Source organism: Balaenoptera musculus, chromosome 20 (genome assembly GCF_009873245.2).
Source record: "Balaenoptera musculus isolate JJ_BM4_2016_0621 chromosome 20, mBalMus1.pri.v3, whole genome shotgun sequence".
In the NCBI taxonomy this organism is placed as follows: domain Eukaryota; kingdom Metazoa; phylum Chordata; class Mammalia; order Artiodactyla; family Balaenopteridae; genus Balaenoptera; species Balaenoptera musculus.
Genome location: NC_045804.1, coordinates 49,511,578 through 49,765,075, shown reverse-complemented (window position 1 = coordinate 49,765,075; position 253,498 = coordinate 49,511,578). Strand labels below are relative to the sequence as shown.

The 253,498-nt window shown below is 41.6% G+C and overlaps 8 protein-coding genes and 1 non-coding gene across 20 annotated transcripts; 3 read left to right on the top strand and 6 right to left on the bottom strand.

Annotated features, from left to right (window-relative positions):
- The first annotated feature begins 15,279 nt into the window (after window positions 1-15,279).
- RABEP1 (rabaptin, RAB GTPase binding effector protein 1) lies at window positions 15,280-119,582 on the top strand. Of its 2 annotated transcripts, XM_036836948.1 has the most exons (18): window positions 15,280-15,516; window positions 51,409-51,537; window positions 72,209-72,412; window positions 74,229-74,389; window positions 77,388-77,507; window positions 83,477-83,612; window positions 86,656-86,834; window positions 88,848-88,979; window positions 93,965-94,432; window positions 95,699-95,803; window positions 97,589-97,705; window positions 103,365-103,463; window positions 106,837-106,977; window positions 111,824-112,013; window positions 112,644-112,699; window positions 114,895-114,993; window positions 115,962-116,078; window positions 116,854-119,582. In XM_036836948.1, exons 1-18 carry the CDS (start codon window positions 15,483-15,485, stop codon window positions 116,953-116,955), a joined length of 2,589 nt encoding a protein of 862 aa, XP_036692843.1. In that variant the 5' UTR covers window positions 15,280-15,482; the 3' UTR covers window positions 116,956-119,582. The 2 variants fall into 2 exon arrangements, with proteins under 2 accessions (XP_036692843.1, XP_036692844.1); XM_036836949.1 differs by lacking the exon at window positions 51,409-51,537 and having other exon boundaries at window positions 15,286-15,516; window positions 116,854-118,084.
- On the bottom strand, window positions 39,006-39,141 carry LOC118887648. Its single transcript, XR_005018122.1, has one exon. It is a non-coding gene; the product is annotated as a small nucleolar RNA SNORA70 (small nucleolar RNA).
- A 238-nt stretch (window positions 119,583-119,820) lies between the features above and the next one.
- NUP88 (nucleoporin 88) lies at window positions 119,821-149,620 on the bottom strand. Of its 4 annotated transcripts, none has more exons than XM_036836950.1 (18): window positions 149,521-149,620; window positions 148,842-149,339; window positions 145,981-146,150; window positions 145,091-145,216; window positions 142,144-142,230; window positions 139,204-139,380; window positions 134,959-135,145; window positions 134,320-134,467; window positions 131,627-131,725; window positions 125,964-126,054; window positions 123,594-123,695; window positions 121,973-122,131; window positions 121,564-121,689; window positions 121,394-121,459; window positions 121,177-121,257; window positions 120,790-120,916; window positions 120,512-120,630; window positions 119,821-120,078 (listed from the first exon to the last, which is right to left on the bottom strand). In XM_036836950.1, the coding sequence occupies exons 2-18, from the start codon at window positions 149,130-149,132 to the stop codon at window positions 120,015-120,017; spliced, it is 2,220 nt and encodes a 739-aa protein (XP_036692845.1). In that variant the 5' UTR covers window positions 149,133-149,339; window positions 149,521-149,620; the 3' UTR covers window positions 119,821-120,014. The 4 variants fall into 4 exon arrangements, with proteins under 4 accessions (XP_036692845.1, XP_036692849.1, XP_036692847.1 ...); XM_036836954.1 differs by having other exon boundaries at window positions 148,871-149,048; window positions 149,521-149,613; XM_036836952.1 differs by having other exon boundaries at window positions 148,842-149,254; window positions 149,521-149,612.
- Window positions 149,621-149,627: 7 nt separating this feature from the next.
- RPAIN (RPA interacting protein) lies at window positions 149,628-156,285 on the top strand. Of its 4 annotated transcripts, XM_036836958.1 has the most exons (7): window positions 149,632-149,821; window positions 151,057-151,227; window positions 152,247-152,307; window positions 154,303-154,414; window positions 154,564-154,627; window positions 155,668-155,808; window positions 156,137-156,283. In XM_036836958.1, exons 1-7 carry the CDS (start codon window positions 149,741-149,743, stop codon window positions 156,164-156,166), a joined length of 660 nt encoding a protein of 219 aa, XP_036692853.1. In that variant the 5' UTR covers window positions 149,632-149,740; the 3' UTR covers window positions 156,167-156,283. The 4 variants fall into 4 exon arrangements, with proteins under 4 accessions (XP_036692852.1, XP_036692854.1, XP_036692855.1 ...); XM_036836957.1 differs by having other exon boundaries at window positions 149,628-149,821; window positions 155,668-156,285; XM_036836959.1 differs by lacking the exons at window positions 154,564-154,627; window positions 156,137-156,283 and having other exon boundaries at window positions 149,628-149,821; window positions 155,668-155,792.
- Window positions 156,286-156,341: 56 nt separating this feature from the next.
- Window positions 156,342-161,414, bottom strand: LOC118886768 (complement C1q binding protein). Its single transcript, XM_036836955.1, has 6 exons — window positions 161,090-161,414; window positions 160,326-160,476; window positions 158,546-158,639; window positions 157,278-157,373; window positions 156,864-156,986; window positions 156,342-156,728 (listed from the first exon to the last, which is right to left on the bottom strand). The coding sequence occupies exons 1-6, from the start codon at window positions 161,304-161,306 to the stop codon at window positions 156,579-156,581; spliced, it is 831 nt and encodes a 276-aa protein (XP_036692850.1). The 5' UTR covers window positions 161,307-161,414; the 3' UTR covers window positions 156,342-156,578.
- Window positions 161,415-162,163: 749 nt separating this feature from the next.
- On the bottom strand, window positions 162,164-185,608 carry DHX33 (DEAH-box helicase 33). 3 transcript variants are annotated; one of them, XM_036837869.1, is made up of 12 exons: window positions 185,188-185,608; window positions 182,503-182,663; window positions 181,609-181,836; window positions 181,295-181,465; window positions 177,929-178,114; window positions 177,079-177,190; window positions 175,784-175,994; window positions 175,537-175,625; window positions 172,006-172,133; window positions 171,415-171,618; window positions 169,656-169,742; window positions 162,164-164,674 (listed from the first exon to the last, which is right to left on the bottom strand). In XM_036837869.1, the coding sequence occupies exons 1-12, from the start codon at window positions 185,468-185,470 to the stop codon at window positions 164,366-164,368; spliced, it is 2,169 nt and encodes a 722-aa protein (XP_036693764.1). In that variant the 5' UTR covers window positions 185,471-185,608; the 3' UTR covers window positions 162,164-164,365. The 3 variants fall into 3 exon arrangements, with proteins under 3 accessions (XP_036693764.1, XP_036693765.1, XP_036693766.1); XM_036837870.1 differs by having other exon boundaries at window positions 175,784-175,943; window positions 185,188-185,607; XM_036837871.1 differs by having other exon boundaries at window positions 164,541-164,674; window positions 171,415-171,551.
- Window positions 185,609-190,677: 5,069 nt separating this feature from the next.
- Window positions 190,678-202,165, bottom strand: DERL2 (derlin 2). Of its 2 annotated transcripts, none has more exons than XM_036837011.1 (7): window positions 201,789-202,165; window positions 200,864-200,929; window positions 198,646-198,719; window positions 197,424-197,517; window positions 196,296-196,491; window positions 195,938-196,028; window positions 190,678-191,193 (listed from the first exon to the last, which is right to left on the bottom strand). In XM_036837011.1, exons 1-7 carry the CDS (start codon window positions 201,879-201,881, stop codon window positions 191,088-191,090), a joined length of 720 nt encoding a protein of 239 aa, XP_036692906.1. In that variant the 5' UTR covers window positions 201,882-202,165; the 3' UTR covers window positions 190,678-191,087. The 2 variants fall into 2 exon arrangements, with proteins under 2 accessions (XP_036692906.1, XP_036692907.1); XM_036837012.1 differs by lacking the exon at window positions 196,296-196,491 and adding an exon at window positions 197,175-197,261 and having other exon boundaries at window positions 191,166-191,193; window positions 201,789-201,901.
- Window positions 202,166-202,171: 6 nt separating this feature from the next.
- MIS12 (MIS12 kinetochore complex component) lies at window positions 202,172-208,239 on the top strand. Of its 2 annotated transcripts, XM_036837014.1 has the most exons (3): window positions 202,172-202,390; window positions 205,758-205,915; window positions 206,408-208,239. In XM_036837014.1, exon 3 carries the CDS (start codon window positions 206,448-206,450, stop codon window positions 207,066-207,068), a length of 621 nt encoding a protein of 206 aa, XP_036692909.1. In that variant the 5' UTR covers window positions 202,172-202,390; window positions 205,758-205,915; window positions 206,408-206,447; the 3' UTR covers window positions 207,069-208,239. The 2 variants fall into 2 exon arrangements, with proteins under 2 accessions (XP_036692909.1, XP_036692908.1); XM_036837013.1 differs by lacking the exon at window positions 205,758-205,915 and having other exon boundaries at window positions 202,174-202,390.
- Window positions 208,240-213,819: 5,580 nt separating this feature from the next.
- Window positions 213,820-215,422, bottom strand: LOC118886789. The gene is made up of 2 exons (XM_036837015.1): window positions 214,402-215,422; window positions 213,820-214,327 (listed from the first exon to the last, which is right to left on the bottom strand). The coding sequence occupies exon 1, from the start codon at window positions 215,325-215,327 to the stop codon at window positions 214,962-214,964; it is 366 nt and encodes a 121-aa protein (XP_036692910.1). The 5' UTR covers window positions 215,328-215,422; the 3' UTR covers window positions 213,820-214,327; window positions 214,402-214,961.
- Between the last annotated feature and the right edge of the window lie 38,076 nt (window positions 215,423-253,498).

Below are 253,498 nucleotides of genomic sequence, written 5' to 3'. Positions count from 1 at the left end.
TAATCCTTTTGGGCTGCTATAACAAAATAACATAGACTGGGTGGTTTATAAACAACAGACATTTATTTATCACAGTTCTAGAGGCTGAGAAGTCCAAGGTCAAGGTGCCAGCAGGTTCAGTGTCTGGTGAAGGCCCACTTCCTGGTTCATAGACTTTTTTTTTGCTATAATCTCAAATGGTGAAAGGAGGAAGGGAGATTTCTTGGGCTTCTTTTTTCTAAATCTGTGTGACTTGTGGGATTTTAGTTCCCTGACCAGGGATTGCACCCGGGTTGGGCCTCTTTTATAAGGATACTAATTCCATTCATGAGGGCTCTACCTTCACAACCTAATCACCTCCCAAAGGTCCCACCTCCTAATGCTATCACCTTGGGGATTAGGATATCAACGTATGAACTTTGTGGTGGGGGGCACGAACATTCAATCTATAGCAAGGTGCTACTGGAATGTAGTGGGTAGGGGACAGGGATGCGTCTAAACATCCTACAATGCACAGAGCAGTTCCCACAAGAAAGAATTACCATCCTAAAATGTCAGTAGTGCCAAGGTTGAGAAACCCTGGTCCAGATTTATCTGATTGTTTACTTATGATTGGGTTCAGGTTTGACACTTTTTTTGGTGAGAAACCTACACAGATGATTTTGTGGCTTTTTAGTAAATCTCATCAGGAGGCTCTTCCTGTCAAATTGTCCCTCTTGGTGGTCCCTAAGTCTGATCATTTGGTTAGAGTGGAGACTGCTGAATCTCTCAACTGAAAAGCTACCTTTCCTGCTTTGTACTTAGTAAAAACTACAAAGGGATAGTTTGTAGTTTGGGGTGATACTTGGAGATCTTGTGAATATTCTATTGCCTCCAAATATTTTACCCAATAATTTAGCATCCATTGATAATCCTTGCCGGAACCAACTATTACACGGGGGATTTCAGAATGGTTGTTTTCTTTTATTCTATCATTCCTTCTATGATTTTTAGCTGGGATCCTTCTGTAAAGAAGAGCTTTTCATTTCTATTTTTCTTTTTCATTTTACTATTACTATGGACTAATGGAAATTTTAATTTAACATATTATAAACCATTATCATTGTTAACGCATTTCGATGCTCAAATTGCCACTAATTTGGTCAATGGGAGTCACTTTAAGCTGTCTCCTATGTCCTTTTGACATTTCCCTTAGTCTCTGAGCTTTCTTTAGTCTTCCTTTCTTTTTAAAATGATGCTTTATTATTTTTATTTTTTATTTATTTATTTTTATTTTTTTATTTTTTTATTTTTTTATTTTTTATTTTTATTTTTATTTTTACTTTTCCTAGTTATTGACCACATTCTCCACACTGTACATCTCATACCCATGACTCATTTACTTTGCAATTGGAAGTTTGTACCTCTTAGTCTCTCTCACTTATTTCTTTCCTCCCCCACCCTTTTTTTTTAGCCTTCTTAGTCTTCTTTGCTTTCTGGCACAAAATACGTCCCAGGCTCACCTTCTACTTTCCCAGCCCCTGCCCTGGAATCATCTATTTCTCCAAATATTCCTTTTTTTAAAAAATTTTTTTTATGGGGCATAGTGTTTAGAACCAAGAACTGGGTGTCAGATATGTTCATTGCTACTAGAGTATCATTGCTTCTAAGCCCTTTCAGTTGACAGAGCAAAAATCATGATCTCTTGAAAAACATATGCATTTGAAAAAATTCTAATACCACCAACTCAAATTCAACAAATACCACTAGATCTCTGTCCTTCTATATTTGTATCTTCCTTCTCGCACGGTGAGAATCCTGGTTCTCAATGAAAGCAATATATATTTGTGCATTTGTTCTACCCTATAATATATCCAAAATGGTTTGCGGATTACGCCCCAATAATGATTTTTATTAGCCTGTGGTTTATCCCTTCCTTTTGTGAAAAAAATGAATACAGATAGAAGCACTTCCAGAAAGGTGTAATAAAGGTCTCTGCAAATCTGGTCCTCCATGAAAGCAACAAAAACACAGGCAAAAAGGTCAAAATCAACTTTTTCAGAACTCTGGAAATTAACCAAAGGCTTGCTGAAATTCGAGAAGGATTTATTCAAGAAAAACAGCTAAAACTAGGTAAGAACAGAAAGCTTTCTGGCATTTTAACTTACTCTATTCTCCTCCCCTTCTCCTTAGCTTTGCAGTAGACATGAAACTAGTAGCTATGAAAACAAGCAGCCTAGAAGCCCCTGGAGGGGACAGAGTAGGTTTGAATCTCCCTGCAAAATCCCCAAGTCAGAGAACTATCACTATCTGATCTGTCTGGTAGCTCTCTAAGAATCTCCACTCTTAGGACTTGTTTTTATTTGAACTGACTCAGAGCTCACTCCATGCAAACAGCCCTATCACCAGGGGATTTGTTGAAAAAAAAAATCAGCAGTAATTGTTTAACATCACAGCTGCCAGAGGTGGTAATGCCAGTTGGGGCTAACAAGGGGCTGACCAAAGAACTTGAAAGGAAAAGCTGGGGAATGAGATGTCCATAGAGGGCTTTGATAATATCTGACTTATTCTTGGAACTCTAGAAGGACACCTGCATGTGCAGGGCTGTGTGCATGTCCAGGAAAGACCTGAGAGGCCGCAACCTCTCGCTTCTGGCCAATCTTGAGGCTCTGCACAAGCAGGAAGTGAAGGATAAGGCAGAGTTGTAAACTACCTGCTGAAGCACTGATGTCATGACCAAACACACATACAGAGCCTCTTGGCAAAGGCTGGGAATCTCTCTCCAATTATTAGCTGATTGTTAAACTAATTGAGTAGAGACTTCAGTGGCTGCATAGACCAGAAATACAGACTTTACAGAATTATTCCAGGGGAGTCATTAAGCAACAAATAGCAACAGCATTAACAACAAACTGGAACAACAATAAATTCTGGGGAGTTGGGAATCTGATTTCCAGAGTTGCCACATTATATTATTTAATATGTTCAGTTTTCAAGAAAAAAATTATGATTCATAATGAGGCATTATTCATGTCTGGACATAAAAGAATGACCCATACATAGGAAAAAAAAGCAGTCAATAAGACCTGTCCCTGTGAAAGTCCAGACATTGGACTTAGTAGATAAAGGTTTTAAATCAGCTATTATAAATGTGTTCAAAGAACTAAAGGAAACCATATCTAAAAAACTAAATTAAAGTATGAGAACAATGCTGTACCAAATAGAGAATATCAGTAAAGAAATGGAAATTATAAAAGGGAACCAAGTAGAAACTCAGGAGTTGAAAAGTATAATAACTGAAATGAAAAATTCACTAGAGGGGCTAAACAGAAGATCTGAGCTGGAAGAAAGAATCAGCAAACTTGAAAATAGGTCATTTGAGATCATCCAGTCTGAGAAACAGAAAGACAAAAGAATGAAGAAAAATGAACAGAGCCTAAGAGACCTGTGGGACACACATGGTCAAGCATACTAACTTATGAATAATGGGAGTCACAGAAGGAGAGGAGAGAGAAAAAGAATAAAGAAATAATAGCAGAAAAATTCCCAAATTTGATGAAAAACATTCATTTGCACATTCAGGAAACTCAACTAATTCCAAGTATGATATGCTCAAGTGACGCATACCTAGCTGCATCAGAGTCAAAGTGTTGAAAACAAAAACCAACGAGCATATCTTGAAAGCAGCAAGAGGAAAGTGACTCATCACATAAAAGAAAATAATAACATTAACAGCTGACTTCTCATCAGAAACCATGGAGACCAGAAGGCAGTGGGATGACATATTCAAAGTGCTGAAGGAAAAAGATTGTCAACAAGCATTTCCATATCCAGCAAAATTATCCTTCAAAATGAAGGAGAAATTAAGACCTTCCCATATAAATAAAAACCAAGAGAATTCATTGCTAGCAGACTTGCCCTAAAAACAATACTAAAGGGAGTCTTTCAGGCTGAAATGAAAGACTCAAATCCACACAAAGAAATAAAGAATAGCAATAAGCACATGAAAAGATATTCAACGTTATTAGCTGTCAGGGAAATACAATTCCAAACCTCTATGAGGTACCACTTCACACTCACTAGGATAGCTAAAATAAAAAATGTAGACAATCAACAAGTGTTGGCAAAGATGTAGGGAATTTGGAACCCTCATACAGTGCTGGTAGAACTATAAAATGGTGCGGCCACTTTGGAAGACAGCTTGACAGTTCCTAAAAATTCTAGAGATAGAGTGGCCATATGAGCCAGCAATTCAGTTACACAAGTGAAATGAAAACATGTGTCCACACAATTTGTACATGTATATTACAGCAGTGTTGTATGGAAATAACCCACATGTCCCTCAACTGATAAATGGATAAACAAAATGTGGTGTATGCATACAGTGGAATATTATTTGGCCACAAAAGGAAACCAAATATTGATACATGTTACAAGATGGATGAATCTTGGAAATGTTATGCTTAGTGAACAAAGCCAGAACCAAAAGATAACATGCTGTATGTACAATTCCATTTATATGAAATGTCCATAAATCCATATTCATGGAAAATAGATAAATGTTTGCCAGGAGCTGCAGGAAAAGGGGGATAGGGAGTGACTGTAATGAGCAAAGAGTTTCTTTCGGTGTTAATGAAAATGTTCTAAAATTGATTGTGGTGATGATTGCATATCTTCATGAATATACTAAAAACCAGGAAATGTGTACTTTAAAAGGGTGAATTTTACATTATATGAATTATTTCTCAATAATTCTGTAATAAAAATTAGGAAATATAGACAATATAGGCTTATTTACCCACTTTTTTCTTAACAAAATGTACCATACTATACTTTTGAACTCTGCTTTTTTTTCCACTTAACACGATATCTTGGCATTCTCTTCATACTAGTACTTAGAACTCTTCATTCTCTTTTATGGCTATGTAGTACTCAACTGTGTAGCTGTACTATCTTTAATTCAACAAGTTTCTTATGTAGCTGGCATTTGGGTTGTTTTTAATGTTTTGATATTAAAAATAATGCCACAATTAATAACCTTGTGCATTTGTTGTTTTATTTTTTGCAGATGTATCCCCTGGGTAAATTCCTTTAAAAGGGATTACTGAGTCAAGAGGTAAATGCCTATGAATATACAGTTTTGTTAAATATTGCCAAATTTTCCTTCCATAGCATTTGTTCTATTTTGTTCCTCCAACAGCAGTGTAAGACAGTGCCTATTTTCCTCACAGCCTCACTAAAAGGGTAGGTTGTCAACCTCTTGAATTTTTGTCAATCAGTGAGTGATAAACAGTATCTCTATAGTTTCATTTTGAATTCTACTTTGAGTGAAGTTGAACATCTTTTGATATGTTTAAAGAACTTTCTATGTCTTTTTTAATGAACTGCCATGTCCTTTGCCCATTTTTTTCTACCAGGTTTTTGGGCTTGTTTTTCTAGATTTTTACAGAGCTCTTTATATATTCTAGCTATTGACTATGAATATCATGTAAACTGGTGACTCCTAAACCATATGCCCATGCCTGAGCTCCAAATTTGCATATCCAACTATCTACTTTTTTTTTTCCAACTGTCTACTTCACACTTCCACTCAGATACCCAATAGGCATCTTACATGTACCATGGCAAAAACAGAACTCTATATTTCCCCCCTCAGTAAATTCTCACTTCAATAAATAAATATATCTCAATACCCAACATCTGACCATTTTTCTGTATCTTCTCTGATATAACCCCGACCAAGCCACCATCATTTATCTCTCTGACTATGGCAGCATTTCCTAACAGTCCTCCCCACTTCCATCTTTACCTCTCCCCTCCCCCATAATCCATTTTCCCAAATAGTGAGCAGGGTGATCTCTTTTTTTTAAAAAAACTTTTCCATTTTAAAAAAAAAAAAAATTAATTAATTAATTAATTTTGGCTGTGCCGGGTCTTAGTTGTGGCATGCGGGATCTTTGTTGTGGCACGCGGGATCTTTCAGTTGCAGCATGTGGACTTCTTAGTTGTGGCATGTGGACTTCTTAGTTGTGGCATGCAGACTCTTAGTTGTGGCATGTGGGATCTAGTTCCCTGATCAGGTATTAAACCCGGGCCCCCTGCACTGGGAGCGCAGAGTCTTACCCACTGGACCACCAGGGAAGTCCCCAGGATGATCTCTTTTAAGAGTGTAAATCAAATCCTGTAGCTCTTCTCTTTAAAACTCTCCAGTGGATTCCCACAGTAGAAGGAATAAAATAGAATAGAATTCAATCCTTGTTGTGGCTTCAGTGTCTTACAGGATTTGACCCTTGCCTACCTCTCCAGGTGTTTCCCACCACTCTGGCCTTCATTCACCTTGCTCCACTCATCATGGCTTTCTTTTGTCTCTTGAATGTTACAAGTTTATTATACTCTTAAGACTTTTATACTTTTCTACTCTTTTTGCAAGAATATTCTTCCTCTCCACATCTTCCTATGGCTGCCTCCATCTTTGCACTCAGGTCTCCTCCAAAGTAGCCTCATCCTCTATTGTTCTAGTTAGTTTTATTTGAAACTTCTTCCAAAACCAGTTGCTGCTCTGGACATTTCAGTTATATAAGCAATCAAATTCCCTGTCTTTTTTTTTTTTTTTTAGTTTAATTTTATTTATTTATTTTTTTATTTATGGCTGTGTTGGGTCTTCGTTTCTGTGCGAGGGCTTTCTCCAGTTGTGGCAAGTGGGGGCCACTCTTCATCGCGGTGCGCGGGCCTCTCACTATCGCGGCCTCTCCTGTTGCGGAGCACAGGCTCCAGACTCTCAGGCTCAGTAGTTGTGGCTCACGGGCCTAGTTGCTCCGCGGCATGTGGGATCTTCCCAGACCAGGGCTCGAACCCGTGTCCCCTGCATTGGCAGGCAGATTCTCAACCACTGCGCCACCAGGGAAGCCCAAATTCCCTGTCTTTTATAAAACCTATTTGAAGTTTTTTTTCCCTCTTGCAACAAAAATAAGTCTAGCTAATATATTTATAGAAATTTATCAACAATAAAAGTAGGGAAATAATGATTTGGGTACAGTTGCCTATTTATCTGAAAAAATTAAGCCAGATCCCCTATCTCTTATGATATAAAAAGCTATTCCTAGTAGATTAAAAAACTAAACATGAAAAACCGAAACTAGGGACTTCCCTGGCAGTCCAGTGCTTAAGACTTCGCCTTCCAATGCAGGAGGTGTGGGTTCGATCCCTGGTTGGGGAGCTAAGATCCCACACGCCTTGCAGCCAAAAAACCAAAACATAAAACAGAAGCAATATTGTAACAAATTCAATAAAGACTTTAAAAAAAGAAAAAAAAAAGAAAAACCAAAACCATAAAAATATTAGGGAAATATTGGAAAACTATTGAGAATACATTTATGAATTTGGAGGTGAGAAAGGCCTTCTTGGACAAGACAAAAAATCCAGAAGCTCTGAAAAGATATATAGGTTGACAATTAAAATGTAAAACTTCTGTAAGTAAATAACACTATTAGTGTTATTAAAATTAAGAGACAAATAAATAACAAACTGGAAAATACACCATATAAAACATACGAAAAATTACTATCCAGAACACTTAAGAGCACCTGCAAATCAATAAAAAACGACAAACAGCCAGTACAAATGGGCAAAAGATATATAAAATTCATTGTAGATGAAATACAAACAGCTAATAAAAATATGAAAAGATTCCTAACCTCACTGATATTCAGGGAAATGCTTATTAAAATGACATTAGGGACTTCCCTCATGGTGCAGTGGTTAAGAATCTGACTGCCAGTGCAGGAGACACGGGTTCAAGCCCTGGTCTGGGAAGATCCCACATGCCGTGGAGCAACTAAGCCCGTGAGCCACAGCTACTGAGCCCGTGTGCCACAACTACTGAAGCCTGCGTGCCTAGAGCCCGTGCTCTGCAGCAAGAGAAGCCACCACAATGAGAAGCCTGCGAGCTGCAACCAGAGAAAGCCCGCACGCAACAACAAAGACCCAATGCTGCCAAACTAAATAAATACATTTATTCAAAAAAAAAAATAAAATGACATTAATATACTATAATCTTTTGTCCATCAGATTAGCAGACATAAAGAAGATTGATAAAAACCAGTGTTGGCACAGATGTACAGAAACAAATGTGTTCATACACTGTTGGTATATCATTGGTGTGATACTTTTTTTCTTTTTTTAAATTTTTTATTTATTATTTATTTATTATTTTTATTTTTGGCTGTGTTGGGTCTTCGTTTCTGTGCGAGGGCTTTCTCCAGTTGCGGCAAGTGGGGGCCACTCTTCATCGCGGCGCGCGGGCCTCTCACTATCGCGGCCTCTCTTGTTGCGGAGCACAGGCTCCAGACTCTCAGGCTCAGTAGTTGTGGCTCACGGGCCCAGTTGCTCCGTGGCATGTGGGATCTTCCCAGACCAGGGCTCGAACCCGTGTCCCCTGCACTGGCAGGCAGATTCTCAACCACTGCGCCACCAGGGAAGCCCTGGTGTGATACTTTTTGAGAGTAATTTGTCAATATCTATTAAATGAAAAAGTGTTCATGACTTTTGATCTAGTAGTTCTAAGGGGGTAGGTAAGTCTCCTGAAAAATCACTCATATAAGTGCCTAGATAGGTATGCATGCTCCTTGCAGCATTGCTTGTAAGTAATGAAAAACTTTAATTGACCTAACCATTGACCAAAATGGAAAACTATGCGGGAGTTAAAAAGAATGAAGTAAAGCCATAGATATTGACTATACTATTAAGGAAAAAGGCAAGTTCAGAATAAATGTACAAGATGATCATATCTATGTGAGGAAGATAAAACAGAGGTACGTGCTTCTGCATGTTCATAGATGCATAAAAAAATGTCTGAAAGGATTCATACAAAACTGGTAACAGTAGTTTGCCCTGGAGAGGGGTGTGGGATTGCGTGAGTGTTGGGAGGAGGAGAGGTTGAGGGAGTACCTTTGCTTTATCTGCATCTTTGAAAAATTATAACTAGAATTTTAATCCAGTAATCTTAAAAATATAAACAAGAAATAAAAAGCATAACTTTTGGAGATATCATTGAAAATTCTAAAAATGCATTCAGTTGATAATGACATAGAAGTGAAGGGGTATTTGCAGATATTTGATAGACATGGTTAGCCAGCAGTGACAGCAAAAAAGCATACACTTTGGACTGAGACAGACTTGGATGTGAATTCTAGTTCTTCCACTTACTATGTGACATGGACACGTCATTTAACCTCTCTGAGTTCTAGGATAATAAATGAAACCTACTGCAAAGGGCTGTTATGAGGATCGAGGAGAGAACACAGGTAGAATCTCTAGCACATAGTAGGTGCTCAGTTAAGTGGTGGGTATTATTATTGATGGTTAAAATTATGGTCTGTAAGCCAACGAGAAGTGAGAAGAAGATGAATGGTGATCAAATAGAATTGAATCACACAGATTTAATCTGCAGACTAGATCATCTCACCATCAAGGATTCTTCATTATTTGCTCCATATATTCCTATTGTTATTCATTTGTTCATCCATCCATTCACTCATTCATCCAATAGGTATTTATTGAGCATTTCTTTTGTTAGGCTCTAGACATACATTAGAAATAAATGACTGTCCCTATTTTCTGGGAGTTGACATCTTCCCCCAATGGGAGGAAGAGACACATAGCTAGTTGGCAACAGAGCTTGGGAGTTACCCACCTGGGCATTGGACCAGACAATCTGGGTCTGATTTCCAGCTCTATCGCTTACCGCTCTATGACTTTAGATGAATTATTTAACCTGTTTGGTCTCACCATCTATAAAATGACTTGACAACTGTTCCTGCGAGTTTAGAGGATTAAACGAGTTGATCCAAAGTAAAGCACTTTGTCCAGTGCCTGGCACATGGTATACACTAGTAAATGTCAACTATTTTTATTTCCAGGCAATTATGCCACTGTGCAGTCAATGTTATCACAGGTGAATTCTGAGAGAAGGGAGTTAACTACCAGATCTAAACATACTTGTCTATCTAGCAAAATACATACATTAAATAATAATGGATCCCTCTGTATTATTAAAATTTTTTTTTTGGTATTTATTTGGCTGCGTCAGGTCTTAGTTGCGGCACACGGGATCTTCGTTGTGGCATGCAGAATCTTTTGTTGCGGCGTGTGGGCTTCTCTCTAGTTGTGGCGCTCAGGCTCCAGAGCGCGTGGGCTCAAGTTGCCCTGCAGCCCGTGGGATCTTAGTTCCCTGACCAGGGATCGAACCCGTGTCCCCTGCATTGGAAGGCGGATTCTTAACCACTGGACCACTAGGGAAGTCCCAATCCCCCTACATTATTAATCACCAGTTAATATACAACTGGAATAAGAACTTCTAGTCAGCATGAGATAAGCAATGTGATATAATTTCTGTGCAAAGCAAAGAAACTTCATATTTTAGTCTTGGGACGTTATCTAGTGTGAATGGGACAGTTCTGTTAGGCTTTGAAAATATTGGAAATTTCTGCCCTGGATCTCTAGGAATACCTTCATGGACTGAATTCTAAGTTCCAGGGACCCGTCTTCCCCAGGATGGAAACTACTGATCTAGGAAAAAAAGGAAGGACAGGAGAGAAGGAGAAGAGGAAGCAGACATTTACAGAGCAACTACCATATATATATGTTAGGGGTTAGGTGCTCTATCTCTTTAGCCCTGCTGATGTGCCATAAGGCTGGTCTACTATCCCCATTTTAGAGATAAGTGAACAAGGGCTCGAAGAGGTTAAATAATGTGTTCCCTGGTGGTCCAGTGGTTAAGACTTCACCTTCCAGTGCAGAGGGTGTGGGTTCGATCCCTAGTTGGGGAGCTAAGATCCCACATGCCTCATGGCCAAAGCATAAAACAGAAGCAATATTGTAACAAATTCAATAAAGACTTTAAAAATGGTCCACATCGGGGCTTCCCTGGTGGCGCAGTGGTTGAGAATCTGCCTGCCAATGCAGGGGACACGGGTTCGAGCCCTGGTCTGGGAAGATCCCACATGCCACGGAGCAACTAGGCCTGTGAGCCACAATTACTGAGCCTGTGCGTCTGGAGCCTGTGCTCCGCAACAAGAGAGGCCGCGATAATGAGAGGCCCGCGCACCGCGATGAAGAGTGGCCCCCGCTTGCCGCAACTAGAGAAAACCCTCGCACAGAAACGAAGACCCAACACAGCCATAAATAAATAAATAAATAAAATTAAAAAAAAAAAAAGCTACTACTCTAAGCCCTCATAGTCCCATGTGCTCACCAGCGCGGTACATATTAAAAAAAAAAAAAAGGTCCACATCAAAAAAAAAAAAAAAGTGTTCTGGGTCAACAGCTAATCTGTGCCAGAATTCCAGGTCTTCTGATTCTACACCTGGACCTCTTCCCTGGACATCAACCTGCATCTCACGAGAGTATGAGAGAGAAGTCATCCTTCTGTTTGTGGCACTCTCCCATATGTTTCTCAGTTGGGAGAGGGATTGGGGCAAGGACCAATTGCAGCGATGATCACTGATCACCGTCTTCCCACTCCAGATCCCAGAAGGGGAGCTCGGCTTTTTTTTTTTTTTTTTGCCACGCTGCGTGGCTGTGGGATCTTAGTTCCCCAACTAGGGATTGAACCTGGGCCCTCGGCAGTGAGAGTGTGGAGTCCTAACCTTTGGACTGCCAGGGAATTCCCTCATTGTCTGCTTTCTACGTCAGCTAAAATTTCATTTTACATCTAATCACCACTTTGGGTTCAAAGCTACTGCCTGACACTGACATGCTGTAGACGTAGTATGACTATTCCTGTATGCCTCTATCTATTGATGAGGATCCTATTCTTGCAGTATTACAAGCTAGTACCAAAAGGGGATAATCAGTGAGAGAGGGACCAGGCTGGGGGATTGTGGCTGAGGACATAATGGTGTCTGTCCCTGGTGGACTCTTCCTGGGGAACTCTTAGTGAGGAAGCCAGCACCCAGGTTGGGACTTTCCAAGTCTCCATGTGCCTGTGGGGAGACAGGGCCCCTGGGGTAGAGGCCCCTTGAGTCTTGTCCTTCCCCCACCACCTGCACTGAAGTTATCTCTTATTGAAAGTCAGAGAAGTATGGTGCCATAACCCTACTCTTTGGTCCCTTTCTTCCCTTGAGGATCTGGGTCCTAGAGAAAGAGAACCCCAACACTCCTGTGTACTGTCAACTGATTGCCAAGTTGGGACACCTGGTCTGATAGCTATGCCTGCACTAGCTAGAAACCACAGGATAGAATTTTGACATGGAATTTATCCAGGAAAATTTGGTTTATCTGCTCTGTGCCTACTGTCCACCTTCTGGGTTCTTGTGAGGAGTAAAATGAAATAATAAATGAGAAAGTGCCTAGTAAACTTTAAAATGCAGCAAACTTATTATTGTCATTAGTATTATTATCATTATAGTATTATTGTCATTAGTATTATTATTGTCATTAGTATTCTATAATGCTGTAGCATTATAGAATCGTGAAGCTGAAAATGACTGTAAAGATGGTCTAGTCTAGTCCCCCAAATGTAGCAGGAATCCTTCTATAGCACCTCTGACCAATTGTTAGCCAGCTTTAATTGTACACTTGCAGTGACAGGGAACTCATTCCCTGAAAGGTAGCCCCTTCTCTCTGGTCAACTCTGAGGAAAAGTTCTTCTTTAGTACCCACTGACCTCCAGGATTTGAGGACAGTCTTCACAGCCCAAGTCATCGTTTTTTTTTTTTAACCCCCAGAGTACTTTTGCCTGATATTTCCATCAGAGAATAATTTTCAGATTCTTCGTTCCCTGGGACTCTGCCCATGCCAGCCGGCAGCGTATAATGGTGCCCAGAACAAACACAGCTGGCACTGCTGATGTGACCTAATCAGGGCAAAGTGCAGGACAGGCATCACCTCCTGTAGTTTACACACTGTGACTCTTTTTTTTTTTTTTCCAATGGTGAACTCTACCAAGAGTCTCTGTGGAGCTATTAACGAAGCACAGAATGAGTGCTTTTCAGCAGTTGCATCGAATTTGCTCGTTTTAAGCTTGTAAGTGGCAAATACTCCCAAATCTTTCTCACCTAAATGACATCAGCTTCCCAGATTTACAATTAGTTTAAATGGACCCAGGTTAAGAAATATGACATTGTCAGCACCATAGAAGATAGGCTTTTAGGTACTATACTTAATCCCATGCACTTCCCTCCCTGGTTCAGGAATCACTGTCATGACTTCTGTGATAGTGGTTCTCTTTCCATCTTTACAGTTTACCAACTATGTGTGCATGAGGTTTAGTTTTGCCTGTTTTGGAACTTTATATAAATGGAGTCATGTTGTATGTATTATTTTATAATGTACTTCTTTTTCTCAAAATTATGTTTGTGAGGTTCATCTCCATTGAATATGTAGCTGTAGTTTGTTCATTATTATTGCTGTAGCATATTCCTTTGTATGAATATTTTAAAATTTATTTATCTATTCTGTTGATGAACACTTGGTGTATTTATTTATTGTATTATAAACTATGCCACCTTAGATATTCTTGTGTCTCCTGTGGCACATGTACAATGTAATTGATAAGCAATTATTACATGTGTTTAAATCTTATCTCCCAATTTCTTTCAAAATATAAGAATCATGTCTTTTACGCTTAATAAAGGCTTTGAGCACACACTAGTTTTCTTTAAAACATACGCCTAGGGGGTGGAATTCCTGGGTCTTAGGGTTTACCTAAAAATATGAAAATGTACATACCCCTGCGTGCTCCTATGTGATTTCCAAATTGCTTTTTCAACCACCTCCTTTGCATGGGGAGCTCTATGTGTTTAGATCAGCAGTCTGATCCTTTCTGAGTGACCTTGATCTTGAGGGCCTGGCTTCAAGTCCCAGATTATCAATGACAATAAACATGCCTCTTACTCACTAGAAGGAGCCCCTTTTGTAGAAGGCATCAGCATCTGCTATCTTTATGGTCCCTGCCTTGTGCTGGTCATCACCAGAGAGAGGGTGCACTGGGCTGTCCTATCCTGGACAAAGGTCTTCTCCATGTTCAGCATGGATCTGCTTATCCAGGAAAGTCATTTAATGGGGAATTGGGGAAGCCACCCTGCTTGCTCTATCAAAGGCATACCAGCCATTCGAATTTATTAACTGCTTAAAAAACTCAAGTCTGTATATAGGTCCTTCCCTAATGTTAGCAGGGTTTGGGGCAAAAGTACAAACAGATGCAAGATGTCTACCTAAATTATTTAAAATTATAAATCACTCCAACTGTTAATCTTAATATATTCTATTCTATCTTGACAAACATGCATCTTTAATGACATGGAAGACCAGGTTCAAATTTAGAATTCCTGGACTCCTCAGATTTATGCACTTGAATGAGGTGCTGGTGGGAGCCCTGGCCCTGGCCCACCTGCCATCTTTTTCCATCTCTCTCTCCTGCACTAGGGATCTGTGTACACAGAAGCTCAAATGTCCATGTGATGTGCCCCCTGCCCCAAACACAGCTGCCCCTTAGCCACTTCTAGGGATCCCCAGACTCTGCCTTAGAGAAGATGGACCTGGGAAGAGCCCAGCCATTTGGGGAGGGAATTCTGGGGTCATAAGTTCCCAGAACTTGGTCCTGAAGGAGGGACACAGACACCATGTGGGCATGTCCCCTAGAACCTGTGGAAGAAATGTGGACAGAGCTGGGGTAGAGGTGCGCCTCTAATGTATGGTGCCTATGCACAGGTGTAAGGGCGGTATTGTCTGCCTATCTCCCCTCTCCCCTCATGGGTGCAAGAACTGTCTGGCAGTATCCCCAGCACCTATCACGGTACCTGGCACTTAAAAGTCACATCCTATATAGGTGCTTAATGGAAAGTACGTCAGACACAGTTCCACACACTTCACTTCATTTAAACTTTTAATAGCCATTATACAGACGAAGGCTGTGAGGTTCAAAGAGGTTAAGTGACTCGCCCAAGGTCACACAGCTAAAACAGGCAGAGGCTGGATTTGCGCTCACTTCACCATCTAGCCTCCTCTCTCGCCCTTCTTTTTATTATTATTCTTTCTTTGCCTCTGTGCTGGGGCGGAGGGCCCGGAGCGGCCCCTGCAAAAGGCCGGGCCTTCGCCGCCGCCACTCTCCTCCTCTTCACTCTCCCCTCCTCCCCTATTCAGCCTCCCCCTCCCCCTCCCCCACCCCACCCTACCGGCCGCGCTCCTGCAGCCGGCTCCGCTCCTGCTTCAGCCTCCCCCTCGCGCTGCGCTCCCCAACCCCTCGCGAAGCCCCGCCCCCCCTCAGGGGGACGTCACGTGCCGCCCCATCCCCCCGCGCCTGCGCGCTGCTTATTTCCCGCTGTCAGGATGAGGAGGCGGAGGTCGGCGCTCGGGTCCGTCTCTGCCCGCGGCTGTGGCGGCGCCGGCGGCTCCAGCCTTAGCGGTTCCTCCCTGGGCGGCGGCGGCGGCGGCTCGGTCGACGCCTCCTCCGCCAGCTGAGCCTGTGGGAGCCCGGGACGCCGCTTCGCCGCCCATCCCCGCTCCCCGAGGCCGGCCGCCCGGCCATGGCGCAGCCGGGCCCGGCTCCTCAGCCTGACGGTGAGTCGCCCACCATGGCAGGCGCGGCGGGCGCGGCCTGCCCAGCGCCGGCGTCGCGGGTAGACCTCCGGGCGGCGGGAAGGGCGCGCGCAGGCCCCGGGGGTGACCGTGCCGGGCGGAGGCGGGAGCGCGCGGGTTCCGGCGCCGGCTGCGCGCGAGGGCGGTGCGGGGGCCTGGGCGGCCGTCGCTGGGTAGGGGGCGGGAGGTGCCGGCTTTAGCCCTGGCTTGGGTGGGGGTGGAGGGAGGGGCGTGAGGGGGCTGCGGGGGACCAGGCAGAAGCTGGGGAGCGTGGAGAGGGAGCTGCTGTGGGTAGCGGTGGGGCCGGCACGTGGGTTCTGCCCGTGGGGAGGATGGAAATCAGGAACATGTGCTATATTCGTTAAAGAAAAAAAAAATTGCTTAGGTAGTGGTGATGTGCCCTCCCCACGCCCCTCCCCCCATCCATGCCACTGAGCGCTTTGAGCTCAGTTTTGCGGCGTGAAACTGGTTGGGATCAGTAGCTGGATTTAGTAGCGTTCCTTGAGAGGCATTGTGGCTTAATGGTAAGTGCTGGGGCCTGCGCGTCTGCAGAACCTGGAGCCTTCACTAACAAGCACTATGCAGATTTCTTAGCCTCTTTGAACTTGAGTATTCTCATGAAAAGAGGTAAATTCGTGCCTAATTCGTGCGTTTATATTTTACTTATAAAGGAGGCAACATGTATTATGTAAAGCGGTTAGTATTATTAAGGCGGTTTTTGGGAATAATGAGAATGGTGAAGTCGAGGAAGCGTGTCTTTTATAGCAGTTATATCCAAGGAAGGAAAAAGAGCCCCATCCTAATTAGTCCCAGGTGGTTGTCAGTCCTTCATGACCTTCTGGGAAATTGGCTTAAGCTCTGCTTCGGAGATTGACCACGTGGTTCCAGGTTTTACTACCTGGAGTTATGTTTGGAAAGACTGTGCCTGGTCCTTGGCAAGGTACTGCTGTAACTGGGCGAGAGAGTTCTTTCAGGTGAATTTCTGTAATCAGCGTGTGTGCTTAGAATCTTTTAAGTGTGATGGAATGTCGGGATTTGGTGCTGGGCCCACGGTAGGTGCTTAAGAACCTGCCTTTGCCTAGGGTTGTCTCTTAAAATAATCTTTCATGAAGACCTTACTCTCTTTTGTTGCCTTTGAGGAACCTGAAACAATGTTATCAGATTTTAATGCTAGCTGCTTTCTTGGAAGTGTGTTCCAAAGCCTGTTTGCCTCTAGTTTTAGGTTTTGTTAGTTGCCTAAGGAGACATGTCTGGTACCCACATCTGGAGTTGTGTAAGAATCTGGTTGCTGTTTCTGTTTCAGTAGGAAACTCTACTCAGGAGAGGGAGGCATTCAGTAGGAGAAGGGAGGCATTTCTGGTGGACTGTTAGAGGAAACGGGGATGTTTTCAGGCTGCATTTTAATCCTCACCTTTTGCATTTGGTGTCAGGGAAGAAAACTTCCCTTTTCCACAAACACCTCTTTGTTTTTGCAGACAGAGGCAGAATAGAGAGAGCCCCAGTGACTTCTGGTTCTGATCTGGAGTGGTAGGTATGCTTAGCTGGCAGCTGCCTTCTCTTGAGTTGCATGGAAACAAACGTCTAGGACGGCTCAGGTGACATGACAGTCTCGAAGCAAAATTCCCTGCCTCTTTCTAGATGTGAAATGGTCTTCCTTGTAAATAGGCAGAAGTGACTAAGCACTTGAAAGAGGCTAGGAAAAATTAGCTTTAGGAAATCTTGTATTCTTAGTACAGGTTTATTCCCTATTTTTCAAATCCTGTGACCATGGGATGAGATTTAGTTTGCATAGATTGCAGTATTTATTTTCAGTTAGTGTAGTAAATGAGCAGCCACAGCTACTGTTTACAAAAGGAGAGAGAATTCGGTGTATTTGAACGCTTTGTATCAGTGTCTTCTTAGAAGTTCATCTTGGAGATTTAATTTTTCTCTTTGGCTGAACTGAACATAGATCACTTCTTGACACTTTAGCTTTAAGCACGCTTGAATTTCCTAGCCCTGCTGATATTAAAAAAAACAAAAACAACCAAACAATTGCAGAATTCTTTTGAGTTAAACTGGCAGTAAAAGATAACTTTTACTTTTTGACTTTAATCTAGCTTTTATCCCATTTTATTTATTTATTTGGCCACGCTGCGTGGCTTGTGTGATCTTAGTTCCCTGAGAACCCAGGCCGTCAGCAGTTAGAGCGCAGAGTCCTAACCATTGGACCTCCAGGGAATTCCCAGGTATCCCATTTTAGAGGCAGTTTTATTTTACGTTGACATTGTTTTCTTTTCCTTCTTTGACATAGGTTTATTTTTCATGGAGATATCGTAGATTAAGAAAAAAATTCATATGTGTGTAAATTGACAGGGTAAAATGTAATAATTTTCTTTTAATTCTTCTTAATTTCTTCTTTTGTAAGTTTTTCAAAAACTATTTTTTTGGTCATGCATCTTAGTTTACTCGTTTAGAACAAAGGTAACTTTAATAGTCCAACAAATTTCGGCTTATTATTTCATTTTACCTTGATAATTCAAAGACTATATAGAATATAAAATTTTTAAAATTTTAATATTTTAAAATCTAAGTTAAACTCTATCTTAGAGGCATTTGCTCTGATTTACTTCATTTCTTTTTTATTTAAAAACGCTATTCTAGAATCCTTCCATTAAAAAAGTGTGGCTATTAAGAAGTATATCTCCTCCCATCTCCCAAAGGAAACCAGTATTAAGTTTTCTATCCTTGACTTTTTTCTATAGTTACACAGACATGCTACCTTTTCCCTCTGAAATGGACATGCTTAACATACATAGGTCTGCAACTTGTCTATTTTGCTTATAAATGTTAGCTATAATTATCATATACTTGTAAATGGTTATGTGGCCATATAATGTACTATAGACACTGCATGCATTATCTCAGGAAATCTTCTTATCAGTGAGGTGGGTACTATTATAATATTGTTCCTGTTTTATTGATGAGGAAACTGAAACACAGAGAAGTTAAAAGTGCCTGGAGTTACATAGCTAGAAGTGAGGGGAGCCAGGATTCAATCCAGGTCACCTGATGCCAGAGCCCTCGATCTGTTTACTAGATCGTGGACTACTTTCCAGTTCAATGTTATAGATCTACCTCATTCTTGTTAAAGAATGTTCTGTCACATGCATGTACCACACGATTTATTTGCCTGTATCTTTATTGATGCTTTAATTTTTTCATTATAAGCAGTTCTGTAATAAATATTCTTGTACATATTTTTCAGGTACTTTGGCTTTTACTTCTGTAGGACTATGAATTAAGAGGCATGAGCTCTGAGTGAATTAAATTTTAATAGCTATTGCTAGCTTACTCTCAAAAAGTATCAATTTACATACCTGCCAATAGTATATGAGAGGGTGGATTTCCTCTACACTCTTAAAAACCCTGGATAATGTCAGTTGTTTTAAATTTGTATCTTCTGATAGACAAAAAAAAAAAAAAAAGGTATTCTTCAGTTAACAAATGTTTGTGTGCCTAGTCTAGGCCAAGCCTTATGCTAGGCCCTAGGAAATAAAATGATGAAGAAACCCAAACCCAGTCCCTGTTCCTAGGTAGTGAATCAGAAGGCCGTTAATTAGATAATCCCACAGACAAGTACAAAACTGCTCAACAAATATAAGTGTGTACTACTTGCCAGGCACAATTCTTGGTATTTGGCATACATCAGTGGGCAACACAGATAATAAATAACCCTGCCCTAGTGTGGGAGAAACAGATATTAAACAAAAAACATAAGCAAATCATATAGATTGTTAGGTGATAAGTGCTATGGAAAAAAGAAAAAATAGAGCAGGGTAAAAGGAAGGGGGATAGGCTGGTTTTAAATAGGGTGGTCAGAGTAGTCTTATTGCATAGATGACATTTGACCAGAGACTTGAAGGTGATAGAAGAGGTAATATGAGGATATCTGGAGGAAGAGTGTTCCAGACATAGGGATCAATTCTTGCAAATGCTTTAGGGAAGGAATGTGTCTGGCATGTTTGAGGGATGGCATGGAGGTCAGTGTGGCTAGAATGAAATTATTGGGGCAGTGGGTGGAAGGAGGTGGGAGAGGAAGGGAGAAGAGAGTAGTAGAATATGAGGTGAAAGGTAATGGGGTGGTGGTACGTCTGCTGGGCTCTAGAAGCATTGCAAAGATTGGCTTTCACTATGGGGAATCATTAAAAATGTTTTGAGCAGAGGAGTGATGTGATCTGACTTACATTAAAAAAAAAAACAAAAACCAAACCACTCTGGTTGGTAGATTGGCAGTAGAGTAAAGGAAGGCAAGGGAGGCATTAATCCAGGAAAAAGATGATGAGGCTGAGACCAAGGTGCATTGGTGGAGGTTATATTTCGAAGGCATGGCCAACAGGATTTGGATTAGATATGGGATGCAAAAGAGAGAGGAGTCAAGGATCATTCAGAGGTTATTGGGCTGAGCAGCTGTGAGAGGTACACAATGCTATAATTGAGGGATTTGACCCAGTTAGTTAGTCCAGGAAAGGTTTCTGAGGAAGTGGTCCTAGAGCTGAGATCCAGTGGATGAGCAGGAGTCCCTTTTTTGGAAGAAGCAGGATGAGTAAGATGACTGAAGAAAGGTCAGTGTGCCTGGGTAGAGATAATGAGAGGGTCAAATAGGTATAGGCTGGCCTGAGTGGGCTTTAGCGTTAGAGCTCTAAGGGAAGCCACTGAAGGGTTTTAAGCAAGTAGGTAAAATGATGGCTTTTTAATTAGTACTTTCCTGATAGTAATTATACATATTTTTTCTTTTGTTGTACAGAAAGCTTTAATTTTTATGTAGACCTGACCACTTTTTTTTTTTTGAAATTCACGTTCTTTTTTAATTTATTTATTTATTTATTTATTTATGACTGTGTTGGGTCTTAGTTTCTGTGTGAGGGCTTTCTCTAGTTGTGGCAAGTGGGGACCACTCTTCATCGCGGTGCGCGGGCCTCTCACCATCGCGGCCTCTCTTGTTGCGGAGCACAGGCTCCAGACGCGCAGGCTCAGTAATTGTGGCTCACAGGCCCAGTTGCTCCGTGGCATGTGGGATCTTCCCAGACCAGGGCTCGAACCCGTGTCCCCTGCATTGGCAGGCAGATTCTCAACCACTGCGCCACCAGGGAAGCCCAACCTGACCACTTTTTAAAAAAATATTTATTTTTATTTGGTTGTGCCAGGTCTTAGTTGTGACACGTGGGCTCCTTAGTTGTGGCATGCATGTGGGATCTAGTTCCTCAGCCAGGGATCGAACCCGGGCCCCCTGCATTGGGAGCGTGGAGTCTTAACCACCGCGCCACCAGGGAAGTCCCTTGACCATTTTAAAAAATTTATGGTTTCTGGGTTTCTTAGGAAGACCTCTTTTTATTAAAAAAACAAAAAACGAAAAAACCCCCAACAACAACGAAAACATCTCATTTTCAACACTTTTATAGTTTCGTCTCTTATATTTAGTACTTTAGACCATCTGGAATTTATTTATTTTTAAATTTAACAGGTAAAGTTTAATATAAAGAATTATTAACTAAACAGGAGATTACCCAAGAGAAAAAGAAAACCCTAAAGAATACAGGAATAGTAGATATAGGGAGCAACTACTGCCTCTAGGGCTAAGGCAGAGCACCTAGGGAAGGAACAAATCTTCAAGAGGCTGCTCCCATACTGAAATCCAGACTTTGTTGGAGACGGTACGGCTGTGGCCCTCTGAAGGGCAGTGATCATTGAGGGACCACGTCTGTAGAACTTCCTGGAAAGCTGCTTTCTGGCTTGCTGGGGGAAGCTGCCTGCATCTGGAATTTATTTTTGATGTGATATAGTGTTCTAACTTTATTTTTCTTCCAAGTGGATAAAGCCCATTAAAAAAAATATATATTTATCTTATTTATTTATTTTTGGCTGCGTTGGGTCTTTGTTGCTGCTTACGGGCTTTCTCTAGTTGTGGCGAGAGGGGGCTACTCTTCTTTGCAGTGCACGGGCTCCTCATTGCGGTGGCTTCTCTTGTTGCTGAGCATGGGCTCTAGGCACACCGACTTCAGTAGTTGTGGCTCGTGGGCTCTAGAGCGCAGGCTCAGTAGTTGTGGCGCACGGGCTTAGTTGCTTCGCGGCATGTGGGATCTTCCCGGATCAGAGCTCGAACCCGTGTCCCCTGCATTGGCAGGTGGATTCTTAACCACTGTGCCACCAGGGAAGCCCAAGCCAATTGTTTTAACACCATTTATTCAATAATCCATATATTTGGTTTGTTTATTATTACTTGATAAATCTCCCAACTACTAAACTTGATCAGAAACACAAAAGCCCTGAGCTTACCCCACAGTCTGACTAATGCAGTCTCACTAACACAGACTAACACAGTCTGTCCCAACACATGGTAGCCTGGGATTGTGTAATAATCCTTTAATTTGTATGTTTTACCTGACTACCTGTGGATGGAACTGACTTTGACTCTTAAGGGCTCTGATTTCTAAAACATCTTGAGTACATCATATACTAGGTTTTTATTCAGTGAAATTTCATGTGCTCTTTTTGTATAATCAGTCATTACATTGAGTTTAGTCTTCATAGGAATATTTAGTAAACAATTGTTCTGTTTATTTTTGTGTAGGACAGCTGTGCCAGGTAATGCGGAAGGGCTGTAGAAATGAACGAGATATAGTTCTGATTTCAGGAATTTTATGATCTAGTGGAGGGAATGGGCCTTAGGCACACTAATGTGAAATGAGGAGGTGCCTAGTGATAGTAGATAGTTCTCTGTTGGATCACAGGGGAAACTTACTACAAGTAGAACAGGGAGAGCTATGAAGGAAGGTGCCTTTGTTCAGTTTTCTCATTAGATACTTGAATCTCTTCCAAGTGGTAGACTGATTTCTGTTTGAATGCCTCTGGAGAGAGAAGGAACTCACTACATCCTAGTTTTGACTAGTTTTAATGTTTTGGTTATCCTTTAATTAAGTGGAAATTTGCCTCACCATTACTTTTACCCACTGCAGATGTATTTAACCTATAGAGAGTAGTAGATATAGAGACATATCCCTGAAAAGAATCCTAAAGACTATCTTCCCTCATTTTAGAGATCAGGAAATTAAGGACTAAAGAAGCAGAAGTGACTTGCATTGTAGCAGAGCCAACACTAGAATTTAGGAGTAGAGTGGGGTTGTTGCCTGTCTTCTGGTCACTGCTTCTGTTTATGTAGAATGAACTTTCTCTAGGTGCATCATTATGACATTGCTAGAAAGGAATCATAGAAAGGATGTAACTTGATTACAGTCAGAACGCATGAGACTTTTTTAAAAATATATTTATTTATTTATTTGGCTGCGCTGGGTGTTAGTTGCGGCACGTGGGATCTTGGTTGCCGCATGCGGGATCTTTTAGTTGTGGCATGTGGGCTCTTAGTTGCGGCATGCAGGATCCAGTTCCGTGACCAGTGATCGAAGCCTGGCCCCCTGCATTGGGAGCCTGGAGTCTTAACCACTGGACCACCAGGGGAGTCCTGAGACTTTCTTGATAATTATTTATTTTTCAATAATTGTAGATGCTGGAGGAACTTCCCCTGAGAAGGGAGAACCTGAAGTTATCAAGGAGAAAATAAATATGTACTAGACCTCTGAGGAATTAAGAGCAGATAAGATGCATCAAGAGCTTGAGTGTCAGGAGGAGAGACAGGGATCTCATCCTGCAAAACAGAAGGGAAAAAGGAAAGGATGTGTGAGAAAGAAAGGTAGAGAAAGCTCTTGAGGTAGAAGAGAAACTGACTAAATGTAAGTGTAGTCTCCATTCTTTTATTCATTTATTCAACATATGTGATTTGAGTATGAACTACGAACAGGGTAGACAAGGTGCCTGTCCTCATGGAAGTTGTTGTTTTACAACCTTTATTACAGATAAGATTGTTTATACTTGGCTGGGTTCCTCATCTTAAGCACAGAACACAGAAAATAATTTGGCTGTGTTCCCAGTTATCCTAAAGGTGATATAACCAGTACCATTTTAGATGCACAGGAGAGAAGTCAATTCATTATGTACATTGAATACCTTAGGCATTAGGATTTAACTGTCATGGAACCTGGGTTGAGAAAGGCTGTTAGAATAATAAGTACAGGGTATGATTGGGTCCTTATTGTGGGAAATCCAATGGGGTGGGGGTGGGGGAACCATGATGTGGGTTACTATTCCATCGGTTAAGTGTATGAAAAATCAATACAAACTTGATAGTTACCATTTAGTCCCAAACTGATGTCTACTTGATTGCTTTCTCTAAGCTCCTGCTGTATTTATTATTTATAAATAAACTGGTGCTGCCCACCTGGCCTCCCCCCGCCTCCATCTAGATCTTATATACCCAGCTTTCTTAGCTACTATGGAATAGAGTCTGCCTGACACTACTTCTGTCTTTCATTTTATTGTGAACCTAGTAAGCCTCAGTAGACAGTTACAGAAGGGCCATTAACAGGTTAGATCCATCTCTATTGCAAATATTTGTTCTGCGTTCACTCCTAACAGATGAAATCCAGTCTTCCTAGAACATGGCCACTTTTTGTGGTAACTGTATTAGTAAATTCTTAATTTTGTTGGGCTGAAATCACTTCCCTACAACTTCTACACCACGGTTCTGGCCTCGTGAATGAGTCAAAATTAGTCTATTTTCTCTTCCACACAAGGGGTCTTCAGATATTTAAAGAGCTTGCTTCCATCTTGGCAGTTCCTCATGTGAGGATTCTATACCCTCTCCATTCTTTGCAGCTTCCTTTGCTTGGCTAGCCAGATGTTCTAATACCATGTGGTTTGCTAGTGCTCTTCCTAAAATGGTGTCCGTAATGTTAGTGGAATATTACAGATACGGAATCTATGTGACTCGTGCAACAAACAGCAAAGATGTTCTTTTTTGATCAAAACTCTCAACTCTTTTTAATGTATGCTAACGTTCCCTCAAATTTTATTTCTCTGTATCATATGAGTTCATAATAAAATGGAAGCTGTGATTTATTGAGGTGTTATATGCCTTGCACTGTGTTGTGTATTTTTTTAAATTAGAGTAGTTTTATTTTCATAGCAAAATTGAACAGAAAGTACAGAGAGTTTCCTTATACCCCCTCCCTGTCAACATTCCACACCAGTGTGGTACATTTTTAAACAATCAATGAACCTGCACATCATTATCAACCAAAGTCCATCATTTACATTAGTGTTCACTCTTGGTGTTGTACATTCTGTGGGTTTGGACAAACATGCAATGCATCTATCCATTGACCATTGTAATATCATACAGAACAGTTTCACTGCCTTAGAAATGCCGTGTTCTACCTCCTCATCCCTCTTTTCCCCTGAATGCTTGGTAAACACTGATCTTTTTACTGTCTCCATGGTTTCTGCCTTTTCCAGAATGTTATATAGTTGGAATCATACAGTTACGTAGCCTTTTCAGATTGGCTTCTTTCACTTAGTAATATACACTTAAGGTTTCTTCATGTCTTTTTGTGGCTTGGTAGCTCATTTCTTTTTTTAGCACTGATTAATATTTCATTGTCTAGATGTACCAGTTATTCAGTTATTGAAGAACATCATGATTGCTTCCAAGTTTTAGCAGTTATGAATAAATTACTATAATGCAGATTTCTGTGTGGATCTAAGTTTTCCACTCATTTGGCTAAATATTAAGGAGTGTGATTGCTGGATCATATGGTAAGAGTATGTTGAAGTGGCTGTACCATTTTGCATTCCCACCAGCCACAAATGAGCATTCCTGTTGTTCCACTTTTTCCAGCATTTGGCAAGTGTCTGTGTTTTGGATTTTAGCCATTCTAGTAGATTTGTAGTGGTATCTCATTGTTTTAATTAGCAATTCCCTAAAGACAGATGATGTTGAGGTTATTCATTATCTGCATATTTTCTTTTGTGAGGTGTCTGTTCAGAATTTTTGCTTAACTTTTAATGAGGTTGTTAATTTTCTTATTGTTTAGTTTTAAAAGTGCATTGTATATTTTGGATAACTGGACTTTATCAGATATGTCTTTTGCAAATATTTTCTCCAAATCTGTGGCTTGTCTTTGCCCTTGACAGTGTTTTTCACAAACAGAAGTTTTAAATTTAAAGAAATCCAACTTATAATTATTTCTTTCATAGATCGTACCTTTGGTGCGATATCTAAAAAGTCATTGCCATAACCCAAGATCATCTAGATTTTCTACTATGTTTCGCTCTAGGAGTTTCATAGTTTTGCATTTTACATTTAGGTCTGTAACTCATTTTGAGTTTTTTTTTGTAAAGGGTGTAAGGTCTGTAGCTAGATTTTTTTCTTTATTTTTGCATGTGGATATCCAGTTGTTCCAGCACCATCATGTGTTGAAAAGACTGTCCTTTCTCCATTGAATTGCCTGTCCTTCTTTGTCATAGATCAGTCGACTATATTCGTGTGAATCTATTCCTAGGCTCACCGTTCTGTTCCATTTATGTATTTGTTTATTCTTTCATGGATGTGATTTTAAATTTCTTAATTAAAATTTTTTGCATCAAAAATAACAAATGTTTGTTAAAAATTTATAAATGTATAATATGAAGGGAAAAGTCCATATAAGCTCATAAGCTCACCCCTCAGAGATAAACACTGGCAAAGGTCTGGTAGATATTTTTCTGGTTTTTTAAAAAGAAATGTGTATTCTGATGGTTTAAAAGTGGAATCATGCTATATACGCTCTTCTCAACCTTCCTTTTTCTTTACTTTGTTTTTGATATAGATAATGTCATCATTTTTGAAATAGATCATTTTTGTGGCTGCATAATATAGGTACACTATAATTTTTTAAAGTCCCCATTGATGAATATTTGTGCCGTTATTATAAAACTTCAGCTAATATCCTTGTACCTGTCTTCACATGCTCATGTGAGTGTTTTTGTGTTATAAATTCCTTGAACCAAAATTACTGAGTCAAAGAATATGAACGTTTAAAAATTTAATGGCGGGACTTCTCTGGTGGTCCAGTGGGTAAGGCTCCACTCTCCCAATGTAGGGGGTCTGGCTTCGATCCCTGCTCAGGGAACTAGATCCTGCGTGCATGCCTCAACCAAGAGTCTGAATGCCATAACTAAAGATCTCGCGTGCTGCAACTAAGACCCGGCTCAGCCAAAATAAATAAGTAAACATTTAAAAATTTAATGGCAAATGTCAAATTCTTTTTCAGAAAGGTTGGACAATTTACAGGCTCACCATCAGGGTATAAGAGAGCTTATAGCTCCTTAATTTAAGAAATTGTTTGCATATGGGGAAGTTGACCTCTTTATCATGTGTGTAGCACATGTAGCAAAAATTTCCCCCATTTTGTTTTTAAATTTTGAGATGTGTTGGCGTATGGGTTTATCAGTTTTTTCCTTAATGGCTTCTAGGTTTCCTTCTACCTCTTTGTCTATGTTACCTTCTAGTATTTACTTTTAAATGTTTGATCACTTTGGAATTTATTTTGATGTAAGGACTGAGATAGGAATCTAGCTTTTACTACTATTTATTTTCAAATGGCTAGCCAGATATTATTGCACCATGTAGTGATTAATCCATTTTTCTCCATTGATTTTGAAATGCCACCATTTATTATATGCTAAATATCCAGGAATACCTGAGTCCGTTTCTGAATAGTATTGTGTTAGATTGATTTATCTGTTCTGGTGTTATACCCATAGTTAAAATGACTTTTTTCCCTACTTTCTAATGTTTTAATATTTTAAAGAGCCAGGAAACCTTCATTATTTATTTTCTAGAATTTTCCTGAACTATTCTTAGGTATTTACTCATTCAGATAAAATTTGGAATGATCACATTAAGTCTGCCCACCATGCTCCCCTCTCCTGCCCCCTTCCCACCCCTCACCCCCCCAGAAAAAAAGACCTTAAAAAAAACCCTCATTGATTTAGTTATAAACTAAGGAGAAAGGTGTATCTTTAACAAGCATCTTTAAAGTGCCGTAAAGCACTTTAAGTGCATTAATTATTTAATCCTCTGAATTCTTTAAGGTTGGTATTATCCCTATTTCACAATGAGGAAATGAAAGTTTAGTAAATTGCTCAGGATCCAGGTTCCCATGACTATTTTCATTCCACCCACTATCTCTCAGGTCAGTTTTATTTAAGTAAACTCTCAGATCATTAAAAAAGGGGCAAAGTTAAAACAAAACCCCAAGTTGTGTGTGTGTGTGTGTGTGTGTTTTAAACCATTAAGTACAAAGAAAGTATAAAGAAAACTGGACTTACTCATAATTCTATCCTTTGGAATATTTTGTCATTTTAGTGTATTTTTGTTGTTTTATATCAACAAATAAAATTTTTAACCAGTTGATCATATTGCACATGTGATTTTATATTCTGCTATTTTTATTTTAATTATGATGTAAAATTTTTCTGTGTTGTAAGTTTTTCAGAAAACGTTGGTTTTAAAAGTCTAATTTATCATATATTTGTTATACATTAAGTTATAAAAATAACTTAATTATTTTTCTATTACTGCCTATTTGATTATTTGTAAGATCTTGCTATTAGTAAATAATTCTACAGGAGACATCTTTGGACATTAGTCTTTGATGTCATCTTTGATTATTTCCCAGAGAGTTCTGGATCAAAAAGTATGAGGTTTTGATATATTTATATATATTGCTGAATTGCTTTCCAGATATCTTGTTCTACTTTACATTTCTGCCATTAGTGCTGATGTCTTTTAGTGTTACCTCCCCCTTGTTAACATTAAGTATAGACTTAATTATTACCAATAGCATAGGCAAAGTGGTATCTTATTGCTGTTTTAAGTTTCTAAATGCAACCTATAACAGCACTAAGATACCATTTTGGTGGGTGTGATTAGGCTTTAAAAAATGTATTGACCATCTGTTTTCTTTGTGCATTGCCTCTTCATGTCCTTTGCCATTTTCTTATTAATTTATAAATATCTTTATTTCATGGACATTGGCCTTTGTCTTTTATTTGTTACAGATATTGTCCAAGTTTATTCTTTCTCTTATTGCTAATGTATGGTATAGAGAAGCCTAAGAATTCTTTTGAACAAACTTGATAATGCTTTGATACCTTTAAAGACCTGCTTTATCTCAATATCAATTAGATATCCACTTATGCTTTCTTCGTTTTTTGTTTTTTTCTGAGATTGTTGGCCTTTTTTTTTTTTTCAGTATCATTTGAATTTTTAAGTTGTTTCTGTATGAGCTGTTTGTTAAGTTAGGACTTCCATATCTTTTATTAAGTCATTCATTTTCTTTCTGTAAGCAATTATTTTATAATTTTAGATAAAATTAATACTACCTATTGCAAACAATTTAGAAAATGTAGAAAAGCATAAAAAATTACCCAAAGATAATATCCATTCACTTATTGATATGTTATCTTTCCAGGGTTTTTATATGTATATTAATTATTTATTTTTTATTTTTTGGGCTGCATTGGGTCTTAGCTGCAGCATGCGGGATCTTCGTTGAGGTATGCGGGATCTTTCATTGCAGCATGCAGGCTTCTCTAGTTGTGGCGTGCGGGTTTTCTCTTCTCTAGTTGTGGTGCGCGGCCTCCAGAGCACGTGGGCTCTGTAGTTTGTGGCACGTGGTAGTTTGTGGCACATGGGCTCTCTAGTGGAGGTGTCTGAGCTAAGTAGTTGTGGCACGTGAGCTTAGTTGCCCCATGGTGTGTGGGATCCTAGTTCCGCGACCAGGGATTGAACCCGCGTCCCCTGCATTGGAAGGTGGATTCTTTACCACTGGGCCACCAGGGAAGTCCCTATATGTATATTAAAATATATGAAAAAAGCTCTTAAAAGTTCAATGAAAATTCTAATATTTTTATAGGATGTTGTTCCTGCTTAAATTAAGTAATAAATGTTATTTTTAATGACTGCATAGTAATCCATTGTATGGATTCCATAACATGATTAACTAGGTCTCTCTTGGTATATATTTAAATTTTTTTTCCTATTGCAGTTAACACTGTAGTAAACATCCTGCTACATATATCTCTAAATATTTGTGCAAATACTTAACCTTAATAACCTTTGAAACAACTAATAAGGATTTATGTACATTTAAATTTTGATACTTCTGATATATATACATTTTGATGTATTCTTTCGTATCAGGAATACCTCTCATAGCAATTGGAAATGCAATCCCTAGTGGCTTAAACAAGTAAAGGGTTTTTTTGTGTGTAACAAGTTTAGAAGTAAAGCGTTCCAAGGTTGGTTCAGTTGTTCAAGGATGTCCAAGATCCAAGTTCCTTCTATTTTTTTTCTTTCTTTTTAAAAAATATTTATTTATTTGGCTGCGCTGGGTCTTAGTTGCAGCATGTGGGATCTTTAGTTGTGGCATGCGGGATCTAGTTCCCTGACCAGGGATCAAACCTGGGTGCTCTGCATTGGGAGCACAGAATCTTAACTGCTGGACCACCAGGGAAGTCCTCCTATTTTCTATTTTCCTCCAATGTGAGCCTGTTTGCACACATCTTTATTATTTTTTACTTGCAGATTCACTTCTGATTTCCTCTTGGGAGTATTTATTCCCTTAAATCTTTTAGTATTTTCTTTCTTTTTTCTTTTAGTATTTTCTTAGTTCTCTTTGTTGGGTTTTCTGTTTTAGGCACATAGATCATCCATATATTGGGCATTCTTTGTTTCTCATAGCTGTTTCCTCTTTCATTGCTTTACTTTTTTTCCTTTTCTTTGTAATGCATTGAGATTATTTCAGGTCTTTTTGATCTCTAACAGAACTGATCAGTGGATTTCCTAATGTTGGGACAGATTTTGTATACTTGAGGTAAACTCAGCTTGTTTGTGATGGATTGTTCTAGTATGTATCTAGATTAGGTTTGCTAATGTTTTAACTTTTTTTTTTTTTTTGCAAAATTACATTCATAACTGAGATTGGCCTATAGTTTTACATTTTGGTACTACCTTGGGTTTTGGTACCTTGATTATACTAGCCTAGTAAAATAAATTCAGAAATCTTTTATAAAAAGATTTTATAAATCTTTTTAAATAAATAAATAAATTAAGTAAATTTAAGTAAATAAATTCAGCATCTTTTATTATGCTGAAGGCATTTAAAATAGCATAGGGCATATTTATTCCTTGTAGATTTGATAGAATTCGTTATGGTTTCTTTTGGAAAAGTTTCATCTTGAAACTTGTATAGATACCTCATAATTTGGGGGGTCATTTTTCTATTGTTAGACATTTGCTTGTTTCTAACGTTTTGGAATTCTGATACTTTAAAGAAGTCAACATTCTTGCAATTAAATCTTTTTTTTTTTTTTTTGGTTGCATTGGGTCTTTGTTGCTGCACGTGGGCTTTCTCTAATTGTGGTGAGCAGGGGCTACTCTTTCACTGAGGTGCACAGGCTTCTCATTTGCGGTGCTTTCTCTTGTTGCGGAGCATGGGCTCTGGGGGCGTGAGGTTCAGTAGTTGCAGCACGTGGGCTCAGTAGTTGTGGCATGTAGGCTTAGTTGCTCTGCGGCATGTGGGATCTTCCTGGACCAGGGATCAATCCCGTGTCCCCTGCATTGGCAGGTGGATTCTTAACCACAGCGCCACCAGGGAGGTCCTGCAATTAAATCTTCATGCATACTCATCATTATTACTTCTTTAGGATATATTCTTGGCAGTGGAATTGCTGGGTTGAAAAGTATACAGAATTTTAAGACTTTTGCTGTTGATTACTACATAGTTATCTGTCTTGAAATATACCCTGGATTTGTTTTAATCAGGTATGGTAAGGTGACAGAATTTTAGGATTAGAAGGGACTTTTTTTTTTAATTGAAGTATAGTTGATTTACAGTGTTGTGTCAATTTCTGCTGTACAGCAAAGTGTTTCATGTATATATATTCTTTTTCATATTCTTTCCCATTATGGTTTTTAAAAAAATATTTATTTGGTTGCACTGGGTCTTAGTTGTGGTAGGCGGGCTCTTTAGTTGTGGCTCGCCAGCTCCTTAGTTGCCACATGTGGGCTCCTTAGTTGTGGCTCACGGGCCCCTTAGCTGTGGCATGCGAACTCTTAGTTGTGGCATGCGTGTGGGATCTAGTTCCCTGACCAGGGATCAAACCCGGACCCCTGCATTGGGAGCACAGAGTCCTAACCATTGTGCCACCAGGGAAGTCCCCCCATTATGGTTTATCACAGGATATTGAATATAGTTCCTTGTACTCTACAGTGGGAACTTGTTGTTTATCAATTCTATATATAATAGTTTGCATCTGCTAACCCCAAACTCCCAATCCGTGCATCTCCCACCCTGCTCCCTCTTGGCAACCGCAAGTCTGTTCTCTATGTCTGTGAGTCTGTTTCTGTTTCATAGGTAAGTTCATTTGTGTCATTTTTTAAAAAAATTTTTATTTATTTATTTATTTCTGGCTGCATTGGGTTTTCGTTGCTGCACACAGGCTTTCTCTAGTTGCAGCGAGCGGGGGCTACTCTTCAATGTGGTGCATGGGCTTCTCATTGTGTTGGTTTCTCTTTGTTGCAGAGCATGGGCTCTAGGCATGTGGGCTTCAGTAGTTGTGGCATGCGGGCTCAGTAGTTGTAGCTCACAGGCTCTAGAGCACAGGCTCAGTAGTTGTGGCGCACGGGCTTAGTTGCTCCGTGGCATGTGGGATCTTCCCGGACCAGAGCTTGAACCCGTGTCCCCTGCATTGGCAGGCGGATTCTTAACCACTGCGCCACCAGGGAAGTCCCTGTGTCATGTTTTAGATTCCATGTATAAGTGATATCATATGGTATTTGTTTTTCTCTTTCTGACTTAATTCACTTAGCATGATAATCTATAGTTGCATCCATGTTGCTGCAAATAGCATTATTTCATTTTTTTTATGGTTGAGTAGTATTCCATTGTATATGTACCACATCTTGATCCATTCATCTGTTGATGGACATTTAGGTTGTTTCCGTGCCTTGGCTATTGTGAAAAGTGCTGCCATGAACATAGGGGTGTATGTATTTCTTTGAATTTTAGTTTTGTCCGTATATATGCCCAGGAGTGGGATTGCTGGATCATATGGAAGCTTTGTTTTTATTTTTTTTTAAATTAATTTATCTATTTTATTTTTGGGTCTTTGTTGCTGCACGTGGGCTTTCTTTAGTGGCAGTGAGTGGGCTTCTCATTGCAGTGGCTTGTTGCGGAGCACAGGCTCTAGGCTCACGGGCTTCAGTAGTCGTGGCATGCAGGCTCAGTAGTTGTGGCTCGTGGGCTCTAGAGTGCAGTCTCAGTAGTTGTGGCACATGGGCTTAGTTGCTCCACGGCATGTGGGATCTTCCCGGACCAGGGCTCGAACCCATGACCCCTGCATTGGCAGGTGGATTCTTAACCACTGCGCCACCAGGGAAGCCCCTAATGTTTTTAGTCTTTTGAGAAACCTCCATACTATTTTCCATAGTGGCCGCACCAACTTACATTCCCACCAACAGTGTAGGAGGGTTCCCTTTTTTCCACACCCTCTCCAGCATTTGTTATTTGTAGACTTTTTAATGATGGCTGTGCTGACCAGTATGAGGTGGTACCTCATTGTAGATTTGATTTGTGTTTCTCTAATAATTAGTGATGTTGAGCATCTTTTCATGTGCCTTTTGGCCATCTGTATGTCTTCTTTGGAGAAGTATCTATTTAGTTCTTCTGCCCATTTTTCAATTGGGTTGTTCGTTTTTTGTTGTTGAGTTGTATGAGCTGTTTGTATATTTTGGAAATTAAGCCCTTGTCAGTTGTATCGTTTGCAAATATTTACTCCCATTCCATAGGTTGCCTTTTCGTTTTGTTTATAGTTTCCTTTTGGAAGGGACTTTTTACCTGTCTTCTAGTGTGTCACTTTGTATCTGAAGTTCTCAACCCTCCCTGTCAGTTTATAACAGATTTCTTACCTTTGTCACTCTTGACATTTTGCGCTGGATTATTCTTTGTTGTGTATGACTGTCCTGTACATTGTAGGATGTTAAATAAGCAGCATCTTTGGCCCCTACCCACTAGATGCCAGTGCTCTTACCTACCCCCCCCACCCCCAGTTGTGACAACCAAAAATGTCTCCAGACATTGCCAAATATCCTCTGGGGAGCAAAATCACCTCCAGTTGAGAACCACTGGTTTATAACAAAATGCTTTAGAATGCACCTTTACCATTCTGATAAAGTTATACAAATGACTTAGAAAAAACAAACCCTAACAGTATTATGCCTTCAGTGTGAAGGAAAATAACTTATAATTAAGTATATATATTTCAACATGTAAATTAACGTGTGACTAAATAAAAGAGCCACCCCTAGAAGGTGGTATTACACTTGTTTATAAGTCCTATATTAATCACTATTAAATACTTATAGTCACAGGGAAATCTTTCTAGGCCATGGCAGGTCAGTGTTTGAACCCAGCTGTGCCACTTCCTAGCGGTGCAACGATAGACATTTTACTTAATTTCTCAGAATGTTTTTTTCTCACCTATAACTGGGGATGGTATGCCTACTTTATGGTTTGTTTTGAAAATTTAATGAGCCAGTGTATAAAATAACTTGCCTAAGAGCTATATGTAAATTATTTAATTCTTGCTACAACCCTAGAAGGTAGTACTATTCTAGTCCCCATTTTTACAGGTAGAGAGAAGGAACCAGTTTATAAGTGGCAGAACTGGGATTCAGACATTAATTCCAGAGTCTGTGCTTTCAACTATTATGCTGTACGGCTTCCCATATAATACCTGATGAATAGGGGATACTTAACTGTTAGCTCCTGTTATTTAATTCTTTTTTCTAGCTTTGAGAGACATCCCCCCCACCGCCCCCCTCCCCGTGTCATTAACATCAGTGCTCTCTCCTGGAAATTTTTTTACCTACTGGTTTCTCATTTCCCCTTCAGGGACATATAATTAATCTTATTTATTCACACTTAGGATAACTATTTATCAAAATTCTGATGCCTTTCTATGTATGACTTTGATATTTCTGAAAAGCTCATAAATAATGCATTCAACTTTCCTTATAAATAAAATATAATGCTTGTCTTTTTATTATTTATGAAGAACTTTTTTTCTGATAAATAACTTCTAATATCAGCTGTGTAGTTATATTGTAGTCTTTTTATAACACAAGTCTAGGGAGATAAGAAATTACATCTACATTTTAGGTTTTCCATGTTACAATGAAGGACAGTGTGTACATAGGGAATTTGATTTGTTTTACAGTATAATCAAACATGGTTCTAAGAGGTATCATATGTTGTGTTAGGCTTGACTTTTTCCTATGTAAATGATAAAAAAAATCTTCAGAATATTCTGAGCAAATTTTCATTTTATATTAAAGGAATTGGTAACCAGAAATAATTAAATTTTTAATTAATAGTTCTCCACTGTGAATTGTATGTGTGAATATGTATAATGCCCCTTTATATGGAATGGTGGAGGGTTGGTTTTACAGGTACATTATTTTTTAAGATTTATTTATTTTTATTGATTGGGTGCTATGTTGGGTCTTCGTTTCTGTGCTAGGGCTTTCTCTAGTTGCGGCAAGCGGGGGCCACTCTTCATCGCAGTGCGCGGGCCTCACTGTCGTGGCCTCTCTTGTTGCAGAGCACAGGCTCCAGACACACAGGCTCAGTAGTTGTGGCTCACGGGCCTAGTTGCTCCGTGGCATGTGGGATCCTCCCAGACCAGGGCTCGAACCCGTGTCCCCTGCATTAGCAGGCAGATTCTCAACCACTGCGCCACCAGGGAAGCCCAGGTACACTATTTTTCAGCTGATTTAGACTTAAGCCCTCAAACACAGAAATGGTAAGACTTAAAGAAAAAAAAAAAAAAAAAAGAACAAACTTAGTCTTTTATATGGAATTTTTTAAACACTTGAAAAGTAAAGAGATTAGTATGTAGATCCACCACCCTCTCTCTATGTATCATGATTATCAATGCATGGCCAGTCTTGTTTCACCTATAGCCCTCTCCTCATCTCCCCTCCTGGATTTTTTTTGTTGTTGTTTTTTTGTTTTTTGTTTTGTTTTTTTTGTTTTTTAATTAATTAATTTATTTACTTATGGCTGCATTGGGTCTTCGTTGTTGCACGTTGCTTTCTCTAGTTGGTCGAGCAGGGGCTACTCTTTGTTGCGGTGCGCGGGCTTCTCATTGCGGTGGCTTCTCTTGTTGCGGAGCACAGACTCTAGGCGTGCGGGCTTCAGTAGTTGTGGCTTGCGGGCTCCAGTAATTGTGGCCCACAGGCTTAGTTGCTCTGTGGCATGTGGGACCTTCCCAGACCAGGGATTGAACACGGGTCCCCTCCATTGGCAGGCAGATTCTTAACCACTGCACCACCAGGGAGGTTCCTCCTCCTGGATTTTTAATAGCAAAACTCAGACACTAGATGATTTCATTTGGAAACATTTTAGTATATATGTAAACATAAGATGCAGTACTACTATATCACCTAAAAACAGTAACAGTAATTCTTTAGTGTTTCTGAATATCTAGTCAGTGTTGAAATTTCCTCAGTTGTCTCAACTTAAAAAAAAATTGTTTGTTCAAATCAGGATCCAAAATAAAAGCCATCCTTAAGATTGGTTGGTGTGTCCTGTCTGTTTTTTTCCCTTACAATTTGTCTGTTGAAGAAATCCACCCTGTAGATTGGTCACACCTGGAATTTCCTAATTGCATCCATGTGGTGTTGGTCTCCATATTCTTCTGCCTCCTTCTGTGTTTCCTCTAAATTGGTAGTTTGATCTAAAGTAGTGATTAGGTCCAGGTTTTTGTTTGTTTGAAATATGGTTTTATGTGTTATATTTTTTTGTGGTGGTTTTGTTTTGCTTTTTAAAAGAGTATTTCAAAGTGGTAGAGTGTACCTCTATCAGGAGGCTCATAATGTCTGGTTGTCTCTTTTTGAGATGTTAGGACTGTTGATCATTGCCTAGATTTCTCCATTCATTAGGGTTTGTGAAATAGCAAGTTATTAGCTGGAATAGTTCTGTAAAGAAAAATTCTCCTTGTATATTTTGCTACCTTAAGGTGTAGGAAATGGAGAATAAATGCTTACTAGTTTTCTCTTTGGTTACCAGTTTTCAAAATAATGACTTGGTTGCCTAGAACCCTTCAAAGGTAACCAATCAGGTTTTTTTTCCTTCGTATAGCATCAAGAACACATGGATTTAAATAATGTATATGTTTTACTTCATTGTAGTTACTGATTATATTAGTTTACTATGGCTGCTCCAACAAATTACCATAACTGGATGGCTTAAAACAACAGGAGTTTATTCTCTCACAGTTGAGGAGGCCAGACGTCCAGAATCAGTATCACTGGGCTGAAATCAGGTGTCAGCAGGTCTGTGCTCCTTCCAGAAGTTCTAGGGGAGCATCTGTTCCTTGCCTCTTCCCGCTTCTGGTGGCTGCTGGCATTCCTTGGCTTCCTCACTCCAATTTCTGCTTCTGTTATCACATTGCATAGTCCTCTTTGTGTCTGCTGAGGAGCTCCTGTTTCTTGTAAGGGTAGATGCGATTGCATTCATGGCCCACTGGATAGTCCAGGATAAACTACTGTTTTCAAGATCCTTAACTTAATTATATCTTTTACCATATAAGGTAATGTTTATACGTTTGGTGATTAGGAAATTAATACATCTGAGGGGAGGGTTGGTTCAACCTACCACACTGATGCTCAGATTATCTCATCTTTGCCCATTAAATCCTTGTAAGTTGACTCCTTTGTTACAAAGGGAAGTCCTTTGATAAAACCCCAATAGGTGCGAAGATGTTCCAGGTTTATCTTGTATACTTCCTGCCCCCGGCTGGGAATCAGAGTTTTTTCCAAGGAACCCTGGTTACTTTTTGTGGGAAACAGTATTTAGAGACCACGTTCTAGGTGCTAGGAGCATAGCATGTATTTTTCTTAGCAATTTTTCTGAAATAAATTACACTTTTACCCTGTTTTCTTAAACAGAGTACACTGGATATCACTGAATCTTTTATCAATGGCTTATTATGAACATTAGTTTTGGGACCAAGCTATATACTGGTGACTTCCCCAGTGCTGCTGAATTTTTAAAAATTAGGTTTGTTTGCTTTTACTTTATTTTTTTTTATTTTTTATTTTTTTAAATTTATTTATTTATTTATGGCTGTGTTGGGTCTTCGTTTCTGTGCGAGGGCTTTCTCTAGTTGTGGCAAGTGGGGGCCACTCTTCATCGCGGTGCATGGGCCTCTCGCTATGGCGGCCTCTCTTGTTGCGGAGCACAGGCTCCAGACGCGCAGGCTCAGTAATTGTGGCTCACAGGCCCAGTTGCTCCGTGGCATGTGGGATCTTCCCAAACCAGGATTTGAACCCGTGTCCCCTGCATTAGCAGGCAGATTCTCAACCACTGCGCCACCAGGGAAGCCCCTGCTTTTACTTTAAATGTAACCAAATTCCAGTTCAGTTCTAGTCATTGTTTTATTTCATTTTTTCTCTGTGACCCAGTCATCCAGTCAGTGGGATCTGTTCCTCACTTGTGGGGCTTTTCAACAAACTGCACTAATCTCTAAACTCTGCTTTTTCTATATCCTTTGTTCTCTGACTCTAAGCAAAACTAAGTTTGTTAGGAGATAAAATTGGATCTTATAGAGTATAATAGTAAGTCAGATGGGAAGGGAAGTCTACCCAGCTAAGCATTCAAATGCATGAGGTTTTCATTTCTATTAAGCTTGAAGGCTCTTTTGGAGGCAGAGCAGTGTGGTGGGGATGGTGTGTGGAGGGCTAGTTGCTCTTTGCTGCGTGGTGAACAGTGCCAGACCTCTGGTAACAGCTTTAGTAAAGGTATTCATTTATTTGAATTTGAAAACCATTCAGTTTAGCCAATAGCTTAAAAAAAAACAAACTTTATTTTAAAATGGTTTTAGACTTATGGAAAAGTTGGAAAGATAGGACAGAGTTTTCATATACTGCACATCCAGGTTCCCTTGTTAAAAACATGATATATTAGTATAGTACATTTGTCAAAATTAATGAACTAATATTGACACATTTCTCCTAACTAAAGTCCCTGCTTTATTCAGATTTCCTTAGCTTTTTCTTTCTTTTTTTTTTTGGCAGGAAAGTAGAATTTATTGGTGGGTGTGAGTAAGGAGGGGACAGTGTCAAGGCTGTCATGAGTGCAGGGCCCGCTATTTGTCCAGGGGCCACGATTAGGGATGTATTTGACCCCACAGCCATCTGGGATGAGCCGCTTTTCTGCCACCATATTTTCAAATTCATCTGTATTACACTTAGTAAATCCCCACTTCTTGGAGACATGGATCTTCTGGCAGCCAGAGAACTTCAGCTTGGCCCTGCAGAGGGCCTCAATCACATGCTCCTTGTTCTGCAGCTTGGTGCGGATGGACATTATGACTTGGCCTATGTGGACCCTGGCCACTGTGCCCTGGGGCTGTCCAAAGGCACCATGCATACCTGTCTGGAGCCTAGATTGGGGACAGCGCGCCAGTCACGAATGTCCACTGGAAAGGGCTGTTCCCAGGGTCTCTTAGGGCAACCCATACAGGCAACAGGCTGCATACAATACGGAGGAGGCTGCTGTTTGCAGCCATTGCACACCGGGCCCCCCGCGGGGAAAAGAGCATGGTTGGCTTAATTGGCTGCAAAGCCTTAGCTTTTTCTTAATAAACTTTTTCTGTTTCTAGATACTATCTAGACACCACATTACATTTAGTCACCATGTGTACTTTGGCTCCTCTGGACTGTGACAGTTTCTCTGACTTTTTGATGACCTAGTCAGTTTTAAGAAGCACTGATCCGGTATTTTGTAGACTGTCCGTCGGTTGGGATCTGGCTGATGTTTTTCTCATGAATAGACTGGGATTGTGGGTTTTGGGGAGAAGACCACACAGGTAAAGTGCCATTTTCATTGCATCATATCAAGGATGCATACTGTCATCGTGGCTTATCAGTGTTATCTATGTTGATGCTAGCCTTGATCACCCCTGCTGGGTAGTGTTTGTTACAGTTTCAAGAAACTGAAGTTTCTCTCCCTCTCTCCCTCGCCTTTCCGTACTGTACTCCTGTACTCTTCGGAAGGAAGTCAGTATGTGCCTCCACATACTGTCATGAAATAAATCAACCGGGTTGATTATAAGCAGAGTTTCCAGAGTTTTTTCTATTTTCTAACCAATGTTAACCTTTGTGGATTTTTTCTTTTTTGCTTTTAATCAGTGTCTAGCATTCTATGAGCAGTTTTTAAGAGAATGGTGATGGGAATGACAATATGGTATGTTTCACTCAGTGTTTTTTGTTGCAAACAAAACGTTTTGTCTGGTTTAAGCATAAAAGGAATTTTCGAGAAGATGTGAAGTAGTTTACAGAGTCATTGGGAAAGCAGGGAGAAATAGATTCTAGGCCATTGGTTCTCAAACTGTAGCATGCATCTCAAGAGCTTATTACAGCACATTTCTGGGCCCCACACCCAGAATTTCTGAATCAAGATGGTCTGGGATGGGGTCTGAGAATTTCCACTTTTAACATGTTCCCAGGTGATAGTGATTCTGTGGTCTCAGAAGCACACTTTGAGAATCACTGCTGTCTATGGCTAAAAGCTGCCACAGAACTGGCCTGACAGGAAAGACTGTTTCCTCTGGTGCCGAGGAGCATATGAAGCTCCATTTTAATACAGTTGCTATTGCTGCTTTTACTGATGCCGTTTCTGCTTCAGGAACTGGACTAACCACTGGGAAGCTACTGAAAGCCTTCCAGCAGCAAGAATGGAACCTTGTTTCTTTACACTGCTCAGTTCTGAATTGAAGTTGCATTTGTGTGTGTCTGATTGGAGAGCCTTAGGTGACATGCCTGCATTCTGGTTTCAAGGGAGACTGGGAATTTGTGTTTGAATTCTGTTTTGGAGAGCTGAAACTTATAAAATGGAATGTCTTTAAATGTAGAAAGACTAAAAAATGATGGGCAGCCATGGATATGACAGTTGTCTACTACAGCATTGCTCTGCAAGGGGAGAAAGAACTTGCACCAGAATGTAAATTAGTGTACTGCTTCCTTCATCAGAAAATGTCCGATGAACTGAGCAATGTGCTTAGGGTCTTAGTTGATTTTATGTTCTTACACAAACTCCTTATCTTATTAGACCAGTAACAGTCTGCATACTATAGTAGAGTAACACTGTGTTAACTGTAAAAGCACAGGGGAGAAGGGAATCTAGCGTTTTAAGATGACTGATCTTAGTGTCTAAGTTGGCCCTGAAGTATGGTGATACTTGAAGCAGGCTGGCAAATTGGGAAAAATGGAGAGTGTAAGAAAAATAGAGGTAAAACTGAGAGCTCAAAATATCCAGGGTATCACCCCCCACCATAAGCTCTCTAGAACAGTGTTGTCCAGTAGAGATGTAATGTGAGCCAAAGGGTGTAACTTTAAGTTTTTTCTAGCAGCCGCATGAAAAAAGTAAAAAAAATCAAAACAAACACTTCCAAATAGAGAAACAAGTGAAATAAATTAAAAAAAAAAACAGCTTTATTGAGATTTAATTCATATAGCAAAATAATTTTAATTAAAACCATTAAAACCATTTAATTTAATTAAAACAATTAATTAGTGGTTTTAACTCAAAACCACTAATTTTTTAGTTGCTATGGATTTTTCCTTTCTGGACATTACATATAAATGGAATCCTACAATATGTAGCCTTTGGTGTCTGGCTTCTTTCACTTAACGTAATGTTTTCAAGGCTCTTGTAACTTTTCAGTACTTCATTCCTTTTTTGGACATATAATAGTCCGTTGTCTGAATATACCAAATTTTGTTTATCCATTCATCAGTTGATTGACATTTGGGTTTCCTTTTTTTAGCTATTATGAATAATGCTTCTCTGAACATTTGTGTATAACTTTCTGTGGTAATTAATAATGTATTTTATTTACCCAGTATATTCCAGATGTTACAATTTCTACATGTGATCACTATAGAAAGTATTAATGAGATAGTAAAATTTTTTTTGTACTAAAGTCTTCAAAATTCCATATATATTTCATACTTGACACATACCTTAATTCAGATAGCCATATTTCAGGTGTTCAGTAGCCTCATGTGGCTAGTGGCTACCATATTGGAAAGCCAAGAAGTAACTCACTGGGACTTAACGTGCAAAGTGGGGAAAGTCGCAGTTTTCCCCATGTCAGAGATGTTTGCTTGCTGGCTCCTAGACAGATATGCATTACTGTCTTGCTCCCTTTGCCTTTGATTGTTCCCAGTTGAATACTCTTCTCTCCTTTGCTTCTTTAGATCCTTGCTATCTTTTAAAATCCTGACTTATGTTCCTCTTCATCAGTGGGTTTTAGTTATTCCAGCTCACTTTTTCGTTTACTTATTTATTTAGTAAATGTTTATTGAACACCTTCCATGTGCTAGCCACAGTTCTAGATGTTGGAAATGTAGCAACGAGCAGAATACGTAAAGTCTCAGTTTTCACTGAGGGTCTGCTTGAGTATGGAGCAATATTTAAACAGTCAGATATTTAGAGAAATAATTTCAGATAGTGATAAGTGCTATGAGGATAATAAAATTGGCTATGAGGATAGCACTTAGGCTGTTACCAAGCACTAATTTATTCTTGTAATTGTAAACACATACCACAATAAAGCTGATTTAAAAATAATTTATGCTAAAATTTACTAGTTTTAAGTATATAGATTCATGAGTTTTCAAAAACCTATATAGTTTGTAACCATCACCATAATTGTTTTATAGAACGTTTTACCCCAAAAAGTTCTTTCATGACACTTTGTGGTTAAATTCCTCCCCCCACTTCTGGGCGAATGCTGATCTGCTTTCTGTGATTATCCTTTTGCCTTTTCTAGAATTTCATGTAAGTGGGATCATACTTTTTGTATCTGATTTCTTTCACTGAGCATGATGTTATTGAGATTTAGCCATGTTGTGTGATTAGTAATGCATTCCTTTTTGTTGCTGTCTAATATTCCATTGTATGGATACACTGTTATTTGTCCATTTATAGTGGGCATTTGGGTTATTTCCAATTTTTGGCTATTATAAGTAAAGCTGCTGCGAACATTTGTATACAAATCTTTGTGTGGAAATATGTTTTCATTTGTAGGATTTCTGTATCATATGGTAGGTGTGTGTTTGTAAGGAACAGCCAAACTGTTTTCCAAAGTGGTTGTACTATTTTGCATTCCCACCAGCAACCTTACTGACACTTGGTTAATTCAAGCACAAAGTAAGGATTAAATGCAACTTCACTGATAGTGAATTCTCAGAGTTCGAAGCCAGGTCCTGAAGTGGCATGATGTAGTTCTACTTGTGAATGCCAGTAGAGTTAATAGGCATTCAGTTATTCAGAAAACTGAATTCTTTTGGCTGTTTCCTTAAGTAAGCCTTCTTTAAGTTTTAAACTTAAGGTATTTAAGTTTTGAATAGCTTTCTTTGTCTTGTAAAATATTAAAATATTTTAAAATATCTAAATATCCAATATTATCTGTTAATAATATAAGCAGACTGATATCTGCTTATCAGTCCAGTGAGAGTCATGCTTTTTCTTTTTTTTTTCCAGTTTTTTTTTTTTTTTAATTTTTATTGGAGTATAGTTGCTTTACAATGTTTTGTTAGTTTCTGCTGTGCAGCAAAGTGAATCAGCTATATGTATACATATATCCCCTTTTTTGGATTTTCTTCCCATTTAGGTCACCACAGAGCATTGAGTAGAATTCCCTGTGCTATACAGTAGGTTCTCATTAGTTATCTATTTTATACATAGTATCAATAGTGTATATATGGCAATCCCAGTCTCCCAATTCATCCCACACCCCCCTGCCCTTCCCCTTTGTATGCATATGTATGCATATGTTTATTCTCTACCTCTGTGTCTCTATTTCTGCTTTGCAAATAAGATCATCTATACCATTTTTCTACCACATTTCTACCACCATTTTTCATACCACATATATGTGTTAGCATACGATATTTGTTTTTCTCTTTGTGACTGACTTCACTCTGTATGACAGTCTCTAGGTCCATCCATGCCTCTGCAAATGACACAATCATGCTTTTTCATCTGGCTTGGCATTTGGTATTTGATATACTTGAGAAGTAGAATAATACCAGTTTGTACAAATTGAATAGGTAACTATCCATTTTTATCCATGCATATTTATATCAGCTGTTGAACACAGGCTTTTGACAGTTATGGTAATTGGGCTAAATGTAATCAGAAATTAAGGTGATTGAAAAATTATCTGGTGAAATGAATGTAATGGTGGTTGAACTGTATTGTATATCTTGACCAGTATTCAAAAATGTCCATAGTTTATTTCAACCATATAGTTAGCTTTTTTTAAAAATTGAAGTACTGTTGATTTACAATGTCGTGTTAGTTTCAGGTAAACAGCACAGTGATTCAGTTATATGTGTGTGTGTGTGCATATATTCTTTTTCAGATTCTTTTCCTTTATAGGTTATTACAAAATATTGAGTATAGGTCACTGTGCTATACAGTAGGTCTTTGTTGGTTATCTATTTAATATATAGTAGTGTGTATAGTTTATTTTTCAAGTTATCTTTATTTGTTTCAGACTTTGCATGGTTCACATTGTCAATATATATTCCATATGGGAGTATATGGTGGAATATAGCTTTATAGCCTTTAAAAATATAGGAATAGAGCCTGGAATATAGTTTATACTGCATTGTTTATCTACTGAACATTCCTTGAAATCCCCATTCTTTTGTTCACAGTTGCTTCTTTTCTCTGTTTTTGACTTTTTTCAAAACTTCGTTTACCTGCTTGTCTTAATTGATAACTTTGCTTAAATACAATTTCTGGAACACTTAAAAAGGAATTGATTATTAAGTAAGTGATTTATGAACATTTTAGAAAATAAAATGATTTTGTAGTTATCACTAGGAAGAATCTCTAGAACAAGTTGAGCCTAATGTACATCTCCTTTTTTTTTAAGGATAGTTATCAACCTGAAATTATTTAAATTCTGAAGTTGTTAATAGTAACATTTAAGTGCCTATTATATGTGAGTTGCTTTTATATGATGGTATATTTAATCCTCATTGCATGTGATACTCTGCAAAATGGGTATCATCTTTATTTTAATGAAATCTTGGAAAGGTTAAACTGTTTTCCCCAGTTCGTGTAATGGAAGTGCTTGGGTTTGGGTTGAAGCACAAGCCTCTCTGACTCTGAAATTGTAGATGGCTTATTTTTGAATTTTAATAAGGCATTTGACTATACTGGTATGAAATCATGGATAAGATGAAATGTGATCTGATACTGAGGATAGTTGGAATGAATTTGTAACTAATAGAGCAATCTAATATATCAATATCAACCTCTCCTGAGATCTCGGGTGATGCGCCAAAGGGCTCTATCTCTAGCTTTAACTTAAAACTTTGTTTTCAAACAAAACTCTGCAGTATGGCTGAACCACACTAGTATAGGTTGGAGGAAGCCTTGGCTTAAGTTTAAGTGAAAAGGATTTAAGGAGAGTGTTAGATTAACATTAATCTTACGGGCTAACAATGACAATGTGAGGTCATGGCCAAAAAAAGCTAGGGTAAATTTACAGTACATTAGCCCCCAGATATAATGTTTCTACTAAGCTGTTATTGTGTTAGGATCAGTGTGTCCTATTTTATGTAGAATTTTGACTAACTGTAGTGTGCAGAGAGAGCAACTGAGATAATGAATTTAGAAGTTATTAAAGGGTTAGGAGATGTTTCATCTGGAGAAGAAAGGAGAGGGCAAGTATAGATGTTAGATATTAGAAATTTTCCTTGCTAATTCTGTAGGCCAGAACTAAGATCTCTCAGGAAGATGATTTAGGGTCCTGTTACTAAAAACAGATATTTCTAACAGATGACCAATTGTCCAAGTAAAGGGGGAAAGATAATCTAAAATCTCTTAATGGTGGAATTGGCTACCCCATGAGGCAGTGAACTGAGTTATTAGATTTATGTTCATGTGTAAGCCATATGATCACACGTCTGTGTTGTTATAGAAATGGATTCCTGCATGAGTTAGGAATTGGTGGTTTTCAAACTATTTTAACCTCTCTCCACAGTAAGAAACACTTTTTTCATTGCAACCCAGTTATGAAATAACACATACCCATATTAAATGTGTTGCTGATATTTCCTATTATATTTTATTAACTTTAAAAAGCAGACTCCTGGGGCTTCCCTGGTGGCACAGTGGTTAAGAATCCGCCTGCCAATGCAGGGGACACAGGTTCGAGCCCTGGCCCAGGAAGATCCCACATGCCGCAGAGCAGCTAAGCCTGTGTGCCACAACTACTGAGCCTGCGCTCTAGAGCCCGCGAGCCACAACTACTGAGCCCGCGTGCCGCAACTACTGAAGCCCGGGCGCCTAGAGCCCGTGCTCCGCGACAAGAGAAGCCCCCACAATGAGAAGCCCGCACACCGCAACGAAGAGTAGCCACCGCTCGCCGCAACCAGAGAAAGCCCGCGCGCAGCAACAAAGACCCAATGCAGCCAAAAATAAATAAAATAAATAAAATAAATAAATTAAAAATAAATAAATAAATAAAAGGCAGATTGCTAATCACTAAATTGATGTAACAACTCACTAATGGATTGACATTTAGTTTGAAATACACTGGACTAGAATAATCTCTAAAATCCTTGCAACACTATGATCCTAATTATTCCCACTCAATTATGTAAACCAAAAATTAGACCCAGAAAATTCCACACTGCAAATGGCTAGAGGTTATTAGTTAATTTTGATCATTAACATCTCTAGGGAGGCTGAAAATTAGAAAATATTCTTGTGTCTTTTGATTCTTCCCACCTTTATCCTTGCCACCCCTGCTACCTCTCCCCCAAATCAGTCTTTTCCATCCTTAATTCTGCTTTTGCCTTTTTGAAAACTCTTCTTAATTAGTTTTTCATTATCTCATTTTCCACCTGAATTAAAATTTGGTGCCAGTTTGTTCTTTCATTTAATATTTTTCCTGGATTTATAACAACATTTTCAAGTCGTTTACATAAACACCTAATCTTTACATGAGAAATAATTGACTTTCTTATTTGAAACCCATCATTTTAAAAGTATTATTATCTTTTATCTGAAATATTATGACGGGTAATTATTTAAGAGAGTTGCAAAAAAGAATAAAGAAAATAAGGATTTTCACTTTGGTTCACATAAGGAAGGCTAAGAAGACGTTCTGTGTAAACTTCATCACCAGATGTTTTTTTGTTTTAGAATGGTTCATCTGAGTAAATGGACAAGGTATAAAAGGATGCAGTTTCTTAAAGTTGCTAAAGTCAGAGTTTGGAGGATTATATGAAGTGAAATGACAACTTTCTATTATACTAAAGAATTTATGATATCTTTAGTATTATGGAAAAAGTGATTCCCAAATGCCATATCTGTTTCCTCTAATATTGTAAAGTGATTGGTAATGTTAACCTGCTTGTGGACTGCTTTACTTTACTTTCTCTTTTCCCCTTCCTTTTTGAGGCATGCTAAGTAATTGTGGATTTACTTAATATTCTCTAAACAAAGCACAATTCAGTGGGTAGATTTACTGCAAATTATAATCATTTTTAGTAATTCCTCAAAGAGGCTGGACATGATTAGTTTTCAGAGTACAGGGAGAAGGTAGTTTGCTAGCTGGAAGGCCACTTCTGAAACAGAAGAGATTATTTATTTATTTATTTTTTGGCCACACCATGTGGCATGTGGGATCTTAGCTCCCTGACCAGGGATCGAACCCATGCTCCCTGTAGTGGAAGCTTGGAGTCTTAACCACCGGACCACCAGGGAAGTCCCGAGATTATTTTTTTAGAAAATTTATCTGTTTTAGCAAATTGTTTGTCCTGGGAAAATATAAGTGTAGTTTTAAAAAATGACTAGTGTGTTAAAATATTTTAAGACCACTGAAGTAAGTTATGTGCACTTTTTATGAGCAGAGAGATTGAGATGGAGCAATAAGATAAAATTATAATCAGTAAAACTAAAAAAAAAGATGAAGCACCTTATTATCTTTTAATTTAAACGCAATCAATGTAATTTATCCCTTTTAAAAAAAAATTACTTATTTTTGACTGCGTTGGGTCTTCGTTGCTGCTTGCGGGCTTTTTCTCTAGTTGCGACGAACGGGGGCTACTCTTCGTTGCAGTGCACGGGCTTCTCACTGCGGTGGCTTTTCTCATAGCGGGCCACGGGCTCTAGGTGCACGGGCTTCAGTAGTTGTGGCTCATGGGCTCTAGAGGGCAGGCTCAGTAGTTGTGGAGCATGGGCTTAAGTTGCTCTGTGGCATGTGGGATCTTCCTGGAGCAGGGGTGGAACCTGTGTCCCCTGCATTGGCAGGCAGATTCTTAACCACTGCATCACCAGGGAAGTCCCTAATTTATCCTTTTAATTATGCTTTGATTCAGAGTGGTTGCCTCTCTGAATATAATTTGGCATATTCTTGCCAGTCTTTTTTTAATACATATATTTTCCAAAGATCATATTATGTTATATCTAATTTTGTCTTAATCTTTTAATGTAATTTTTCTGACTTGATATTATTCCATTGGATGGGTGTACGTACCTACCATACTTAACAGTTTCATTTTAAAAGCCAGTGATGCACAGGTTAAGACTTCTGAGTTTCAGGAACTGTTCAGATTCTTTTGTTCCACTGGAGTTATGCTTTTTTCTTTTTTCCTTGAAATAGGTGTTTTCTTGGATCTTGAACATTTTTAAACAGAAAGATTCTGATTGTAGTAATATTTGACCTAGACTGTATTTTTTTTCTTTTCCCATTGATAATGTCTCATCAAATTTAGTACACTTAGAGGAATGTAATAGTAGGACGCAGCTTGAGGCTTAAAGATATTTTTAAGTTATTACATATTTTCCCATTCATATCAAAATTAGGGAAGGAGATATACCTAAGAATTATTGAATATTTCCTTCATTTATTTGCCATATTATTCTTTTCTTTCTGTATTGTTGCTTAATTCAGACATTTTGGAAGGCAGCTATGCTCACCCCTGTACCACCAATGCAGACATTTTGAATAAATGATGTAATAATTTTTCCCTTTGTATGTCAAGCATTAAAAGAAGCCATTGCATAACATAGTGTTCCCCCTTTTTTTATTACTCAAACGAAGGTAGCAATATACAGAATGTGTGGAATGTTTAACAAAGGCTGATATACTAATAGCTCTCAGCTGTGAGTTACAGCAGGCTTAATATTGTTGAAGTTGGTGTTAACAGTTTGTCCGTGTTGATACATGGTAGTAGGGAAGGATATGAGCTGGAAGTCTAAGCATGGAACTAAGTCAGAATCATGAGGCTGGAAGTGACTTCTGGTCTTTTGTCAAAGCCAGTTGATCACTCTGCTGTTTTCCCTTATTCATTAAAAAAAATTTTTATTTATTTATTTGGCTGCGCCAGGTCTTAGTTGTGGCACACGGGATCTTTAGCTGTGGCACGTGGGATCTAGTTCCCTGACCAGGGATTGAATCCTGGCCCCCTGCACTGGGAGTGTGGAGTCTTAACCTCTGGACCACCAGGGAAGTCTCTCCTTATTCATTTAGTATCAGTAAATCTCACTAGTTTACAGCTAACATCCTTTTTTTTCTATATGCCAGGCTAAGTGGTTTTTACATGAACTATTAGCTAGTTATTGTGAACTGCTCATCACCATGTTAGAAAAATAATAAAGTATTTTGTGTGATGAGATCTGTTTTCAGTTTGATTTGTGGTTGGTTGCTCATGCATTATGATATAGGATATGCCTGTTTGTAAACTTTCTTACTGTCTTATGCAAGGTGAATTGGTTTTTCTACATATAGCAGTAGAGGCATTCTTGTAAAAAGCAGTTGTTTTGGCCTTTGTGTTGTAGAATTGCAGTATGTTAGAAGTACTTGAGGTGGAGTTAAAAAAAATTTGGGGGGGGGATTTTAAATTTTTTTATTAAGAAAACAAATAAGGGAGTTACTTGGTGTATCCTCAATGGGATCATGACTCCTGGAATTGAAATTTGTTCTGAATCGTGGAGAGAGGCAGCCAGGCCTGTGGGTGTGGATGGCGTCTGAACTGTGGGTCAGAGCCAGGACAGCGCTGGGAGTATTGGAAACACACTTAATCCTTCTTGGCTGTAATTTTAAAGGCTGCATTTTAGTTTTTATTGATTCATTAGCCTTCGCTCCTAAATATAAATATAATGTTGAAAGGTATGGACATTTTGTGTGTGTGTGTGTGTGTGTGTATGTATGTGAGTGTGTTTTAGTAGAAGGTAGTAGTGGGTGGGAGTGTAGTTGTTAGGGAAAAGTAAGAACAGAGGGATCCTGCTTTTTCTTCTTTCTTTATTTTCCAGTGCCCTTCCTTAACCCATGTATTAATCAGTAGGTACCAGTAACTTTAAAATATTAAGTGGAAAATTTGCTTAATTTATTTAACAATTGGAATTGGACAGTAAAAATACCAAGACAAGGAAATAGCACAGAGAACCCATTTCCTTCATGATTTCAAATGGTAAATATGAAATAACTGCACGTTTCCTTCTTCCAGTGGATGCTCCATCCTTGTCTTTCTCCGAAGGTTAGCACATGTTCAGATGACCAGATGTCATTCTTTGCTTTGACCTAAAGATCCTAGATGTTTGCTCCTCAAAATGACTCCTTACCTTTAATGACATGGAACTCAAAGCAACTGTCATTTCCTTTTTTTGCCATGGATTGCATCGATGCTGTTAGATCTGTAGCGGAGCTAGTCTGAAGATGTCATGGGAATGAACAAATAGTGGTTTTAGTTAATTGTTTATTATCAGAGGAGTTGTAGAGAACTTTGAAAAGCACATGGAAGAAATTAATGAGCCATAATTCTATTTCTCATAGACAAATCATTGGTGCATTTTTTCCAGTCTTTTTTCTGTGTGTTATAAAATTATAATCTCGATTAAATTGAGTAATAGGTTGTGGGGGGAAGACCTTCAGAGATAATCTCAGATCATGGTTAAAATTTTAGTAAATCATCATTATCTGGGGGTGGCTCGTTGTAGGGAACTGAGACCTCTGCTGACCTAGGTAATCAGGCAGAGGTGTTAGTACTGATAAGTATCCCCTGGAGCGATTAGGGTCATAGCTTTGTGGCTAGGTTGCTGTTGGGGAAAAGGAGGAGGTCAGGGGTTTGGACTCCTGAATTTCCCTCTCCTTTCTTGAACCAAAAGACCCTCTGGGTTTGGTCAGGATAGGTGTTTATATATTTAGCTGTGGCCAAATTATAGAGCCCCTAAAGTAAAAATGTGTCCCAATCCCTGCCATACCACAATCAAATTAATCTAAAAACCAGATAATCTCCCAGTCATTGAGAGTTCATACAGAATGTACGATTCTGTATCCTTTCTATATGAAAGGTTTCTTGATTATGATTTCAGTATAATGGTAATGAATCATCTTGAAATTGGGAGGGTAGTTCAGGCTGATATGGCTGTCCTAATCAGGGTGCCCTTTAGATTTTGCTCATAACACTTGAGAGAGACAGAAGCTAGCAAGATTGGTAGTGGGTTCATTTGTGGGGTAAATAGCCCAAATAATCCAATATTTAACGATTCTGTAAGTGGATTGACATTCTGTCAGTTATACAAAGGAACTTAGAAGCCTTCTTTTGGGAAATTTGCCTTATGCGATTCTCCATATACGTGCTGTTTCACTTTACATGATTCATTCACAATGTGTGTATTAAGTCTAGGAGAAGTGTCTTTTTTGAAAAAGTAGAATTTCCTAGAATATATTAGATCTTTGGAAGAAGGTTGACCACTTGTTTCAGTATAGAAATGTGTAGCCGCAATACTAATTTATTCTTGTAACTTAATTTATGAATAAAAGTTACTACTTGTTAACTAGTATTTTTCTTTCCAGTTTCTCTTCAGCAACGGGTAGCAGAATTGGAAAAAATTAATGCAGAATTTTTACGTGCAAAGCAGCAGCTTGAGCAAGAATTTAATCAAAAGAGAGCAAAATTTAAAGAGTTGTATTTGGCTAAAGAGGGTAAGTTTATAAGTCTTCCCCTAACCCCCATACTAAAACTGCCTTAAAATGTCAAGTTTCTTGGTAGTACAATGTTAATTTTATCATTGAATAAATCTTGATTTTATTTCTAATTGCATAGTATAATAGAAGCCTATTTAGAGGCTAGGGTTAATAATGAAATTGAAAAACAAGTTGAATAATGCATTATTCAGATATTCCTTTGTCTTTTGCCCTTGATGATGTTTAAGATGGTAGGCTAGATAGTCCTGGGACACAGGACTTTCAGTCCCCTTAGCACTTGGGAGATAGCCCCGGGCAAATCAGGACTGTTGGCATTCTAATAATAGCCTTAGCCGTGTTATAGTAAAACTGACATTTCATGTAATTTATTCAACAAATGTTAATTATCAGTTAATATGTTTAATACCTACTTTGAGGTGGGCATTGTGCCTAGGTGCTGGGTATACAGAAGGGGCAAGATTCATGTGGCTCTTTTACTCATAGGAGTTGAACTCTACTGAGGAAAACAGATTAAGTAATAGTGAGTTGTTTAAAAAAAAAAAGCAAAGTGTATAAGGCAAATGTATGGGAGCATATCACGAGGGAGATCTACCCTGAAGGATGAGGGAAAGGGTTTACATTTTGGGTATTGACATAGGAAAGTATAGATAGGATTTCCACAGCCCTCTAGACCAGTGAGTGATTCTCAAAGTGTGATTGTGGAATAGCAGCATTATTATCTCCTGGGAAACTTGTTAGAAATGCAAAATTTTGGATCCTACCCCAGACTTATTGAGCCAGACACTCTGGGATTAGGGTCTAGCAGTCAGTGTTTTAAGAAGCTCACCAGGTAATTCCGATGCACACCAAATTTTGGGAACCACTGTTCTAGTGTAGACCACCAGCTCTCAAACTTTAAAGTGGATGAAAATCACCTGGAGAACTTGTTGGAACACGGTATGTTGGGCTGGAGCCTGAGAATTTGCATTTCTAATAAACTTGTAGGCGATTGCAGTATGGCCAGTCCAAGGGCCACAGTTTGAGAACCACTACTATCGACCAGTGATCCTTCAACTTTTCAGTTTATATACTCTGTAAAATGATTATAAACATCTCTCACACCTTAAAAGTTTTTTAATTTTAAACGTAAAAAATTCGAAGGATGTAAATTCTATCGTATTGTTAATACTGACAATTTAAATTAAAACTTCATGCTTTTAAACATATCCAGTGGAATCAATCATAGTGATTTAATATCCATCACCATCCATTTAATAAAAAATACATGAATAAATTCTTAAGGAATTTTACATTTTTCTCCTCCTTGTGTTAGGTGTTTGTTTTTTTTTTAACGTCTCCCTCAGAATTTTATTCTAAAAAGTGTTTTTTAGCACACAGACCTGAGTGTGCATCAGAATTTTACCTATAGGGTTTGTTAAAACAAAGATTGCTGGGCCGCACCCCCAGAGTTTCTGATTCACTAGGTCTGTGGGATCCTAGAATTTGCATTTCTAGAAAGTTACCAGGTGATGCTGATATTGTTGGTTCAGGGGCCACACTTTGAGAACCACCGGCCTAAAGTAATATTTTGTGCTTGAAAGCCATTAAAAAAAATTGGTCAGACGTCTCTGCAATAAAAATATGCATGTAAATTCTTCTGTATTGAGATATCATTACAGTTAAAGTACACAATTGATTACATAAATATTGTACACACTTAAAAAATAATTATTAAGTTGTAAAAATTATTGGAAATGCAGGTCTTATGAGATATATTGGTTCTCCCTCCCAATTAAGTCATTAACATCTGGTGAATATTATTAATGTCTAGAAAAAGGTATGTTTCATTTTTTTTTTTTTAATAGATATAAGTTGGGAGTTCCCTGGTGGCCTAGTGGTTAGGATTCTGGGCTTTCACTGCTATGGTCCAGGTTCAGTCACTGGTCAGGGAACTGAGATCCCACAAGCCGCACAGCGTGGCAAAAAAAAAAAAAAAAGATATAAGTTAAGCCCTTGATCTCATAAATAAGTAGACAGAAATAGAAGTGGTATTTTTTTTTTAAATAGTGACTTTTATTCTCTTAACTCTTTCTGAATTACTTGTTAAATCACATAGTGCTCTAGCTTCAAAAATATTTTTATTCTATAGGCTGACAACTCAAATAGATCTTCTTTCAGTTTTGTTGAAATAGACTTTGCAATCCACATGACCTGCCAAAAGATTTGTTACCCAGTTATTAGTCATTCACTTTTTAAAAATAAGTTTATTTATTCATTTATTTCTGGCTGTGTTGGGTCTTCATTGCTGCACGCGGGCTTTCTCTAGTTGTGGCGAGCGGGGGCTACTCTTCATTGCGGTGTGCAGGCTTCTCATTGCGGTGGCTTCTCTTGTTGCGGAGCACGGGTTCTAGGCGCGTGGGCCTCAGTAGTTGTGGCATGTGGGCTCAGTAGTTGTGGCACACGGGCTTAGTTGCTCCGCGGCATGTGGGATCTTCCCAGAGCACGGCTTGAACCCGTGTCCCCTGCATTGGCAGGCGGATTCTTAACCATTGAGGCACCGGGGAAGCCCAGTCATTCACTTTTTTGTTACTGACATTGATATTTTAAATTGTTCCTCTGGTTTGATATCACAGAGAAGTTTTTACACAGTAAGGTAGTGAACCATAGTAAAACTCAGGATGGGTGAAAGCCTTTCATTTGTTAAGTAGGGAGAAGGGTGTTAAGAAAAGGAAGGTGGGCAAAGAGACTCTACACATAAATACCCCTCTGTTTTAGGAAAGATTATTTATGGAAGTTGAGGATCTAGAGTTTGATTCCTTTAAAACAACATGTGCCTATGAATCCCTTGGAAAGTCTTTATGTACCCCTTCGGGTACATGTACCCCACTTTGAAGACCACTGTCCCGGAGTGGTGTTATTCAGACTGTATGTTGTAACTCACTGATGGATAGCAAAATTGAGTGCGTTGTGACCAGCAAGTTTTAAAAATAAATGCAGTGGAAAATAACAGAGCACATTATTTACTTGGTAAGGTTAAGTAAATATAATTGAACAAAATTTTTTGTTTCAGTTACATATACACACGTATGTATAGAGTTGTGTGATAAAATATATTTTTTGCTGTGAATTGTGGTAAAAGCAGTTTGAAAGCCACTGTTCAATAGGATGGAAGATTCCTAGGCCTCACAGAATTCAGCCCGTGGCTTAGAAAGGTTTACTGACTGTAGTGTGGGATGGGATTCTGTTTTCTCGTGGGTTGCAGGAGGGCTGGCTGTTCCCTGTTAATTTTGTTCCTTCATAGGATGACAAGGAGCTGGGAAAGCTGGTGTTCCTGTCTAGGCATGGTGGCAGTCTGCAAGGCACTGTGGAGGTTGGGATGAATGAAATATGGTTTTCATCTTCAAGAAAGTATAGTCTACTGGGGTAGATAACACATTTTGCATGCTATCATTGTTACTTGAATATATGTTGTTGTCCTGAGAAATGAGTTCTGTCCAGTTCTTCAGTATGTTCATGTGAATTTGTTAACATCTCCCTTTTAAATTTCGTTTTAACCTTGAATTGATGAAATACTACTTTAAACTCTGTGCAATGGTATGTTCTTGTCAGGGTGAGTGTAATACATTTTAGTGTGTATGTATGAGGTCGTGGCAGTATTTCCTGTGATGACCAATTCAAACTCACTGTGATACTAGCTAGTGGCATTCTCTTTTCTCTTCACTTCTCACAACCAATAATTCTGACGCTTGGTCATCCTCTCTATACTTTTTTCTTTCAGTCTTTGCTTATCCAATAAATTCAAGTTTATCTTGTCCAAAGTTTGTTCATTTTGCTTTCTGTTTTTCTCTGTCCCCAAATAAAGATGCTAGGGTTTCCTTTGTTTCCTTATCTTCTTCTTTGAAATTATAAAATTGACTTTTCTGTGAAATTCTGAAGAAATAAAAATGACTAAGAACCTCTCATTTCTGAAGTACATTATCAATTGCAGTTTTATATCTCTAAGCAGCTTGTAATATGGGTTTGTTCAAAAACATGCCTGGTATGTTAAATTGCTTTGACTACATCTAGACCCAATGAATAATCTGTATGTGTACTATTGTATCTTTACTATCTGATGTTTTCAATGAACTTAAACTGGCCATAAAGAACAGGTGAGGTAACTTATTACAAAATTTCAAAGGGAATACTGTGATCCTTTTTAAGAGTTTTTGGTGTCATTTCTAAAGAAATTGCACAGTGTGTAAAAGGTAAATGTTGATTTAGTTTATGGCTTGGCTGTTTGCCTGTATCATAATAAAAAACAAATTGAAAGATGTCCTCTAAAGCAGCAGCTCATATTATTGCATGAAGTATAAATCTAGTCTTCTATGATTGTCACAGGTGATAACAGTATAAGCCATGGTTTTGATGTGTTCAGTAGTCTTTGTTTTATCTTTCAGCAAACCAGGTCACAGTAACCCCAGAAGTCCAAACATTGGTGTTTTTCCCAATAAGAATAGCTTTTGCTTTGGCGTTGTAATAGCTGTGCTTTCATTTATTTGGAGAGTGGCTGAAATATAAGTGCAAATAGTAATGAGGAGTGCTAATAAAAGGGATTATTACCTCTTGACTCCTCTTACTGTCTGTTCCTGCCTTAGTACCCATTCTTTTCCCAGCTGTCTTCAACTGGGAATGTTATAAATATTTCTGAAAGTTTTGTTGCTTTTCTGTTGAACTTGAAAAAGGGATTTAGCTTTCAAAAAAAAGTTTTTGATTTAGCTCTCTGCTTTAACCAATTTCAGTACAAAGATTGGCACTGCAACAGTGTTTGTGTCTTGGAAATCGTCAATCTTGGGCAATGAGTAAGAGCCTGTTACACGAGGGAGCAAACAAAAGGCCATAGAGTTCTCAATTTGAAGGAGAATAGTAGAAATAGAGCTCATGTTAGTCACCAGAAGACAGTGGAATTTTCTAGTGGTGTTCAAAAGGATTTTGTGCATGGTTATAACATATATATACATATATATATAATACATATACATATATAATACATATACATATATACATATATAACATATATAAAGCTCTAACTAACCAGAGCGATAGTTAAAAGCTAGGTTTAGGAAGATACTTATGGTTCAGATGCCTTAAGTTGGTACTTAAATATGGAAATAAAACTAGAGTGTATTTAAAAAATTAAAAACCATTAGAAATCTTGGAAACAATAAATAAATTGAAATAAGGTAAGTAGATGGTTTAAATGGTAGACACAGATTTTAAAAATTAGAAAATGGTATTGAGGAATTCTCCCTCCCAGTGAGACAAAGAGAGAAATATCAAAGAGCAATTGACACAGAAGATGAGTTGAGTCTCCAACACACATCAAAAAGAATTCCAGGAGAAGAGAATGGAGGGAGTAGTAGAGAATATTTGAGGAGATAATAACTGAGATTTTTTTAAGCATTAAGAAACAGAAGTGAGTCCTCAACATAAATACTGAGCACCAAGTAGGGTAAATAATAGTAAATTCATACTTTGACACATCTTAAACTGTGGAACCTCAAGAATGAAAAGAAAATATTGAAAACTACCAGAGGGAAGTAATAATTATGCTGACAGGAGATACCACATAAGCAGAATAGATGCCTGGAGACAATGAAATAAGATCTTCAGAGTGCAGAGAAAAAGCAGTTGTCAACCTAAAATTTTATGTACAGCTAAATTATTTAAGAGGGAGAGCGAATAAGATATTTCAGGCATACAAAACCTGAGAGCATTTATCGCCCACATAAATCACCAGAAGAACTAGTAAAGATAACATTTACAAGAAAAGTAAACATAGAGGGAACATATAGGATATAAGAAACAGTACCAACCATAGAAACTAATAAATCTGACTATAAAAAACAAAACCAAGAAACTTCTGAGTTCATTTCAATTTTTTAAAAGAAGAAAATAAAACAAACGAGGCAATAATAACAAAATTGGAACTTATGGCAAACAGCATTGCAGGGATATAGAAGGGTATTTCACAATGAATGAAACAGTTTACAAAGAGAATGTAATAATCATGAACTTGTCTGTACCTAACAAAATAGCCGTGGCATGTCATAAAAATACAAAAGGTAATAGAATTACAAGAAGTTGATAACTGCACACATATGAGATGTTTAACATTATATCAATTGCTAGATCAAGCAGTAGGTAGATATAACAACTTTGAGCAACGGAATTTTAAAAAGTTTGATCCCCTAGGAATGATGCACCCAAGAAACTGAAAATATACATCCTTTTATATTCATAAGGAGCACTTAAAATATTGTGTATATCTCAAAGGAATACTCAACATATTTTAAAAGTCAAGCTACTACCATGTTTTGTTACCTATCGCAGAAAGATTCTAAGCAACAGTGTAAATGTTTTTTAAAGTTTGGAAACTAAGAATGCATTCTTGTTGCTCATGAGTTCAAGAGGAAATCATAATGAAGATTGCAAAATACTTAGAATACAATGAAGATACTTGTGGGATGCAGCTAAAACAGTACTTTGAAAATAAGCTTATAACTTTAAAAACATTTATTAAAATTAATTTCTTAAAAGACATGAGGAATTGAAACTAAATGATCTAAATAAATGTTCAACTCCAGAAGCTAGAAAAAAGAGTGAACCCAAAGGAAATAGAAGAAATAAAATAATAATAGAGGGCTTCCCTGGTGGCGCAGTGGTTGAGAATCTGCCTGCTAATGCAGGGGACACGGGTTCGAGCCCTGGTCCGGGAGGATCCCACATGCCGCGGAGCAACTAGGCCCGTGAGCCACAACTACTGAGCCTGCGCGTCTGGAGCCTGCGCTCCGCAACAAGAGAGGCCGCGATAATGAGAGGCCCGCGCACCGCGACGAAGAGTGGCCCCCACTTGCCACAACACACGAGAGAAAGCCCTCACACAGAAACAAAGACCCAACACAACCATAAATAAATAAATAAATACATTAAAAAAAAAAAAAGAAATCAATGAAATAGAAAGCAAAGTTAAGAGTTAAGCTCAATAAAATCAAAAGCACATGTTTTGGATGAAAACTCTAATTTGAAAAGATACAAGTGTTCATAGCACTATATTTTTAAAAATTAAAAAAATATTTTTAATTGAAATATAGTTGATTTACAGTGTTACAGATACCACATGGTGTTTGTCTTTCTGTATCTGACTTACTTCACTTAATATGATAACCCTATTTAAAATAGCTAAGACATGGAAACAACCCAAGTGCCCATTAACAGATGATTGGTTTAAGAAGATGTGATATATAGAGATACGCGCACACACACACACACACAATGGAATACTATTCAGTCATAAAAAAGAGTGAACTATTGCCATTTGCAGCCACATAGATGGACCTAGAGAATATCATACTAAGTGAAGTAGGTTAGAGAAAGACAAATATATGATATCACTTATATGTAGAATCTAAAAAATAATACAAACGAATCTATATACAAAATAGAAACAGATTCACAGACATAGAAAACACACTTAAGGTTACCAAAGGGGAAAGGGAGATGGGGAGGGATACATTAGGCATATGGGATTAACAGGTAACAAACTACTATACATAAAATAGATAAACAATAAGAATTTACTATATAAAACAGGGAACTGTATTCAATATCTTATAATAACCTATAATGGAAAATAATATTAAAAAATATGTAACTGAATCACTTTGCTGTATACCTGAGACTAACACACTATTGTAAATCAACTATACTTCAACTTAAAAAAAAAACACATCTTTTGGTTAAAAAAACTAATAAAACTAATAAAAAGGAGACACAATTACTGGTACAGTAGAGATGTGAAAACATAAGAGTACTGTGCATGTATGTCTATGCCAAAAAAAATTGTAAATTTAGATGAATAATTTTCTAGGAAATATGAGTTACCAGAATTACCTTAAATAGAAACTGAATAAACCATAACCATAAGAGAAATGGAATCAATAAACAGAATTCTTACTCACAAAAGGATGTCACAGGCATAAGTTTTATAGGCAGATTTTAAAAAATCTTCAAGGAAAATTTGTTCCTATCTTTTATATACTATGTTAGTAACAAGAAAAAACTAGAGAGCTATCCACTTCATTTTGTGGGATTAGTACAACGGAAGCAGTAATACTAGTGTACCAATAAACCAGTCTTGTTTATGACCATAGACTTTAAAATCCTAAATAAAATTGACTTCAGGGACTTCCCTGGTGGTCCAGTGGTTAAGACACTGTGCTTTCAATGCAGGGGGCGCGGGTTTGATCCCTGGTCAGGGAACTAAGATCCCACATGCCACACGGTACAGTAAAAAAATTTTTTTAAAAAAATTGATTTCAGCAGAGTATTAAAACATAGTATATACCATGACCATGTGTACTAGGAGCACAAGGATAGTTTAACATTGCAACATCTATTGATGTAACTCACTGCATTAACAAATGAAATGAGAAAAACCAGAAAGCACATTCAGTAAGTTAATACACTAGTAATATGAGTTCATACTAGTTCCTAGCAAATGAGGAATTGAGGGGCCTCTCTGTTTCTATTAGAAACTAATAGAATATATTATACTTCATGATAAAACAAGACAAGAAGGCCTATTGTCAGTACTTTAATTCATTTTAGTACTGTAGGTCCTCCTAGCCAATGCAATAAAATAAAAAGAAATAAGTTATAAAATTTGGGAAGTTAATGATAATTTTGTCTCTGTGGAGTCCATATGATTAACAACATAGAGGAACCAAGAGAATCCACACTATTAGAACTAAAGAGAGTCATCAGCATTGTTGGAATGAAGATCAATATAGAAGAATCAATAATGTTTCTCCATATCAGTAACAACTAGAGAAGTAAAAGAAGAAAAAGCAACCCTGAAGTAAATAAAAGACAAAAAGAAAAAAAAAATCATAATCCTTAGTCACTTGGGAATAAGTCTAAACAAAGGTGTGTAAAACTTTTATAGAGGAAAGTTATAAAACAGTGTTAAAGGACATAAAAGAAAGCCTGAATAAATGGAATGAGATACCATGTTCATAGGTGGAAAGACTCCGTGTTGTAAAGATGCTAACTCTCACTTCAATCTATAAGTTCAGAGCAATTCCAGTGAAAATCTAGTTTTTTCCCTTATGGATCTTCCAGACTGTCTTCAGATTTACAAGGAAGAACAGGCCCAAGAAGATGGTGACCCACTATAGGTAACTGCCAATTTATAGGAAATGCAAAGAAAAAAGGAACAAGTTCATCTATATTATAGGTATGTAGTTAGCAAATCCACACTGTGCGAAGTTCTACAAGACAACCTAGTTTCCTCAACAAATAAAGTACAAGGAGAAAAGAGATGGAGGGGGAAACCTATAGATTAATAGAGACTTAAGATATATATCAACTGGCTGTAGTATATGGACATTTTTGGATTCTGATTCAAAGAGCTGAACTGTTTTTAAAAAATTAGACAAGTGGAAATTTCAACACTGGTTTGATGATATTCAGGTATTGTTAAATTTGTTCAGGTGTGAAAATGGTCCTTATAAAGTGAAATAAGGCAGTCAGAAAAAGACAGTATGATTCCACTTATATGAGGTGTCTAGAAAAATTAAACTTAGAGAAAGAAAGTAGAATGTGGTTGCCAAGGGCTTAGAGGAGGGGGGAAATAAGGAGTTGCTGTTTAGTGGGTATAGTTTTAGTTTTGTAAGATGACAAGTTATGGAGATTGGTTGCACAACAAGGTGAATAACTTAACACCACTGAACTGTACACTTAAAAATGATTAAAATGGTAAATTTTATGTTATGTGTACTTTTTAAAAATGGTCTTTATCTTTTAGGATTACATACTGAAATATTTATGGGTAAATGATAGTTTGAGAGGTCCATTTCTAGAATGGTAATATGAGAAGCTCCACAGACCCACTGCCCAGCAAAACTTGGGAAAATTATTTTAAAGAACAACCATTTAAAGTCTCTAGAAGTAGTCCTAAGGCATACAGCAAATGAAATATTTTTCCAAGAAAATCTGTTAAATCTTGGTAAAAACAGAGTCTGGGACATTTGATCCATGAACCACTTCCTCCTCCTTCCCTCACAGCCTGGTGTGATGGAAACTGCACTCCAGGCAGGTGATGCTGGGAACACAGGTCTCCCTCTCTCCTGAGTTCACAGTTGAGGACCATAGAACTCCCCCCACCCCAGCCACTTGTTGTAGAGGATAAGTATCAGTTGAGTGTGGCCAAGAGATCTGGAGCTCTTTTCTTCCCTCTGGCCCCTACTCCTTAGGATGCAGGCTCTAACTTGGGTGCTGCATACTGAGAATATTGGGGCCCTGATAGCCTTTGCTCTAACTTGTTTGTTGGGTCGAGGTTCTATGCTGGGAGAAGCAAGCCAAGGAGATCAGAGGCTACCACTTCATTTCCCGCCACTCGGTGCCCTGTTCCTAAAGCAGATATATCACTCAGAGAGCACCAGCAAGTAAGTATAGAGTTTGACAGATGGATGTGGGTCAGGGAAAGAGATACTCAGAAGGGAGCCCTGCAAAAACTGTTGTCATCCCAGAGTGACTCTGCACATGTCCAAAGCTGTACCTTCTGAGGAGCAACATCAGAGGTTTCACACTACAGGAGTTGGAGGAAGTGGGAGAGAAGAAATAGACTTTACTAAAATCCAGTCAACCACCAAACAAACAGCAGACAACAGTAACAAGCTGGTAAGGGAGTGGGGCTGAACCAGTACTAGAGTTATTGCAGTGTATTACCAAAAATGTTTTCAAACAAAAAAAAATTAGGAGAAACTGTGGCCCATACAAAGGAAAAAAAGCATGCAGTCCGTGTGAGGGTGACCAGATGTCAGATTTAACAGACAGAGACTTCAAGGAAGTCATAAGTACATTTTATTTTTTAAATTTTATTTATTTATTTATTTTTGGCTGTGTTGGGTCTTCGTTTCTGTGCATGGGCTTTCTCTAGTTGCGGGGAGCGGGGGCCACTGTTCATCGCGGTGCGCGGGCCTCTCACTGTCGCGGCCTCTCTTGTTGTGGAGCACAAGCTCCAGACGCCCAGTCTCAGTAGTTGTGGCTCACGGGCCCAGTTGCTCCGCGGCATGTGGGATCTTCCCAGACCAGGGCTCGAACCCGTGTCCCCTGCATTGGCAGGCAGATTCGCAACCACTGTGCCACCAGGGAAGCCCCCATAAGTACATTTAAAGAGCTGAAGAAAACTATGCTTAAAGAAGTAAAGTGTGACAGTGTTTTCATCAAATAGAGAATATCAATAAGGAGAAATTGTAACAAAGAACCCAGTGGAAATTCTGGGGTTGAAAATTATAATAACTAAAATGAAAAATTCACTATAGGAGCTCAACAGTAGATTTGAACTGGCAGAAGAAAGAATTTATTAACTTAAAGATAGGTCAGTTAAGATTATCCAGTCTGAAGTACAGAAAGAAAAGAGAAAAATGAAGAGCCTCGTAGAAATGTGGGACATCATTAAATATGTCAGTAAACACGTAATGGGAGTGCTAGAAAGAGAAAAGAGACGAAAAGAAAAAATAATTGAAGAGGAAATGGATGAAAAATTTCCAAATTTGATGAAAAGCAGTAAACTGCACATCTAAGAAGCTCATTGAACTCCAAGTAGGATAGAGATGTGCAAAGAGAGCCACACAGAGACACATCATAAGATTAACAGCTGACTTCTCATTAGAAACAATGGAAGCAAGAAGGCAGTAGGATTACATTTAAAATGCTCAAAGGGGGGGAAAAAAAACTGTTAACCAAGAAGCCTATATATAGCAAAAGCATCTTTCTAACATGAAGATGAAATAAAGATATTCTCAGATTAAAAAAAAAAAACAGAATTTTTTTCTTAGCAGACTGCCTTATAAAAAATACTAAAGGAAGTTCTTCAGTTGAAAGCAAGTAATTATAGACAGTAATTTGAATTCACATGAGAAAAACAGAGTCCCCAGTAAAGGTAATTGTGTATTTTTTATATGTATGTGTGTGTGTGTATATGTGTGTGTGTGTGTGTGTGTGTGTATATATATATATACATATATGCATAAAATACATATGTACATATATTTATATTTGCTTTATTGAGCCCATAGCATATGGAAATATAATATATTTGCCAATATCAGCACAAAGGAGTTGGATGGGAGGAAAGCTATATTGGACTAAGGAAATGACACCAGATAGTAATTCCAACCCACAAGATCAAGTGAAGAAAGCCAGAAATGGTATATAAGAAGGGCGATACAACAGATGGTATAAATATATACTTGGTCTCCTTTCTTTTCTCAGATTTTTAAAGACAATTATATGAAGCAATAAGCATAGCAGTGTATCACTGGGTGTATAACATATGTAGGTGGCAGTGTATATAACAGTAATAGCATAGACATGGAAAAAGGGAAGAGAGCTATAGAGGAGTAACATTTCTATGTTTCATGGGTATTAGGGTTATACAAATCTGAAGTAGATTCTGTTAATATGTATATGGTAATAGGACTTCCCTGGTGGTCCAGTGGGTAAGACTGTGCTTCCAATGCAGGGGGTCCGGGTTCGATCCCTGGTCGGGGAACTAGATCCCGCATGCATGCTGCAGCTGAGAGTTTGCATGCCGCCACTAAGAGGTCCGCATGCTGCAACTAAAGAAAAGATCTTGCATGCCACAACGAAGATCCAGCGTGCTGCAACTAAGACCTGGCGCAGCCTAAATAAATAAATAAATATTAAAAAATAAAATAGATGTACATGGTAAGCCCTAGAGCAACCACTAAAGAAATAACACAAGAAAATATAATGAAACGATTTTGAAAGGAATTAATATGTTACATTAGAAATTATTCACTTAAGTCAAAAGAAAGCAGTGAAAGAAGAACAGGAGCAAAAGGACATAAGATACAGTAAACAGAAGTTGCAAACTTAAATCCAACAATATTGTGATATTAATAGTATTAAATGTGAATGGATTAAAGAATCCAAACAAAAGGCAGAGAGTTTCAGAGTGGTTAATAAAACAAGATCCAACTATATGCTGTCTAGTTGATACATTTTAGATTCAAAGATACAAATAGAGTGAAAGTGAAAGGCTGAAAAAAATGTATTTTGCCTACAGCAACAATAAGAAAGCTGGAAAGGCCATACTAATATCAGGCAAAATAGATTTTAAACCAAAAAATGGTAGTAAAGAATGACATTTCATAGTGACAAAAGGACCGATCCATCAGGAAGACAAAATAGTTGCATACACATCTAACTACAGAGTCCCACAATACAGGAAGCAAACTGACAGAAATGAAGGGAGAAATACACAGTTTGACAATAAGAGTTGTATTTTTCAGTATTCCACTTTCATTAATGAGTAGAACAATAAGGAGAAGCTCAACAAGGAAGTAGAAGATTTGAGTATAAAAGGATTGATAATACAGTGTTTGTTCTCTGACCACAATGGAATGAAATTTGGGAAACTCAGAAATATGTGGAAATTAGGTAATACACTCCTGAGTAGTCAATAGCTGGAAGAGAAGTCACAAAGAAAATTAGAAAATGCTTTGAGATAAATGGAATTTTAGACATACCATTCCAATCCTTATGAGATGCAGCTACATCAGCCCTTAGACATATGTAACTATAAATGCCTGTATTAAAAATGAAATATTTCAAATCACTAATCTTTTACCTTAAGACACTGGAAAAGGTGTTAATGAAACCTGCAGCAAGTAGAAGGAAGGAATTAATAAGATTAAAGTAAAAAATCAGTGAAATACAGAATAGAAAAAGTGATGAAAATCAATGAAACTGATAGTGCTTTCTTTGGAAAGACCAACAAATTGACAAATCTTTAGCTAGATTGACCAAGAAATGAGTACAGGGCCATTACTACTGACCTTACAGAAATTAAAAAGAAGTGTAAGGGAATACTGTGAATGAGGAAGTGGACAAATTCCTAGAAAGATACAAACACCAAAACTGACTAAAGAAGTAGAAAATCTGAATTAGACCCATAGCAAATAAAGAGATTGAATTTGTAATTAAAAAACTACCCACAAAATATGAAAAGAAAAGCCTAGGTTCAGATGGCTTAAGTAGTGAATTTTACCATATGTTCAAAGAATTAACACTAATTCTTCTCAAACTCTCCTAAAAAGTAGACAGGAGGATGCACTTCCATACTCATTTTATGAAGCTAGTATTATTACCCTATATCAAAACAACATGGACATCACAAGCAAAAAACAAAACCAAAAAATCACCAATATACCTTATGAATATAGATGCAAAAATCCTCAGCAAAATACTAGCAAGAAATTCAGCAACACATAAGAAGAATGACATACCATGACTAAATTGGATTTATCCTAACAATGCAAGGTTGGTTCAACACCTGAAAAATCAGTTAATGTAACGCACCACATTAATAGGATGAAAAGCAAAAACTTATGATCTTCTCTAAAGACACAGAAAAGGCATTTGACAAAATTCAACACCCTTTTATGATAAAAACACTAACCAAACTAGGAACAGAAGGAAACTTCAACCTGATAAAGGGCATCTACAAAAAGCCCGAAGCTAATGTTATCACACTTAATGGTTAGACTGAATGCTTTCTCCGTAAGATTGGAACAAGACAGTGATGTCCACTTTCACCACTTCTATTCATCCAGAGCAATTAGGCCAAAAGGAAACGGAGTGGGGGGGGGATTAAAAGGAATCCAGATTGGAAGGGAGAAGTAAAACTATTTCTATTCTTAGATAACCTCTTATATAGAAAATCATAGGGAATCCACTAAAAAAACGTTTGTAGTAATATATGAATTCAGCAGGGTTGCAGGATGCAAGATGAATATACAAAAACCAGTTGTATTTCCATACACTTGGAATGAGTAATCTGATAATGAAATTAAGGAAACAATTTCAGTTACAGTAGCATCAAAAATGAATAATAGGACTTCCCTGGCAGTCTAGTGGTTAAGAGTCCACGCTTCCACTGCACCACTGCAGGGGGCACAGGTTCAATCCCTGGTCTGGGAGGATCCCACATGCTGCGTGGTGTGGCCAAAAAATAATAATAATAATAATAATAATAAAGAAATTTAACAAAATAAGTGCACTTATTGTACACTTATACTCTGGGAAGTTCAAAAACACTGGTGAAAAAAAACTTAGAGGTCTAAATAACTGGGAAGACATCCCATGTTCATACATCAAAAGATATAGCATTAACAATACTCCCCTGATATACAGATTTAATGCAGTGTCTTTCAGTATCTCAGTTGCTTTCTTTGTAGAAATTGACAATTTGACCCTAAAATTTGTGTGAAAATGCTAGGGATTCAGAACAACCAAATATTCTTGGAAAACAAAGTTGGAGGAATCACAAAACTTACTACAAAGCAACAGTAATCAAGATAGTGTGTGGTTCTGGTATAAGGATAGGAGTAATTCAGTGGAATAGAATTGTGAATCCAGAAATATATATGAAAAATTGATTTCCTGCAAGGTGCCAAAACAATTTAGCAGGGCAGGGATCATCTTTTCAATGAAGTGTATTGAGACATCTGGATGTCTACATGCTATAGAATGACATTGGATCCCTGGCATCTACAAAAGTGTCAAGGACCTAGGTTTAAAAAGTAAGCTATAAAACTCTTAGGAGAAAATGTAGGGGTAAATCTTTGTGACTTTGGATTCAGCAGTGATTTCTTAGGTACGACACTACAAGCAGAAACAATGAAAAATTAGATAAGTTGGACTTTGTGAAAAATTTAAAAATTTTGTGCTCCCAAGTACACTATCCAAAAAGTGAAAAGACAATCCGCCAAATGGGAAAAAAGTTTGCAAATATTTTATCAGATAAGGGACTTTTATCTAGCTTATATAAAGAACTATTACAATTCAGTAATAAAAAGACAGCCCAATTAAAAATGGTGAACAGTTCTGAATAGACATTTATCCAGAGAAGATACATAAATGGTCAGTAAGCACATGTTAAGATGCTCAATGTCATTATCTACCAGGGAAGCATAAAATTACAATGAGATGCCACTTCACACCCATTAGGATGGCTATATCCAAAAGTCAATTAATAACAAGAGTTGGCAAAGATGTGGAAAATCAAAACCCTCATACATTGCTGACAGGAATGTTAAATGGTCTAGTAACTTTGTAAAACAGCCTTTCAGTTCCTCAAATGGTTAATCATAGAGTTACCATTTGACCCAGCAGTTCCACTTCTAAGTATATACAAGAGAAAAGAAAACACGTCCATACATAAACTTCTATGTGAATTTTCATAGCAGCATTATTCATAGTAGTCAAAAAGGGACGAACAACCAAATATCCGTCAACTGATACATGAATAAACGAATTGTTTTTGTTATTCCTCCATAAAAAGGAATGAAATACTGATAGTACAACATAGATGAACCTTGAAAGAACTATGGTAAGTGACAAAAGCCAGTCACAAAGTATGTATGATTCCATTTATATGAAATGTCCAGAATAGGTGATAGGGATAGAAAGTAGATTAGTGGTTGCCTAAGACTGCCGGGTTAGAGGGTTGGGGGGTGATAAAAGGTATTGGATTTCTTTCTGGGGTGATTAAAATGTTCCAAAGTTGATTGTGGTGATGGTTGCACCAGTCTGTGAATACGTTAAAACAATGAGCAATCACTACACACCTATTAAAATGGCTCAAATCTAAAACACCAAAAGCTGCTGATGATGTGGAGCAAGAGGAACTTTCATTCATTGCTGGTGGGAATGCAAAATGGTACAGCCACTTTGGAAGGCAGTTTGGCAGTTTCTTACAAAAGTAAATATACCTTAGCATATGATTCAGCAATTTTGATCCTTGGTATTTACCTGAATGAATTGAAAATGTATGTCCATGCAAAAACCTGCACATGGATGTTTATAGCAACTTTATTCATAATTGCCAAAACTTGGAAACAACCAAGATGTCCTTCAGTAGATGAGCAGGTGAACTGTGGTACAGTGGAATATTATTCAGTGTGAAAAGGAAATGAGCTCTCAAGTCATGAAAAGTCATAGAGGAAACAGATGTGTATTATGAAGTGAAAGAAGCCAATCTGAAAAGACAGTGTACTGTGTGATTCTAACTGTATGACTTTCTGGAAAAGGCGAAACTATCGAGACAGTGAAAAAGCTAAGTGGTTGCCAGGGGTTAGGAGGATAGGAGGAATGACTAAGCAAAGCAGAGAGGATTTTTAGGGCAGTGAAACTTCTCTGCGTAAGAGTGGTGGACACATACTATACGTTATCCTGATGTAAACTGGACTGCGACTAGTAAGGATGTGTCACTGTCCAGAGAATGTGACAGAGGTACTGCTGTGGTGGGGGATGTCAACAGTAGAGGAGGTTGTGCGTGGGGAGGCAGGGAGTTTATGGGAACTCTGTACTTTCTGCTCAGTTTTGCTGTGAACCCAACATTGCTCAAAAAATAAGGTTTATTAATTTAAAAAAATGTCTGGGACTTATCTCAAAACAATAAGTTGTAGAATGCAAACTGGTGGATGGGACAAGATTGCCTGTGGGTGTATGGTTGCTTTATCTGAGTGATTGGTGCATGAGGCTTATAATAATTTTTGATATCTGGGAAGCCAAGTCCCCCCATTTTATTCAAAACTATCATGGGCTTTTAAAATTATTTACTATGGAAAATTTTAAACATACACAAGATTATGCTAAATATTATAAATAATGCTATACTAGTCTAGACAATATAGTATTGGCATGAGAATAGACAAATAGACCATATTTATAGCGTAGAGGTTTCATAATCAGATCCTCATATATGTGGAAATTTAATATATGACATAGATGGAATTATAAAAATGGGAAGACTGGGGCAAGAGTTTAGAACAAGGGGAACATCTGTATAGAAACAGTGGATTCCTAGCTCACACCTGAATGCCCATGAACCATAATAGCTGATCTGTTGGTACTCTGGTACTGCAATTAACGAATGAGGTAGTGGCATGTGTTAGCAATCTCAAAAACTGATGGATGTGAGGCAATTGCAGAAGAATACTATGCTACGAGAGCCTTAAGGTTTAAAAACCTGTAACATAAAGGTGTAAAATATGCATGGTAATGATAACTCCAAATTCCTGATAGTTGTTACTCTGAAGAAAGTAGTGTATTTGTAATGTTTTATTTCTTAAGGTTAAAAAGAAATTGAAGCTGATGTAGCAATAATATTAAAAATTATTAAGCCAGGTGATAGGTAATAGGTGTCCATTACAGAATTCTTTATATTTGTTTCTGTGAAATATTTTATAAAGTATTGGTATCACCAAATGAAGTGTCTTGTTTGGATCCTAATTCAAACAAATCTTCAAGAAGACATTTTTGTGGCAATTGGGGAAATTTCACTAAGATTGAGTACTAGAGTATATCAAACAATTATTAGTTAGGTGTGACAGTGGCACTGTGTATATGTAAGAAAATATCCATGTTTATGTAGTGCATTAGATGCTGTAATACAGTTTCTGGGACTTTTATTTTTTATTTTTATTTTTTTTTTAATACATGGGACTTACTTTTAAAAAAGAATAGTTGAAATAAATGGCAAAATCATTATAATTGGTGATAAGTATGTGGAAGATTGTTGTAATATAATACTCTCAACTTTTGAGTTTGAAAATCTTGATAATTACATATGCAAAAACAAAAAATAATTGTTCTTTAATAGTAATTTGTACTATTGGCTACCATGTTTGAAATGCTTTGTTACAAAAATTTTTTTAAGTTCTGTTTGTTTCCTGGTTTAAATATACACATATACATATATTTAACATATATACTATATATCATGTATAATAAATAATGTATATTATGTCTTATCTAAATATTTATAAAGTGAGTCAGGAATAAAATTTGATCCACTCTTCCTCCAGGATCTCTATACTGCTTTTAACTATGAGGAAACATGCCAAAATTAGTATTTAGCTTTATTGTTTATTTGCAGTTTTTCTTTTCATAGTGACAATGTGGTAGTGAACAGCTCTGGGTGATTTCCAAGAAGTCAAAAGTAGCAGGGATAATTAGCATGGGGAGGTGTTAAGTATGTAAACTTGAGCCTTGACAGAATTGTATTAATTTCTCAGAAATTAATAAAGTATTCCAGAAATAATGCTTTTTCTTTTATTTCACATTTTATGAAATAGCACTTAGAATATAGAGCTGATACACACACCCACTTCTTTTGTGGTTTCACGTGTTTATGTCTTTACTCAGTTTCTGGGTCATTCCCAGTCACACAACTATCACGATTTCTTAGATAGCCATCTTGCCTTCAGGATACTTTTGATAGTTACTTTCTGCAACTAATGCTTATAACTGTCTGGCTAGTGTTTCAAAATATTTTAATAGTGTTGACAAAATGATGGGAAACTGACATTGAGAGAGTAAAGATTTCTTAAATGGCTTCACTTAAAATTAGTATGACTAGGTTTTTTCCTGTTATTTGAACTACCAAATTGTTAATTCCTGTGATTGTTTGATAATGATGAATATCTTTACAACTTTTAAAAGTTCTTTGATTGATACTATCTATTTGACTTTTTTCAAGTACTTAGAAGTTTATACAGAAAAGTGTTGCCATTATTCTGGCTTGATGGCCTTGTGACTCTGTTAAAGTTACACAGCTGGTTAGTAGTAGCGTTAGAACTTAAATCAAATTGTTTTCATGGCTGGTCGAGGTAGTATTGTGCTCCGTAAAGGAAATTGATGACTTTGCAAAGATGAACAGTTCTTCTGCATAAATGTTTTTTAAAAAGGAAGTTGAGACAAACAACAGCAGACTGGGAACAGTTTTGCAAGATAAAATAGTATTAATATCCAGTATGTATAAAATATTCTCCCAAATTAGGGGAAAAACAATTCATCGGAAATCCCAGGTAAAAGATATCACCAAAGAGGAAATACTGGTCGCTAATAAATGTATGAAAAGATACTCAACCTCTCTATTAATAGGGAAATATAGGTTTAAAAACTCACCATTTTCTACCCATGATGTTGGCAAGGACTTAAAAAAATGGAAAATAGTGACTGTTGGTAAGGGTGTGAGAAAACAGACACACCCCTATATACTGTTGGTAGGTTCATCTTTTTTGGAAGTCAATTTGGCCAGATATCCTACTTAGGCTTAAATCATGTAGTAGGCACATCAGATCAATTTAATATTTAAGAGATGGTAAAGGGGTGCCGAGAAATTAATCCCAACTTTAAAAAAGCTTAGACCTGGTTATCTGCCATGTACTCTGGCTTTCTTTCCTCTTTTATTAACCATTTCTTGAATTGTGTTTCAATAACTTGTTTTATCATTAAAACAACTTTCTGAGGTGGGTATTTTTATTCTAATTTTGTAGATGTGGAAACTGAGGCCAGAGAGGTTAAATAAGTTAGCCAGTGGGTGAAAGAGCCTAAATATAGTTCTAAAACTATATGGCCTTAATCACTCTTTGGTTAGATAGTTAATAATTGATTCGTGATACCCAGCATACCTTAAATCTTACCTTTATTTAAAATGATTTCATTTTCTAAGTTAACATTTAAAAATGTAATGCTTAATTTCTTCATTAGAATGTCAGCCTGATAAAGGTGAACTTTTCATTAATGGAAAGTCTTTTACTTTTTTTCCTAGAGGATCTGAAGAGGCAAAATGCAGTTTTACAAGCTGCACAAGATGATTTGGGACATCTTCGGACACAGCTGTGGGAAGCCCAAGCAGAGATGGAAAATATCAAGGCCATTGCCACGGTGTCTGAGAATACCAAGCAAGAAGCTATAGATGAAGTGAAAAGACAGTGGAGAGAAGAAGTTGCTTCACTTCAGGCTGTTATGAAAGGTAAAGATAAAGACATCTATTTTATGATTTTGTAAGATAACTGATTCTGATGATTGAGAACATTTTCAGGTCTTAAAATATATCCTGAGTTTCATTTATGTTTCATTTGTGGCTTTATGTATTACCATCTTCAAGATGTACTGTCATATTCAAAATAAAAGGGAAGCCAGTGGGTATATCATCTGTATCTTTAACAAATTTAATAATGGAGAATTATTGATGAGAGTGTTCCAGAGATACTGCATGAAATGAAAACTATAGTTCATTATAAGGTTTAAAGCAGGGCTTCAAAATGGATTTTCTTATAGGAGAGGCAGGCCACTAATGTTAATGAATGAAGCTGTGTGTGGGCACAGGAAGTGTGCTGAACTGGAAAGACCTCCCATGCAAAGAGTAAAGTTACTATTTACACTTATTAGTTCCAGCTAATTATTGCCCATCCAGGCCAGTGTTGCCATAATTTTACATTTTAAAGAAAAATTTGGATTTTTATGTGAAATCTTCACTCAGTCTATGAGGTAGAGTGGCCTGTGGGTTAGAATAGGCTTTATGAGCTACCAGCTGGTGACCCTTGGTCCAAAGGAAGAGTAGTAGTTTAGTCTCTATCAACTTTTAGCACTAGTGCTTATTAATTCCTGCATTTCTGAGAAAATGATAATGAAATAAGCTGCCCCCTGAATCTTTGGGTTCCCAGAATTAGTTTTGTTAATAATATAAATGTGAAATAGTGATGACTCTTTTTCCCGTCTTCGCAGTTATGTGTCACTTTTGCCTTAGTACTCTGTGAGAAGGCAGGTAAGACTAGCACTGTTTTCTGAGTTTGTGGCTGTCACCTAGGGATTACTCTAAGCCTCATGTTACATTCCTGACCATAACAGCTTACCCAAGTAAGAGTTCGTTTTTTTCACATGAGAAATCCAGAGGTAGGTAACCTAGGGCTGGGTACAGTGGTTCCTGATGTCATTAGTGTCCTAGGCTCCTTCAGCTTTTCTTTTCCTTCACCCTTAGCATGTGGTTTTCAACTTCATTTTGCCTTGTGGCTGAAAAAAATGACTGCTCCTCCTCCAGTCCGCCTCAGTAAAGCAAAAACTTTCTAGAAATCTCCAGCATATTTCCCCCTGCACCCCCCCCATACAATTTATAGAGGTTTCTGATTACACATAACTACCAAGGCATCTAGAAACTCTAGTTTTAAAATTGGGCCGTTGACTTCCTAAACAAAATTGGGGTTTTGTTAGTAAGAAAGAAGAGTGGAAATTAATGGACAACCAGCAGTGTTTATCACATGTTTTAAGATTGTATTAAAGATAAAGTCATTTTATAAAGACTTTATAGAATTTGTCTCAAGTTAGAATCTTGGGTTATAGTAAAAACATTCTGAAAATACATCCCTTTTCTCACCCTTTCAGGTATATAGTTGTACTGGGGTGACACGTTATATTTGTCTTAGGAGTCATAGTGTTGTATCTAAGAACATAGGGTTTAGAGTTGGCCTTAGGTTTGAATTCTAGCTCTGTTTCTTTCTGGTTATGAAATATTGGCCAGAGTATTTAACCTCTCCTAAGCTTTCCTCATCTGTAAAATAATATATGGCACAGGTTTATTGTGAAGATTAGAGATGATTTAAAGTCCTTAGCAAAATTTCTACATGTAGTAAGAACTAGAAATGTTAGTTTAGTGCTTTTGTTTTTATTTTTAGTGAATTAAAAGATTTCCAGAAACTAGGCTTAAATTATTTATATAACTACTTTTAAAATTTTAGTGTGCCAGGACATTTTTTCCAGAATGCTTAGAAATATTTGGTGATGTTTTGTAGAAACAGTTCGTGACTATGAGCATCAGTTCCACCTTAGGCTGGAGCAGGAGCGAACACAGTGGGCACAGTATCGAGAATCCGCAGAGAGGGAAATAGCTGATTTAAGGAGAAGGCTGTCTGAAGGTCAAGAGGAGGAAAATTTAGAAAATGAAATGAAAAAGGTATGAAGGAATGTATTCATCTGTAGAAATATTTGAATCCAAATATTTTTGTTGTAATGCTTTAACTAATATTATTATGGTAATAGAAGTTGTACTTTTTTGTTTTCTGTTAGAGAAATTATTTGGACACAGACTTAAATATAGTACTAAATAATTTGATGACCTTCTCCTAGATATATGTGTGGCTAAGTCCCTCATCTTCAAATCTTTGACCCATTGCCTCTACCTCATGAGGCCTATCCTGACCACCCCATTTAACATTGCAACCTGCCCACCTCCCTCCCCCACCTACCACAACTTGCTCTTATCCTGTTCTAATTTTTCTTTTTCCATAACATTTATTTCCTTACAATGTACATAGAGTTCACCTATTTGTTATGTTTATTACTGTTTGCTGCCTTTTCCTCCTCACTAGAATGCAAGCTTCACGAGGGCAGAAGTCTTGTTTGTTGTGTATCCTAAATGCTTAGAGTAGCGTCTCACGCATAGGTGCTTAGTAAATATTTGTTGAATGAGTGTTGTTGCTTGGTGTTTGTGTCTAAACCGAAGCCTGAGAACAGATTTTAGTTTTCCTTCTTTCTCAGTATACCTTGGTTCCTGTGTGACGAATGTACTGCACATTATGCTTGAACATTTTACCGTAAGATGCCTGAACATAGAACAGCTAAATATAAGGTGAAATATTTTATCATTGAGAAAATTTAAAAAGCTTTTTGGCCAGTTTGATTATGTAAGCTTTTAGTTTATTTTTTTATTTTAGTTTTAAAAATTGTTATTGGAGTATAGTTGATTTACAATGTTGTGTTAGTTTTAGGTGTACAGCAAAGTGAATCAGTTATACGTATACACATATCCACTCTTTTTTTTTTCTTTTTTAAGATTCTTTCCCCACGTAGGCCATTACAGAAACTTTTAATTTATTAATTTATATGCATACATATATTTGAAATCACATATAAAATAATAATTAGAATTTTATTTTTCTTTTCAGTTGAATTAATCATAATCTTGGTTCATACAAGGACTACTTTTATATATTTAGAAGTTTATTTAATTTTTTTTTTATAGTGTAAAAATCATATGAGAACTCAACACCCAAAACAAAAGCTTGAACCTTGAGGAATAGTTATTTACATTGTCTTATTTCAGGAAAAGATTGTAATTCAGCTTCTTCATGAGGATCTGACAATGTCTTCATGAGGATCTGACAATGTCTTCATGATCACTAGTCACTTAGTCATCTACCATAGTTAGCCAAAGTAGGTAGCCTTCAATTCTGTCAGGTCTTTTCAGAGTAAATCATAGTTGATGCTATCATTAGACATTTTATTCAGAGCCACAGTACCATTCACATGAGGATAGTTTTTTTTTTTTCATTCTTATATATTCATAGTCGTAATTTCTGCAGTCTGCCACTTTTTATCCTTTTTAAAATTTATTTTATTTTTTAAAGTTAACTTTATATTTTAGAACAGTTTTTGATTTACAGAAAAATTGTGAAGATACTACAGATTTCCCATATACTCCACTCCCAGTTTCCCCTATTAACGTCTTAATGTTAGTATGGTACATTTATCACAATTAATAAGTCAGTATTGATTATTGTTAACTAAAGTACTTTCTTTGTATTCAGATTTCATTAGTTTTTACCCAAGTCCTTTTTTCTGTTCCATAGTCCCATCCAGAATACCACATTACATTTAGTCATGTCTCTTAGGCTTCTCTTGGCTGTGATAGTGTCTCAGCTTTTCCTTGTTTTTAATGACCTTTCTGTTATTTAAAAAAGTCATCTTTAAAAGTTTTGTTATTATGATATGCATCACTTGGAATTGTGAGGTCATTGTTGCATTAGTAAATAACTCAATCTGTATTAAATTCTTTGCCTCTTCTCTCCTTTTTTTCCCTGATGATTTTAATCAGCAGACCTCTATAAGCGTCCCAAATTAGCCTTGGCTGAAGATATTTTAAGCTCACATGTCTTTTCCAAACAGGACTTAGTTGAAAATAAAATAAATGATGAAATGACTTTGCAAGCACTGGAAAACAAAGTGCGTCCCTCTTTTCTGAGAGATAGCATTTTTTTTTTTTTAAATCTCCACTCACATTTTGGCGTAGAAAATATTTTCCCTATCATGAACACTTTAGGATAAGCTTGGACTGTTTTAAATTCAGTGAATAAGATTAATTTTCATTTTCACTAGAAGGAAAAAAGCTAACTTTTTGAGTCTGCCTTTGTTTCTGTGTGAATATACGTGTGTGTATATAAAATAAAATTAAGTTTCTTACCAACTTGCTAGTTTATGGATGTTGTTTCTTTTTAATCCATGTTTTTGAGAATGAAGGATGGAAAGCAGCATGGTTTTAAGGGTTATTTTTTGGGTTTGTTTCATGTAGATATCAAAAGTAAAATGATAAATACCCTGTTTAAATAATTAGATGGAAGCTCTTTTATAGAAACATAATTTTCTAATATTTTAGGAAATGTTCTATTTTTTATGTTAAAAAGTTAATTAGTCCTTTCAGTATTTGTAAGAGATTATGGTTTCATTAATTTAGTAACCAGAATTATAAAAATTATTTATTATATGCATTTCCTTTTATATATAGATATTTTCCAACTCAGTTACTCAACTAATTAAAAAGTCAAATTTGTGGCTGCTTTCACTTTCTGAGACAGACCGCATTCTGTCTGTGGAATGTGTATCTCTCTAAATAAACCTGCTTTCACTTAAAAAAAAAAAAGTCAAATTTGTCTTAGTGGATCCATTTTGCTACTTATTCCCAAGTTCTAAATGGAATATTTGGGAAAGTTGTGATTATGACTTGACATTCAAAGTAATGCAGCATTTAAAAGTTAGACGTGGTTCAATTTTGTGAGTGCTAATACAGTGCCTGCTGGACTTATTTATTATACTAATTTTAATAAGTGGAGAGGTTAGAGTTTTTTAGAAAAGCAATAAATCAGTAAGTTGTAGCATTTAATTCTTTTTAACCATAGGCCCAAGAGGATGCTGAAAAACTTCGGTCTGTTGTGATGCCTATGGAGAAGGAAATTGCAGCTTTGAAAGATAAACTGACAGAGGCTGAAGACAAGATTAAAGAGCTGGAGGCCTCAAAGGTTGTGGAACATTGTAATCCATTTGCTTGAAACCAAGGTTTTGCCCTAATGCCATGAGCAAAATTAGAATACTAAGGGGGTAAAAACTGTAATTTAAACTATGCATCTTAAGACTCTTGCTTTCTTGAAAATGCAAGAAAATGTTTGGAGATGATTTTGCCCTTATGGATATTTAAAATAATGACAGTAGTGATGCTTGTGCTGCTTTGTTACAAAGTCAGTGTTTATTTTCTTAGCAAAATGAGACCTGATCTCTCTTGTTTTGTTATGAAGGAAAATAAAGTTTTCAAAGGTGACTTTGTTTTCTGACATCAGCCCCAGAATTGATCTTTTAGAAATGACGTAGCTATAGTGTGGCTGGATTTGTTGGCTATAAAGACACAACAGAAGAAATACAAAGGGATGTCAAACATTTTAATAATTAAAGTAAGAAAGAAAGAAAAAAAATTTTAGAGGTAGTAAACAAGCACAACATAGGAATGTAGAAATACATATAGGAGTGTAGAAATGGGCATGTATCAATAATCCTAGTAAGCTGATAATTACCTACTAAAAGAGACTAGATTTTAAAAATCAAAATTTATATTGCTTATAAGACATATACCTAAAATAAAACTACAAAGTAAGATTGGAAAAAAAAAGAGAGACTTAAAGCAATGCCTTGTAAATTCTAATCAAAAGAAACTTGGTTTAGCAATTGTAATATGAAACAGGTAGGATGAAAGGAAAAAAGAATTAATAGAGATAAAGAGGGACCCCTTCTAATTTATAATTCATCAATAAGATATGACAGTCATGCACTTGACTGCATCTTACATAGCCTTGAAATATGTGAACTAAAAAGTGACAACTGTGAGGGGAAATTGACATTCACAATTATAGGAGGGGATTTAAACTGTCCTTTAGCAAATGATAGTGCAAGCAGAAAAAACATATTAGTAGGGATATAGGGGTTTTGAGCAACTTGATTAATAATTTAGATGTAATGGACATAGAATCCTGTCACTAAGAGAGTGAGAAAGAGACTATATTTTATACAGTAGTAGAGCATAGTAGTTAAGAGCTCAGCACTTATTAGGTGGATGACCTTGGGCAAATTAATTAATCTTACTGTGCTTTGGTTTGCTCAACTATAAAATGGGGATAATACTACCTCCTTCATAAGGCTGTCATGAGTATTATATAAGTTAACACATAAGGCACTTAGGATAGTGCATGGAATAAATATTGTTATTTTTATGTACATTATACTTTTCATAATGTCACAAAGGAAATATCATCAGATTTGAAGATTTGATGTTATACACATCCAAATCTCTGACCACAGGTTATTAAATTATTTACAATAAAACATAGCTAAGATGAAATGTCTGGAAAATGAAAACAATTTAACTCATATGGAAAAAAGAATTGTAAAATATTTAGAGTGATTTGAATTTTTTACTCAATCTAAAAAAAGAACAATAGTACAAACAGTATGAATGGAAGGAAATAATGCAGATAAGAGCAGAAATTAATGAAATAGAAAAGCAAGAGGAAAATTGTGAATATAATGAAAAAAATGGAAAAAGTAGTAAGATAGACAAACCTGATAAGCCTAATTAGGAAAAAAGAAAAAAGACTTAAACCATTAGAAATGAAAGAGGGAAATAACTACAAATCAGTAGAGACTTAAAAATAATAAATACTATGGACAATGTCACAGCAGTAAGTTTGAAATGAAGTAAGTTTGGTGAAATGAAAAAATTCCTGATAGGAAATAATTAGCCAATATTGTCTCAAGATAAATTAGGAGAGCCGATGTAGTTAGTAACTATTAAAGAAAGTGAATTTATAGTCAGAATCTCCTTTTCTCCTGTCTCCTATCCTCCAAAAGACATTAGACTCAGTTAGTTTTGCAGACAAGTTTTTCCAAACCTCTTGGAAAGAGGTAATCCTTATATTTTACAAGCTGTGTTAGAGAACGGAAAAAGAGGGAAAGCTCTCCAACTCATTTTATGAGACAAAACTTCATTAAAAACAAACTCACAAAAAGGTATTAAAAGAAAATTGTAGATCTATCTCATTTAGGAATACAGAAACAAAAATTTTCAGCTGGGTAGTTAAAAAAAAAAAAAAAAAAAAAGGAAAAGAAAAAGCAAAAAAGACATCATGATCAAAAAGGGATATTCCCAGGAATTTAGGATGGTATATCACCAGAAAACCTATTATTTTTATGTACCACATAAAAAGATTATAGGAGAAGAGTAATAAATTCATCTTAGATTCAGAAAGGCATTTGATAAATTTAAACACCCAATAACTTATTAAAGGGCTATTTATCAAACCTTCAGCAAACATCATACTTAATGATGAATGTTTAGCAGCCTTACCTTTAATGATGGGAACATATGAGGAGACCCGTGCTCAGTGATTTTGTTCAGATTGTTTATGTGGTCCTAGGTGATAAGATAAGCCGAGATAAAGAAATGAGGCATAATAACTGGAAAGAAAGCAGTGAAACTGATTTTCTGTATAGGAAAGCAAGAGAATATTCAGACATACAATTAGACCTAATAAGAGTTCAGGAAAGTTGTTTCCAGCAAGATCAACATGCAAAAATAGTAGTGTTTGTGTACTCCAGTAATATCCAACTTACAGATGCAATGGGGAAAAATTCCTGTTCACAATAGCAAACAAACAAACAAAACCTATATTAGTTACCTGAGAATATATCTAAATAAAAATGAGTAAGATCTTTATGGAACACATTATAAATGAAAATTTGAATACATGTGTGCTCCTGAGTGAGAAAATACTGTATTGTAAAGCAGGCAGTATATCCCCAAATTAATCTGTAAATTCAAAATTCCTCTCAAAATCCAGCAGGGTTTAATAAGGAACTCGATAAGTAGATCCTAGAATTCATATGGACAAGCGAAGGATCAGAAATACACCCAGCAAAAATTTTTTTAAATTAATTAATTAAATTTATTTATTCTTGGCTGTGTTGGGTCTTCATTGCTGCGCGTGGGCTTTCTCTAGTTGAGGCGAGCGGGGGCTACTCTTCGTTGTGGTGTGCGGGCTTCTCATTGAGGTGGCTTCTCTTGTTGTGAAGCACGGGCTCTAGGAGCGTGGGCTTCAGTAGTTGTGGCGCGCGGGCTCAGTAGTTGTGGCTTGTGGGCTCTAGAGCGCAGGCTCAGTAGTTGTGGCGCACGGGCTTAGTTGCTCTGTGGCATGTGGGATCTTCCCGGACCAGGGCTCAAACCCATGTCCCCTGCATTGGCAGGCAGATTCTTAACCATTGCGCCACCAGGGAAGCCCCGACACCCAGCAAAATTTTGAAGAAGGCAAGGTATGGAGACTTGCCCTACCTACCATTATTAAGACTTACAGTAGCTTTACTATTACTGTAGCTACTGTATTTAAGATAGTTTGTTGCTGGTTTAAAGATAAACAAATGGACCAGTGGAACAGAATAGAGAGCCCAGAAATATATCCATATATATATGGAAATTTGATATTTGACAGGTGGCATTACAAGTCAGTGGAAAAAGTATGGATTATTTAAAAATAGGCTTTTCAAATAGTTATAAATATGGATTAAAGTGAGGTTAGCTTTCTACCTCACACTTTTCAAAAATTAATTTCAGTGAATTAAAATCTTAAGAGTAAACGTAAATCTTTAAAACTTTTAGATGTTTAAAAAGGAGAATATGTTATGTGAGATACAAAAACATTTCTTAAATAAGGTAAAAATACTATGAAAGAAGAGATTGACAAATTTGCCTACATTAGAATATAAAACTTCCTTATTAAAAGATATCACAAAAAGTTGAAAAGAGAATTATAGACTGTTAAAAGTTATCTATACCTGACAAAAAATTAGTGTCCAAAATTAATAAAAATTGCCATGTCCATAAGTGACAAATGGCCCAACAGAGAAACAAGTAAAGAATATGAACAAGCAGTTCACAAAAGAGGAAGTTAAGGAATGTGAAAAGATATTCAGTCTCACTAGAAATCAACGAAATGTAAGTGAAAATCAAATGCCGTTTTATTCTTACCAGATTGTAAGTCTTACAACATAAATTTGTTGTGTTTATCCACTATTGGAGTGTGTGAAACTCTTCCCACTTTTCAGCTGCTGTTGGAATCCCTGTTGAATATTTTGGGAGTTCTCCGGCCCTTGTTGCTTCCCTTTACTTTCTCCTGCACAGACGCTGATACCATGTAATTCCATATAGGTAGCTTTCAGTGGTTTGTCCCCACCCTCTAATTACCGCTTTTTTTTTCTTTTTGGTAGATGTTCATGTATTCTGAGTTCTGTTATCTTATTAGTTCTGTTGTTAGGGTGTGTGGAATTCAAGAAAATCCATGTACCACACATTCACTGTCACCATCTTCCCAGAGTTCTGCTCAGTAGCTTTCGAATGTTAGAAATTAATTCATTATTAATAGAGTCAAATATTTATTCTAAGAAGTAATAGCTGATAGAGTTAGTGGTTATATACCACCATTTTATATCTGACATATTGACTTTCCTTTATCATTAACTGAATTACCACCTCTCCAGGTGATAGGGAAAGTGCCTGACAACAGTCAGCACTTTGTCATGCTTGGTTAGTGTACAGTATGTTTCTGGTTGGCTGACAGCCTCCAGTGAAGCATCAAATGGCAGCTTAAATAATCATTTTAGTCCATGACCAGTGCTAATGTATTAATGGTCTAGGAGTAAAGATAACTGAAAACAGATCAGCCAGCTATTTCAAGTTGAAGAAATGGGAAGATAAAAGGCATAAATATAACCTTGAAAGTGAAATTAGACATAACCATTTGAAAAAGTTGAAAGTTAGTTTAAATGGCCACAATTTAGGATGGGCAATTTGTAAGGAAGGGTAGAGCAAGTGATTCTTTAATCACTTTCTGGGGCAAGATTGCATTTTATTTTGGTTAGAACTATTTCAGATATTAGAATATATTGTTAATATTTGAAAATTATAGTTAATTGTTCAACAGAAATAAGACATTAAAAAAGAAGATGTAGGGCTTCCCTGGTGGCGCAGTGGTTGAGAATCTGCCTGCCAATGCAGGGGACACAGGTTCGAGCCCTGGTCTGGGAAGATCCTACATGCCACGGAGCAACTGGGCCCGTGAGCCACAATTACTGAGCCTGCGTGTCTGGAGCCTGTGCTCCACAGCAAGAGAGGCCGCGATAGTGAGAGGCCCGCGCACTGTGATGAAGAGTGGCCCCCGCTTGCCACAACTAGAGAAAGCCCTCGCACCGAAATGAAGACACAACACAGCCATAAATAAATTTAAAAAAAAAACAAAAAAACTTGACCTTTAAAAAAAAAAAAAGATGTGATTTTAAAAAGTATTCTGCACTTGGCTTCAAGTTTATGTTCATTACAGTATGAGACAGGTTGTTTTTTCCATCATGGCTTCCTCTTTTTTCCTTCCATGAATTTATGTCTATGAAAATGTCTCCTTTTTATAAATTTAAGGCATTTGGAATTACCTCACCAGAAATCAAAGAAAAGCAAACTTACAAGAGTATGATACCATTTTTATCTTTAGAAAATACTGTTTAAAAAACAACAAAAATAAAAAACAACAGCAACCTGGGTTCACTGAGTATGTGATAAAATGAGCACATGTGTATGTTGCTCTGGGAATACAAATTGGAACCACCTGTTTAAAAGCAAGGTACAAAACTGTTATGTGTAATCTCAATTGTATATTTACTCTGGTGATGATTATGGATAATGCTTACTATTAATTATTGTCAATTGTGTTATTTTCCCAGTTTTCTTTAGTAAGTATATGTTTGTTTTGTAATTAAAAATTATAAATGTTAATTTGGGGGTAAATTTAAATTTACATAAATATAAATGTAAGCTTTTTTCAAGGCACCTCCAGAACTTACCATTATACCTAAGGTAGACACTGTTGGAAATTTTAGTTTAATGGAATTGCATCTTTTTCAGGTTAAAGAACTGAATCATTATCTGGAAGCTGAGAAATCTTGTAGGACTGATCTGGAGATGTACGTAGCTGTTTTGAATACTCAGAAATCTGTTTTACAGGAAGATGCTGAGAAACTTCGGAAAGAATTGCATGAAGGTAAATATATATTCTTTACATTTTTAATCTCAGTCTGTAAGAGAACTATGTGAGTAAAAGTGATATTTATTAATAACAGTAACAAATTCCAAAATGCTAATCCAACATGTTAGTGATTCAGTTTAAGCTTTGCAGTTGGTTTGAAAAGATATTTGGATTGTTAATGGTTTCTGTTTCCTCCAGGACCCCAGTAAGAATTCACAAACTCTGGGCAGAAAGATAATAGGAAGTTGCTGCTTAAACTGCTTTTGCTCCAAACCTATTTTGGTGGAGGTGAATTAGCAAAAGTGAAAATGGGACAGAGAGGGCAGATGGTATATTCTAGTGTTCTTAAGTAGCACCCCTGTTTATAAGAGATAATTTTGATTTCGCTAGTCTGGTAGCAGAGTGATGCAGAAATTGACTCTGTTTTCTCAAGATAGGGGAAATAGGCTCATCCTTTCCCATTAAAATATATATTTGTCTTTAATTCTTTTGAATCTTGTATACCTGAGATTCGTAATAACCTTTTTGTGTCACAGACTGCTTTGGCAGTCTTGTGAAGCCCTCTCAGAATAATGCTTTTAATACATAAAATACATAGAATTATAAAAGAAATCAATTATATTATAAAACAGTTATCAAAATATAAATAACTGCAAACTTATAGTAATAAATGTGCTATTTTATCAATGCATTAAATAACAAGGTCTAGTACCAGGTCTGATAACTACTGTAATTTTGAAATATGATGAGCATAAATAATATATTAAGATATCTGCAACAGCTGTACTGAGATACAAAAGTATCTATGACTCCTGTTAGTGACCAAGTCATGGGTATTGTTATACTTACTGTGGTTTGTTGTCTATATTTTATAATTGAAGGAAATGATAAATTTCAGTTAGAGGTTAGTGAAAATAAAGGTTAAATTTTTACCTCATCTAAATGCATGGACCTCTTGAAATCTTATATTCGTTGCAGGTTATACTAGTAACATGTTTTAATATGAAAATTTAAGACTGTGGTCATGGAAAATATAGCTCTTCCATAAATAATTCAGGTTTGCATAGGAGTTAGGTTTTTATCCCAAATAGTGGGAAGTTGAAATTATATAAGCCTACAGAATTATTTTATAAAATGTTATTAAAGTAATCCAGTGTTTGAGTCTTTGGCTCTCAGGAAATGCTTTTCAAAAGTGCTGCTGCAGTCAAAAAGACACTCAAACTCTGAAAGGGTGTCCAGAAGAAATAGGACTTTCTGTTTAACCTATGTGTCCCAACCCTTCCAGAAATAGTACAAGACTACCAGACCTTCCTAATATACCTGGAGAAGTATCTGAGAAGTTTCATTAAAATGAGTAAGGGGGTAGAGTAATTTCTACTGAAACATTCACACCAAAAAAGTAGTATTTACGTGAAAAGAAGATAGTTAAAAATTGAGCAGCAGTGTAAATTAGAGCCTAAATTGAGGAAATTAGATATGCAACCAAGTGCAGTGCAGTTGCATATCATATGTGCTAGGAAGTGTGTTAGGAGGCAACGGTGCCATGAATAGGCTTCTTAAAAGAGGTTGTTAAGTGGAGTTTTGAAAGATAGGTAGGTAGGTGTTTGTCAGGTCGTCAGAGAGGAGCATGGCATTCAAGGCCATTTGCATGTGGTGCAACAAGGTAATGAAACTGTAAGAAATACAGTTCAGCAAAATTAAAATGCAAGAGGCAGTGGGGCAAAATGTGAGACATGAGAGGTAGACATGGGCCAGATCCTGGAGACCTTATGCTAAGGATTCTGGATTTTATCGTGTTGGTAATAAGTAGGCTCTGAAGGATTTAGAAGTTTTTTTTTTTCCTAAATAACAGCTTTACCAAGATAAGGTACCTGTTCAATGATGTTTAATATATTCACAAAGTCGTACACCATCACCACTATCTACCTCTAGAACATTTTCGTTACTCCAAAAAGAAATTTTGTAACCATTACCAGTCATTCCCTATTCTCTTCTTCCCCCCAGCCCCTGGCTACCACTAATCTACTTTCTGTCTCTATAGATTTGCCTATTCTGGACTTCTGTATAAATGGGATTATACAGTATGTGGCCTTTTGTGTCTGGCTTCTCTGAACGGTTTTAAGCTTGAGAGTGGTAATGTTTTACCTTCTAGAGAGTTCAGTTTTACAGCAGTGTGGAGGATAGAATAGAGAGGGCCAGACGAATGGCAGGAAGGGTTATGAAGAGACTCCTGTTGTAGTTGTCTAAGTCCTAAATCTAAGGCAGAAGGCAGAAGATGGAGTGTCATATCACACAGGAAGTAGCATTAGTAGGCCTCTGTCACAGTTGAATGTGTTGGGTGAGGAAAAGTCAGAAGTATGACTTTTCTCTCAGGTTTCTGGCTTGGGTAACTGGGTAGATGGGCTGATAGATGATACCATCTATTCTTTTTTTCCCGAAGAAGATGGCTGAGCTGATGAATATCAATAACACAAGCATTTACAAAGATTCTTTGACTTATCCTGAGAGGTCAAAACTAAATGGACTCAAGAAGGATTCCTGGATAACAAGATTTATTCAGAATGTATTAAAGACAATTAGGAGTGGTTACTATGTGTTTTCCCTTTAGAGCAGTGTTTCCCAAATTGTATTCCCTAGAACATTTGTTACGTGAGTGGCACTGTGGAAAGAATTTTTTGGTCAGATAAATTTGGGAGGTATTGTATTATATATCACCTTACAAGAGAACATAGACATACTTGAGACCCTGAGTTCAAAGTCCTGCAGTAAAGAAATCTTTAAAAAAAAGTTTTTCACCCAAGGTTTCTGAAACTCACTGAGCACAGAAATCTTTTTTTCACACGTTGCTCTTCCTAGGAACACACTTTGGGAGACTCTGCTTAGACAGGTGGTGTGGGGACAGCTGCCTTGTCCTATGGCAGGTTGCCCCTGGGTTCTTGTCAGAGGCAGAATCCCAGACCGGATGGACCTTTGGCCGGGTCTAGTCTAGTTAGTCCTATGTTAAAGAAATTGCCTACCATTAAAATTCAGTGTTTTTGGTTGGGGGATTCCTAAACAGTATGCCATCTCTTGGAGCAAGAGCGACAACAGCACAACCAGTTGAAACACACGTGGCAGAAGGCCAATGACCAGTTCCTGGAATCTCAGCGTTTGCTGATGAGGGACATGCAGCGAATGGAAATTGTGCTAACTTCAGAACAGCTCCGACAAGTTGAAGAACTGAAGAAGAAAGATCAGGTGAATACCAGTTTTGTAGGACTTGTTTGCCTTGTTAATAAACCACTCCACCCCGACACATCATATTTCTTTATGTATATTATAGATTGACTTAAGCCTGAAACAAAGTTGATGTATGCCATTTCAAAAAACATAATAGCTGCATTTGAGGGATTTTGTTTTTCAACTTTAGAAATGGCCTTGTCTGGGGGGAAGGGGAAGAACTGATTTAGAAATGATCCTCTTCAGTCTGCAGGATGCAGTAGTGCATATTTCTGAGAAAATCTTTCTCTACAGTTCTGTCCAGTTCTCCTAGGGCTCCTGAATTGTGTTAATCCAGGCCATGTCTTTTGTGACATTGCTCTGAAAGCCTTATTAGACAGTGATGGGTGGGGATGGAGGGGCTGAGTGACATGAAAAGGCAGGTGTCTAGAGGGCTGCATACCCAGGATCCTGTTTTCTCCTTATCTTAAAAAACAACTAAATTATATGAGTAATACATAAATACATTCTCATGTTAAAATATTTTGTTTTAAATACAAAGTGAAAAAATAAAGTGATAAAGTGAAAATCTCCCTTGACATCTCACATACTTCCCTTCACAGAAATAACCACTTTTATAATCAGGAATAATCAGTTTGGAAGGTAGTATTCCATACCACTTCTATGTGTTTATAAGTGTATATTCACGTTTCTTTTTTTTTTTTTTCCCCATACAACTGAAATCATAGTATAAGTATTCTGTAGCTTATTTTTCTCATAAGCATCATCTTGGATATATTTTCACTTTAGAGATCTATCTCATTCTTGTTAGCTGGTGACATGGATGCACTATATTTGATTTAATCCTTCTCTTTGTAGTGGGCATCTAGATGGTTTTTCTTTCTTCTTCTTTTTTTTTGTCATTTCAAATAGTTTTGCAGCTAATATCCTATACTGTGTTGTGTATGTGTGCAAATATTTCCCTAGGATAGCTGTGTAGAAGCTTTTGTAGGTACTGTAAGAAATATTTTAAATTATCTTGTGTAACTTAGGTTAGATTTTGTTTTTCAGAAGTTTCTTCCTTTTTAAATTTCTTTTCTCTTAATTGATTCATTCATTTTGTGTGTAGACACAGTCAACTTGAGGATTTAGATTCTAAAGTACAGATACAATCATGCTTTTCCTGCTTCCCATTAGAGTAGTCTAAATTCCAGAACTGGTCATTTAAGGCCTGTGTGCCAGCATTGTGCTAAGGCTTTATATGTAAAGCTTTATCTCATGTGGTTCTCAAAACAGAAAAACACACAACAAAAATTCCCATATGAGATAGGGACTAATGGCATATCTGAGGGTTGACCAGTCTCTGATTCCAGAGTCTAAGCACTTAATCACCACCCCCTTCTCCATGTACCTCACTACTCATGTGCCTGCCCTCTTTTTAGTCACATGAGATTATTCAGTCTTCCCCACATGCCTGCTCTTCTGTGCCCCTCTCCGTTTTACATACTTCTTTTCTCCCTGGAACCCTTGCTTGTCTCCTCTCATACAATTGGCAAACTCATCTTACTGATTCTTCAAGATCCGCTCAAGTGTTACCTTCTTTGGGCCCGCCTTTCTAGCTCCCTCAGATGAAATCTTTGTCTTCTCTCCTATAGGACCTTGTACATACTTATATAGTGATGTAATCGTGTATTTGTCCCTCCCCACTAGAGTGTTTTGAGGGGGGGCATTGAAGGTATCTTTGATCTTTGTTGAGTGAATTATTACATCAGCTTCAATCATTCATTTGTATTTCATATAAATTTGTACATGTTTCAAATGGATGTGTAATGCCATAACTTTTTCCTATTTGTTTTCCATAATAAGCTGAAGGAACATTCTATGTAAATTTTCTTTCTCAAATCACTTGAAGAAGAGGTGGGTGATTTGCTCTCTTTTGTTTTGCCTTTCATGTAGTATACTTTTATATTTGTTTTGAGTGGTTAAAGAACTGTGGGAATCATTAAGTATAGATTACCTGGGTAATATGTATTTTTTCTTCCTAACTTTTAGGAGGAAGATGAACAACAAAGACTTAGTAAGAGAAAGGATCACAAAAAAACAAATGTTGAGGAAGAAGTAAAAATACCAGTAGTGTGTGCTTTAACTCATGAAGAATCTTCAGCCCAGTTATCAAATGAGGAGGTATAATGAATCTATAATTAAAATCGTCATATACACAGTGTTAACCATTTTTAGCTTCTCTTACATCAGTCAGTTACATTGTTCATATGGGAAGTGGGTAGTAGCTACTAGCTGAAAATTAGATAAAGTGATAATACTTTATTTTCAGCTGTTTTCACAGTATTATAGGTAGTACAGTTTGAAACACGCAGTTTCTCTCATGGTCTGTGAAACAATTAGATGTTCTTTTTTCTAGCGGTTCCAAAATTAAAACATCAGAAGAAAATTTAAATAATATCTGCAAAATCTTTTTTTTTTTTTTTTAAATAAATTTATTTATTTATTTTTGGCTGAGTTGGGTCTTCGTTGCTGGGCGCGGGCTTTCTCTAGTTGTGGCGAGCAGGGGCTTCTCTTCATTGTGGTGCGCGGGCTTCTCATTGCAGTGGCTTCTCTTGTTGCAGAGCACGGGCTCTAGGCTCACGGGCTTCAGTAGTTGTGGCACGTGGGCTCAGTAGTTGTCTCTCGTGGGCTCTAGAGCTCAGGCTCAGTAGTTGTGGTACACGGGCTTAGTTGCTCCGCGGCATGTGGGATCTTCCCTGACCAGGGCTCTAACCTGTGTGCCCTGCATTGGCAGGCAGATTCTTAACCACTGTGCCACCAGGGAAGCCCCTGCAAAATCATTTTTGATATGAATAAATGTTTCTAATACTTTGAGCTTTTGTTTAAAAGAGATTTTATCTAAAGTATTGAAACACTTAATTCTCTATGGCCTGTATTTGAGTATTATCAAGTATTAGATCTTAAGCCCTGAGAAGAGTGTATGGGGTTTGGCAGATTGTGATGGAGTAGGGTAGAACATTTCAGGTATTGGGAATGGGCAGAGTAGAGAGACTTGGAGGTGGAAAGTGTAAAGTGGTGTTCCTGTGGCCTCATCGCCTCTCACCCACATGTGGCAAGGGCCTCCTCATTGCATTTCCTGTCTTCAGCCTGTCCCATTCCACTGTACCCTCAGCATTACTGTCAGATTTATTTTTCTTAAGTGCAGCTATAGTCAGGCTACTCCCCTAGTCAGAACCACCGCTCACTCCCATTACCTACACAATTAAGTGCAACTTCCTCACTCAGACAGTCAAGACCCTTCATAATATGCACTCTGGTTTAGCCACATTGCTCATCTTGTTGTGCTATACTCTCTGCCTTGCACATTGGTTCCTTTACCTGGAGTGCTTACCTCCCTCTGCCTTTCTGAGTTCTGGAATTCTTCTGTTCATCCTTCAAGACTCAAGCTGATATCTCTTCTTCAGGGAAGGAAATGCTTCTGTTAATTGACTTTAGGGTAAAAACTAAGGTCCCCAGCTTGCCATACAAGGGCCTTTGGAGTTGAATTGACCCTTCCAGCCTTAGCATACTCTCCACTTCATCACAGCCAGACGTTTCTACTAGCTGTCCATGCTCATATGCATTGTTTATACTGTCCCTGCTGTTTAGAGATTCATACTTACTCCCCCACCCCTACCTCCTTTCCCTGCCTGGTGAACCAGTTTCAGGTAAATTGGATAAGGGTCTTTTCTCACTTTCAAAGGTATTATGTTTCTGTTTAGTTTGCAGATTTACGCTGAGCCATGTAAAATCTACTTGCTGGTGGCTCATACTTCCATGTTTATGGATTATTTGACATTGAAAAAATGCTTTAAAAAATCCTAGTGGACACTGAAAAGTATGATGTAATTGTTTTTGTACATTCTCTCTCTTGGCTCATACACTGAGAACCTTGCCCTGATTCTGCTTTGTCTTTTTTTTAAAATAGACTTCCAAGAGAATGTCTCAATTTTTGCGTACTGCCAAATATTATGTGGTTTCTGCATCATGCAATCCTGTGTCCAGGAATGTTTGGCAAAGTTTCAAACTTTAAAAAAAATATTTTAGCAGGAAAACAGGAAAAGGAAATTTGTTGTGATTTACAGTGAAGCACTTAAAATTTTTTAATAGTGTCTTAACAGATTCATACTGTATATTGTGCATAACATTTTCTGACATTGAAATATCTTATAGCCTTTCAGATCTGATGTTTTGCAGTTTGAATGTTGAATGTACTTGTTTTGTATTGAGAGGCAGTGACAGTTTACTTTAGCCTGTTGATTTAAAGTTAATATGGAATGCTTTGGAGACTTAGATATATTGCTAAAGCCACTTAAAATTTGTAGGACCCTATATCTTCTTTAACCTAAATGCTTAGAATATGCTTTTCTCACCACAAAAGTAATATGTGTTCATTATGGAAAATTTGGAAAGTACAGAAAGTCATACAAAATAAAAATAACTGATAATTCTACTAGCCAGAGATACCACCACTAACATTTTGGTATGTACCTCTCCTTTCCCTCTTTTTCCATTTCCAAAGGTAACATGTGTGTTTCTATTTGTACTTTTTAAACATAATACAGATTGTAACTGTACATGATGTTTTATGTACATTTTTTTCCCCCACTTAAATCTGTCTTTAAAGGTTTTGGCACATGAGTAAGTGTTTTCCCCCAAAATGATATTTAATGACTAACAGTATTTCAGCATGTAAATGTACCATAATTCCTTAATCTCCTGCAAATTGATTTGTGCCCAGGTTTTAATTTATAAAGGTGACCGAGTGATGACATAGAGAGGTTAATGCCATTGAACAAGAAGTTTAATGTTACAGTCCCTCTAGAAATGAGAGTCATGGTACACTGTGCAGAGTCACATGGAGAAGCACCAGAGTTGGTCATGAAGCAAAAGCAGGAGCAAGGGGAAAGCACGGACCACAGCCATTATTGGGATTTTCGAGGGAAAGGTAGGGCAGGGTAAATAGCATAGGACTGGCTAGTTTGAATAAATCCAGTGGGCTTTGGGGCATAGAGTCTATCTTCAGTTTTCTGGTACCTGGCCCTGGGTTGATTTAGAGCAGGGGAAATACTGGCTTGGTGTGTAAGAGTTAGATAAAGGAGTTGGTTGGGAGTATCGACTTGAGATTGGTTGATTTAGATGTGAAAGACATATTCATAGGCAAGTTGTTTATTATTTCTAGGAATTAGCTAGTTTGGAAGAGGCAGTCTCTCCTCAGCCAGCAAGGCCTTCAAAAGGTCAAAAACATCATAAAATATAGAAAATAAGCATGATTAACACACTAACAGATAGTCAATTATTTCATTTTTCACTAGTAAAAAAATTTTCATTATTATGAGTAATGCCATAATGCTATTATATATAATTCTTCTTTGTATAAAAGTCATGGACTTATCTGATTACTCCTTTAATATAAGTTCTTGGCAAGAGAACTGCTGAGTTTAAGAGCGTAAACAAACATATTGTTGAATCATCTTTCAGAAACAGTGTAACAGTTTACATACCCCTACAAGCATATGTTCCTTGTAAGTGTTGTTTTCAGCATGGTAGTCTGGTGTTTTTTAAATGGCCCTCACAACTTTCTTGTCCCTATCCCCTTCCTTCTTTGGTGTCACAGTAGCATTGTGTTAATATATGATAGCGTTAGATATCGTGTTCCTTTATAAGCCAACAGAATGTGCTCTCTCCAGTTTTTATTAGGGTGCTTATTTGGGACCTTTGCCATAGCTAGCTCAGTATATACTAGATTTGTGTTCCTCAGCCATCGGAATTTCACAGATTAAAAAACCTTAAAAAAAAACCACAACCTTTAAAAAGAAATAAATGGAGGAATTAACATAAAAGTTGTCAACTTTTTATTATACCAAGTAAGGATATTTTTAAAACATTGAAAGAAAATCTGTATTTTAGTCTTTTCCAGTTCATAAAAGGAAGGACATTTAACAACAAAAAGTAGAAAGGATAGTATCTTAAAATAAAAGCCAGTTCTTTAAATTGAATAAATTTAGTTTCAAGAAAAACTTGCTACATTTTCCTTGCTTTCTGATTTTCCTACAAACTGTGCTAGAATGGTACTGGTGTGCTTTTTTGACTTTGGGAGTGTGCTGCACCACATTAAAAAATTGAAATGGAATTCACATAACAAAAAATTAACCATTTAAAATGTGCAATTCAATGACCTTTAGTACATTTACAATGTTGTGCAACCATTACCTGTCTAGTTTCAGAAGATTGTCATCGCCCCCAAAAGAGACCCCTTATATCACTAAGGAGTCACTCCCTACTCTCCTTTCCCTTTAACCTCTGGCAACCACTAATTTGTTTTTGGTCTCTGGGGATTTACCTATTCTGGATATTTCATAGAGATGGTATCATACAGTGTGTGACCTTTTGCGTCTGGCTTCTTTCACTTGATGCAGACTTATTTAACATGTTGATTACACCTTGCTTGAAACTTAGTTTCTAGTGTACAACATTATCCTCATTTCCCTTCTGTTCTGGGTACTCCTTCCTCTGTCCGTCCCCAAAATGGACAAAATTGATGTTTCTCAGGGCCTTGCCCTTGGCTTTCTTCATATCCTACAGACTCATCCTAAGTGTTCTGATTTGCTGCCGTGGCTTTAATTATTACTGTATAGTGGTTACTCCCAAGTCTCTATCTAAAGACTTCTTTGTCCCTCTATTGGGTGGACATCTCTACTTGGATATACAGCAGGCACCTCGTGTTCCATATACCCAATACTGAATTTCAGGAGACCTTCCCTGATTCTTATGTCTGGGCTGAATTCCTCTCCTTGAGCTCCCAGAGCATTCAGTACATAGCTGTAGCCGGTCATTTTATTGAATATGATATTCTAATAGCCTGTTTACTTGGTTCACTTGTTTATTTTTTTCATGAAACTAAGCATTTTGGAGTCAGAGATTGTTCACAGTTGTATCCTGAGTGCTTGGTTTAGTGCCCAGGATATAGAAGACACTCAATAAATGTTTGTTCAATTAATATATGAAGGCAGCACACTGAAGATTGTCATGTGTAACGTGTGGCAAAATACTTTATAAAATATGGTAGTTTTTCTCTTTGAAAATATCAGGAATTGTCTAACTGGCAATGTATTTTCACATTTCAGGAGCACTTAGATAGCAACCATGGTTCAGTCCATTCTTTAGATGCAGACTTACTGTTGCCATCCGGGGATCCATTCAGTAAATCAGACAATGACATGTTTAAAGATGGGCTCAGGAGAGCACAGTCTACAGACAGCTTGGGAACCTCAGGCTCACTGCAATCCAAAGCTTTAGGCTATAACTACAAAGCAAAATCTGCTGGGAACCTGGACGAATCAGATTTTGGACCACTGGTAGGAGCAGATTCGGTGACTGAGAACTTTGATACCGCGTCCCTTGGGTCACTGCAAATGCCAAGTGGGTTTATGTTAACCAAAGATCAGGAAAGAGCAATCAAGGCGATGACACCAGAACAAGAAGAAACGGCATCCCTCCTGTCTAGTGTCACACAGGGTATGGAAAGTGCTTATGTGTCTCCCAGTGGTTACCGCTTAGTCAGTGAGACAGAATGGAATCTCCTGCAGAAAGAGGTGAGTTATCTTCCTGACTTCTCCTCTCGCTCACTTTGGGGGATACTGAGTAGCTCTGGATTTATTGTTCATTCAAGAGATGGTCCCTGGAGTCAATGCTCGCACTTGTTGCCAGCAAATGGGTGTTAACGCATATTGTCTGACCCTTGTCGTTGTCTGCTTTGGCTGTTCCTGGTGATTATGACAGAGAAGGGAACTGACTAGCTGATTGTGTTAAGTGTGAACTTCTCCACCTGAAGTCACATCTCTTAAGTTGGAGCGATCTGCTTGAATAGCATAGCTAACTTTGTGTAGCCCGAATTTGGTTTCCTTGCAGTTTTCTGTAATCTCAGTGTATTCGAAGATGCATATTCTTTCATCTTTCCTTGAGGTCTAAAGTACAAATGCTTTTCAGCAGTTGATGCTTAGAATGAGTTTAAGGAGGGGGTGGAAAATATGGGAGAGAAGAGAAGGCAACCTTTAATGAGGTTAATTTTCCTCCTAATAGTATTTGCAAACTCAGAAGTAAGATTAGGAGATAAAAACTTAAATATGTATTTGCATAGTGCTTTACAGATTACAAAGCCTTTTCACATACCTCTTCTCTTTGAGCTTCTTGATAATAATGAGACAATCAGGGCATGAGTTTCTCCAACTTATAGATGAGGAAACTGGCTCAGAAAGGTCAAATGAGTTGCTCAAGTTTCCCCTTCGACTAAGTAGCAAACCTGGGTTAGGATACAGGTTTTATGACCTCCAGTGCTTTCTTTTACTCAGGGCTACTTCTCTTTAAAGAAGCTGTTGATTAGCAAGTGGAACAGCTTATTAAGCCTAAAAGAAACTGTTCTCCTTGGTCTCATGCAAAACGTTTGAGAAGGTGCTATTTAATTGTTTCATACCTCCTTTGTGCTTGGAGCTGGTGAAATGGTTAATTTGCACTCCACCCTTCCCCATCCCCTCCCTTGTTGGGTAGTATTGATTTAAATTGTGAGTGCCACGGTGTGGTACCTTTTGCTTTCCTTGTGTTTCTCTCAAATGTGGTGTTTTGTGGCCCTTAGCCTCTTGATGATAAAGTTGTGTCCCTTGTTTTCCTGTCATACTTATATTGGACTTATGATTTTTTAGAATCCTGCTCTCTATTGTAACTTCTTGCCATAAGTCCCTGAATAAATTGTTTACTCCATTTTCTACTTCGAGTAACATAGGTAAGACTGCATGTGTTCCTCAAGTATGTGATGTAGACTTGTTTTGTTCTGCCTGATAAGAGGTAATTTTGGTGCCCTTCAGGTACATAATGCTGGAAATAAACTTGGTAGACGTTGTGATATGTGTTCCAATTATGAAAAACAGTTACAAGGAATTCAGATTCAAGAGGCTGAAACAAGAGACCAGGTGAGTTTCTTTTGGGGTGTGCGAAGTTGGTGAGCTGTTGTAGTTCTCACTGGCAGTGCTGAATTAATTGCCCTTCACCCCTCCCAGTTTGCTTTATGAAGTATACTCCTCTCCTTAAGTCTGAAATAATCTGGTACATGCAACGTCAGTTACATTTCCAGTGGGAGCACACTATAGAATTTTTGCTTTTGTGTGTCTTTGCTTCATTAGCTTGCCCAATACCACACAGGTCAGCTCAGCTAGCATATCTCCTCTCCCAACCTGTTCCTTCTGCCCAAGGCCTAGAAGTGTTATTGTCAGGAATGCATGCACACGGAAAGTGCTTTATGATACAGAGATTTAGGGAGATAAGGGGTTGGGTTGACTGTTGCTTCTAATTGGATAAAACTTAATTGAATATTACATTAATCAGTATTTGTACTCTTCATTGCTTATTGCCTAATTCTTGTCATAAATTTGTTGAAGTAAGTTTAGTTTGCAGGGTCACAGAAATTAAGATTTGGTAGATTAGGTATGCTGAAACTGACAAGTACCTTTCCAAATACAGTGCCTAATAATGGGTTCCCTGATAACATTTAGGAAATGATGTAGAACTTCATGAGAGTAAACTTGTGAAAGCATATGTAAGGAAAAAATAACTTTTTTCTTATATTTCCAAATTGTTCTTTGGTTGTTATGGAGAGTGTTACCCTAGTCTTCAAAATAAACTTAAGCAGGTTAGAATGATGGTTTAATATTTTCAAATGCCTTTGGCATTAATTTTCTCCATATATGCTTTTTTTTTTTTTAAGATGGCTTAGAGGTAAATTTCTAACGCTATTTGTGAAGCTACTATATCAATAGTTGGCCTCTGATAGTGTGGTATAGGAATGGGGTATCTTGGATTCCATAGTCGTGTCAATAGACATTTTACTCTTGCTTCATCTGTGCAGGCACTTCGCTGGGTTCTGAGTATTCAGATACAGATAGAACACCGTACTGCCCATAGGGAGCTTTCAGTGTTCAATCCAAGCCATCAGTTCAATATGGTTTGTTCCTGTACGTGTACAAGTAGAACTAGAGGATGAGCAGAGGCATCTAAGTTAACTATGGGCGGTAACAGTTCAGCTAAGTTTGTTTTAGAGCTAGAGTAAAAATTAATTAGGAAAAGAAGTGGAGAAAGGGTGTTCAAGGAGAGGAAATGTGTACAAAGGAACAGTTATGAAGGAAAATTGTGTGTTCTAGGAAGTATGAATAGTTTATGTGGCTGGGCATAAGGGGGGGTGGTGTGTGTGTGTGAGAGAGAGAGAGAGAGTGGAGAGAGAGTGGGGGGAAAATAGTGGGAGAGGAAGCTACAAAGGGAAGGCCATGATGAGATCATTGAGGGAGGGGTGTGATGACTAAAGGGATTTAAATTTTACCCTGAAGACTTTGGGAGGCATTTAAGGATTTTAAGTAGGGAAATAATATGATTTGACTTTCATTTTAGAAATATTTATTGTGTTAGAGTGGATTGTAGATTGGCAGCAGAAGCTAGAGTCAGGGATGCCAGTGCCTAGCCTAGAAGACCCAGGAGGAAAAGCAGATATTTTCAAATGAGGTAATGGATATGAAAAATGTTTTGTTAACTGTAAAGCACAGTATAGTTGTCGAATGAGGTAATTCATCTCAGTTTTTTCCCAAATTGACAAATTTGTTTCTCAGGAAAAAAGATTAGGTTTAAAAAAATTTTCTGGAGGTAGGGATTTTTTTTTAATTTATGAAAGTTCTGGTACTTCCTTCTAATTGACGTTTAAAATTGCATAGGTGAAAAAGCTACAGGTGATGCTAAGGCAAGCAAATGACCAGTTAGAGAAGACAATGAGAGATAAACAGGAGCTGGAAGACTTCATAAAGCAGAGCACGGAAGATTCAAGTCACCAGGTAAGTGAGGGTTTTAGAATGTGGCCCCTGGGAGATGACTGAGTTGTTTAAATAAAAGCGTTCTGAAAACCTAGTAAGGTTTCTTTCTTGCCCTGAAGATCTGGCAGTTCTATTTTCCCTCAGATAAGAATATCTCAAACTGATCTTTCTCTGGTGTCTGTTTTACAGATTTAAGGAAAGTAACTTTTGAAATAACTGGTTAGTAAATATCAGGAGGCTCTGGTTCTCTTTTCCCCTTTGATTTTTATTAGGTTTTTCTGCTGCACAAGAAACCTGCTGACAAGAAAGATGCTAGTTATCTTCTTTTTGACTTTTTGAAAAATACCATGCATGGGAAAAAACGTGACCATATACAGATATACCAAACATATCTGAACTAATATCTGTGTACCCACCAAGATCGAGTAATAGAAAATTAGCTAGTACCCCAGAAGCCCTCACTTTCCCCCTCCACTTACTACTTCCTCCCTAGAGGTAACTACAGTGCTAACGTCTAACACCATTAGATTAGCTTTGTCTGCTTTCTTATTTTAACAAATGAATCATATAGTCCATATTCAATGAATGACACAATCATTCATTGTGTTTGTCTTTCTCCATTCAACATTGTGAGGTTCCTACTCACAAATGTGTGTGGTAGTTGTTATTTTCATTGTTGTATACTCGTACCATTGTATGGATATATTATAATTTATCTGTCTTAATGTTATGAGCATTTGGGTTGTTTCCAGTTGTGGGATATTATGAATAATTCTACTTTGAAATTTCTGTATAGGGCTTGTTGCACATGTTGCTGCTGGGTATGTGCTTAGGAGTGGAATGCCTGGGTCAAAATGTTCAAAATGTATGTCAACTTTTGGAGATAATAGTGCCAGAAAGTGGTTGTATGAATTTATACTTTCCCCAGCAACGTATGAGAAGAATTCCTGTGGGTCTGCAGTCTTGACAGACTTCATTTTGTGTTATTTTAATTAGCCATTTTGGTGGGTGTGTAATGGTATTTCATGGTGGCTTAGTTTGCGTTTCTCTTATGGCCATTGAGGTTATTTAGCATTTTCCATGTCTGTTAGCCATTGGGATATCATTGTGTCGGGTGTGTGTGTGTGTGTGTTTGAAATTACTTCTCAAGTCTTATGCTTGATTTTTTATTGGGTTGTCTTTTTTTTTTTTTTCCACTTATTTTTCTGATAGGAGTTCTTTATATAATCTTAGAGCCTTTTGGTGATGTGTCCCAAATGTCTTCTACTCAGTACCTTAGATTTTCATTATTTTAATGGTGTCTTTTGATGAACAGAAGTTCTTAATTTTAATGTAGTCAAATTTATTGATCTTTTCTTTATGATGAGTGATTTTTAAATTTATTTATTTATTTATTTTAGCTGTGTTGGGTCTTCATTTCTGTGCGAGGGCTTTCTCCAGTTGTGGCAAGTGGGGGCCACTCTTCATCACGGTGCGCGGGCCTCTCACTATCGCGGCCTCTCTTGTTGCGGAGCACAGGCTCCAGACGCGCAGGCTCAGTAGCTGTGGCTCACGGGCCCAGTTGCTCCGCGGCATGTGGGATCCTCCCAGACCAGGGCCCGAACCCGTGTCCCCCGCACTGGCAGGCAGACTCCCAACCACCGCGCCACCAGGGAAGCCCTATGATGAGTGATTTTTATCCTGGTTTTTAAAAGAATATTTTCTTACCCTGGGGTTATATGAAGATATTTTCATCTATTTTGTAGAAGCTTCATTGTTTATAGCCACTCACATTTATATCTAAAATCCATCTAGAACTGACTTTTATGTATAAGCTGTAGATATGGGTAAATTTTTATTTTATTTTTTCATATGGAGAGTCAGTTCCTTTACCATTTAGTGAAAAGATCACCTTTTTCTCACTGCTCTGCAAGATCATCTTTGTTAACTATCAAGTGAATGTACATGTGTGGGTCAGTTTGAGGACTCTGTTTTATTTGATTAGTCTATTTGCCTATTTTTGTGCCAGATTCTGTGCTGTAATTTATAGTAAATTTTTCATTTGTTTCTTTAAATGAAACATAAAGTTAGAAACTTTAAAGTTATAAACTTTAAAGTTTAGAAACATATAGTTTCTAAAAACTATAAAAGTTTTTCTCTGCTGAGAACTATGTTTTCATTCGTTTCAACAGTATTTACCTTTACACCAGGCAGCGTAGTTACAATAGCTACTTTAAAGTCTTTGATAAGTCCAACCTGGGTCATCATGGGGTTGGCATGTGTTGATTTTCTTTCCTCTTGAGAATTGGCCACATTTTCCTGATTCTTTTTATGTCAAATACTTTTAGATTGATCTTGGAGATTATGAATATTTTACTGTGAGACTCTCAGTTCTGTTAACCTGATTAGGTTCAGTTCATAAGTTCTGTCTTGCCTTCTGTAGTAGGTAGTTCTAATGTCAGTTCGTTTTTAAAAGCCTTTGCAGTGCTCCTTTGGATGTGTCCATGTATGTATATAGCTCAGGGGTGAGTGTGAGACTTGTTCTGGTTCATGCACAGAATTAGGGGATCCTTTTCCTAGCTCTCTTCTCTCAGTACCACTCTACTCGTCAGCTCATGGGGACCCTGTCCTGGCCCTGTGATCAGAAAAACAGTTGTTTGTCCTGTGCTGCTGCATCTGTTGTGGCTTCACAACTGGGGCAGCTCTCAGATTCATGCTGGCAGAAAATAGGAAAAAAACCCCAAATAAGCAGTAAACTGCAGTATGAATTGTTTCTTCCCGTTTTGATTTCCCTCCCTAAACTGTCTGCTTTTGCTTATTTTTTAGAGTCCTCAGGTAGTTGCTTTTTGTATTTTTTCCAGGGTTTTTAGTTGTAATAAGGGGAGAGAATGGCCTTGGTGGGCTTAATCCATCTTGGACAGTGCCAAAAGTCTCCGTTCTCTCATATTTTTGTTTATTAGACATATCTTTTTCTTTCCACCTTCATTCAAGAAGGATACTCTGTGGTCAGGTATAGAATTCTGAGTATTTATGATATTTTTTTTCAGCACTTTGAAGTTCTTATTCCATTGCTTCTGCCTTCCATGTTTCTGATGAGAAGTCAGCTGTAAGTCTTATTGTTGGTCCTTTGAAGGTGAAATGTTATTTTTTCCGTGGCTGTTGTAAAGATGTTCGTTTTGGCTTTTGTTATTAACAGTTTTACTGTGCTATATACCTAGGTGTGTTTTTCTTCATATTTCTGCTGTTTGGAGTTCACAGGGTTTCTTGGATCTCTGAGTTAATGTCTTACATCGTGATTGGAATATTCTCAGCCATATGTCTCTTTAAAAATTTGTTTTTATTGAGATAAACATAAAGTGCATAAATCTCAAGTGTACAATTTGGTGAATTTTAACGTGTGAAAAATTTTACTAGGGTAATAAATCATCATCTGCATCAAGATCCTGAACATTTCTAATACGCTCATGTTCTTTACTAATAAGTAAATACCCCACCTGCCTATTAGAGGTAGCCAGTATTCTAACTTTTAACACTATGTTTTAGAATTGCTTGTTGTTGGACTTCATATAAATGGAATCATATAGTATGTAACCTTTTGCATCTGGTCTGTTGGGTCATTATGTCTGTGAGACTTATCCATATTGTTCTGTGTCTCAGTAGTTAGATTTTAATGCTATGTATATTCTATAACATGAGTATACCATAATTTATTTATCCATTCTACAGTTGAGAGATATTTGGATTGTTTCTGGTTTTTGGCTATTGTGAATGAATACATTTTTTAACTTTCTTGTACATGTCTTTTAGTGGACATGTGGACTTATTTCTCTTGAGTATACATAGTAGTGAAATCACGGAATTTTTGAGTTTTTGCACAGGTATATTTTTAGCTCTACCAGCTATTTCCATTGGCTGTTACTTCTTCAAATATTTGTATATGTTAGATGTTCGCATTGCATCTACATGGCTTCTTTAATCTCTCTTCCGTATTTCCCATCATTTTTGTCTTTATTATCTTCATATCACTGATTTTCTCTTCAAATAGGTCTAATCTATTAAACTCATCCATTGTATTTTTAATTTGGATAATTGATTTTTTTAGTTTATTTCCATTTGGTTATTTTTCATCGTTTCCATTTCTCTGGTGGTTCTAAATTTCTGAACAGATCAAATACAGTTATTTTAAAGTCTGTTTCTAATAACATATCTGGATTCATTGTAGATCTGTTTTTGTTATCTGTTTTGTTTTTTATCATAGTCTTTTATTTATTTTTATTAATTAATTTTTGGCTGTGTTGGGTCTTCGTTGCTGGGCGCAGGCTTTCTCTAGTTGCGGCAGGTGGGGGCTACTCTTCATTGTGGTGCGCAGGCTTCTCATTGCAGTGGCTTCTTGTTGCGGAGCACGGGCTTCAGTAGTTGTGGCTTGCAGGCTCTAGAGCGCACGCTCAGTAATTGTGGCACACGGGCTTAGTTGCTTCGCAGCATGTGGGATCTTCCCGGACCAGGGCTCAAATCTGTGTCCCCTGCATTGGCAGGCGGATTCTTAAACACTGCGCCACCAGGGAAGTCCCTATCATAGTCTTTCCTTGTGCATTCTTAACTTGAGTACTAGACATTATATGTGAAAATTGTTGAAATAAAGCCATTTTTCTTATGAGAGGCAGGCAGCTAGTTGTACTAACAATCCTGGATCACCTTTATTCATTTATGGGAATTGAGATTATATGAAGTTTTGAAGGTTGGATTATTTTAAATTATTCCCTTACTATAGGGTGTGTCCCTTTGGAGACCCAATCCAAAGTGCAGGGTGTTTACCATGGATCCCTTTGTGTATTGGGTCTTGGACTCTTAACTTTTGCCACCCTGTGCTGGGGCTTTCAGATGCTCTGCTCAGCTTCTCAGTGCTGCATCTGTTTCTTTTGGAGTTGGCACGTGCTTCTGGAGAAGAGCTGTTCCAGATGCTGCACCCAGTTCTCCATGTGTCTTCATTCTGGTCCTTGGCTCTGTGATTCTTTTTTGCCTTGTTCTCCCATGCCTTCATGTAGGTGTCTTTCATATTTTTGTCTGGTTTTCTTAATTAGCAGGAAGGTTGGTTCACATTACCTATTCTGCCACTACTGGAAACAAAATTCTGACAATAATCATTTTTTAAATGTCTAAACAAATTTATTTTGATTTATTTTATAACTCTTATGTATGAGTCATCAACTTTCACATAAACCCCTCATCAGGAACACTAAAACTAATTCAAGGGAGTTTATCATGTGTCTTTTGCTCTTAAGTAAACCACCTTAGAATACTGCAGCTAGTTCAGAGAAGATTCATTTATCCTTTAAACTGTTTTTGTGGACAGAGTTTCAAAATTTTTATTGATTTTTAATAAGCTCCTTTAAGAATAATATTTATAACTGGGTCACATGGATTAATATCTATGTCTAGAGGCCCATATAATGCTGTTGTTCATGTATGGCAGCGTATGACCCCTGGGGACTTTTGGTACTGCCTTATGTCATCTGAAAGGCTGAGGCTTTGTACACAGTAGATGCACACATATCTGTTGAATGATGGATGAGTGGGGTTTGATGAACTAATAAAAAAATCAGTTCTGGACATCAAATAAGCAGGAGATGGAAGAGTTAGTTTCAGAATAACCAGATTCCTAACTAAATTTTCTGTGTATGAATTTTTTTTTTCTTTCAAGATCTCTGCACTTGTCCTAAGAGCCCAAGCATCTGAGATCTTACTTGAAGAGTTACAACAGGGGTTTTCCCAGGCAAAGAGGGATGTTCAGGAACAGATGGTAAGTTAACATTTAAGTAAACATTAACTATGTTAAATATATTCTATCTTGAAATAATCTTTGATGTGACTTTATCTTCCTGGCCAAAGTGGTTACCATTATGTTCTCCAGAGCCTATAGAACGTTAGTAATGGACAAGATTATGTAAAGACATTATTCTTTTTCTAAACCTACCTCTTGACCAAAAAAATGATCACCTTTAACTTAATTTATTTTTCTTCGATTTGAGAAACCTAAACAAAATAAACTGTGGACCAGCATTTAATTTTTAGTTCTAAATACAAGCTAAAAGTTGAAATCTCTCAAAGCCCTAGGAGGTACAGCTTTTGAGCAGTCACTGTACTTTTCCTGGACAGCTAATTTATTTAAAACAACCTCAGTAATTTCATAGGATTTATGATAAAACATGCACCATAACTGCTGTGGCGCTGGAAAACTTCCAGAAGGCTGTCAATTTTGAGAGGAATAGGAACAGAGAGCTTCTTAAAGAAGAGCTGCCTTGAACGTCTGCAGAATTGTTCTCCAGCTTTGGGCCTCTTCCTCACCAGTCAGGCTCCACTTGCCTTGCTCTTCCTTTTTCTCACAGTTGGAACCCTGCATCTGATGGCCCTTCGTAAACTATAGCAGAGTTGGTCCTGCTGGGGTGATCCTACAGAGTTGCCTCTTGTCCAGCTCTTCCAGGGTTGACAGAAAAACAAACAAACTCCAAGTTGTATGGTAATGGTTTGTTTTTGATTGGCATTGGGTCAGTATCTGAATGGCCTTTGAGCTGATCCCTAAATACTAGCCCTGGTCTGTTGAGAAACATCTCACTCTAATCAATGACCAGAGAGTTTCATATCTTTTCATTAATTAGAGAATATGAAATAATCATTGTTGATCTCAAGGACACTGTTAAATGCTGACAAAGTTTCATAGTGTTTAGCCTCCTTACACTCCCCTGTCCCCTCTCATCTTTTCCTTCTCATCTTTTAAAACTCATCTGCTTTTGCAAACATTTTTCAAGTTGATTCCACTTAAAATGAATATATTGCAGGTGACAGTGAAGAATTGTTGAAATTAAGGTTGAGGTCTTGTGAACTTTAACATCTTACCATTTTCTTGAAATTACCTTTAAATGTTATTACACTGAGAAAGATAAACTCAATTTCTTATGCCCCTTCAAAGAAGAGTAGCTATGGTAGTGGTTGGGATCTTAATATTTCCCCTGAACTATTTATTTTGAACAATTTCAAACTTAGAGTTGTTTATGGAGTGAACATTCATAAAATCTTCACTTAGGTTTACCAGTTAATATTTTGCCACATTTTTACTGCTTGCAATTGTTTCTCAGTCTCTCTCTTTCATATATATGTATATTATATTACATATGTATTTGTTTCTTTTTCTGAACCATTTGCAAATAAGTTGTAGACATCATGACACTCCTAAATATTTCAGTATGTATCTCCTAAGAACAAAGAAGTTTTTCTGCATAATCACAATACTGTTATTATATGCTTAAAATGTAACCATTGTCCCTAAAAGTCCTTGATTGTTTTTTAGTGGTGGTTTTACTTTTTGATCAAGGAACTAGTCAAGGATCACATATTGTATTTTGTTGTCATGTCACTTTAGTCTCCTTTAATCTAGAACAGCCACCCACTTTTTGTTTTTGGCTTTTATGACATTAACATTTTTGAAGAGTCCAGACCATTTGCCTTGTAGAATGCATTTGTCTGATTATTTCCACATGGTTCAAGTTAGACATTTTGGGAAGAATACTACATGGATGAAATGATGCAATGGAAAGTTCATAACAAGAGGCATGTTATGATGGGTAGTTCCATTGTTGGTGATGTTAAGTTTGATCACTTGGTTAAGGTGATCACAGTCGTTTTAGAATGACTACCAACAGCAGACTTACTAAGTGAAGTTAAGCATTTCTTTGTTGGCCCTCCATATCCACGGTTTCCACATCTGTGGATACAGAGGGCTGACTGGAAGTGACTTGAGCATCTCAGTTTTTGGTATGGGAGCGTGTCTTGGAACCCAGTCCTCTGCGGATACCAAGAGACACCTGTAGTTCTTTTTACCCTTAGAATGTTATGCCAGGTAAAGGTTTACAGTCTGGGTGCTGTGTTCAAAAATTACTTGAAATGATTTTTCTCTCTGTGGTTGTGTTATCAATTTGATACAAACAACAAAAATAAACAAATATAAACATATTCTTCTTTCCCTTCTTTTATATCCAAAACGTAGTGGGATGCTATTATTTTGTTGTAAATGGGTTGAAAGTGAGCATAAAGCAACAATTGATTCTGGTCTGAAATAAATAAGAGCCAGCAGAATTAACCAAAACTTATGCATGACCTTGCCTGCCTACCAGCAGTCTATTTGTCCTTCAGGATGCAGCAGTCACCTTTTGTGGGAAATGTTCTTGAACCCTCTCCACTAATTAGGTACCTTTTGTCCTTTTATCACTGCTGTACCCATTGTCTGTTACAGCACTCATAGTATGGTTGGGTAATTTTTGGTTTACTTATCTTTCCCTCCACTGTACCATGTGCTTCTCTAGGGCAAAGTCTATCTTTTATCCCTGTATTCTCCATGGGCAGCAAATCACCTAGTGTAGAGTAGTAGCTGCTGAACAAATGTTGGATGTGGAGTAATCTACACTTATGTATATGTTCAATGGTTAGTAGTAAAAATTAGCAGAAATACTTTTGCAGAATTTTATCTTATACTCAAATTAGCTGGACTAACTTTTATATTGATATAAATTCATATGAAATACCTAAAATTGTTGTATACATCAGCAAGTGGAAGAAGTAGGAACGTGTTCCATTTTAAGAATGAGCTGCTCAAATGTCCTGCATTTCCTAAGCATAAAGCCTCTTGATGGCGTCTAATATTTGGGGTCCTTGGGCCATTCCCAGTGATCCTGAGCTTGAACGTATGTATATTTAATGAAAGGTGAAGATACTGCTTTTTGTTTATCCCTGCCTCCTGTGGAACGCACGCTGTGAGGAAATAGGAGTTGTCTTGGAGTACACACTTTTTTTGATATAAGTCTTGATTACGTCCACCTCTTCCATTGAGCTAGAGATGCTGGTCCTAGGGATATGGGGGAAGAAATTCATTACTTTTAAGCTGTTGGTAGAAACAGTGGAGAATAAGCTCAGATACTTGCTTCATTTCCTGTCCCCTTGAATATATGTAAGGGCTGTAAATCAATAAATCTCTGAGCTGCTTTTTTTAAGTCTTACAGAGCTTTATCATGTACCATCCATCCTCAGCCCTTATTTCATTTGGCCTTTGTTTTTCTCTGGTGCAGTTATCAGCAGATAGGATTTACCTTTCTGGCCGTGATTAGTGTCTGTTTCTATTTTAGGCAGTGCTGATGCAGTCACGGGAACAGGTTTCAGAAGAGCTGGTGAGGTTACAGAAAGATAATGACAGTCTTCAGGGAAAGCATAGCTTGCATGTGTCATTACAACAAGCAGAAGACTTCATTCTCCCAGACACTATAGAGGTAACTTATTTTCTATAAGATCAAAAATGTAAACAAGTACATTTTCTGAAATGGCTACAAATTCTTTTTTAAAAAGTCTACAAATAACAAATGCAGGAGAGGGTGTGGAGAAAAGGGAACCCTCCTACACTGTTGTTGGGAATGTAAGTTGGTGCAGCCACTATGGAAAACAATATGGAGGTTCCTCAGAAAACTAAAAATAGAGTTGCCTTATGATCCAGCAGTCCCGCTCCTGGGCATATATCCAGACAAAACTATAATTCAAAAAGATACATGCACCCCTATGTTCATAGCAGCACTATTCACAATAGCCAAGACATGGAAACAACCCACATGTCCTTCAGCAGATGATTGGGGGCTTCTCTGGTGGTGCAGTGGTTAAGAATCCACCTGCCAATGCAGGGAATGTGGGTTCAATCCCTGGTCTGGGAAAACCTGCATGCCGTGGACCACCTAAGCACATGTGCCACAACTACTGAGCCTGTGCTCTAGAGCCTGCGTGCCACAACTACTGAAGCCCGCACGCTCTAGGACCCACGTGCCACAACTACTGAGCCTGTGTGCTGCAACTACTGAAGCCCGCGTGCCTAAAGCCTGTGCTCCACAAGAGAAGCCACCCCAGTGAGAAGACCATGCACTGTAACGAGGAGTAGCCCCTGCTCACCACAACTAGAGAAAGCCCATGTGCAGCAACGAAGACCCAACGCAGCCAAAAAAAAAAAGATGAATGGATAAAGAAGATGTGGTACATAATATACAATGGAATACTACTCAGCCATAAAAAAGAACAAAATAATGCCATTTGCAGCAACATGGATGCAACTAGAGATTATCATACTCAGTGAAGTTAAGTCAGAAAGAGAAATTCCATATGATATCACTTATATATGGAATCTAAATATGACACAAATTTATGAAACAGACTCACAGACATAGGGAACAGAATTGTGGTTGCCAAGGGGGAGGGAGGGTGGCAGAGGGATGGACTGGGAGTTTGGGGTTAGTAGATGCAAACTATTACATATAGAATGGATAAACAATAAGGATCTACTGTATAGCACAGGGAACTATATTCAGTATCTTGAGATTAACCATAATGGAAAAGAATGTATGTTTATGTATGTATAACTGAGTCACTTTGCTGTACAGCATATATTAACACAGTATTGTAAATCAGCTATACTTCAATTTGAGTGAAGTAAGTCAGAAAGAGAAAAACAAATACTGTATGCTAACGCATATATATGGAATCCAAAAAAATGGTACTGATGAACCTAGTGGCAGGGCAGGAATAACGACACAGACGTAGAGAACAGACTTGAGGACACGGTGGGAAGGGGAAGCTGGGACGAAGTGAGAGATTAGCACTGATATACATACACTACCAAATGTGAAATGGATGGCTAGTGGCAAGCATAAGGAGATCAGCTCCATGCTTTGTGACGACCTAGAGGGGTGGGATAGGGAGGGTGGGAGGGAGGCTCAGGAAGGTGGGGATACGGGAATATATGTATATACATAGAGCTGATTCACTTTGTTGTACAGCAGAAACTAACACAACATTGTAAAGCAATTATACTCCAATAAAGATGAAGAAAAAAAAAAAGGATTCCCTGGCAGTCCAGTGGTTAGGACTCTGTACTTTCACTGCTGAGGGCTCAGGTTCAATCCCTGGTCAGGGAACTAAGACCCCTGCAAGCCGCATGACGTGGCAAGCAAACAAATACATACATACATACAGGCTTTATTGGGATATAATTCACATACCAAATAATTCAGCCATTTAAAGTGTACAATTCAATGGTTTTTAATATATTCTCAGATGTGTAGCCCTCACCACAGTATTTTCATCACCTCAAGGAGAAACCCCTTACCTTTTATTCAGCCCTTCCTCCCCAAGGCTTAAGCAACTACTAATCTTTCTGTGTATAGGTTGTCCTGTCTTTCTTTCCTATGAATGGAATCATACAATTTGTGGTCTTTTGTGTCTGGCTTCTTTCACATATCTTAGTGTTTTCAATGTTCATCCATGTCATACCATGTATAAGTACTTCATTGCTTTTTATGACCAAATAATACTCCACTATATGGATATTTTGTTTATCCATTTGTCTGTTGATAGATATTTGGGTTGTTTCCACTTTGGACTATGAATAATGTTGCTATAAACATTCGTGTATAGGTTTTGGTGTGGACATACGTTTTCATTTCTCTTGGGTAGAAACCTAGGAGTGGACTTGCTGGGTCGTATGAGAGCCCTGTTTTATCCTTTGAGGATCTCTCCACATCCTCACTAACACTCATCGTTATCTCACATTGTGATTATAGCCATCCTGGTGGGTGTGAAATGGTATCTTAAGGTAGTTTTGATTTGCATTTCCCTAATGGTTAATGATATTGAGCATCTTTTCATGTGTTTATTGGCCATTTTTATATCTTCCTTGGAGAAATGTCTATTCAGATCCTTTGCTTACTCTTAAATTGGGTTATTTGCTTTTTATTTCTTTGAGTTATAAGAGTTCTTTATATATTCTAGATACAAGTCCCTTATCAAGTAGATGATTTACAGATATTTTCTCCCATTCTGTGGATCGTCTTTTTCATTTTCTTGATGGTGTCCTTCGAAGCACAAAAGTTTTTAATTTTGATAAAGTCCAGTTTATTTTTTTCTTCTGTTGCTCATGCTTTCAGTGTCATATCTAAGAATCCTTTGCCAAATCGAAGGTCTGTATTATTCTTGCAGGACCAGATTGAGAGTGCACCAGAAATTAAATATTTGAAGGGGGTCACCATGCTGGCTCCTTGTGATATTTGTTTTTCTATATAGCACTTAGGGCACAGCACACTCAGCCTCCTTCTGTCTACCGATAATTTTTATGGCATTTGCTCACTTCCATTCTTTTGTAGTTGGGAGAATCAGGGCTGCAAATCCAGAAGTTTCCTGAGACATTCATAAGTATCTCCTTAACTTTTTCCAGACTTTATATTCATATGTTTTATTTTTTTAGTTTTATAAATTTATTTATCTTTGGCCACGTTGGGCCTTTGTTGCTGTGCGCGGGCTTTCTCTAGTTGCGGCGAGTGGGGGCTACTCCTCGTTGCGGTGCGTGGTCTTCTTATTGTGGTGGCTTCTCTTGTTGCGGAGCACGGGCTCTAGGCACATGGGCTTCAGTAGTTGTGGCACATGGGCTTCAGTAGTTGTGGCACGTGGGCTCAGTAGTTGTGGCTTGCGGGCTCTAGAGCTCTCAGGCTCAGTAGTTGTGGCTCACGGGCTTAGTTGCTCCGCGGCATGTGGGATCTTCCCGGACCAGGGCTCGAACCTGTGTCCCCTGCATTGGCAGGCGGATTCTTAACCAGTGCGCCACCAGGGAAGTCCCTCATACATTTTAAAACCTTTCAACGTCATGAAAAATGTCATCTTAGGCTAAACCCAAGTAAACACTACAAACAGTATAGGCAAAGATGAGATTTCATAGAGCAACTCTCAAAATGAAATAGAAAAAATATTTCCTGTAAGATCCTTCTGTTTTTTTTTTTTTTTGAAGAAATTTATAATTGTTAAATTTTTAAAAGTCAGACATTACAGAGATTTATAGTTTTGTAAGTAACTGTTTTTCCTAATCCTACCCTGCAGATTCAACCCCTACTGTTTGGACCTCGTTCTTTTTTCTCATATAGATTTTAACATGACTCTTAGTTTTTGTTTTTATTTGCTCATTTACACAGGCTCCGTTGCCTACCCTGCCATTAGCTCCTTGCTCTCCCTCTCCTTTCCCTGCCCTCCCCCAGCTTGTGGTCTCAGCTCAGGTTACTGACACCCTGGAGAGCTCTCTCTCCTTTCTGAACTGGTGACTGATCTCATCAAGGAGAAAGTGTTGGGGACCTGTCTATTTTTGCTGTCAGCATACCACTTCCCACCTCTGTTAAACTTTTCACTTGGTAGGAAAGGTTCTTCTCTTCCATGTTCTATAAGGACTTTTTGTACCTAGATTTAAAAAAAATTCCAAGAATCCTTGAAGGTTATAACCAGTCTAGCTTATAAACCTTGATTCTGTAATAAATCTTACGAAATTTTTCTTGATACAGTTTTTCAAGAAAAACTGCCTTTTTTTTTTTCCTGCTGTTCTTTAATTGATACATACATTTGGTAGTTATCTAAGAATCCCAGTTTTTACTTTAGAGTTGCTTTAGGATATAATTGGGAGGATTTTTTGGGGGGGGGGTGGAGGAGGATTTTTAAAAGAAGACAACTACAATTTAGGGAAAAAATAAATTAAGATTTAAACTGAATTTATTACAGAAAAACAGCTGATCACCTTAGAAAGCCTCTCTTTGCCATACCTGCCTCTGGCCTAACAGTACTTTGCTTTTGTGGTAGGTGTTCAACAAGTGTTTGTTTGAATGAATAAATGAATAAGTAAGTACATTCTGTCCTCTTGGAGTTCATACTTGCTTCTGAGTTTCAGTCTTTTTGGTCCTCATTCACTAACTCCCTTCAAATTTAAGCAGGTAATAGTGGAAGTGTCTAAGCTATTCATAGTGAATCCCACATTGTAAGTCACTTCAAATTTTAATTTTTCCATTTATGAAACAGTTTTGAGGGAAAAATATGTAGTTCACAATACACATTTTTTGGTTAGTAATGTTGTTATTTCTTTAACATACTGAATAATAACATGGCATAACACCTGCCCCTCGAAGCCAAGAATGGGTTGGAGTTCAAAGTCCTAAATTTTGAACCGTCTAAAACAACATCTGAAATTCTGGTTGCAAAAAATCTTTAGCTTTTTTTGTTTATTTTCTTTCACCCTTATAAACCCAATATCCATTTGTTTCTTGAATCTAGGCGCTCCGGGAGTTGGTATTAAAATACCGTGAGAACATCATTAATGTGCGGACAGCAGCAGATCACATGGAAGAAAAGCTGAAGGCTGAAATACTTTTCCTGAAAGAGCAGATTCAAGCAGAACAATGTTTAAAAGAAAACCTCGAAGAAACTCTGCAGCTAGAAATAGAAAACTGCAAGGAAGAAATAGGTGAAGATAAAAGTGATGTAGTTTAGAATTGAAGGCACTAAATAAAACTTTTTCTCTGGTTATAACAGTCTTAGAATGTAGAAAACAAAAAAGTATAGGAAAGAACTAAGTAAGGACTCAGTCCCTTTTTCCGGATGTTGATATATCCAGTGATTAGGAGTTAAAAAAAAAAAAAACCCAAAAAACTCATCTTTTTAGGAGCTCTGGTGGCCTCTCTGGCAATTACTAATAGATAGGAAATTCAGGACTTGAACCCAGACGCTGGGGAATATGAGTAGATGGATGGCATTTCCTTGCAGAACTCAGAAGTGTTAACAGACCCCTGCTGGGATTAGCTCCCCCCACAGCCCCCCGAGTTAGGTGTAGGTATTTGATGCAGAGACAGTTTATGACATGGTTTTCTCGTGTGGACTCTCACTTTTCCTGAGCTTGATTATGATGCTGATTGGTTGGGGATAATTTTGAGAAAGGGGTGTTGGTCCCGCACCCCCATTCTGCCCACTGTTCAGTACAACATTTGACTTTCATTGCATGAGATTGAGCTTATGGGGGAAAGGGGTGTTTTAAGAAAAGACTTAAATGCAAAATAATGAATAAATGCTAACATGTCTCCTCCTTTTTTCCTCCTAGCTTCCATTTCTAGCCTAAAAGCTGAATTAGAAAGAATAAAAGTAGAAAAAGGACAGGTGAGTTTCATGAGTTTCAAATTGATTCTGTCAGCAGCCAGTATTTATTTATTGAATCCTACTGTGCTGGACTCAAGGAATAAAATATAGTTAGGACATAGTCCCTGCCTTCAAGCAACTCCTGGGAAAAATACAGTGGAATACGGGCGTGATGGTGGTAGAGACCATTTAATGAGAGCCTGCTCTGTGTTGACTGGAGAAGATACAGGGAAGACTAAGATGTGACTTAGCCTGGAGCTTCCACTGTGGTGGGAGGACAGGCAAGGTGTGGCCTTGACATGATAGATACTTAAAGCTACAGTGGAAATAAGTACAAAATCTTTTACAAACAGGAGGTGATGTTTTCTAGCTGGCTTAGAGTCTCCTTCTCTTAGACACCATGAACATCTTTTGGTAGATGACCCCATTCAGCTTACTGGCCTCGTTATTCATTGACTCAGTGACCTTTGCTTCTGTGCTGCCCTGCCTTGCCACACTCCTGCCTGCACCTTGCCCCACTTCTGACATCTCACTCCAGGCTCATGCCCCTGACCCCTGTCTACCATCTTTCCAGCCCTTAATCCCATAGGTTCATCTGTCTGAGTACCTCATTCAGACCTTCAGTTCCTTAAATTTTTCCTTTTCTGTTGGTTTTAGCAACTTCTTCATGGCTTTGCTTTCTTCTAAGCTGCATCTGACATGGCTTGCCTCTTCAACTAGTCTCCCACTAACGCCTGCAAGCCCCCTGATTGCTTGTTCTTGTGCTACCCTCACTTGATACCGCCTAACCCTGGATTAATCCTGGTGTCCACCTTCTGTGCCTCTGCCCCCAGCTGCTGGTTCCACTGGAATGAGTAACACTGCGTGCTCCTGCTGCCAGGTGCTGCTCCGTAGCCTTTCATTTGCTTTTAGTTGCTCCTTTCCATTCCTCACGGTGGATGTTTCAGTCACCACTCACCTCACCTCCTCATGATGGCACGTGATGGCCTTGTACTCCTGTCATAAGCAGGACCTACCTTCAGCTTCTTGGCTCCTCAGTTACATGTTCTCTTATTTTTCTTCCCAGCCTTCTCTTTCTTGCTTCTTCAGAGGAAAGGATGACCTGTTTCTGACTAGTCTTCTGTCACTGCATACGTGCTTTGAATGAGTCCCTCACATCTTTTCCTAGCATCCTCTCCATCTTCCCCTTCCAGTATGGGCCTTGAACTTCTACCTCTTTGTCTTTTCCATTATGCATAACCAATCTCAGAGGTCTCCCGGTAAGAGGGGAAAAGTTTCTCTTTGGATTGTACTTCTTTCTCCAGCTACCAGTCCTTCTTCTTCCTTCTATACCCAGAGTTCTTGAAAGAGTCATCTCCACTGCCCGACCTCCCAGTCACTCCTCAGCCCACTACAATCTGGCTTTGGCTCCCACTGTGCTATCAGGTTACACTGGCAAAAGTCGCCAGTGTTCCAACGTGTCCCATCTTTCCCACTCCCTCTGCCACTGTTTGGGTCAACTTCAGTGCTCACCTGGCTCATTGTAACAGCCTGACTTCTTTCCCGGCCTCCAAAATTTATCCTCTTCAGATTTCATTTTCATAGTGAAACCAAGGTGATTATAAACTTGACTGTGAGCCAGTCTGGTTTAAAACCCTTCTGTAGTTCCCTTTATCTATATTCCTTAGCCCAGCTGGGATCTCATGCCTCACCACTGCCTTTCCGGCCTTCGCCTCCAGGGCCCCAGCACTCTGTGCTGTAATGTAGCAAGAGCTCACCTCAGTTCTTTAACTCATTTTTTTATACGTCAACTTCCTCTTTTTGGAGTATCTCTCTCCACCTTCTCCCCCTTACCACCCTTTAAGGGTCAGATGTCATCTCTTCAAGGAAGCCCTTCCCAACTTTTCTGGCAGAATTAAGTGCTGCTTCATCCATGTTCACATGGCATATAGTTAACTTACATGTCTGTCTCTCCTGATTTTTCCATCCTCAGGCCTTAGAACATAGGAGGTGCCTAATAAACGTTTACTAAGAGAAAGAATAGGTCTTGAAGAATCAATAGAAGATCCACAGATGTCAAAGGGTAAGAAGAGCATTCCAAGCATAGCCAGTATCCAGGGCCTAGGAGGATGCGAGCTTGGGTGCGTTTCTCCAGGCTGCAGGCCCCTCCAGGCAGGTGTGCTGTGACCTGTAGGGAGTTTCTGTGTGTTTCAGCTTTTCCCTTTTTAATTTCACAGTTGGAGTCCACATTAAGAGAGAAGTCTCAACAGCTTGAGAGCCTTCAGGAGATGAAGATCACTTTGGAAGAACAGTTAAAGAAAGAAACTGCTGCTAAGGTGACATTTTTGTTGGTAGTTTCATAAAAAAGTGTGAAGAATGTAGAATCACATCTTCACTGTTTAAAAAAAAAAACCCTGCTGCTTTGAATAGTGCCACCTTCTGAAAGTTGGCAAGACTCTCCACTCGCAGAAAGAAAATGGAATGACTTTATCTCTTCAGAGTTGGGTCAGATGTGCACACTGCCAGCTCTGGAGGTCTGTGTCACAGGCTTAACTGGCTTTTTAGGCATTGAGCTAAAGGCCACGAACCAAACTTGGCACTGCCATAGCCAGAAGCACTGCTTTGGAAGTGTCATTCCATTTGACTGATTTATGAAATATTGCACTGAACCATATTTGCTGCCTAAATTCTGATTAGTCCTGTTAGAATAAAAGTGCATGGGGCTAACTGTGGGGGAAGTTTGGTTTTGGTGGGCTGTGATCTAACCTTTAAGTGTAAAAATGTTGTGTATGTGTTAATAGTCCTGTTTTTAGAAAGGCTCCCACACAGGGAGTCCTGCTGAAGAGTTTCCCTGTAAGGAAGACTGGGGATAGCTGGGGCTGCCTAAGGCATATTCATTGAGAATTTTCCTGGCAGATGCTTGACTGCTGTGGTTGTCAGAGGAAATCCCTAAAGATCCTGTCCTGTTGCTATGACAGCTACTGATCTTACGGCAGCTGCTTTTTGATGATTAATCATTGTCACCAGGCTGCTGGGGGTGAGGGGTGGAGCGCAGCACTTTCATTCATTTTTAATTTGGCTCTCATACTCAGTTCATTTTAGGACCTAGAGCAAAGTAGCTTAGGCAATGTGCACCCTTGCCCTGTAAAGACAGAGACAAAGGGAGACTCACAGGATACAGGAATGTGATGGGCACCCACCTTTCCTCTCTAGTAGTAGGAAATGACAAGTGCCTAGACTTCCTGAGTGATTTGACCTGTGGCTCTCCAGCATTAATCCTCATTCAAAACTTGTATTTTTTTAGGTTACTGTTGAACAACTAATGTTTGAAGAGAAGAACAAAGCTCAGAGGTTGCAGACAGAACTAGATGTCAGTGAACAAGTCCAGAGAGACTTTGTAAAGCTTTCTCAGACCCTTCAGGTGAGGCATTTGGGGAACCCCTAGACAGAACACTGAGGAGGCACTTTTGGGGTTCTTGTTACCCAGGAGACTTTGCTAATCCCTGACTGGCCCACTGACAGTAGCTAGAGGGTTAGAAATTATGGCTGCCCCTGCCCCAGCTCCTGGTCATTTAAGCTGGAAACCTGGTTTATACCTCAGACTTGTCCCCCTTTCTTTCCCTTTTCCTCTTCCTTGCTGGCCCTTAAGGGTAAAATATAAAGTCCTTAGCATAGCATGTAAGACTCTTCCCAGCCAGGCCTATCCCTGCGTTTTGTCCATCTCTCTGCCTTACATTTTATATTCTATGTTCTAATTTTTAAAAACTACTTGTGGTTCCTTGCCCACAGCATGTGTTCCCTCTGGAAGCATGGCCCCCTTGCTCCTTTCTTCCAGGGCCCTGCTTAGCTTTGTCCTCCCTGTGGAACCCTCTCTAGGTCCGCAGGCTGGTATAGTGACATTTAGTATATTGTGCTAAAACTCCATATAAGCTTGTTCTTTTCCCCCAACTGAACTGTGGGTTCTCAGAGGTCAAGGATCAGGTCTCATTCATCTCCATAGTCCCAGCACCTTATACTGGGTTGTTACACAGCAGCTTCTGAGAATTGTTTTTTGAATTTAATTGTTCTTGCTGCCTCTTTCCTTTGAAGTGACTAGTCTCTGGTGAGTTAATCTCCATCTCAGCTAAACCAGCCAGAGTGAACCAGAGGTCTAGGCAGGAGCCGTCTGCACTTACCTCGCTGCATTATTTCTCTAGGTGCAATTAGAGCGGATCCGGCAAGCAGACTCCTTGGAGAGAATCCGGGCAATTCTGAACGATACCAAACTGACAGACATTAACCAGCTCCCTGAGACATGACACCCTCATGGCAGGACTCTAGCCTGCACTTTGGGTTTTTAACTCATCTTTAGAGCAACATTAATTATTATTTAACTCTTAACTGAAGAAGAAGTCACACACAGAAAAAGGAAGACTGGAGAAATGCTTAATTCTAGTGGGCAGACTGTGCAGCGCGGGAGCAGCAAACAGCCAGGGTAGTTTGCAGCAGAAAAGACCTTTCAACTGGGAACCAGACTCCAGACCTGATTCCAGTGAGTGTGGGATCAGATTTGGTGATGGAGGAAGTGCTGTTTCCTTGCCTGCTTTAGTCAACATTTCCCTGCCCTACAGCACCGTCCCAGTAGTGTTTGAAATGGCATTTCCTGTTCATAGCTGTTGGAAGAGAGAATTTGTTTCTGTTGTCTAGAGTTCATCAGTAACAGTATTCAGCTAGCAGACAGAGGTGGAGTATGCCGTATGAATATTTTATATTAAAATATGAAGTTTGAGAGCAGCCCACTGGCTAGTGACTGTATTTCCTAGCTCAGTGTATTTTTTTTTTAACCATTTTATCTTGCATTGGAGGACCTTAAATGCTACTGAAACTTGCCTGAGAACCATAAGACGGTGGCAGACAACCAATTCAATTGAATTGGAACCGAACTAATTATGAGGATTTGCAAACTTGGCTGGGGCTATATGTATTGGAAGTTGAGGTTAAAGGAAAAGCACAAGAAACTGTTTGGAAGCACTTTTCCTGCTACCTGGGTAAGTTTCGTGGACTCACAGGTACCAGGGTCAAGCTGAACTGGCACCATCTACTCTTTTGAAAACTGTTTTAGTTTAGTTATTGGATCAGTGGAAAAAAATATTAATAAAACAAGCTATGTCTGACAACAGCTAGTATAAATTTATAAGTCTGCTGCTTATTTTATTTTCAACTCGAGTCAGTGGGCCTGAGTACCTACTTGTTTCAAAAGTGTCAAATACAAAAATGGTGATAACTAGGTTTGGCAGATGCCTATTTTGTACTTTTCTTTTATATTTTAGACCTGGAGCGTGATAATGCTTGTGGTGAAGTTGGGGAAAACCCAGTTAGTTGATCAGTTTGGAAATCTGCTTTGTCATTTCTATGAGGTTAGATTCCTTTCCTGTGTGGATAAAGCTTCAATGAACAGGTTGTCTTTGCCTTAGCCTTATGAAGTGTTGCAGAAAGCACAAGGATGGATTTATATTCACTGTTTACCTGCAGTACTGTTAGCCAGTGGAAGACTACACTGTGCGATTCATCATACAGATGGTTCCAAAGTAAAACTGTTGTTTTCAAATTTTTGTGATTGGTGTTGTGTAATGGCAGAGTACTTGAAGGAACCATATGGAAATTAAGTGGATTGAGTAGATTGTTTGGCTCACATAAAGCTACAACTTGAATTGTGTTTGTTATAAATGAAGTCATAATGGACTAGCCCTAAAGATCTTTATTTCTGTCTTCCATAGGACAGGACAAGGTAAGGCCTACATACCTCATTCCTTGGGCTATTGCTGTAGTCTTACATTCATGATTATGAATTTTGAAAGTAAACACTAATTATGGAAATAGTGCTATAGGTTTGCATGCATGAAACATTATTTTAGTTGGTTTAAAGTCCCTTTTTATAAAGTACTACTCTGTTTCCTTTAAAGGAAACATGTATCCTGATTGAGTTACAGGGAATTTTATTAATTCCAAAAATACAATCACTTTAAATTACATAAGTGTCAGACTAGTCCCTTGGCTAAACTCCAAGCTAATTTGTTTCAGATTATTAAAATTGGCACCATAAATCAAGATGGATAATTCATAACCTTCTGGAACGAACTGAACTACAACTCCCAGGGAACTGCTTGGCTGAGACTGGGTACCTTGCTGATGCTGATGTTTTTCTCCGTAAGACGGTCCTGGGCCCATAAAATTCATGATTAGGAAACTGTTAGCACTCTCTACAGTGGCAGATGCAAATTGTTGGAACCCACTTTTTTGAGAAAAATATGCTAGAAAAACCCAAACTGAGACTAGGTTTTGTTAACAATCTCTACTTCTGGTATGAAACAAACACTTCTTTAAACTGGGTTTTCTTTATAAATGGGAAACTGATTTAGAAGGTAGTGTTTAGCCCTTCAAGACAAAAGAAAAGGTCAGCTGGGTTTCATGAGTGTTCCTGCACTTGTATTCAGTCTGTGTACACGTGTTCTCACGCATGTCTAACCTGATTTACCTCTTACCTGTAACCTACCACCTTACCATGTATGTGGCTTTTAATTGGCAGTCACTCAGCCATTTCTAGGCAGGTACAGTATTACCTTTCAGAACTCATTGGCAGGTATAAAAATATTACCTAATGCTAAAAGACAAAATCATATACTGTATACCAAGCTATTTGTTTCTCCATTTGAGATCCTACATGTGCACCTCATACCCACTCAGTGACATGTATTGGGACACAGAGCACAGCCGAACTCAGCTCTGAAAGGAAATACTGCCTGTCGAGGAAGTGAGCCAGCAGTGGCCTTGCAATTGTGGATACCGAGTTCTGCTCTGAGCAGGTTTCAGGTATAACCATTTGTTAACTGTACTGAAGGTGTGTCCTTAAGGAAAGTGTTCAAATTAAAAAAGCTGCTGTCTAGTATACTGTGTGGCCTTTTCCTTTGAGTTCTAGGGTTCTGTCCCTCTTCAGAGTCATATTTCTGGTGCTGCTACGTTAAAATGCAGCTTTTATTCTTGTTCAAATATCAAGAAAACTCAGTAGGGTTCATGGAGGTCTGGCAGTGTGCAGCTGAAAGTCTTGGGCACTTTTTTTTTTCTTTTAAATCCTAGGCCCTTGCTGAATACAATCATATACTTGAGCTTGTATATAAACCACAATCCAATTTTTAAATAAAAGCATTTATTCAATAATTAATTATAAAACAAGTAAAGTATAAAAAGTGATGAACAACCACACCAAAGTTCATCCTTTAAAATGCCTCTTTATAAATTAGATAACGCTACCTGTTCGTTTTACAATGAGTTTAAGCCTTCACTTGTGTTAATTTCAGGTGTGAATCTGTTCCTGGTGGTGTCAGAAGTTTACATGATTTCGGATATCGTTAATTTGCTTCACCATTTCTCTGATGTGCTCACCCCTGTAAAATCATAAAGTTACTCACTTTGGGTAATACAACAAATGAATAAACCATTAATATTGATTCGTAAGAACTTAGTAATACTGAAGTATCTTAGAAGTGCTCTGCTAGAATTAACGGCTAAAGGTTTCAGATGGATAGTAATGGTAATTCATTTAAGGCTAGCGGCAGCAAATATAGTAGTGGAACTGCTGGAAATATTTTTGAACATATTCACTGGGGAATACCTTGACCACACAACAAAATTATAAAGAAAGACATCCTTTTTGACCCTCTCACTATACTCATCTATTAAGTCCATATCTATCACCGTCAAGTCCTGGTAATTACTTGACCCGCAAATGTCAAGTGGTCTTATCTGGGCAAAGAAAGGTTGATTTTGGCATTTTGCAAAGAAAAAACTACCTCGCACTGATAGCTGATTGGTACTTACTCCTCCTTCAGGATGGACTGAATGCATTTTCGCTGGTAGGCGCTGAGAGTAATGGTGGGCTTTTGAGGACTTAGTACCTTTTCCATCTTTCGTTGTTGATAGTCTTTTTTCATAGTAACCTTAAGTATCAAACAGAACACAGACACTTTAGCTATGGTTTGCTGTACATTTTCATAGTATCTATTTTAGTCTATTCTTTTTACATTTTATAAAATTATTTTCTGTAGAAGGAACACTTTAAGAAGTACTAAAGGTAGCCACCTTGTACCCATTCCTACCTGTTTGATGGCGTTGCCCAAATGTCGAAGTTGATCAGGTATCAGCTGTAATTCTTTCTTCATGTCTCTCTCACTGTCAGAGAGAACTGGGAGCTGAGAGTGAAAACTGTGAAGTACTTTTTTCATCCTGTAGAAGAGGTAAGCAAACATCTCAGCTTAAGATCTCGGTTCCTTAGGAGGAACACAATCCTAACTAAAGCTCCTAATTTAGGAATCTGGTGTCTGTGAAGGAGGCCTCCACAGGACGGGTTTGGGGAAAGCATCGCTGCACTGTCTTCCGTAGAATACACCTCAGAGGGAGTATCTAGCACCCGAGAACTTAATAACACTAGTAGTACCTGACCTGAGTAGGGAACTGAATGTTATACAATTACACAGCCCACTGACCTGGTCATGATATCTTCTTGTTTTTCCTTGGCTTCCTCATATTTGTCAGCTAAGCGCTCGGCCATTTCCCGCAGACTTTTCCTAATGGCATAAAAAGCAAGAGTCTTTAGGGGTGCACCTTGATGGTGAAGCCAACTAATGTGGTTCAGTATCTTAGGGTGAGACACGGTTCCAGTCTAGCTGAACTATTTTTTTTCTCCCTTGTCTTGGCACTTACCTCTCCTCTCGACAATAATTGAGATCTTCTAGTTGTTTCTTTTTTTGGTCACATAACAATTTGACCCTTCAAGAACAAAAAGAAATTTAATCAAAAGCCAGGTCTAGGCCATTATACAGTGTCAGCCACCAGCCAGGGACCGACTGGTATGTGAACAGAGGCCATCCTACCTCCGCTGAATCTCCTCCTTTGCCAGGTCCTGTTTAAGAATGTACTGTTCTCTGAACACCTGGGTGGCTCTGCTGATGAGCTGAAGGCATTCTTCGGGAGGAGGAGCCGTATCTTTTTCAGATGATCTTAAAAAAAAAAAAAATTTCTGTCATTACTTTGCTTAGCTGAGTAAAACAACTGAAGACAGACTCACGCCTTTTTACACTTCCTGTTTATCTTTCTCAGATGCCTCCATATCTATGTATTCTCTCTCTGTTCTCACTAGCTGATTAAATATGCCCTGTGTTTCTTCCAACTCCAACATAGTAAAAAGTATATGAAAAGAAATAGCTGAGGACAGGCTGAAGAGTAATTACAAAACAGAGAAGGGAGCCAGTTTTTAAAACGGATACGCCCTGAATTACATACTTCAAAAATGCTGGATTTGCAACACTACGTTGCAGAATGCTTCTAATATGTTTTTCAAAGGAATCCGGGGTTTCAGCCAGAATACGGAGGGGAGACTGTGCCACTTCAACATCGTCTCGGGTACAAAGCAGGGGAGGAGACGCTGGATGGACTGTGCTTCTGCAAAATAAAAAAATAAAATTTACCATGGAGTGACTTGCTGTAAGTATAGGAAAACCTAAATCACATTCATCCAGAATTCTGAGGATATAAGAAACTATAAAGTGTTACAAATACTCTCAATGGCAATTTCAGAAAGCTTGAAAGATTGCAAACTTTAACAGCATGGCCAATGACTTACTTTGCAATAATTCACATCTGGGAGTTTGTTAATAACATTACTTCATAGACAACTTGTATTTCAGAGAGTTGGCAGAAACATGATTTGAAGGTATCTAGGTAACTAATATTCAGGAGTTTTTTTCCCCTTTGGGATTCATGTTTTTATTCTGAAGTATCCTAGTATGACTAGGTCTTACTTTACTAAAGGTAGGGTAGGATTTTAAAAACATGCTGAGGCAACAGGCAAAAAGGCAGTTTTTTGTAGTGATTTTATTACTTTTGTTCAGTCTTGCTAGTTTTTAGTCTCGTAGTGTAAATATCACAAAATTGATAGTGAATTATTTTCTTTTCCAAATGATGTCACTTCTCAAAGAGTATGGAAATTCTTCTAAGGAGAGTAAATTAATGCCAGTGTTTTGAACTATGTCAATACCTAGAAGCACATGCTTTCAAATGACACCAAGACACTGGGGGGAAAGGGGTCTAGTGTTCCAGTACTCCAGTGGCTTGTTAGAGACTCCTATTCCTGCATTTACAAAACTCAGAATGACCTTCCAGAGCTGTTGAAAACGGTACTTATAGCTTAATATGGGTTCCTTAAGGGGAACAAGGGTTATGAGTTCAGCTATATACCACCTTTCTTCCAGAGTCTACATATTCTGTGATGTCCCTATGAGGCTGGCAGAGATGGAGAAACTGGACTTTGAAGTCAGAAAGCCCGGTCTTTGCAGCCCAGTTCTACGTGCTCCCTGTGACTCTGGCATGTACATAACCTCTCTGTCCCTGATCCCTCCTCTACAAGATGAGGATAACGGTGCTGTCCTTAGCGCAGGGTTGTTCTGATTGCCGGAGGCTTACTTCTGAGCCTGGCACATAAAGTTTAAAATCATTAAATCAGGGACCTCCCTGGCAGTCCAGTGGTTAAGACTCTGCGCTTCCACTGCAGGGGGCGAGGGTTCGATCCCTGGTCTGGGAGTTAAGATCCCGCATGCCACGTGGCGTGGTTAAAAAAATCATTAAATCTAACTCGTATTAATGATGGAGTTCAGTATTTTAGTATTCTTTCCACACTTGGGTAAAGCTCTTAACTCTCCGCTAGCTAAAGGAGATGCCAGAAATTATGCCTAAAATAAATCCTTACAGAGATGGCAGGAGCAACAGAAATAACCACCCCTCCAACCCTCAAGTCAGAAGCCAAAGCATAAACCATGTATCTTCAGTCCGGTTACTAAGGACATCTTCCCAGCTTAGATTTTGCAGAATTAACGAGAGCTGTGTGGGAATACAAAGTGGGACGTACAGTAAAGGCCTTACGACGCATTCGTAGTTACTGGTGATGCAGATCATCGTAGGCCCCAGGATGTCAGGGACAATCCAGAACCCTCGAATCGGAGCCGGCTGCCTGAAAGAACACACAGCCAGAGTTAAACTACAAGACGGCAAAAGCAGTGGATCCAAAGGCAACGCTATGGCTGAGGTTTGTGGCCCTCTCAGGGCTGGGCTGACAGTTGGGTGGGACATGGTATCAGTGCAGTAACCTCAGGGGTGGTGACTTGGAAACCTGTATTACTTACAGCTCTGATCGGTTTGAATCAAGCTGTCACTCAGCAGCCAGACGTCGCTTACAGGTCACTCAGGAACCCACAGCCTCATGGTGCTCACTGTAATCTCGGCAGTTACCACGATACGATGAAGCCAGTTCTTTATGTGTCTTTCTCCCAACTCGCACGTAAGCTCCAGCTACCTCTGCATGCCTAGCCGAGCACCCAACCCAGATTAGGTGCTCAGAAACTGTTGACTGAATAGTGTCTTTCTCACCTTAAAAATTCAATGCAGGCCAGCATCTATGTCACAGGACTTAATGTACTGTGCACAGCACGCGGCTCCCTCTGTCTTGGTTCTACTTCACTGAAGAAAGTGAAAACGGGGCCTCAGACAGGAACTGTCTTTCCTGCCAATGCGCTCAACCCCCCCACGGCTCACTTCTGCCCAGACTGTTGACGCCGTCTCCTCTCGCCTCTTCTGAGATTTGCTCCGTCAGCTCTGCAACCACAGAATCTCCCTACTGTCCGTTTACCCTCAGCTTATAAACAAGCTGACATCGCTTCCATTCAAAACACTCTCCACTGTAGTTTCAAGCTCTCCTTAACCTACTCCCTCTTCCTTTCCCTTTAGAGCCAGCAGTCTTTCGCAGTAGCCTGCAGTAGTATTTCTCCTTCCACATCTCTCATTGGCCTTTTTTTGCAGGGGAGGGGAATGTGGTGAGGGGGAGTCTGGGAGGTCAGAAAAAGTTTTTCTTCTGCATTTCTAGTGTGAAATCTACATACAGAAGAGTGCATATATACACTCTGTGACCACTGTCCAGGCCAAGAATTACAACACTACAGGGGCCTGAGACCTCCCGTGTGAACCTCCTGATCACAACCTTCCACTTGATTTGTATGATACTCATGTTCTCGTTTTGCTCTATAGCTTTCCTATCTATGTATGTATTCATTCCTAAGCAATACAGTTTTACCTGTTTTTGAAATGTATATATTATATATACGTATATATTATAAATGAGATTTTATTATTTTCCCCATTCACTTTTCACCTGTGCTATCCGCTCCCTCCCACAAAAGCGTTTCTGCGTGGTTCTCGATGAACGCCCACGTTGCCAGATCTGGACACCTCACCGGTCTTCACCGCTCGGCCGTACTTATTTGATGCTGCTCCCCTGCCTCCTCTTTGAAACCTCCTCCTCCCTGGCACCCTTCCCCCGGGTTCTCCTTCAGTCTCTCTGGCCGCCTTTTACTCAAGTTTCCTTCCTGGGCTGGGCTCCTCATCCTCCACTCACTGCCTGTAAGAAAGTGTTGCTCAAGACTCTCCACTCAGGTGTCCTCTACTCACTCGAGGCCCTTTCCTGGGGAACCTTCACCAGAGTCCTGGCTCCAATGCTGACAATTCCCACATCCATACTGTCCTAGCCCAGACCACCCCCAGCTCCGGACCTACGTGTCCAACTGCCTACTGGGCTCCTCCACTTGGATGTCCTTTGGAACAGAAGACTCCAAGTGCCCCCATTAACCCATCTTGAGTCTTCCCACATCCACTTTCTCCTATGTCCAATTTTTCTGAAGGGTACCGCATCTACCGTTATTCCGGGTAGAAACCTGGGAGTCACTCTAGATATTTCCCTTTATTCTATTCATCAAATATTTACTGAGTATCTACTAGGCACCCTGTCAGACACTGAGTGTACAGACATGAGACGACGGTATAAAGTATGAAACAGACAGACGTGGTCTCTGCCTTCGTGAAACATTTATATTCTAGTAGTGGTGACAGACATTAAACAAACAAAAATATCAATTTAAGTATGTGCTACAAAGAAAAAGAATAATAGGAGAACCCAAAGGGGTTCTGGGAAATCAAGGGAACCCTCTTATGAACTGACATTAAGACCAGAAAAGAATCAGCAAGTGAAGACTGACTGGGGTTATGACTGGGGATATACCTCCCAGACAGAGGACACAAAATGTGGAATGGCTGTGGGCAGAGAGCTTCTGATGCACAGACACCCTTGGGGTGAAGTATCATGTCTGCATGGGAGTGTAATATACATATATACCTGAATTACTGAAACAACAATTGTTATCTGTGTTTAGAAGGGAGAGAAAGTCCATACCTGCATGGCAATGGCTTCGTACAAAGAATGTGTTCTACAAAGCATTTCTGTTCTGTAGCTAGTTCCTGTAAACTGTCCTTATCTTCTTCGTCTACAAAAGAACACAATATATAAATTAAATAATAAAAGTCTCCAAATTAAAATGCTGACGATATTAGTTAAATGCAGTTAAGTTCTTGTCTCAGACCACTGCTTCTTAGAGGCTATGCCTCTCTGACATAGAAATCTCCTTACCACAGGGGTCTAGATTTCTGTCTCAAGAAGGAAAGTGGATTTTCCTTGGTCAGAAATGCAGAAATGTTTCATTCAGGAGAACAATCCCAGAAATCATTCCCTTCCATTCTCTTCCTCACCCACACCAATTTTATTTTTATAACAGCTTTTTGAAACGTAATTCACAATACCACACAACTCAACCATTTAAACTGTACCATTCAACGGGTTTTTAGTATATTAAGAGAATTGTACAACCATCACCACAAAAAATTTAGAATATTTTCGTTACCCAAAAAGAAACCCCCATGATACCCATTGGCAATCGCTTCCTAGTTTCTGCCAATTGCCCCAGACCTATGCAACAACCAATAGTCTACTTTCTGTCTCTGTGGACTTGCCTGTTCTGGATACTTTATATAAATGGAATCACACAGCATGTGTAGTTATCTGTGACTGGCTTCTTTCACTTAGCATCATGTTTTCAAGGTTCATCCATGTTGGAGCAGTTACCAGCACCTCCTCTTTCTGTTGTTGAATAATATTCCATTGTATGGCCATACCACGTTTCATTTATCTAATCATCAGTTGATGGACCCTTGGCTATTTGGCTATTATGAATAATGCTGCTATGAACATTCATTTAGAAATTTTATCCAAGTAAGAACATGTTTTCATTTCTCTTGGGTATATACTCTGGAGTAGAACTGCTGGGTCATATGGTAACTAACTCTATGTTGAATCATTTGAGGAACTGCCAGACTGTCTTCCCAAAGTGGCTGCACCATTTTACATTTCCATAAGCAGTGCATGAGTATCCCTATTTTTCCAACACTTGTTAATTGTCTTTTTAAATACTAGCCATTTTAGTGGGTGTGAAGTGGTATCTTGTGGTTTTGTGGTATCTCATTTCCATGACTGAACATGTTTCCATGTGCTTATTAGCTATTTGTATATGATCAATGGAACAATGTCTATTAAAATATTTTGTCTGTTTAAAACATTGGGTATCCTTCTATTATTGAGTTCTAAGAATTCTTTGTATACGCTAGACACAAGTCCATTATCAGATATATGATTTGGAAATATTTACTCCCATTCTGTGGGTTGCCTTTAGTGTTTCCTTCTAAGCGTTCTATAGTTTTAGTTCTTATATTTTAGTCTTTGATCAATTTTGAGTTCATTTTTGTGTATGGTGTGAGGTATAGTCCAATTTCTTTCTTTTGCATGTAGATGTACACTTGTCCCAGCACCATTTGTTGAAAAGACTATTCTTTCCCCCATTTAATTGTTCTGGCACCCTTGTTGAAACCAACTTACTGTAAATGTAAAGGTATATTTCTGGACTCTCAATTCTATTCATTGACCTGTATGTGTATCCTTATGCCAATAGCATGCTGTCCTGATTACCATAACTTCGTAAGTTTTGAAGCTGGGAAGTGTGGGTCCTCCAACTTTGTTCCTGTTTTTCAAGATTGTTTTCGCTATTCTAGATCATTTGCAATTCCATATGAATTTTAGGATCAGCTTGTCAATTTTTGCAAAGAAGCCAGCTAGGATATTGATAGGAATTACACTGAATTTATATATCAATCTGGGGAGTATTGCCATCTAACAATATTAAGTTTTCTGATCCATGCACGTGGGATGCTTTTCATTTATTTAGGGTCTTATTTCTTTAAACGTTTTATAGTTGTTTTTTTTAAAAATGACTTAATTAATTAATTAATTAATTGGCCACGCCATGCAGCATGCAGGATCTTAGCTCCCGGACCAGGGATCGAACCCGTGCCCCCTGCAGTGGAAGCACAGAGTCCTAACCACTGGACTGCCAGGGAATTCCCTGTTTTGTAGTTTTAAGAGTGTGTTTTGCATTTCTTTTGTTAAATTCATTCCTAAGTATTTTATTCATTTTAATGCTATTGTAAATGGAATAGTTTTCTTAATTTCTTTTTAGATTGTTCACTGCTAGTGCACCGAAATAGACCTGATATGTGTTTATTGATCTTGTATCCTGCAACCTCTCTGAACTCATTTATTAGTTTAAACAGTTTTTCAATGGGCCCTAACAATTAACTATGTAAAAGATTGTGTCATTGGAGAATATAGTTTTACTTCTTCCTTTCTAATCTGGATACGTTTTATTTTATTTTCTTGGCTAATTTCCCTGTCTAGAACCCCCATTATAATGTTGAATAGAAGTGGCTAGAGCAGACATCCTTTTGTTCCTGATCTTAAGGGGAAAGTGTGGAAGGCAGAACTTGTATAACAATTAAATCAGACATTTAGCTGAAGACATTTCTAAGCAAAGTGTTGAAGATGTGGTCTGATTTCTTCTTGCTGATTACAGGAAAATGTGAGGAAAATATAATTGAGGGAAGAACTGTTAAAATGGAACAAGGACTTGATGATCTAGGAAATTCTCACAGCCTATGTGGATGGCAAAAGATGCTAAAATTAAGAGAGTCACCTTCCGGAAACATGTTTTAGAGAAAAAGCCACTGGTGTGACTGTTCAGTCTTTTGCTAATACCTCAGAAAGATCAAAAGGTCAGAATATTCAGTCACACAAAAGGCTCTTTGACGAGATTAAGAGCATGACTTAGATCCTTCAGGTCTCAGCAGAAGCCAAAAATAGAGGTGGGATTATATAAGGAAGACAGTGGATGAACCTCTACTATAGTGACTCCTCATGATATATACAGGAGACCCAAAAAGTTCTTGAGAATTTTATACACACAGAAATACCACTGGCTTGAACTGAAAGGGTCAGAGGATGAGAGAAGGCTGTTCCACCCTCAAAATTCTACAGGCAGAAAACAGGCTAATAAAACTACTCAACTACAAACAAATACTATCTTTCCTGAAAAATGAAGGATTACTCAGAGGGCACAGCTACAAGCCCAGAGGATTATCCCCAGGCCTTGAAACACAATGGAATTTAGATTTTTAAATTTCTTGGAACCTATGGTTCCTTTTTCCATTCCATTTTCTCCCCTTTTGAACTAGAGTATCTATAAGTGATACCTATGCCTGCCCCACATTGCGTTCTGGGAGCAGACAACTACTTTCTAGTTTCATAGGTCCACAGATAGAGAGTAATTTTGCCCCAGGGTAGATTATACTTAGAGTCTAACTATAACTGATTTAAATGATTTAGATGATGACATTGCAGTACTTTTGAGCTCAGGACTTTTAGATGACATTATGAACTTTGTGCGGCTATAGGGACAATGTATTTTGTCAGATGTGAATGTTTAGGGGCCCCACGGTGGAATGGAGTAGGCAAAATGATGGACTCCCCAAAGATGTCTGTGTTTTAATCCCTAGAACCGGGAGAATATGCTAGACTACCTGGTAAAGGGGAATAAAGATTGCAGATGGAATTAAAGTTGTCTACCAGGGCTTCCCTGGTGGCTCAGTGGTTAAGAATTCGCCTGCCAATGCAGGGGACACAGGTTTGAGCCCTGGTCCAGGAAGATCCCACATGCCGCGGAGCAACTAAGCCCGTGTGCCACAACTACTGAGTCTGTGCTCTAGAGCCCACAAGCCACAACTACTGAAGACTGCGCGCCTAGAGCCCATGCTCAGCAACAAGAGAAGCCACCGCAATGAGAAGCCCGTGCACCGCAACGAAGAGTAGCCCCCACTTGCCGCAACTAGAGAAAGCCCGCGCGCAGCAACGAAGACCCAATGCAGCCAAAAATAAATAAATAAATAAAATAAATTTTTTAAAAAATTAAAAAAAAAAGTTGTCTATCAGATGTCTTTGAAATAGGAAGATTACCCTGGATTATTTGGGTGGGCCCAGTGTTATCACAAATTTCCTTAAAAGTGAAAGAGGAAAGACTTCCCTGGTGGTCCAGTGGGTAAGACTCCACGCTCCCAATGCAGGGGGCCTGGGTTTGATCCCTGGTCTGGGAACTAGATCCCGCATGCATGCCGCAACTGAGAGTTCGCATGCTGCAACTAAGAAGTCCGCATGCTGCAACTAAATATCCCACGTGCCTGCAACTAAGACCCGGCATAGCCAAAATAAATAAATATTAAAAAAAAAAAAAAGTGAAAGAGGAAAGCAGAAGAGAAAGTCAGGGTTATGCAAGGTGAGAAAGATTCAACTCTGTCCCACCACTGCCGACTCTGAAGACGGAGGAAGGGGACTAGATGCAAAGGCAGGCAGCAGAAGCTGGGAAAGGCCAGGCAGTGGGTTCTCCCTTAGAGCCTCCGGAAAGGAGCACTGCTTTGTCCAGTGAGATCATTCTAGGACTTCAAACCTACAGAACTACAAGGTAATAGATCTGTGTTGTTTAAAGACACTAAGTTTGTAGTAATTTACTACAGCAGCAATATTCTAGTACAGAAAGCACTTGGTCTTTTTCTGTTAAGTATAGTATTAGCTGTGGGTTTTTCATAGATACCCTTTTTCAGTCTGAGGAAGTTCTTTTCTATTACTAGTTTATTTAGTGTTTTTAACATGAAAGCCTGTTGGACTTTCCTAAATGCTTTTTCTGTTTTCTGTGTCTGTTGAGATGATCATACAGTTTTTGTCCTTTATTCTATTTTTTGTGTGTGGGGCGGGGGGACGGCCCTGCCGTGCAGCTGGCAGGATCTTAGTTCCCGGCCCAGGGATTGAGAACCCGGGCCCCGGCAGTGAAAGCGCTGAGTCCTAACCACTGGACTGCCAGGGAACTCCCCTTTATTCTATTGATATGGTATAATATTGATATATCAATTGATTTCTCAATGTTAAAGTAATCTCACATCCCTCGGATAAATCCCACTTAGTGGTGTATAATCCTTTTTATATGTTGCTGGGTTTGGTTTGCTAGTATTCTGTTGAGGATTTTTTACATCTATATTCATAAGAGATATTCGTCTCTAGTTTTCCTTTCTTGGATGTCCTTGTCTGGTTTTGGTATTACGGTAATACTATCTTCATAGAGTGATCAGGGAAGTGTTTTCTGTTTTTTTGTAAGAGTTTATGAAGAATTGGTATTAATGCTTCAAATATGAAGCCATGTTGTCCTGAACTTTTCTTTTTGGGTAGTTTTTGATTACTGATTCAATCTCTTGTTATATATACGTCTATTCAAATTTTCTATTTCTTTCTGAGTCAGTTTTGGTAATTTGTGTCTTTCTAGGAATCTGTCCATTTCATCTGCGTTATCTAATTGGCATACAATTGTTCTTGACACTTCCTTATAATCTTTTATTCTTGGTATATCCTTATAATCTTGTATTTCTGTAAGGCCAGCAGGAATATCCCCACTTTCATTTCTAATTAATTTGAGTCTTTTTTATTTCTTGGTCAGTTTACCTATAGGTTTGTCAATTTTGTTGATCTTTTCAAAGAACTATCTTTTGGTATCATTTATTTTCTCTATTATTTTTCTGTTCCAAACTACTTTTTGATAGAATCTGTGAAACATACTGAAAAGCGCAAAAACTCACCTGATCCAAGAAATTTCTGAAGTTTATGAATCCAAGTTAGCCCAACACTATGTACACCAGCTTCATGAGTACAGTGATATCTTGAGGGACACTTGGGATCTGCAAATGGAATCATTAATGATATAAAGGAAGCCATTAGAAAACTGAGAGAATTCACCTGAGCAGGCCACAAACATATCTGTTGATGGAAGTGATGCAAGGTCTACAGGACCTTCACACTGTGGCACTATGTCAGGGGTTTGGGAATTTAAAAATCTGACTTCAGTTTTCAAATACATTTTGAAAGTATAATTAACAAACACAATTCAAATATGTTATTTTCTAAATATTAATACAGAGTTCACCAAACATTAACATTTGCTGTCAGGTAACTCACTTATGCCTTTCTGTCCACCTCTGTGCATTTATTTACAGTTCTTCAAAATAAAATGGTGAGTAAGAAAGGCTGTAGTTCTGTAGGAAACCTATGCTTGCACGCATCTACTTACATGAAACTGCTGAAGCTACTGCACTCCAATAGCACAGGTACTAGAAAGACTTAAGCACAGCTGCTTAGTGAACAGTCCTGTCATAGATGGTAAGTCAGGTGTAAAATGTGAAGTTTTACTTGTCTTGATAATGTTGACTTACAGATAGTTGTTTAAGTTTTAGATAGAATTTTTGTATTTATATTTATACCAAGAAATATGAGCAGTTGTTACATAATTTTAATGAAAATTTCTGTATTTCCATGGAGCCCTAGTTATCAGTAAGACTATCGTGAAACTAAAAGATGAACTCTTGAATACTTAATTTATAAATATTTATCTCTGTGACTCACGATTTTTAAAACATTAAACAACCAAAACAAGATACAGAAATAATGTCTATACTAAAGCTGATTTAAGATGGCAACTGTCATCTATAAGCCCCTAAACCAAATTTTTCTTTTATTTAACAGCCTCACTTTCTTACTGCTGACTTTATAGTAAGTAAATGTTGTAAAGTGAATGTTATATTATTTCCATCTGTTTTATATGTTGGGGTTCTGCATAACACCTCGGAAAATAGCATTATGCTATAAAAAGTTAAAAAAAAAAACAAAAACTCCTGGCAATCTCCGTGGTAATCATCTCTCTGAACAATAAAGTACTAAACAGTTTCTTTTCATTTGCCCACACCTGAGACTTAATTTAAGGCTCAAATCATCTCATTAGGTCTCCCAGTGTTTAAAATGGCTTTTCAAAATGTGTCTGTGGTGCTGAAGTCAACAGAAAAACCTTAATATTGGGATGTGACAGAAATCTGTTATGAAAAAGGCAACATTAGTAACTGAGGTAGGAAATTTGCTAGACACCCCTGACAAGTTATATGGTAGCCATTCACTTATGTCATTAAAAATCTGGGTATGTTTCAGGTATTGTAATACGCCTTAAGTACAAATATGAATGAGTCAAAAATTTATTAGTTTCACGTATGAAAATGTTATCTCTTATTCAAAGAATCAAGATAAAAAAGCCTACAATTAAGATTTCCCAAAAACAGGTACCTTTATAAGGAAACCAATTAGTTTATGTCACTTTACCTCACTAGGTCTCAATTTCCTCATATATAAAGCAAAGTTCTGAGACTTAATATTTAGACTATATCTCTCCAAACACTGTTCAATTAGACATGCCCAATGAATCCTCTTTGCTGGTTTATTATATAAGGACTACTATGCCCTTAAATGTCTTGACTACACTTTAGTACAGAGTTGAAGCCATTATTACTAAACCCAGGCAAACTGGCTAATAGGACTGTAGGCAGGTTAAGTCAGGCTGCTACAAGATTGAACTCCCTTTCTCTGGACTGGAGAGAGGAAAACTATGAAAGGTACACGCAATTATTCCACACTGAGTAAGCTTTTGTTCCTCATTCTTCACAGGGAGGAAGACTAGATCCTAGAGGAGACTCTGAGAAACTGTTGAGGGGCAAAAAGGATTATAGGATTTTTATGTCAGAAGGGACCTTAGAGATCATCTGATGTTATCCCTACTATTTTTATGTGAGAAGTTGAATAAATGTCCGATACTACAGAGCCTATTAATGTTAGAGCTATAACGAAAACCTAGGACACTCCAGACTCCTAGTTACAAACTCCTTCCACTGAGCCACGCTGAGTCTGGACAACACACAGAACACATTCTTTGACTGTCTCAGCAGTTTATCCAAGAGCGCCCTAGATGAACAGACATAAGTTGCCAGAAGGATCTGGTGCCAACCCAGGTAAGTTAAAGCAAAAGGAAAAAAGATAAAAAGGAAACATTCAAATGGTTCTGGGTATAACAATATGTTCGAAAATGAAGAAAGATATTTTAAAGAGATACCTTAATACCAGTATAATTTTATTTTTAAAGTTATTTTTAAAGTTTATTAAAGTTTGCATACATTTAAGAACTTGAATCATGAAACCTCCTTTTGGTTGGACCAGGAAAAAGTCACTGTTATAAATCTGAGTGGATCCAGACTGAAGACCACTATCCTAAAACTTGGGGAATTTGCTTAGTCTTTCTTGGACCTACAGTGCAATGTTGTAATTAAAAGGCCAAAAGAACCCAGTCAACTTTTTAAAGGTTGGAACTACAGAAAAAGTAAATTACACAGAAATAGCCTGTGATAATCTTAGTACAAATATAATGAAATTAAAGAACTAAATTTAGTGAAAACTTTACCTCTGTGAAGTTTGATTGGACAAGAAAAGTCAGAATCAAAGGGCTCGTCCTCTCCGGATGCCAGTTTCAGGGCAAGCTCCAACTCCACACACTCAAACACATACAGAGAAGGAATGAGGTCTGCCCTGGAATCCCAGGACTTTTCTGACTGAAAAAAAAGCACTGTAATTTTAGTGTTTCATGTTCCTTTGAAAATGTACACAACTAAAAACAGAAGCAAAAAGCTGGATCAAATAGTGCTTTCAAACTCTTTATTTCCACCCTCTATTCCAACAGTGCCTTGTTATTCTTAAAAGCGAAAAAAAGGCCTCTCTTCTTTTAGGATGTTGTAAATAAACAAGTTTAGAGAAGAGCCAATTCAGTGATTCAAAGGTTCTTTATACCTGTCACCAAAGGTGGCAAAATAGAGTTCAGAAAGAAATATATAGGTCGCTGGACCAAGTAACCTGGGCACATTTTAACTTCCTTCAATTTAAGTTTTTAAAGTGGGCTTCAGTTACTTTTAAGTGTTAAGTTTTCAAAATACACATAAGTGCCAAATAGAAACTATAAAATTCCTCATATACGAAACATTCATACTGGTCCAGGAACTATCCCTGGTGTTGGAGATACAAGTATGCCCACAGCAGCCCGACTTACTGTTTGGTCATCTTCTTCTTCCCCTTCCAGCACAACACAGTGATACAGCATTCCTGATTCAGTAGCAATCACCAAGATGTTGGGGACACATGGTAAGCAGAGTACAGCACAAGCATCATAACCATAGTTATCTTCAGCTGCAGGATGCATGGGCAATGGGCCTAACAGCTTTCCCACACTCCCAGGGCTAAAGAAAGAGCGAAAACATGCTTGGGAAATGTTGATAGAAGACAACCATGCTCATCACTTAAAACCCTTTTTGACTTTGTCTTTCCCCAGCTATCATACACTAATTAAAAATATAGTATATTCCCAATGTCTCCACTTTCTCATTTTCCCACTCAATTTCCACCTCTTTGGTACTTCTCAACTGGACATAATTTTGCCCCCAAGGGGACACTCGCATGTGTCTGACGACATTTTTGGTTGCCAACACTGGGAGGAGGGGGAGAGGTTACTGGTGTCTAGAGGCCAGAGATGCCGCTAAACACTGCCCCACAGGGCAGTCCCCTACAACACAGAATTATTCGGCTCAAAACGTCAATAGTGCAGAGGTTGAAAGATCCTGCCCTAAATTTACTGTGGTTTATGCCTTCACCACTCCACTGGAAGCTACTCTCTGGCAAAGGTCACCATTGAGATTCTAGTTGCTAAATGCAAAAAAGGCCCTTATCTCGACCTTCTGCAGCATTTATAACTGGTTAACAATGACTGCTTTGTAATACCCTTAACATCTGTACATTCTTTCTCCTAGTTTTCTCTTCCTACCTCTCTGAACACACCCTTCTAATACCCTTTCCTAATTTCTGTCTCTTAAATATTTGCACTGTCCCGGATTCCACTGTAAACCCTCTTCTCTTTTCAAAATACACACTTATATAAGCGCATATTAGGACTTCCCTGGTGGCGCAGTGGTTAAGAATCCACTTGCCAATGCAGGGGACACGGGTTGGAGCCCTGGTCCAGGAAGATCCCATATGCTGTGGAGCAACTAAGCCTATGCGCCACAACTACTGAGCCTGCACTCTAGAGCCTGTGAGCCACAACTACTGAGGCCACGCGCCACAACTACTGAAGCCCGCGCGCCTAGAGCCTGTGCTCCGCAACAAGAGAAGCCACCGCAGTGAGAAGCCCACGCACCACAACGAAGAGTAGCCCCCCTGCTCGCCACAACTAGAGAAAGCCTGTGCACAGCAACAAAGACCCAACACAGCCAAAAATAAATAAATAAATTTATATATTAAAAAAAAAGAGCATATTAACTATGCCTGGTTTTAACTACTACCTGTATTCTGATGATTCCCAAAACTTTTATTCTGAAGTGCAGCTTATCTTCAGACCCACTATTTAATTGGATTAGACAAATACACTTAATGAGTGCTAGATAACACCGCCAAGGAACTAATGGTTTAGTTGGGGAAGCAGACATTTAACTAGAATTACTATAACACCTGTAATAATGCAAGGATTTACAGGGTACAAAGCAACACTGAAAGGTACAAAGCAAGTGAGATATGTAAGAAAGGTGTCAAAAATAAGATCAATGGGAACAGCATATTCTGGGAAGGGGTGGTGAGCGTTCCAAGCTAGGGAGCAGCATATATCCAGCCCTGGAGGAATGAAAGGCGAAGAATTAACAGGAAGGAAACTTAGCTTGGTATGATGGGAGGCGAAGTGCAAAGTCTCAGGCAACAGAACAGTAGCTGGGCAGATAATCAGGACTGGCTTATGAAGCAGACAGTCTCGTAGGCCATGTTAACGTGCTCAGAGTCTCTCCACTGGATGACAGTGTGTCGCTAGAGGTTTAAATCAAGAGTGATAGAGTTTCACTTTACTAAGATCAATCAGACAGCAGTGAGGAGGATGACAAAGAGGGGACCAAAACGGGATTCAAGGCAACTATTTAAGAGAAGAATGATCCAGGCAGAAGATGATGAGGGTCTGAAGCAAGGACAGGGGACTAGAGAGACGGGTATATACATTCAAGAAATTTTCACGGTAAAATCAACAGAATTTTGGGACCAGACTGGATTTAAGAGGATGTAGAAGATGACTTTCAGGTTGTGGGCTAAGGTTACTAGGTAGATAATGTGGACAAATAAGGGCCAAGTAGTTTGGGGAGGAAGGGTAAGGGAGGGTAATAACGTTACCACAAAAGCCTCCCGAGAGAGAGATCATGTGTGAAAGGCAGAGAACATTTCTGTCCAGGAGAACAGGATTGACAGTGACTCCTCACCATTCTGCAATCTATAAACCTCTTTCATCTTTCTTATTTATCTTTTTCATTTTGCATCCTCTCTTCTCTCTCCTGGATTCACTTCTGCCCCCATTTCTACCTAGTGAATCCTTCAGGTCCAAGCTTCTGTATTACCATCTTCTAAGTCCTCCAAGACAGGCAGCCTAAGCACTTACTCTGTCCCACTCCCAGAGCACCCTGTGACGCCTTCAGCACATCACGTTGTACTAGTTTTGGTTTGTTGTAGGCCTTTCTGATAGACAAGGAACCACATAGCAGGGACTCTGCCTTCAACCTTGTATTCCCATATTTTGCCACAGAGTGAGCCCTGAATGAATATCTGTTGATTTATAAATAAATAAATTACAATGTTCAGATTCGGGCCGTATGCCTCTCTAGTTACAAATTTTCCCAAAATTCTTATCCTCTATTGACTCTAACTCTCACCATAACAGATGATTCTTATTTCTTTATTTTACCTGTATTTTCTCTCTAGTCCTGTATTTCCAACTGTCCATGGAATATTTCCAAATTAGTTGCCCTTCCTGACCTCATTATTTCTGTTAATGGCTCACTCCCTTATCCAAACAGCAACAAAGTCTTATTGATCCTTCCTTTGTAGTATGTACTATGTTCATTTCTCCCTTGCATTACCACCCTAGTTCAAACGCTTACAGACCTTAAACTAAAATTTGGAAGTTACCTTAAAAGTCTCTCTGCTCCAGTCCCTTTCCTAACCAATTGTTTTATCCTTCTCCTGTTTAGAAACCATCACTGGCTTCCTACTAACCTTTTCCTACAGAAAAGACTCCACGTCCCTTAACTAGGTATTTAACTCCACCACATTTTCCCTGGACAGGTACTTCCAGCTTTATCATTAGACGCTCCCTACCTGAATCTTCTGCTCTAGGCCCAAGTGTCTAATCAATGGACCTTAAATGACATTTGCACTTGCCTGTTTTCATACTTGACTTCATGCTGCTCTTGTGACTAAAATGGTCTTACCCTTCCTTGATGCTTCATTTAATCCTGCTTTAAAGCCTTAAGTCTCATATGACATCAGTCCTTCTCTATGAAAATCTCCTTAACTTCTTCAGTCAAAATCATCTCTCCTTCCTCTGGGTTCTTATTATGCACCACTAATGCAGTACGAGTCATTATCTTTCCATGGTTATGTATGTCTTTTCCCCACAACTGGGACATAAAGATACCAGATTACCATGTCTAACCATCCCCATGGTGCATTGTTCACATAAGATACACGATACAGATCTTCCTTGACTTATGGCGGGGTTACGTCCCAATAAATCCATTGTTAAGTTGACAATATTGTAAGTTGAAAATGCATTTAATACAACTTACCTACCAAACATCATAGCTTAGCCTAGCCTACCTTAAATGTGCTCAGAACACTTACATTAGCCTACAGTTGGGCAAAATCATCTAACACAAAGCCTATTTTATAATAAAGTGTTGAATGTCTCATGTAAGTTATTGAATACTGCACTGAAAGTGAAAACCGGAATGGCTGTAAGTAAATCAGCTGTTTACCCTTGGGATCGTGTGTCTGACTGGAAGCTGTGCTAACTGCCCAGCACCACCAGACAGTATCAACTGAGTATCACCAGCGCAGGAAGAGATCAAAATTAAAAATTTAAGGTACAGTTTCTACTGAATGCATACTGTTTTTGCACCATCGTAAAATTGTAAGTCTGACTAAGTTGGGGACCATCTGTAAATACTTTTTTGATTGACTATCATTTGTGAACACAAATCCAGTCTTATCTTAAGTGATTATCCACGAATTCTATAGAACTTACCCAAATAATATGAGGAAATGAAAGGTCAAATGATCTGTATCAACTTTCTCTTCAAAATATGCAAGCCAGCCTTGAAAGGCTGCAATACTTCCACAAACTCAAAAACATGGACCCCAAGTGCAACCATGACAATCTATACTGGAGCACAAGCTGGGCTTTCATTTCAGGTGGGTTACCTCCTCAGCTTACCTGTGCAGCAGACTAACATATGTAAGGAAAGTCTCCCCATTCTCATATAAGATGTACAGGGGGTAAGCCAATACTTCATCTTTGCCTTTTTGTCCAAATATGTTCTTCGGGACTGCCGACAACGGCCCAAAGTCAAATGCAACTGCTGTCTCTCCTAGAGATGCGGTGTAGGCCCTTCTGAAAAGAGATTTTAAAACCAACTGGTTGGAAACGAAAACAGAAATAAAATGTCCAATAACAGCAGGTGGGGATGGAATTTGTATTCAATGGAGTGATAAGACAAAAAATTGTGATTATGAAGAATGTTAAACAACATTGGAAAATTCTCATAAAATTCAATGAAAGAAGTAGGCCATAAAATTATATAAAGTTGAAATATACAATCACACAAACAGTAAAAATACACACATACAGACATGCATAAACACAGAAAACAAACAGGAAGAAAACACATAAAGATATCAACAGTTATCTCTAAGCAGTAGGAGGCATTCAGTCCATGAATATCTACTAGATATTACTAAGCGCTCAGTGCCTCTGGTTCTGGGAAACGTCAGTGACTTGAACAAAGGCCCCCCTCTAACGAGAGAGACGTCCACAGAGAAGCCAACCACATAACACAGAGCCAGAAGATGACGTTATGAAGAAAAATAAAGCAGGGGAAGAGAGTACTGATGGAGGTGCTGCTTTAGGTGATCTGGGAAAGACTCTGATAAGGTGCTATTTGAGCAAAGATTTGAAGGAAGTAAGGGAGCGAGTCTGTGGTCACGCAGAGAAGGAGCAGTTCAGGCAGAAGGAAGGACACACGCAAAGACCGAGGGCGGTGGCAGGAGTGTCTGAGGAATGGCAAGGAGGCGGAGTGGCTGGAGCTCAGAGCCGGGCAGCGGGAGCACTGCGCTGGAGGGCTGCAGCCAGCCCAGCGGGCAGAAATCAGTGGAGCGCGGAGAGCGGGGAAGTACAATGCGCTGATCTGTACCGAAAAGTAGCACTCTGGCTGCTATGCTGAGGACAGACTACAGGAAATTTTAAAGTATTTCATTTTCTTCTTAATACTTTTCTTAGTTTTCCCAATTTTCTACAACAAATATACGTTACCTTTATAATCAGGAAAGACAAATGATAAAACATGCTGTTTTTGTAGTTTAAAATTTAGTATAGTTTGTTATTCAAAAGGATTCCAGTTTAACACAAGGTTAATGAATATGGTTAAAATAAAACCACAATTTCATATAGCTGAGAAAGTCAACATCATTCCAAGCTGTTATAGGTACCATATCTTAGTTTCTTTATCACATGGAAAGGTATATGGTATCAGGAGGCAAAAAATGAGGAATCCCAAAATCCAGAATAAAAGAACTGCCTGAGTTAAACTAAAAAATTAAGACAATGAATGGAAACAAACAGACAAAGCAGTTATTTCAAAGAGACTTAAATACCAAGCCATCCAAACTTAACTGGAACTTAATGAATATAGTAATATTTCTAATAATGGTAGTAGGTATCAATTAATGAGTACTTACTCTGTGCCATGCTAAGCACTTTTTATGCATGATCTCATTTATTCTGTACAATAATCCAAGTAAGTGGTCACTACTTTTTATATTCATGGACTATACAGTCATGGAAATGACGCTTAGTGCAACTGAATAACTTGCCCAGATGCCACAGCTGACAAGCGGCAGAGCTGAGACTGGAACCCACCAGGTGTTGATGCCAGAGCCAAAGCTCTTAACTACTGCGTTTGCTCTACGGCCTCTCATCTGGACAGGGTGCCTGGCAAAGGAGGTTGGAAAGCAATGGAAATGCACTGCCGACACCAGAACAGGACCTATCAACTCGCAGAGGCAGGTATTTCCCCACTGTGGAGATGGATGGATGCGAGGTTAAGGAGCTGGTGCTATAAGACATTAAAATCATTGGACTGAAACTTTCAGTTGTGGGACTATTAAAGAGAATTAAAGTGGTCCCAGGCTGGTGGCAACCTCTGACTCCTAGCAGAAGCAGATGAAATTCTTCTCTGGAGGAACACACCCCCAACTCAGGCTCTCAACATTTCAAAGCATTAAGATCAAGTAAACATAAGTTCACAACGAGAGATCAGCAATCACAGGAAGAAGCGACCATGATCATGGGGCAGGAGGAAGAACACACACAGATTTAGATCCCCACCTCCCCAGGACTTCAGATACTGAAACTGTCACATACAGAATAGCTGTATATAAAATATTCAAAGGAATAACGGTTAGAAAAACAAAAATAAAGAAGATTATTAGATATGACCATCATGGAGACATGAAAAGAACTAAATGGAACTTCCAGAAATATTGCTACTAAAGGCTTCTCTCTACATGCACACACTGTGGGTGATCATGTGTGGTAATCACCGGAAAGACTGATCAGGAGGCCAGAGGAATGGGGTTTGTAAGTTCAAAGGGTGATTCTGTTAGTGGTCAAAGTAGCCAGGAACTTGCCCCTGTAGTGGGTAAGAAAACATAAAAGAAGCCAGGATCACAGGAGAATCAGAAGGGCTCTCTACGTTCTGCTCCAGCTTCTGGGGTACTAGGTGCTGGGGGTCCAGCAATCTGCCCATCCACACTGAGTGAACAGCTGGCAGGCCTCCAGCCCAACACTCTCACCTTCCACCTTTTCTGTAACTTTGCAATATTATAATTCATTCTCTTATTCAAGATACAACAGGGAATAAATTTCAGCTATTCACATTTTTGAACTTTCTTGAAAAAAGACCAAGTTAGTAGTTATAGTGACATTCAGATTTGTAACTTTCCGTTACCTATTCAAATCGCCTATTTTTGCTTATTTCTCACATTACCAAAAAGCATGCTAAAGGCACCTTTGGAAAATCTTGCAATCTGCTAAAATTGCATTTATAATCCCGATAAACTAATTTTAAAAAATTTCATGACACAAATAAAAACTTACCCTTTATTGAGTATCAGACTTTCCTCTTCTGCTTCTGAAAGTACAATGACCTTAGTGGGTGTCTGGGGCTCACGTAGAGAGTAAATTCTAGCAATCAAAAGAGAAGAAAGCCAGTACTTAAAATTCTCTTTCATTTCCCAAAGTTCCTCTTTCCTTTCCATCTACTCAGTTCCTGAGAATTTTCCTACCAGTTATCACAACCATCTGCCAAAGATCTTGCTGTTACTGACAAAGTGGCCTACTTCATTTGTTCCATAACAACAGAAGAGGAAGGTTTCCCTGGGACATGAAGAGATGTTCTCTACTCTAAGCAAAATGCCTCACCAGCCTTCCCCAACCACCACACCTCAGTCCTTAGCCATATTCACCTTGTCTAGTCATCTCACTACTGCCTCTAAGTTTGCCAGCTTCCCTTCAGTTATACCCATCTGTCTCTGCCTATGAGACACCCAATCTCATCAGGGAAGAAACCATTTCTCACTCTTCTTTATATACCAACTGGCCAGCACAGTGGGTGAGTTTTAGCCTGCAATTTGTACATATTTGTGTTATATAAAGACACAATGTCTTCCCTGCTTTCTCAAGAGGTTAGTATAAAACTAAAAGAAATTTTTTTACCAAAATCATTTTATTTAAAATAAATTTGGGGGAAATTCCCTGGTGGTCCAGTGGCTAGGACTCTGCACTCTCACTGCCAGGGACCCGGGTTCGATCCCTGGCTGGGGAACTAAGATCCCGCAAGCCACACAGCGTGGCTAAAATAGTAATAATAAATTTTCCCAGCATATATAGCTATTGTTAAAAGGAGAAAAAAAATTTTAAAGGCCAGTAGTATCATTATTAGAAATCCAGTGTCCCTCTTAAAGTCTTTATCAAGTTAATCACTTATTTTGTCTGACCCCACAAAGAATTTTTAAACTTAGTTTGTTCCATTATCAATAGAATGTCATTTAATAAACCTTTTTAATGAAAATTTGATCCAATTGAACACACCATTCATTGTGGTCTTCCTAGCTGCCTACAAGCATTACTGACTTCAAAATACAAATAAGTCCTATAAATTGTAATGCGGAACAGTGAAAGGAACAGTAAATGCAACAGGGCACTGAGTGGGAATTTCTTGTTGCCCTGAAACTGTCAATAGGGTCAAAGCTTAGGAAAAGAGTAGTGTTAAATACCCAATATTTTAAAAGGAATCTTCAATAACTGAGGCCAGATACCTCCTTTAGGGCTTAATGTGAGGAAGACCTAGACCTACACTATCTCCTCACAATCTCCTTTTCCAGCTTACATAAGACAGAAGGTGTCAAGAGTCCTTAAGAGTATGGTACGATGTTTGGAATGTGAGGGTCCTCCTTCTTTCTTTACCCCCAACTCCAGAGCCAAATGGGTGGGCAGGAAAGGCCCTAAAAGAACCAGCCAGATTTAGGGGTACCTGTAATAAGGGGAAATGGGTATCTCATTTCCTAGCTGAATGCCAGATGGGTTGTCAAAAACTACAGGCCACCAAGGCAAGGGAATTCTTGGGTGATTCTGACATGTCATATCCTAGGGTTGGGGGCAGGTGAATACTCTATGGTATCTACTCTAAATATGGAAATTTCTGAAGGAGGTAGGCTGGGACAGCATAAGAAAGGACTATAGTGTAGTATGCCCAGTTCTGTGGCCCTTGGAGGGCAGGGAAAAGGACCTTGGCAGTTACCACGGCTCCATATGAAAAACCACAACGGTTAGGTCGAGAAGGCAGGAGATACCAAGTTTAGGGATAGTCCATCTTGACAGAGGGTTCAGGGCATGGACAGTTGGTAGAGTCAATGGGAAACAGAGCTCCTGAGTGATGGAGGGAGCTGAAGGCCAAACACTGCCCCTGAAAAAACCACACACCAATCTGTGCAGAGACTATCACATCAACAGAGGCCACCAGCAGCTGAGGGAACTAGATTAAACCAGGAGGAGGGATATGCCCCCTGCCCTTCACTGATGGACAGCCAGTTAGGTAAGATGTACGCCTCAGCTAGCACACTCTCTTTACCCCGCCATCAAGGAGTCAGACCCAGAGGAAGGAGGAACAGCTCTCCTCCTTACACTTCACCCCCTACCTCAAGGTGCTGGGGTAGAAAGAAGAGTCAAAGAGCAGATCATGCCCTCTCCACTCATTTCAGATCCCTCAAGGTCTGACCTGTGATAGGACCAGGATATAATTTTGAAATGGATTTGAGATCAGAGTTTTAAACTGAACAGACTAAGTTTTAATAACTGAAAGTAACCAGAAATCTATGAGGTCTGTGTAAGAAGCCATTAAAGGATCAACCATTCGGCAGTAAAAGAAGATTTGGTAGAGCACAGTCAAAGCAGTGATTAGAAAAAATAAAACTGCAGGTATCTGTACATCAGTCAGTCTCCCCAACAAACTTTTTACATAAGGCAGATCCAGAAAGTTAACTGATAATATAATAGAGATCTCTGTAGGATTAGGGCATTTAATCATACAATGCAAAACCTGGAAGGGGCTTTAGTAAATGATCAAATGAAACCTGCTCATTTGACAAACTGGAAACTGAGGTGCCCAAGTTTTTAACATCCCGAAGACAGAAGTGACACTGGGACAAGAACTCAAATCTCTCAATTCCCAATTAAATGATCTTTCCCCTATGCTACATTACCTCCGAAAGAGTGGCACAATGAAAACAGTTTTAGGGAGATTGTCTTAATAGGTCAGCTTGGGAAAGGAGAGACTGGAGGCAGGGCCAGTTGAGAGGGAACAGCAGTGATTAAGGCACGTAAGTTAGGGCAGCTGGACGATTCTCACACGACTGAGAAGGGGTAACAACAGCCGTCGGATAAAGCTTTCCAGCATCTACTGACCCATTCAGTGGTACTTTGAGCTATTAACTGGCAACCAGAAAGAGAATCTTCCCACTCACAAAGCTGTAAGAAAAAAATGTACCTTATTACGTTGTCTGATGTTAACAGCACTATGTGGGGGTCCAGCATCTCACTCGGATACCAGGCAGCATGCTTTAGAGTCAGAGAGGTAGAACTGGTGAAAAATCTCTCAGCAACGGGAGTGGTGCTAAAATAAAGACAGCAATTTCCCAAAACCTGGATGAAAAAGCTTCTAAAGGAAAACCTATCTTAACACTCTTTGCTCTTCTTTCCTTCAAATTCCTTTCTCATAAATCTTGCTGAGACAGCATTTAAAGCATCTACCAACCAATATCAAAGAATCAAAATTAAAATATTTTCTAAATTGTAGAGTATATTATACTGTACTTTACAAGTGATTTTAGATACAGTATCTTACTTGATCCTTTTAGTAACTTTGTAAGGAAACTACAAGGGCAGCTATTATCACTCCTATTGTGGAAATGAGGAAACAGAGATTTAGAAAGGAAACATTTTTAAGGAGGCCCAACCTATGAATTGTGGAGCTAAAGGTGGGTTTCTACCTTATATTCTTTTCAGATCTTTCAGACTCTCATTTTTCAGGATTAATTGGAAAAGAAAAAAATACAAAAATAAAACTTAGTTATACTTACGAGAAAACTGTCTGGCTCACAGTTAATAACTGCTTTTAAAACATCTTACTTCAACCTACTTGAAAAAACAGCCTGACTTCCAATGAGACAGCAATGTGATAATTTAGGCGGAATAAAAGTACAACCCCACATATACTGTAAACACTGTTACCACAAGAAGCCAGTGTGCAGACCATCTGGAGTATACTGATGTTTCAATAGTAGCAGAGTAACATACCTTAAGAACCACTGGTCTTGAGCAATTTTTTGCATGTATTACAAATTATACAGATAAACACTAAATGGAAATACAACTTACCTACAATTCACTGTTGATTTTCCACCTTCAAATTCAGAATTCTTCCCCCACCTTTTAGGTAATTCTAATATCATAAGTCCTTTTATTCCTATAAGTGCTACATGATGTTGTGTTGGACTTAACAAGACTTGATAGACTTCAAACAGGGGTGGATTTATGCAAAGCAATCTCTGAAAATTAAAGCAAATGAGTCAAAATAGTTAATTTTAATGCAAATATATATGGCAGTTACTTGAAAGCACAGTACCACTTTAGTTTTCTATAATTGTAGTTTAATGAAACATTCTGGGTAAGTACTAACACCTCAGCCATTACCTGATGAAATATTTTTTAACTATTTAGATTGGAATATTATATAAAATGCATCAGGTTTCCCTACTTTGATAAATACTACATATAATTCCCTTTTTATGATCAAACTCCAGACTACCACTTCAGCCTCAATTCTCCACCATTCCCCACTTGTACTTTATACTCCCAACAGATTAACTTGTATTTCTGGGAAATCATCATACTTTGTTATGTCTCTGTGTCTCTGTACAACTATTCTTCCTGCAATGCCCTCATTTTTCTTTTTTAGCTGGCTAAAACATTCTTGGAGACTCAGTTCCTATGCACTTTCCTCCCAAGAAAGTATCCCTGACCTTCTGGCCAGGAACTAATGCATTTTTTCTGTACTCCTATAGCACACCCTAGATAATTCTATTATAGTACTTACCACCCTGCATTCTAATTAGCCTTTTACCTGCTCATCCCACACAGCTAACTACGAATTACTTGAGCTCTGTGTCTTTCCTCTCTGTATCTTTGGCATAGTATATGGCATGTTGCTAACTAACTCTCAATATATGTTTTAGTGACCAGACAAATGAAGAACTCAGAAGTACTAGTAAATGATAATTACTTCTATAAATAGTACAATAAGATAGAGAATGGCTTCAAGAGCTTCTGCAACTAAAATGCTGCTTTACCGAAGCAGATTTGACATTGAACAGTGATATTTTCAGGGGATTCTGTTAAGCTGTTTGTCTCATATGCCTTCAAAAAAAAAAAAAAAAAAAAAGTACTTCTATTTCTTCTCTCATGAGCATCTCAAATTCCCATTTTCTTTTCTTTCTATTTTCAGTAATAAACCATGAGATTACCAATGTATTGCTTATCCTTAAGTACAGAGAATCACCCTAAATCAAAATCTTTTTAGACAAGACTGTTGAATATAATGTGATTTCAATTGTTACTGATGTCTGTAAGTGTGAAGTTTCTTTGTTTTTGTTTTTAGCTGCCCTTTGCTGATTCTAATCAAACTGTTTTTTCTCCGGTCAGTGGTTCTTTCCTTCTTTTCCCATCTTCTCAATCTTCTTCCTACTTGATTCTAATGATCTACCTCAAATCAAACACCACCTTTCTCCTGCTATGCATACAATCTAATCTAATTACCTAGGTCACCTGTGATAATCACATTATTTACGTGGGCTTTTTTTGTTTGTTTGTTTTGTTTTGTTTTTTTTGGTTTGATTTGGTTTTTAAAGTCACTACTCATGCTTTCGTTTTGCCTTTTTGGGGGAGGGGTTTTTTTGTTTGATTTGGTTTGGTTTTTAAGGTTACTATTCATGTTCTCATTTCACTGAAAGTTGCAACTCATGCTAAACTGCTTCCTTGTCTATCTCTGAGTTTTTGACATTTGGAGGATTGAAGGTCATTCAGACAGTTATCAATATGTACTGAGGGTTTACAGGTTCCAAGCACACTGAAGTACTGGGGATACAAAAGTAAGGCGGACACAGCCCCTGCCTTGGTGCTTGCACTCCAGAAAAGAAGTCAGACAATAAATTAACAAGTATAAATAATTTAATCATGACTGTGCTAAATTCTGCATAGCAATATAGGGTGCTATTGTTAATACTGCGTGCTGAGCATCTAACACTTACTCTTATAAACTGAAATTTTACAGTCAGTAGTTTGTGGGCTTGTGACCTGTTTTCAAAACTGCAGAAACAATGCCAGCACCTTATTCAAATCATTTCTCATCAGCATGAATCAAACAACGGCACACGATATATGTATGCCATACGTTAGAATGGGGGCCAAGTTTTCTTATTTTGTAATCTTTAAAAGACGCGAATCGGCTTATTACAAATAAACGCTTCCATAAAGCAATGTTTAATCACAAGAAGTCTGTAGTACTTTCTGAGCACACCTACTTTCACATGCTGTTGGCTTCTCAGAAGCCAGCAAAAATCTCTTTCAACTCTGGGGATGGCCTAATTTTTTGAAAGAGCTAACAGGGAATTCCTCCTCCATGTCAGGCACGAAGCTTGTTGCTTTCAAATCAACGACCCGACGTGATGCTCCCAACAATCCCAAGAGAAAGTTAGGCCTGTCCCTGTTACTTTATGAGTGTGACGTCACGACATCGGATTCTCGGGACCAACCTCCTAAAAAGAGCGAGTGCACCCACACTCTTAAGCCTCTTACCCCTGCTTTGTTTTTCTTCAGAGCACCTGCGCCACTGATGTTTTACTGTTACTCCGTGGTCTCTCCCTTCCTCCCAGACCCCGCGAATTTAAGCATCTGGAGCGCAGGCGTTCCCTGTAACAGTATCCCGCGCAATGTCAGAGTCAACGAACGTATGTGGAAGGAGTGAAATATGCGTAGAGAGGGTTCAAAAGGTTCTGCGGCCACGCTACAGCGAATGAAAATAAGACTTTTCCACTCGCAGCTGGACGCCCCCCAAAAGGACGTCTGCTCACCCTCGCATAGCACCCCGCCCAGCAGACGAAAACCAGCCAGGATGGGAAGGGGAGGTAAACGCTACTTCAGATCCCAGCTGAGGGTCATTTTCCAGATCAGCCTGGCCGTACCTGGTACTGGGAGAGGGGGGACTCCTCACCGGCGCCGCTGGGGTCCAGAAGGCGCACGACTAAGAAGCAGCTGCCTTCTCCGTCCCATAAGAAGAGCTCTCCGCCGAGGCCCAAGACCAGGTTTCTCGTCAGCAACTGCGGCGGCGAAGGCAATGATGAAGAAGCCGGCTTCTCGGCTGCGGCTAGGCTCTGGTTTTTCTGTCCTTCCTGGAGCCGCAAGAACACGGCATGGTCAGGGAGCCAGGCCTGCCACAGCTCACAGTCCCCCGCGGCTCCTTCGGCGACCGCCATCTTGGCCTAACAGCTCTCGTCGGCCCAGTTGCTCAGCCCGCCGCTGAGGGCAGCCAATTCGCTTCCAGCCGTCCACTGCTTCGGCCAGTCATCGAGCAGGGAGCCCGGAAGCACGAGCAGGGCTAGGGGCGGGGCTGGGCGAAGGTGAGGCCAGCCCATCAGGTAGCGTCATCGCCAAAACAAAGCCAATCACCAGTCAAGCCTATTCTGAAGCCAAAGGGGGCGGGACGACAAGGTCAACATGCCAGTGCCTGCTTAGAGAAAGCTTTGGGGTTGCGGGAAGTCTAGTAGCTGGGGGGAAAGCGCCTGAGACCTGTGTATCTAATTGCTTATTGGACACCTCCACCTGGATAAACCTAAACATCTAAAACCTTCCCTCAAGACTTACCTCCCTCAATCCAGGTTGCGCAGAGCTCACAAATGTCACTTCCTTAGTCACCCATTCTGGGGCTGCCCAAGCCTGTCTCCGAGTGGGGCCGGCCGGAAGGACAACGCTTCCCAGAATTCCCTACGATCTGGTGCGACCAGCACGCAGGAACTACAACTCCCAGGATTCGGCACGCGCCCCGGGGGCGGGGCCTTCTGGCGGCGACCCCCGCGAAAAGGAGATGGCAGAGGGATCAGGGTCTCGGCGTCGCTCGCTGTATAAACTGGTGGGCTCGCCGCCTTGGAAAGAGGCTTTCAGGCAGGTGAGTGTGGGGTTTGGAAAGGCTTGGCCGGGCTGTCGTCACTCCCCTAGTCCGTCCCGGCAACCGCTCTCCTCCGTGCTTTTCCCTCAGCCCAGCCGGGTGCAGCAGGTGTCCGTGGAGGTGGAGCTGGAACCCGGGCCTCTCGCCTGTAGGTCCGGGCCTCGGCCACCGCCCGGCCACCTCCTGGAGTTTCTGTTCCTCTGGGTGTGGCGTTAGCCCGGGCCGGCCCGGTCCCAGGAAGCCTTCCTTTTGGACTCGGGTTTGCTTTCAGTGTGAAGTGTGATCGCGACCGCACCTCTGCACTTCTAATCTCTACGGTGGCACCACCATCACCCGCTGATGTCTGGTCGGTGGACACCAGAGAGGCACCTTGTACACTCACCGCAAGCGAGAGAGAGGTTATGTCTATTCCACAGAGGAATAGAATAATTAGACATTATTTCTAATTCCGGAAATTATTTCTCTTCCTATTCCAAACTGTTTCTTCTGAGCCTCTGTAACTAAGTCTTAGCAGAGTTGTAGACGACGGTCAGTTCTGACCTATCCTGAGCTCAGTCTGGTTCCAGTAAGTACTATGGCCTGTCTTTCCAGGAATCTCTGAAGTAGTGGATATATCCCAGGAAAATAATCTGATGCTAGAAATGACTGTCGACAGCAGGATTTCTCAGTCCTGGTTCTTGACATTTTGAAGACGATAGTTCTTTGTTGTGGGGTGCTGTTCCGGGATTGTAGAATGTTTAGCAGCCTCCCTAGCCTCTACCTACTAGATGTCAATAACCCTACAGCTAGAGCTGTGACAACCAAAAATGTCTCCAGTCATTGCCACATGTCCCCTAGGGGACAAGATTGCCCGAAGCTGAGAAACATCATACAGGATGGCGGCTACCAGAATCATATCTAGAGTAGCAAGAATTAGGAAGCAACCTAAGTGTCCTGTTAGCACAGTGGATGCAGCGCTATTATCACCCAACCATTAAGGAAGCTGGCATCAAAGATGGACTATGAAATATGTCGATCTGGAAATACGTGACCCAAGCATTGTTATTTCACCTATCTACATGTGGATAAGGGCTGGAGAGGAAGGTGCCAAAATAACAATAGTTGGGATTAGAGTTGAAATTTTGTGTCTATAAAATTCCTTTAATGTTTTAACAACTAATCTAAGAGGTGTTTTTTGTTTGTTTGTCTTTGATGGAATTGCCTTTACTCCCCCCTCACCTCTTTCTCCTTCCAAGGGATGCCTGGAGAGAATGAGAAAGAGCCGGGACAGGCTCCTGAACAAATATCGGCAGGCTGGAGGCAATATGTCAGGAGGACCTCAGAACACCTTTCTAGTGCAGGAGGTGATGGAAGAAGAGTGGAATGTTTTGCAGTCGGTGGAGAGCTGGCCAGAGGCCTTGGCTCAGGTCAGGCTGGGATATGTGTTTTTAGCACGAAGGATGCCAGTGTCCTCTCTCTGCCTATTTCCCCAAGTCCTCTAAACCCATCCACCCTCCAGCCCCCAATCAGGATTCTAACGGCCTCTCTCCCAGGTTCTTCTACCTTTAACGTTAGACTCTTCTAGATTAATTAATGGTTCATAAATACCAGGCTGTCGACCTGCTGCATCATTGCATCGTAATCACTTATGAAACTAAAAAGAAAGAAATTTCACTCATTGGCTCCACCCCTGGAACTTTTGATTCAGTAGGCCTGAGCTAGGAATCTCTCTTTTTAAAAAGGTCTCCAGGAACTTTCTGGTTCTAATCTCAGCCAGGGTTAGGAACTGGGTGTGGATAGGAGACCATTTACCCTGCATCAGGAAGAGCACTGGATTGGAAGTCAGTACTGGAATTCTGATCCTGGTTTTGCTATTGACTCTTAACTCTGCCTCTTTGAGCTTTAGTTTTCCCATTTGTAAGATGAAGAAGATAATGTTGTCGGTATTGTGAGGACAGTATAAGAAACATGTGGGAAGCTGCTTTGAAAACATCAAGGCTCTCTGTAATAAAGAGGCATTATTTGGTGCCTTCTATGTGTCCTACATTGTGCCAAATGTTTGAGTTACATAATTACAATTAGTGCGCACAGTAACCCTCTCAGGTGGGTTTTATTCCCACTTTACAGAGGCCCGAAATGAGGTTGACAGAGGTTAGGAACTTTCTAATGGTCACAGAGCTTTAGCAGAGCCATATACTTAGCTGCTACCCTATACTGTCTCCCCCAAACGTGGTACCATTATTTTGTCACTGGCTGGTTTAATCATCTGTTGATGCTTTCTCAGCATGGCCACGTTACCGCATTGTCGGCACATTCTCCAGAAGGACTGGGTTGATTTCCTCAGTTAAATCTGTGTTCTTCAAGCGAGGCTCCAAGTGTGAACCATTGTGGGTCTTGTCAGCTGATCGTAACTTCAAACCTCTGCTGACCCTACTTTCTCTTGCAGTTGGAGGAGCCGCTGGACCTGGCCGTGCTGGAGGAAATCCAACAGGAGCTGATTGATCAAGGTGAAGTCTAAGAATAGTTCTTCCTGCCTATATCTCTAGCTGCTCTAATGCTGATGTTTTTTTTCTGAACAGAATGTTTTTAACTCATTATTTCCATCTTCAGTCGAGTGTCCAGAAGTCTCTGTTTTTACTCTAAGGTCTTGGCTGTCTGACTTCCCAATAATAATAGTCTTCATTGTTTCCAGGCCTTGTGCTCAGACCTCTCCTTCCATGCTATGGTTCTGTCCTTATGATACCCCTACCAGGTAGCGTGAGACAGAAGAGAGTGGTGTCTTACACAGGTTGCACAGCTGGTGGTGGAGTTGGGAAGTAAAATCAGTTTTGTGAATCCAGTTCCCGTGTCTATCCTATCTGGCAGTACCTCTCTGTTAATAGATTAGTAGTAATCCTGTCACCTTACAGGATAGTGCATGATCAGATCTCTTGCACTACCTAATTTAAGTACCTTCTCTTGTATCTGTTCTTTACTGACTCCCCAGGGTCTTGTGAGCGTCCCCTTCCTGCGGAATCATAGCACCACAGGGTGCATAATTTAGCACCTTATATAATTAAGTCATTTATTTCACATAGCCCTATCTTGATTAGGCTTAGTTTTTGTCATCTGTTAAGTAGAGATAACAGACTGACTCTGTAAAACTACAAAACTATTTGTAGGCTTAAATAATATGTGTAGACCTAGAGCAGTGCCTGGCATATAGAAAGTTTTCAGTACACAATAGCTATTATCTTGAGGATGCAAGAGCATGAACTCTTGGCCTAGACTGCTAAGATTCACTTCTCAGCTTTACCACTTTAACTTGTGTGGCGCTGGGCAAAGCACTTAATCTCCTTGTGCCTGTTTCCTCATCTTTAAAATAAGGAAGTAGTAGTGAAGAAGTTAATATATATAAAGAACTTAAAACAGCATTTGACACATAGTGCTATGCAAACGCTAGTTATTATGATTGGCGTGTTGACTCCAGTTAGACTGTATATTCCTTGATTTTAATTCTTTTTTCTTTTTCATTGATTTTCTCTTTACCCTCACCTGCAAAACCTATCTTAGTGGTGAGACATAGGACTCACTAAATATTTCTCTTGGGGTATATTTAATTTAAAAATCTGTAGTGATAAGAATTTGCTGTGTTCTGCCATACTCAGTCGTAAGGAACCCTCTAGAATAGAGGTTGGCAAACTTTCTGTGAGGGGCCAGATAGTAAATATTTAGGCTATTGCAGCTACTTAGTTCTGCTGTTGTAGTGTGAAAACAGCTATAGCCCATACATAAACCAAATGAGTGTGGCTGTTCCAACTTTACTTAAAAAATGGAAGGTGGGGGACTTTCCTGGCGGTCCAGTGGTTAAGACGCCACGCTTCCACTGCACGGGCACGGGTTCGATCCCTGGTCGGGGAACTAAGATCCTGCAGGCCCTGTGACATGGCCAAAAATTTTTTAAAAATTAAAAATGGGAGGTGGGCTGGAATGGCCTGTGGGCTGTGGTTTGCTGACCCCTGCTCCGAAGTCTAGATGGTGAGCTCATCGAGAGCGGGGACCAGCCTTTTTCATCTCTGTACCCCAGGCCTACTAAGTACTAGGGCTTGTTGCGTGTTTGCTACACACGTTCTGAACAACACAGAGCCTGAGTCTGTGCACACTGGCGAGCGGCTCACCTTAGACTCAGCCAGGTGGGCCTGGCGTCCGAAGCCGGCAGCGTCCGCGTTCTCCCGCTGCCCCTGGGACCCTGACACTCTTCATCTCTGCTCCTGTGGCCTCTGGAGATGGGTGTGAAAGTTGTCTGTCTCTCAGCCTCATCACTTCACAAGGAGAGGACAGACAGGAGGAGAAAGATCCAACAAGATGAAGCCTGAGCAGTAAATATCTAGCGATTGGTAGTGTGATTTTGCCCGCATTTTTCTCTCGTGTGGATGACGCCTTTGAAAGGGAAGCTTAGCGCTCAGGACAGGGTGACCCAGGTGACGTGCGGTGAAACACGCCAGCTGTCCTTTGCCTTGCAGAACAGTCCATCATCAGTGAGTACGAGAGGAGCTTGCAGTTTGATGAAGAGTGTCTCAGCGTCATGCTGGCTGAGTGGGAAGCAAACTCCCTCATCTGTCCTGTGTGTACAAAGTAAGAGTTTTCACAACCTTTTCGGCGTTATTTGTTCCCACCCCACACTCCAAGGTGAGTGGAATTTCCCCCCAAATCTATTATCTGGGAAGGTTGGGGGATCCAGGTCTGCTGGCCGTAATGCTCTGGGATCCCAATTCTGCTTCCAGGTACAATCTGAGAATAGCAAGCGGTGTGGTCATGTGTCAGTGTGGCCTGTACATCCCATCTCATGTGAGTGTTCCTCACACAGATCGTGTCACCTCTGCACACATCTCCTCCCAACTTCATGTTCAGTTCACACTGGTAGCTTGCAGTCATCCATGGTGAGAACACAGACAGCGTATTTGTGAGGTACTTATTTATGTACCGCTGCTTAAGAGCTTTATAGAAAGCCCAGTTTAGAACTGGAAACACTTGTATCTGATTTCCATAAAAATTTTCCATATATGAAGACCCAGCTGTATTCAGAATTTTAAGTGTCAGTGGTCTTAAAATATAGGAGCCCTCTTATCTGACATGATGTGGCTAAGTTTGCCAGTTCATTGAAGTGGTAAATTATACAAATGAAACATTTTATAGGAAGTTTTAAACATATACACTTATTTGCCAGTCCTTGAGCGAGGCTCTGCTGATTGGAGAGCTGAGGGGTTTTTTGGTTTTGTTTTTTATAAACTGCTCTTAAAGCGCATAGTCTAGCATTTCCTGTTTTGTTTCTGTAAAGTGCATCAAGAAGCTGAGTGTACTTCAGGATTTTTCCTCCCCATCTTTTACCTAATTCAACACTTTTTTTATGGACTCATCTTTTTGACTGTTTCTTCAATATTCCACTTATCACAAAAACACAACTTTGTTTCATTCTCTTATTTCATTGGTTTACCTAGTAGATAATTAAATCAGTCAGTTACAATAGCAAGTTCAGTTAGCACAAACAGAGGTAGGACCAAGCAGTACTGGCTCTGGTAAGGGTACACTTGGCTGGTAGAGGCAGAAACACAGGGAGGCTGGGAAGCCTCCCAGCTCTGGACGTTCCCGGTGGGTGAGCAGCAGTGTTTACGGCAGGAGTGGAGAGCGCTGGTCCATCTGGAGAGGCGGCGAGATGGACGTTATTTAAGAGAGCCGCTCAGCACGATCATGAGCGCTTTTAAAGGTCCGAGGAATCAAGCCATCACAGCGAGCCATAGTTACAGGATGGTATGAGGAATCGGGATTTTCAGCCTGTTGACTATGAGACGACTAAGGTTAGCTTGCAGTTTAACTTTTCTCTTTTTCAGTCTCCAGAGATGACAGAGCAGAAGTTTCGCGCCTGTTTAGAAGACAGCGTGAACGAGCACGGCGCACATTGTCCCCACACGCCGGCATTTTCGGTCACTGAAGGAACGGAGGAAAAGTCCAGTCTTCTCATGAGCTGTCTGGTAAGCCTCCCACAGGACCCAGCGGTAAAAGCGGGTCAGTGAACGGGTCAGTGGTTGGTTTTATTCCCACCCTGGTAGAAATAGCTGACAAAGAGCTAAATGTTTAAAAATGCAGTTTATCCTCTGAGGAACTTTACTTGCATAGAGAAGTGAAGTCACTCCAGTGAAAAAGGCCAATCATTCCCTGAAAGGGGAAGGGACAGAGGCAGCCCAGGTCGTGGAAGGGGCAGCGTACATGTCACTACTGGTTACAACTTTTAACCATATACTGAGATTACTTTTGTGACTGGAATAGAATTTAAGCTAACTTTTTTCTGTTTCAATTCAGGCTTGTGACACTTGGGCTGTGATCCTCTAGAGCCAACCCTGATGCACACGATCTACTGGGTTGGAAACAAGTTCTGTCTTGAGAAGGGGCCTTGTAAATACAAATCTTTCATTTATAACTTATTTTGTATTAAAACGTTTCAAAGTCTTCTCTGCTCTTTGTGTTTCGTAATGCAGATTGAAAGGGAAGGAGTAGAAATAGAAAAGACAAATCACCTTGGAGATTTTATTGTCCATCATTATGTTATACAAAAATCTAGAAATAACAGGTTTGTAGAGAAGAAATGGTAAATAAGAGGCAACAGAAATAAGTTAATATTGAATTATTTTCCATGATATTGGGATGAAAACCATTTCAAAGCATGTAGGGCTGGCTTCAGAGTAGGTGTTGTTCAGTGGCCAAAGCCTGCCATAAAATTAAGGTGTTTGGCACCTTGTCTTCTCTATTGGCTTTTGACAAAACCTTTGAGGTCTTCGAGAAAAGTAATGTACTCCTGGTGCTCCAAGGCTGTGCTGAGCTCTACCAGCTCATCAGCGAAAGTGTTGTCCACCCCTCGGTCCGCAAGGAAATCCATTAGGTGGTCGTATAAGCCCTATAAGGAGAAACATTAGTTAAAAAAAAGAGAAAAAGGCACCCGAGACACTTATTAAGGTGCTTCTTCGTGTGGCCTTGGACTAGACCCTCCCCTGCAAGGCCCCAGAGCAGCACCACCCTATCGAGCACTCACCCAGTCCAGGGAGTCTGTGCTGAGCGTGTAATTTGTGTCCTTCCAGTCGGAATCGCCGGTGGACTGAAAGCTCACTTCCTTGATGGAGAAAATGTCACTCTGGTCCTCCTCTTCTTGTCCGATCTGACAAGAGACAATATTTGGGGAGAACTGAAAGGTTTCCCACGACAAGCCAGCCTCATGCAAAGAAAAGGGACTATTTAGAGCTTGAAACTCAGATTTTAACCTTGCTCCCTCACCCGCCCCCCAATCTTCCCAGTTTTGCTGGTCTGAGCTAGAAAATGTCAGCATCAGCTAAATGGGAGCAGGAGGGTCCCGGAGGCCCTCCTTGTCCCCAGGGCTGCCGGCACTCCACTCTGCGTACCCCGGAGGCCCTCCTTGTCCCCAGGGCTGCCGGCGCTCCACTCTACGTACCTCATCTTCCGGATAGTGGCAGTCCAGCACGAGGGCCTTGTTGCTACCATCCTTTACAACTTCAACCACAAAATTGGGAGTGGACGTCAGTTCAGGCTGGGGAGACAAGAACGAGTCAGTAAATGTCTCTGTTGGCAGGGGTCTGGACCGAAGGTCTCAGTTCAGGGGGTCTGGTGGCCACTGCTATGCTACGGTGTTCCCAAATAAGGAGCCTAGGATCTTTTAACACAGAGTATTAAAGCCACGTACCAGCTTGTTCAGACAGACTGGGCTGAACCCATCCTGTGGATCCTTTCTAGAGTTGTAAGCTATGTTTTGGATGGCAGAGTATCATATATTTAGTACAGCATTTCACTTCTATTAGCCACGCTACTTGTTTAAAGAACATACAAGGTTACATATTAGAACCTAATACATACTAGGTTCTAACCTAATTCTACAAGGTTAGAATTAGGAAATCTGAACTCTAGCCCCAGCGAGAGTGCCAATTAACTTAATCTCCTTGGGCCTTTTTCTACATCCATACACTGCAAAGCTGGCCTAAAGCGCCAAAATCCCTTTCCAGCTGTTTCGGGATCTTCCTTTATTACAGCCCAGGACGAGAGGCTGGTGCCTGTGGCTAAAGCAGAGCAACCCCGCCTTTGAGGGTGAGCCAGCCAGCGTGTGCGCCGGGGCGGGGCGGTCCTAGTGCTGGGCCAGCGCTCCAGGGAGCCGAGCTGGGTCGTGAGACAATACCATGCCAACCCAGCCAGAAAGCCTGCGGACCCTGTGGCCCTCACACTGGCTGGTTTCTAGGCTGGGCACACTGCTTCCTAAAATGTTTGAAGACTGAGCACCATCCAGGTCCAACCAAGAAGGGCAGCACCTTAAGGAGAGACCCTGCCAAAGTCTCTGATGCCCCTACCTGGTGTTTGCTACCAGCCTGGGACGTGTTAGAGCATTCCTCACTTGGAAACGCGCCAAATGATAATTTACCTCCTGATCATGGGAAGGGTTAAGACAGTTTCAATTCCTTTCTGTTAAGTGAACACAGGGCAAATTATAAAGCCTAAGCCTAAAGGTAACAATTTACTTCGCCCCTGGGAAAGAAAAGGGGCAACACAGTTCTGGTGCTCTACAAGAAAAGGCCCAGGGATGGTTGTCCTTTGCCTTCTCTCCTAGTGTTAAGAGAATTTAAACAAAACAAAAACCAATGCTCCTTCGCCAAGCCTCCAGGATTGCCTGTAAGAACTAGGAGGTTCAGGCTGGTTACAGTGTTACAAACTTACCTCCTGTTCTTCAACCTTCTGCCCTTCAGAGGGTTCCTCCTCCCCATCATATGCGGGTGGAATGCTATTGTTAATGTTGAAAGTGACAGTGACCCTAGAAAGGCAAGAGAAAACACAACAGAGGATGTCCTCTTAACTGAGGAGTAAATACTGAGGCTTGCTACAGTTAAAAACGCTGCTGAAACAGTGCACCTCTGATGTGCAGAACTTCCAAAAGGCGGGTGCCTGCATCCCACCCACAGATAGATTCAGCAGGTCTGAAGTGGGCCTACTACGTGTTGGCTGCTGGAAGTCAATTAGGCACTTGTTCCTCAGCCAAATACAGTCATGTGTGAGCTCCTGTCACCAGGCCAGCATCCAGGGCTCACTGCCAACCTGTGTCCACTGGCTACCTCCTGGCCACAGCCAACTGACACCGCCACCCTCGTCTTTCCAGGGCACCTTCCAGTGGTGAGCAGCTGAGAAGCTGGGGGCAGGGGGCAGAAGCCTCCTTTAAAAGCTTTTCTCCATTAGAAGAAAATCTGCCCGAGAGGAAGGGAAGAAGGAGCAGTGGAGGGCTGTGGCATCAGCTGAGGATGGAGAGCAGCCCTGGCCCCATGAAGGGGAGGCCTCACAAAGAGCAACGCTTGCTGGGGAGCTCCCTGGTGGTCCGGTGGTTAGGACTCAGCGCTGTCACTGCCGTGGCCTGGGTTCACTCCCTGGATGGGGAACTAGGATCCTGCAAGACACAGGGCACCGCCAAAAAAATAAAAGAACATGCTGCAGGACAAGCTCATTCCTCAGAGCAGTTGTGGGAAATTTTATCCTCACAAAGCAGGCCACAAACACCAACTAATGACAATTTTAAGTTGCAAGAACCTTCACCTGACATACCATGTTCCAAGATTTGAATCTAAAATTGAGAGATCTGGAACGAGCACTGCGGGGTTGCAGACAACAGTACACTGTAACCACTCCCCTCTGGAGCTGTGCCCACTGGCTGCCTTGCCGGTTCGAGGTTTGAGGTTCAGCCACAAAATCTGTCTACTCTGCAACAGTGCGGACCAAGCTGACGGCTGGGCACAGAAATGCAGTTATGTTCATTAGAACATTACTTATAATGGCCCCAAACCGCCTATGACTTACCCCAGGAAAGTGGTTTAGGTCACGTTACAGAATACATGATTGACCTATGAGGGGAAAAACACTACACCACCAAAACAAAACAAAAAAACCAGAACCCTACTTCACAGCATATACAAAAATTCACTCAAAGTAGATCACAAACAGCTTAAGCAGGTCAAAGTCTTCCCATCTTTCTCATGGTGACCCTTACTATACAGCAACCCCACCCTCATCTTGCTTTCTCAACTATAAACAGAGTAGAGGCTTTGTTTTCCTCAGCCAAAGCCTGTAGTATAGTAAGTCAGCATTGCAAATCTGAGATTCTGTCAGTGCTGTCAGAATTTCTGAATTTGCGTGCCTAGATTTAGGCAAGGCATAGCTTCCCTCACTAGCAAGGGTTTAGTGACTGACACCTCTACTGGTCCAGCAGGCTCCCAGCAACGTGACTTCGGTGCTACTTGCTTATCATCTCCTTATTAACTACCACAGCACATAAGTGTGCAGTGAATGTACGACCTGGAGCTTATGAAGTTATCCAAATGAATCCTATGATCTCTCGGAAACCACGTGTCTGTTAAGTACCTGCCTTAACTAAAGGCTGTTGTGGATGAGTCAGGGCAGGTCCTGCAGGGTCATGGATTTGGTTCCCTGGAGTTCATAGGCCCCCGGTACTTACTTTTCTCCAGCAACTTTCCGCAATAATTTGGCTTCTGTCCCATTCACTTCCAGCTCCCAACCTCCAGACATCTTGGGGAGAGACTTATACTTCTGAATCTTCTTTTCCTCCTTAATCTCATCTTTGAGGAATTCAACAAAAGCTTTGTCCCCTACAATGGAAATAAGTTACAGAAAGAGCCAATCAGTCTAAAATGGAAAATGACCCAGGTTACTACAACCAGAGACCTGGATTTGGGCTGTTTCTAATACTTCTGCTATTAACGGTGGCTCTGGGAACTTAATGCAACTCATATCCATTAAGTCTCAGTTTCCTCATCTGTAAAAATGCCGTAAGCTATCAGTGGGAAGCTGAGCTCGGATTCTGGAAAAGTGATTCCCAACAATGAACTCCTTACCACGTTTCAAAATAAAGCAAGAAAAATTCGCAATTACCCTCTTTCACTTGCCAACAGACAACACCACGCTACTCCCAACCGCGACCTTGGGCTTTCGCAAAGTTCCATTTTCGAGAGACTGAGAATAGAGTCGGCCTCCAGGGCTTTACAGCATCTCTCCCCGCAAAGTGAAACAGAGGTGGGGGAAGACGGGAAATGCGATCACGCGTAGGTTTAACCCGCTGGTCGCCGATCAGTGGGAGAATGTTCTGGACTTCGGGGGAGGTTCCGGGCTGTCCACGCGTGGTCTACACTTCCTCGTCCCGGACTCCCCGCACCACCCAGGCCCTGGCCCCTCACGCCCCCGGCCCACGTGCACGAGTCTTACCTTCGGTGTGCAGTCCGCCGCAGCCGCAGCCGCAGGGCCCCCAAGGCCGCAGGAGACCGGGCAACTGCACCGACCCCGCGCGCACGCTCAGCAGCCCGAAGGGCCGGGCGCACGGCCTGGACGCGGGCTGCAGCAGCGGCAGGGAGGGCGCGGCGGCGCGGATGCCAGCGACAGCGGTGCCCAGGACGCGGGGCACGCAGCGCAGCAGCGGCAGCATTTTTGCAGCGGAGGCGGCGGCGGACACGTGCAGATACGAAACACAACTCTCGGCAAGAGCGACGACTCTTTGCCACTGCGCCCCCTAGATCTAGGGCCGCCGCCGGAAGTCCCACCCCCTCCCGGGAAGTGCTTCCGCGCCGCCGCTTTGCAGACCGAAGGCACAGCGGGCGGGAATGCGCCCTCTGCTGGTGGCCTCCGGGGAGGCCTGGAATCCGATTCCTGAACTTCTTTAGCTGAGTCGGCCTGAGTCTGGTGTCCCAGGCTTGCTGTTTAATTGGCCAGCATCCGTTCTCTCCAGTGGCTGCTTACACTCTCCAAATTTCCATCTACTGTTCTCAAGCACGGCCAGGCTTTCTATGACTTCGTGGAATGCACTCTTGCCACCACCAACTCCCAAAGACCAGCCTCCGGGATCACCTCCCATAAGAGGCCTTCCTGGAACTTCCTCCTCTCTTCCCTGAAAAACAGACTCATGCCTGTGCGACCCGGCCCCTGTGCTTCATTCTTTTCTCAGCAGAAACCTCCTGGCACTGCTGGTTTACCTGGCAGCTGACCCTCACCCCCACCAGACCCGGAGCTCCTAAAGGCAAGAGCCCTGGTTAATTCCTGCAACCCTCCAACCTTACACCCAGGTTCTGATGGGACATTATTTTTCTGGGGGTAAGAAGCCACAGCTTACATTAAATTTAGGTTAAGAACTAATGTTCCTACCTTACCAGGACACATAAGATATATAAGGTAGCAAGAAAGTAAGTCTTCCCAAATCAAGTGGCAAAGATAAGACATACTTAATATAATTTAAGCAGCAGTCTGTGAATAAGGGAAAGGAGACCCAAGAAAGAAGACACACACATGTACAAGATTCACTTTTAATGGATTTGATAGTCAGGTGCAAATTTGAGCATTATATACAAGAGCCCGTGCTTCTTTAGAGCTATCTCTCTTTGAACAAGAACAGACTCTCAAAATACAACATAAACCTGAACCAACTAGATTTTTTTTTGCTGCCAGTTATAATATTCTGATCAAATAAAATATAATAAAATTCTTGCTTTCCCATAGGTGCAGTGTTTCCTTCTACGCACAAGGAATGGTATCTTAGATGCCTGGCCACAGTTCTAAGCATTTCTTGACAGCTGGATTAAATGGATTTATGCATCACAGTACATAATCAGTCTTATCCACAGAGCAAAAACTTGTCTCCATTCTGGCATCTCTTTACCAAAGGTTTTTACCAAGAACTGGGTGTTGGCAGTTCTTAGATCTATGCTGCTCTGGAGGTTTCACACTCCATGATTACTAGAAGCAGAAGACAAACATCTGAGGCATGTGATCTGCTTGGAGTGCATCTATTTACATGAAGCTGCTCAAGGGAGCTAGTGATTCACCTAGATATGGATTTCACAGGCTGGAAAAAAGGTGGCACACCACTGGAGATTGTAGGATTGAAAAGAGTAGCTCAAGGTTAGACTGCAACATCATTGTGAAACATTTAACTTTCTTAAGAAAGTCTGAAGTGTACTTATCTATGCCCTGCAGCTCAATGTAAACAACCATGTATTTCTTTGTAGTAATATGGAGAGTCAGACCGGCTTTTCCAATCTGATTTAATCCCTGAGCAGCTATGTTAAAAGTTAACTTTTTAAAAAGCCCAATAAAAAACTACTGTATGAAAACTCTACCAGAATGTTAGTGATAAATATATTTTTGTACAGAAACACAGAAGCTATTTACCCCTTATTCCTGCTCAGAAAAAATATACATTTCCTGAAATGGTTCAGGTACTTGAGCTGGACATAAATGATTAAAAGCTAAATTTTACTTGCCCCAGAGAATACCTCTATATAATTTGCTGAGGAACATAACAAATTACCCCACTCCCAATTTTCTACCAGCATGATGAACGTTTTATTAAAAATACAATATTTTCTTTTACCAATACCTTTTGAACATTTTATTAAAAATACAATATTTTCTTTTACCAATACCTTTTGAACCGTAAACATCCTAGGCCTCTATTAAATAAAGGAATAACCAAAATACTGCACATGTGTGTTTTGACCAATTAAGCACAATAAAAGGGCTAAATCTTGGCGTCTTCTAGGGCATAGCATTCTCTGGGGAAAGACTATTTGCTTTTGATAATTAAATAGCTAAGAAGGACTTTTGGTGGCTTTTCCCTCCTCAAAATATGAAAACAGGAAGAGACTGTGGAGACCCTCTAATCCCCTCTGACAAATGTGGAAAATGAGGGCTAGAGAGGGGTGAGTGGCAAAGCCAGGCTGTCCCCAGGTCCCTAAGAAGGAAAAATGATCATAGGAAATAAATAAGATAAAAGAACTTAAACACTAGATGAGGTGATGGATGAGCCAAAGCTGCCTGTGTCCTCACCTCCGCCCACCCGCAGGGCCAGAGGAGAAATGCCTTAAGCTCAGCTCAGAGACACTCCTTAGGCTCAAGTGTTTATGGTCCCAAAGCACCTCCCTCCTGAAACAGAAGTTAATCTCTTCTGTTTTCTGTTATAAAACTTCATGCAGATAGAAGTTAAAATAGATCCAAGGTCAACAGCTCTGTGACCTCTGGTGGTGCCCTTTCCAGGCGATCCCCCTCAGTCTCGAGAACTCAGGGGGTTTTGTTGCACCTGATTCACATCGTGTAGAAAAGCAGTAACACCAACCGAGCTCCACGGCTCACGATCCACGGCGTGGTTATCGTGGGCAGGCACAGCTCTGGGTACTTTCCTTTCATTTGCTCTAAACCTCATGACCCCAACCCTGTAAGTATTATTATTATCACCCCCCACTTGGCAGACAGGGAAACCGAGGCTCAGAAGTGAACTAAGTCACCCAAAGTCGCCCAGCAAGAACTGAAAGCATCATTTTGAAGTCTCCAAGGTCGCTACATGTCTGTGTGGTTCAGTCAGAGGAGTTTAGACAAAGATGCTGCAAGCTCCCAGAGGCCGGGCACGATCCGCCCGTTACGACCGCGGCCCCTCTGGGTGCCGGCGTGAGAGCCCGCGGCGAGGCCGGCTGCGGCCCAGCCCCCGCCCCGGGCGCCTCAGCTCCTGGAGGCCCTGAGCTTCCTCCTGAAGAAGTCGGGGGCAGCCTCGTACAGCCACTCGGCGTCCACCACGCACAGGTCGCGCATGTAGCACTTGTTGGTGCAGAGCAGCTCCGTGTACACGACGCAGGCCGGCTTGCAGTGGAAGAGGACGGACGAGGGGTGGATGGCCACCGGCTGGTGGGTGTCCGTGGTGGCATAGGAGCCGTCGGGCTGCAGCTCGGCGGTGCTCACGAAGAGGCTGTGCGCCAGGCAGCGGCGGACGCTCTCTGTGTCCCCTCGCGACGACACGATCGGCATGGACATCTGGTTCGGGAGGAAGCGAGACACGGAGAAGACCCCAGACGTGAGCGCTGTGCCGCCACCCGTGGCGGACGGAGCCACACGCCCCCCCGCGCAGTCCAGGGTGCAGGGCCCGCGGTGGAGGCTGGCACCCGGGCGGCTGCCTGCCACGCCTGAGATCAGGGCTGGTGGAGGAGCACCGTGTCTACTGTCAACAGAAAATGAGGGGCTCACGAAGCCAAGGGATGGTCTGGCAGGAAAGCTGTTCGAGTACAAGAAGGGCTGGAAAAATGTGTATAATGCAGAACACAACACGCTACTATGAGAAGAAGTCACTGTAGTGCTAACAATGGGCCGCTGGCATCAGGCACAGGCCTGGGTAAGGGTGACAACTGTCCCCTAGGGACGTGCGGGTGGTCCGTGCCACGGGCTGTCTCAAAAGACGCCTTACACACGAAGACAGTCACCACAGAGCTGCTCACGGCAGCAAAAAGTAGACACTCTCTCAGTGCTCAACACAGGAGAACGCGAACACAAGCAACCCCACCTCTGAGGTGAAATGTGGCGCGTCATAAAGCCATTGAATATATAAACATTATGTCCTCTAAGAGGGAATATAAGCTGATAGGAAACTTTTCGGTTGACGATTTGGCAATGTCTATCAAAATCTAAATTCCCCATCTAGAAGTTCATTCTATGTGTACCAGAGCACAAACATTTATGTAGGAGGATGATCATTATAGCACAACCTAAATGACCACCATTAGGGGCTTGGCTAAATAAACTGTAGTGAATACAGTGAAATGCTATGAAGTCACTAAAAAAGAATGAGATGGACATATGCAGGCACTGCAAGACAGCCTAGACACAAAGTATTCAAGAAGTACTCCAAGTGGAAAAAAGCAAATTGCAAAACAAAATGTTATACATTTTGTGTTAAAAAGAAAACTTTATCATGGTGTATGATCTTTTTCATGTGTTGTTGGATTCTGTTTGTTAGTATTTTGTTCAGGATTTTTGCATCTATGTTCCTCAGTGATATTGGTTTATGATTTTCCTTTTTTGTGATATCTTTTTCTGGTTTTGGTATCAGGGTGATGGTGGCTTCGTAGAATGAATTTGGGAGTGTTTCTCCCTCTGCAATTTTTTGGAAGAGTTTGAGAAGGACTGGTGTTAGCTCTTCTCTAAATGTTTGATAGAATTCTCCTGTGAAGCCATCTGGTCCTGAACTTATGTTTGTTGGAAGATTTTTAATTACAGTTTCAATTGGCATATAGTAATCCTTTGCATTTCTGTGGTGTCAGTTGTGATTTCTCCTTTTTCATTTCTAATTTTATTGATTTGTGTCCTCTCCCTTTTTTCCTTGATGAGTCTGGCTAAGGGTTTATCAATTTTGTTTATCTACTCAAAGAAACAGCTTTTAGTTTTATTGATCTTTGCTATTGTTTTCTTCATTTTTATTTCATTTATTTCTGCTCTGATTGTTATGACTTCTTTCCTTCTACTGACTTTGGGTTTTCTTTGTTCTCCTTTCTCTAGTTGTTTTAAGTGTAGGGTTAGATTGTTTATTTGAGATTTTTCTTGTTTCTTGAGGTGAGATTGAATTGCTATAAACTTCCCTCTTAGAAGTGCTTTTGCTTCATCCCATAGGATTCTTCAATATATGCAAATCAATCAATGTGATACACCACATTAACAAATTAAGGAATAAAAACCGTATGATCATCTCAATAGACGCAGAAAAAGCTTTTGACAAAATTCAACACCCATTTATGATAAAAACTCTCCAGAAAATGGGCACAGAGGGAACCTACCTCAACATATTAAAGGCCATATATGACAAACCCACAGCAAGCATCATACTCAATGGTGAAAAACTGTAAACATTTCCACTAAGATCAGTAACAAGACAAGAATGTCCACTCTCACCACTCTTATTCAACATAGTTTTGGAAGCCCTAGCCACTGCAATCAGAGAAGAAAAAGAAATAAAAGGAATACAAATTGGAAAAGAAGAAGTAAAACTGTCACTGTTTGCAGATGACATGATACTATACATAGAAAATCCTAAAGATGCTACCAGAAAACTACTAGAACTAATCAATGAATTTGGTAAGGTTGCAAGATGCAAAATTAATGCACAGAAATCTCTGGCATTCCTATACACTAACAACAAAAAATCAGAGAGAGAAATTAAGGAAACAATCCCATTTACCACTGCAACAAAAAGAATAAAATACCCAGGAATAAACCTGCCTAAGGAGGGGAAAGACTTGTACTCAGGAAACTATAAAACACTGATGAAAGAAATCAAGGATGACATAAACAGATGGAGAAATATACCATGTTCTTGGATTGGAAGAACCAATATTGTGAAAATGACTATACTACCCAAAGCAATCTACAGATTCAATGCAATCCCTATTGAACTACCAATGGCATTCTTCACAGAATTAGAACAAAAAATTTTACAATTCGTATGGAAATACAAAAGACCCTGAATAGCCAAAGCAATCTTGAGAAAGAAAAATGGAGCTGGAGGAATCAGGCTCCCTGACTTCAAACTATACCACAAAGCTACAGTAATCAAGACAGTATGGTACTGGCACAAAAACAGAAATATAGATCAATGGAACAGGACAGAAAGCCCAGAGATAAACTCACGCACATATGGTCACCTAATTTAAGACAAAGGAGGCAAGAGCGTAAAATGGAGAAAAGATAGCCTCTTCAATAAGTGGTGCTGGGAAAACTGGACAGCTACATGTAAAAGAATGAAATTAGAACACTACCTAACACCATACACAAAAATAAACTCCAAGTGGAAAAGACCTAAATGTAATATCAGACACTATAAAACTCTTAGAGGAAAAGATAGGAAAAACACTCTTTGATATAAACCACAGCAAGATCTTTTTTGACCCACCTCCTACAGTAACAGAAATAAAAACAAAAATAAAGAAATGGGACCTAATTAAACTTAAAAGCTTTTGCACAGCAAAGGAAACCATAAACAAGACAAAAAGACAACCCTCAGAATGGGAGAAAATATTTGCAAATGAAACAACAAAGGATTAATCTCCAAAATATACAAACAGCTCATGGAGCTCAATATCAAAAAACCAAACAATCCAATTAAAAAATGGGCAGAAGGACTTCCCTGGTGGCTCAGTGGTTAAAAATCCGCCTGCCAACGCAGGGGATATGGGTTCGAGCCCTGGTCCGGGAAGATCCCACATGCTGTGGAGCAACTAAGCCCTTGCGCCACAACTACTGAGCCTGCGCTTTAGAGCCCACGAGCCACAACTACTGAGCCCATGCGCCTAAAGTCTGTGCTCTGCAACAAAGACAAGCCACCGCAATGAGAAGCCTGCTCACCACAACGAAGAGTAGCCCCCGCTCGCAGCAACTAGAGAAAGCCTGCACGCAGCAACAAAGACCCAAAGCAGCCAAAAATAAATAAATAGATAAATTAAAAAAAAAAAAAAGGGCAGAAGACCTAAATGGACATTTCACCAAGGAAGACACACAGATGGCCAAGAGGCACATGAAAAGCTGCTCAGCATCACTAATTATTAGAGAAATGCAAATCAAAACTACAATGAGGTATCACCTCACACCGGTGAGAATGGCCATTATCAAAAAATCTAGAAACAATAAATGCCGGAAAGGGTGTGCTGAAAAGGGAACCCTCCTGCACTGTTGGTGGGAATGTAAACTGATGCAACCACTATGGAAAACAGTATGGAGTCTCCTTAAAAAACTAAAAATAGAACTACCATATGACCCAGCAATCCCACTACTGGACATATACCCTGAGAAAACCATAGTTCAAAAAGAGACATGCACCACAATGTTCATTGCAGCACTATTTACAATAGCCAGGACATAGAACCAACCTAAATGTCCATCGACAGATGAATGGATAAGAAGATGTGGCACGATATATACAATGGAATATTACTCAGCCATAGGAGAAATGAAATTGAGTTATTCGTAGTACGATGGATGGACCTAGAGTCTGTCATACAGAGTGAAGTAAGTCAGAAAGAGAAAAACAAATACCATATGCTAACATATATACATGGACTCTAAAAAAAGTGGTACTGATGAACCTAGTTGCAGGGCAGGAATAAAGATGTAGACCTAGAGAATGGACTTGAGGACACGGGGTGGGAGGGGGAAGCTGGGGCGAGTTAGAGTAGCATCGACATATATACACTACCAGATGTAAAATAGATAGCTAGTGGGAAGCAGCAGAATAGCACAGGGAGATCAGCTCGGTGCTTTGCAATGACCTAGAGGGGCGGGATACAGAGGATGGGAGGAAGGCTCAAGAGGGAGGGGATACGGGGACATATGTATGCACATGGCTGATCCACTTTGGTGTACAACAGAAACTAACACAGTATTGTGAAGCAATTATATGCAAATAAAAATCTATTAAGATAAAGAAAAAAAAAGAAAATCTTATATATGTATCCATGTATATGTGTATACACACACCTATACAAAAACATACATACAAAGGAAAAAATTCTAGAAGGATCTACACCAGACTATTATTTATCTTTGGAGGGGCAGGATTAAGGAGACTTTTACACTTTCTGCATTATATATCACTATTTTCTGCACTGTATCAATTTGTAACAATTATGCATGGCTTTCGTAATCTGAAAAAAAATAACAAAGATATTTCCACTAAAAAAACAAACCTTAGGAAGAATTCTAATAACATTGGAAAACACTTTTAAAGTTTATAAAAGCTGACTATAAATTATATATACAATGTAACTAATGATGTAAAAAATTCATTTAAAAACAGGGCTATGAAGAAACTGGTGAGGGGTGGAGCTGTGGGTAATTTTTACTTTCTTCCTTATTTAAAAATTTTCCTACAATGAGAGGGTGTTTTTGCAATCACTTGCAATAAGCAATCTGAAATTTTTCACCTAGAAAAAAGTTGACAGCTTAGCCCCCCAGAGAACACCAGGAAGAAGAATACCTTGAAGCAGATATCCCTCAGCTGTGATCTGACTTCAGCTACCAGCATCATATTCTTGCTGTTGACAAAATTCTCTTTGCACCAATCCTGAATAGGAGAAAAAAGAGATATCACAGTCCTCTCATTTCTATAAAGAAAAAAACATAGCACAATTTTTATTTTTAATTAAAAAAAAATTTGGGGCCTCACCACACAGCATGCGGGATCTTAGTTCCCCAACCAGGAATCAAACCCGTGCCCCCTGCAGTGGAAGCATGGAGTCTTAACCACTGGACCGCCAGGGAAGTCCCAGCATAATTTTTAGAACACTGTTCTAATTCAGACGGAAAACTTCAGTTGCCAAAAATAAATACAGGAAAATATCTTTATAGCAAAAAGCATGAACCATAAAGGAAAACAGTAAAAATTTAAACTAAAGTAAAACCAAAAATTTCCGTAGGTCAAGTCACGATGAAAAAAGCTAATGACTGAGATATCTGCATCACTACACCCAGTAAAGAATGATTACCTCCAGAATATATTAAAAAACAAACAAACAAACAAACAAACAAACTCCTACAAATCAGTGAGAAAATGACCAATACTCCAGTAGAAAAATGACAAAGGATATGGAGGGACCACTCACAGAAGATTAACTACAAATGACAATAAACTTAAGCAAAGGTTCTCGGTCTCTTGAGGAATCAGGGCAGTGCAGTTTCAAATAACTGGGATACTACTTCACATCCCTCAACGTGGCAAAAATGAAAAGTCATCTCAACTAAGAGCTGGAGAGGCTGGTGGAAACGGAAGCTCCTCTACACTACTCCGGGGAGGGTAAAGAGGTGCCGACAGCTCTGAGGACGCACAGGCCAGCTGGGAAAACTCAATGCAGCTGCCCAAGACCGGCAGGCCCACTCCTGGGTGTCGACCCCACAGCAACTCTCCCCCTGGTGCACAAGAGACCTGGACGGGATGGGCACTGCAGATGAGGAGACGGGAACAAGTTGCAAAAAGGTAGCGTGAAGAAGCATTTATAGCATACAACGCCTGCGGATACAAAGTAAAAGCACATTGTTGCCCACCAGGACCCAGACAGACTTGACAGGGGTTACAGAAGGGAGGAAGGACTGCAAAAGGGGCAGCTCAGGGCTCTTGTTGTGTCCACAGCATTTTATTTCCGTAAAAATAAATTGAGGCAAATACAGCAAAATGTTTACAACTACTAAAACTGGGTGGTGGCTATTTTTTTTGTTTTTGTTTTTTGCATTAAAGCACAGATAAAGCATGCGTGCTATAGCACAATTACTGATTTTTTTTTTTTTTTTGGTGGGCCGCGCCACCCGGCTTGCGGGATCTCAGTCCCCTGACCAAGGATTGAACCTATGCCATGGCAGTGAGAGCCCGGAATCCTAACCACTAGGCCACCAGGGAACTCCCTACAATGACTGATTTTATTCTATTTTATTTTATTGATCAGTGAAAGAAAATACTGCCATTTTCCATCTTGGTCCAGGGAACTGAAAAACAAGCAAAATCTGCTATGAAGAAAGTTAGGGGCAGGTGGGGAAACAAATCATTTTGTAGCTAAGAAACTGGGTCAACAAATACTTCACGAACTTGCCAGCGTCAGGTATGAGTCAAACATGAGCCGAGGGAAAGACGGGAATCGTGCCTTCCCTGGTAACCTCCCTGTGTGCAGACATTTCTGAAATGACATCTGCCATTCACAGGCCCAAGAGGGGGCATCGTTTGAGAAGGGGAACAAGACAAGGCCTACCTTGTTTCTGCCTGTGTTCTTGAAGGCCCGGTAGATGTTAAGCAGGGTGATGTGATCGCCCTCGCTGGATATGAACTTCTTCCGCACAGCCTGCACTTCATCCCGCCGGGAGGGGGGGTTGTAGAGAACGCTGTCCACTGACAGCAGGGAGATGATGGTCAGTATCTCCTCCGTGCAGTGGAATTTGGGGGACAGGAGGATGGTCTGCAAATCACAGTTAAAAACTGTGTAAGCCTAGTTTTCTCCTGGCTTCTGAATAAAGTATTTCCATATATTGCTTTTGCAGCTTCCCTTGTAAGGCGTTAAGGGGCAGGTGTTTCTAAAACCATGACTATGTGTGTTATATTATTTCACTTTCTGTAAAACAGAGGGCTGCCTTCTCCACATGATTCCATGTGGGTAGGGGGTCATGACTTAATATGGCTTGAATCCCACACTGAGCGTAAATCAGAGTTAGGCACAAAGTAGGCGTTAATAATTATTTACGAGAAAAAGTGAAGATTAATCTAGAAGCACTGGGTTGAGGAGTCTCCTCTGGGATGGCTGACCCGTAACACACAGAAAGGGGACTGAGGAGAGGATATCATTTACTTTGGCAAATTTGGGTTCTAACGGGAAAGCCGCCATCTTTCTTCCTATTGGAGTCAGGGTGAGCTGGCCGTCCTTGTTTTCAAGGGCACCCAACAGCTCCAGCTGGGCGATGGCTGCCTGAATGTGATCTAAAGAAAGACATAAAAAGGAGTCAAACATTCAAAACAGGACGAAGCTGCAGCTAGTTCATTACTTCAGGGCACTTCTGAGAAGCCTACGTCAAACCACGGCCACACTGTCCCCATGAGGTGCTTTTCAAAGCTGTTAAGGACAACATCGTCTTCAGCTCAGTTCTCTTTAAATAGTGGCCTGCAATTTGGCAATATGTGTGTAAATCTGAAACCCAGCAAAGTTACACTGATGAATTTCACCCCCAGATATACTCGGACATCGTACAGGGACCTGCATCTCCAGACGCACACACACAACAATGGAAATACCAGGTGCCTCAGAGGCCCCTGGTGAGAAGGACACTATTTACTATCTTATTCTTTTTAAATTTGAACCATGAAAATGCATTGCCTATTAAAGAATAAAGATGCATTTCTAAGAATGTAATAAATATATACACAGAGGGGAAATGATCTGTAAAATACATTAAGTGAAAAAAGCAATGTGCCACGCACCTATGGTCAACTAATCTATGACAAAGGAGGCAAGGACATACAATGGAGAAAAGACAGTCTCTTCAATAAGTGGTGCTGGGAAAACTGGACAGCTACATGTAAAAGAATGAAATTAGAACACTCCCTAACACCATACACAAAAATAAACTCAAAATGGATTAAAGATCTAAATGTAAGACCGGACACTATAAAACTCTTAGAGGAAAACATAGGAAGAACACTCTTAGACATAAATCACAGCAAGATCTTTTTTGACCCACCTCCTAGAGTAATGGAAATAAAAACAAAAATAAACAAATGGGAGGTAATGACACTTAAAAGCTTTTGCACAGCAAAGGAAACTATAAACAAGATGAAAAGACAACCCTCAGAATGGGAGCAACTATGTGCAAATGGAACAATGGACAAAGGATTAATCTCCAAAATATATAAACAGCTCATGCAGCTCAATATTAAAAAAACAAACAACCTAATAAAAAAATGGGCAGAAGAACTAAATAGACATTTCTCCAAAGAAGACATACAGATGGCCAAGAGGCACGTGAAAAGCTGCTCAACATCACTAATCATTAGAGAAATGCAAATCAAAACTACAATGAGGTATCACCTCACACCAGTTAGAATGGGCATCATCAGAAAATCTACAAACAACAAATGCTGGAGAGGGTGTGGAAAGAAGGGAACGCTCTTGCACTGTTGGTGGGAATGTAAATTGATACAGCCACTATGGAGAACAGTATGGAGGTTCCTTAAAAAACTAAAAATAGAATTACCATATGATCCAGCAATCCCACTACTGGGCATATACCCAGAGAAAACCATAATTCAAAAAGACACATGCACCCGAATGTTCATTGCAGCACTATTTACAATAGCCAGGACATAGAACCAACCTAAATGCCCATCGTCAGACGAATGGATAAAGAAGATGTGGTACATATATACAATGGAATATTACGCAGCCATAAAAAGGAATGAAATTGGGTCATTTGCAGAGACATGGATGGACCTAGAGACTGTCATACAGAGTGAGGTAAGTCAGAAAGAGAAAAACGAATACCGTATATTAACGCATATATGTGGAATCTAGAAAAATGGTACAGATGAACTGGTTTGCAGGACAGAAATAGACACAGATGTAGGGAACAAACGTATGGACACCAAGGGGGTTAAGTGGCAGGGGGTAGTGGTGGTGGGACAAAAAAAAAAAAAAAAAAAAAGCAATGTGCCAATGTCTGTCAGTAGGAGAAGGATAAATGCATTTTGGTTTATTCATAGACTAGAACGGTATTTAGTAATGAAAATGCGTCAGACATAAACCTTATAAAACATGATGAACGAAAAGGGAAGGTCACTGGGAAATCGAGGCATAGACACGTCAACCGAAACAACGCACATGCACGGAATAAAATATTCAAGAAAAGCGAGGGATTCACGGACAAAACGTGGGGGGCGGTTAGCTTGAGGTGGGGAGTGTGGCGGCCTCCAGAGGCTCGGCAGCCCTGGAAACGGACGCACAGGTGCGGCTTCGATATTTCCACCTGACAAGAATGTGCCTCGTTTGTGTGTAGAGACTTCGCAAGTGAAAGAAAAGAAAGTGTAGAATAGTGCACAATGTGTGTTGCTATTTGTGTTTTAAAAAGAGACTATAGAGTATCACCTCAGTCTTGGCAGCAGAGAGCTGACAAGATAGTGGAATGGATGGAGTGATGACTTCTAAGCCCCTCACGTGCTGGACTGGAAACTGGAAATCTGGCCCCATTCTCTCTAGTCAAGATTCCACATGTAAGAGATATCATATGACATTTGTCTTTCTCTGTCTAACTTCACTTAGTTAGATAATCTCCAGGTTCATCCACATTTCTGCAAATGGCATTATTTCATTCTTTTTAATGGCTGAGTAAAATTCCATTGTATATATGTAAAAAAAAAAAAAAAAAAAAAGACACTATATGGAATTCCCTGGCGGTCCAGTGGTTAGGACTCCACGCTCTCACTGCGGAGGGCCGGGGTTCGATCCCCGGTCAGGGAAATAAGATTCCGCAAGCCGTGCAGCCAAAAAAAAAAAAAGCAAAGTTGATCCCAGTCTTGAAGGCTGGTGCCTTTGCTCTTGGCCTGTTTCTGGAAGAAGTGCTGGAAAGCTAAGTGAAAGGCCCATAAGTGCTGTTGCACCTGGGCCCGGAGACGCCAGATCACAACCCTTTCTGCAGGCACCCTGGTCTGGGAGGAGGTTGGAATATACGTGTCTAAGGACTGATGAAATAAAATTCATATGATAAATAAATAAATAAAAGACTACATGTACTTGCAAAGATTTTCTCTAGAAGACACTGGGAAATGGTTACAGTGGTTGCTGTAGAGGACGGAAACTAAGATCACGGAGGGGCCCTGTATACCCGTCGACTGTTTACTTTTTTAACCAGTTGCGCTTCTTCACTTAAAAGAAAGGAGAGAGAGGAAAAAAAGGAAATGGTATGTGTTGAAGAGATGCCAAGTACTAAGCTACCATCATTAAAACTACCAATTATTTTTTCTTCCACCATGGAGAGATTATCAGTGAAGGGCAGGGACCCATCAAATTCCAGTCAAAAGCAAAGAAACTTAATCTTTTCAGTGCTTTTGCTGGCAAAAGTACGATTTCGCTAGGTTTGCAGTATCCTGTGGACCCCCTCGACCACCTTCACTGGTTCCTGTGGTCTCGGAACCCGCCCATGATGCCTACATGAAGCCGCCGATCCTGCTCTGCGATGGTGCTGACAGCACCGCATCTCTCCTTTCATGATCCTGAGTTTCTTCTCTGAGAGTTAAGGCTGTTATCCACCAAATTATACTAAACAAAAGGAGACCGCTGGCAGACCTGGTTCTTCCTGTCCATTCTGTACACCTTCCCGAAGACCCCGCTCACCTGGAGACGGTTTGGACATGAAGTCAAAGGTGAGCACATCTGGGACTTTCATTGCGAGAAGCTGCAGCGTCACGCTCGTCAGGTTACACCTGCAAGCGTGGGAGACGCAGGTGGTTCACGCAGGTGCTCCTGGCCCCCCTGCCGGCGAGGCAAGAGCCGCCCACCAAGGAGAGTCAGTCAGAGGATACGGGCCACAGGGACGGGAGCCTCGGGACAAAGGGCAGGTGTGGGAGCCCCTTGGGCCTACCTTTGGATCTCTGGCACCGTCATCTTCTCAAACTTCTCAAACTCATCCTCCGTGTAGAGCCGGTAACAGACACCACTATCCTCTCTGCCAGCCCGTCCGGTGCGTTGCCAGGCCTGGGTCTTTGACACCCGCTGCACAGCTAACACCTCCAGGCCACTGTCTGGTGGGAGAATGGCCCGTGTTAGAGCTTTGCTCATCACATGAACGAACTCTACAACGTGGACAATGAGAAGCATTGCTCGGAACACCAGGGATCCTTTCTGTGACACACGAGTCCAGAAAAACTCAACCTACGTCGGAAAGCACAAAACCAGACTGGTCTGTGGTGAAACAAGGCCTTTGCTGTGAACACCGTGTGAAATCTGTGACTAAAACACCAGAAGGACCTCGTGCTTGGGGCAGGGACCCAGGAGGGTAGATTTCAGAGGCCTTGGCTTCGATCACAGGTGACAACAACCCCGTTTGCCTAGGACTGAGGGGGTCTCTCAGGACTTGGGACTTTCGGTGCTAAAACTGAGACAGTTTCCAGCAAACCAGGATGGTTGGTCCCGCATCAAACGATGACCCAAAAATGAAATGCCTCCAGTCCCCTGTGTGTTGCATCCTCCCTCCTGCTCTATTATAAAAGAGAGACAATGTAATGCTGTTACGCCTAGGAGTGAATGAGACCGAGTTTCTTATAAAGGTGTATTTTGTGCCAGGCACTGGAGAACCAAGCCCTTTCACAGACGTGGTCCCCAGAGACACACATGAATGACAGTACCCTTGAAGGCTTAGCAGTGCATTTCAATTAAATGTTCGGGAGCCATAATTTCAGCTGCCTCAAATCCTCTGTGGAGTAAAGCAAGGTAGAAAACAGACCTGAATAAAAATGACTTCAAGCAAGCTGCCCACCGCACACACTCAGGAAACAGCTAGTGCCTCGCCCCAGCCTGGGGGGTCTGCTTCCTTCCTGGGAGACTGGAGGTCAAACCAGCCTTGCTCAGGTGTCATTTCCGAGGAAGCCTCTGATGTGGTATCAGGCTGTCCCTGGCCTGAGAGCCATCATTCTCGCCTACCTTCCGACGGGGTTTCATGCCCTCTGCTCAGGTCCCTGACCATCTGTTTCCAAGTTTGCCGCATCTGGGCTCTTCTTTCCTGCCTCACGTGCCTTTCTGGCCCTGACTGCTGGACTGTGGTGCCTGCCACCCGAATCCCAGGTAGTTACGGACATGAGACGATCATTTGGGGGAAACTGTGGGACACAGGCCGCTCACTGTACAGAGAAGAGACGTTCAGGAGCTACAGATTCTCACCGGGGTTATACTTCTTTGCTTTAACCATGCCCGTGTCAACTACATATTTTATTCCTGTAATGGTTATGGAGGTTTCAGCGATGTTGGTTGAAATGATCACTTTGCGACAGCCCTAAAAGGAGGAAGAAAACCAAAGAGCCACATGACACACACATGATTCGGAAGTTTTAAAACACTTTCCTCACTGTGAATTGTCACAACTCACTCACGATCAAGAGGGGATGACGTTGTTATTATGACAGTCATTAATATTGATGGCTGGCTGGTCACTACATTGGGCGGGGCGGGGTGGGGCGGGCTGTGGGGAATGTTTCAGTCTTCGGAGTTTATTTTGAGGCGATGAGACGTGGTGGGAGAGGCACAAGATTCAGAAGCAGGTAGACGTGGGCTGGGGTCCTGGCCCTGGCAGCTTCCTCCTGTGACCCTTGGGCAACTGTCACTTCACCCCTCGGGGCCTCGGAACTGGGATGGTGACCCACCCTGCAGTTCTCGAGAGGATGAGAGACAGTGTCAAGTGCTGGCACAGTGCCTGGCACAGCACGGGCACCCAAGAAACGTACTGTGGACACATGCTCTGTTTACGGTGGGCCTTGGAGGAGTCACTCACTGGGCCTCTGGCTTCTGCCTTTGCCCCTCCCTCACCCCGACAGCCGTCTCCGTTCTGACTGGGGCACAGCCGTGTCTGCAGCCCCGCACTACCTTCCTGCGTCCTTCCAGTTCATGTGTGTGGTCCCTGCGCATCCCGTCCCGCACACCTTATCTGGAGCCTGCTGACAGGAGCACAGGCCCCACTGGTGCATCCGTCTGGGTACCCAGGGATGGGGCTGGGCAGGAGAAGGGGTGCACTCACCTTCGGGGCCCCCTGGAAGACGCGCAGCTGCTGGGCGTAGGGCAGGGAGGCGTAGAGCGGAAGGGCCAGCATGGAGGGGCAGCCGTCTGGGAGGTGTTTGGCAATGTCCCGGCAGGTCTTGCTCATGGCTTCGATCTCCTCCTGCCCGGTGAGGAACACGAGGATGTCCTGAGAGCAGGGGGCTTCCTACAGAAAAGGCAGAGTGGGGTTACCAGGCCTTGACAGAAGCGCAGGTTGCACAGAACAATGGTCACTGATGAACTTTCCCGGTTATTCTTCTTAACTCTGGAGACATAAGTGAGCCTAAACATCCGTGTCTCCCCTGGGAGAAAACCCACACCGAGAATGCACAGCTGCAACTTACTCGAGTTAGCCAGCTATGTTTAAAAACGAATTAAGGAGGTTTTGAAGAAAGATCGCCAGATTGCTTTTGCAGCAAGAACAATGCCATGAAAAGCACAATCAGGCAAGCAAATAAAATCTGCATGAAGCTGCCTTCCTTTCATAATCATCTTGAAAGATGAAGCTGACAAAAGAGACGACGTGGGGAAATGCTGATCCACGGAAATGGCCGGAAGCACTCACGCTGGAACAGGAGCCCTAATCGAGTGAGGCCGTCAAACGCGCTTTCATAAACCCCCAAAGCACGCTGAACTTGGACAAGGGACTGAGACCCCAGGCTTCACTGGATCCTTCACCTCGCAAAGGGAAGAACATATAAGTGTTAACTGCATACCCATTGATCCAATCTTTCTTTGACGTCTGTTCAGATACATTAATTTGTAGAGTACTTGTTTGGCAAAATAATTGAAAAATGTTTAACAATTATCTATATGTTGTGCATGTGTATGTGTCTATATATATATATATATGTCTATGTATGAATATATATCTATGTATTTATATGTGTGCATGTAGTTTTTTAGCCCGGTATTAATAGGACAAATGTTCAGAGGTGCACACACACAGAAAGGATAAAATCTTTTTTTTCTTTTTTTTGGTCGCGTGGTTTGTAGGATATTAGTTCCCCGACCAGGGATTGAACCCGGGCCCCGGTAGTAAAAAGCACCGAGTCCTAACCACTGGACTGCCAGGGGATTCCCAGGATAAAATCTACAACAGTCAAAGCTTCATCAAGGGGAGGACTCATCAAAGCCACCATGTAACCGGAGGGCACTGCAGGCACTATTCACGAAAAATCCTCGTCTCAAGTTTGCTTTTAGCAACTAAACAAGGCAGACTGACCTTCTCCAAATACTATCAAAATGACGGTGAAGGTATAAGCCCAGGAAGACAGGGTTTCAACCCATTTTTGAAAGATGGAAGAGACAGGGTGGGAAGTGAGTGACTTGGCCGGGCAGAGGGAGTCCCGACGGGGGAGCGTGCAGACGGGGTGGTGGGCAAGCGATGCGCCCACTTCCCTGGAGAAGCCACAAAGGCTCGGGCTCAGAGCAAGCCTAGGGGGCTTGTGCCGGCACGAGGACCCAAGTGTCAGCTGGAAGTCTGAGTACAGTGTGGTTGAACCCCCAAGTCCCCTCCTCCACCCGATGCGGCCAGGAGGCTGGGCAGACACGGGGTGCTGTCGTGGGATTCAACACAGGAGGATGGCAGGGGGAAGAGCCAAGAGGACAGCTGTGCGGAGGCCTAGGAGAGCAACCTGTTTGGAGCAGAAAAGCAGCATAAATAAAGGACCTGGGAAAGAGTGGATTGTGTTTGAACACATAAAAAATATTCATGATTGGCATGTGATAGATGTTAGAACCCTTGGGGAAAAATTGGCCGTACGTACATAGAAAACTTGTACGACTGTGTGGAACAAGGAACAAGGCACTGCGATGGTGCACAATGTAGGGTCGTAATATTGTAAAGACTGATACTTGATTTAAAAAGACATGCTGGGGCTTCCCTGGTGGCACAGTGGTTAAGAATCCGCCTGTCAATGCAGGGGACACAGGTTCGAGCCCTGGTCCGGGAAGATCCCACATGCCGCGGAGCAACTAAGCCTGTGTGCCACAACTACTGAAGCCCACGTGCCTAGAGCCCGTGCTCCGCAACAAGAGAAGCCACCACAATGAGAAGCCCGCGCACCGCAACGAAGAGTAGCCCCCACTCGCGCAACTAGAGAAAGCCCACGCGCAGCAACAAAGACCCAAAGCAGCCAAAAATAAATACATAAATAAATAAATTAAAAAAAAAAAAGACATCCTGATATATCATTTTGAGAGGATGTTTCAGAAACAGGAAAGTAACATCCAAGGGAAACAGTTAAGAAATTGAAGGCGTACCTTCAAGAGCAGGATCTGGGCTGGGAAAGTGAAAGCAGCTCCTGTTTTTTTATGAGCTTTTTAGAACTAAGTACTTGACTTTTTAAAAAATTAATTAATTAATTAATTAATTAATTAATTAATTAATGGCTGTGTTGGGTCTTCGTTTCTGTGCGAGGGCTTTCTCTAGTTGTGGCAAGTGGGGGCCACTCTTCATCACGGTGCGCGGGCCTCTCACTATCGCGGCCTCTCTTGTTGCGGAGCACAGGCTCCAGACGCGCAGGCTCAGTAATTGTGGCTCACGGGCCCAGTTGCTCCGCGGCATGTGGGATCTTCCCAGACCAGGGTTCGAACCCGTGTCCCCTGCATTGGCAGGCAGATTCTCAACCACTGCGCCACCAGGGAAGCCCCCTACTTGACTTTTTAAACTTTAAACTATACACCCATCACTGAGCTTAAAATAAAAATTAGCTTTCAAAAGTTGGCTTCTAGATTTTTTCAGAAAGTTAATGGAAAGGTAAAAACAGTCAATTTTATACAAATTAAACCAAAAAATGAGATTTAATCACTCGAAATTTTAAGTAAATGTTTAATAAAATGAAAAAAAATTTGAAATGTTTCTCTGTACAGTTGTTTTTTTTTTTTAAAAGAAAACTCTAAATTGCAACCCATTATTGGTTAATACACCAACTGTTTTTTTTTTTTTTTCAATGAGACAGAAAATACCAGAGGACATCACATGTAGTAAAAGGAGACAGTGTTTCCTAAGACTCATTTTAGTTCTACACATTGTGTCCTGGGTTGCAATATAAAATGTGTTTCTTACTGGGGGTTCCAATCCAAATATGCTCGCGAGTCACTGCTTTAACATATGGACGTTTTCTGGCTCAGCTGAGAAAAGATGCTGGTCAGGGTTGAATTATTTTTTTTACGTAAAAAAAAAGACTGAGAAAAAGGATAAAGACGTGGACATGGCAAACGAACTCCATATTCAACTTCAGGACACAGCTCACAAAATGGTTTCGTTCGGCAGCTTTTCCTTTCAAGACTGAATGCTCGAGGTCAAACAGGCCTTCCCAGGAATCTGCACCGCAGTGCCTACCTGGTGGATCTGGAAGACGGAGACCAGGGCCGCATGCAGGTAATCGTGCTGGGGCTGCTTGGTGTAGAAAATTTGGATCGGGTGCTGCCGGCCCTCCAAGTAGAGGACGGGGGCTCCGCTGAAATACTGGGAGAACAGGTCCACGTCCATCGTGGCCGACATCACAATCACCTGCGTGCGAGACAGGGGCAGAGGATGGGGACAAGCTCGGACCAGCCTTTTTGTGCCCCCGCTGAGCCCTGAAGGCCGCCGAGGAGGCCCGCGCCCCCCATGCCCACTGCCCTGGGTCCCTCAGCAGCACAGGCTGCACCTACTTTGAGAGGCAGCTTCCCCAGCTCCTTTCGCCTCTTCTGTGCAGCTTTCACCACCCCAAAGAGCACATCCGTGTGGATAGTCCGTTCATGGGCTTCATCCAAAATGACGCAGCTGTACTTCCGAAGCAGGGAGTCTGAAATGGCCTCGCGCAGAAGCATGCCGTCCGTCAGGAACTTGATCTTGGTGTCCTCCGAGGTGACATCGTCGAAGCGCACCGTGTAGCCAACCTGTGTGGAGACACCACTCATTCACTCAGCAAACGCGTGTTCAGCACCCAGTGTCTCCGGCACGGTGCCAGGCGCTGGTGCTATCGCAGCGAACAGGACCAACTCCGACCCTGCCCTGCTCCCAGGGCAATGGACACACGCCTTCAACTACAATGATGATAAACGCTACAAAGAATTTAAAACTAGCCTCCTCCTCCCAGCTACTTCATAGTTTCAAGTGAAGCTATGTACACATATGAAAAGATGTCCAAGATATTTTTAAGTCAAATGGGTAGACACACACACAAACACGAATAAATCTGACTTATATACAGTTCTGGGACTCATTCTCAATACCCACCTATATACTAGAAAAATGCTTACAAATTTGTAGAAAGATATGTAGATAAAAGACTTAGCAGATGTTACTGAAGCCTTAAAAGTGCTCAGGAAAAAAACAGCTAATTTATCCAAGTTGCCAACAGATTTTGAAAGCAAAGCAATTGGGACTGACAGACCCTCTGATCTCTTAGGAACTGGTAAAGAACTCTGAGAGAGGCCGAAACAATTGTGGCAAGAAAGAAGCTTGAGATGTATAAGTAGTCTTGTTCAGAAAAAAAAAAGTCAGGGGGCCGAGAGTGGGGGTTAGGGGACCAAGAACTGTCAGTAGAGAAGGAAGTTAGGTACCAGCTTCCCGAGTTCGGTTCTCTTCTCGTCTGAGACTCTGGTAGCCAGAGAGATAGCAGCTACTCGACGAGGCTGGGTCACGGCAATGACGGCCTGGCGGCCAATCCCCCCTTCATACAGGTACTGAGGGATCTGCGTCGTCTTCCCAGAGCCGGTTTCCCCTAGGAAAGAAAAAAAGTCTCATTTAAATGCAAACTGACGCGCCCCAGAGCCCACGAGCCACAACTACTGAAGCCCACGCGCCCACAGCCCGTGCTCCACAACAAGAGAAGCCACCACAATGAGAAGCCCGCGCACCTCAAAGAAGACCCAGTGCAGCCTAAAAAGAAAAAATGGTCCACATCAAAATTTTTTAAAAAATGGTCTACATCAAAATTAGAAAAAAATGCAAACTGAAACACACTTCACCAAACAGATCAAAGTCAGAACGAAAAGATAAGAAAATACTCTAAGCTGATAAAGCCACAGGAAAATGTGTACCCACACGTACTGCTAGCAGAGTGTTAATTGGGATTGTCTCTTGGAGGGCCACATTATACTAGGAAAATCTTTAAAATGTTTGTACCCTCTGACCCACAATTCCACTTGCAGGAATACGATTCTAAGGAAATAAAGATGTGTATAAAGGTACAGCTTCAAAAGACTTTTAGTCAACTTTGCTCATGACAGCCAAAAATTAGAAACAATGTAAGCGGTCAGCAACAGTAACGGGTATAGTAACAACATACGATGGAATACATACGTTATATAAAAATGTCCTACTTTTCAAAGGGATAAATGAGATGTAAATGCACTGCCATGAAGAGACATTTGCTCCTACACTGCAGCCACAGCTAACTCCTCCCCATTCCCCAGCCAGCCGCCTCCTTTCAAACCCTCTGCCTTTGCCCACACTATTATGAAATATCTGCTCCCACGCTGCCTGCATGACAAACTGTACAAGATGAGTTAGACCTCAAACTCTCTCCCCAGGGGCTGCGCCGCCTCCTCTGTGTTCCTTAGAGCCTTGTTCATCTCGTCCATCACTGATCACCCTACACTGTGTGAATGCATTTAAACGTTTCTGTCCCCCTCCAATATCAGAGGCCCCCTGGGGGGCAGAGATGGCCTGTCCGTCTCTTCCATGTACTTGAGCATCTGCATACAGTAAGTACCCAACCTTATTTTCTACCCTCCTGTGTTCCCTTCCCAGTGCCCAGTCAGAACAAAGAACTGTAAACCTGTGCATCCCTCCCCCCACGGCTACCAGCACCCCTCCCTGACCTCACAGAGTCCTACAGTCCCAAGGTTCTTCCATTTTCTCCCCTCTGACTGCTCATCCTTCCTGACCTGGACACGAATCATGGACGAAGAATTTGATTATTCTACACTCCTCCTGCTGAGTTCATCAGGCAAAACCCAAACCTGGATCAATGTCTCCCTGTCCATCTTTTTTGCTCCTACACCAAGAAACTGAGCGTTGCTATAGTAAAATAACCCAACTGTGCGACAATGACCTGAGTGTGCCGTGGGGCTAAATGCACCTGGGCACCAGCACCACCGCTGATCCTTGTTCTTGTTTCTGCAGCCCTTCTTTTGTCCCCATCCTCCCCAAGGACTCTGTAACTCCCATCCTCATCAGAGCTCCCGTGCCTACTTCATAGGAAAGTGAAGTCCTCAAAGGTGATCTCCCGCCACTTCCCCCTGCAAGCTTTTCTGCAGTCACCCCCATTCTTACCTCCTTTCTCCAGCCCCCCAGCCTCTTGGATATCCATCCTCCTCTTGGATATCCAGGCCAGCTCTGCATCTAGCCCTTGTTGCCAAGGGCCCCCCTTCCCCATGCCCTCTGTCTCTGCTCTATTAGTGCCTACTTTGCATCTTCAGCCTCCTTCTCTACTGAGTTCTTCCCCTGAACCTATGAATATCTGCAAGTTCCTCTACCTCCCCCTCCTTTTTGTCAAAACAGAAGTCTGCTCCCACTGCCTTCATGCCCTTACCTCCTACCTACTCCTCAGCCCAGTGACAAATCAGCTCCCAGAGCTCTGCCGAAACAGCGCTCAACTCGATCCTCAGTTGATACCTCGCATCCAATCCAGTGGGCACTTTTTGGGTCCCTATTTTCTGGACCTCATTGTTGCATCTGTTCATTCCCTTCCTCTTACAACTCTGTTCCTTAGATTATCAGCTCTCCTGGATCTCCTTCACCTCTTTGGAGGCTCATCCTCTCGGTCCTTCAGGAGCTCCTCTTACTTAAACGTTGGGGATCAAAGCCCCTTGCAATTGGTCCCCGGCCCTCAACTCTGCCTCTTAATTCGTGCACCAAAAACTGCTACTTCCGTCAGACCGGACCGTCTCTCGCCTCCACTTTGTCTCTTATGCTGCAGGCTCTCTCCTCTGCGTCCAACGCCTCCCTCCCCGACTGGCTCAGATCCACTCTTCTAAGCTCCCAAAGATCCCGCTGCGCCCCTCTACCCTTCCGCACAGAAGGCGAGTCTTTGCGAAGGCGCGGGTCACTCGCACCGGCTGTGAGCACCTCCAGAACGGGCTTGTCTGACTCCTCCGAGGCCCCTCTCCTGGCCCCGAACAGAAAAGGCAGTCAGGTTTGTTGTAGAAACGAGTGAAAGACGGGCAGAAACACCTAAGAAAAGCTGTTCTCGCGGAGCCCGAACGGGGAGAGAGGAAGGACGCGCCGGCGCGGCCACTCACCGAGGAGGACGGCGCTGTCCAGGTTTCGGAGCTGGGCCAACAGCTGCCCCCGCGCCTGGAAGATGGGCAGACTCCGGCGCTGCAGCTCCACGGCCTCAGGGTAGGGGCTGGCCGAGGGCTGGGCCAGGGGCGGCTGCTGCCTCCGGCCTCCTCCGCCGCCGCCGCCGCCCGCGGCCAGCAGCATCACCACCCGCCGCCCGGGAGGGCAGGACCCGGCGCGCCTCGGAGGCCCGGCGCCCGGCCGGAATCTCTTGGCCGGCGGGAAGCCCGCCTCCTCGGGCATGTCGGGAGGGCAACACGACTGGAGGCGCGAAGGCCTCCTGCCGCTCCCGGGAGCCGACAGCTAGCGCGCGCCGCCCCTTCCCGCCACGTGCTGGTGGCTCCCAGCGACGCCGCTGACCTCACTGCCACCCGCAGCCTTTAGGAAGGGGACTCCAACTCCCAGCATGCACTGGCAGCGTGAGCAGGCTTTCATTTCCTGAGGGCGGGGAGAGCAGGGTCCGAGGTACAACCCGAAAAAGGTCCGGAGCGACAACAGTGAAGGACTGGGTGTACGGTTCCGTGGGTCCTTAACTTTGGATAACAACCGTGGTTTTCTTGTCCTGCTAACACTATTTCTTTACGGTAAACACGCGTTTCCCTTTCTCTGCCACAATAATAGTCGCTCTTCAAGGAAAGTATTTAATTTTGTAAAATTAATGAGGTGCACACAAACATTTGCATTATTTAATCTTCCAAATAACTGATGTTATATAGTAGATACTGATATCATCCCCAATTTACAGATGAAGAAACTGAGCCTCTGAGATGAGTCATTCAGATGTCACAAAATCTGAATGTTGAGAAGGATACTGGTGATCATCTTGTGTCACAGAAAAAGAAAGATATATCATATATTCTATGACAATCATACTTTCTCCTCAGAAAGTTGCTATCCCAAAGGACGTGGTCTGCTCCTGTAATACAAGCAGGGAAAGAGGGAGTCTGATGGAACTAAAATTGTCTTTTATCCTTCCTTTCCCAAAATATTCGTGCCAGACTCTCAAGTTCTTTACGGGGCTCCCAGCCCCATCATACACATGCCAATCAATGAAAAGATTCAGAACTCCAGCAGGAAAGTAGGATATGATTAGTTCCTCCTTCCCCTCCTAAATTCAAAGCTCTTAGAGGATTTGCTAATTCGCCACAGAAAGACCAGCAAGCAGCTGTTTGCTCTGCATACAGGAAAAGTGATTTCCAGAGAATTCATCATAAGCTTCAACCCATGTGAAGGACATCAGGCATCTTCTGAAGTTCATTTCCATGAGACTTGCCCTATTTATGAACCTATTAAAAATCCTCCTTCCCCTTTCCTCCAGGTCAGAGGTAATTTTCCTCCAGTTGCTGGTAGTATAGAGACCAGGGTTTACTGAAAATGTGCATGTTGAACTAATAGCAGATACGTATTTAAGAATAACTGACAAAATTTTACTTCCTTCTAAGTATTAATTTAGAAAGTCAACCCCAAATTAAATGGGAACAACTGTCTTAGTCTTTTCAGGCTGCTATGATACCACAGACTGGGTGGCTTATAAACAACAGAAAGTTATTGCTTACAGTTCTGGAGGTGCCAGCATGGTTACTTTCTGGAGAGGGCCCTCTTCCTGGTTCATAGCTGCTACCTTCTTGCTGCGTCCTCACGTGATGGAAGGGGCTAGGAATCTCTCTGGAGCTATTTTATAAGGCATTAATCCCATTCATGAGGCTTCCACCTCATGACTTAAGCACCTCCCAAAGGCATCACTTCCTAAATACCATCACATCAGGCATTGGGATTTCAGCATAAATTTTGGGGGGACACAGACATTCAGACCATAGCAATATCTGTTAGATCTCAAATTACAGATTCTGAGTATGTAAAAGACAGGCCTCAGTCCTTCTTCCCAGTGTGCTTTCCAGAGTAACCTAATGGAGGGGACATATGCTCCAAATGATTACAAGAGTACCAGGTAGGTAATATAAATGAGTGAAATAATCTCTTGATAGAGCAAGTGCCCTGTCTCTAGAAACAGCCACTAGTTATCTCTTGGCAGCAGGTGCCATGCAGGCCTGGTACTGCCAGATCTTCCAGGGTTTTTTTTTCAAGAAGAGCCCCAAATGAAGATTTTCATGTGAAATCTGTCAATTTAAAACACTGGCTCAAAAAACAAAAAACCCCACAAAAACCATGGTGCAGGCAAAAGTAACCACATGCATAGGTAATTCATTCATAATCTCTGGCCTAATGACCCAGCTATTCTGCAGCTTCAAAGCTAAGTGGAACAAAGAGTTGAAAAATAAAATCCTATATTGGCATTAAGCAGTGTTACACACATTGCCCCCTCCCCCAATCCCTCATATTAGTAGTCTGAAATCTGCTGTCCCTCCAAAAGAAGTCTCTTGTGGTTAAGTGGCTTTCATATGCAGATGGTCATAAGCTAATAGCTATTCAAGGAATATCTGGGCTCTTCTTCTAAAAGGTGAATTGTCAGACACATCTCATTCTTAACTGCTCTGCAATGGTCCACGGATTTAACTATCTGTTCTTACCATGACCATACCAGCTGGTGGCCATTGTTGTTGGCTGGCTGGTCGGACCACCAAACCCCTGCCCTTGATCATGTTGTTTTGCTCCATCCCACTTAGAGACAGTCATAAGTCTCAGCAACTAGGTACAAGCTCGCATGCACATACATTAATCCCTCTATAATTAAAAATACCAGATGATAGTTTGCTGACCAATAAACAAAGTATTTATTCAGCACCCATGTGCCAAGCACTGTGCTAGGCACTGTGGTGGATACAAAAATTTAAGACATGGTTCCTGCTCTTAAGGAGCTTACATTCTCATGAAAGAGACAAGACTAATTTACACGTACCAGCTAAGAACAATACAATATATAATTTGGTGTAAGATTATGTTGCACAGACTCGAAGTGTCATAGGGATTCAAAGAACATAGGCAATGAAATAGGCCCTAGAGTCAAGGTATCTTGAGGAGCCAGGAATGGGGCAAGGCCTTGAAGAACTGAAGAGAATTAAGTTGAGGTCCCCGTTAGGGAGAAGTGGGAGTAACATTCAGAGGAAGACAGAAAGTATGCATTTGATATGGGGGCTTACTAAGAAGTTACTGTGCATTTCTGAGCAGAGAAGTGACTTGATTATACAAAGTTCAACAAACTTAATGCAAACTTGTAAAATATGTAAGTAGCTTAGGGGATAGCCTACAGAACGCTGAAAACAACGGCAGTATCGTGACTAGCAACACAGATGGCACTTACCTGTCAAAGGAAAACACAGCCACAACATAAAATGCAGGCTATGAAGGACAGATGACAATTCTAGGAAGCCCTTTACCCAACAAGCCAATAGCGCCAATATTTCCTAATTTCATAGGCCCCACAGACAGAGTGAGGGTTTCATTACCAAGAATCCAGGACTTGGGTGCTCTCTGCTTAGAGACTACACAAGAGGTATGAAAGATACTAGGACATACAAGAGTGACACAGAGAAAGAACAAGTGCAAGAGAGAAACAAAGAGAAATCCATAGTGAAAAAAACACAGCAAAATGTATGAAGTGTATCTCCTATGGAGATGCAATTTGCACGTCCATTTTTTTTTTTTTTAATGAACGTATACTGTATTTCTACAACAAAAAAGCTATGCCTTAGGTGTGCTTTTCAGTATTACTGGCAGAATTCAGGAATCTTTTAAATTCTATGTATGTCAGCTAAATTGGTCACAAGATTCCATGTAACAAATCTCGCTTTTCAGTTGACTTGCATTAAGAAAAAGAAGTGTGTTCTGGAAGAACCAAGATTGAGAGGTAAGCTGGGGAAGAAGTGAGGACTTTTCCTTACGTCCAGGTGAGCCAAGGTATCCGGATGCGCAACACCGGGCCGGGGATGGTGGTAGTGGGACAGGCCACTCAAATTAAGAGGCCAGTGCTTGGAAAGCCAACTGCATAGGACACAGTGTAGTAGCACAGCATGGCATCCTGCCACTAGGAATTCTCATCCCATAAAATCGGAGAGACCAAAATCCCATAACTGACTGCGTTTAGGCCATAAACTCAAAATGTTTCCTGTTTTACCCAGTCATCAGTATGTTTAGACATTCCCTACTTAAATAAACACTCAGTAAATAGATTTTAGGATTAAAATTTCACCACAGATATTCCATGAATTGGATAACTCAAAGTTAACTAAGAACAAATTTAACTAGAGAAACCTATTTCTAGCCCCAAAACAATGAAAAACAAAACAAAACCAACCTTCTAGTTAAAAGCTTTCTTGAACAAAGACAAGACAAAATTTAAGAATCCCATAAGAACTATACATTCTAAGATTGGCATTTAAAGTTTTAAAGCCACTTAGGAAAAAAGGCAGTCCCGTTAACCCACGTTCCATAAAATTGCAACAATCATATTCAAAGTTACCGACTAGCAGCATGTACTTATATTAAATTCCATTACTTATGTATATTCCATTTAAAGATATTAAAATACTTTTCACTTCGCAAATGACCTGAAAATTCCCATTTAAGATGTTTATTATGTTTAATCTAAACCTCATGTTCATCTTTCTGAGGGAAATCTCACACTCTAGAAAGCAACCACTTAGCCAAGCTGGAACTATTTGGGAAATGTTCCCGGGCCTACATGCCATTTATTAGAATGATTTGAATTAATCTCTTTCCTGGGGGTATTCATTCTATTCCTCCCGGTTCTCTGAATTACTTAGGCAGTGTGATAGTAAACCTGCTGAGTCCCCAGGAAGTGAACATCTTGGGTAAGTACTTATTGAACCACTGGCATTAAGTGCCAACTTCTGTGGACCTGTCTGGTTTCTACCTGGTTGGGAAGGTACACCAGGTACTTGTCTCTGAAAGCTTCTTGGCTTTTCATGAAGCAAATGATAAATGTTCACCAGCCAAAGACCCAGGAAAAATGTATCCGTGCCTAACTGGTACCCGCTTATCTCAAGTTAAGAGTCTAGCCTGTCTCCCAGGTGTAAAGAAGACCTTTCTGTTGTTTTCTAAAACGGTGGCCATGACCTGCCTTTCCCTGGATATTTCCGAGCAGAGAAATGCAGAGTAAATAAATGAGACGGTACATTAGCTTCGCGCCTACCTGACTCTCCTACAACAGAATTCCTGCTGCTACTAGATCCACCCTACCCTTTTTCTCCACCACGCTGTCTGACAACTTGAAGTTCTGTAAAACCCAAACGGAGAACAAACTATCTGGACAACAGAAACAAATCTTCCCACTGGAGCTGGCATTCTGGGTTAGTAAGTTGTGTACACAGCCATGGTGTCTCAGCCACGTATTTCCAATCTTGACATGAAATCCAGTCGAAAGCCGTGAAGACACAGGAAGAGCGGGCACGTAAACTGCTCTGAGTGCAGACCTATGCAGGAGAGCTAGGAGACATGGTGATAATTTAAAAGATCACACACAAAAGCTTTAATTCAGTGAGAGAGAGATGGAATTCAGTTTTATTTTGTCCTCTCTGAAACTTCCATTTACACCATGGCCTCGTCTATCAAAGAGGAGGAGGAAGAGGAAAAACTCTGCCCGTCACCACAGAACTCAAGTACTCAGGTACTTGTTCCTTAGAGGCAGCAGGCTATTTGTGTCTCCAGTTTTTTGGCTCCAAGAGATTACACTTTCAGTACCAGTGTAGTGAGGAACCACTGGCAAACTGCTGGAAATGTCTTCTGGATTAATCAGTGTGTCATTTCATAAAGTGCTTCTGGAGTCAAAATCTTGTCAAGCTGTCAAAAGTGTCCATACTTTTGCAACACAAAGGATAAAAGAATCCCAATGGGTATGTCACTGAGTCCTTCCCAGCTGGGTCTCGTTATTGGCACTGCCACTTTAGCCGCCGAGGCGCTGGCCCTCACCCCAGGCAAAGCCTCCTGGCCGCTCTTCAGGTAGTGGATTGTAATTTGGATCTTCATCTGGTGTATCAAAAATAGCCTTCCTAAAAGACAGCCAACAGATATAATTTAGTCCCAGAGTCATCTTAGGTCCTAAATGCTACTCCAAGGTCAAAAAGATCCCATGGGGTTTCCACCAATGGACAAGCACTACGTCTGCCTACCAGTGAAACAGTTCCATATTTTGAAGGGATTCATAATTATTTCGCATTTACATTAACTTTTACCTCCTTTACTAATTTTTACTACAAAAGCAATACATGTAATTGTAGAGAAAACAGGAAATATATACGAGCAAAACATCCTAAATCCCCAGAGGTACTGACACTTTCAATATTCCTCCAGAACTTTTATATATGTAATTTTACAAAAGTTAGACCCTACTTCTGTTTTGTAACCTTTCCCTAAATCTATCATGAATGTCTCCCCACAACCAAGGTATCACCCAACATCCACTGACAGATGAATAGACAAACAAGATGGTATATACATACAATGGAATATTATTCAGTCTTAAAAAGAAAGGAAATTCTGACATGCTACAACATGGATGAACCTTGAAGACACTGTGCTAAGTGAAATCAGCCAGTGAGAAAAGGACAAGTACTGTAGGTTTCCAGTTATATGAGGTACCCAGAGTTGTCAAATTCATGGAGATAGAAAGCAGAATGGTGGTTGTCAAGGACTAGAAAGTAGAATGGTGGTTGTCAAGGACTCAGGGGAAAGAAGGAATGGAGAGTTAATGTTTAATGGATACAGAGTTTCACTTTTGTAACATGAAGAGTTCTATGGATGGAAGGTGGTGATAGAAGCACAATGTGAATGTACTTAATGCCACTGAACAGTACACTCAAAATGTATAAGATGACAAATTTTATGTATACTTTACTGTAATTAAACTTTTTAAAAAAATTAACAAGTTATTCCAAGAAAAATCACACGGAGCATAAGAAGGGATAGCAAATGTCCAAAAGACTTTTAAAATACTACTATATGGTCATTCAAAATTTCCTTAAAGAATTAACCATTAAAGAAGCATCCTCTATTTGCATTCATGTTTTTAACTGTACTTGCCCACAGCTGATGAAATTAGATTACCTGAAAACTCCTGTTTTATACTGGGGTCAGAAAAAGCGTCTATATTTCAATATGAGCTCCTTTAATTCTTACAAATTAGCAATAAACAGGCACTAAAAGAAAAATAAAGAGCTGAACAAGCAATTCAAAAAGGAAATCCAAATGGTTAAAAAAACATGAAAATGTTTGCTCTCACAAGAATTAAAGGAAAGCATGTTAAAAACTGAGACCCCCCCCATCTACTTCCCAAACATTAGGTAGGGCAGAACAAAGCAGGTGTCCACGCGTGGGGGTGGGGGCGGGGAGGGGCGGAGCCATGGTGGCCCAGAGCAGGATGGGGGCGGGGAGGGGCGGAGCCATGGTGGCCCAGAGCAGGATGGGGGCGGGGAGGGGCGGAGCCATGGTGGCCCAGAGCAGGATGGGGGTTAGGGGAGCAGCCTTGCATAGGGGGTCAAGAGCCCAGCTGGGGCATGCACACATGGAGCTGGCCTGCTGCAGGGTGTCAGAGCCTGAGTAGGGTAAGGAGGGCACCCCCATAAGAGGGCAGCCTGACACAGGGAGTCGGAGGCAGAGCAGGGTGAGCAAGGCATCCATATGGAACAGGGGGACACAGTGATGAGAGACTGGCTACATATGGGGGTATTAATTAAATAAGTAAAAACATTAATGATAACAGGAATCGGGTTTCTCACTATCAGTGAGAATGGGGAAATACGGAAAGGGGTGGATTGTCATAAAATAGAATACTACTCAGCAAAAAAGGGAACAAATTACTGATACAAGGAAAACAATGTGAGTTTCAAAAACATTATGTTGAATGAAAGAGCCCTTATACAAAGGAGTATATACATACTATATGATTCCACTCATGAAGTTGTAGAACATGCAAAACTAATCTGTGGAGGGACAAAATCAGCATAGTGATTGTTTCTTGGGGGAAGGGGGCAGGGTTGACAGGAAAGGGGCTTGAGAGAACTTTCTGGGTAATGGTAATTTTATCCTGATAGGAGTTTGGGTTACATAGGTATGTGCGTTTATGAAAACCCGTTAGTCGAAATCCTTGCGATTTGTGTATTTTGTTGTATATAAACAAAGAACTCTAGTTAGGGACTTCCCTGGTGGCACAGTGGTTAAGACTCCGCACTCCCAATGCAAGCAGCCCGGGTTTGATCCTTGGTCAGGGAACTGGATCCCACATGCATGCTGCAACTAAGAGTTTGCATGCCACAACTAAGGAGCCCGCCTGCTGCAACTAAGACCTGGTGCAACCAAATAAATAAATAAATAAATTTAAAAAAAGAACTCTAGTTAGTGATACACATTCTAAAATATTTAGAGAATTAAGTATACTGGAATGGAAAGATGGATGGAGGGATAGATAGATGTACAAAAAGCAAGAATAGTAAACTGTTAATTGTAGAATCTATGTGGTAGGTAAATGTGACTGTATAATTTTTTCCACTTTTCTGTAAGTTTGGAAATTTTCATAATAAAATATTGGAGGAAAAATATAGAAAGGAAAAAAAAATTGAATGAATCATGTGGAGTTGTACCAGAACTGCGAGTATCCGTATAAACCCATGTTTTAAAAATACATAGATCTGAAAACGTACATGTATATACACTCATAGGCATATGTATATAATTCCCTTGCTCTGTTCACTGAGAGGACTTGGGAGCAGTAATACTCCAAAAGCAACAAGCACATTTGCCGCCCAGACCTTGGCTTCTAAATACCATTCTCTACTAAAAAGGAACTAGGGCTCCTTAAAGAAATAGCTGATTCTACAACTGTGTCAAGAAGAGCACAAGATGAGCCTGGGATATCTTGCTGGGCCAGAAAGTAATAAATTGGTTTAAAAAAAAAAAAAAAAAAAAGATGGGAGCATGTTGAAAAGTACTTCAAAGCCAGTTTAAGGAGGTTCCCCGTGGCCAAATCTGGGACAATATAAGCATCAAAATAAACAACAATAATAAGGGATTATAATCCATGAATAAAACATGAAACCATGGATTCTTGCAGATATAAATGAATTGAAATTTGATAAGAAAAAGGATGTTTACGTAGTCTCAAAGTACCTCTCCACAAAACACTTAATTACAAAGGGGAAAAAAAGTAACTTTGCAGTGGAGAAGCCCTGCAGATACCTTAATCAAGTAATCAAAGTGATTACCACCACTTTGGCAAATTCAACCAATTGAAATCCTGTGCCAATAGGCTGCAATCAGAAGAACGCGGTATCACTTCTCTGATATTCCTGCCACAGATGCAAAACCTGAACCTAAATGTGAGGGAACATCAGACAAACCCAAATTGAGAGACATTCTACAAAATGGGGTTATAATCTTCAAAAACATCAATGTCACGAAAGACAAGCTAAAGCCGAGGAGCTTCTCCACACTGAAGGAGACTGAAGAGACGTGGTAACGAAGTGAAACACCTGAATCTGAACTGCATTCTTCTGCTATAAAGAACATTTTGAGGACAACTGCCAAAAGTGGAATTGGGTCTGAGGATTAATGTTTATTTCCAGATTTTGACTATGTAAGAGACTGTCCTTGTTTACAGAAAGTGCACATTAAAGGGGGTCATGGGGCTCTCCCACATTTGATGAAGATGTGGGGAAATGGACACTTATACGTTGCTGGTGGAAATGTAAACCTGAATATCCATTCTGCATGGCGGTTTGGCAATAAACTGAACAGCTATTCTACTTGTAGGAATTTATCCTCTGAAAATAATCATGGATGTGTGCAAAGGATGTGCCGCTACACATGCTATATGGATGTGTAGCTACAGAATGTTCACCACTCCAATCATGGAAGGAAGAGCAAGAAGGATGTCAGTGTCCATCGATAAGAGATTCGTAAATCGTGCTCCATTCATATCGGGGGTATCATGCAGCTGTTACAATTTTGTCAGACATTTATGATGGAAAAATAATTATGATGTATTACATTAGAAAGAAGCTTATGAAATAGCATTTTTTAAAGAGTACACAGATAGTAAAAGGCTCATGAATACATATCAAAAAGTTAACAGTGGTAGCCACTGTTATATCTAAATGGTGGGATTATGGAGGATTTTACTTTCTTGGTTTTGCTTATTCTACAATCAACATTTAATAATAAAAACATTTTATTCCTCAAGTGAACCCTTTTTAATGCAGTACATCCCAAGGACACAAAATTCTGGCATAGAAGGAGGTCCTATAAATCAAAGCTCTACCCTCAGGAAACTGAGATGTGAAAAAGGAGAAGGGACTTGCTTAAAATCACATGGCTGGTTGGCAGAACAAACAACCTATACCTGGTTTCCAGCCCAAAGCTATTTCCACTCTACGTCACTGCTTATCTCTATCACCTGTTTGGAAGACCAGACGTTCCACCTTTAGAAACCTCCCGCTAGTCTGTTTTGCCCACTTTGCTACTTCACCTCTCTCACCTCAGACGGCATCCTTCATGAATCCAGGAGGCTCCTCCCTGGGACAAGAGGTGCTGGTGGTCAGCTGGGACAGCAATTACCACATCACCCTCAGGACACCTTGAGCCTCCTGCCGCAACTCTGGCATGGTCTGTTCCTACCCAATCCAATTGCTCCTCAACGGCAGCCAGATTGCTCAATCTCTAAATATTTACTGGCCTGAACTATGTGTGCTAGGAGCCCCGGTTTATCTGCAAGGAACACGTAACCTGGTGTTAAATACTCACAGAATAGATGGTGTTTTCAAAATTCTTATTCCACCAGGTTGATTGGGAAATACATCTTCCAAGAAAAAATATATGTGTCCAACTGCAATACCTAGAGTCAACCAGAAATAAAGGATGAGGGAGAGGATTAGAAATTTGATTGCAGGAGGCTCTACCAACAAAAATTTCTTCTCTTTAGGAAGAAATGTCAAATATACTTATTAACATCTTGAAAACTAATATTGTAGTCTTTGAGCATATAACTATCAGATAATTCTATAACAGCTGTATATGAAGGCCAGGCAGAATTAACATGAAAAATAGTGACAAAATAAGTTTGCAAGTAAAATAATAGAAAAAGTAGTGCTAAGAGTCTTACCCAAGAGGTCCACAATGATTGAGTTCCCCAACAACAAGGAAAAGCCCATGAGCACCCAGGGTAGAAAGGGGGCCTGGAAATTGAGAAGGCCGAAGAAGTTCATGCGGACATACGGGTTCCTTCGGCTCCACACGTAGACAAGCATTATTGTAAAGGCCTGGCCCAAGAAAACTAAGCTCACAAACAAACCAAAAAGCTAGCAGTTGGCATTAAGGAAAACAGCAACATTAAGTATAATAGGGAAGACTGGGCAAGAGAACTAAGGATTGTGTTCTAACACAAATCTGAATTAGGAAAGGCGAGCAGTAGTTACATCTTTAGGAAAAAAAAAGCCTGAAAATAATTACCCAGAGCCATCAGGCAAAAACCTGCTTAGGCGACAACATCTGAATTGTTGCTAATTCAAATTAATATTCTGCTTTCATGAAGTTCTTGCCTCTTTGGAATATGTGTTAATTCCTTGGTCAGTAATCACCATGAGGACCTTTACAAAGGCGAATCAAGCCAGCTGGAGCAAAACCATCTTGTCAGACAGGGCTACATCCAAGTCTGGTACTCAGTTGACAATTCTTTTTTCAAAAAAGTAATTTATTTAACTAATAAGAAACTACTGTATAGCACAGGGGACTCTCCTCAATGCTCTGTGGTGACCTAAAAAATGGGAAGGAAATCCAAAAAAAGAGGGGCTATATGTATACATAGAGCTGATTCACTTTGCTGTACAACAGAAACTAACACAACATTGTAAAGCAACTATACTCCAATAAAAATTTTAAAAAAAGTTTTGATGTTGACCAAATAAACGTCTTAACAGCTTAGTTTAAAAGTAAAGTACACCCATCAACAAGAATACATCTAAGATACTTAATAGTAACCCACCTGGGTTAAAAGTTCCTCTGACTTGCTCACAGTAGAAAAGCATCCTGTCCAACCTCTAGGCTTAGAAAAGCTGTCACATAAAGTACGCTGTAAAATAAATAGGAGCCTGAAGCTAATATCTGGGGGGGTCTACTTTTATCTGTTCATTCCGAGTACCTAGTGAATTTTGGGAGACAGATGAAAAGCTTTAGGAAGAGAGAGGGAGTTCTTTAATATTTTCCTGTATTTGTTCTATTTGTCGAAGGATACAGTCATTAAGAATCCACCAAAAAGGAACATAAATACAAAGTCTGCTGTCCGACCTCGGAAAGAGCCTTCTTCTAGCATTCGACAGTAACGATATCTTAAGTTCCAAGTTAAGAAAATGTTAAGCACACAAGTATGAAGAAAGTGAAATTTAGTGTATCCCTTAAGTACCCCTGGACTTCACTTTATGTGTAAGAAGTCAGCCTTCGTTTCTGTAAGAACATCTGTGAGCGGTGGTACGGTTGCTTCTCTTTTACCAGGCGTTTCAGGCAAGGTGAAGAGAAGACCGGCTCCCTGTTTTACAAAAACTGTTCCTGACGGGGGGACTAAGCCAGACGCCACATAAACATGCTTCCCGTCACCTACTACACCTTTTCCAATTTGTCCTGTTTTTCCCATGTTCACCCACACCATAGTCTACACCATCCTTGCTTTTTCACAACCTAATTTGGAGGAAATCCCCATCAAGAAGCTTCATGTAATAATCTGCTTTTTCAGGCCAGGGAGTTAAGCAGTGCTATACCTCAGTCAATAAGGAGGCATGACAATGAAAAAATTTAATTATTAGAAACTTACCAGAATGATATACCATACAGAAGACACAGGAATCCATCCTAGGGCAGGAATCCTGTCACCCCTAAAAGGCCCTCTGTCTACTGCAGATGAGCTGAGCTGTAACTCCCCTCTTAATCCAGAGGGTCAGGGTGCAGGAGAAATGCCCTGCTCAGTGGCCCCAATTACCATCTGATCAGAGCACAACTCTTCCTCTCTTTCAACAAACTGGAACACGGCGAGCCCAGGAGACACGGCACTGTCTTTCCAGCCAATAGAACCAGCAACCAAGATCCAAGGAGATCTCAAGTTCTCCATCCCCCATGAACCCACTCCCAGGCTGTGTTTTATCACTTGGGGCCCGCCGGTGTTATTTTGTAAGTACGCCTCAATTAAATCACTTCTGCTCTCCCTTGTTCAGATTTGTAAGTGGCTTATGGGCAGAAATGTAAACATTTTACGGTTAAATACCTCCCATTTGAATAAACAGTGACCTACAAACACCCTCGAAACATTACTAACTGACCAACTATTCTGTGTATCACTGAGCCAGTAGCCAGAAGTTACAGCTAAGATGGTAACAAAAATAACAGGATTAATAATTTCAAACTTAATATTGTATCTCCTAAGTAAACCTAAAGTTTTTATGCTAACCCCACTTAGTAAAGGATACAGAAAAATCATGTTAAATAAAAAATTGAATCCAACTGGCCCAAAAAATAAGAAATTGGTGATTAGCCTCCATATCTGTTAAAAGAAAAAAAATCAAGAGAAAGATAGATTAAGTAAAATATACCAGGAAACATTTTTATAATAAGACGAAGGAGATATCCTATGACTACAAGGGTTGGAAGGCCATGAATAGGTGATACTATGTCTGAACTCAAAAGTGAGGCACACAATCTGACACTGAATTTTTGTGCTGCTTCAGTGAAAGACATCACTTGCCCCAGGAAATTTCTAAGGATAGTAGGACAGAAAACTTGAAATTGTGATTTTTTTTTTTTTTAAACCCATACCATATGGTCAGGCAAATTATGGGAAAAGTTTGATGGAAAGACTAGGTTAATTTGCAGAATAGGAAACAGTGCTTTCATATATGTAGCATCACAATCTAATGAATAGTCTCAAGATATGAAAGGAAAATTGCAGGATCTAATATCAATTGCTAAGAAATGTTTCTATATTAGTCGTCAGAAACATCCAGAGTGAAGAGTAACTCTAAAGCAAATACTCAAGTTCTAGTCTGAACAAAGAGCCAACTCCCTATAAGTAAAGACCTAATACTTTAACAATTAGAGTCTAATTGGTAGATACACAGACACTCATTTTCAAACCCTGATATACTCTTTCCCACCCAAACCATCCACACCTGCAATAAAAACAACTACTCACAATGATAGAACACTTAACATTTAAAGTGTTTTAAAATATTCTGTTCTCTCATGTGACCTTAATTATCCTGTGAGATGAGCAGGTCGGCACTACCATCCCCATTTCACATATGAGGAAAGTAAGAGACCTGGATGATTTTAAAATGGCCTGCCCAAGGACACACAGCTTGTATAGGGAGACTGAACTCAAACTTAGAAATCCTAATTCCAACTGCAGATACGTGGTGTCAAGAGTTTAACCTCAGGGGCTTCCTTGGTGGCCCAGTGGTTAAGACTCCATGCTTCTACTGTAGGGGATGCGGGTTCGATTCCCTAGTAGGGGAACTAAGATCCCGCATGCCACATGGGTGGCCAAAAAAACCCCCAAAAAACAAAAAAACAAGAGTTTAACCCCAGGCAAAATCAAGTCTCGTTTGTTTGGATGGAGCTATAGCTCCCAGAGAAGGCCACGTGAGTAGAGGAGGAAGAAGGCAGTGATAAGGGTCCACAGGTCTGCTTTATGCATCACTTAATTCTTAAGAATTGGTAACTATTAAAGTTGAAACAATTCAGGATCATTTACTACATATTAACTGCATCCAGGATTTTAGAGTCCTCAACCTAGTGAGGAGACAAGCATATAAATAAGTGCAAGTATGAGATGAGAGATATAAAAAAAATATTTACAGATACCCTAAGGACACAAGGGAGGATGAACCTGAGAAGGCTACACAAAAGCTGCATCTTGAAAGACAAGCTGGAGTTCAGTGGGTATAAAGTGAATGAAACACATTTGGGACAGAGGCAACAGCAGGTGTAGAGACAGAATTACTGGTTTTGGGGTCTCTCTCTTACTCCAACTATAGCCTATATGATCATCCTAGAACAGGAAAACACATCTCTCTTTTAGCACTCAAATTACTGGAAAGGACCATCTCTCACTGTAATCTAATACGCTGGCATGTTGTCTTAGATGTCAGTCTTCTGGAGTTCTGTTAGGATGATGTGATCCCTGGAAGATGGATCAGAGCGCTAACTGAACTGAGTCTCTGAACAGGACCATAGCAGTAACACCGAGGTGGTAGGGGTGGTACATGGTGGTGAGTGCACAAAATAAGGGCACCCTGTGAGACTCTCCCTGGACAGCTAGCTCATCAGTCTCCTCTCAATCTATAACATTAACTTTGAACCAGTGATTCCTAAATACAGGAACTGGACACATCAAATCAACACCATGCAGGGAACTTTAAAAATAAAATACAGATTCTTAATTCCTACCCTTGGTGATTCTGATTTGGTACATGATGAGAGGCTTGAGAATCTCTTAAAAGTTCCAGGCTGCAAGAATCACTGCTTTGTATCCCCCCAGCCAACCCCCTCGCCCACCTCCATAAGCCTTATAATCAAGTACTCCCACTGAATTCTTTGAGACAGTATATGACAGAATTAGCTACTAAAATGTAAGAAAAACAAGTTTAAAAACGGATACATTAATGGCGGTTGTGATGGACCACTTACTTGAAAGTGTTTAAAGATTAATTCGGGATTGAAGTACAACTGAAAAGGTGTGATCAATTCCAACTGCTAAAATAGAAAAAGAGTTTCTTCAAGGAAGTCAATCAAGAAACAAAATATCATCATTTACAACAAAAGATTAATAGGGCCAGCAATTTCCCGCTCTCAGTCACTTAGGCTGAATCATTTAAGGCTTTCTTCTTAGGCTGGAGGAAAAGGTTGGTAAAGAATTGTGTAGAATTGATACAATTCTTTGTATTCCCCAATACCTAACACAAAATAAAAGTCTGTTTGATGTTTCAATAGTTGAGGGTAATGTGAAGGTATGGAAGGCAGGTGGTGATATCTTAGATACAGGGCAAGTAAGAGCAGCTGCTACGAATCTGCCCAACACATGGGCACCACCTGAAACAACTGTGTGAAGCAACAGAATTCACTCAAAAGAACCAAGACTCAATACCCTGCCACCGTGAGGGCTGGGTGCTTCCAGCCAACCTCTATCACAGACTCTATTTCAAGACTTTCCCGCTCGACAACTTCCAGCTTTCTATCCTCAATATCTACGTTTCTCCAGTAAGCGGACCCTCCTTCCACTAGTCACCACGGTATCATTTGGCCACCGCAGGAGTCCTCAGACACGTTTCCTGGGTGGGCGGCTCCCGCAGCCCTGACTTGGTACAGATCCTGCCTTTATCTCTCAGAAACTGACCCGCAGTCCTGATCCTCCAGCCCTCTTGGAGTAGCACGCCCTTCCAGGGTCACCGGATAAGCACTCACGGGGCCACTCCGAACCCCAAAGTGAACCCTGTATGCCTCCACCCACCCTTGAGACCAACCCCTCTGAGCTTCCCGGAGGCCCAAACCCGTTTCCCGAGGATCCGGTTATATCCAGCCCGGATAATGAGAAGCTGGCGCTGCAGCTGCTCACCACAGCGGCGGTGGTGAGGACGCAGGCGGTGGTGTAGGCGCGGCTGACCGGTGGGATCTGCAGGTACTCCAACCGGAGGCTCTGGTACGCCATCTTCCCCGCCGCCGCCGGCCCCCCCCCCCCCCCCACTTCCCCTTCCGCCAGTCTGTCCCAGCGGCGGGGCGGGATCGGGGCGGGATCAGGGCGGGGCCCTCCCCTTTACGCTGCTGCCCAATCAGCGCTGCTCAGTTGGTCAGCCACCAAACGCTAGAGCCCGAATGAAAGCACACCCGCCAATCACGAGTTGTGTCTCCGCGGCGGCCCAGCCTCGCTTCTCCACCCACCTACGTCGCGGGAAAGAGAGTGAGTACCGGTTCCTTCCGCCAATCCCCGCAGGCCACAGCTAGCTTTCCCGCTCGTCCCCTTTCCGTCACCAATGTAGGTTGCCCCGAGACAGCCAGCCAATCAGGAGCGCGGTGGCATCTTGCTCTCGCTCTAAGGCACCTAGCGGTCGGAATTGGGGGAGTCAGCGGCGCCGCCTATCTCTGGCAGCAGGCGGTGGTTTAAAGGAGGTGGCGGGAAGCCGGTGTTTGGTCGAATTCGTCACTCTCATGGTCGCTTGGGTAAGTGCCACGGGGCTGCATTTTCTCTGAAGAGGAGCGAGAAGGGGTGTGGCACTGGCTGAGGCCTCATCGCCGGGCGCTGGAGCGGCCAGATGGAGCAGCGTCTCCGGTGGGCCGCGAACCTCCACCCTGAAGGTTCCGGCATGCAGCGGGGGCGCGGGGCCTGCCGGGAGCTAGTCCTCAGGCCGGAAGTGGTTCCTGCCCCGTTGTTTCTGAAGCTCGGGCTACTCTACTCGCTGAGGTGTCCTGGGCACTTCTCGCGTTTCACCTGTAAATATCGATTGAAATCGTACTCATCCTGCCCTCAGGAAATCTAAGGCTTGCGGAGAAGATAGGCCCGTGCTAATAATATCCTAAAGTAGGACTTGGCCAGTGCTCGAAGAGAGGTCCTGATGGGAATTCAGAGGAGGGGGTGGGTCCCCAGGGAAGCGTATTTAAACTGACCCTTGGAAGATACTTGGCCAGGCATCTTCTCTTGAGGGAAAGACATCACAGGGAAAGGCCATAGCTTGATTTGGTTGGAACAAAGAGTAGTCAGATCATGGCAGGCAAAGTTAAGAATATTATACTTTATTCGGTGGGTTATAAGGAAGCTCTAAAGGTTGTTGGAACAGGGAGTGGCCTCGTCTGGTAGTATATAAGGAAGGAATTAAGTAAAAGGCTGGAGAGAGTGGTTTTTAAAAAGGATATGAATGGGTAATTTACAGAAGGAGAAACCTGAAGAGTTAATACGTTTCGAGTGGTGCTCAACTTTACTGGCAGTTGGAGAAACGCACATTAAAATATTTTTGCCTACACTCCAAACATCACCCTCACAGCCTATTGATAAAACAGTGCTGAATGTTTTGCTTAAGCAAAACACCTTGACAGAGCTTTGCCAGAGTCTTGTAAGGATGACAGGCAAGATTGGAGTTTTTTGAGAATCGCAAATTTGGTTTAAGGTGGATTTTTCCATTTGGAGGCTTGATTAGGATCGGGTAGAGCTCATGAAAAGCAGTCCAGCATTGGTAGAAGCAGCTGAGGCGAGGGTTTCAGAGAATCTTGCTGTACAGATTGTTGGTGCTTAGCATTTCAGACTTGATCAGTCTTTCCGGGGGCTCATAATGAACAATCAAGCCGTCTGGACAATGAAAATAATGTAAACAGTAAGCTGTTTGGGGAGGCAAGCAGACCGTCGGTAGCTGCAGTCCTCAGTGTCCAGCCTGTGTGGGGGTTAGATGGTTTTGGTTTTCAAAAAGCAACACTGTAAAACAATTTTACAAGATTGGCAAAAATAAGAATTTTGAGTAATATCAAGTGAAGGCAAAGACATGAGAAAGAAATTCTCATATATTGCAAATGGGAGGGTAAACCAGCCTAGCTGTACTCCCAGCCCTAGTGTTCTGGAGAACATTTTGGCTGTATTTAGTGAAATTATGTATGAGTAAACTCTGTGGCCCAGCAACTATGGACAGTGGACACATGAAGTACGGTATATGCATATGGTAAACTTAATGGAATACTTCAGTTAGAACCAATGAAGTGGGGCTTCCCTGGAGGCGCAGTGGTTAAGAATCCACCTGCCAATGCAAGGGACACAGGTTCAATCCCTGTTCCGGGAAGATCCCACATGCCGCAGAGCAGCTAAGCCCGTGCGCTGCAACTACTGAGTCTGTGCTCTAGAGCCCGTGAGCCACAACTACTGAAGCCCATGCACCTAGAGCCCGTGCTCCGCAACAAGAGAAGCCGCTTCAGTGAGAAACCCATGCACGGCAACGAAGAGTAGCTCCCGCTCGCTGCAACTAGAGAAAGCCGCGCACGCAGCAATGAAGACCCAGCGCAGCCAAAAATAAAGAAAATAAAAAATAAAAAAAGAACCAATGAAGTAAAATAACAATGAAGTGTAATAACATGAAGTGATTGCAAACATAATGTAAAGCAAACCATACATAAACAAAACTGTATTTTTCAAGACTATACAGTTGACCCTTGAACAACGTGGGGATTAGGGGTGCCAATCCACCCAGCAGTCAAAAATCCTTGTGTAATTTAGAGTTGGCTCTCCATATATGCAGTTCTACATTCACAGTTTCAAGCAACTGTGGGTTATGTAGTACTTTATTTTATTTATTTATTTATTTTAAATATTTATTTACTTATTTATTTTTGGCTGCATTGGGTCTTCGTTGCTGTGCACGGGCTTTCTCTAGTTGTAGTGAGCAGGGCTACTCATCATTGCAGTGCACGGGCTTCTCATTGCGGTGGCTTCTCTTCTTGTGGAGCATGGGCTCTAGGCACGTGGGCTTCAGTAGTTGTGGCTCTCAGGCTCTAGAGCACAGGCTCAGTAATTGTGGTGCACGGGCTCAGTAGTTGTGGTGCACGGGCTTAGTTGCTCCGCAGCATGTGGGATCTTCCTGGACCAGGGCTCGAACCCGTGTCCCCTGCATTAGCAGTCGGATTCTTAACCACTGCGCCACCAGGAAGCCCCTGTACTTTAGTATTTACTACTGAAAAATATCCACGTATGACTGAACCTGTGCAGTTCAAACCCATGTTGTTCAAAGGTCAACTGCATGTCTAAAACCTCTTAAAGATGAATTAAAATTAAAGATGAACTGAAAAGGCATACAGTAAAACACTGGAGTAGGTTCCTGTGGGAGATGAAAGAAGAATAAAATAAGAGAGGACCTAGCATGGACCAAATATAGAGTGCTATGAAATAGGAAGTATTATCACTTCAATTATGCATATGTGAGGTCCTTAAAAAGGAGGACAGAGTGGTTAGTGAAGGTCAGATGATGAAGGTCCTTGTAAGCCGTGTGAAAGAGTTTGAAATTGATCCTGAAGGCATAGGGTAGCGTTGAAATTAAAATCCTGTTAATCCACAGAATCCTCTCCACAAGACATAGAAGAGAAAGCAGTTTTATTACTGAATAAGCATATCTGGATTATAATGCATTATAGGTAATCTGTGAATGAGATTACAAAGACAGAAATTCTACCCTATTTTATACAGCTAAACCATTACAACCATTCTATTTTTAGCCATGACATAGGTTCTCAAGATTAACAGCATCTTGTCCCATAGAAAGATTTGACTGCACCACTTGCTTCAAATTATTTCATAAGGTTCATCCTAAATTCACCTGGTAATTGAGGTAGCCATTTGTTTTAGCTAATGACTTTGCAGGAATAATGAAACTATCAATACTTTTATTTCTATGACAAGTATATGGTTACAGCTCAGAAAAAGGTCCCTAGGTTAAACACCCACAGTGACAGGGAGATAGGAGTGCTATTTTCCTAGATGTTTACATTTGAAAGGAATGTCCCCCAGACCCTTGAGAAAACATCAGGCTTGCTCAGCTTCTAATGGGATATTTTTCAGATGGCAAGGTTGGAAGGACAGGGAAGTGGAGGACCTTGGCAAGGGAGCCGTTGAAGTGATGGATCATGGAGCTTAAAATGGAGAGAGGAAGAAGTGAGGTGGGAGAGACTGAGAGCTAGAGAAAGAAGATCAGACGGCTGAAAGTCTTGAAGATGAAGGTATAATATGAAAATGCAAATGAGCATTGGAAGACTAGCATATCAGGTTGTGGTCAAAAAGTAGGAGCAGCTGGGGAAGGAAGTTACAAATATCAATTGCCACGTGGCTAAAAGAGTGGAGATGAAGATCATCGAAACTCAAGAAACTGAGTCTCTAGGGCATTGGTAAGATCATCCATGTAAACTTGAAAGTTGTCTGGGATGATAACAGAATTCCGAAGGCTGATCCATAGGCCAGAAGCCTGAGTAACTGAGAGGTGAGGGACATGGACAATGAGGAGGAAGAAGGGAGGTTACAGGCTGATGGAAAGAGCCTCAGAGAGGCAGGGTTTGTATCCTGTTGCGGATGAGTGAGGCTGGAAGTAGCATCAGGTATCAAGGAACATAAGCTTCATATTTTTTTGTTTGCTTTTCTATCTGTAATGACATTTGTTACTTTCATCAGATGATTTTTTTGAACACAAATGAAACTTTTTCTTATTACATTTGCAGATTTTTCACATTCAAAATTAACAAAACAAAATAAGCCAAGATGTCTGTCGATCCGATGACCTATGAGGCCCAGTTCTTTGGCTTCACACCGCAAACTTGCATGCTTAGGATCTACATTGCATTTCAAGACTACCTATTTGAAGTGATGCAGGCTGTTGAACAGGTTATTCTGAAGAAGCTGGACGGCATCCCAGACTGTGCGATTAGCCCAGTCCAGATTCGTAAGTGCACGGAAAAGTTTCTTTGCTTCATGAAAGGACGTTTTGATACCCTTTTTGGCAAAATGGAGCAGCTGTTTTTACAGTTGATCTTGCGTATTCCCCCAAACGTCTTGCTTCCGGAAGATAAATCTCAGGAGACGCATCCTTATAGTGAGGAAGAATTCCAGCTTCTCCAAAAAGAAATTGAACAGTTACAGGAGAAGTATAAGACTGAATTATGCACTAAGCAGGCCCTTCTTGCAGAATTAGAAGAGCAAAAAATTGTTCAGGCCAAACTCAAACAGACATTGTCTTTGTTTGATGAGCTTGAGAATGTTGGCAGAGACCATGGGACTAGTGATTTTAGGGAGAGCTTGGTGTTCCTGGTCCAGAACTCCAGAAAACTACAGAATATTAGAGACAATGTGGAAAAGGAAGGCAAAAGACTGAAAATATCTTAATGTCTAAATAGTAAAAGGAGTTTGTCAGAAGGTGGAATGATAAGGGGTTTATATCAATGACCATTCTGATCCTAGTGAACTGTGTACTTTTGGGGGGTCTCCTTTGTTCACTCTTTCTTGTATTCCACATCCTCCTCCTTTTTGGTACACTCTCCTGAAGCATCTATGCACTACCTTGAGCTGATCTTTGAAGCATCTGTGCTTAGCAGCCTCTAATGGGTGGGAAGGGATTCTTGGCCCAATAACGACTCATTTGGGGGCATGACTGAAGAAGTAAAGCTTTTTCCCTGGCCATTCAAAGATATTTGTAAAAGTTGTACCTTGGTCATGAGTCCTCTGTAACCTTGATCCTTTTGCCTTACTCTTTGGATGAGACCAAATGAGAAAAAGGTTAAGTGGGCATCTTCTTTATTAACCAGCCACTGCACTGCGGGACAGCCAAAACAGACTGCTTGTTCTTGCCCAGTAACTTTTCTCACACAGGGACTTCAATAACTCGTTCAAGGAAGCAAGTAGCAGAAAAAACAACTATGACCTTTAGAAAGAAGAAAGAAGTTATTTTGTTTCTAAAATAAATCCTTTCCATGATCAAGGCCTTGGTGAGGTTAAAGAGTATACTGTCTTGGAGGCCAGCAATGGAAGACTTTGGACAAAAAGGAAGCAGATTTCACTGGCATAGAAAAGGAAGCCTGGAACATATCCAATAGCAAAATTTATATTAACTGACTATTAGGTATTTATACCATTTTTTTTTCATGCTTCAGTTAGTTTTGGAATCTGCCTTGTACCTAATATTTAATTAACTTATTTATTCACACTCATAAGCATCAAATATTTAGTACTCTCAGTGATGAATTTTAGCTGTGTCTTGTGCTTAAATTCAATGGAGTCTAATATTTCCTTTTGTAACTAACCCATGTAAAATGTTAGATCACCCAAGGAAAGGGGAGAAATAGCAATAGTTGCTCTTAAGGTATTACTTGCCTTCCACGTCTTCCTAAAGAACAGGATTTGGAGTTTCTCCTTTATATAGAAGTGTAACTTAGGGTATTAATATTTGCAATTAAATATTCATCAGTTTAGGAAGCCTGTGTTTACCTGGAATATGTTTATTATCAAAGAGTCCTTTTTTCCAATCCTGTACATTAAATATATATATTTTTAAAGCCTTGATTTGTGATTTTCTGCTGTATATAATATCATGGTATGCATCCTTCAGTATGACTTTTTACCCAAATGATCATTTCTTTTTATTTTTTATTTTTACATTTGGAGCTTATTTAAAATCTCCTGGTGTAGTGGGTTGAGTGGTGATCCCCCAAAAGGTATGTCCGTGTCCTGATTCCTGGAATCTGTGATTGTGCCTTATTTGGAAAAATGGTTTTGCAGATAAAATTACGTTAAGGATTTGGAGATAAGGAGGTCATCCTGATTTATCTGGCTGGGCCCTAAATCCAATGACAGATGACTTTATAGAGGGAGATTTGAGACAGACAAGGAGGAGGCCTTGTGACCACAGAGGGAGATGGGAGTGATGCAGCCACAAGTCAAGGAATGCCAAGAGCCACCATAAGCTGGAAGAGGCAAAGAACAGATTCTTCCTTAGAGCCTCCAGAGGGGGTGTGGCCCTGCTGACCCCCTTCTTTTAAATTTCTGGCTTCCAGAACTGTGAGAGAATACATTGCTGCTGTTTTAAGTCACTAAGTTTGTTACAGTAGCTGCAGGAAACTAACATACCTAGTGAAATTAGAAATTAGAAATTAAAGTATTTGTAAGGATGTAGGGTGCTTTTTTTTTTTTTTTTTTTTTTAATTTATTTTGGCTGCGTTGGGTCTTCATTGCTGCACGCAGGCTTTCTCTAGTTGCGGCGAGCGGGGGCTACTCCTTGTTGCGGTGCGCGGGATTCTCATTGCGTTGGCTTCTCTTGTTGTGGAGCATGGGCTCTAGGCGTGCGGGCTTCAGTAGTTGTGGCACACGGGCTCAGTAGTTGTGGCGCACGGGCTTAGTTGCTCCTCGGCATGTGGGATCCTCCCGGAGCAGGGCTCGAACCCGTGTCCCCTGCATTGGCAGGCGGATTCTTAACTACTGTGCCACCAGGGAAGCCCCCTAGGCTGCTTATTAAGGAAACAACAGCTGGGATCTGCTTGGCCTCATTATATATGCAATAATATGGTTTGTTTGGATACAGTTAAAATACGGACCTGACTTGGATAGAAGGGTGAAATCCACAGTATTTAGAACTCGCATCCATTACATGTTGAGTAAGTGCTTAATACTTGTTGGATATTAATACTGTGACTATTTGTCATAGTAGTGTCTCTGCAGGAATAAATTAATATACTTGGCCCCACTGTCCTCTAATAATTAAATTCCTCTCTCAAAAACTCAGAAATAAATCAGGATAACAAATACTTGGTTACTCAGTCTGCTTCATTGCCTCATCTCCATCCAGCATCAGTCTTATCCAATTTCCTACTTCCCTCTGCATTAGATCCTGTGATTCTGTAATATCAAACCTTCAATTTCCCGGGACTTCCCTGGTGGTCCAGTGGCTAAGACTCTGTGCTCCCAATGCAGGGGGCCTGGGTTCAGTCCCTGGTCAGGGAACTAGATCCCACATGCTACAACTAAGAGTTCACATGCCGCAACGAAGATTCCATGTGTGGCAACTAAGACCCGGCGCAGCCAAATAAATAAATAAATATTAAAAAAAAACAAAACAAAACCAGTCTCCCTAGATGCCAATTCCCAAGCTTTCCCTTGCATTTATTTATTCTCTGTCATTATCATGCCTGCTCCCCATTGTATACTCCCAAATAGACTTTTCTCATCCTGCTGCTGTAGTGACAGGCAGCCAATTAGGAGACAGTTTGGGATGGTATTAATAGAAAGTAAAGAGTGGACACACTACCACCCTTACAGAAGTAAAAAGAATTATAAGGAAATACTATTTAAGACATTCTGCACTCAGTTCTGATGTTGGAAAGGGGACGGTGTTTCCCCATACCACCAAGCAGTTTTCATCACCAGGTCAGTGTCCTACAGTTCAACTCAATTCTGACACTACCTGGAGATAGCATCAGATTCCACAGATTAAGGGTTCAGTCCCACAAGACTGTCCTCCACTTCAGATGCCAATCAGAAGCCTAGGTTACCTGTGCTTCTGACTGACTGGCTATAAATCAGAGGTTCCCAAGACCCCCTCCTAGAGTACAATTAATTTTCTAGAGCAGCTCACAGAACTCAGGAAGCCCGTTTACTCACTGGATTACTGGTTTTTTATAAAGGATATATGAGTCAAGAACCAGATGAAGAGATATACGGTAAGGCCCTGAACAAAGGAGCTTTTGTCCCTGTGGACTTTGGGTCTGGCATGGTGGCACATGTAAACGTTCTGATTCCCCAACCTGGAAGCTTTCCAAACCCTCTCTTTTTGGGTTTTAAGCAAGCTTCATTACATAAGTCATTGGCCATTGGTGATTGAACCTGGATCTCTAACTCAAACCATGTATAAAAATGAAACTCAAAAATGGATCAAAGTGCTAAATATAAGCATTAAAACTATAAAACTCTTAGAAGAATACATAGGCTTAAACCTTTGTGATCTTGAATTAAGCAACAGTTTCTTAGAGATGACACCAAAAACATAAGGAACAAAGGAAAAAATAGATAAGCTGGACATCATCAAAATTAAAAACTTTTGAACTTCAAAGATACCATCATGAAAGTGAAAAGACAAACCACAGAATGAGGAAATTTTTGCAAATTATATCTGATAATAGACATGTTTAGAACATATAAAGAACCCATAGAATTCAAGACAAACAGCCCAATTTAAAAATGGGTAAAGGATCTGAATAGACATTTCTTCAAAGAATATATACACTTGGCTAAGCAAATGAAAAGATAATCCAACATCATTAGCCATCAGGGAAATGCAAATCAAAACCACAATGAGATACCACTTCATACTCACTAAGACGACTCTAACTTTTGTTTTTAAAGGTAAGTTTTGGCAAAGGCGTGGAGAAATTGGAACCATACGTGCTGGTGGGAATGTAGAATGGTGTAGCCACTTTGGGAAGTCAGTACATAATAGGACAAATGTCCAAAATAATTGTTTCTCCCTTTATCATTTGTGATCTGCTAAAAGTCAGTTTACTAGATGTCTATTATTTTTGCCTGCCCAGTATCCATGGTCTTGATAACTTCAGTTTTCCTTTGGGAAGCTGTCTCTTTCCTATAGTGTGCTATTTTCATGGGGGCTTCTTATTAAGATGTTTCTTTTGCCTTCTGGCCAAAAGTGGGCATGTGAGCTTAGCTAGGTCAATAAGACTCTCTCTAGAATTTGATCTTTTTTTTTATTTTTTTAAAGAATTTGATTCTTGGGGCTTCCCTGGTGGCACAGTGGTTAAGAATCCGCCTGCCAATGCAGGGGACACGGGTTTGAGCCCTGGTCTGGGAAGATCCCACATGCCGTGGAGCAACTAAGCCCGGGCACCACAACTACTGAGCTTGCGCTCTAGAGCCCGCGAGCCACAACTACTGAAGCCCATGCACCTAGAGCCCGTGCTCTGCAACAAGAGAAGCCACCGCAAATGAGAAGCCCGCGCACCACAACTAAGAGTAACCCCCGCCCGCCGCAGCTAAAGAAAGCCCGCGCGCAGCAATGAATACCCAACGCAGCCAAAAATAAATAAATAAATAATAAATAATAAATAAAAAGAATTTGATTCTTGAGCAGCATGGCACAAAGACCAAAAAGAGTGCCCTTTTGTTTTTATAGTTAAACTCTGAAAAGGCTGTCCATTAGTATTTGCGTGGAGAGGCTGGATATTTTGGATATATTGGAATTCCAGAAACTGGGGGACAATTGAGAGCTCTGTATAGGGAGGCAGTGGAGGGGATATGTGACCAAATATCCTGGGACACTTAAGCTATATAAAAGGAAAATTGGCCAGGTCAGACATATGGGGATGCTAAAGGGACACATGGATGATGTGAGGGTAGTGAAAATTTAATTTAGAAAATATGGGCCAAGCATTGGAGTTCAATGAAATCAGGAATTTCAAGGAGATATGGAGAATTTCAGGTATTTCAGGAATGTCAATGTATGGGGGCTGGGTGGGGGGGACGGGTGGGAACTTCCCTGGTGGCGCAGTGGTTAAGAATCCACCTGCCAATGCAGGGGACACGGGTTCGAGCCCTAGTCTGGGAAGATCCCACATGTGGCAAAGCAACTAAGCCTGTGCGCCACAACTACTGAGCCTGTGTGCCACAACTACTGAAGCCCGCGTGCCTAGAGCCCGTTCTCCACAAGAGAAGCCACCGCAATGAGAAGCCCGCACACTGCACTGAAGGGTGGCCCCCGCTCGCCACAACTAGAGAAAGCCCATGCAACAACGAAGATCCAAAGCAGCCAAAAATAAATTAAAAAAAAAATTGTAGCCATCCTAAAAACAACAACAGCAAAAACAAGGTATGGGGAAAAGTAAGGGCTAATAGGGGAGAATATGGGGGTATACGAGAAGAGAGATTGATTTTGGGCTTGGGGTGAGCTTAACATCAGGGATAGCAATGACGTGGTGAATGTTAAGGAAGACTGGAGCACAATATTGGGGAGACAGTAATAATCCAAGTATTTGAGGAACAATACAGTGAATCCTGAAATAAAGGGATCAAATGGGGCTGCATATTTAGGAGAATATTGGAATCAGTGTTCAAAGTGTAGAGCAATAGGATCTAATAATGGTATAATCATGGGAACCAGATATTGGAATTTGGGGAAGAAAATGGAGGCCTAGATCTGGTGGCACAGAAAGGGTCATGATATTTGTGGAACAATGTGTCAAATATCAAGGAACAGGGAACTTTGCTTTTGGGAATGGGGGGGGCGTTCTATCAGGGGATTAACTGAGGGCAAAATATTGGGGGATCATATCCTGAGTAGTCACTGAAGGACTGTGTGAGGGATAGGAGGGGTTCTGTGAGGGACTTCCCTGGCGGTCCAGTGGTTAAGACTCCAAGCTTCCACTTCAGGGGGTGCGGTAGGAAACTAAGATCCCACATGCCCTGTGGTGCAGCCAAAAAAAAAAAAAAAGAAAAGAGGGGATGTGTGACTGGGAAACAATGGGACCAAATGTTTGGAGAGCACTGGGCCATGTCTTGGGATTCAGTGGTTAGTCAATATTAAAGGACAGTAAAGATCCAATATCCAAGACTGAAAACTGGAAAAACAGAGAGAGGTACATATTGTGGTAACTTGGAGACTTAATTTTGGGGAATAGTGCCTTTTATTGGGGGAAAATTATTGTAGTAGACTGTGGCTGCACAGCACAGGCTGACGTTGGGAAATGGTGGATGTCATGCTTTTGGCACTGAAATAAAGCGGCAAGATATTAAGGCATGTAGTGATATGGGATTATGGGAAAATAGAACTGGGAAATGACAAGGCTCTGACATTAGCAAACACTGAGCTTATAAAGATACAAGCTGGGTGAGTTAGGGGGCAAATTGTAGAGCTCAGTGGGAGGACTGTCCAGGGGCAGAAGTGTCCTGATGATGGAGGCAAGTGGGGACTATTTAGTGGAGAGAGATGCTGTATCTTGGAATGCTGGATAATGGGATGAAATTTGTTTCGGAGGGACAGTAGGGATGTCGTGAAGATTATGGGATGAAACTTGGAGCAGACTAGGAAGTCTGGTCGGCCCACTGCATAGTTGGAAATTAATAAAGAACAGAATATAAAGGAGACTGGAAAAGGAGCATTTATTCCATCAGAGGTACCATAATTACAGGCATTTCCAAGTAAAGTATATGCAGTATTAGAGCGTTATGTTTTGACATTTAACATTCATGTGTAAACAGAGATGGCAGGTGGGTAAATAACCTGCCAAGGTGGGTTTTGGTGTTAGGTCTTTTAGGTATGAGATGACAAACCCCTAGGAGTCGGGTAGTTTCCTAGCACAAATTCTTGTCAATGAGAGATTCCCTCACCCCCTTCATCTTGGGCCCCATAGCTCTGGAAGGGCTCTGGGCCAGGATGAAGCCCCCCCAGGTCCACAAAGACAGCAATGACAGCCCCCTATAGACCCCAGCGCCTCATCCCGCGCAGCGTGCAAGCTATGGGCGTGCGTCTCTGGAGGTCTACAGCCGTTGGTCCCAAGCCGTCCAGGACACGACGAGACTGTGGCTTCCTGGCAGGACAGCTCCTTCGGCTGTGTCTCGGCTCGGCCCGACATCGGTAGCGGCATCAAACCCTAAGGCAGGGAAACGCACAGTCTGGGTGGGCTCAAGCCTCTGGGCAGGTGGCGCGCTACCCCGACAAACTCACTGTGTCCTGCGCTCTCAGGTCCGCCAGTTCCCACGCTCCGGGCTCTGCGCCAGCTCGGGGGGCACTGCTGGCTCCTCCGGGGGCGATGCAGCATCACAGGGCTTGGGCTTATCCCAGGCCAGGGCGCCGACCCCCTCCGCGGGGCCCTCTCTCTGGAAAGCGGCGGGCCCGGGTCTGGCTCATCCCTTAAAGAACAGAGGGTTGGGCTCGCTGTGCGCGCCCCAGACACAAAATGACAGGCTTCCTCTGCGTGCCCCCACCTCACAAAGCGGTAGGGTCCAAGGACATTATCCTCATTATAAATGGGGTTCAATCGCACCGCGAGATTCTAAACGTTGGAGTCTGTGTTCCCGCCCCTAATCCCCAGGTGCTTATTTCATTAGCGGTAGCTGCTTTGGACGTTCCTACTGATGGACAGTTAGACAAAGGTAGTGACAAGCAGAGAAGAAAAGAAGCATCAAAAGCTAGATGAAGGGGGTGCGGCGCGTCTCCAGACACAAAATGCCGAGCCTTTCTTTTCCCTTCCCTCCCCCCTCAGCCCTGAGCCCATCCCCAGCAAATCAGGCAAGCTGTAAATGGATATAGGTAAAGATGCAGGAGGTGATGGAGAAGGCGATGGCCGCGTAGATAAAGATGGAGAGGTGCGGAAAATGGTCGAGATAGCAGCCCTCGTGCAGCGGAGGCGCCTCCTCCTGGGGCTGGGGGCGCGCCGCGGCCTTGGGGGGCTGCCCAGGGCGGGCCCCCTGCGCCCTCCCACCAGTGCGCCGACCGGCCTTCCTGCCCGCGGCCCACGCCGACTTGGGCCGGCGGACAGCGGGGGGCTCTTCTGGAGGAGGCTTGTCAAACAGGCCTTCGGAGTCAGAGTCGGGGTCCGGGCGAAGCTGCTCGTGGTCCCAGGGTTTGCGCTGAAAGAGTTGGTGAGCCATTGGCGAGAAGCGCGGCGAGACGTGTCTGCCTGTTCCGGGTGGTCGGGTCCGGGCAGGGTCGAGACGCAGTGGGCGGCGGCTGGGCTGCGGCTGTATTTCTACTACCGGGGAGGGGGCGGCGAGGGGCGGAGCCGGGGAGGGGGCGGGGGCTCTGCAGGGTCTGCGCAGCCTTTGTCTCAGTCGAGGCGCCACTTGCTCCTGGCTCCCGCTTCAGACCCCAGCCTGTTGCAGAGGTTGGCTGTCCAGGTTCAATCTCCAGGACGCTCCAGGGCTGGCGCCTCAGGAGTCTGTGTGCAACCTGCCCCGTTTCCATGGCAACCGGACGCGGGGCGCAGGAAGGAGGGGGTGCGAGCTGCTAACTGGGACCCAGGGGCGCGGAAAGGGGACTTGGGGCCAAAGAAGCGGAAGTGCAGGCGGCCAGGATCCCAGCTCCGCGCGGAGCTTCCCCGAGGAGTTATTTCTCCTTTTAAGAGAAATATTGTGGGGTCTTTTTTTAATTTTAAATTTTAATACATGAAAGATCTAATACATAATCTTTGTAGAAAACGTGAAAGTTAGAAAGCACTATAGCAAAAAGGGTAGCAAAATAAAGGCTCCCACAATCCCGAGGCCCAGAGGTAGCACGGTTGACGTGGTGGTGCTTTTCCTCCTGCTCCTCACCCACGAACGCAGTATCCCAGTCTTTTGGGCGTCTCACGTATGATTAGATTAGGAACAAGTACTTTCAAAGGTTGCCATACCTGAGCCGGTCCACCCCCCCCCCCCGCCCCCATCCCCAGGCTCCTCTTGGCATCCCCAAGGCCCTTGCATGGCTTCCACTGGTACTGCCACAGACTGCTGGGTACCACGATCTCCTGGCACCTCTGTTGCACCCAAGGTTCCAAGGCTGGTGGGTGTTTCCTTGTGGTATGTGGGGAGAGCAGCCACTAGGACTTACTTGGGTCCCAGTGGTTTGGAGGGGTGCACCAGCAGGCCCTGTCAGTCGCAGCAGACCAGACTCAAACTGCCATCAGGGAACTCATTCCCTCCTGCAATTGAAAGGCCCAGGGGGAACCAGGACCAGTGTGCTGAAACAATGTCACCAGGGTGCTGTCTCTCCATCTTACAGATGGTCAGGGACTTCTTGCAGGGCAAGAACCTACTACATAGTGGTAGGTACTCAGATAAAATTTGTTGAATGAATCGCAATGATTGAATGGCTGTTAGCAGCAGCAGGATCACATGCTCACAGTTTAGCAAATCTAGCTGAAAGAGCTTCTAGTTGGCTAGAGGTGGAGAATATGGAACCCACATACACTGTGGTTGGGAATGTAAAAGGGTGCAGCAACTTTGGAAAACAGTCTGGTAAATTTCATAAAAATTTAAACATTCACTTACCATACAACCCAGGACTTCCACCCCCAGTTTTCTGTCTGAGAGAAATGAAAACATATGTCTACCTAGAGACTACATGAATGTCCATAGCAGTGTTACTGGTAATAGCCCCAAACTGGAAACAATCCAAATGTCCATCATATGGTGAATGAATAAACAAAGTGTGGTTTATCTATGCAGTTGGATAATATTCAGCATAAAAAGGAGTGAACTACTGAAATGTGCTACAACATGGATGAACCTCAAAAACATTACACTAAGTGAAAAAAACCAGATGAACATGGACACGGAGTGTATGATTCCATTTCAATGAAATGTCCAGAAAACAGCAATGAGAGATCACTTCACACTTGTCAGAATGGCTATCATCAAAATCACAAATGTTGGGCAGGATGCAGAAAAAAGGGAACCCTCGTATGGGTCAGCCTTGTCAGTGCTGAGAAAACTGGTACCACCTCTGAGGGAAGCAATTTAGCAAGACATAGAAAGTCAGGAGGATATCCATGTCCTTTGATACAATCATCTCACTCCTTAATAACTGATTTCAAGACAGTGATCTAAAGGATAAAGAAAAGCTCTCTGCAGAAAGATGCATACTGTTTGTCATGGCAAAAAATTGGAGCAAACTCAATGTTGGAACAAGAGGGAGAATGGTTAATTAAATGATGGTGTATCCACTGCACGGTATCATGCACAACCATCGGAGAGGTTATTCTGAAAACTCTCAAGTAGCTTGAGGGATGCTTGTGATGATCTAAATCAAAGTCAAAAAAGCAAGATTTAAAACCACGTGTGCTAGGATGACAACAAGATGAAAATGTATTCCTGCAGAGAAAGGCTGAAGTGAAAAGAGTAAATATGGTCATTTTTGAATTGTTTGGATGGTGAGATCATGGGGCAATTTCTTTCTCATTTTTCCACTTTGTGTACCATTGTTATATTATTTTTTGTGCAACAAAAGCAATTAACAGATGAGAAAATCTAAGAAATGGAGCCAGTGGCCACTTGTAGGATTAACAATACCCTGCAATGTTCTGATTGGTGCCCACGCAGACTAAGGACCTTATCCAAGTGTCTGGATGGCCCTACATTGCCTAGCAACCACCTGCTCAACAGCGGTTGCTAGGAAACCTTGGACAGAGCCAGGACTCCTAATACCCAGTGTCCATAGTGCTGCCAGCCTCTTCCCCTTGTTACCGAAAGTTCGGCCTCTCTATACACCGGTGCAGAAATCAAATCTTGGAGACAGTTTTGGGTGAAGTAGAAAAGGATAGCTTTGTTACTTTGCCAGGCAAAGGGGGACACATTGGCTTCTGCCTCAGAAAACTATGTGTCCTGACCCAGGAGGATTGGATGAGGGGTTTTATAACAATGGTTCAAAGGTGGGGTCTCCGACAAGATTAGGGTGTGGCAGGGCCTGCACTCCCTTAATCTCGTCTCAGCTGGTTGGATCTCCTAATCTTGATGAGCTTCTCTGGTCCCTTTAATCTTGTCTCAAGTGGTTTCTTGGCTGCTTCTCCCTTGATTAGCAACTGTTTGAATCTGCCCTTTGGAACTCAGGGAAGGTCATGGAGGCTGGAGTCTTGCCTACAAGAAACGGGGGACAAAAAGGGCCTCTGTCCCCGGGAGCCCCACAGGGCCCCGCTTGGTTTCACCCTCAAGTTCTGTACCTAGTGTTATGCTCCCATCTAGCCATTCCTCTTCCTCTCCTGCTTTCCTCCTCCAGGTTCCCTATCTGCCTGAGACTAACTTGCCAGCAGCACTCGATGGGTCCCCACAGCCATAGAGCCCACCACAGCGCAGGTGATCACAGGTTCCTTGGGACCGATTAGGGCCTGGACCAGAGTATGTGCATGGCTTAAAGCTTAAGTCTGCAGTTATCTCATCATTGAGACAAGTATTGCCAGCAGCCTCTAAGGGGCCCTAGCCCTAGCAAACTCTTCTTCCCACGGGAGGGATTCTCTCACTAGAGGCATTGAGATCAGCTTAGGGCTCCCACCACCCCAGCGAAGGCCTGACCCAGAGGAAGCATTAAATCCATGACCCTTGAACAAATTCTTTGATGGGAGTCATGGGACATTTCCCTGTTCTAAGTAGCTCACTTTAAAGAGAAAGAAAATTCATCTAGGGTGGATTCATCTCAACACAATGATCCTGGAGGACCCCCAATCTTTCACTATTGTTGAGAATGATCCATTCCCATCACCTCCTCCGTGTTAACTCTACCATCACCTCCATCTTGAGGAAGCCACCTTCCACCTCTACCTGATCCCCAGTGACCGCCAGGGTGAGCTGATGGCAAACATGAAATGCAGCCCGAGGAATCCCTAGACAGGGATGGGCCTCTTATAAGTGGGAATGTTGGTGTGAGTGAATGAACCTGCCCTGTGCTCAGCTGTGGATGGTTCCCTGGCTCACAGAGGCCTTCTTGGAATGGGTCCCAGCTCCATCACTGGGGCCTAGATTACCTTTTGCTGACCTACCTGCAAATCAAAAGGATCAGTGTTATTTCCAGTGTCCATGATCTGAGATTCTGAAGGATCGCACATGTCTTCTGAGAACCAAGGCAGTTGGGGAGACAACCAGGTAAAGGTCAGGCCCTCTCTTCCAGGTTGGGATAATGGCACACCTGATTGTTGGCCAAATTGGTAACAGCAGGAGCCGACTGAGAGGAGTTTGGCGGGGGGTGGGGTGTGGGGTGAGGGGGAGGTAGATCTTACACGTTTGATCCTATTTTTGATAAGACAGTCATAAACCCTGTGTGTGTGTTTGCATGTATTGTTTAAAAGATTATTCATGACAATTGTTTAAATAGGCAGATTTTATCAAGGACTATTGTGATAGGTATAGGAACTGCTGCCATAGGGTTTGGCAGGAGGGGAGAGAGATTGGGCTCAACTGTGAATACAAGGAAAAGTTGGGGATTTATAGCCAAGGAGCAGAGTGGGGTGGCTGGGGGGTGGGGTAGTGGTAGTGGTGCCAGTGGTGTGTTTGTCAGTGGGTGGAAAATTACTAACAGGACAGGGTAATTCTTTGCTGCAGGATTGTTGCTGATGGCAGGCCAGAGTGATCAGATATCACCTGGAGGATGCTGGTGGATGAGGAATTTGCTCAGATAGCAAGGGTGGGCAATTCTGGATAAACTAAGTTAGCAGGATTCTAGCTAAAATTGGACAATGCAAAGAAAGACACAGAAGTCCAAAAGTTAAGGCCCAGTTGGGAAGAGGATTCAGAGGAACCCAAGTTAAGTTTGGTCAAGGAGAGACTTTGTTAGTCCCTATATAAACATATATGATTATAGAGATAGGAAAAAGGTGTGAAAGGACACACATAAGGTTGTTATCAGAATTCCTGCATTTGTAGGGCATCCGATGAGTTAAGTAATTTTCTCAAAATCACCCAGCAAGTAAGGGCCCCAGTGGGGCTGGTGAGTTCTCTACCTGTGTCTGTACCCAAGCCATGACTGGGTAAAGCTCATTCTCTTTCTACCACACCATGACGCCTGTTTGTAGCAGCTCAAGAGGCAGCGTGACCAACAACTGACAAAGTCTGACTGTCCTAAGAAGGACTGTCCAAGAGATTTTGGTTCTTGGGCGTGTTGGTGTTGGATTAAGAGACTGTAAAGTTTCTTCCATTCCTGAAAGTTCAGTATTTGGATTCCCTCTTGCCTCCCTTGAAAACACCTGAATGATCCCGGTTAGAGTATCTGATATTGCCAAAACCGGCTTAATCCACACAACTTTGCAACTATCTAGTTCTTACTCTTTCATTTAACATCCAAGCTCTCATGAGAAACTTTGCCAAAAACCTTGTGGGTGTCAAAGTCTATGAATTCAAGGGCAGGGTGGAGACATGGTGCGTGCGCGAGAGAGAGCACAGGGCTTAGAGTCAGATTAACTTGAGTTCAAATTCTGGTCATACCAGGTGTTATGTAACTAGGAAACGCCACACAACTCCCTGGACTATTTCTTCTCATCAGCAAATTGTGATAATACAAACTGCCCCCCACACATACACATACACTTTGATTGACTTTCTCTCTCCCACCTTTGTGCTCCCTGGACTTGACTTTACCTGGTTTCACCAAGGCTTCCCATACCACAGTCCCATCTTTCTTTTTTTTTTTTTAAATTAATTAATTAATTAATTTATTTATTTTTGGCTGTGTTGGGTCTTTGTTGCTGCGTGCAGGCCTTCTCTAGTTGTGGCGAGTGGGGGCTACTCTTTGTTGCGGTGCATGGGCTTCTCATCGCGGTGGCTTCTGTTGTTGTGGAGCACGGGCTCTAGGCACACGGGCTTCAGTAGTTGTGGCACGTGGGCTCAGTAGTTGTGGCTTGCGGGCTCTAGAGCACAGGCTCAGTAGTTGTGGCACACGGGCTTAGTTGCTCTGCGGCATGTGGGATCTTCCCGGACCAGGGCTCGAACCCGTGTCCCCTGCATTGGCAGGCGGATTATTAACCCCTGCGCCACCAGGGAAGTCCTAGTCCCATCTTTCTTGTTTCTCATTTGCAACCTGATCCTTGACCTCAAATGGCCAACGCAGAACTCAGAGAACAGCTGGGATTCTCTGGGGCTCCGATAGCAGAGCTCTAGCTCCTGCAGAGAGAAAGAACCTCCCTGTGAGAAGCCACGATTCATCCTGCGAATAAGGTCTTTCTCCCCCTGACACCTTCTTGGCCCTGCTCAACCCCATAGGAACACTCTGACCGTCTCCTGTACTGAAAGTAACTGCCACCTTTAGACACTGCTCTTTGAATGTTCCACAAACCCTCAGAAGGATAAGCACAGCTGGGTACCCCATGCATGAGTCAGGACTCATCCTTAAATGTACCGTTCACACATTCTAACCCAGATCCTTCTTCCTCCATCTCCGCCCTCCCAGCTAAACGAGTGACTGCTATTTAAGCAATTACAGCTTTATCCTTGTTGGATCTGCCCTGCCTAGAGATAAGATTTGCTGAGGTTCCCACTCACAGAATTGCCCCTGTTTTCTGATAACACCCAATCTAGAGCAAACCTCCATTTCCTTAGACCTTCCCCCAAATTACCCAACCAAGGCCCAGATCCTATAATAGGTTCTCCCTACCTTTGTACTGAGAGGCCCCGTGGTTCCCCAGGGTGTGTGTTCTCCCCCTGCCACGAGTCCTAAACCCACCGTCTTCAGCTGCAGGTGTGTTCATGGTGGTTTTGACTGGAGATCATTGACACCCTGTAGCCCAGCCCTTCCCAATGTTGTCTCCATCCTGAGTGTGATCCTGCCCCCAACTCCCTTCCTCCCAATCTCTGAAGCATTCCTGCTCACCCTAAATCCCACTCGATGTCTGCCCAACCCCAGTTCACCCCGTCCCTGGGAAAGTTCTGAGACCTGCCCACAGGTATCCCCAAGCATGACCTCTGACCCTGGTGAGGGCCAAACATCTGGGCGGCTCACCTCCGGCATTATTTCCAGCTTCTCCGAACCAGACACAGTGTAGCAGGAGCCCATGTAGAGCGGGGTCAGCGGGGGCGGCTTGTGTATTCGCACAAAGTGGAACTTCTTTTCTTCGTCATCTATGGCCTGAGGAGTGTACAGAACAAGGATCAAGGGAGGAGGTATGTCTGGCATCCCAGAGATCCCACCCTACGGAATCTGGTCTGAACAAAGTGAGATGGTGCTTCCGTGTGTGTGTGTGTGTGTGTGTTGGTGGAGGGGGCTATACCACCCCCGCTGGCCCCTCACCCCCCATGCATTGCTACACAGAGAGCCCCATGCTTGGCCTCTGCTATACTCAGGGTGGGAATCGGGGCGTTGCTGGAGAAGACATGGGAATGGGGGAAAGGAGACAGTTCTAAGCATGGAGATCGCTCATCTTTTGACTCCTGGGAAGAGGCTTGTCCAGAGATGAGTGACGGAGCAGCAAAGCCAGCTGGAGGAGACCTTAGGGAGCCAGACCAGACCATGGCGGAGCAGGGGCAGGATTATTCACCCACTCCAAGGCTCCTGCTTATAAGAGGCCCATCCTTATTCCCAGTTGACCCATCTAGGGGGCTCTCTGGTTACATTTCCTGTTTGCTGTCAGCCCACCCTGGCCCGACCTTTCTGGCTCCTACTGCCACCTTTGGAATGGAGCAGTCACTGGGGATCAGGTAGAGGTGGAAGGTGACTTCTTCAGGATGGAGGTGATGGTAGAGCAACACGGTGGAAGAGGTGGGAATGAAGCGCAGAGCAGCGTGGACCACCCTCAGTAGAACTCCCACGGGTGAGAAGCTGGGGTTTTCCAGGACGGTGTAATACGGCGCCACCCTGGCTGGCTTCTCCAAGAGCACCCCCCCTTCTTTGAAGTGGGCCACTTGGAACAGGGGGATGTCCACGTAGTTCCCTGTCAAAGGATGGATTCAAGAGGCAAGGACTTAGTGCCCTCACTGTGTCTGGCTTGGCTGGGGGAGTGATGTCCCCAGGTGCAGGCTCAGTGGCCTTCCTGGGGGGCCCAGCCAGGGAAGCCATCATGCGGGGACTTTGGGCAATACTGTCTCTAGGGTGGGAGCACTGCAGAAACTCCCTGTAGCCAAACCCATACAGAGTCCCAGTCCCTGGCCCTGGAGCTGGGAAGGCTATTGACCCCATGGTTACCTGGCTGGTATGGATTCTGTAAGTGTGAGGGCCATTGAGTGATGCTGACAGGTTTGACTCCAGGCAGGTGGAGGGCAAGGAGGAGGAAGGGGCAGTGAGAAAATGGAGTGGCCAAGGGTAGTATACCCTTGTGCCTGCAGCACAGGTCTCTTCCTATTTTTCTCGGTGTAACCAATGGAGTGGCCAAGGGTAGTATACCCTTGTGCCTGCAGCACAGGTCTCTTCCTATTTTTCTCGGTGTAACCTTGGCTATGTTCTTGGTTTCTAGCATCCTTTGGTCACTGCCATTTTTTTGTTTTTTTAAAGACTTGTTGCCTAATCTTTTGTTAAGTCTATAAGCTACTCAAGAATCTTCCTATATATTCCTTTTCTGCCTAAATCAGCCAGAGTTGATTTGCAGCCAAGACATCTGACCAGGCGTGGACATTGATGAGCCTGAGATGAAGACAGAGCTTAAGGGATGAAGGTTGGAGTCCTAGCTCCATCCCTGAGTTGCTTGGCAACTGCTGCAATGCAGTGGTTTCTGGGCAGCAGAGGGACATCCAGAAAACCAGACAAAGCCCTTAGGCTGCACGGGCACCAATCAGAACATTGCTGACTGACGTTAATCCCAGGAGGGGCCATGCAGAGCGTATTAATTGCTTTTTTTGTGTGTGAAGGTAATACCACAGTGGTGTATACAATCTGAAAAAATGCTGAAGAATTCACCAAATACAACTATAATTACCATCCCTTTTCCAAAGTATAATTTGGAAAGTATAATTACTTTCCCTTTTCCACTAGTTTTTCTTTGAAGCAACACCTTTTCATGTTTCTGTCATAGCCCATGGATTTTTTGGATTTCTCATTCTGAGAAGTCACATCTTTTAGCAATCCTAGAAATTTCTTGGCAGTTGTCTCTTTGACTATTTCATCTTCTCCATTCTCTCTACCATATCCTTCTAGAATTCTGATTAGTGTATGTTAGGCCTTCTCATGGTATCCTCCATGTCACTTAATCTTTTTTTTTTCTTTATGTTTTCCTATTTTCTTTAATTAGCTTGTTACCAAATTTGATTTATCATTTTTGATGGTTTATTGCTTTTTCCCCTAGACTATTTCTTTAAGCAAATGAAACATACGTATTTTGTGTTCTGTTTCTGATAACACAAAATGTCTGAAGTCTTTATGGGACCAATTCTTATTTATTTATTTATTTTAAAATAGATTTATTTATTTTATTTATTTTTGGCTGCGTTGGGTCTTTGTTGCTGCGCGGGCTTTCTCTAGTTGCGGCGAGCGGGGCTACTCTTCCTTGTGGTGCGCGGGCTTCTCATTGCGGTGGCTTCTCTTGTTGCGGAGCATGGGCTCTAGGTGCGTGGGCTTCAGTAGTTGTGGCACACGGACTCAGTAGTTGTGGCTCACGAGCTCTAGAGCACAGGCTCTGTAGCTGTGTTGCACGGGCTTAGCTGTTCCGCAGCATGTGGGATCTTCCCGGACCAGATATTGAATCTGTGTCCCCTGCACTGGCAGGCGGATTCTTAACCACTGCACCACCAGGGAAGTCCCAGGACCCATTCTTATTTTATTTTAAAAACTTTATTTATTTATTTTTTTAATGGGACCAATTCTGGTATCTATGTTTCTGCTGGTTCTCATTTATGGTGCCTTGTTGACTGTTTGTAATTTTTGACTGTGAGCTTATATTTCTTGGAACTTTCTCTGTGGGAAGTCTTTGGAGGTGAGAGGGGTAACTACGCTACCCTTTATGACTACATCTCCTTCTGGAAAGCCCCTCTTTCATGGCTCCAGCTTGCAAATGGAGTCTGGTGACACTGTTTCTTCTCCCTGCCTGTAGGAGAAGCAATGGCTTCCCATTTGTCATTAGTCTCCAGGGACCCCAACATTCCTTGTTAGTTCACTTAACCTTAGTTAGTTCACTTAGCCTTACTTTGTAAATAGTCCTATCTTTGAAAAATCTTTTTGAAAATCTCAACTGAGTATATAATCTGTTTCCAATCTATGTAAAGAAAACTTAATAAATGCTAGTTTTTATTGTACTTTCTATTTAGGGAAACTTTCAAGTAATTCAGGCAAAAATAATTATGAGCCTGGGGACAAAAGTGCTTCAGAAAGATATGCCCAGAGCACCATGGAATGAGAGGAAAGCTGTCTCCATTTCTGCAACCCTCTCTCAGGCTCCCTAAGGAAACCACGAGTTCCTCCCTCAGGACATCACCATCCAAAGCCTCATTCAGGCCCGTTCTTACCACCATCACCTTGCTTCTGCACCTCCCTCTTGCTCACCTTGGAGGGCCACAAAGTGAGGGAGGTACACAGCTGCCGCGGCTCCTGGCTCAGCCTTGATGTCAAACAGAGGCCCTGCAACCATCCAGCTGTGCTGTGGGAATGTCCTGTTCAGGAACTGGTCCCAGGCACAGAATTCAATTTCAATGGTCACTGGCCCTCTCACCACAAAGCGGAGACCGGTGTTGGGCCAGTGGTAGAAGCCGGCCACGGGGAAGTGAACGCTGGGAAAAATGGGGAGAAGTGGACGCTGAATTACTCTACACAAATTCACTGAGCATCTACCAGATCCTGTGCCAGGCACTACGGATCCTGTGGAGTGGCTCTAAGCCCAGACGTTGAAGTCAAATGGATTTGGGTTTGAATACTGACTCCTTTGCTCTCTGACTGTGGATCCCTGAAAATGATATTGAACCCCCCTAATCTCAGTTTCCCCATCTGTAACTAGGGTACAGTCATGAGTAATCAGTGACCTAATGCATGTGGATAGCTTAATACATGCCTAGGGGTGGTTGGCTGTTTCTGTAATGATGATGATGATAATGAAATAGGAAAGTGTTCTTGTTTTTAAAGGGCTATTTGCCAATAATAAATAACAATCTGCATGGTAATATTAATGATAAACCGTTGGAGCTGAAAACAGCACTTTACAGTGTTCTTAAGTGACTTTCCCAAGGTTCCCCATCTGGTAAATGGTAGATGTCAGCTTCTGTAGATGTTAAGTTGGGAGTGATATTCTCTCCCAGCTGTGATAATGTCTGTGACGGTGAACGGCAATGTGTTATGTGAGAGATCATGACAATGGTTATAATTTATTACTTATGACTGTAAACCCTGGAAGGCAGGGCTGTCATATTCATCTCAGGGCCCCCCGTTACTAGCATGGAACTTAGCACACAGTAGATATTAATGAAACAGGAGCATATAGATGAAAAGAGATTTAGATGAGATTTGAGACATAAGTCAAATACAATGAGTGGACTTTGGATCGTGCTTAGGACAAATCATCTGCAAAGACACACTTTAGAAAATTGAGCACATTTGAATATGGATTGGGTATTAGATGATACAAAAGGCTTATTGTAAATTTTGTGAGATGTGAAAATGGCATTGTGGTTATGGAAGAAAAGGTCTTTATTTGTACTTTTTGAAATGTATCACAAAATATTTAAGGATAAAATCACCCGATGCCTTGGATTTAAAATAACAACAAAAAGGGGGGGGGGGGGAGTGAATAGTTGAAACAAATTTGGCAGAAATGGTTGTTGAAGCTGGTTAATGGGTACGTGGAAGTTCCCTGGACTCTACTTAAAAAATTTTTGTAGCAAAACCTCTTTTTCCATAGTAAAAGCACCAACCCAGTATCTCAGCCCTGCCCCTGCATGGTGGCTTGGCAGGGGGCCGGGGGGGACCCAGGATGGGGTGGGGGACAGGCAGAGCCCCCTCACTCACCAGTAAGGCTCCTCTGTTTGTCAACTACGTCGGTAGCCACAGGCCCTGGGGGACCCCAGAAGTCATGCTCGGTCCCCAGAGACTCCGTGGGTCGGTCCCCCAGAGGGGCAGGAGACAGAAGGGTTCCACCTGTGCTACTTGAGGGGCGCTTCCCTCTGGAACAGACAGGGCAGTGGCCAGCTTTAGAGTCTCCTGCCTGGCCGCCCCCGGCCCCCTGGGGCTGGACCACGGAGGGGCCGCTCCCAAGACTGGTCTGCCTGCTACCTGAGGAGGCTCAACCCTGTTGCCCCACTGGCCCCCACCCTCCTCCCTCCCCTTTCCCACTTCCCAGAAGGGTCACTCTTCCCAGCATGCCCTGGGTGGGCAGCTTGTGAGAGGACCATGGCTCAAAAGATGGATGGGCAGGGATGGAGAGGTGATTCCCAGGCCTCCGAAGCCCAGAGCAGACCTTGGAAGACTGGGCTCCGGTTCAGAGTCTGAGACATGCTATAGATGTTCGGGAGAGGGGCAGCCCCAGCCCCCGAGGCTGGGAGAGAGGGAAGCAGAAATCCTGCAAAGTTCCGGAAGTAGAAGATCTCGCAGTCTCTCCTAGGTGGGTGTCCTGCCCCGTCCCACTCCAGAGGCAGGGGGTTGGAGGGAGTGACCTTTCACAGCTGCCACCACCCTCCTGCAACCCCACATCATGATGCTCCCAGCCTGGCCCCTTCAAACTACCTGATTCTTGTCTCTGCCGCTTGAGTGAGGACATGTTATCACTCATCCCTTCTCCACCTGGGCCCTCATTAGGGATCGTCAGACTTGGCTTCCTAGACGGAATTCATTCTCCCTGAGATCTTGGGAGGATTCTGGGGGCTGTCTACATGACATCCCCACTTGAATTCAACTCATCTGAATTTAAACTCATGGTCCCCATTGGGCTTCTCCCATAGTCCCTGTCTCCATGAATGGCCCGCATCCACCCAGCTGTTTATGCCAGAACTGAGGTATCGTCCTGACTTCTCCCTCGGCCGCTCTGAGAGCTGATTGATCACTTTAATCAATCACCTTGACACCACCTCCAAAGCAGCTGTTTTCTATTCTCTATTTTCTTTTCTATCCTCTCCACCTCCACGGCCTCCACCCTGGTCCCAGGCCCTGGCATCTGTGGCTCAAACCACTGCATCATCCTAAAGGGTTCCTTGCTTTTGCTCTTGACTCCCTCTGGTCCATTTTTCACTCAGCAGCTGATCTGAAAGTGTGAATCTGGCAGCACTTCACTGCTAAAGCCCTGAAATGTCTATTGCTTTGGGGGGTAAGATAAAAAGTTCTTAACATGGCCCCAAAGGTGTTAGGTCCTGTGCCTCTGGCCCCCGCCCCCAGCCTCACCTGTGCCACTCCAACTGCTCACTTACCTCTAGACCAGTGGTTCTAAAGCTGGTGTTAAAAATCACCTGGAGGCTGGTTAGAACACAGATTCCCGGGCCCACCCCAGAGATTCTGACTCAGCAGGTCTGGAGTGGGGAAATTTCTACCGAGCGCACAGGTGATGCGATTCTGACGCTGCTGGTCTGCGGACCACACTTTGAGTAGCCCTGCTCCAGGTCCCTAGCCTCCTATTCCTCAAAGAAGCTAAGCTCAGTGCCTCTACTGAAAGTAAAATGTGGACCAGCTGAAACTGGTTTTGCCTCCTTAAATATGTTGATTGATTAATCCAGCCTTGAGTTATTTTACAGAGACAGCACTGCACATGTGCAAGACCAAGGGAACCCATGTCACCAAGATGACCCCAGAACCAAGAATCTTCAGTCTGTGGAACTCAAAGAATAGAAACGTTGCCACAGGAGCCCTTTATGGAGTAAGAAGTCCTTCAAAAAAGGAAAGTCGGGCTTCCAGCCGCGCGAGTAGCTTGTATGGCTGATTCGATTCCAGCCAGTCAGCTTCCAAGTGTGAAATTTCTCTAACCCTTTAAATGTCACCCTGGACCCTGGATCGAGAAGACAGATGTGAGAGCCTCACCTCCTGTGTCCTTGCTGGTTGACCTAGCAATAAAACTCTTTCTTTTCTCAAAAGCTGGTGTCCTAGTCTTGGCTTCTGTGCACATCGGGCAGCAGACTCTTGATCGGCACAAAGACCTCTGCCGGGAATTGACCCCTTCTCGGCCCAGCTAACCCCTCCCAGCGTTCAGAGCTCAGCTCAGCTGCTTCGGATAGAGTCCAGTAGGCCCATCAATGTGCTCACAGGAGCCCAAGTGTAATTCTGCAGGCGGGGGGATAACTTGTACCTGTCTCACTGCTGGGCTGAGCCCCTGAAGTTGGGTCTTTGTTCACTGCTGGGTGCCTAACACATTGTGGGGCTGCAGGGAATGTTGTTCTGTGATGAATGGGTCCTCCTCCTAAGCCTGGGAGCCCCTTCCTTTCCATTTTAGGCGAGGCCTGGCACCCAAGAACCTGGGGACAGATGACCTTTGCAGTCACGGGCCGAGATGGACCAAACTGGGAAAGCATGGAGCTGCAGCAGATTCCCCGGGGAGGAAGAGGGACTCTCCCGTCTCTGGGGCTCACCCCTCAAGCCTGGAGTGTGTGTATATGTGTGTAGGTGTATGGGGTGGGGGGGGTGGCATGGGGGTGGTATTTCCCCGCCAAGGCCCTCTTTCTTTGTCTTTGTCTCCCCCTGGTGGTCATTGCTTTCCATGTTCCTAATCTCACCCACGCACCCATTCACTTTTTTCCATTTGTTCATCTTTTTCATCTCATGGAATGGTTTAAGCAGAGGAGTTGCATGATTCTATTTGCACTAGACAAACAACCAGACCTCACTCTGGCTGCTGTACTTTGTTGGTTTCTTCCCAGCTCTGCTGTCTCTGCCTCCACCCCACATTTCTTTCCCCATCTCTTGGCTCTGGACCAGCCTCAAGGACTCAGCTGGGCCTGGATCAACAGGAGGGCGTTCTGGGGCTCCCCACCTTACCGTATCCTGGAGATGCGCAGCTGAGGCTTCTTCTCCTTCAGGACCCTCAGCGTCTCTGTCGCCTGCTCGCTCAGCTGGGTCTGATCTAGCCTGCAAGCACAAAGGTAGCCTGGTTCGGCCGGGATCCCCATGCGATCCCGAGGTCCTCGGGGCTCACAGTTGTGGAATCTGCCACCTCCCACGGGAACCTGTCACAGATTGGGTTCCCTGGGAATCAGGCTCTGAGATGGAAAGTAAAGTGAGGTTCACTGGCTCAACACCAGGACGAGGGAAGGAGGGAAGCAGGTCTGGGCAGACGGAGAAGTTGGGCTGCGATGCAGTCTCAGTGGAGACCTCAGCCGGCTCTACAGGGGCCTCTGAAGTCGGGATGGCCCCTCAGAGGTCTCCCAAATTGGGATGAGGGGCTGGGTCTTTATATCCCAACACCAGTCAGGCATTGGATGCAGGCCACACCAGGGAGGGGACGCGGCCTTGGGTGAGGTGGCTGCCAGTAGCATTCCCAGTGACTCGGGGTTACATCTTCACTCCCGGAGGGCATCTGGGCAGCGCCTCACAGCGTCCACCACAGAACACTCATTCTCCATGGCCTCAAAATGACCACCCAGGGGTAGGTCCTGGGGTTTCCTGCCCAGAGGCTAGAAGTTTTGCTGGGAAGAGAGCGCCCGGTTTCCATTCTCATAGGCCTTGTGTTCTGGGCTTTCCGTCAGATCAGGGACACCTGTTGCCCTCGCTGGGCCTCCGTGGCCTCACCTCTAACACAGGTGGACCTGGTCTGCCTGTTGTGAGCCCATGGACAAGGCAGGGGGAAAGACCCTGCACACTGTAAAGGGCGGTGCACGCTTCACTCATTGCTGCTCTCAGAGCTAGTGTCCCCTAGGGAGGGGATGGAGCCCCCCGCGTAGATGGTTATCCCTCCCAGCCGGTCCTGGGGCTCTGAGAGGAAGGAAGCAGACACCTTCGCAGGACGACCGAGAGCGGGCTGCTCTGAGGTAGCCCAGATCTGACCAGTAACCGGTGAGCTGGGCCCTGAATCCAGCTCTGCCCGCAAAGGCCAGGCTCTGGAGAGGTTTGCGTTATGGAGCCAGAAATGCTTGGTGGGGAATGGCCTGGTACTCCCCTGGTGTGTATGGTTGGAATCAACTTTGGGAGACCTGCAGACTGTTTCCCCTGACGACTCCTTCAGCCTGAGAGCCCACGAGGGAGGCCTGGCTGAGGACGGCCAGGGCCCAGGCTCTGCAGACCCCTCCGAGGGCCCACTAGAGCTCGAGGGCAGGGCCAGAGGGGGCGGGACGTGGAGGGTCTGGAGCCCGTCAGCTCTCTGAACGTGTGACAAGGCCTCAGCCAGGAGCTGCAGGGAAGGGTTCAGCCAGGGACAGCCAGTGGGCGTGTGGTCAGGAGGTGGAGGAGAGAGGAAATGGCCGGGAGGCGGCGTGGGGAGTGGTGCTCAGAGCAGAACATCACCCTTGGGGCCTGCAGGGCGGACGTGAGGGCTGGGCGCTCGCTGCTCTGAGCCCGTTTCTGTCTGAGCCCTGTCCTAGTGTTTCCATGTATCTTATTCCATTATAGTCTATGAAGTGGACATGACAGTCCCATCAGACAGATAAAGAAATCAAGTCTCAGATGAAGAGCCGCCCAAGTCACACGGCCTAAGTAAGTGGTAGAGCTGGCGAGGAACCCAGGCTGGCCATGCATTTATCTTTCCCTTTGCCTTCCCCTGTCCCATTCCACAGCACTTGCATCCCTTGCTACCCTCAGCCCCATTCCCTGCCCTCTGACCAGAAGGGACCCACAGGGCCTCACCACAGGAGTGTGAGTTGGCAGGTAGGCTGTCTGAGCCCTTCACAGAGCAGCCTCATGCCGAGGTCATCCAGCTTGTTCTGCTGCAGGTCTAGCTCGGTCAGGCTCGGGCTGGACCCGAGCACGGAGGCCAGGTCCTGACAGTAGCTGGACGTGAGGCCGCAGCTGACCAGCCTGCAGGGCAGACACATAGGGGCCCCCAGTCAGCCCCTCTCCTCGGGGTACCTGGGGTCTGTTTTCCCTTTCTAGTACCCATGGTCCTTTGGGGGTTCTGGGGTGACGTTAAAGGGAGATAAAGACCTGACTGGCCTGCAGGAACCTGGGAGATTTAAATTTTCCTCTTGCAGCCAAGGAACCACTCAGGATACAGGCGAACTCCCTTTTCACTCCTGTGTGATCCCCGTGAATCCTGCCCACTCACCCTATCAACCCTGTATGAGTAATTTACCCCGTGTTCCACTGGTATGCCTGGACCTCACTGTTAACTGCATCAGCCCTGCCAATTGCTCAGAGTTACCTGACATAGGATGCTTTGGTGGGTTTCAACATTAAGGGCATCTACAATACAGGATGAAAGAAGAGCGAGCTTCTAATATAAGAACAAAAGCTGAGGAGGATTGTGAGGGCTTCAGCGGGAATCTCTCGTGGCCCCTGTGAACTCCCACCTTCTCTCTGCCCCGCGGTGGTAGGGCAGCTCGCTCTACCTCCCCGTGCCCACCCCACAAAGTAGTGCCAACGAGGAGCAGTTACAACAGTCGCCGCAGCTCGCAGCTTGGCTGTCTCAGGCCCTGGCAAAGGTGCTCAGCTCCAGTGTCCAGGAGCATGTTGAAGCTCAGTTCTAGCTCCACCAGGGTTTGGCTGGCGCTCAGCCCAGAGGCAAGGTCCTTGCAGACTTCAGCCGTGAGGCCGCAGCCGGCCAACCTATGGGAGACACATGCCCGTGGCCTTGAGTTTACTTACCTGTTGATTCCACAATCACCCACAAGCACCCGTTGAGCGTCTACTCTGGGCCAGCCCTGTGGGCCAGGCGGAGGTCGGTAAGACCCCTCAGCCCCCAGGCCCCCAGAAATGCACAGGCACTGGGGGATAGACATAGAAACAAATAACAGTCAGTTTTCGGATCTCTTTTTTATTTATTTATTTATTTATTTATTTATTTATTTATTTATTTAATGGCTGTGTTGGGTCTTCGTTTCTGTGCGAGGGCTTTTCTCTAGTTGCGGCAAGTGGGGGCCACTCTTCATCGCGGTGCGTGGGCCTCTCACTAGCGTGGCCTGTCTTGTTGCGGAGCACAGGCTCCAGATGCGCAGGCTCAGTAATTGTGGCTCACGGGCCTAGTTGCTCCGCGGCATGTGGGATCTTCCCAGACCAGGGCTCGAACCCGTGTCCCCTGCATTGGCAGGCAGATTCTCAACCACTGCGCCACCAGGGAAGCCCTCGGATCTCTTTTGATCAAAATCCTCCCGTGTTTTCCCAGGTCATCAGAGGTAAATTCAAGGTCCTTGTCCTTGCCTGTGAGATACTGGAGATCTGGCTCCTTGTCATCTCTGTCCTCATCTCATATCCCTTTTAGCTGCATCTTCACTGGCCTCCTCGCTGTTCCTTAAACACTCCAGGCATGGTCCCACCTCAAGTTCTTTGCACCTGCTGTTTCTTCTGCCTGAAGCAAGCTTTGTACCTGATATCTCATGGCTTGTTCCCTCACCTGCTTCAGGTCTTTGCTCAAAAGTCACCTTGGTGGAATCTTGCCTCACCACCCTCCCTATTTAAAATTGCACACCCAGGGACTTCCCTGGTGGCTCAGTGGTTAAGAATCCACCTGCCAGTGCAGGGGACACGGGTTCGATCCCTGGTCCAAGAAGATCCCACATGCCACAGAGCAACTAAGCCTGTGAGCCACAGCTACTGAGCCCACATGCCACAACTACTGAAGCCCAAGTGCCTAGAGCCCGTGCTCTGCAACAGGAGAAGCCACCGCAATGAGAAGCCTGTGCACCGCAACGAAGAGTAGCTCCCGCTAGCCACAACTAGAGAAAGCCTGTGTGCAGCAACGAAGACCCAACACAGCCAAAAATAAATAAATAAATAAAATAAAAACAAACCAGTCACTATTTTTTTTAGAACAAGTTGGCACACCGGTTCTTTTTTTTTTTTTAAATTATTAGCACCTTTAAATTATTATTTATTTATTTATCTATTTATTTGGCTGTCTTGGGTCTTCGTTTCTGTGCGAGGGCTTCCTCTAGTTGCTGCAAGCGGGGGCCACGGGCCTCTCACTATCGCGGCCTCTCTTGTTGCAGAGCACAGGCTCCAGACGCACAGGCTCAGTAGTTGTGGCTCACGGGCCCAGTTGCTCCGCGGCATGTGGGATCTTCCCAGACCAGGGCTCAAACCCGTGTCGCCTGCGTTGGCAGGCAGATTCCCAACCACTGCGCCACCAGGGAAGTCCCATAGATTTGTTTATTTGCTTATTTTCTGTCACCCTCACCTGCCGATAGACTGTTAGTCCCCCGAAGACAGACTCAGACTACTTTGTTCACTTTTGTACTCCCTGTGCCTAAGAAAGTGCCTGGTCCACGCTATCAGCGCAATAAAAGCTGCATGTATGGAATGCTTATCTATTGATATTTCCTCTTTATCTTTCTAAGCAGCTGCTCACTCTGGCCATTAGATGGCACTCAAATACTTTCTGTGCATTGAGACACTGTCCTGTTTGGTTAACAGAGGACCCAGAGGTGCTCTTCCTCTGAGATCTGAATTTTCAGTTATCTGTTTCTGCTGCTTTGGGTCTTTGCTCCTTCCTGATGCTTCAGGGCCTTTTAGGAGCACGTTAAAAACCCCACTTTTTAAAAATAATGCTAGTTTCTATTAAAACTTAGCATGTGAGGGTAATCATATGTCTCACACCCCACTAGGGTAAAGTGATGTTTCTTTTTTATATTCAAATTATTATGACTTGAACCCAAACCCAGATAAATTCTGGAAATTGGCCTCCCTAAAATTTCCCAGCTCCAAGCTATGTCTGAGAGTGTTCCAGGTGTTGCCCCACAGGGATTGTGAAATTGGCCCTCAGTCTCCTTCCTGACCTCCCGTCTTACTACCCTGTGTTGCTTCTGTGGTCTGAGATGCTGTCTCTGTCCCCCTGCGATGCTGGGCCCAGGTGTCTTCTCTGATCCACCAATTCTGGGGGCCCTGCTCTTTTCCTGGCCTCTCTTGAAATGTGGGACAGGCCCTCCCCAGTTCTCCCTGGCACAGCCAAGACCAAGATTGGAAGATATGACTTTGAGCAAGACTCTCCTGAAGGATCAGGGAAAAGGAAAGTAACTCCAGCAGTGGGTCACTTATAGTGACAGCTGCCGACATTGTTCCCAGAACCTGCAGGTTAGGGCTGCCTTTGGTGCCCCTTTCCCAGCTGGCAGCCTTTGTAGCTCCGGCTGGTTTCCATCTGACACTGGCAGACTCTTCTCCACCCTAAAATTCTCCAGTTACCTCCATACCAGGTCAATCTGGCTTCAGACCCACAGAAAGAGAACAAATTCCCCCCTCCCTCCCCAAGTCCACTCCCCTCCCAACACAGGCCCTAGGATTAACCTCCTTCCAGGATGATTGATATGGAAATCCTCTTCCCTTCAGATGTGTGGTTGGTCCAGTAAGGCCATCCCAACAGTCTGACAATTCATTTCCCAAAAGTCTGAGTATTACAGGCTTAGATAAAACTGTGCACTGAACACCAATCACTGAAATCACTTGTTAAAAAATATAATCTAGTCCATCAAGTTTCCCTCCTGACCCTCCTTCTTCTAATCTTTCCCTCAATGCGAAGTGAAGAAAATATCAGGACTTGGTGTCCATCCTACCATGGTCTGCTTTTAATTTCCCATGAACTTTGACAAGAATACATACAGTAAGTCCCCTACGTACGAACCTTCAACTTGCGAACTTTCAAAGATCGAACGTGCGTTCGAATGTCCAGTCATGTAAATTAGTTCATGTGTCTGGCGTACATTGTCACGTGCGTTCATCCTCTACAAGTGGTTGTGCAGCTTGCCCTCCGTCTCCTATTGCTGACGGTCCTTCAGCTCTACCATCTCCCACCTCCTCTCCCTCCTCCAGTCAGTAACTCTTCTTGCCTGTTCACTCGATACCAGCCCCTGTATGCCAGCTGTTGTACTGTACTACTGTACTTTTCAAGGTACTGCACTGTAAGATTAAAAATGTTTTCTTTATTTTTTGTGTTTGTTTTTTATGTATTATTTATGTGAAAAGTATTATAAACCTATTACAGTACAGTACTATATAGCCGATTGTGTTAGTTGGATACCTAGGTTAACTGTTGGACTTACAAACAAATTGGACTTACAAACACGCTCTTGGAACTGAACTCATTCGTATGTGGGGCACTTACTGTACACCCCCATTGCCATCTTCAAAGAGCCAACAATACTCTGTAGGTACAAAGTATTCTGATTACAGATTTAGATTTAGGAAAAAATTCCAACCCACTTCTCTAAGGTAACCTGCAGGCATAGTTCTTCAAAGGACACAGTCTACTTACATCATTTACAAAGAACACGCTCTCTCACTCTGAGTAACCTATTTTGACTTAACTGTATTTAAGGCTCAACCAAGGGTGATGATTCATGCCTGTCTTACATGTGTGAAAGAATCCACAATGGGGTCCTCATAGAACCCAGGCAAGGCACATCAAAGTCTCCACCCCAGAAGGAAGAAACCATGCATAACTTTCTAGGGACACTTTTTACTTTGGAAACATTTCAAACTTACAGAAAAATTGCAAGAGTAGTACAGTGAAATCCCCTATAACCTTTAGCTAGATTCCCCTAATGATTAACTTTATGCCATATTGGCTTTCTAACTCTCTCTGTACACTTACTATTATTTTATTTTTAAATTATTTTTAACTGATTATTTATGAATAAGTTGCAGATGTCATGGCCTTTTACCTCAAAGGACTTCAGCAAGTATCTGCTAAGAATAAGCAAAGGACATTTTCTTATATAACCATGGTATGATGATCAAATTCAGGAAATTTAACATTGATATAATACTGCTATCTAATTACCTGTAACTTCAAAAATGACATTTCCCCCTTTTTCTTTAAGTTAAACTATTAGGATTACAAAAACAAAATGTGGAAATATGTAGAGTTAAAAAGTAAAAATGTCCCTGTAACTTTCCCTATCATCCCATCTACTCCCCAGGGGTAATCAGTGTTAGCATCTTGACATGAGTGAAGATACACTTCTCTACAAACTACATATATAGGACATAATTTGTTTGCAAGTTGATTCTTTTTCTCTTAAACTATTTTGCAGTTCCTTCCATGTTAGGACATATGGATCTGTCATTCTTCTTCTGTTTCGTAGTTGGTTTGGAATAATTGATTTGATCAGTCCAATGTGATGGAAATTTAGCTCGTTTTCATTTTCATTTTGCTTTGTACACATGTATGTTTTTGTGCACACCTGTGAGTACCTCTAAGGGAAAGATTGCTTGAAAAGAAATTTCTGGATTGAAGGGAATACATATTTAAAAATTTTGGTTCAGAGATGTGCTTTTCTTGGGAACTCACTTATTTTTCTCTTTCAAGCACTTCATCTAGCAACTGGCCATAGTGCCTCTTTGGTTTGTCCTCCGGGAAGTTTTTAAGTCAAGCATTTGGTCCATCTCTTAAAAACATATACAAAATATAATGTTAAGGCACGTGCTTCATGTAACACCTTCACTTTTCGTTTCATTTTATCTCCTCTCTGTCCTCATTTTAACTTTGCTTGGTATATGTAGCAACTTCACACAATTCTATTTTACTTTATATCTCTATATGGATATAAATTTGTACAACGAATCCTTCCAGAACAAGATGGCCTGTGAGTACATAAAGTGGTTGAATTGAGGTTTTTAACGACTGTCCTGGGAGTGGGGAGCGGGGCCAATGACAGTATCTATTGAGTGGGATCCGCTTCACGCCAGGCACTTTGCGGAGCCAGGTCACTTCATCTTCCCAGCAATTTTCTAAGATGGGGATCATTGTCCTTATTTTGCAGATGAGACCAGACCTGAGAGACTCCAAAATCCACGCCCTCATCCCTGTGCCGCCTGCTGCCTCCGATGTGTTGAAAGGTGACGGGTGAGTGTATTCACCTCCAACAAGCTTATTGGCTCATCACTCCCAAGGCTGCTTCTAAAAGGCAGTTGGGATGCGGGTTAGCTGTGCATCTTGAGCTTATTCTGGTCCTCACCACTGGGGGAGGCCTCAGCCTCTCAGAACTCACCTGTGTCCTTTACATGAAGTGGACTGTCACGTCCTCCCTCCCCCTGGAGGCTTTGAGCTGGGAAATACAGAGGCTAGATGATGACCTCTGAGCATATGTATCCAGCTCCATTGATGTCAATCAAAGCAAAGGGGCTTTAACTGGGGCAGGAGGATCTGGGAGGAGCTCTGGGGTAGGACTTCTGCCCAGTGAGAGGTGCTAAGCGCAGGAACAAGTTATGGGAGGTAAGTGTGGAATTCCCTTCTAGGAGCCTTTAAGAACAGGCCAAATCCTCCGCCATCTGGGGCTAAGCGTAGAGAATTGATGAGGCCCCTTGTGACGGCCTCACTAAGCCTCCTTAGAAAACTACAAATCTGCTATGTCAACTTATCGTTAAACTCCATTACTCAAGGCTCTCTTTTCTTGACAAAATTTTCCTTGGCCGTCAGGTGGTGATAGTTCAACAGAAATAAGACTGTACAGGACTTCTTAGAGCCACGAGAGAAAACATTAAGAGCAGTTTAAGAGGCTGTGGTACCAAGACAGGGAGACCTTTCTGGATCTCCTGGGCTCCTACTCTGATCACTGTAGGTCAGATCACAGGGCAGGGCCCCGCTGCCCAGTGAATCCCGGGCAGATGAGGTGGGTGCACTTTCTCAAGGAGGCATGGCCTGGAGCAGTCAGACCAAGGCCTTTTGATCTGCAGAGTTTCTCCCAGACTAGGGAGGTCTATCTCTCTAGGGATAAAAGACCTATAGGGAGAAGCCACTGATCTTTTATTTTGCCTGTCAACTCCTGGGACTGGAACTTTTTCAAGGGCAGGGCTTATGTCTATCTTGTACACAGCCATACTTCCAGCGCCTAATACAGCGAATTAGTTCTGTATGTACTAGAAGCTCAATATATATTTGTTGAACAGAGGAATGAATGCATAAAAAGCCAAAGCCTGGCTTCATGGGGCTTTACCAGTACTTGGCTTCCTTTAGCAAATTGGTCCTTTACCTTCTTGCCTTTTTCCTCAGGGTTTTGCCAAAAAACTTGCACAAGACCTGTGGCTAACACATATTTGCTGAATTATGTACTCCCTTGACAGTATTACTGTGCCTCTTGTGGACACCAGGGATACTGCTGAGTTTGGTCCAGAAGAGTGGTTCTCTCTGCATGGAGCCAAATGGGTTAAACGCCTCAGTCCTCATCTGTATCCATCGAGGTTATTTTTATTTTTGATTATTTTTTCATCTTATAAATTTTGTTTTTGTTTTAAATTTTTATTGGAGTATAGTTGATTTACAAGGTTGTGTTAGTTTCAGGTATACAGCAAATTGAATCAGTTATACATATACATATAATCCACTCATTTTTAGATTCTTTTCCCATATAGGCCATTACAGAATATTAAGTAGAGTTCCCTGTGCTATACAGTAGGTCCTTATTAATTATCTATTTTATATATAGTAGTTGTGTATATGTCAATCCCAATCTCCCAATTTATCCCTCTCCCCCGTATTCCCCGTAACCGTAAGTTTGTTTTCTACGTCTGTGACTCTATTTCTATGGAGTTTTAAGTTCTCAATTCCAGTCCCTCCCATGTCACTGCAGTGAAGGGTGTGTGGTGGGAAAGTGGCAAGAGGTGCTGGAGAAGCAAGTTGGGACCAGACTGTGAAAGGCTTACCATGTGAATTCATTTGGCAGGGAGTGTGTTTGGTCAATTTCTGAGAGCTAACGATGTTCTGCACAATTCCAGGCACAAAGTATGTGCTCAGTAAAAGATGCATGATTTCTAATTGTGCAGGACTGTGCAGAAGGGATGGAAAATGTAGACCTGGCTCTAAGCTCAGCCCCCTGGAATGGCTCAGTTAATACTCTCTGAGGGGTAGAAGAGAAAGAATCCCTATTTCCATTGATTTCTTATTTGTATTTGTTTATCCACATCTGGACTGACTAAAGGAGCCAGTTCTGGGTTCTTCCATGTTGCTTTGCACTATCTCAGAGGAAAATGGCTCAAACCCTGTAAGCTCTGGTATGATGCAGGGAGCTCTGATGTCAGTGCCCAAAGTGCATCAGCAGCAAAAAGCGTCCCCAAGATCAGGCCCCACCAGGCAGGGAACTGGGCATCCAAGGCAGGCCCCCCTCTCTCTCTCCAAACTCTGGGGCCCCCACTCTCAGGACTCTGGTCTCTGCACCACCTTGGGAAAATGCTGAGACTGCAGAGGCCCATTGAAAGGCTCTGTGTCAGGTGACCTGCCTCTCTCCATCATCCTTCATATTAATCTGCCCCTGAGCCATGGCCTGCATCTGCCCCTTCTCTCCATCCCCTCTGCTCCTCATCATTTCTTCTCTGGATTCCTGTGATAATCACGTCTCAAACTCTACTCCCTGCCTCTGATCTCACCGCTTCCAACCCATCCTCCACATAGGCAGCCAGAGAGATCCTTCTAGAACACAAAGCTATTCATGCCACACCCCTGGATAAACCCCTCTGATTGCTCGCCATTGCTGTGTGGCGTTCCGGTCCTCTGACCTCTGTCCACACTTCAGGTCTTACCTGGATCCTCTCCCCGTGCGCTCCCCTCACCAGCCTCATTTGTCACCGTCCCTCAAGCCACCATGTTCCATCCTCCACTTGGTACCTTTGGTCAGACTCTTCATCCACCTGCGATGCCTTTCTCCTACTTGGTGAAATTCTCATCTAAGGACCAGTTCAGATGTCACTTCTTCCTGGAAGGCTTCTCCCATTGTCCCAAGCACAGTTTCTTCTTAGGCCTCACATAAATTATTTTCTATTATAGAGGGCTGTGCTCTTGTCTGTCTCCCCTCCTTCAGACCATGAGCTCCTTGAGAACAAGAATTGTACCTTATTTCTTTTTGTATTCCCTTCCTCCCACTGCCCTGCAGAGTGCCTGGTACATATTTGGTGCATAATAAGTATTTGGAGAATTGTAAAATTAATTGATCCCACAGGATGGACACAGAGACTGCCTTGTGGGGACAGCCTTTTCAGTCTAGAAGGGCAGAAGCTGAGAAAGGACACAAGTGAAAGCAATGAAACTCTGAGAACAGAGGGGGTGGTACATGAACTGCTGGGGTGTGTCTGTCCCTTGGTGCCTGGACTGGTCATTGCCTCTTGCTTTCAGATCCATGCCTGCCCTTCTCCTGCAGCTGTTTTTCAGGCCCCTTGGCACTGCCTTCTATTTTTGGCAGGAGATTGGAGCCTGGCGGGAAGGGAGAAGTCAGGGCATTTCCCCTTCTCTCTGCTGTGGGCAGAGGAGGGCATTTCTGGCCATGGCTGAATCTGCATGGCTATTCCAGATCCCTGCTGGACATCCCTCCCTCTGTGGTCTCACTTCCTGCTGGGCAGCCTCTGCTGTGGTCCTAGCTCGGGCTGGATTGCCCTGGTTTCTGGGTTTTGGTAACACCACCATCCCCCTATGTCCTGCAGCCCTTGAAGGACGCTGGCCTCCTGCTGTTGTTAATTTTTGGGTTGCTTCATCATTCCTGTTTGGCTTTTTAGCTTTTTCATCCCCATTGTGGCCCATCATCTGTATTAAATTCCCTGTGTTTGAAATACTAGAATGGTTTCAGTTTTCTTGACTGTCCATTGCAGTCTTGCTGAGACCAGCTGAAACTTCAGCCCTGGGGTTCCTGGACTAGCCTCTGTCCTTGCTTCTACTCACAGGGGTCACTCGCCTTGACCATAGTGTTCCTGCAAGGCAGCCATTAGAGGTCAATATAAGAGCCAGAGTAGTGCCCTGTCGTCATATGCCTTATGATTCCCTTTGGGTGATTTTGGAGATCTGATCCTTGGCTGAATCAATTTTTCCATGCCTTTTGGTTCCTATGAAAGAGGATCTTAGATCCTGGAAGGACGAGGTAGGGGTGGTGGTGCAAGACCACAACCCACACGTAGCCACTACTTTCAGGAATCTAATTTCCTTCCGTGCCTTGACACTTAGAAGAAAACTGTTTGAAATACATTCAGAGGGTAGTAAACGTCTGGAATTCATTATGTCAAGAGCTGGTGTTGATAGGATATATAAAATCCTTCCTGAGAGGCCTGGCTGAATTCAACAATTGATGTGTGTAGGATTATTAAGGGGAATGAGTCTGTCATGTGGCCATCCTCACTGTGGAATAGTGATAACGTATCTTAGGGGACCCCACTGGAGCCAGGACCTGGGCTGGGTGGCCCCGAGGCTGACCCCATGGGTGGTTCCCACACTCCTTTGCAGGATGGCAGGAGGTGAAGAGACTCTTCCAACTTCTGGTGGAGTTAAAGATGTGAGGATTGAGCTGAGAAGACTGAGGCTGGAGAGGAGTTAGATGGGGCACTTGAAGGAAGCGGATGGGACCAGGTTCAAGCTTCTCTTGGAGTGGAGAAATGCAAATATTGAAAGCTTCAGTTTAAGTCAACATGACTCTTACTGGGCAAGGAGATGGGAAAAGAGGAAGAGCACAGAGAGGGTGAGGAAAAGAGATCTGGAGACCAGAAAAGAGAAGGACATTTCCGCAGGGGTCATTGTGGAGAGAGTATGCCGGGAAAGACAGGAACTCAACACAGATGACCATGCTATAAGATGGAAACTTTTGGGACCTCCATGGGCCAGGTATGTGGGAACGCAGAGGTGAAAGTGACATAGTTCCTCACTCACGCTCTAGTTGTGGAGACAGGTAATAAAAAAGACGGTCATGATTCCATGTGGTAAGTATTCTCATGCATGGCATGCCCATTGCTACGGAAGTTTGAAGAACTACCCAGGCATCTACCAAGGCCAGCTTGGGAGGTCAGGGAAAGCTTCCAGGAGGAAGGGACTTCTGCGTGGAGTCTTGAAGGATGAGTTTCAGTTATCCAGGAAAAGAGGAAGCAGTGAAGGTGTGGAAAGGTGTTGAGGGCATCCGGAAGGGTGGTACTCAAAGGCCTGAAGTGAGTGAGAGAGCAGGGCCAGTTCTGGGAGCTGGAGTGTGGAGTAGAGAGGTCCGTGGGAGAGTGGTGACGCGGAGCCTGTGAAGTGAAGAGGTGAGTGATGGTGGGGTGTGTCTTGAGAAGCCTGATGCTACTCTAGGAGTTTGGGGACCGTTCTCCCATGAGCAATGGGGAGCTGAGAAAGGAATATGGCAGAAGGGTGATATCCTCAGATTTGTGGTTTAGAGAGATGACCCTGACTGCAAAAGTTCAGGCTGAGGCGGGGAGACTGCGCGGGTGCTTGTGATGGTTCATCTGAGACTCTAGCCTAGCAGATAGTTAGGTCTGGTCCCGCCTCTGACCAGGATCCATGGGACTCCCATGGGGGCAGAAGGGAGAGAAATGTCAGGGCTGGCCGGGCTCTGAGATGGGCATCCAATCTCGTGCACAGAGTGCTCTGTCCTCCACAGCCGACGTGGGTCTGACCTTCTGTGACTCAGTGGGGCGAGTGCTTTGCAGGTGGAGGCGAAGGTTTAATAGCTGCTGATGAGTTGTGAGAGTGCGGGTTTTTCGGGAATGGATGTGAAGGAGGCAACTGTATACAGCTCAATTCCTTTATTAACTTAATGGGTTTGGCTGCTTTCCTGGAAATGCAAGTGCCATTTGGCACCATCACTGCTGCTTCAGAAGGGGTGTCATTAAACTGAGAATCTGTAGGAATGCACAATGGTGATAAACGAAGCTGCTTGGGAGATTACAGAGCATGATGCAGACTTCGCAAGGACCTTCAAAACGGAGAGCACCCCCGCTCTGAGGTCAGTATGCAGCTAGGGGCTGGGGGTGCGGTGGTGGAAACCAGAACAATTATCTGGATAATCCAATCCAAGCAGGTAATAATGAGTAATATTTGAAGGACTAATATTAAAGTTATACCAAAGTAAAGCTGAAGCAGAGACTTCAAAGGGGCCAGACCACCTCCCAGCCCCCCATTCACTAATGCAACCCCTAGTCTGTGTTGCTAAAGGCAGGAACTAAGTGTGGTGGATTTATTCTTTCCATAACCTGGCTTTGCATCAGATTGTCCTGGTGGTTCCCAGACCCACTGGGAGAACCTTGAGATAAATTACTTCTTCCAAACATGAGACCAGACTTGGAAAACCAAGGGCTGAGACCAGATCATTGGGAAAGATGGGAACAGAAATCTCTCTTCCTGTTTCTTTTGTTCTTTGGAATGGGTGGGGACTTGAAATTAGGGGGAGACTGGGGCAGTCATTGGGCTTTTGAATTCATCATATTGTTGTGAAACTCTTCCTCTCCGAATTGAGTCTGAACCCGAGAGTTGCACGTGGACACCATGGGACAATAAAACCTTCCCAGATGATGTCAGCCAAAAGACCTTCTCATAATTTACGTTATGCCAGGTTCCCAGGAGCCACAACTGCAGGGAACGTGGGACAAAGCGGTCCCGGCCACCACCTCTTACGCTCTCTCTGACCCTCACAGCAAGCCTGTAAAGGTGGTAGTGGTCAATACTTTGCAGGTGAGAAGTGGAGGCTCAGAGAGGTAAAGATGCTTGGCAAAGTCCACTTAGTTGGACTGAACTCAGATTGTCTTATGCTGAAGTTCGTCCCTCCAAAGCTGTATCCGTCCTTGCTGATGAGGAAGGTGTATATTAAGAAGTCCATGTAAAGTCAGGGTTTTTTTTTGTTTGTTTGTTTTAAAAAAAAATTTTTTTTTGCCACGCAGCATGCAGGATATTAGTTCCCTGACCGGGGATTGAATCCGTGCCCCCTGCAGTGGGAGCGCAGACTCTTAACCACTGGACTGCCAGGGAAGTCCCATAAAGTCAGGTTAGAGCTCAACCCAGCCTGAGAAAAGTGTCTGTGGTTCCCTCCATCCATCCCCTCTTGGCTCCCATCCCAGGCAAGAATTCCACACGGTTGGGCGCTTTTATAAAATTTTTTATTTTTCAGTTACATGCTCTTTGTAACAAATCCAAACAACACAAAAGTGGATAAAACAGGTGGAGAAAGGCCCCTCCTCCTCCTCCCAGTCCGAGACCTTTTTTATGCTTATGACACATTGAGTAGTGGTTGAAGGTGCCTCGCAGGAATCAGACAGCCAGGCCGGGCTCTGGGCTCCACCTCTCACTAACTTCACAGCCCTGGGAAAATTACTTAGCTTCCTGATGCCTCAGTTTCTTTTTCTGAAAAATGGTATAATAGTACTCATCTCATCAGGTGGTTGTAAGGATTAAATATTTAGATAAGTGCCTGGCAAAGAATACGTATTCAATAAATCATTAACTATTTTTATTATATATGGCTTTTAAAATCCAAAATGAGTATTAACACTATACATATTGTGCTGCAACTTCCCTTTTCACTTTACAATATGTTGTAGATTTCGTTCCAAGTCTGTACATATGGCACTTTTAAAAATGGTTGTGTAGAATTTTATTTGTATGGAGGTACTATAATTTATTCATTCAGATACGGACAGACATTTAGATCATTTCCACTTTTTCTTTGTTTTTATAAACAATGTTACAACATTGTGCTTTTGTAAGATACACATTTTCTAGAGTTGGGATCACAGGATTTTAGGAGATATATATATATATATTTATATTTATATAGATAGATTTAAAAATTGATTACATATTTACAAATTTTTGCCAAAATATGTTGCCAATTATATTCTCACTGACAGCGTAAGAAAACCTGTTTACTCAACCTTAACCAGCACTGAATTTACTCATAACTACTGGATTAAAGACATATCCAACTAACTTTGTCCATGATAAAGATGTTCATCCAAAAGTAAGCTAGGTCCCTACTTTACACCATTGAAATGCTCAAATGGTATAAACGAAACCAGCAACCCACAGAAAAGGGTGGCAAAGGACATAAAGCCTTTTTAGCACAATTTTGAAGTAAAGATTACTATGTCCAGGGAGCACTATTCAAACATTCTCTAATCCTTATGACATCTACACATTACTACCCCCCACCCCATTTTAGAGATTAGAAAACTGAGGCATTGAGGGATCAAGTATCTCAGGGTTCTAAGAGCAGAAAGAGAGGAGAAGCCCCAGGGCACACACATTTTCAAGTGTCCTCTTGCCTCACTTTTGCAATTATACCATTAACCGGAACAAGTCACATGTCAAGTTCAGGATCAGGTGGGGGGAAGAAAACTCAGCGGGGTGGATACAAGAAGGAGTGAGCAAATTTGGAGCCATAAATGCAACAATATACCACAGCGAGGGGATCTGATGTTGGGAAAGAGCCACAATTTATTTCTACAAAGGATGCAAAAGGAAAAGGTGGTTCTAGAGACAGTGCAGGATGTAGGATAATTTGATTTCAATACAACAGGGGCTAAATTGGGCATATTGGAGGAAATTTGGAGAGAAGGGTTAGTTAAGCCCATTAGGCAGGGAGAAAAGGGTTAGCATTTAGGACTGCAAATAAGGATCAAGGGACCTTACTATCTGTTTAACTTTTAATCAGTGCCCGGCTCTGGACTAGGCATGTTGTATGCATTGTCTCATTTAATCCTTACAGTTGCAGGTGAGAAAACAGGCTCAGAGAGGTTGAGCAACTTGCCCAAGGTCCCACAGTAAGTAAGTGTAGACTTGAGCCCAATTCTCTCTGGCTCCCAGGCCTGAGGGAACCAGGAATTGGCAGGATGGCAGTGAGAGAGGAGGAGAGGAGTGGAGTAAGGAGTGCTGAATTGCAGAGATCTGTAGCATCAAATCACCTCTGTGCTGGGCAGAGTGAGCCTGGATGAAGACGCCTCCTGACAGCACAGAGGCTTAGATGGTGAGTTCCTGGGGACAGAGGCCACTTTCTACTCCAGCCCTCCTGCCTGGCAGCATCTGGCAGAGTAATAACACCTAGCGCTGAGGGAGAGAGTCCCGTGTGCCAGGTACTGTGCTGAGGCTTTACAGCCCTCGCCTCGGTCCCCACAACAGTACCGAAGTGGTAGGTCTGCTATTACCCCCATTCTATACATGGGACAACGGCAGTCAGAGTATTAGGTACCACGTTCATATTCACAAAGTGAGAGGAGGAGCGGGGCTGGGAGGCAGGGTTGTGGGGCCCTAGGTTCATGCTCTGAAATGCTCAGCGACACTGCCTCATGGAGAGAGCAGGTGCGCCAAAGGTGACAGTAGTGGGAGACGGAGCATCTGAATATGGAGACCCTCACGGTGAGGAGTTTGAAGCTTCACCATCGTAAACATGTGGGGGCTTATTACTACCAGCCGAGAATCGGACAAAGTGTTTTATGTATTTCAATTCATCCTCAAAAGTACTTGGGGATAGATACTATTGGTTCGCCCATTTTAGAGACGAGGAAACTGAGGACCGTTTGCTAAAAATACCATGCCACTAACATGTGCTAAAGCTGCCGGCAAACCTGGTCCTGGCTGACCCCAAAGCCGATGCTTACCCGCTGTGCTCTCCATTACTGCATTACCCATCGTATCGTGGCTCCTCCTGGCTGAGTCTGACAGTTACACCCAAATACCCTTCAAGTGCGCAGAAAAGGAGTGAGGCCCCGGATCTCCAAGGACTGGGGACTTAGTCCAGGTAGAGGAAGTCTGGATGTAGATTCTCTGTGGGAGGGGCACAGGTGAGCTCCAGACCTCCCCATCCTGGGAGGAGAGTTCCTATGAGCTTGAATAAACCAGATCAGGTCCTCTTGCCCTACTCTAAATCTCCAGTGCTGGGCCAGCCATCCAGGCAGGAGTTGAGCAGGAACTGTGTCTTCCCTCAACATCAAATATTTCCCACAACCTTTTTCTCCCCTAAGTCATTAATAACAATCTTCATCACCACAGCATATGCTAACGATTTATTATTACACGGGTAGTAGAACATTTTCATGTACACAACATTTTTCATCCCAGGTTGAGTTAATTACAAATGACTCACAAGCAAGGAGCATTTCCTCCAGCAACTCATTGCAAACAATGGTGTCTTGTTCTCCCTTCTCCGCCTGCAGCAGGAGTTTGCTGCCTTTCTCCAGCTTCTACAACCTTCCCTCGTGTATCACCGTTGCTCTAAATGAGTCACACAAACCAACGGAAAAGCACCCTGAGACTTTTGACTCAGTAACTTCTTCCTGCTAAAAACAAGCTCAAAAAATATGGGAGCCCATTTTGAAAATAGAGTCCAAAAGTTTCTCATTGAATGGATCAAGAACCCCAGGGGTTGCTCTCACCACCTATGTCCATAAGATGTACAAGAAATCATGGTGTTTTGGAGATGACTGAGGGACCTTTAAGTTCATTTAGGCAGTGAGCTGACAGAATGCTGCTGGGTGGGAGCAGGGCTGCACTGAGCATAGCTTTCCGGATTGGTGCATTTTCCACAATTTTAAGGTAAGAAAATAGTGATTGCAAATAGCTAATGTTTATATAGTTCTACTATGTGCCAGGCATGGTTCTAAGTCATATATATCTATATAGATATATTACACAGCATCTCACAACCCTTCTGAAGTAATACTATTAGTATTCCCATTTTACAGATGAGGAAACTGAGGCACCAATTACTAAGTGACTTGTAACTTGCCCAACATCATACAGCTGATAAGGGGTGGAATCAGGATTCAGATCCAGGTGATCCCACTCTAGTCTGAACTCTTATCTACTCTGCTGTCCAGGCTTTCTGTAGCATGTAACCTAAATGTTTTCATATTTTGATATGGTGTTTCTGAAGACTATAAATAAAGGCCAACTGACAGATCAGGAGTTAATTACCATTGAAAAGATAGTCTGTTACTCACAGTTCAGAAGAGAAGGGGCCATGTCATGCCATGCAGGGTCACATGGGGAAGCACCAGTGTTGCCTTAGAGGCAGAGGGAATAAAGTGGATAAGAGTCTTTATTGTGGTTTCTGGGAAGGGACAGGCAAGACAAAGTAAGCAGGGGATTTAGGATTGGCTAGTTTGGATAATTTCAGCAGGCTCTGGGGTATAGGGACTGTCCTGAGTTTTCTGGTGTTCAGGCACGTCTGGTGAACAGGCACTGTGTTCATGTATGTCTATGTACAAGGCACACGAGGACACACGTGTATACCTCTACATGATGTGAGTGTGTGGGGATTTCAGGCCTGAAATTAGAACCCTTCGAACCCATCCAACCGGCTCCTTCCTGAGCCAGGCCCTGGGCAGAGAGGTAGCACAGGAGCCCCTGACAGGAACCATTAATTTGCTCTTTTCTCGCTGGGCCTGGAGTAAAATGAAGCTTGTTTTCCCTTTCTACACAATGAGAAGGAGTGTATCGATTTTTCCTCACTTCTGATTGTTCACATTAGAGGCTTGTTTCTAGGTAATTGACACCCAGATCATTCATTTTACTGCACAAACATATTTTACAGGTCGCTTTCCTCTTTGAGACATAGTCCTGGGCGGACCTGAAACAAGTCCATTTCGTAGATAGGTGCTTCCTTGCAGAGAGAACACCCCTCAAAGAGCAAGTTCAGCTGCTCTGGTGGCCCCCTTTCAATTGCTTCTTTGTTCTCCCATTAATGTGTCCAAAACACGGTGTTGAGTGACGGTGATTTGTGGACAGAATCCAAGGGGCGGGCCAGGCTGCGGTCGAGGGGCACCAGGCAGTCCTTGCTTGCAGAACCATCAGTCCAAGATTGTCATGTCAGCCTAGAGGAGGCCTTCCTCCCATCCTCCTTAGGAAGCAGTAAGGAAATTCAGGGATGAGAGAAAAGGAAGAGGAAGGGGAGAGGGCAGGGTAAAGATTTGAAACACAAGGCCAGCCATGTTCCTTTTCCTAGCCTTGGCTCACTTGCGTTAACATGGCAAAGGATACTGCCCATCTTCCATGTCCAACCCTCCTCGTTCTCAAAAAGAGTTAGTCTTCTCTGAGCCTGTGACCTAGGAGGATGCCTCCTTCCTCTGGTCCCCTCCTTCCCAGGCCAGCAGCTGACCCCTTTCTTACATTTTGACCTAGGCATCGATACAAATTCATTGTGATGTAATTTCTTTGAAGGCACGAACCATTCCTGACTCTGGCCCCCGCTTCCCCAGGAAGAACATCTAATACCACCACTTGTGCCCTGGGTTCAGCCTCATTCCTTGGTATGAATCCTGAGAGCCCCCTGGGATGGAAAATGGCAGCCACCACATCCAGATGATGCGGACATTTGTCTGAACACCTAGCATGGACCCCCCTCCCAACCCCTGGTTTGTTGTCGTCTCCCTGAGGTCTTCTTAGCTTGATTCAAGGCTAATTTCCCTCCTTCAAGGTGGAGTGAAGAGCGGTAACTTCTTCTCACCTCTCCATGGAAAGCTCAGGTTCCCAAGCATTAGTGTCACCTCGTGCCGGGAGGAGGAGGTGAGAGGGAGGAGGGAAGATCTAGGCTCAGAGGCAATAAAGGGTTATAGCTTTTCACCACCCCCCAGAGGGATAGGCATCTTTCTGGCAGCCTGTGGGCCCTGGAGGAACTGGGGTGCCTTGTGTGCTCAAGGGAGGATCAGTGATTCTTCCGGGAGCCTCAGCTTGGCAACAACAGCGGGAGGCATTGTGGTGGTGGGGATCTTTTATCACTTTAGATGGCCCCAGAGAGTCACAGAACTTTTTTTTTTTTTTGGCCCCAGGATCTTAGTTCCCTGACCGGGGATTGAACCCGGGCCCATGGCGGTGAAAGCGTGGAGTCCTAACCACTGGACCGCCATGGAATTCCTCATGGAACTTTCTCACATGGGGCAAAGCAAGGCCTGCTTTTTGCCTCCCCAATATCCATCCCCCTCTTTGTCCTTCAAAGCAGAACCCCAATTCTATTCCATGTGCAATGGGCCTAAACTAACTAAAGGACTAAGCTTTTTTTTTTTTTTTTTAAAGATTTATTTATTGATTTATTGATTGATTGATTGCTATGTTGGGTCTTCGTTTCTGTGCTAGGGCTTTCTCTAGTTGCGGCGAGCAGGGGCCACTCTTCATCGCGGTGCGCGGGCCTCTCACTGTCGCGGCCTCTCTTGTTGCGGAGCACAGGCTCCAGACGCGCAGGCTCAGTAAATTGTGGCTCACAGGCTTAGTTGCTCCGTGGCATGTGGGATCTTCCCAGACCAGGGCTCGAACCCGTGTTCCCTGCATTAGCAGGCAGATTCTCAACCACTGCGCCACCAGGGAAGCCCGAACTAAGCTTTTTTGCAGCTAGTGGTGCCCAGTTGATTGGGAAGAGAAGTGGGTGAGTAGAGCTTCTGAGACAGGGTGTTAACGGAGGGAAAGAGTGTGCGTGTGACTTTTCCCTCTTCCCTCTCCTTCTGCCTGATTTCTGCCTGGAGCTCATGTATGGCTAAAGCTCCAGCAGACATCCTGGATCATGAGTGGCCTTGAGGATGGAGGTCATGTTCTAAGGATAGTGGAGCAGAAAGATTGAAGATCTTAACTCCTAATTACTGTGGAAAACTTTCTACTGCCCATCTTGGGGCTTCTTTTATGTGAGAGGGAAATAAATGGTTATTTCCAGTTTCTGTAACTACTCTCTGAATGCAGCTTCTGATGTCCCAGGCTACCCAGTCGTAGCTCTTACCGAGAGCAGCCAGGTATTCAGGGGCTGGGGAGCCGTGCGCACGTCATCGACCAACCTTTTAGAATTCTATTACTAAAACCCAAACATGCTCTTTCATCTCCAGCAGAGCTTGGGGTCTAAATTTAGACTGGTGCATCACGATGAGGCTGCATCAGTCTGCTCTTATTTTCAGGCTTATAGGCATCTCAGTAAATTGGGGATAGTCAGGTAACCAAAGGGAGAAAGCATTGTTAAAGAGTGGCAGGTGCAGGGGAGCCGAGGATCCCAGGGGATTTTTCCAGAGACTTCTCCAATGTAGGTCTTCAGAGTAAAGTCGCAACTTACATGGGCTAAAGGTGCCAGGAGTGCCAAGCAGCTAGACTGTATAGCCCAGCAGAGCCCACTGCCCTTCACCTAGGCTGTGCGTGAACATGTGCAGGGCTGGCTCTCAGTACCTGTTTATCTGGATGGGTTATTAAGGTCAGTGCTGCTTCTGAATGGTTGGTGCCTGTGCCATGCTAGTTAACTATATATATTTTTTTGGCCATGCCATGCCGCTTGTGGGATCTCAGTTCCCTGACCAGGGATTGAACCCGGGCCACGGCAGTGAAAGCCCAGAATCCTAACCACTAGGTCACCAGGGAACTCCTTAGTTAACTATTTTGAATGTCACTCCTGCATAGCACAAGGCTTTTAAATCTGACAACCTCCCTTGATGATGTACTACTTCATCCTCAGGTCCGTCCTGAACCCATGGCATCCACCAGAGTTCAAACTCTATGTTCATATTAATGATTTATTCTACGCTTGTGCATCTCTCCACAATATTGAGAGGAGGGTAATGGCCTGAGTGGGTGTCTTAAAGTGTATAATTCCCAGACTCTTTCTGTTGTTTTAATTCCCTATTTGTCTCTTGATCAGTACAGGTATGCTTTGATTGGGAATTAATTATATCCCACCTGTACAGCCATTTTTCTCTGTGGCAAAAATGACGAGCTCTTCATCTTCAAACATAGACAGCCACCTACTGTGCAGTGTTGTGTCCTCCAACATTCTGCCTTCTGAAATAGACATCCGCTCAGCATGTGCAAGTGCCAGCCCCAGGGCCTTTGCCCTGGTCACATTCACCCCACCTGAGGCATGGCATGGTTCCCACTACTTGTGGTTCTAATTCTTCATCCCAGTGCCATGATGCCTGGCTTCCAGGGTGCTCAGACCATTATTCTCCTCCAGAAGCCCTTTGGGCTGGTTACTTAGAGCTCTAACCAGGGGCGAGTTCAGAGGCCCCCACTGTCTTGGGGTAATGGGTCCTCAGGTGTCCCTTTAATAGACCATTTCGTGTGGAAGTGGAAAATCCTGTCTCTCCCAGTTCTGAGTTACGCTGCTCACCCCTTTTGTTGCGTCCTGACCTCCTACAGGTCCTGTTCCCCTTGTTCAAGTCCAGAGGAGGAATGCAATGCAAGATCATATAGTGAGAAGAAGACTTTGGAAACCTTCCTGTGTCCATGAGAGTTTAAAAATATTCCTGGAGGACTTCCTATTCAAATACAGAAACAAGCACACATATTAGTTCCTCTCCTGCCACTAAAATGAAAATAAAAGGATACAAATAATATAAGGTCATAACAAGGAGGACAATGAAGGGGGCAGTGGACTGGAGATTTCCATAGTTTTCTGGAAGGCAGAAAGTACATAGAGAAATGCTGGTTGTTTAAGCAGAGTGGAGGAACTTCCAGCTCAGAACACATGCAAAGGGACTTCAGGGGAGGGCTGAATGATGTGCTTAATGGAACCCAGAGAAGGCCTCGGACTTAGGGATGACAGGTAGGACCTCAGGCTGCCCAAGATGTGGTAGAGTGAGGCTGAAAACAGGAGGAATACTTGAAGATCAGGACAAAAACCGTTGACCCTCACCACCCTTTCTCTGTTCCCCGACATGGACGCTACGTGACAGTCTGGAATTTACCTCCAGGACAAAACAGAAATTATTTCTT

What these genes read in the sequence shown, in the direction of transcription:
- RABEP1 (XM_036836948.1), top strand. Translation starts at nt 15,483, where the DNA reads ATGGCGCAGCCGGGCCCGGCTCCTCAGCCTGACG. An exon ending in GGGATGTTCAGGAACAGATG is followed by an intron (nt 103,464 to 106,836) that starts GTAAGTTAACAT and finishes TTTCTATTTTAG; the next exon opens with GCAGTGCTGATGCAGTCACG. An exon ending in TTCTCCCAGACACTATAGAG is followed by an intron (nt 106,978 to 111,823) that starts GTAACTTATTTT and finishes TCTTGAATCTAG; the next exon opens with GCGCTCCGGGAGTTGGTATT.
- NUP88 (XM_036836950.1), bottom strand. Translation starts at nt 149,132, where the DNA reads ATGGCGGTCGCCGAAGGAGCCGCGGGGGACTGTGAGCTGTGGCAGGCC. An exon ending in ACGAAGCCATTGCCATGCAG is followed by an intron (nt 123,696 to 125,963) that starts GTATGGACTTTC and finishes GTGTTCTTTCAG; the next exon opens with GCAGCCGGCTCCGATTCGAG. An exon ending in CAGTCCATCCTGAAGGAGGA is followed by an intron (nt 120,079 to 120,511) that starts GTAAGTACCAAT and finishes ATGATTTTACAG; the next exon opens with GGGTGAGCACATCAGAGAAA.
- RPAIN (XM_036836957.1), top strand. Translation starts at nt 149,741, where the DNA reads ATGGCAGAGGGATCAGGGTCTCGGCGTCGCTCGCTGTATAAACTGGTG. An exon ending in GGCCAGAGGCCTTGGCTCAG is followed by an intron (nt 151,228 to 152,246) that starts GTCAGGCTGGGA and finishes TTTCTCTTGCAG; the next exon opens with TTGGAGGAGCCGCTGGACCT. An exon ending in ACAGGAGCTGATTGATCAAG is followed by an intron (nt 152,308 to 154,302) that starts GTGAAGTCTAAG and finishes TTTGCCTTGCAG; the next exon opens with AACAGTCCATCATCAGTGAG.
- LOC118886768 (XM_036836955.1), bottom strand. Translation starts at nt 161,306, where the DNA reads ATGCTGCCGCTGCTGCGCTGCGTGCCCCGCGTCCTGGGCACCGCTGTC. An exon ending in CGGCGGACTGCACACCGAAG is followed by an intron (nt 160,477 to 161,089) that starts GTAAGACTCGTG and finishes TTTCCATTGTAG; the next exon opens with GGGACAAAGCTTTTGTTGAA. An exon ending in AGAAGGTTGAAGAACAGGAG is followed by an intron (nt 157,374 to 158,545) that starts GTAAGTTTGTAA and finishes TTGTCTCCCCAG; the next exon opens with CCTGAACTGACGTCCACTCC.
- DHX33 (XM_036837869.1), bottom strand. Translation starts at nt 185,470, where the DNA reads ATGCCCGAGGAGGCGGGCTTCCCGCCGGCCAAGAGATTCCGGCCGGGC. An exon ending in CATGTCCAAACCGTCTCCAG is followed by an intron (nt 172,134 to 175,536) that starts GTGAGCGGGGTC and finishes GTCTTTCTTTAG; the next exon opens with ATCACATTCAGGCAGCCATC. An exon ending in TAGAACCCAAATTTGCCAAA is followed by an intron (nt 171,619 to 172,005) that starts GTAAATGATATC and finishes TGTGATTTGCAG; the next exon opens with ACCATCCTCCTGTCCCCCAA.
- DERL2 (XM_036837011.1), bottom strand. Translation starts at nt 201,881, where the DNA reads ATGGCGTACCAGAGCCTCCGGTTGGAGTACCTGCAGATCCCACCGGTC. An exon ending in TTGGTGGATTCTTAATGACT is followed by an intron (nt 196,492 to 197,423) that starts GTATCCTTCGAC and finishes GCCAACTGCTAG; the next exon opens with CTTTTTGGTTTGTTTGTGAG. An exon ending in AATCATTGTGGACCTCTTGG is followed by an intron (nt 196,029 to 196,295) that starts GTAAGACTCTTA and finishes GGTTGACTCTAG; the next exon opens with GTATTGCAGTTGGACACATA.
- MIS12 (XM_036837014.1), top strand. Translation starts at nt 206,448, where the DNA reads ATGTCTGTCGATCCGATGACCTATGAGGCCCAGTTCTTTGGCTTCACA.
- LOC118886789 (XM_036837015.1), bottom strand. Translation starts at nt 215,327, where the DNA reads ATGGCTCACCAACTCTTTCAGCGCAAACCCTGGGACCACGAGCAGCTT.